Raw genomic sequence first — 288,358 nt, 5'->3', positions numbered from 1 at the left:
CTTGATACTGTTTGACCCAATCCCTCAATTCCTCAGGGTCACGTTCAACATTGACTGGGTGTAGTATTGCACAAAAAAAATGTATTGAAGCAAAACAATTCCATATGAGTGTCTCTTAAAATATATTACTTTAAGCAATTAAAAAACCCCAAACAAACAAAAAACAAAACAACCAACAGAAAAACCCACCCAAAATAAGAAAAAAAGTAAAACAAAAAATCTCACCAAAAAAACCCCAAACAAACAAACAAACCCCAAGAATGTATTTGTTTTCTAATGTGTGTTGGCTTCAAGGAAAACTGCTGTGTAAATAATGTAAAACAGGCATTGAGTGATAGTTCATTTACATTGTAAAGGTGAGTCTCACCTGAGGAAGATTCTAATCTGTCCAATTTACTGATTAGCCAATCAAGGTTACAGGAAAATTGAGCACAGTTGTTTCTGTTGCCACGAATGAGAGCAGCTGGAAAAATATGCAAGGCATTTTAAAACAGGAGATTTCCATTTTAAATTGATAAAGATTACTATATGTATTTTAACACAATTTTTAGAGTAGCTCAATAAAACAATGAACAGACAAGTTCATGTATATTACCATAATAAAGAATTGGAATTTCCACTACTTTGAAAAACAGCAACTGACATAATTTCTAAGGAGCACATAGTTTTTGAAATTGAAGGGGGTCTCCGGGATAAACAAGAATCCCAGCAAAAAATGCTTTATGTTATATTTTTTTGCTAAATATAAATAGAAGTTAGCCAACACTCTTGCTTGATGGCAAGCATGGTCATGATCATGGGGCTGAAATATTTTCTTTTTCTTCCTAGCAAGTACGGGAAAATCATATACAGGAATTTGAGGTCAAGTGCAGATTAGACATATTGGTGTTTAGTTCTCCTTTCTGATTTCTGGTTGTAGAATGCACAGCTTTTGCGTCTTTCAGGAGTGCAGACTGCACTTTGAAAGTTCATCAACATTCAAGTCTTTCAAGAAATACTGTTCATTTTGTTCCTTCTAGAAGTCATAGATCATAGGGGGAAAAAAGAGTAACAAAAAATATATCTTTTGTATCCAATTGTCACTGATTTTTATTATGAAGGACAAAAAATATTACATCACAACCACTGTGTTCAAAATGTACCGACAGATGAAAGTCAAGAAAAAATCTAAAAAAAGTCCACATAGTACTAGAGAGAGTTTCTTTTCATCCTATTTTTCTTTAAAGTCATAAGACTGTAGTAAAATACAACCAATGGTAACTTTTTAGTTTCTAAGGCCATGAGATTTCGTCAGAAGCACCTGCATGTCTATTCTGTGTGAATAACCTCATGCTTCAAAACACTTCCCCTGGTTTCTTTTATTCTTGCCCTGTCTCTCAACTTCCTTGTTTCACTATGGATAAGGACTGTCTTCCTTTGTGATGAAAACAGAATGTATTTAATCTCCATCAAAAGACAAGATTATCGTAAATGAGGAATAACATAAACTAGGTATCAAATAAGAAATTTAAATACACATATAAATACTTATTCTGCTCTATAATTTTGGTCATATTACAGCTCAGAAGCTTTTTGCTCTTGAATAGCAGTGCTCTAGAAAATCTGGCATGGATATTGAAAAAAATCTGTAATGTATATAATAAACTTAGTACATAATAAAGTGAATAATACTCAAAGCATTCTTTGGTGCTGAGGCAGCAAGTAGGATTCCATGCTGCTGGGGTATTCTGGGTTTTTTTTACTTTAGAAGGTTTTTTAAGAACTTACCTAACAATTTGTAAAGGAGATTCAAAATTTCTTTCCATGATGTACCACCATGCTCTTCTCTGGCAATTCCTGCAAAATGAGCTGCGCTGTTGTAGTCGTTTAAGCGATCAATGCAATTCAGAACGAGTGCCAGCATTCCCTAAACACGTGTGACAGAGAGGAAAGTCAACTGCACATGAAAGAGCATTGGTCATTTTTTCTTTAAGGACTTTTTCCTGTATAAATGGGAAGGTTGCATTACCTTAAATCAAGAAAATCCCAAACAACAAACCAATTGTGCTTAAATGATTTGAATATGTATTTTTCTGTATAAAGAGAATTAATTTTGGGGAATGATCCCATACTGTTCCTTACACAACTAAGTATTATGAAAAATAAAGAATAAAAATCTGAAAATAAAGGCTTTTTCAATTTTTAACCATATTATTTTTTTTTATGCAAACTCTTCCTTGCATAAGGAAAAAATGCTTAAATTTAGATAAAAAGGAATTTTCATTGAATAAAAAAGGTGGAAATTTTGCTATCCAATAAAATATCTGTAAACCAAAGATTTTTAAAAGCTACAAGAGATTTGTAATTTCACTGTGATTGCATACTCAAATAGTATGGAAAACCTGGAAGCAATTCAAATGTGTCTAAACACATCATAAATTACGTTTAGCAATTCTATAAAAATGCAAAAATTCAATTTTCAGAGAGGAGCAATTCAACAATTATGGAATACATAACTTTCTCTAAAACTGGCATTCTTAGAATTTCTAGAGGTAAAAAAGTGACAGGCAGATTCACAGGACAGAAAAGCCATCCATTATTGACCCAGGTTTTATCATTCATTTGGAGTATCCAGGTTGTACAAGTTTACAGGGAGAAAAATAAATTTTTGTAAAATAAGATCCTTTTAAAGATGTTTGGAAGTATTAAGATCAAATTTTATGACAGTGTGTTGCTTGTGACAAGTGTAATATACTTTTATATATATATATATCATACTTTTATATATATATATCTAGATGTCTATATATATGAATTTTAGCTAGAAACATTTCATTATAGATCATATCTAGATGATAATATGCATACACCTAAATTTCTCTCAAAGTTTATGAGACAATACACTTAAAATAATGCAAAAATCCCTTTCTCTGTACCTCTTCTTTGAATAGATTTTGTCTGTTTTTGAGTGAGCGAAGTTTGTTTTGCTTGTCTTCGTGTTGCAGGTCTTCTTCGGGAAGCTGGAAGTAAGTGATCAGGTCTTGCAGTGTCTGAGCCATCTCCTCAACAGGCAGGGCGCTGGGTGACAGTGCTCTGTTGTTCCCACTATGGAAAACAACAAGACTGGCAGCATTAATCATTCTCCCACTGTAATTTACAGTACTATGGGGCAGCCTATTCTCTTTTGGTACCTAAATCAAGTATTGCTACGTGTATGACATGTGCATATAAGCAACAGATGCTCTGAACTGAACGTCATTCAAACATCTATTATTTGGGTGTCCAGCACCCAGCTTCCTCAGAGGAATCATATTTTCCTTTCTGTGCTGATATAAACAGAGAGAATGGTTTTTCTTTAAAAAGGAAAAAAAATTATAAGAAGAAGCAATGTAATTCAGCAAAAAGAAGTAAAAGAGATTAAAGCTATTTTACTACAGTAATTGATTTTGTTTAGATAATTTAAATCCCATTAAAGTTATAGGTTTGATGTGCAATAACAGTAGCAGTTATTGAATTTGTATACCCACAACTTTCTGGGAAAAGAGCACAAAAGTAGCAGGTAATCCTAACTATGAATTAGATCTTCTGCATCTATTTCATATAGTAAATAAAGAAGAGTGGGATTTAAAAATATAAAGCATTTCAAGGCATCTCTGTTGCCAGTAAAATAATGTCTTTTTCTGTTCAAGTATTTTCTCAACCTTGTGCAACAATCCAGTTTTCTATAACCTGACTACTATAAATAGCACCATCTAGCAGGCACTGACTGCTGGCAAGGGTGGCTCTGTTTTATATCCTCAGCTCAAGAAATACCAAGGAGTGGTGCAGAGTCTTCAGATACTGAAGTAACAATGTTTTAAAAACAGGCTCATATGATGGGCAAATAATTAAAAACTCTTTCTTTATTTTTTTCATAAAATATTGCAGCAAGTATTACAAGAGTGAACACTTTATCATCATCATTAAAACTTCTGCCAAGCATTACAAAAAAAATTCTTCAGTAGAAAATACATTCTTAATTTATTTAATTACACAAAAGTCTAGGTATCATTGAATGCTCACTAGCAGAGTTAGACTAACATCAGTTAGCATGTTTTCTTCAACATGGATTATGACGCAGCTTGCTTCTGGCTTCATGGTATTAGATTTCATGTAAATAATTTCATGTAACTGTTCTATCACTTAATGGCACTATTAATTAAAATTTCAAATTTGAATCAATAAAAATATATTTCTAATAACTTCTGAATTCAAACACTTGAAAGCAGGATATTACGATTCTTTTAGAGAAATTCTTATCATTTCAGAATGCTTTAAAGACAGGGTAACAACTACCTTATGAAGTGGCTGAATAAGCTTGTAGTATTGCGAATGATTCGAGCAGCCTGGGATTCCTCACGCTGGCATCTTTGCAATGTGAGACCATCATCCATATGACCTTCTTGGTGTAATATAACCTATTGGGAGTCAGTAATTTTCACAATAATTACTTAAAAATTACTTTTTGCTTTTAATTTTTTAATTGATTTTAATACTGCATTGAAAAAAATAATTTGTATATATACAGATTTGTTAATCACTTTATCTAGACACCCATTAAATAACTACAAGTTTTGCAGTCTCACATAAGTTATTCAGAGCAGAAAATGTAATGTATTTTTATTCTTTCATAATTCATTTTAAAAGATACTCTTAAAAACATTTTCAAGGTGTAACAAAAAAAATGTCATTTTTTCTATTTTCTAGCTCTCAGGGAAAGAGGAACTTCAATTTCTTGAATATCATTTATGAAAGGATTTATGATTTAAGACTATTGACAGGAAAAATCAAGCTGGAGTAACAAATATTACAATGCTGCTAAAGGAGCCATAGTGTTTATGAGCAACTTCTGATTCATTTAACTATTTCTACACAATATGTTGTGTTCTTATGTGAACATCATATGAACATCATATGAACTTCAAGCAATAACAGAGATCCTTTTATGGGATTTTAATCTTTCACTTTGAAAAAATACACAAAGTCACAGAAAGCTAGCATCCCTTTTAGGTGTCCCAAAAACAAATCTTGGTCATTTTGAGTCGTTAAAATCCTACATCAGGTTTGGTTGAAATAAATGTGAGTTATCCTGCTTCTTTGCTCAAGAAGCAATCTACTGAATTCTCCATAAAAATTGTATCATTTTAGCTTTGAGTTAATAAAAAATTGCAACCCACCTTCCCAGTTAGGAGAGTAATTCTGAGGGCATGAGTAGTTAAAGACACCAGTAATGCTATACAGGTGGTTGCTGCCACAAATGGGAAAGTTATTTACCAACAGCTTTTGTACATACTAGCATATTGGTGTGACAAAACACTGGAAAGTGATATTCTTCTGTGCATGGCAGAATCTACACTACACTTGTTCTCTGTTCCTTCAAACATGCTGACTTTATCTGGACAGCAGAATCCATGGAAATATGGATGGAGAAGATTGGGAAGATATTTTTGAATTATTACATTAATAATGTTTTCTTAAAGGAAAATAGTTTAAAATGTGGCCATCTTTCCTCTTTTTTCAGATACTTCTTTATATAGAATCACCCTGTGGGTGACTTTGCTAGCTTAAATATCACTGTTTCCATGGAGAAGGTCCTGAGGTCTCAAAACAGAAAAGTGAAATTCTACTCTTTCCATCACAAGACTAGTAAGAGAAACATTTGACAATTAAAGAATATGTGCTCAGGCCATTGTGTGCAGCTCCAGATTTTGGAGCTACAGGAATGAAAACATTCGACAGATAGGGTATTAAAGCTGTCATGCCTTGCAAAATAATTGCATCTTTATTATTGTAGAGCAGATATGCACTTTTCTCCCTTAGCATACAGTGTGGATGAGGGAAAACTCTTTTGGAAGGATCCAATATTTCTTATTTCTCTGACCAAAAACCAACCACCAAAACAAAACCAAAAAAACCCCATCAAAAACCAACCAGAGAAACAACAAGCAAGCCAAACCTCAACTAAATTGTCCAGAAACATCACAATGACAGGAAAGTGCTATTTAGGATTCCTGTAAGTACATCTCAGGCAGAAGCATCCAGCACTGGCTACATCAATTCCCCAGATAAAACACTTGTCTGCATATAGAAAGGGGTGTTTGGCACTGCCTTGCTTGTTGAAGTACAGCAAGGCACTGACCAACACTGTGAGCAGTGGGCTCCAGAGCATGGATCCAAATCACGTAGCATGTGTTTTTCTGTTCCCTGAGCCCTAGCATTTTGGAGCTCTGCAGGAGTTCATTGCTTGCACAAAAGCAAAATTAAAAGATAGACATCCATCACTCACTGGATGGTGGAGGGATGTTGACTACAATACTGATGTAATCACAATTATCTGGAAAAATCTTGAATCCCTGGTTACCATAATCTCAGAGAGACAGACAAAATATAAAAATTCTGGGAGAAATCATGCAAAAAAGTCTCACAAATGGCATCAGAATTTCTTAGGCCATAATCTCAGAGAGACAGACAAAATATAAAAATTCTGGGAGAAATCATGCAAAAAGTCTCACAAAAGACATCAGAATTTCTTACATATTTTTTAGTATAACAATTAGATACATGAAGCTACACCAAAGCCAAACAACAGGAATTTTTACTTTATAAGAATATTTACTATTTTATAACAGAACTAATCTCATCGTTGTTTTCTCCTCTCTATGGCTTTACAGAAGCTGATGGTGATAATAGCTAAGTTATGCCAGAAAAGCATCCTTTGCCTCTTGCAAAAACAGGGTACTTCTCAATCTTCCTAAGGCTAATGAGTCATGCTGTAAAAAGTGCAGGCCAGCTTCAGAAGGAATACAGAGAGTGAAAGTGAAAATTGCCTGACATGATGACAGAGGATGAATGCCAAGCAATGGCTTCAGTTCTAATGTAGAAAAACTAATTTTTTATGAAATTGAAAGTGATGTATATCTCAAGTTGCTTACAAGATTATAGCCTAGTGTCATATAGCAGGGTATGAAAAACTGTTTCTTGCCTCCACAGGAATATCAACTGCATGAAGCTAGAAGGTTTGGATTTTCTTCTGTTTGAAGGTACTTAACAAGACAGAATTCTCCAGGTGAGAGGGCAACAAAAGATTTTAAGTCTTTGAACATGAAGGAAACAGTTTCAAAGGAGAATATAAGTGACAGGCAATTATGGAGATTCTTTTAGTCTCTTGCTGCTGAGCAGAAAACTGGAGAAACAAAATACTGAATGCTGCAGGAAGATATTGCAAAATTCTTCAATGAATACAGAGGAAGAATCCACACGCTGCCTTTTCAAGAAGTAAAATTGGACCCTCTGAGGAAACTGAATGACATAGCCAACTGTGGCATGGGAAAGAAGAGGACATCATTGTGTGGTTTAATTTTTTTATCAAGAAAATACTGAATGACTGGCATTTAAAGAATTTCTCTGATCAGCCAGATTGCTGAGAAGTGAAGGGGTTGGGCACTCACTGCCCAATGATGATGACCATGTGTGCTGCCTATGAATAAATGTGATTGTGCCTGGGGAGTGTGAGCAGCACCTCCTGGCTCTGTGCTGCAGTGCTTGTGTATGGCTACTCTCTTATGAATGTACATGCGTGCAAATAACTAAAGAAGAATTCCAGCTTCTTTTCAGTAATGAACTTTTTTCTTTTTTTCTTTTTCATGTTCTAATGTTGGGTTCAATTTGTAAAAGGTCTACAAACTGAGAATAAAGGAGTCCTTTGGTAATGATGAAGTTATATAAAACTAGTACTAAACCCCATAACACTGGATGAAATATGAACATAAAATTTGAAGGTATAAGAGGTCATATGCCACTAATTAAGAGTATAATTGTACCCTAAAATCAAAAGACTGAGAGAAAGACCTTCTTGATGTCACATCACAATTACATCTAACATTTTGGGAGGAAATTATTCTGTAATATCCCTTAAGAAACTTGACTATTTTCTAAGGCCATTTCTTAAGTGAAAAATTTAATTGTCATTTCACATAATACACCTCATTAAAAAACCTGAAACACCACTGAATGTTAGATGACTTATTAGTTTACACCAGTTGCAACTGTTAAATTTAGATGTTAAATAGTTATATAAATAATTAATTTCTGTCTTTTATGGGTGTAAAAAATAAAAATTGAGTACAAACTAATAATTTTTTTCTGATAAAAAAAGTAGTTAAATACATTTCTTAATGATGAAGTTTTTCTTCAATTACATGGTTACATTAATATCCAGCACTGTGTTCACTTTCAGAGTGAAATATTCACATTTTCAATATAAAAATTAAACCCACAAGTTAGCTTCACAAGTAATTTAAAAAACCCCCAAACATTACCTTTCTTTTCAAGGGACCTAAACGTGCTGATTTAGCATCCTGTGCTTTGTAAGTCAACCATAAGGCAGTGGCCACATGTTGGACAAAACAGATTGAATCTCCATACTTTATTTCTGGGACTCCCATTCCATCAATGTCACGTTTGATACTAGATTCCTGCTTTTCTTTCAGCTCCTAAGGAGATAAAATAAAGTTGTTATTTAATCTCTGTATTGGAATAGGATAAAGCATTGAATTCTACACTGATACATATTACAATACTGAACACTATTTATAGTACTTATGCTGTTAAGATGCAGCTAAATCTCAAGTCATGTAACTTCAGCTTCTATCCAATTAATCTTTCAGACTGTGATTAAAAATAATTTCAAACCTGAAGCATCATTTTCACTGAAGCAAGAAAAATCAAGTCAAAATCCATTAGAGTGGATCAATAGCAACAAAATCTTTATTATCTTTATCTATTCAATAATGGATGTAAATAAAGTTTCAGTTTAGCAATCTGAACAATCTGTAGTACTCTATGTAGCAAAAATTTTTTAATTTTAGCTTAGACATGAAAAAGAAAAATAAACCGGTTTTGCAATGTAGCTAAAATATATTTATGCTGAATTTTTTTGTTTATAATTTGTATATAGAGGTACACACTATGCTTAGAATAATGTCTTTGCATTGAAAAACCATAAAAAATAAAATATTCATTATTTTAAAAAGACAATATGGTTTTTATATTTACTTTACTTTTGCACATCTCAATTTTTTACATGTATTTATATATATAAATAAACAAATAAATAAATAATGGGGGTTTTATTCATTTTGTAAGAAGATTTGGATTATTTCAAACCTCTTTTGCTCAATGCTTGACTGGAACAACCATTTCTTAAATCAAATTTATTTCTTAATCCCATTATTCCTCATTTACAGTTGGGGGATTTTTAACACTTCAGTGCTTTAAAATAAAGTAGCTGTCCTTTAAAAGATGAATTCAGGAATAAGAATTATGCTGCAAACTTTGTAATAGCAATTTATGGATATATGTGATTGTGCTGGTTTTTTATGTTTGAAAATGTTTTTTATTTCATTTCAGTTTATATAACGTTCAAGCCCTGGGGAGTAAACAGAAGTTGTATTATATCTATGCTAATCTTCTTTCATTTATATGTAATTTAACTGTCACATTTCAACAATAATTTCACTGGAAACAGGTAACATTATAATGCCAAGATGAAGGTGAATGAAATTACAAGACATTCCTTAGAGCTACCATTTCAATGTCAAGACTATGGGGAAAACATGTCACATCATATTTGTGTGGACTGCACTGTCATAACAGAAAAAATGAATTATATCAATGCACATTTGCAGTGAGGACATTAAGTGAAAAATACAATAAAATAGAGCAAATTCACAGTCAGCAATTTATTGTTTGTCTTTACATTGTAACCTGAAGATTAAAACTTTTTTCTTCACATATTGTGCCTGCATCAACAATCAAGCATCAATGAACATTGCAGATAACAAAACCGTAGTGTGGTAATAAGCAATCCTAATTAAGTTACTTTGAAAAAATTGAGAGATACTGATCCCTTTTGACAACACTAAATATAGTGAAAGAACCCAAATTTTTTCATTTCAGAAATAAATTTTTAGAATTATTTCAGGGGTCTGAAGGCTGTTTTCAGTTTGAAAACTACAGCACAAATTCCTCTTCATCATGTTTTGCTCTTTGCACTCTGTCCAGCTTCTCTAGGATTTCAGCCAAGTAATTTGATCATAGTGTGCAAAGGCACGGTGTATTTTACAACAGCTGAAAAGTCTAGTCAGATAAAGATTACTAGGAGAGAAGGGAAAAAAACCCTCCTCTTATCTAGATATTTGTACATATCTTAACAGTAAAATATCCAAACACTTTGGCTTTTAAATACCTCTCTTCACAGCTTAGTCCCAGTTTAACTCCCTCAGGCCATTAATTAAATCAAAGAAAAAAAAAAAATCGCACCATGGGCCCGGAAATTTCCCAGTTTAACTCCCTCAGGCCATTAATTAAATCAAAGAAAAAAAAAATCGTACCATGGGCCCGGAAATTCGCAAAGGAAAAGCAATGCCAACAATAACAACAGCAACAAAAATACCCCAAACCAAACCAAACAAACAAAAAAAGATGGCATGAACAAAAGGATTTGAGGGCAAAGCTGTCAAAGATGATATTTTCAAATGATGTTTAATATACTAGAAGAAGGGCAGGAATTAGAAAGTGAGAAAGAATCATAGATTCCTACGTGATAAAAGGAATATGAGGAATGGCAATGTGAATAGAACAAATAAACTCAACTTTCTTTACAAGATTTTACAATAATAAAAATACAGTAGGGGAAACACTTTTGCCAGCTAAAAGGGTTGTTTAGACAGTCCTAAGAATGGCAAAACAACCTATCTGCTGAACTTTTACTAAATCTAATTTTCATGAGCGAATTAAAATTTTATCTTTTGATATTGCACACTGTTATTGCATTAAAACTCCTGCCAGAGATACTCCAATTCAACAAAAGAAAAAGATAAAAGGTCTACAGATGTAAGAGGTTGCTACTGGCATTATTGTTCTCTGTATACTTTGCTTTATACGTTTGCACATTCCAGTAGACAAGGAAAAAAAAAAGTTACTTTCATTTCACCTGTTTTTTCTTCCCATAAAAAATAAGTAGAAAACAGGGTTTAATACTGCATTTGAAATGCAGTGCTTACTGGGAAAAATATAATTATGAAATATCAACTTAAATATAAGTATTTGAACTTTTAGAGACAAATGTATAAAGGCCTTTGCAATACCTATGATTACAAAACCAAATTAAACTTTATGATTACTACCATAGTATTACGACATCCTAATGACATGTTGAGTCCCTAAGACAGCTACATGTTGGCAGTAATATTAAAATGATATCAAATCCTTCTGCATGAGTCATCTGTGACTTTTTAATGTGTCAGAATGTTACTTACCAAGACTATACCAATAACTTCTTCATTGTCAATTGTACATACTGCCACAAAAATAAAATATGAAATCTCAAATATTAATGCTGGGCTATGCAAATTAAAATAAACAATTATTTTTAAATATGCTCTTGTTTCCACTGTGTTTAATCTCAAGGAAATTGTTAGCAGACCCAAGATTCTCCTCAGCAGTGTATACTGAGCCAAGTACTGTGCTGGAATGAGAACATCCCATTTCAAAACAGGATTCCATCTGGTGTAGAGAAACTGCTGTCTCTGCTGTCACAAGGCATTACAGATCTGTTGCCTTAAAATATAAAGGTTGACATTTTAAAACTTGGTCAAAAGCAAGCTCTATATTGAAAACAATAAAGATGTAATTTGGAGGGGGATGTTGTCCATCAATTTCTGATGCTTGTAAGATTAGTTTGCAGCAATTAGGAAGCAAAACAGGCATGTATTACATATGTTATTTTCATTGAAATTAGCACCATAATGTTCTTTAGCATATACCTTAACTTTTTAAAAACTTTCCTTCTGTTCTTATTTAGTAAAAACATGTTAAGGAAAACTCTAATTCAAATTTTATTATTTAAAATTAGTGTTTCAATTTCCAGTGTTATCCATCAAAACGAAAAAAACAGTGAAAGAAAATAGACTGTGAATGCAGTCACAGGTTTTGACAAGCAAGGAGCACACAAGATTGCTGAAGTGGAATATAACAGTATTGAGGAAGAAGGTGTTTTTTCAACAAGAGAGTCTCTATAACAACTACTGGAAAATAAGACTTTATTTAAGTCATGTGTTACAGGCTCCTGGGTAGCCTTGAGGATTTGTATATGCACATAGCTCTGCTTTCTGGCAAAGATAATATCTTTTTTTTTTTAAAAAAAATCCTTTTGCTGGCTTCCAAACTGGGAAGAATACCACAATGAAGATGTGTTTCATTTCATTTTGGATACTCAGCAGCAATGCTTATAGTAAGGAACCTGGTCTGGACTGGTGTTGACCCTATCTGGAGCAAAAAGTGGGACTAGATGGCTTCCCAGGGTCCTTCTTAATCAGAATTATTCTATTAGTCTAAGGGATGGAGTGCTGTAAACAGACAGGTATCCAGCACCCTATTTTTAAGAATCTGTACACAGCTGGAATGCAGATATTAGACAGACATCTTGAAATTTCCCTGAATTCATGCCATGTTAAGGTACATGCAAATGAAAAGGTTTCTTCACAAACCAATAAAATGTTTATAAGTACATATATGCAGAAATTAAGATTAAAACACCTGCATGTATATATTTAGTCTATCTATACATCTATGGTCCTTTTCCTCCCAATCGGTGTGCAAGCAGCACTTCACTTTAAGAGCCCTTTTCCTCTTACAGTCCAAGTCAATATTTGGGATTTATTCCCTTTCCAAACATCACTTTTCTTTCTTCAGAAAAAGTTACCACTGCTTGCTCCCCTCACCTTTGGAAACACTAATGTCTCCATCCATGTGCAGCTCTTACGTGCCCAGACAATAAATAACAATTCTTATTCTTGGCACCAAATTCATACCCTATCATGAGGTACAAAAATTATTTTCTGTGTAGGACAGCACAAATGGGACTGTATGATGAGACACTGAGCTTTGATTTAATATGAAAATGTACATTAACAACCATATTATGTATAAACACAGAAGGCATGAATGACTTCTGCATAATCAATTACTACTGTGCTTTAACCTGGTCATTTTGGACACTGCACTTAATTTTACCTCAGCAAAAAGAGTAAGAAAATAGGGCATGTTTACTCAATGTAACAGAAGTCATTTTATGAATGTGCATACATAACCACTAAATTTACATACTCAAAATTTATACGTTTATATGCATAGATTAAAATATTGGAAAACAGCAGGACAGCTGGTGTCCAGTTAGGCAGTGAGTACATCACAGGAATTTTAACTCAATGTTTAACCAGTAACTGTGGCACTCCTGTGATACTCACCATTCTTACCAATGATTTTCCCATAATGGCAAAAAATTACATCTGTAATAAATTCTCCAGTACAACATCATATGTACAATCTATAGTGCATAGCCTTTACACTGAATAAAAAATGAAAAACTATGTTGTAAGTAAATCTAAACAATCTAAGAAAATTTCCTGACAGCTTTTCAATTATTTTGATTGGTTAAAATAAAAATTTATGAAATATCATATGCAGACACACTAATAAACAACATTATTTTTAACATGCTAAAAAGAAGTATTTGATTTATTATACAAACAAAAGTCTAGCATTTGTCAATACTAGAAAAATGTCTTACTGTTAGATTTTATCTACTTAGAACTAGTTTTAAATTCTTTCTTTTTGGGATTTATTTTTTCTAAAGGATCATATAGCATTCAGAATTATGTGGAAAATTTAGCTTTTTTTAGTTAATAAAAAACTTCATTGTAACAGCTATGGTGACTATAAGTAAAATCATGAAAGAACATAAAAAATTTGGATCATCTTTGATTATAAAACCTTTCACATCCTAGGGAAAAAAAAAGGTATTAATTTTGCCTACCTCCATAATCATTCTTCATTGTCTCTCCCTTGTAATGTTTTTTCCCAGCTGGAAACAATGAAAAAGCTAATAACATGCAATTAGCAGCTCACTAAAGAGCATAATTTGAAAACATATGGTTTAAAAATCATTGCTATATTTGCCTTACATTTAGGAAAAATTTGATTGAGTTCTGTTCTTATCAGCACACTGCACAAAGAATAGCAACTGAACTGAATTCAATTTAATTCAATTATGACAGATAGATCTGGAATGTTTAACACTCTAATGAGATTCTGTCCAACTAAAATAAGTCTATAATTATTAAAGTATTCATATTAAACCACCATATCTTGCAGAGTATTCGGTTTTAATTTGCTTTTTTAAAACTGGTTACAGTTTAGTTTATTCAAAAGTTTATCAATCACCCTTATTTTTCCTCCATGAGACCTTTGTTATTTTTGACACAGGTTGTTTACACTTGACTTTAAATGCACAATCCCTAGTATTAGCTTCAATTTAGAAATTACTTGTAATTTCTAGAGTTGTTGAAACAATTCAGATTTAGTCTTTGAGTGCTCCACATTCAGAACAAATTTGCATGGTTTTTATTTACCTTTGTTGCTCTAAAACAAAAGGCTGTAGATGCTGTGTCTGACTTTTCTCTGTCTAATATTACTACTCCTTCATCCTCATTCAGAGCCAAGTATTTTCCTGTTGTAATGTGTCGAAGACGAAAAGGCTGCCCCCATCTGATGTTACTTCCACTCCAGCTAAACATAAGAGACATCAAAAAATAGTTGAAGTAAGTAGAACATTAGGTTTTAAAAGATGTTCAGAAAACAGAGTATGCTATATATATATATTCCTTTTTTTGGTTCTGATTACTATACTTGCATTAAATCAGACACGAAACTGTTAACTCATTTGCAAAGGGAGCCCTGGAAAGGGTTATGGCTTCCATCTTCTTGTTTCTACACCCTCTCTCCATCTTATCAGGGTGTTACATATGGTGTCCATAAAAACATCCTACGTGTGTAGATTAACTACTGTATTTTAGCTGACTGACTAAACAAATTAAACCTAAGGGGGGACTTGACATGCCACAGAATTATCCTACGTCTGTATTATGAGGGTATTTCACTTACAATCACATACACAGCAAGGGTAGAACAAACATACAATTCAGATGGCCATCAAATGCCATAGATACTCTTATGTGATACATTGAAATTTCACTTCCAAGGAAATAACAGACAGACAATCACATAGGAAGGAAATAATCTTTAAAAATCCCAAAAAAACCCCAATAAATATAGAAGGGGTAGGTATTATTGCTCTTATTTCCATTCATGCTTATAAAACTCCAAGTAAAACTAGGAATGCATTTCACTTTTGGAAAGAAGCAATGCTTTAAGTACACATATATCATAGACAGTACTGCTTTTGATATGGGAGACAGAAAAAAATCCATTCTATCAGAGTGCATTGCTTTTTATTATTGACAAAGAGCTTACTAACACATATCATAAAGTGTGGCAAATATATATTCTGTATTAAGTACCTGTAACAATCAAATCTCTATTAATATAAGAAAAGTTGCCAACCAAAAAAGGTTTTAAAATATCAGTACCTTATTCGAAGGGGTTCTACTCTCCACAATGACCTTGCTCGAATGCCAGCTCCTCCAGTTTCATAAAATACTTTCCTACAGAAAAGATTCAGAAGACCATCTTCTTGTGTTTATTTGTGCTTCTATAGAATTTATAGCTTACTTCTCTGGAAACTATACATGACTCACTACCTTTTTTCCCAGTAAACAAATGTCAATGAATGAACAGAAGATTCCTACTCATCAGTGAGACTATGATAAACAAACCAAATATCCCAGGTAAATTAGATTATTTCCAATAAAGCAGTTCCTCTCAGGAGCTGATAAAATGTCTAGCCTTTAATGTGGCTGGGAAACTTCTTCTGTCATTTATTCTGCCATAAAAATATGTAATTCCTACAGTTCCCAAGATATTAATCTACATTACCAATGGTTTTAAATACATACCATATTTTAAAATAAAGATATACATTTTCAGATAAAAACAACAAGAACACAACATCAGAGACTTCATTCCAAAAATTATTTCTATGATTCTTATTGAAGGGCCAGAAATTGTAGTGATAACAAGAATTCTGTATTATAATCCTCACAAAATCAATAATGCATTCAGAGAAATAAAAAACAAGAAAGGAAAGGATTAAGCCTTTACTATAATTTAGTTTTCTTGAACTATTGGCTGAGGATTGGTAATGTCTAGTGCCTAACTACACATTGCTAACATTGAGTTCTAGTGCAGCAAATAATATTCTACCCAATAATCAAATATAAACAAAGAAAAACTATGGTGGATTAGCCCTGTTCACAGGAAGTTTTAAATATTTTATTAAATGTTTTATTAAACATTCATGTTTTGTCATCTAATCACCAGAAGCTGTAGATATTTTCTCATTTATAATGTGTATATAAGAAATATAATAGCTAATAGGATAATAGGAAAGGTCTGAATGCCAACCAAAAGATGAAAAACTTTCTTACATATTATTTCTCTGAGAAGGACTAATCCACCCTAGCATGCACAGAGGCTGGACCTTCAATAGTACTTAACTGTCTGAAAAAATGTGCAGCAAGGCAATTTAAAATCTGCCTTCCTGCTCTGGCAAACTCGACTGAATACAGCAAATGCATGCATGAAGATGTCACAATCTAGATGTTACATAGCTGAATGAAAGTAGCAGCTTGAAATGCGGATTTTTAACTAGCTTTCCAAATTGTCAAATTCTTTTCCTATTTTTGACAGCTAGTAGGCAAAAATTTAAAAAGCTGTTTAGTATTGTTCTTATGCGACTATGGTCCTGAAAATCAATTTTTGAAGCAAAAGTTTTATTTTTCTGAACAAGTATTTTATCTGAACATGTATTTCTGCACATTCTTCTTACACTTAAGGATCACTTTTCTGAGCAAAACCAATAAAATCCAGGACAAATCATAAAGTATACTGGAGCATGGCTAACCATTTGCACCCAACAGCTTTATAAGATGATGGTCTTGTATTTACACTTCTACTTTACTGAGGAGTCACACTTAAGGCACACATGTGATATCAAATATTTCAAAATATTAGTTCACCAGAAGAGCAAGAATAACTGTTCCTCATAGTAAAGGTAGTAATATTCCCTACACGTCTTGCACGAAAAATATTGGTACTCTAGAATAAAAATAAACCAAAAAATCCCTAGCTTTCAACTCATCTTTATTTCCAGTCTCTATGAATTTGATCTTTCAAGGTCATTTCCAACCTGGGCTGTTACATGAGTCTCTGTATATACTGAATGCACAATAAATATCTGGAGCTCTCCATTTTCATTCTATGTCTCTGGTCCTGCTGACCTTACTGATTTTACTTTTGGCAGACTCTAAATCCTAGCTAAGCTCAAAACCAAGTATGCATTTCCACTCCCTCTGGCCTCCTTCACGTCTCCTTGACCCAATGCAACCATTTTCTCTCTAAAGGACTATCATAGGTGTAGTCCAGTATCATAGAGACAGCTCAGTTCACCTGATATAGTCATAGTCTCTCTTCACTTCTTATGCTTTTAATTTCTATACATTTAAAAAATTCAGCTCTTTTTCCAGCTTTCTCTATATGTAATGCTGGACTAGACGTAGTGACCTGCTCTTTGGTAACAAAGCTGCATGTAAAAAAGAATTGCTGCTTTTTCACAACAGCATTTTTCCATCTAATTGTTACCATGTATCCATCTTTTTTTCTCTCTTGCCAAGCCAGTCTTTTTGATGTTCAATATGTCCACCCTAAGTATTTCCATTTGATCTGTAGAAAAAGACCTTAGGATTCTTGTCAGAGAATAGTCTCTTTGTGATTTTTGAAAAGCATTATTTACAGACGCATTCAAAAAAGATTTTTGTTTCATGAAAAGAGAAATCTTCACTCTTGTCTAACAATTCACAGAGTAAATTTTTCTGGTTTTCAGTTTGGGTTCCTTTTAGGACTTGGAGACACTTTTACTCCTCAGAAATATATACATGGCAAATTTCGAGCTGACAAGTTTACCTGACATAATTGAATGTTACTTGTGGTATCACATTACCTAAAGCACAACTTATTTGCCCCAATAGGTAGAAAGGGCTTATTTGTTGAAGATGATTTTTAAAGCTAGCAGGTTTGTATAGTAAAATTATTAGCTTGCTTTGCTTCTGATTAACAAAAAAAGAATACAGAAAAGTTCAAATAATAAATCAACGTAATAGATGATATATGTAGATATAAATGTAATACAAAAGTAGTTTAGTCTAGCTAGTATGATGTAATTTTTTAACATGTTATTCAGATTTGAGAAAGATTAAAATTTGCAAAAAAAAGTGCAAAATATATAAAATATGAAAGTCATTGCAGAGGCCAAACTTAGAGATTTCTCATGGATTTTTTTCACGGATTTTTTTTCACATTACCATCTTCCTGCTAACACACCTACTTGTAGCAGTATGAACTAGAGACAAGCTACATAACAGGATGAAATCTCAGTGAAAATCAACTACTTAAATTTCAACAATGAAAGAATTCATGACTGATTTTCAGCTCAGTAGGTCTCAATTTCTTGTACAATGTCACTGCCTAATTAAAGACTGCTGTAAATAGTGTTAAACCTACCTAACCTCAAATTCAACTGACATCCTCTTTCCTTTCTGAAAGAAGGAAATGTTAAAAAAATGCACCATCACTTACTTGTGCTGTGAATCATTCTGGTCTGTAGATGGAATTGTCAAGCACTCATCATGGCCATGGAAAAAACGTACTACATGCCCACCAAGAAGATATCCTGAAAAAGAAGCTCAATTACAAGCTAAAACATTGAATATGAAAATAACTCCTTCATAAAAGTTAAAAAAATTCAAGACCCAGATATGATTTTTTCCGCATTTTCACTCATAACTGAATCTAAATAAGAAAAAATTGAATGTGTCAACATACTATTTTTAGTACCTTTTATTAAAAAAATATTTCTTCTAAAAATGAAAACAAAACAAAAGCAAATTTTTAACATTTAAAACTCAAATTAGGATTGTGAGACAGAAACTGAAGTTAAAATCTTTAAAACAACAAAAACAATTATGGCTTTGAAAATTGAATGCTTTAGTAAAAGCCAAATCAAATAGATAATACCATTGTTTCCTCCCCCTTAATACAGTTTAAATTATTTCAATACAAAACAGTTTCATGACTTCATAATTTGTTTCTGAAATTTATCATTTGTGTCAAAATCTAAGGTGCACAGTACCAGCAGGAAATAGAGGGCAGAAAACCACTTTGCAGATCTGAAGATTATTTTTAATGGAAACTAACTTTCCTACCCATTAAAGAGTACAGGTCAAAACCAGGCACTCTGCCTCATGTTAAAAATGAAAAGACAAAGAAGGTGTAGGAGAATGACTCATCAGATCCTAGTCCAAACCATTCTGACCTTGTAAGTGAAGTTATTGCCTTTTAAAAGAGCACATATTAAGGAGGAGGGGTAGAAGGAAGCCTTCATACTCGCCAGCTGATTCAACATACATTTGTAAATGAGGAAAACTGTAACTGACAATTACCATCTTGACATTTAATATAAAAGTCAAAGAAAAGAAACAAAATGTACTTTTCTTTTATTTATATTTTCTTTATGGTTTTACAAATATCACTGCATTGTCTAATTCCTAATCCAGTTTTAGACTCAGCTGATGTACCTGCATTTCCCTGTTTTCAAGAATTCTCCTCTCTCAAGCTCCTTTTCTTTATTTTCATTAAACTTTTTCGTTGACATTCTGAGGGGAATTTGTTTTTTAATTTTCCTCTTTATCAAAAGCATGTAAATTAATCTAATTTATATCCATATCTAAATAAAAAAAATGGCAAACCTTCTGTGATGTTGCTTCCTGAGCATATAGGATGTACATTCCACAGTGTCTGCATAAAGGAGGCATCCACCTGAATATTTCCATTTGACACGGAGAGATGCTGAAACAAGACAATGGTAACAGGAAACAATGAAAATTTTGCACTTAAAATATTTAGTACATTAATTTATCAACAGAGGAGAATGTATCATAAAGTAAATACACACATTTCTTCTAAAATTAGTATTCTTCTAAAATTTGGGGAAAAGGTGTGGAAGCAGTCTCGCCCTGGAGGACGGACTCACACGCACACAAACAACCCTTTCAGTGCAGAAAAACAAAAATGCATTACAACCATTGCTCCCTAGATTAGAAGAAAATAATTCATGAGAATCCCAACCAATCTCCGATATCCCCACAGAACTTTGTATTTTCCCACCATTTGACCACCAGCTAAAGAAACAAACTCACCAAGTATCTTTCAGAGGACACGCTGACCAGGATAAGGTCATCACCTATCCGAACTTTTTCTCCTTCTGACCTTTGCTTAGAAGCAGGGTGTATTGTCCACCAGCATGCCTCACCTAAAGGACAGAGGCACTAATCAAAGTTCTACAAAACAGACAACTCCCAAGAAATCAAAGGATATCTTTATACAACACTAAAATATCATTATAAAAATTGTCTTGTGAGACATTAATCTTATAAAATCACATCATTACTCTTTTCAGTGATTTTCCATGCTTTTCTTTTTCCTTGAAACTTTTTGTCATATAATCTTTGGCATAGATTATATTTTCCTTTTCAAGTACTTTTAAAGGGATTGTTTACAAAACACCACTCAAAACTGCTCTCCTTTGGAGGCTCTCCTTGCCAGGAAATTGCTGACACCTATCTTGGTCCTATTTATCACCTTTTGTCTCCTCTTTTTTTAATGGTCATATTTAATTCACAACTTTCTGTATCACACAGCATAACAAACTTGGAAGCAGTTCCACTAGCCCTAGAGACCATATAATTACGAAATAGCCAAGCCTAAGGGTGACAACCATAGAATGTTTCCTACAGATGAAATGTAAGATTCCAGGTTGCTCTGCACAGACACACACACATGCACACAGAGAACCACACACACAGACATTCTGGGAAGATTACCTAGTTCATTTCACAATTTCTCACTCTTCAGAGTGTGAAAGATAAGACCTTGAGGAAAACAAGTTGAATAAGACTTTCTCACCAGATAATGCAAAGTGAGGGGAAAAAAAGACAATTGGGTTGACTCAGAGTAAAAAAATTTGTTTGATTAAGATATTTCATGTAAAACCTCCTTAAAACAAAATTTGAAGGTTATGAAACTAATTATCATGAAGACAATAAATAGAAGTTACATCCATATAGATGTAAGATGCTAAATCTTCAAAGGGAAAAAATTTTTATAGGCACTGGCTTGTCCTTCTGCTATATGAAGAATACTTCCTGCAGCAGATACTGATTCATTAGAACAGTTTCATAGGTGAGGGAGTAGAGCAAGGGGAAGTGATAATACGGCACTCCTTGTTTTTGAGCTTTCCAGACAAGCAGTTGTTATCAAAGCCCTCTGTGCAGAAATACAACTAAGCTTTTTTGAGTCTTACCTATGTGTACAAGGGTTTTGTTGTGTATGTACAGTTAAGCAAATACCAATTAAACAACTACAGATACTTGTTATAAAACCCCATAGACAGAAGCAGATATATGTACTATAATTCTTAAAAAAGCTATAAAATTTTAAAAATTTATTTCACTGAAACTATTTTAGTAGTGATTAAACACACATATTCCTTTTATCACAAACATTCCTTTTGTCAACATTCTTAAAGAAAATGTTCTCCATCTAAGGCAAAAAAGAAAGACAGCCAAGGAGCAGTCAGCTAATATCAGTCTAAAGCAATCTTCTGTGTGGCTATAAACACCTGAAAGACAAACTTCACTCATTCAAAAGACAAACTTCTGTAGAGAGTCACCTGAACAGATTCAAAGATTATGACTTACAAAGGTTTTAGCACCTACACTGCCCGTGCCTCCCCATCATCAATTTGTCTATTTGATTTTAATTTATTTTCAAAATAATGATAAAACAATAGAAACCAGATTTATATTAACACAAACAGTATTTTGTTATTTCAGCTGTGCGTGAATGAAGTGCGTATACAGGTACTTAAGTTTTCCCTTCAAGACATATGTCTGGGCCCAATTATTACAGAGTCACCTGTTACTTTCTGAGGAGTACTCATCACTTTCAGCAACCATGAGCACTCTGTACTCAGCAGCATGAAAATCTCTTTATGGCTCTTTTTGGCTAACTTACCTTTAAATTTATTTAATATAGCTCCAGTGGCAACTCATAATTTATATGCGTTTTCATGGAAGCACATTTTTTTTCACTATATTTCTATCACCAGTAATGGTAATGGCAGTACTCCCAGAAATACATTAATTAGATTTTAAATCTTTCTCATAATGTCAGGTTTGTGTTGTATCTCTTCTACTTTGTCTCTTTATTGGTTTGTCCATATTACAAACATATTTCTATCCAGTTCTTTTAACAATGTGTTCATTGTTACATATTTTCTGGTTCCCTGCACTACAAGTTGCAAATATCTTTTGTTACCTGGTTACAATGTATATTGTGAATACACCAGTACATGGCTTTTCTGTACTCTAAGTGTCAAAACAAAACAAAACAAAAAAACCTAAACAAAAACATAAAATTTGTTTTATTCAACATACATTTCTTACTTTGACCATTATCATGCATTTTATTGCAGTTGTGTTGTCAGTTTAATTGCAAGACTCTCTCACATTCTTACACAAAGTAATTTAATGTGCTGAAAGTTGCAGTACTGTCATTTCTTTCAGTCATTTTTTCTGATGAACACATAAGGAAGGATCCCATTCATAAGCTTACAGTTACACTAAACTCAATGCCTCTTCTAAAACCAGAAATGGGTAACCCATTCTCCTTCAAAAATAATTTGCCATACCTGCTGCATTTTCTCGTAATCCCACATCAAATGCAAGTTTATCTGTCTGGGATCTTGATGATGTTAAACATGTCAAATACTGTTTTTAAGTGATGTTATTGAAAAAAAAAACAACAAACAAACAAACAAAAAAACCCAACAGTATCCATTAACACACATATCAAATTAATACATTGACATTACTTCCTCTTACTATCATATTTGATGTTTTCAGTGAGTTAAAGGTGATGTTGTTATTCAAAAGCACTTCCTGAACTTTAAACATCAAAATCTACTGCAACACATTTCCACTTCAGCTGTGCAATTTAGCTTCTACCTTCTGAAGTTTCATACAGCTCATCAGATAGGAACAGGCAAACATCTAATTACAACCCTATCATAATAAATTTGATTCATGAAAACATTAAAAAAACATACCAAAAGGTAGTAATTACACTTGCAGCTCTGGTATATCAAGGCAACTATAATTTTCAAGGTTCATAAACATAAGCAACATAGAAGATTAATGTAGCATTTGAAGATTAATGTAGCATTTTCTAGTACAAGAAAAAGGAGGGAAAGCATTTTCCTGACTTCTCATTTCTTCAGCCTGTATTAGGTGTATTTATATGAGCCCTAGTAGGTCAAAGATGCAAAACAGCTGAAATTTTTCAGTTGTAAAACACAGTATGATGAAATTTATACAAGGCATCCTGAAGACAGCATCTTCATGGGCATAATCCATGGAAATTATGGGATGTCAAATGGAACACCTTATCTTATAAAATATGATGGGTAAAAAAATAACATATATCAGAACAAATTAATTTGCTGTAGAAGTACTTGCTAATGGAAGTATCATTAAAATGGATTCCTTAAAGACACAGAAATAATAGATTTTAGGAGCTTTTCAGCTACAATTCTGAATTAGATCAAGAATCTGAATTTAAATAAGTCTATTGCATTGAGACACCATAATTTATTAACTTCTTTCTCATCTAGTGCAGAAGATAGCTTGGAAAGAGCGTTATTCCAAATTTTTAGGGTTTTTTATTTTAGTGAAAAGACATTTCTTATCTGTGCTACTCATTCAGTGCAGGTGCTCCCCCACTTACCATTTCACTGAAGGAATGTCGAAGCAGTATGGCGTGGCCGTACAGCAGGGTCCGGTGGCCACCCCCTTGGGCTGCCTGCAGAACAGGATGGAGAAGGTCAGAACTCCACTGCTCTGAGAGGACCATGATCAGAACTACACAACAGCATGGAGAGCTGTGGCAGTTCAAGGAAGGAGTGCAAATGTTCCAACAAATTATGAAAGGTACACACTGGGGAAAAAATAATAATAATGAAGTCGATGCAGCAATAGCCAAATATCTGCCAAAGGAAAAAGTGTTGTTCTTTGACAAAGGCTTTTATTGTTACCTAATTTTGATTATGATTTAGTAAAACACAGTATTTGCAAAAACATATTTTAAGTTAAATAAGATACTGCTTACCTTTCTTATAAACTTCATGCAGGCATTAAAAAAACCAAAACAACAACATAAATATATATATACACAAATACAAATACACATATACATATATGTATGTGTATATATATATACACACATATATATATAGAAACTGAAATCTGAAAGAGAAAATAATATACTTACCATCCAGAATAGTTTAAGCATATACTGAGAATATCTACTTGTTGATATTCATCTTTAACATAATTCAGATTCCTTAAACAACTGTGTCCACAGTTTTAACCAAGTACAGTTATTAATTTTGAATATGTAAAACTATGACAAGACAGGGAGTGGAAAAACTGGATTTTACATTTGCTTTCTTTAAAGCAAATTTCTTTTTAGTTCCTTTTGGATAGCATTTAAGGTCAGTTCTTGTCCTTGGATTCATTTTTTATATTTTTTTAATTTTCATCATGGCTTATTTTATAGAGTGCAATGTAATTTCAGAAATAAAGAATCCCACTTTTTTATGCAGTGGAAAAGATAAAGTCAACATTAATGAAGTCTGAAAACCATGTATGCAAAGCTTGACAGTGCAAGATTAAAGGTGATATAACTCCATCTTTCACATCTGTGCAATAATATGTGCCAGTTAAAGATCTGAAGCACAGAATAAGCCATTAGGTTATGAAATAAGTAAATCCATAGAGTTTTATCATGCTTTGTTTGTAAAAGAACGAAAGTTCAATTCACTTTGATTCAGCTGAAATTGGAGAATTAGGGTCAAAGCAATCAAATTGATGATATTTCTTGATCTGTGGATCACAATTATTCAAAAGAGTTGCACCAGCTCCTCACTGCTGTAGAGAAATTAATGTGATTACAGAAATGGAGCAATAATGTCCCAAGAATACTGCAACATCAGGATCCTCTTCTAGAAAATCCTGGACAGGGAAAGAAATGAGGAAAATCTGTATTCAGATTTAACATTCTTTGAGGTCAATTTACTTACCCCTTCACTAGCATTTTCTCCTGTGCTGGCCAGCATCTCCTGAAGGGCTCTGACAGATAGCGACTGTTCAAGGACGAAATTACAGACACAAAGGTCTGGAGGGACATACTGTAAAAAATAAATTAAACAGTACATGAACAGATCAGCAGAACAGGTGAAACAGTATGAAAAGTGTTTTGGAATATGCATTTATTTAAATTTTTGAATCTATACTTAATGTCTATGCTATTTATTTTTTTTTAGGTACATGCTACTCTCCTGTATGAAAACAATATAAATGCATTCTTCATGAATTCACAACACAGCACTTCTACTTTCCTTGAGCTGTATTCCTCACAGTTAAATGGAACTTCTTCAGGTTCAAATGCAAAAACTTTTCCCCTATGCATTATTGTTTTCCTGTCTTTTAGAATGACACCATGGATATTGTATTTGTTCTGTAATGTCGCTGACAAAACAGAAGAGAAGGTATATGATCTTATATCACATATGAGGCTGATAGAAGACATTTACAGCAGTAACTAAATGGCTGAAATTCAAAATCTTATTATATAATAATATGATCTCTTTAAGGAAATCCTAATTTTTGAATCAATATGTCTGCTTTTTATGCAACATGAAACTTCACAACAGACTTTTTTTTTTCCCAATATCTTGGTACTGATATGTCCAAAGAAAGATATGTTCAAGAGAAAAAAGTCTCAAGGGGAGCCAACAGTGTACATAAATATATGGCAGAAAGCACAAAGACAGATCCAGAGACTACACAGCAGAACCCAGTGAAAGGACAAGAGTAAATTGATACAAAGTGAAATACAGGAAATACTTTTTAAATATGGCAAATCTCCCTACTTTTACTGTGAGCACGGTAAACAGTGAAATAGATTGCCCAGAGAGGTTGTAAAGTCTCCACCCTTGGAGATACTCAAACTCTGATCCCAGTGTCCTAAGCAATCTGTTCTGTCTGAAGTTATCCTAAGTAGATTTTGCACTAGATGACCTTCAGAGACTCTTCCCAGCTTAAACAACTCCCTGTTCTGTGATTCATGACAAAGATCATGGCTACAGATGAGCCTTAAAGTGGATAGCACTTCTTTTTAAAATCAGTGACAAGAGAATAAAAGTCTTGATAATACTGCATTTTAAGGTGATGAAAATTGAAGAAATAAAAACAATTAAGGAAAACGATGCAGAGAGAACCAAAGAGAAAGAGGAGGTCTTCCTCTGTTTGGTTTATTCCTAACATTATGCTTTAGTAGTGGTTTACAGTTTCATCTCTTCACTCCTTTCCCCTCTCAAGCTCTGACAATTACTCTGGGGGGATTTGGACTTTTTTTTTTTTTTCTTCACATCTGTCTAGCCTCTTCTTTCAATTTTCCATTTTTAATCTTCTAAAATTCTCTTTTGCCTAATCATTCTTGTCTCTTTACATTTAACTTCCTGTTTGATAATGAAGTCAGGAGTAACACTTAATACCAGTAACTGACAGGTGATAATGCTTCCAAAATTATCAATCCAGTGTATCAATATATTTGAATCTACATCAGTAACAGAAATATAAGAGCTCAGTGAACTTAAATATTAATAAGAGTCTGGAGACCTAATCTTGAAAATAGGTAGTATTTCAGTCACAGGAAGTTTCTTAGTTAAAGAATAGCAACTTTTCACTGTTCTCAGGTGTGCCTCAAAATTTGTTTGGAAGCTCTAGGAAATTTTTGCAAACAATTCTAAGATGCAGTCAGAAAAAAAGGCATACATAAAGTCCCTCTAGCATCAAATTTAAGAAACCATAATTAAATGTGGTTGTGAATAAGTAGGTTAACATTCACTGATCAGTTACACCAGTTGAGAGTGTCAGCTTCTTACTTTAGCTTCTGATGTTGGCTCCAAAAAGCACAGGCGATTCCCAAGTCCCTCAGCTGCCAAGCAAAACTTCCTTTGTTCTTTGTGAATACTGGCAACACACTGAAGTACTACTTCATCATCCTGTCACAATACAAAGAACAAGAAAAAAAAATTATTTTGAAGTTATATGCTCACATATAATGTTAACAAATCCTGCAACATCTGTTGAAAATTAATGCAATATACTTCTAAATCATATCATGTACATATGCAGATATTCTTTTGATGTATATCTATAACAAATCTACAAATATGTAAAGATTTCTATAGGGATTTATATTCAAGACTTTATCAAAGTGATGAAGACTGCACACTCTCTCCAAGGCTTTTGCAATTGTTGTCTCCTTTTGTTTCTTTAACAATAAAAAACAAACAGTAAGCACTCTGTTACTGTTTTACTCAGCTAAATACTTTTAATTCTTACACTAAAAACCTTTATTGCAAACAACAGTGCTATTTGTTAGCAGGGTAAACTATCAACATTACTCCTCAGAAAGCAGAACCTTAACTTTTAAGTTTTCATGCAATATAGAAATCTCTGTGTACAGCCAGAGATCCAAGAGACATTTTTCAGGTGAAAGTTCAGTCACAAGAACTTGATCCTCAAAAGACATATCCCAAGAATAAGAACACTCTGGAAAAGCACTTTTACAAATTGCTGCATAATACAATGCCAAACATATAAAATGCCAAGCCCTTTTTCACCTCTTAATATGTGATACTAAAGCTGATATAAGCAAGCCAAAAGAGATGAATTTTAGTGTTTGACTGTGTCAAAGCTATATACAGAATTAAAAATAATTTTATTTTCCACAACTTGTCCACTAACTAAGAAAAAACCTCTGAGAGTACCATATAGAACAATTATTTTTGTATAGGCATGTATGTTTTGTTTACCAAAAGACACTGCCTGACAAGTTTTAAGGGGGCAGAAGCTGATATAACAGGAGTGATATGATATGTCACTGTCCCCTCCAGCTACAAAGTCCTACTGGTGTCAATTATTATTATCAAAGCAGATACACAACAGCCGCCTGTGCTGAGCACTGAGATCACTTGAACAATTATGTTCTAAAAGCAGCACTGCTATTTGCACCTCCCTGATGCAACTGCAAGGCTATGACACTGCCACGGCTTTGGGCACTTGAAATAAAAGCTGGGAGAAGGAAAGCAATTTTCACCAAAGGAACTGAGTGACACACCCTTTAAAAAGGGACATCAAAAGCATGATTTCCACTTGTGTTATTTCACAGGTGCGGGCAATTTACAGGGCTATTTTTTAGGCAACCCTTCACTGCCTGCTTACCACTTCTTACTGAAATAGTCAACTGTTACATTTCAGACTAATCAGCAGTTACAGACAGTATTTTTCTTATCTAGTTTTGCATGACAATCAGGTGTGGTTTCAACAGTACAGAAAAAGAATTCGAGACATATTTGCAAACAATTCTAAAAAAATGTATCAGTTAGAATTAATTGATGCTAAAAAATTATCTTTCCTCCTGTTGCTTCTGCTTCCATTTCTATAAAGTGCTCTCTGAAATCTTCAGCTTTCAAGCTCATTAATAAAATATTTTTTTCTCTTTGATATTCAGTGTAATAAGTTGCAAAATATTACCAGTACAATTAAATACTCATTACATGCCTTCCTTCATGAATTGTAAAAAATTTACATCAGAATCATGTGTGTTTGGTGGGAAAAAATTAGAACATATGTAAGATAAAAATAAATATATTTAGAACATTTTTCCTCATCTAGCTCCTGTATCAATATTTGAAAATAAATATTTTAGAGCTAAAAATAGTAAAATACTAAAACATGAATATATGAATAGCAAAATTTAGAAAAAAAAATGAGATTTACAAATTTGCACACACTTATAATTACATTATTTCTCTATAACTCGTATTTATGTTCCCTACTGCACTAAAGCATTCATCATTCCACAGAGTATATTGGTAGCCTCTATTGTAATTCATAATTCCCTAAAAAATAAAATTATATCTTCAGACTTTACAAGGGCACATCCTATCTTTTATAGGATAATGGGTAACAGCTTCAAACTGAAAGCATCTAGGTTTGTAGTAGATGTACACTGGCACAGGTTGTCCAGAGAAATTGTGGATGCCCCAATCCCTGGATGTGTTGAATGCAAGGTTGGATGGGGCTCTGATTAATCTGCTCTAGTGGAAGGTTTCCCCACCCATGGCACTGGGGTGGAACTGGATGATCTTGAGCATCTTTTCCAATCCAAACTGTTGTATGATTCTATGAACATGAGTAAAACTTACTTAAAATGAGAATTAATCAATAAAATTAACTATTTTCTTTTTAAGTCCACATGCATAAAAGGGCAAGGGTTCCTAATAAGAAGAAATTAATATTTTAATATTCCAGAATTCAGAAAAATAAACACTTAGAATTTACACTGGCATCAGAAAAACTTTATCAATCATTAAGTGCAATAATCTCAAAATACAAGCACAGAATGTCTTAAGTGTATGCAGCATGCAACACTGATGTTTTATGTTATTCCCCTAAATGGCCAATGTGCCCTTTCCTTTGTGCTACAACACTTACCAAGCTGGGTATTTGCTATGTAGGATAAAAAGCTTCAATAGTCTATTAAAAGTGGCAAGAATATTATGTTACATAGTATTTCAGAATGTTTTGCAGAAAAGTTTTAAAAAGTATTCATTCATGACTGAGCATAAAGAATTAGCAAAGCCTATACAGTCTGCAAATAAGAAAATTAGTCCCTGTTAAGATGATTCAGTATTTACATATTCTCACTGAAAAAAAGCCATCATTCTGGCTGAGGCTTGTAATTGCTTTTCTGGCCTGAAGATGCTAATAGAAATGAGTTTTATGGAGTTGCTGTGCTATCATGAAAATGCAGACCATGTCTCAGCAGTACCTTGTTTTCAGTACCTAGTTTGTGAACCATGAATTCAACAAATTTAAATGGTTTTGATTCAGTAAGTGTTTAAAATGCATTTTTTCTCATCTAGCAGCTCTGACATTTCCATATTCTAGTCCATTTATTTTGCAGGGGTGGGGTTTGGGGTTTTTGTGGGGGTTTTGTTGCTTGGTTTGTTTACTTGTTTGTTTTGGTGGGTTGGTTTTTAAGGAAACAGGCTTAGAGTTCACAGAATCACAGGGAGGAAAGGACACCCATAAACAATGGTCCACTACAGAAGGGCATTTGCACTAGAAACTGCTTTTGCTATTCTTCCTCAAAAAATACACACATTCTAAGCATCATTTAGTAATAACTGGTTTCCACCAGTGGCATCATCCAGCTAACCAGGAGATACATTCTAGATTACCATCATTCCATCTACTGACAAATACAGATGCGTAGAAATTCTTCACTTTTTTATTCTGAATGATGAGGAAGTGGAAGCTCTCCCCTTCAGTCCAGAAATCTTTTATCTGGTTAAGATTCATCTCTCAGCCCTTTAGCAAAAGGATGCATACAGAGTAACTCCACCCCAAATCAAAGAAGGTTTATACACTAAAACATGCTGAAATTGCTAAAATATATTTCAGATGGTCTGAAACACTGCAGAATTCACCTAGTGTCATGTATCTAATGTGTCATAATACCATCCATTGTCCATTCATGTATCCATGGTACATAACTTTTGGAGAAAGGAAAAAGACAGTTTTGGGGATTTGGGGTTCTTTTTGAAAATAGGTAACCACACAACTTGGTGTACTGCAAAAGTAAATTTCTACTTGCTTTGGCTAGAGCTGATGTTGTATTCCAAATTTGACTATATCTCAATATATCTCAATTTATCAATATAAACTGAGAAACAAAGGTATTTCTAAAACAGTTACAAATTCAATATATTCTAATGTTGAGAATGAGCAAGTTACAAAAATAGAAATTGACTCTACACAAAAGCATGTCTTTTGTGAATACATTAAATATTTAAACTTTTTTAACTGAAAGCTTTTATTCCTAGCCTTCAACAATACCGAATTAAGCAGTACACTATGAAACTTTAAAAATTAATTTTTAAAGGATCACAGTCCAGTAGTTCGTTACCAAACACTATTTTGTCTTGATGTTCAGGCTGTCGTCATCCTCAGGTTTCATAATATAAAGTGATGGTGAACTTAAACTGAGCTTCCTGTGCCGAAATAGTAAGCCAAAACATAAGCAAAATTGATCTTTATTACTCAAGTTGCTGCAAAGGAATTCAATGACCAAAGGTGAATTAATGTATTGTTGACATGACCTTGCTCCTGCACTGTTCACTAGTTTTTCAATGCAGAATTTGAGAATAAGGAAATTCTAACAGTTAGTGGAACTCCTTCTTCATTTGTGTTGCATATTCTATAATTTAGAATTGTAGTGATTTATATAGTACACATAAATCTGAATAGGAGTTGCATTCAAAAATAGACACACTTCAATATATTTTATACTATCAAGCACAGAACCATGAATACAGTAAATGTACACATGCAAATGTTGCTGGAAAATGCTACCATAGATTTAGTTTATTACCTACTGAGTCAAGATCTACCTAATCTCTATAATATTCAGTGCTGAAAATAAACTGCTAAAATAAAATTGACATGGCATTGAAAATTAATCAATTCTAGATAATTAATCAACTTTGTTATTATACTACAAGAAGAAAGAGTTTTCTCAAAACAAATTGCATATTTTGCCTATAATTTACTCACAGCTGCAATAAACATTCAGATATGTACTTTCCCAGGAATGACTAACTTAAATGCAAAGTGATACAGAATTGTTTAAAAGTACATTCTTCTGTAAATCCATGGAAAACCATGATGATAATACATCCCTTCATTCGAGAAATATATATTACTATAAAAAAAAGCCAAAACATATCTGTAAAACATGGTAAAACAAGCATGCATATCAAGCTGATGCTCTATACAGGCCTGATTAATGTGAGACACTTGCTGATTATAGATCAGTGCTGCAAAAAAATGAACTAAGTAAAAACCCACAGCCACCTTCACTTTTTGGTAGACAACATTCTTCTTGCATCTCTCCCTCTATCACAAAGCTCAGGATGTAAATAAACATCTTGATAACATTTGAACACTGGTTACAAAACTATTCTTTTACAGGATTGCATTTCTTTTGAGTTTTCTGGAATAGTCTTGGAAAAGAAGTGAAGTTCACCAAAAATTACAATCTAGAGCAATTACAATCTACATATTTTCTTCTCAAAATAAGGAACTATATGCAGAGTTGACAATCTTCTATCCAAAGATGGATTTGGTAAATTTGTTTGCGCCCACCAGTTCCTTGTTACTGCTGAACAGGCCTTTTTCTTTCCTGCTTTTACTACAGTCACAGCATGATGAGGAATTTGGGGAATTTGGGGATACATGGGAGGTTGGGAGGTGACACAGCCAGGGCAGGTGACCCCAATGACCAAAGGGGCATTCCAGATCATATGACATCATGCTCAGCATATACATATTCATATACATATTTCACTAAATAATTATTTTAATTGTATTATTTATGTCCATAATAATTATACAAACAGTTTAAGTCTTATTCTCAAAAAATAATGCATCATAGCCATTTTTTTTCAAAAAAAGCAGGATTATATAGTCAATATCCACCTACAGCTTGGGTAATACAGCAGTTTTAATAAAAACTGTAGGTTAGGCCATTGAATGTCTAGACAGTGTTTTGTGGGAAGCAAGTCTCCATCACCAGACAACAGTGAAAATATAGAAGTCAAAGTGATCTATAGTCTCATCTATTTTTTTTTTTTGGTAGAGTGATCAATCTCTGTGCTGTAAATTTTACACCTGGTATAAGGCTGATGATGTATATGAAAGATTTGCCACACCCATTCCTTGGTTTGCTCATTAAGGAAGGTAATTGAAGAAAGGTGACTCAAATTAGCAAGCTGATGAAGCCTACCTAAATACTAGTATAAAAATAAAGTGAGTTAACTATGTGTTTCTGTTGTATAAATCCATGTAAATGATCCATTAAAAAAGCATCCATAATTTACCTAGTTTCCAGCTTCTTAGTAGATATAGTCAATTGTTCCACTAATTCTAAAACTGAAGCTTCATAAAACACCTCATTAAAGGATTACACTACTTCCACATTTGAAAGAAACAGAACTTTTCAAACCTATAAACTCATACACTATTTTTGGGATTTATTACTTCAGCTAATGTTACTGAAACAATTGGCAAATGTGTATTTTTTTCTCCCTTTTATATTGTCAAAAAATAATTTCATAAAACTGATACAGAAAATAGTTCTAATTTGGCATATTATTTCTGCTACTGATCTTCTACATCAGATAAAGGATGTGGAAAAATTCTGGCTGCTGAATTTATTATTTACCAAGGCAACACAGTCTTAAATATTTAGACTTCCTAATTAAGTTCATAAAAATTAAAAGCCTCTTTGATTAAATCTTACTTGACTTGCTCTACGTTTGAGGCTATGATCCAAAAAAATAACATATTTGTTTGCCATCTAGCCAGAACAATTCAGTTTGTTTAGGTTTCTGTACTGCAAAAATAATTTTCCTTCAATTAAGAACAATTGTGTATCACATGTCCATGCAGACATCAGATTCAGAGCAAAGTACATAACTACATCAGAAGCCTTGCTTCATGGTCACATCACTTTTCCTCTGCCAAATAACTGAACTGTAACCCTCAACCAAAAATTCCCTGGGGGAAATTTCCAAAAGCTCTGCTGTATTAATCTTTATTTATTTGCTAAGGCAATTCAATTCTTAATAAAGAAAATAATTGTTCATTTTTGCATGATGACTGACACTCCTGTGTCACTGTTGAGTCAAAGATGACACAGAGTCATTTAATCAATACATTTCACATGATTGATTAAGTAAGAAACCACCCTTTGGTAAAAGTATTTCCATAACACATTCCAAATGTTCACAAACACCAGGTGCAGCAACCTAAGATAAGAATTGTTTACAATTCTTTCCTCTGAGCTTCTCTCAGCTTTTCCCAGAACCATGCCTGGGAAACTATCAGTTTCTCTCTCTCAGCATTCACACTCACAAATAGTATGCAGTACAGATTTGACTAATTGAAATTTTGAATATTTTGGACTTTGTTTTTGTTGGAAGACATTTCTCACTTGAAAAATAATTTTAAAGTTACACAGCTAGTGTATGACATGGATTTTTCATTTTGCCTACTCTTTCCCAAGATAAAAAGCAACTTCTTTCTTTTTTTGACTAGTCACGAGAAAAAAGAAAGAGGAAACCAAGAAAAACCTGAAAAAACACTTTTAAGTCTCAAAACTGACCCAAAACCAAAACACATAGAAACAAAGAAAGAAACAAAAATTAACTGCACCCTACTAGGCTTACGCACTTACCTAGGTTACATTACAAATGCAACCTAGCATTCAGGTTTTTACTGAAGGCTCAGCATTGACCAGCAGTCCCCAGACATTGCTACGGATGTCTGTGGAATCCTGAGGTCCCCTGAATAGTGGGTGGCTGTTAGAGGCAGCTTTGCCTCACCACGCATGTGAGGAAAAGTGTGATACAGACAGGTGATGTGAAGGAGCAGGAGCCATCACCCTCAGCCTGTGGACTTTGACAGGGAGGACAACTTGTGATCCTCCTCTTTGGACATAAACTAAGAGTGTACATGGGGAAATAAAGTGTATTGTGTCTGCTTTTCTTCTCTTTTCTTCTTCAGATCAAAACAATGACAAGTCACCAAGTTCTTCAAAAACTCAAATCCCTCTTTTTAAGCTAATGTGAGTAATATGAGCTTTAATCCTGTGCTTCCTTATAAAATGAGAAACAAACAGAATGAAGAGGCAATATGTTATGTATATGATCCATGCTGAAGCTGTGTGAACATTTAAAAAGTTCTGGAAATAAAATAATTATTTTCAAACTTATGTTTGGACATACTTATTTGTCCTGATTCAAATGTTGTTTTAGGAAATTTTATGCTTCTATTCAACTTAAAAGGCTGTGTAACAGGTACTCACATTGTCATATTCTATTCAGTATTTCCATGTTTAAGAGTTTCAATCATATTATGAAGTAGCAGAAGAAAAAACCTGTTCCTGCTCATCAAAAAATACATAAATCAAAAATTATAATAATGGGAAAATTTTAAAGAAAACTGTAGACTGCTAGGAAAGATAAGTTATCCAGACAAAGTTAATTATTACCTTTTTTTAAAAAAAAAGATCCAAACTTCATTTCCAGCCATTAAAACATTTTTATTGTTTTTTCTCTTACATACATGCCAGCAAAGCAAATGTTTCCTGTTTACAGAACTACCAGTTTTCTCACAGCAGTTACATTTTGCCATTCTGCCAAAGAGACATGAGTCTTCTGTATATCTCTTGAAACACTTCTTTTCCCCACACTGTGCACTTATAATAGTGATGATAAAATTTTTCAATAAATACTAACATACTTGCTCCACAAATTTATACTAGGAATACTGTTTACTAGAGGAAGTATCCAAGGATAACCTAAAACAAGGTTTAATATCAGAGTCAGCTTATGAACCAAAAAAGGTTCATAAAATATGCAAGTTATATTTTTCACTTGTGTAATTAGAAAAGCTTATACAGGTCTGCTGCAATATGATAAAATTCATTAAGAAGTGCATACTGCATGAATATTTTGGTCCCAAAATACAAACATCACAGTCATGTAGTTGAATCAGGAAGAGGTCACATGAATATATCATCTTGGGTTTTCCTATGCTTTAAATGTCTATAAATAAATCTTCTGGTAAGCAGTATGTGTTAACATCTAAAAAAGAGGTGTGCTTAGACACCTCATATTGTAAATCACCACAAAACCCACAAACAAATGAAGGAAACCAATATCCAGAGCAGATCTTAAACCAGCGATGGTCATGGGGAGGTGGATTCTCAGGAGATTTAGCTTTACTTCCAGTACTTGCTGTTGGTTGTTTTCAACATATTTTTTATAAACTAAAAACCTCTATTTCTTTGTAGTAATTTCTTTGTACCAAGGTGGGGCCTGTCTGAGGGCTGTCTTCCCCCAGTAAGCATACAAATTTCTCTCAGTAACTACAACCCGTTCACTGCAAATGGATCCTTATGATGACAGCAGAGTTCTTTGATGGAAATTCACACAGCACCCTCTGACAGTTCTCAGAAGATTTTAAAAATAGAGTTGGGGTTTCCGTTGTCAGTCTACGCCTTCAACAGTGGTTGGACAAAAGCCTAATCATAACTCTGGAACATACTCCCATATCTTATATCAAGGCATCAGCAAGGCAGAATAGGCAAATATACAGCAATAAGACACACACACACAGAAAAAAATTCCACCAAAACACCCAAACAAAACAAAACAAAACAAAAAATCCCCTTTTGAATAAAAAATTGCTTCAGAAAGTCCAGTAGCATAAAATTGACCATTTTGCTGCTTTTTTTTTTTTAAATCCAAATTCAGGTGGTATAATTGCCATTGAAGCATTTAGATAGGTTGCTGCCCCCTGTATCACAGCTTTCTCCACCTTCCTCCTTATGCAGTTCTTTGTGGAAATGAGATAGCATGAGAGAGTGACCACAAAGGGACATCCACACCAAATACCAAGACCGAGTGTAATATCCAAAATATTTATCTATCATCGTATCATTAAAGCTGAGTACTAAATATTCTTTAAAAAATCACTCCTTTGATTTTAAACTGCATTGCATGAGAAAGAGAAGACTTATTAATGCAGCTGGGGTAAACTAGCTATGCAGACCAGTTTGCACCTTTGGTGCACCTCAGGCAAATTAAAGATGTCCTCTCTTATCAGGAGAGCCCCGTCATTCTTTAAAGAAAGTGTTATGGATTCAGAAGGGGGTAGAATTAATCTTCTTCACAGTGGCTGTTCCAGGACCATGTTTTGGATTTGTGCTGAACACAGCATTAATAACACTGAGATATTTTTTTTATTGCTGAGCTGGGCTTGCAAAGAGCCAAGGCCCTTTCTGCTTTTCATACAGCCATGCTGGTGGGGAAGCTGGGGGTGCATGGGAGGCTGGCAGGTGACACAGCCAGGGCAGGTGACCCCAGGTGACCAGAGGGACATTCCAGACCATGTGACATCATGCTCAGTATATGAAGGTGAGGGAAGAAGGAAGAAGGGGGGACATTTGGAGTGATGGTGTTTGTCTTCCATTCACCATTACAGTTCATGGAGCCCTGCTCTCCTGGGGATGGCTGAGCACCTGCCTGCCCATGGGCAGCACTGAATTCATTCCTTGTTTTGCTTTGCTGGTGTGCACAGCTTTTGCTTTCCCTATTAAACTGTCTTTGTCTCAATCCAGGCGTTTTCTGTCTTTTACCCTTCTGATTCTCTCCCTGATCCCACTGGTGTGGGAGAGAGCAAGTGGCTGCATGGGGCTTGGGTGCTGGCTGGGGTTAAACCACAAAGAAAGGAAGCGACATTGAGCATCCATGTTAATTAACAGAATGGAAGATTGACTAAAAGCATGAAGATATGCACCGTACTGATCAAAAAAGTGGAATTATCCAAGAAAGATGTACCCTGCCTAAGTAGCTTATCATTATTACTGGATGGACGTGTTAGAGCAGGTCCCAAGGAGGGCCATGAAACAGTCAGAGGTTTGAAGCAGCTCTCTTGTCAAGAAAGGCTGAGAGAATGGGAACAATGGTCTCATCAAAAAGGCTGAGAGAGCTGGGATTGTTCATCCTGGAGAAGAGAAGGCTCCAGAGAGATCTCAATGAAGAGTTTCCATACTTAAGGGGACTTAAAAGAAAGATGAAGAGACTTTTTACCAGGGCTTGTAAGGACAGGATAAGGGACAACAGGTTTAAACTAAAGGAGTGTAGATTCAGGTTGGACTCAATAAAGAACTATTTTAGAATGCGGGTGATAAGACACCAGAACATGTTGTCCAGAAAAGCTGTGGATGTCCCATCATTGGAACAGGTCTCTGAGCAACATGATCCAGTGAAAAATGTCCCTGCCCATGGCAGGGGCTAGACTAGATGATCTTTAAAGTTCCCTTCTGACCCAAACCATACTATGATTCTATGAGTTGTGGTGTCAGAACTGGCATGCTTTCAACTCTCACATTCATAACCTCTGGCAAAGGTTATATAAACAAATGAAGAAAACACTAGTTTGTTAGGAAAGGAAGGTGTTACAGTTTATTTTGATGTAGCATCCTTTTGGAGACAGAAATGAATGTAAGATACATTGTTGTGTATATACATAGTTGCATATATATTGTTTGTTTTGCCCATTTCTTTTACATCTGGTGCAAGTGAAGCAGGCTAACCACTTAGTAACAGGAAGATATAACACAGGACACCCATTACAACAAATTTACAATCAATTTAATTTCAGAAAGTAACTCATAACTGAAGTTCACAAATGCAAGAAATTTTTGTGTAATAAACTCAATCTGTACGGTTTAGCTTAGAAATTTTTACTGTTTGAAAGATGACCATAAATATTAATGGAATAGCCAGTGTCTTGTCTCAATTACAGATGAACCAATTTAAAAAACTTGACACCTGACAGCAAGAAGGAATCCAAATAGAAGCCGTCAGCCTTTTGGAATCTTAGTGCATGACCACTACCAGATTAGTAAAGATACCAGCAGCAGCAAACATTTAGATCATATCTATTTCAAAAAGAGAATGGGTATGCACTTTTTTTAGCATATTCTTTAAATCATGTATTCTGTCTATGACTAGTCTCTCTGAGCTATCAACTATAAATATTTCAGATATTTATTTAATACCGCATTTTGTTAAAGATGTAAGATTTCCCTTTTGGACTAACAGCTTTTACTAAGAAACTTAAATGCTGATTTCAAGGCAAAAATCATATAGATTTTTTTTACAGAACCCAATACTACTCAGGATTTTAAACACGGTCTATATTAACTGTTGACAAAATGGATGCTTATCATACAGCTTTGAAAATCAGGGACATACAATGAGACAAAAAATTGTCTACTTTAAATTTTAGGAACTCAAAACAAATATGAAAAGTTCTAAAAAAGATCAAAACAAATAAAAAATTGCTCAGTCACTATATGAAGTTGTAGGCTAGCTCTTTTCTACATGAAGATAGAAGAACTCTTTACAGATCTTATTTTTTTTAATAGTATTCTCAGAGGAGATTTTACAATGTCAGTGACCTGAATTTAAGTCATCATTGTCAGGTGTAGGCAGCAGAACCACAGATAAACAGACAGTAGCATTTAAACAGATACATAGAGTTTGCAAGACCCAGGACTTTGCACCATGTCTCAGAACCAGAGTGAGCCTGTAAATAGCCAATAAATATTTACGTGCCACTTATCCAGATTTTAGGAGAAAGGGGGAAGAAAAAGCCATGAGAGCTGAAATTTTGCCGTATAAATAATTGTTTTGTCAATGACCCAAAGATGATATGACATCAGTATGAGATAAGATAGTCTGAAGCAGAAATACAAGGTCCTGCAGGGTCTAGAATTGTTCAATGATTCATTGTAACTTGTTTTCTTGATTAAACAGAGGTTTAGGTTAAGGCTGAGGGTTCTTCCCCAAACCTTCTATAGACAAGACATAAATATGGCTGTGAACATAAAGCTGATGATCTGCCAGGCAAACATGGATTGGTAATAGAAAGCTATGAAACAGGTTCAAATTTATATGTGTACATGGGGGGATCACAAATTATACAGAGAAAGAATACTAAAGGAAGTAGAATACCTGTAGTTACCCTGTACTAGCAAATATACAAATATAATAATGTATATTTGAGCATTCACTCAATATACAGATATATTAAGGGGTGTAGAGGACATTGAAGAGTTTTTACATGCCGTGCTCTCCCTCAAAAAATTAATTAAACTTCTCTGATAATATTTTTATTGAGAGAATTTTAAAACAATGTGACATAACATATATGGTAGTATATATTATCTAGACAAAAATAATTCTGTGCATAGTTTTTAAAATTTACTAGAAAATTGATACATTTCAATGGTAAATTCTTTTATGTGGATATATATACACACAAGCCTCAGCATCAGCCACAATTATTTCCCCAATGGTAAACCACAGAATTAAAGACACTTTATTGTTTATAGAGCTATAGTGCCTACAAATTATTTTAAAATATGGTTAATATGAGGATATAATACCTTTGAAATCCAGCTGTGTCTTCCATTTCTAAATCCATACTCCATTTTGTTCATACTGCACTATGTATATGCACACATCTGTTAATTTGTTGGGTTTTTTCTATCAATAAAACTTTTTAAAGTCTGCTAAGATGAATTACATTCATATTTCAACAAAATATCTGAAAACCATAAATTACCAGTCATGTATATTTGACCTTAACTATCCATTACAATCCTGAATTATGACTTCTGAAATTTATTTCAGAAGTGAACTCTGATATTTTTGGAAATTCTTTTAAACAAAAACCTCGCTAATACTCGGTAATCATCCACATCTGTTACAGCTGAAAAGAGAAAATGCATCAGATGCAGGGAAAATTACAACAGAAATCTTTCAAACAGGATTGAAAAACACAGCAGATACTTTAACAGTCTTCATACAAAATACAGGAAAAAAAGAAGACTGAATAAAGTAGAAGAGCTAGCACAGAAATAAAATGTGAAAATTTAAGTACATTCAACTGCCATCCATTCCATGTCAAGCATTCACACATATTAAAAAAGCTGGGCTATAGAAAGTGAAATACTTAAGGTTTAGACAAGAACTGGCAGGGACAGGAGATTGAAAGTGCATAAATGAATCATGCCCATCAACTATACCCTCCAAAATAAAATATTCAAACCACCAACAAGCAGCTGCATGGCAGTTTTCCCTGTATAGTGGTTTAAGACTTACAATTATTGCTATTCCAGTAGGAGATACTTGCAGATGTGCAAGCAGTAGAAATGTCCTAAAAACATGACAGACCAGTCACTCTAGCAAGTGGGAATATGTGAGTTAACTACATGGTTAGTCACTGATGTCATTACCTTGGATCTACAATTGAGGGCAAGCACAGTTACTGGAAATAGAATGATTTCTATAAAATTAGGAAGAGTATTTCTCAGTATATACTTATTGATGCTACAAATCGTAATAAAGACATATTGCTTTGCTCTGTGCTTTTTTCATTAATTAGATGGTGCCTAAGGAAAGTGCACTTAATTTTGCAACTAAGTTGATTTCTGTAGAAAAGTCAGTATCGTTGTATTCCCCACTGCTCCTGTCCCAGATAACGTTAGCAGTGCGTGCTTGCTTGCTTCATAAGGTTCACTTAAGAATTCTGTAACACCTCTTCTACCAAAAATCAGCCAACACATTCACTAGCAAATTACAGAGCCAAACCTTGATATGTTTTCAGCAGAGAAGTTCATAAAATTTAAATGTTCAATAATCACTTACATACTTTGCACTTTACAAATTCACACCAAATTATGTTCACCAGCCAGCCACATCACAAGAAGCAAAGAATATGCAACTGTCTTGTCACCAGGCAGCAGGAGGGGACCTAAGAGATGAGGGGAATGGAGCCAGGCTCTGCTCAAGGCAATTGGTGAATCCCCTCCCAGCCTACCTCACCTTCCCAAGTGCCCCTGTACAATGGGAATCAGGCTCTGGGAGTGAGGGTCAGGCACATGGCAACCTGGACTAAGGTTCACAGGTTGGGAAATTGTCCAGGGTGAATTAGTCTACCTGACACACCATGACTACCTCAGTTATGACAAAAATGTCATCCAATATTCCCTTCTGAGAGAAACAGAGGGATCAATATGCTGACCAGACCCAAGCCATAGAGAAGTCTGCTGCCTCCTTAGGGTCCAGGTTAGAGATGAAATCAAGAAACTCTCCAATCTGGTACAGCCCTCTAATTATCATCCATTACTCGTTTTTCAGGTGGGCAGCAATAAAGTACCAAGAAGCCTGAAGAATATCAAGAGGGACCTCACTGCTTTGGAATAACTCATTGAGGGATCTAGAGCACCAGCAGTGTTCTCTCTTCTGGCAGTTGCAGGGGAAGGTGGGAGTAGGAAAATCACCCATATTAATAACTGCTCTGAGCCTGGTGTTACTATCAGGATTTTGTGGTTTTTCATCACAGATCAGTTTACAAAACACCAAGCCTGCGGACAACAGATGGGGCACACCTGTCCCAAAGCAGAAAAAGGATCTTCACATAGGCTTTAGCAGGGCTCATTGAAAGAGCCTTAAATTAGATTTGAAGGGGAAAGGGATAAAACCAGGCTTGCTAGAGATAAGCCTAGAGGTACCAAATCAGGGACTTTATCACTTTCTACAACTACCTGAAAGGAGATTACAGCCTGGTGTGTGTCAGCATCTTCTCACAGATAACAAGAGACAGTATGAAAGGAAATGGTCTGAAGTTGCAGCAGAGGTTTAGATTAGATCTTAGGAAAATCTTCTTGGAAAGGGTGGTCAGGCACTGGAATATGCTGCCCAGGGAAGAAGTGGAATTGCCAATTCCCTGGGTTCAATTTGACATTTCGGGACATGATTTAGTGGTGAACAATGCAGTGCTCAATGATGAACAATGTGGAACTCAGTGATCTTAGAGGTTTTTTCTAATGTCAAAAATTCTATTTCTATCTTGAGTTGGAAGTGACCTTTAGAGATTGTCTAGTTCTACCCCTATGCCCAAAGTAGCATCAACATCAATGAGGTGCTCAGAACCATATGGGTTATAAATATGTCCTGAGACAGAGAATTCTGAGCCTTCCTGGACTACCTGTTCCAGTGTTTGACTATTCCAAAATAGGAAAAAAATAATTGTTGTCAGGACCAGGATTGAAGTTTGTTAGTGAAGCTCTCTAGACTCACAAGCACAGAAAGATTTGCAGTTCACTCAATTATCAGCTCAGACCCTCCTCCTAATACTTGGGCCTCTTACTTGCCAGCTTGAAGTTTGCTTTGCAAATTACATATACGTGGCCCTTATCCTCCAGGAGAGGGGAAAATGTTGACTCCAGTGTCATCCCCAGCAGCTGGTGCTTAGGCACATGGGCCCTATGAAGCGTAGTTCCCATGCCAGCTACTCACACTAAGACCCTCACTTCATTTCACCCAGACCCATACAGCTTGCATCTAGGACCAATGACCCAAGGTCCTTCAGTAGCAGTTGATGCTGGAACTCCTGCTTGCTCTGGATGCTGGTACAGAAGATGTGTGTCCCTTCACCCAAAGTCTGATTCCAGTTCCTGCCTCAAATTCACTCACCCCAGTTCACTCAGAAGCTGTCAATCCTTCTAAGATCCATGGAGCCCAGAGCCATTGATGAAAATGCTCTTACTTGCTCCAGTTGCTGGTACCACAGGACCACATACACAGGACTGCTTCATTTGAGGTCTGATTCCAGCTGCTGGCTCCAAATTCTGGGTTCCCCAGTTGCTAGCATCACTCCTTACAGCACTCATGCACAGGGAAAATAGTGAGTATTAAGCAGGAAGATAAACTGCTGTGATCAGACATAGGGCTGCCAGGCAGGCACACTGACTGGGCACTGTTATGCAAAACCAGCCCTTTTTATAGCTCCACCTGTCAATCCCCTAGTGTCACTTTTCCCCACTACCCTTCCACTAAACAGCTCTTCTTAAATTTTACAGTCTTACAGATTAGCTTCAAATATTTTAAAAACCTTCATATTTTCTGCCTTATCAGTTACAAACTCCAGATGGTTCTCCTCCAAATGCTGCCTGTGTGTTCTTAATGGAACAATTAACAACTGAAGAGCCCTGGTCTTTGCCATTGTCTCCATTTTCCCATGTCTACTATGTTTGTATCTCTGTGTGGTTTTGTTTATCTAGCAATTCTACTCCCCCCACCCACCTTATCCTTTCTTCTCCACTTACACCTTGCTTTAAGAATAAAAGGAAAAACATTCAGCAAAAATCTTAGTGCTCCTTGTGCAAGGAAACTATATGCAAGAATCTATAAAATGCTTGAACTTTTTAACTTCACAACCAGCAGGTGCCCTGCTCACTGAGCACTTTGTACAGCAGAAAAAGGGAGTCTTCATAGTACGTTATGTTGGCATATGTCCCATGATGTATAGAACACTTGCAGGTTTTTTTATGCTACAACACCATAAACACCTGGTTCAACTGATTGCCTATGCAAATACAGCACACAGATGTAAGCAAGCAAATAAAAGAAATTCTTATTTCTGATATCTTGTTTCAAATGCAGATGCTCTTGCAGAATAACAAATTATCTTCCTCAAGTTTACAAGTTACTGTGTGCCTGAACTTTCAAAATTCATACTGCCTGCTTCCATGAAACCTTAGTTATCACTAAGAGCTAAATTAGATTTTCTTATTGTGAATACTGAGGCCGATTTTATGCTTGCACATATGCTCAGTTGGATTCATCTCTCTCTTGACATATGAAGAAAAAGGAAATTACAAAGTTACAAAATCTATCACCACTTCAAACTGTCTTACAGGGAAACTGTTATATTCCCACTGTGACTTTCTGCCACAGAAATTACTGCCTGACATCCATTATTTCAAAATGTTCATGTCTACAAAACTCATCTGGGGAAAGAAAATTACTAGAGATATGAATATTCAAGTATTCCGTGACTTTTTTTTCCCCCCAAATATAGAACCACATTTTTCTTCACACAAAACTTATAACTTTCTGTTAATCTAAACCTGCAAAGCATATCCAGCAAAACCTCTCATTCTATTTTTATTACCACTGGGTAGATCAATGATATAAGTTACATCAATTCAAGCAGAAGTATCAGTGAGACAGACAGAGATTTGGAGTGCATCTGCTAGACCTTCTCTTCATCATGAGTTACATAAGAAAAACAGACAAACTTTAGAACAAAATATAGAAAGACAAATATTCAGATTTTGATAGAATAATTTTAAGAAATCAGATTAAAAATTAATTCAGTGACAAATCAGGAGTCTGAAGTTAGAGAATGGATGAGATTTTGCCTAGCTGTGTCCAGACAAGACCAAAAACCTGGAAATAAATGAGTAGACCAATTAGTCTTAAATAACGAAGACACAGTTATGAAATATTAGCATAGAGAAAAATCTCTTCAAACTAATGCACCTGGCATCACCTCCTGTAAAACTTAATACTTGCTTCCTTTGTAGCTTATCCTGGATTAATAAATATTCTGTCTCTGCTATAAAGTTCTTACTGTCTCCTTATAAACATAATCTCTAATTATCACCTTGTATCCATAAAAAAGCCAGGGTGTTGAAGATCACTATAAACTGTATCAGAGAACATAGTAGAAAAGAATGCCTGTAATTTCTGTAAAAGTTCAGTAATGATTAGGATGAAGCCTAAAGCGTAGATCTTTAAAGTTAGTTTATCAGATTTGTTCCTTTTTTTTTTCTTAAATAAAATCTGTACATCCACATTCTGCTATCTTTTCCACCATTCCCATCCTAACCTAGACTTTACCACCACAATATTTTTGCAACCATGGAGTTTTTTGAGGATTTTAGATGCTCATTCAAGATTAAATAAGCAATTTATTTATTAATTTAAAATCCCACACTATCTCAAAATTAAATTAGTATACTACTGTTTTTCTTTGGTGGTAAGACACAGCAATTTGAGTTCTTAAGTAAGATAATATAGAGACGTTCCAGCAGTTACTACTGACTCTGACATTGTCATCTTGGTAGCTTTTGTCTAAAAATTACTAGTGGTTTGACCAGGAAGTCACAAAAAACTTTCAGAAAACTATCAGTCATTGAACAGTCATATCCATCTTTTGAAAATTCAGATATTACATAAAAAAAAACTCTTTACTGGACTTGATTTCATTCATTCAAGTGTCAAAAATGAAGGCTCGATGGTAGACACTATGTGTGTTAGATACAAATATTAGGAAGCAAAGATAGATTTTTGCCTGAATGCTCTTATTGAAGTCCACTTAACGTGGATCCCTTACATAAAGTTCCTGAAAATCTGAACCTGGATCTTAATTTCCTGCCTCTAACCTATTTGTGGGAAAAGTGAGAGCCGTGATACCTTCTACTCCTGTTATTTGGGGAATGGGTGGGAAATCTTCTGGACAGAAAAAAATTAAATTTTTGTGTAAAGTCCTGTTCATACAGTGACATTTGTAAAGTGCTTTTTAATCTGAAGATGAGATCAGTTGAATATTTTACTTCAAATTATTTTGGGATCCAGGGGTCTCTGAATTGATCTTCAACCAGATTCAGAATGTCATGTTAGTTGGTTAACATTGATATTTCAATCTAACATTATTGGCGGCCAAAATTACAACTGTGACACAACAATGAATGTGTATTAAAATGCTAAAAAAGAAAACCAAGACCACAAAAAACCCAAACCCCATACGCATTCCAAAATTATGCAACAGCATATTTTGTCTACAATCACAGAAGTTATTACTGTGATATTAATCAGATTGAAATTATTTGATATGTCAGCAAGCCCCATTACCCTTCTATTATGCTTCATTCTCTGTAGTCAATAATGCACTCTGCCTTAGAAAATACTTTTCAACATCTGAGAGAAACTGTCATAGAGCCACAATAAAAGGATAGAATTGAACCTATTTGTCACCATGCAAATTCTAATAAAATTTCACATGTTTATCTGTATGCATGGTGGTAAAAACTAGCTGTCTGTTGGAGATCCTTTGAAACATCTCTTTCTCCTTAGACAAGATTTTTGGCAGAAATAGAGAACAGTAGGATAACAAGCACAGAAAAACTTCCACCCTTACTTGAACAAAGTACTTACTAAAGTTACTTGCTTAGTAACTAAATGAGCATGCAAAGATGTATTCTGTTTAAACGATAGCACCAAGATAATTAATTGCACAAAGAAAATTACAGGCAGGCTTAGGGCAGTGTGGCCCTCACGTACACACCTTCCATCAGGTTGCCCAAGAAAGGCAGGTTGTACAATGCGAGGGTGCAGTGCTTAAGTGTGTTTTGACTGAACAGACAATAACAAAGAGCCTTTTCACTTATCAGTTTTTTACTAAATGCTGACTGTTCATGCCATCAGCTGGTATATTTCAAATCAGAAAAAGCTACCAATGAAACTGAAAGTAGGCTTCATAATATCTTCAGTCACCTTCAGCAGCATGACCTCTCTCAAGTGTGGTTGTTATGATAAAACCCTAAGGATAAGCCTGAGTTAATTGCTAGGAATAACATTGCCTTCACAGAGACAAGAGCCAAATAACTGAACCATAAACACAGCAGACAAATGCATAATAAATATATCAGATTGAGTGTTAAAATCATGAAACCCCTAATTAGAATACAGACCCTTTTGACAATTAAGTGAATGAAACATATTAGAAACATGTTTCTGCACTTTGGTTCAAAAAATATTGTGAAGATACTGATCATCCTTAATGATTACTTCTCTGCAGTTCTATAGGAGAACTCAAAAATGGGGACTTAAAGTTTTATCTGATAATCATTCTTAAATACTTTCCAAATATTGTTACCTATGAAACCACATTTTATAGTGAGGCAGATTTATATGTTATGGGCATCTATTGTTTACTAATGCAGCCAGATAACATATTATTTTTACATATACTGCAAACAAATTACATACTCTTATACAGAAGAAAAGGCAATTGCACTGCAAAGGCACCACTCATTATCCTTTCTTAAAATGTTCAGATGAGAATGCTGAAATTATTTTAATTATAACAAGAGAGAAAAAGCTATTTCAAGTAACATTTTACCACATACAAATATTTCAGACTTCTTTTCAGATCAATTGTTTTAGTCTCCTAAAAAGGTTATATGCTGAAGTTTGAGAAGATACTTGGAGAAAGGCAGGTATGAGAATAACGATGTTACCTATCAAGTGTTTTGTACTGTCGTCAGAGTTTAAAAAGGTTCTCTGCCACATTCAAGTGTATCACACTCTCTCCTCCATCTTTAACAGAGCAGGTATCTTTGTTCAAACTAAAACTGGCTAGAATAATAGGAAACTTGCAACCTACTACACCTAAAGTTAGCAAAAGCATCAATTCTACAATCTTGCTTCTGTGTCTTCTGCATCTAATCTGTATTCATTAGTACAGGGTTCAAAGACCTCTGAAGTGCCTACATAACCATTTTCTTGTATTTTTACCCATGTCCACTAAAGGAAAATACACTTATATGAACAATAACCCTCCTGGAGGATCCTTCTTTTTCTAGATAAAGTTTTATGCATCACTACAGACTTCAGTCATTTTTACCTCTTTTAAAAACTACATCACTATTTGCAAGGTTCACAGAACATCAACTTTAAGACTATAACAATAATTTTTTACTGGTCTTTATTTTAATGGGAATTCAAAAGGTGTCTCTGAAGATTTACTAGACCCCACCTAAAAGAATTCCTCTACAGAATCAACAAAATCCTAGTGAATTAAATGTGTTCCCCACAGCTGTACTTACACATGAAGATCCTAAAAGAACACTTTCAAAAAGTTGAACCTACCTAGCCCAGCTATCAGTTCCTGGTTTTCAATTTTGCACATCACTCATGTCCATTCCTTGCATCATTTCTCACCACAGTCTTTGTCAGATATTGATTTTCTTCACTCTTCATTTAGCACATCAGTCTTATAACCACTTCTCCCTGTTTGTGTATTCTATCTGCCTTTTCCATTCCATACCAAATGTGTCTGTTTCAGTTGAAGAAGAGTTCTGGCTACTTCTGATACGTATGGGCATGCCAAATGCCCAGATACTGTTTTTAAGATGTAAACTCCCTTTCTAGATGCAGACACATCTTGCATGAAAATTTCATACCCAGCTAAAAAAAGCACAACTGTAAACAATATTTAAAAAAGGAATACAAGGAAAGAAGCCAATCTAAACTTTAAATCAGTGTCAGTTTTGTTTTTTGATAATTGTCAAATATCCCAGCCAGTCACAGTGCAACATATAAACAAATGTGTAAGATTTAATATACAATAGAGTTATTAACAATTTTTTTTTAAGCATGACAAAATGTTGTTCTGTTACTAAACTGAGTCTCTACTGAAAAAAATATACCTATGTTCTGTAGCAGGTAGGTGCTAACAGGGCTCCATCAATTCAATTAATTTGTTTCTATTTGTGATCAAAACACAAATACCCCTACATCAGGTCTGTTCTTCAAGGTATGCCATCACATATATTCCGTTCAGACCTCACTTCACATATGCTAAAGATACTTCTTTGATCATGGGTTGTCAGGATCAGCAAAATGTGGAAATGTAGCAGGTTAGAGACTTGTCTCCCACAAGTTGGTATCAGCTTGTCTGCAGGAGTCTGAGAGCATCTGCTTGAGAGGCAGACACCAACAAAAGACCTCCACAGCATAAAACATATCTAAGCCAAAACAGCCTGTGTCATGGTCATCAGTGACAAAGAATGTCAGGAATGGTGATTTTTACCAGCCCATTTCTGCCTCCTTCTCCAGCCCAAACGTCAAATGTTCCAGTTTTCTCTACTTCTCTGCCACTTCTCCCCACTACTCTGCCTTCTTCTGCCTTATTATACAGCCCCTAATGCTTAGCAGGGTCTTTGTTTCTACCTCTCTCATATCCTTTAACTTTATTTTGCATGGGAAACACAAATGGGTAAATATTATGTATTTGCAAAAGAGCAGCAGCTTTTTTTTAATCTCAAAAGCTACATATCTATCTCCTTCATCAAGTCATTTGCCACACTGGAATTTTCTACCCTCTCCTTCTTTACCAAGATCTTCAGATTGAGGATTCTGCCTCAATCTGCCTCTGTGATTTTATTTTTTTTTAATTTGTCTAAAGAGAATTGAAGAAAAATCTGAAATTAAATCACAACTTATCAGAAATAAAATAGAAGCAGAAAATCAGGTAACATAACCTGACAGGCAGCAAAGCAGAATGAGATTTTTAAAAAAAGTTTGTAAGCAGTTATTTCAGTAAATGTATAGCACAGACCAAGGGTTCAATTAAATTTGAAAGTCTTGTATCACCAAGCTGTTTTACTCCATGCATTCCCAACATACAAAAAATTGAGTCTAAGTACTTCAAAAAAAATTCGTACTCACAGCACCTATACAAAAAGCCACATACATTGCTTTATTTTCTTAATATGTGAAATCTTAAGCCTGAGAAAACTTCTACTAGTGAGATACTGCACATTAATTACAGAAGTAAGATAAGTACTATCCCTTCCTAGCATCTTGTCCACTGATAATAAAATTCTTCCAGAGTACCACATGCAGTATTTTGCTAACTGGAAAAACTACTTATATATGAAAGAAAACTCTTATAGGGGTAGTATCAAAATGATGTCTCAAAAGCATCAGATCGAATTATTGAATAATTTTAATTAAAATCCCAAAATATAGTTTACTCTTTTCTCAAATCCCATTAGAGAGTGAAGAGTAGAGCTTACATACAGGGCTGAACAATAAACAAGTGTATGAAGCTTAACAAGGGCAGGTGCTGGATTCTGAGCTGGAGCAGGGCAACCCCAGTTACGGAGGTGAACTGGTGGATGAGAGGTTGGAGAGCAGTGCCACAGAAAGGTTATGGCAAGTTGAACAGGAATCAGCAGTGCCCTGGCAGCCAGGAGGGCCATCTGTGTCCTGGGGTTCATCAGGCACAGCATCACAGCCAGGCAAGGGAGGGCATTGTCCCCTTTGCTCTGCTCTGAGCTGGGGCAGCCTCACCTCCAGTGCTGGGGGCAGTTTTGGATGCCACAGTATAACAAAGATATAAAGTGTTAGAGAGCATCCAAAGGACAGCAACAAAGATGGGGAAAGATCTGGAGGGACAACTGTTTGGGAATGCCTGAGGTCACTTGGTCTGTTCAGCCTGAAGAGCAGACTGAGGGGAGACCTCACTGCAGCTAGAGCTTCCTCATGAGGGGAAGAGGAGGGGCAGGCACAGATCTCTTCTCTGCGGTGCCCAGTGACAGGACCCAAGGGAGTAGCCTGAAAGTGTCAGGGGACATTTAGGTTGGGTATTAGGGAAACATTCTTTACCCAGAGGGTGTTTGAGCACTGAAACCGGCTCCCCAGGGAAATGGTCACAGCACCAGCCTGACAGAGTTCAAGAAATGTTTCATCAACACTCTCAGGGACATGATGTGATTCTTGTGTCCTCTGCATGGCCAGGAGTTGGACTTTGGTCATCCTTGTGGGTCCCTTCCAATCAGAATATTCCACAATTCTCTAAATATCTCATAAGGTAATAGTGTTTTCTGCTTTTTATGAGTAAGCTCATTCAAAAAATAATTTAAATTAAATTATAATTGATGGAGTTTGCTATACATAGTATTATAATACACTTTAGATTATACACAAGTGTACTAATAGCTCGCACTGGCATAATAACAAACAATAAATAGAATAAATTATAAATCCAGTCTCAAAAAAAAACCAAACCAGAATTGATTTGTAGATACCAAAAGTAATTAGGAATACTTTAAAGAGGCTGTTATATTATAGCTTCCTAGTTCTTAATATTTTCTTGACAACTGAGTTGAGACACTATGAGACACGATGGTGTGTGATGACATGACATCAAATATCTTCATCATATGATGAAGGACAGGTTTTGCTGACTCATAGTGAAACCAATCACAGGCTTGATGGTTGTCATGTGGTGCAAAATTGAGCCTTTCCCTGCCTGTAGTGGAACTCTTATGCAGCATATATATGCAAAAATCTCTAAACATTTATTCAACTGCAAGAATAATATACCTGGTGTATCCACTAGCCAATACACTGCTACATTATTTTAATATAAAGCTAATTTTATTAGCAACAGTATTTATATGAGAAATCAGAACAGAGCTGAGAAAACAGTAGTTTTGTGCATGAAGCTCCAAATTACATAGTAATTTACATGGCAAAACATGAGAAAATTCTTTTTCCTGCAGAAAATAAGTGTTACCATAAGACTGTTGCCAAAGCTTTGCAGCTTTTACTGAGTGAATTAGAGAAGCTCAGCTTTATAAACAGAACAATTAAAAAAGGTTTACATAGTCACACAGGCAATAAATATTTCTGTAAGGTCTAGGTAGTTTGGATATGGATTTATATATAATATCAACATAAATGAAGTGGAGCTGTGCATGTTAGAAAGATATTAACTAATCTTGTAATGCAAGCCTGATATAACTCACGAACAGAGACCCTCTAACAGAGACTCCCTAACTTTCCAATCCTGTCTCACAGTAGCTGGGACCTCAGATTTCTTTCCACGTGACTGTTCTGTCACTGGTTTGAAATGAAGTATAAAAAACTCTTTGATGGTTCTAGCGAGTGTTAGCGGAGTTATAAGAGAAAATTTTCTGATTATAATAATTTGAGAATTATTTAATAAGTCCAAATGAAACTAACTTTATATTAGAGGAACACTCTTCAATGACAAAAGACAAAATATTTAAGTAACTACAGAGTCATCTGCTACAACTAGCACTATAATCTCATGGTGATTATATGTAATTTATAGAAATAATTGAGTCAAATTTCTAAAATAGCACTTATTTTTAAATGTATTGCATTATCTGGAAATCATTTAGGACATAATGAAAAGCTGACATTTAGGTTTCTGAGCCTGAATGTATTTAAAATACCTTACTGTATTTTTAGTGAAGCATTCTTCAGGGAAACTACACCACTAAAAAAGTACAATCTACAGTTCCAGTATTCTACATGTGTGAACATTTTATGATTTTTAAGATAAATATTCGCAAATAATTTTTTCACATAAGCCTATTCTAAACCTCACATCTGGGAAAAAAAACTTGCATTCCACAAACCTTAACACATTCAGAGCAAGCATGACTTCAGCAGCCTTCATGGAATAGCTTTCTTGTTAATCTTAATTTAAAAATAAAAGTATAAAACACTTTGTCCCAATATAGATCTCACTCTGCACTGGATAACATATACTGAGAATTTAAAATAAATCCCATCTCCTGAAATAAGTGCTTCCCCTAAGAGTTTTTATTAAACATTTCAACCTTAGCACCACAGAACTGACCTGGCTATTCTCAATATGATGAAACAACTTGGCAATGACAGAGGTCTGTACTACTTTGCATTTGAAGATATTCCTGCCTCTCTTGTTCCTACAAGCTCCTGCTTCTCTTTGTCTCCCTTGCAGAGATTTCACAATATATTTTACTTAGATTTCTTTTATTTGCCTAAGAGCTCAAATTCAGTGGCTTGATGGGCACATTTTCGCTTTTTGTATCAAATGTACATAACTATACTTGCCTCCACAGTTTCAGTGCTAATCTCATATTTTAGTGCCAGTGCTTTTGTCTGGATAAGTATATAACTTTAGTCAGTGTTTTTTATTACTAAATCTCTTTTCTGTATTGGAACTGGTCAAGCATGATAATGATCTCTTTTCTGCTTCCTATCTTCCAGGTAATATATTTCAGACATCAGTTTCCTCTTGGCTTTCACCAACAATTTTGAAAAAACCACAGACAAATAAATAAATAAACTCATAATAAATATTCAAGAAAGTGAATTTAATAAGCAAGATAATTATGATATTTGCATTACATTAAATTTTATCACATAAAGTTTGATTAATACCACAAGTGCTATTTACCAGACAGATGCAAAAGACTGAATTTTTGAATTAAGACTGTCTGTAGTCTGAGATTCAAGCACACCAAACATAATCAAATGTTGTTCTGAGATTATAACTCTTTGATGTAATTACAAAAAAAAAACCAAAATCCAAACACCATCACCACTGTCAACAAAAAAAACCAAAAAAAACAACTGACAAAATACGTATGGATAAGTGAACTGAATTTTCAGTTCTGAGTTAGGAAATTGGTGAATTGGAGACAAGAAGTGATATCATTTGCAAATCTATTGTGGATTATCTGAGATAGGAGAAAGAGAAATGTAGCTAAATTGAATACAAACTTTGTGCTTCAATTACTAAAAAAAAAACCACCAAACAAACTCAAAACTATATTACTTCGGCTGAATCTCTTGAAGATGTTTTGGGTTTTTTAAAGGCAATTCCAAAATTAATACTCAGAGGACTTTATGTTCTACTTTCCTTCCCTCCTCTTCCTTGAGGTTCTAATAACCTCAATTTTAAATAAAATTCTTTGCTCAGCAAACTTAAAAAATACTGCAATAAATCACATGTTCAATTATCATTAATTCTATTATGCCAGTGTAGTAGATATCAAATTAGGGGATACAAAGAACAAGTCAACTTTTTAGTATCTAAAAAAAAGAAGGTAATACAACTGCTGGTCCCAGTTTCATCCCTATATGCCTGAAAATATTTAGAAAAGCTATTTTACCCCACTGAGGAGTAGAAGTTACCTGTTTTCACACACATTAACACACAAATCTCTCACACTGTTAAAAGCCTGGATAAAGATAAATCACAGTGGCAGAGAAGCAATTTCTGACTATGTTCATTTTTTATCCAATGAAATATGTTTAGCAAAAGCTCATACTAAAAATATAAAGGAAATATGTATATCATCATTCCAGTAAGGAAAGCATACTGTGAGAATTTAGCACAAAAATATTGTAGTTAATTTAACAAAGCAAGATCCTGAAAAAAACAGAAGTGTGACTCAATTCTGTGAAATTAACCTGCACTTTTTTGGTCAGTGATGGCCACAAAGAGTATAATATACACTGTATTTACAATTTAACTGTTAAATACAGGTATATATCTCTGGTCCTGGTACTGCAACCACAACTTCCCTCAAATGTGCTATTTCTGACAAAGAGAAGAATGGAGACTCCTATTCTTGCCCATCAGTTTTTGCAGCTTGTCTGGTAGGACATGTAATCAATTTCACTTCACTAACAAATGGTTGATGCCACAGTTCTAGGGGGCATTGAATACTACGTTCTCCTAACTTAGAGTTTCAACTAGGACAGCAATTCATGCTCTCTGAGAATGTTCTAAGTAACATGAGGCAATGACAACCAGTAATTCAAAGTATTTTTTGTGTGTTTTGTAAGACCCAGGTAAACAGAAATGGGACATATTTTAAAGATGCAGTATCTAGAGTACTACATGTAGTACCATTAAAGACTGGTGATGCAAGCAAACCACAAAACAATTTCAGCTATAACAAAATATGTGCAGTTTTCAAGCTGTGCCAGATTTTCATAGCTATGTCTTTGACTAACAAGAAGAAATTAATTCTGAATAACAAATACAAAAAAAAAATAAAATTATACCATCTATTGTGACTCCTATCAGAACAGCAGCATAGAGTTTATTTCAACACAGGAGGATGTGAAGGTTTCAGGCAAGTTGCCAGGATTTCAGTATGGCTTAATTGTAATGAGTAAGTAATACTACAGTGAAAGTCAAATGGAAGTGTAACCAGAAGGTCTAATATGAAATTAATTTAATATCCTGCCAATACTTGATTTCTGCTTAGGAGAGAACAGATATATAGAAAGAAAAACAATAAAATCTATATTCAGTATGCACCAGACATCAGCCTTAAACTTGAAATAGAACTTTCTCTCCCTGGCTATACACAGACAGCTGACTGCAAATAACTGAAACCCACAAAAATATATATCATTAGGTTTTGGATCAAATTATTTCAGAAGCAGTTAAATCGGTGGTATAGCTTCTGATAAGTCACTGTGGCTTAAAACCAATACCATTACTTTGAGGAAAGTGGTAAGTATTCACCAACCTTCCCCCTCCTTGGACACTCCACAAATTACCTTACCAATCTAAGTCTCTTATCTTAAAACTGTTGTGGAAACTTCCTCAAAGTCTTCAAATGTACAGAGGTTACTTTATATCTCTTGTACTAGGGTGGAATGCAGAACTCCTTGCAAAACCCTTGTACATTTTTTATTAGAAAGCCTATATTCTCTAGTGTATTTTTTTGTTTCTGAACATGAGACTTTTACTTCAATATGATTCATAAGAATTTGTCACCTTTTCTCTTCAAAATTTATTTTATTCTAAGAAAGAGAATGGGCACCCCATGTAACTTACAGAGCATTTCTGTCACAGCACTGTTTCTTTTCTAAAGGTCACAATTATTTAATCATCAATTCATGCAAGAATATTTCTATACTCTTAATACTTTTTTTCCCACGTCCTGAACTTCAAATGTGGCAATGGTACTGTTCCTGAAAATTGTGAGACTACAGTCTGACTCATTATCTTAGTATTACTTTGTCCTAACAAAGTAATCCTCTTTCTGTATTTCTCCTCTTATTCATAAGGAAAATATGAAGAATTATTCTGAAGTCATTGTCATCCTACACCAGAAGATCAGTTGCATCCACACTTAACAAAACTTGGGGGAACTTAGGGAGGAAAGGAATACAGTTAAAAGGAAACTGGAGTAAATTTAACATTGAATAAGATTTCTCTACAGATTCTGAAAGAGTTAAACTGGATATGGTTACCATGGAGCTAAGACTCCCACAGAAAAAAATTACAGCATTTTGAAACATTTGTTGGAAGCACACGGGCAGACAAATAAGTGACACTATATCACTTTCAGGCTTAATTAGGTCACTTAAATTCTACCTGCAAGTGAAAGCTCAAGGGAGGGATTTTTATAGGCTTTTACTGACTATTTTAGCCATAGCCTTTCTAATTTAGAAATCTTTGGCTGAGAACTGCAGGTAAGTTTCTTGGGCAATGGAAGACATGAACATATTAATACACTTTCTTATTATCAACAATGGTTCCAAGTGAACTGAGGGGCTTGGTTTAACTGTGAATGTAAAAAAACTCCAACAAAAACAAAACAATAAAAAATACAAAAGAATGCTGACTTTAATCTTTCCCCTTCTTAGCACGGACTGCATTTCTACTCTTGAATTTGATTATGTAAAAGGCATTCTATGTCTGAGAGGATTACTGCTAAAAAAATTACCTTTCAGTAGCTGGGCACAACACTGACTTTTGTGAATGTTCATGTTTTGTCTCAGACCTAATTAATACATACTCTAAGAAAAGAGGAGTTTCCAGTTCTAAAGCCATGGTATTAAGGACATAGTCAAGATTTTAAGGAATTTTTTTAATAAACTATTCTATTATCTCTTGAAGTATAGCAAGTTCTGCTCCAATGCACACAGATTGCATGTTCTAGCCTGAATACAAGTTTTCACCGTGGGCTTTCTGAGCACAAGTCATTTACCATTAGGGCTATCACACTTTATCCTTCATAAACTCAATGATCAAGAATGCCATTCCTACTTCTCGAGGATTGTTCGCTCAGTGAACAGAAATCCAGCTAGGACTGTAAGCCTAGTTTAGAGAGTTTTGGCTTATAGACAACTACAGTGCTATTCCTAAATTTTTCCTTCTGACTCAGCACTAAGGACTCTTTCTCTGGCTGATTCTGTCTCAGAGGACACACATCGGATAAATTCCTGTGCCATATAAAATATTAAGGTGGGTGAGAAAATACTGTTAGATCTAAGTCATTCAGTGGTAACGCATAATCTGTGTAACAAACTGCTTGGGGCTGGAAAGCTGCCTGTGGAAAAGGACCTGGGGGAGTTGGTCAACAGCTGTCTGAACATGATCTGACAGTGTGCTCAGAGAGCCAAGCCAGACAATGGCATCCTGACTTGTATCAGAAATAGTGTGGCCAGAAGGATCATCCCCTTGGACTTGGCACTAGCAAGGCTGCACCTTGAAGACTGTGTTCACTTTTGAGCCTCTCACTACAAGACACTGAGGTGCTGGAGCATGTCCAGAGAAGGGCAAAAAGGTGGTGAAAGGACTAGAGAAGTGGCTGAGAAAGCTGGGGTTGTTTAGCCTGGAGAAAAGGAGTTTCAGAGGAGAACTTGTTACTCTCTGCAGCTCCTTGAAAGGAGGCTGAGGTGGGAATCAGTCTCTTCTCCCAAGCAGCAAGCAACAGGGCAAGAGGAAGTGGCCTCAAGATGCACCAATACAGCTTTAGATTGTATATCAAAAAGAATTTCTTCACTGAAATATTTGTCAAGCATTGAAACATACTGCCCATGGAAGTGGTCATGACATCACACCTGGATGTATTTAAAAGGTTCATAGATGGAACATGGTTTAGTGATGAACACAGCTTTTCTAGCTTAACATCTGGACTCAATTTTAAGGGTCTTTTCCAGCCTTGATGATTCTATGATTCTTTCCTATGGTGCTATAAGGAGAAAGTATATTTCTGGAACTACTTGTCTCTGAATTAAAATTGAATTTCCTTCAATACTAAAATGTGATATTTGAAAAAAACTCTTAAGAGCAGGAAAAGCAGTATTGCAGTCCTCTCTGTCTGATGACAGTGTAAATAAAGACTTGTGACAACCTGAGCACCTGATATTTCACTAGTTTCTCTTAGACAGTACACAGAAATTGCACTGGCAGGAGACCACACTCAGCATGAATCTAGGAAATATACTGCCCTGTACCTACCAGACTCTTGCCAGAAATACCCTGGCAGGCCAGAGACTGTTTTCAATAGGCAGTACATTTGATATGCTGGGGAATTTGTTTAGCTGTATGCATGTAGGCTGTATACCTCCACTTTGTCTCAAGGCAAAAGAATTAACAGTAGATATTTAATTTACTAACACAGTCAGGGATTTTACAGCCTTCAGGAGAGGTTTAGATACATAGCCTGTCTTCTTTTTTCAGGTTGGTATCTAGGTTGAATCTATATTCCTTAATATATTTCAGTATGGCCTTGCTATGAAAGGTGAGCAAGTCCTGGCAAAAAAAAAAGAGGAATTTACCAAGTCACTGTCCAAGAAGTGGTTGTCACCAATGTTTGCAGGTGAGTGAAACAGCAGGAGTATAAGGGACAATAAAATTTTAAGGAAACCTAATATGCAGTCATGAGAGTCGTGAGAGTAAGCTAAACAAACTCAGTCTACTTACTCCAGAATAGACAAACTGGAGAGGGAATAGACTTTTTCTTTATAAATATATTGATAAATTACAGTTGGGACACATTCAAAAATCTATAAGTACATAAAAATATTTAAGCTGAAAAAATGAAGGAAAATTGCTAGATTAGTGGACTGGTACCTTGATAAAAGCAGCAGGAGAGAAGATATAATTAGCTCTAAAACTGAACCTCAGTTCAAAATTAATTCAATTACTCAAAAAGTTCTTCCCAGTCTTCTGCTCTTGTAATGCATAAATAAATGTTTCCACATTAATTTAAAATAAATTCAAGACTAATCTGAGAAAAGAAAATTCAGATGGATGCTATGTAAAATAAGGCGAACAAAAAGACTGGAAAGTCTCAGTGACTTAGCAAGTCTGAAGAAGAGCCTATGAACAGAAGAGCCTAAGAGTCTGTGAGGAGCAATGACAGAGAAATTTCAGCATTATCAGCAAAGTGTCTTTATTGTGTGTTGTATTCATTCCATATTTAAGAAAATACGGCCTTGTTTATTACTGAATGTAGATTCCACTCTGAAGCTGAAGAAGAAAAATACCTAATTATTTGCAATTTTCCATTAAGAGCAAGCAACCTCCTGGTAAGACCCACCATTTTTACGAGTCATGCATTAAAATATTAATAAAATCCTGCATTTTCTTATAACTCCATGATAGTTCTTATAACATCAAACAACAAGAGACAGCATGACAGTTGTTCTCACTCTGTTTTTTACACCCTCAGGTAGAGCTAAAGGGGAAATGGGTATGAACTGGTGTGTCAGTCTCTCCTTGAGAATTTTCACTATTAATGCATATTCACAGTGACTGAATATAAAAATTCTTTGTCTCCCCAGTCAACTCCATGCCCAGATCTCCTTTTTTTCTTCACTATGACATTGCTACCCTTCCTGTCAAAGAAAAAAATCCATCTCTGTGGGATAATTGTACCTTAAGCTTTTCCTTCTTATCCCATCCCAATTATATCGTTTACAATTCATCCTTCTGCTGTCCCCAAAAATCAGATTCATTTTCCAGATGCAACAAGCCAATATTTACACAGTTGAGAGTGACACTGATTATTCATTTCAGAGCTGTGCAAGCCTGGGTGCCTAGTGGTATTCTACAAATCAAGTAGAGCAACTATCAAAAATTTTTACTATTTGTAAAATAGTAACATTTTACTATTTGTATTTTAGCAAACTAGGGAATTAGTGTTCTTTGGCTACAAGTTGCATAGTTCTCTTATTTATTAGTATTCTATCTTATGTTGGTTAATGATGCTCTCATTTCCCACGCTGATTACTCCACGTACTCAGGCTTTCTCCTTTTTTTGAGTTGGTGTGTTTCTTGTTCCAGTGGTCACAATCTCCCCCTGCTGGAATTACCTTTTAGACTGTTGGAGCCCATTTCAGCACAATTGCTGGGTTGGTTTTATTGGTTTCTTCCTTACCTTGGGAGCTCTGCCAGGTGGTCTATAAATTCTGCATTCTTTGTGTCCACTTTCGATGGGCATCCGACTTCCTAAGCCTGGTTAACCTCCCACTAGGTCTGAGATTGCTGAAGCATGTCCAGCTCTGTACCTTAACAAGGTAATTTGTGTTTCTAACTCATGGACATCACTTGGAGCTCGCTTGTTAGCTGCTCTCACAGATTAAATCTCGCTTCTTGTTGATTAGGCTTGAAAGCATTAAAAAAAATCAAAAATCAAAGAACATAATTTCTTAAGGGGATATTCCACATTTTACAACACTTACTTTAGATGCCATCCCTTCAGTCAAGTAAATTCCATTTCTGTTACGTTTGTGGTACTAATCACAAGTGCCCATCTACAAAACATTCAGGTTAGGGGCTTGTTTTAGATTTTGGTTGGGGATACATCTATAATCTCCCACAGATGGTAATTCCCTGCAGAGGAAACCCACTAGAATTTTCTGATTTGTTTGAATGTTTGTTTGTTTGCTCTTGTGGTTTCACCTGTTTCATTTAACTTTTATTTAAAACCTTCATTTTGCAGTGTAGTATTTAAAATGTGTTATGATTCCTGTTCATACTGACCATTCCTTGTACACTCACCTACAGCCTGTCCATCCACACATCTACTTTGTGTCAGGGAATGTATTGTTTTCTTACATTTATAAACAAGTAGATCCTAGCCTTTAGCTGAGTGCAACAGAATAAAAATCAAAACTATTCAAAAAAAAAGCAAAATAGTTTCTTGCTGAGACAGTCTGTATACTTGTGTTATATCACAGGTACTATTTTGCTTACTCAGATTAAAACCACAGTTTGAATAACAGCTGCAAACATTAAGAGAGTACTTCAAAGCACATTAATTAGGCTAAAACAGGGGTTTTAATCATGGCTCACTTGAGATGGTTTAAGATAATTCTTTCAAAATTGGCCATCATTAGACAACTGGACTGAAATTACTACTTCTCATTGCAACATGAGAAGTGGTTGTTCTACTTCTTTAATGCTGAGTCAAATCTTAATATAAAAGGCATAGAAATTAAATATGCAATTGGATTTTTTTAATTGAATTGCAGATGCAGTAGATCTCTCTTTCTGCATCTACAGGCTCTCATATTTAGAACATTTACCTTCTAATTACTATTTAGCAACAGTACACTCTCACCACATATAACTACAAACAACTGACTGTTACACACAGCTATAACATTTTGTCAAGTGCTACGTATGAGCCTTACACTAACTCGTAAATGGCTGAAAACAAGACCTGCAGCCAATGATTCAAGCACAGCTAATTGTCACAAGAGCCCTGAAAACTATGTATGTACTAGACAGAAAGTGACCAGAGTGAATATGCATATAGAATATGGTAACAGGAGAAGAAATACTTGGCAAGAAACAGGTGCTGCCATTGCTTCAGACCTCTATTTTAGGACAGATGAACATTGCTCAGCATTGTCTAAGATAGCATTTCTGCAAATATTGTAACACTTCACCTTCCATATCCCCACCCCAACCCCCCAAATGCTGACAAATCCATTTGTAATTATCCTATAATAAAACCACCAACCTCAAAAAACCCAAACAGCAGTCATATGTACCAAGAATCCTGACTACTTAAATATCTGCTTGAACACAAGGGGGTATAAATTATTTTTGGGATGCCGTCTCAAAGAAAACTGCAGTTGCATGGTGACGTGTTCAGATGAGAGCTAAGTCAGCACTGCTAAAAGCTCACTACTTTTGCCATGTTTATATAATATTACAGGATCACAGAATTAACTAGGTTGAGATCATCAAGTCCAGCCCATGACCAAACACCACCTTGTCAAGTGGTCCCTGGCACCAAGGGCCACATCCAGTCCTTCCTTAAGCACCTCCAGGGATGGTGACTCCACCACCTGCCTGGGCAGCCCATTCCCATGCCTAAACACCTTTTCTGTGAAGAATTTCTTCCTAATGTTCTATTTCTAGTTTTCAGAAAATAACAACTATGTTTTTGCCTCTGTCCTCTGCAGTTGCATTTAAGAGGAATAGTTCTGTGACTTCTATTGTAACAGCAGCAAGCAGTTTTTATTGTTGCTGTGAAAACACCTGGCTTAAGAAATGACAGAAAGAGAAAACAGAGTACACAGAAGCTGATATCTGCTTCTGGTGTTCTGATACAGGTGCATTATGCAGCTAGCTGATAGAATGTTTCCTTACAGCAGTAGTGCTGGAGATTTAAGGGATGCACAGAAGAGACTGAGTATTGTTAAGTGATGTTGCCTGGAAGTAGCCTGAGGTCAGGATAATCTGCCATCAACTCCCATTTTATCATTGGGTGTCTGTTTAGTTTGTTTTAGAAAAACAAAAAGAGACAGAGATGTGAAAAGATAAAAGTAGTAATCAGGACACAGTTAAGTTGCATGAACACATGATAGAACTGTGTAATAATGTGATTAATTTTCTAAATAGCACTAGAAATATTCTATGGATGTCATGGACTATCTGTAGCAGAATATCACCGTTCATCTTTTTTTTTTTTCCTTGCTGACTTATGCTCTCCCTCCCCCTCCATTTTTTACATCATGGTGAACACATTTCACCCTTTAGAATGTTGTGATTTATGAATTCTAAATGGTCTTCATATTGGCAACAGAAAGAAAGGTCATATTACCACTCTAATTAGCAAGTTAAGCTTCATAAACTGGCCCTTACTTCGTCAGTGATGTTATTTAAGCCTAAGGTCAACCTTGAGAGAAGCTGGCCTAGGAAGATGCCTGGTAGAAAAAAAATGTGTCTTTCGAACAAAAATAAACTTCTGCCATGAAATTCAATTTACCTGCTCTGAATTAATCTAGACTCTTCCATATACCACCAAGCTTCCTGAATTTCAAATAAATCACAAAAATCTGTACTTCCTTGTTCAGCTTCTCTCAAGGTTGGTGTATTTTCAATAGCAAGGCACCAGTGGATACATTATTACAGCTTACTGCTTGTGACATGCAAATATCAGCTATGATGAGAAATAACAACTATACTCTGGTTAGCAGTAAAAGGTCATTAGCAAGAGCTTCTGCAACTCATCTGCAGTTAGGCTACCTAGGCCATTCACAATGAGTCATCAAATGTTGGCTTTTCAAACAAAAAAATTTACAAAAGCCTTAGTAAGAAAAGCATTTTCCCTTCTGATAAAATTCTCTTCCTTAATAAAGATATTTTTTTAACGTTATCAATATATTTTCATATTTTTGTATTAATATATTTTAAATGCTGGTGATGTCCTTTTTTTCTTATTTGAGGAAGCTCTTTACTATCTAACTCAGCAAATCAGTGTGTCTACTGGAAGAACAATCTGGCTGAATAAAAAATATTTGCAATTTATGACATATATTGTAACAAATTGTTTTGGACCTTACCATTTGTTTAGGGCTAGCTGATTACTGACTTAACTTCTCTTAACTTTCAACATGATACAAGCATACCACAAGGCATCATTAATTTGTGCAAAAAGGAAATCAGATGCAAAATGTATAAATTAAAGAATTCTGAAACTCAGGCTGATTTGTGTGATTAAAGCAAAGGGATTCTTCTCCAGGCCAGCTTTGATATACTAAATTTTTACTATTTCACACATGAAACTGAAGCAACAATGGAAACCTTCACATCACTGGTGAAGGATATAATCTCATGTACTATCGAGTAACACTGTCATATTTCCTTCTGTGAAACTTTGTCCACTAAGCTTGTCTTTGCAGTGCAGCTTAAAGTCACTATTAGAAAACCATTAGTCTTGAAAGAGAGTCATAAGAGTTGCTGACTTTTTCTTCTATTATAAAACACAAATTTATATTAACATACTACTCTTATTGAAGTTTTTTTTGTAAATTCTATTATAGTTGTTTTTACCATATATGTACAAATCAACTTTTTTCCATCTCTATAGAATCAAAATATTAGGAAAAAAGCTTTAATCTATGCAAAAGACACATCAACATCATTATTTTACAAAAGGATATATCAACAGCATTATTAAGAGAAACATAAGAAGAAAATATTATGGGTCTAATTAAATAAAAAATTGAAGATAAAAATACAATCCAAATATTCTAAACTTATAGTACCTGGCACAATATGAGATGCAATGTCACTTAATTGTACCAGTGGAAATATTTTGGATCTGTACAAGATACAAAATTTTACCTCATTCCATTTCATGGAAGAAATTTTAAAATATTTAGGGATATCTTGAGCAAAACTACAATAAACTTAGTAAATAAATCTTGAATAAAACCAAATACTTAGGGCAAATATGGATAATCAGCATCCACAGTGACTGAAGGAAGAGGTGTTGATTGACAGGATTACTTTAAAAAGTTTTAACAGGAAAAATTTTACTAAAATTTATATATTTAACAGGGCTTTATTGAAACTTTCAAAATAATAATCAATGATAAGTGATCCAGTGAGAATACCTATCCTTTATAGTCAAGAGTTGCTTGAAGAGTTATTATTGAGGTAGTACTGGGTATTCCAGCACTCAGCTCTTTTATTCACTCACACAACAGAGATACTTTAAAGATGGGGTCAGTTTGACATTGCCTTAGAGAGTCACCTAGGATCCAGTATAGTACACAGAGAAAGTTCTTGACATTTTTTGTAAGCTTTGAGCTAGATTGTTTTCGTTATATTGTGTAACAAAAAATTTAAAAAAACCAAACAAACATTTTTTTAAAAAAAAATCTACCATCCGAGTTGACACATGAGTTATTCAGCCATCAGAAGTGCTAGTCACCCTCAGCCACTTGTAACTTCACCTATTCCAGATTATCTGGACCTATTTCCACACACGGTAACAAAGTAATTAAAATAAACAAAGATTTCCAACAGATCTGCAAACTTTATTAGAAAAGCAAGTAAATAATAACTCACAACTTTTAGAGAAAAGGTTTAGTGTCTGCAAATTAAAAATGTTAATATTTTCCTATGCATTTAAAAAACCTCTTTATTAATTCTAGTATATCAAAGTAGTTAATAAAATAAAGGGCAAATGCAAAGACTTTAATGAAGGTTTGGTACACAATCATCATTAACTTTCCACAGACAAATCAGAAAACCAGATCTTATAAATCCCTATCAGCATTTAATCCTGTAATGGTCAATATGAATGCAGCAAATAATCTTTTGTCCTGTGAATGTTCTTCACAAAACATTGCCTTGCAGCTTGAAATACAAGCATAATATACATGACTAGCCTGAGGTCTCCCAAATTTTAGACCCTACTTTTCCCAGCTTTGGCCACATAGAAACTACAACATCTATTGATTTTGATCTCTTAAAAAGTGCAACAGAAATGGATATGCACTTGAGAAGACAGGCTGGTAAGTTGGAGTTTAATGGAGTTTAATGGGGGTTAATTTTCTTTTAGTCAAAATGTTAACTAACTGTATCAATATTTCTATACAATCTTTATCATCTTCCAAATTATGCAAACTACTGACATTAAGTATCTTTAATATGTATCAGGTGTATTAGTCTTCTGAGAATTTTCCATATACAGAAAAGATGAGGCAGTGAAGCCAATGAACATCAGATGGAGTCTTGGGAAATGGGAGTCATTTGGCCTTGGGCATTCTAGTGAATCATCTGGGACATTAGCACTAGTATATATTCTAAGCTTGATGATCCTTGTACTCCCAGTTGTATGTGGTACTGCTGATGTAGTTCAAAAGCATGTTAAACTTCCAGTGCTATAAATTAATTATGCATCTTCTGTTAAAAAGGTTTTTTCAATTTGCAAGTTGAAATTATATTTTTTGTATAAGTAATTTTAAAATATTTTGTTTAAGCTCCAATTCTTCTTTATTACTTTGTTATTGAAGAGATTTCAAATTGTTGCAATTGTGTCAAGGGAAGCTGGTTTTCTGGCACAAGGTATCAGAGAACATGGTTGAGTGCTGAAGTAGCAGGAATACTCAAGACTGACAGAGATGTTTGCTGTGGACTAAAAACAGCTCAGGCGTGTGCTGACTACTCAGCTCACTGAGGAACTAGCACTTGCTTATTTGGATAAAAGCCCAGTAGAAGGAACAAACTTGATGTTACTACTGAATCTTTCACCTTATGTTGCTGATGTCTTTACTGTTACTTCTGCTGACCGTAGCTGACACTCCTCCCCATGGATGAGATGTGCCAAAAGAGGGAGCTGGAAAAGGGCGTTTACAGGCTGGTCACCAGCTCCTATTCACAGCTGAGCCCCATCTGTGGAGACTGAGCCTTGACTGGCAGCAGGTGTGCAGGGACTGACAAACAGCTCTGGGTGCCTCATACCTAGACACGACCTCAGGCAGATCAAGCAGATCACAATTTTCCTATAGGCTTTTGTAATTCCAATGCATATCCCAACCTTGAGCTACTTTAGACGCACCCTGAGTTGTCACATATTTGCCATTTTCACTTCAGAACATCACTATAAATTCAGAAAGCATGTTTCCAAAAGCTAGTCAAGCACATCAAGTATTTGGGTGGAAAATATCTGCTGAAATTAGAACACACATTCTCTAAAAGTAATATCGGGTGCACAATTTTAGATCTTCCAGCACAAAAACCACTATATCCTACTAAGTTATAGACAGAAGGAATGGTCTGGTGATGTTGTCATGACATTAAAGACAGAATATAAATTTTAAAATTCTATATTGAGAAAATAAAACTCACTGAATTTTCAGAAAGCATGTTTCCAAAAGCTAGTCAAGCACATCAAGTATTTGGGTGGAAAATATCTGCTGAAATTAGAACACACATTCTCTAAAAGTAATATCGGGTGCACAATTTTAGATCTTCCAGCACAAAAACCACTATATCCTACTAAGTTATAGACAGAAGGAATGGTCTGGTGATGTTGTCATGACATTAAAGACAGAATATAAATTTAAAAATTCTATATTGAGAAAATAAACCAAAACACTCATTGAGGCATACATTAATACCTCATGTTTTCCTTCTGAATCTTTTAAAGTGTGTTTATATTACCAATTGTTTTTTTAATTGAGATGATAATTTTACTGCCTTTAGACATCTATGCCTATTATATATCTGCAATGTTACTATGTGTCATTTGGAAAAATGTACATTTTGTGTATGAAGTCAAGAGACACAGAACTTTTAGCTAGTGTCCTGTAACTGAATTCAATATCTTCAAAATAACTGCATGCCAATTTTATTTTTCATCTCCTCCATGCCTGCAACTCTGTTTTAATTTTCAGAATGTGTAGCTAATGCACCTGGCAGCATTTGGCTGTGTGGTCACAGCACTGCCATGGGAACTGAGAAGAGGCAATATTCGCTGCTGGATTTCAATATGAATCATACCCAGTTAGTATGGCATGGGACTAAAGAGCAGAAAACCTACTTGCTGCATTCTATAAAAATACATAACATCACTAACAAATTCACTGTTTATTAATGAAGATATTCATTCCCATTTAGACACCAAAAAGCAGACCACGAGCAGAAGACAAATCCCTACAACAACCACCAGTGTGGCTAGGAGGAAATAGGGACTATATGCTTGGGTATTAATCCAGGATTATTGCATGGTCACAAATCTTATCAAAAGGCTTTTCAGTCACTATCATTCTAAGGCAAGATTGAAGATTTTTGCTTGACTGCAACAAATTTGATATTATTTCCACAGAACTGCATCAACATCAAATGCTAGAAATGTAACTGGGAGAAAAAAAAAGAGGAAAGGAAACTAACAAGCAGTTAGATCTATCCTAGAAGTCAAATCTATCATGAATACATTTAATCTCACAAGTATTTTCCAACAATGCACTGAATTTGAAACATTGTAGTATATGCACTGATTTCTTTTTGAAATAGTATATTTAAAAATTATGCTGTAGAGAAAAGCTGTAGAAAAGCATGATGTTGAGTTCACGTAGTATAATGTTGCTTTGATTTTAACTGATGTAGAATGGTCTAATATGAAGCAACTTGTCGCATATAATTACATATATTCTATTGATATTATATAGAATATATCCATACATATATCACACATATATGTACTATGATTGTATATTGTTTTACAGCACATCTCTGAATTTTACTGATCTACATTCTTGTAGAAAAAATAATAAGATTACTGCTTATTCTACAGATCCATGCTAAATAAAATACAAGAAATGTCTCAAGGAAACTAACCAAACAATGTACCACTTCAAGATCAATGTCAGGACCTTTTGGAAGTGTATTCCTACCTCAGCTACCTTCAATTTGACAGAAGGAAATCTGCCTTCACCTCTGATTAATCATGATGCAACTCTTCATTGTTCACTGTTTTATCTGCAAAAACTCGACTTGCCTTTGCCTCTTTCTGCTCCCCTTTACCTGATCTAGTCTTCCAATACACCATCACCCAGAAAATGCATTTTTCCCAGATTATTTATAACAATTGGGTTTTTTATAAACTTCAAACCATTTTCCTTAAATTAAACATAACAAATTACTGAAGTATTTCCCTTTCCATCTAAACATGGTGCAAAGAACTTTTTCATGCCAGGGGCCTAAAATGGACATTTACATTTATTTCATTCCAAAAGAGAAATTACAATTTAATTGAAAGGCTGTTATAGATATCAAGCAACTGCTCCAATATGTTTGGAGGTTAAAACATGCACTACAGTCTGAAACAATGACTGTTGTCTTTATACTGTGGTAGACCATTTGCTTAAAATTCTGGCTTGAAAAGAGGTTGTAATTGCACAAGATTTATTCTTCATTTTACAAAAAATAAACACAGCATATCACAGCACATGATGCACTGGAAATTTTGTCATATTCTAAATCTTTCCTCAATGTGATCCTACTTTCAGGAGGGAAATAGTCCTAAGCAAAGGATGACAAAAATATTGTGACAAAATAGTGACAAAAATTTTGTGACAAAAATAATAGTGACAAAAATATTCATAAAGTTGAGAACACATGCAGAGAGTAAAAGTGGCAGTTGAATGAATGAAAATAAACTGAGCAACATTATTTACAAAGAAGGACACTACAAGTTCTTAGAAACACAACTCAGGGTAAATTTACAACATTAAGTATGATTTCCATGGTAGAAAATGATGGAAAATAAGAGTGATCATGAATAGTTGTACAGGTGATAGCCTGAAGTTTAAGAATGAAAAACAAGTACATTTGAAAGACTCTTTTTAAATAGAGGAAGAAACATGGTGTAGTTTTTGTTTGGTTTGTTACATAATTTTTGTTGTACTATTTAAAAGCTTCAGAAGTATGAACTTCTACACAACTACAACTGCAGCAACAGGATCAGAAGAGGGAGATTCAATGCACAGAGATGAATAGATAAAGAGATACAGAAATATTTAACTCAAAAATAACTAAACTCCTAATACACACCCGCTCTCAGAAGTAATTCAAGATTTATATAACATTATTCTTCATTTTTACTCCTTTTTTGAAAGGAATTGTCTGACTAATGAACTGCTGTGTCATGAATTGCAGCACATTTCAGTGACAATAGACAAAATGTTCTAATTAATTTGAAAACAATATAGTGCAATACACACAGCTGTTCAAAAAGCACACAGAATTTATTCCAGCTCCCTTAAAAAGGGCATCAGGAAGATTCCATTGATATTATCTCAAGGCATTTCCTATCCTTTCTATGCTTTTCTATAAATTCATGCACAACTCACTGTGATCAGTTTCACATTTTTCCACTTTTTAATTAAGCACTGCTAAAGACTTCTCCCTAGAAATATCTTCCATTATTGTTTGGTATTTGAACATTTGTCCAATATATTTGTTTACAAGTCTTGGTCTGGTGGGTGTTTTATAGGACATATCTGTGCTTTACTGAATCAAACTACAGAGATATTTGTCACAGAATACCAGCATGCAGTTAGTAACACAACTATTAGATACAAAGTTGGACCATTATGGAAAAATTATTTTCAGATCTCCACTTCGTATGTTCTTTATGTCACTAGAAATACACCACTAGGAACACAGATTTGATGAAACAACATATATCAGAAGCATCTAAAAAGAACTAGTTTTATGCCATACAGATCCCTGATAAACTGAAATGGTTTAGTACAACTCTTAGAACTGTTTTTAAGAAGCATCATGATATAATCACTTTTTATATTTATATTTGGCAAGAGTGTAAATGATTGGAGAGGAAAAAACCAAAATCTAATTCACACTATACCTGAGAGTTCATATTGTAAAACAGATTACTTCCCATTTCATTTGTAACATCTGAAGAGGAGAAGACCTCATTTTCAAAAGGTATGGATAGGCATGTGTATCCACAAATAAATTTGTGTATGAGCTGCTCAATCCTCTTTATTATGAGCAGCAACTCAATTCACAAATGATCCTAAAAAGAACTGTAAACTCATTGTGTAAATTTGCATACATGAACAAGATCTTGAAAAAAATTAAAATATTTTTTCTGGGTCTTTGTAACAACAGTAATTTGCTATTTAAGCATAACAGATAATTACAGTCAGTCTATGGAAGAAAACAGTTTCCCATTTCTATCTGTAAATTTTTAGAGTGATTGGAGAGGTTTATGAGAACACTTAAAGTCTTTGAGAGAAGCTGTTAAAAGAGCAAAAGTTAAAGAAGAACCGGTTGGTAAGGCCTTTGTCACTCACAAAAATGAAGGACTAGTAACCAGCTGGGGAAAGAATCACACACACACAGGCACAGGTACAAAGGCATGTGTACACTTATGCCCAGACACACCAGCACAAACAGTATTTAGATTTACAGAAAATGAGGCAAAATTTTGTTGACTAATGAACCGTCACAAAAAAAAAAAAACCCAAAAAAAAAAAAACCAACCAAAACCAAACAAAAAAAGGTATCTCTATTAAAATAAGGAGAAACTCCTTCCATTAACAGCATGAACTTCAGGAACAATGGCAAAGCAATAGACCTTTCAATTAGTGTTACCACCATAATTAGGACTCTAAGGTGGCAAACAACTTTTATATACTTCATTACATTTAAAGTGCTTTGGCAGGGGTGGAACTTCCCCACCACCCTCAACCATGTTGTTAGTTACTGTTGGCAAGTTACTATTTAGGTATTTCTAATGAAAGAAGGCAAAAGGTCTTTGCTCCAAGACAGAGACCACCTCATATTTGAGTAATTCAGCAGCACCAGGAACTTGTGAACATTTTCTGGAGAGGAGAGAACTGTTTCAATTCATCATAGCAGTAAATTCCCAGCAGCTAGGAAAGGCTCAAATGAGAATGCCTTACACTCATTCATTCACATTAAGGGCAAAAAGGTTCTTTCTATATCCCTCAGCATGTTATCTTACATGTATTCCTACCTAACACTGTATAATGTCAACTACATTGATTTCTCGTGTATTCACACCTTAGGAAGGGGTAACAAATAAACAATATGGGAAAATCATCTAAACAAAAGGAAAACTAAACCACAGCAGTATTGCATGTTACACACATGCAACAAGTGCTTTGCTTCTCCCTTCCGTACATGACACGCTGAATATCCAGAGACAAATCCAGAAGGAAACCACCAATTAGAAAAATAGATAAAGAACTCCAAGCATTATTATAAGAAAAGAAAACACCAAAAAGTTCATAACAAAGACACAACAACAGGGTAGCAGTGTAAGAAAAAAATATGTGTGCATATATATTTATTTATGTTCATACTGAACTTAAAAGTGAGAGAAAAAATCAGAACAGAAATTACACTGTATAAATAACACCTTCCTTGAAATGCTGTCATTGCATGTAGAGGCTTTACACAAGCATTGGGACATATTTGAAATGAGTACTGAAGACATACTACTACTAGAACAATGATAATGTTTTTATCCTCTCTGGAATTTGTTCTTTAGGTGTTTCTCATTCCCATTGCTGCCAAACTAATTAAATATAAGGAGTGTTTTGGAACAGAAAGTGACAGTAAAAAGCTTTCCATCAAATCCTATGAATGTACCCACAAGTTACTGCTCCATAGAAACAAATACAGATTTCATCATGATGCATCACCAAGCTTCTTGACCTTTTATATGAGGAAAGAACATAAAAGCGAGACACAAGACTAAACAATTTCATCTGGAAGACAAAAAAGTAATAACCAACAAAAAGTTAAGGACAAAAGGACATTTGTGTTTAAGATAGCAAAAAATATTTTTTAATTTTTAAGGGTTGATTCTCTTGCTTTTTCAAAACAATGCTGTGTAATATCTTTGAATCAAAAGATTTCTAATCTTATTTTATACCTAACCAAGAAAGAGCTATCCCCAAGACAATAAAATATCCTCTAATAATAATTTCTCTCTAAAGACTCAAAAATTAAAATATGGACATCAACATTTTCAAAGGAAGATTCAGCTGCATAAGCCTTGGAAACATTCAGCAGAAATCCAAAAACCCAGAAAATATTTTGATTCAGAGAAGATTCTAATTGATTAACAATGTCACTGCAAGAGTGCCTAAGGACTACTGTACTGTATGTTTGTAAGCTCATGCTGAAATAAAAGCTCTAAGAAATTAGTACTGAAGGTGTATCTCACTGTAGCACTCATATCTAACAAATGTTTCCTTTCTCAGTATACCAAGAAACAATAATTCATCCCTTGCCCTTCAAAGGTGAAGGAAGTTTTATAACGAGAGGAGACAGCAGTAACTAATATGATTATTTAGAGCAAGAAGTAGCTAGAAATTCCAAGAGAAAAATCTAGTCCATTCCCTCCCCTGTAGAAGATTGCCTTGCACTACGTGGAAGGAACACTTCTGCATAGTCTCTCTTTTGCTATTTCCAGTTTTGGCCCACACCCCTACTGAGCACTTCATTTTAACCATTGGGAAGAAGTGCAACAGAGTTACTCTAGCATGAGAATGTGTCCCAGCAGGAGAAATTGCCATCTCATGTAGCACACACAGGCTACCTATGAAAGGGCAAAGCTTCTCACTCCATCGCTGAGGATGGGCTGTTCAGTCAAGGCAACATCCTAGAAAGTGAGAGGGTGAAGGATATACATTTAAAGCTCCAGTCTCAGATTAAAGGCTGGAGTAATCTGCTAAAATATGTACGTCTAAAGAGTGTAGTGGAGGAATGTTGGAAAAGATTTTTCATTGTCATTATCCATCCCCCCCTGTGATGCTAATGACACTTCTTTACACCTAAACAACTTACAGCAACAGCCATCACCTCACTCCAACCTTTATTTCCCATAAATAACTTACTCCAGATTCTCACAAATCAATCTTATAATTTCTTACTTTGGGAACTTAGCATTTTTTATTTCAGTGACTTATTCTTTCAGAGTTGAATCAGCTCTAAAGAAGCTTGTTTCTAGAATATTATTTGTGATGAATGCAAAGTAAAGATAGCATGGAAGGGGAAGGGAATACACACATCTAATAACAGTTTTTCCATGCTAGTTACACAACAACACACTCTTAGTCATGCAGGGTAAATATAAGGAGACACAAGGTGAGACATGAAAAGGATGCTATCCTCTTCCCAAAAATTAATGCATGTACACTACTTGCTTAAAAGTCCAAATCAGTTGTCATACTAGATTTGTGTAAAGCTTTAGGAAAGAATGGTGTGAGGGCTCTTTATAAAAAATTACACCTAGTGGAGGGTATTTCACTAATTAACACCCCTTCCCAAAGAAATGCTTATGTCCTTTAAATATAAGCTTCTTTTAAGTAGAGAAAAGACCCCAAACATTTGCAGAGCCCTGACTTCAACATCTGTTGGTATTCCCTACACACAAGTGTGCTTCTGTGTGCATGTTTATCAGAAGAGGTCATCAGGGGCTTGCTTGGTTTATTCATCATTTTAAGGCACTCCTATTTGCAAAGCTTCTGTTAATGTCAGTGAAATCCAACCCAGACAGAAGTTTCAGAGGTCACATATTTGGCATGCTACATTTAGAAACCCAAGTACAAAGTTGACGGGGACGCTTCAAACACAGGGGATTACAGCGGAAATCAGTCTCCTTATACCAAACTGGCTATTGAGCAGATTCAGCGAAGAACACACTGAGACTGCATGATGCTATTAGAGCTCTTATTCTGGCTTTATTTTATCCACTGACTAAATCAATTCTGTCATTTGGCAAAGCCCAGCACAGAAATAACACTTTATTTTTAATACAACAGAAAAGAAATAGACATGAGGCACAAAATCATGTACTACATGACCTATAAAAAGCAGATACTTACAGTTCGTAGGAACTGTATTTCATCTTCCCCTCCTTCACCCCCTTCAGCCATGGCTCTTGAGGAGTCAGCTCTGCTGAGGCTGATCGCCTCCACCGTCAGCTCACTGCGCTCTGTACTGCTCCTCTCCTATCAGTATTAGCATATAGCTAATCCACAGCCATATAGGGAGCTCAGCTAACTCCACTGCACTGCAGACTGTCAGTCAACCCCCTCACTGCCAGAGCCAACTGCGCTGCTGCTTTTCCAGCTCACAGCAAGCAATTCTCTCCCTTTTCTCTCTACCCTGGAGGCAAAACCCCCTACTGTTAAGGTATTGCAGGAAGCATTACATGCATCACTAAGTGTTGATTTTTTTTCCCTCCAGATACTGTCTGGGCAGAACAATAAAAATGGTGAAGTGTTAATAAAAGCAGAGCTTGAGCTTCCATTTTCACAGATCAGGATGGCAAATTTTGCACTGAAATGTATCAAATTCAGCAATTCTGAACCTACTGAGTATGCAGCAGAAGGATGTAATCTTGATGATCACAGGACAAGCAGATTTTGACAGCAGGTATTTTCAGCTTGCTTACAATAATTTCCATTTCTTGCTTCTCTGCATAAGCAGCTGTAAATCTGATCTACAAGATGACTTTATGATCTGAACCAACTATGTATAGTTATTTGTGCTATCCCTTTACATGGTATTTATACCCCTATCCCAGGGACTTCAAGGGCTTTATCTGTATCTTTTTAGAACTACACCTGAGTATTTATAAAGATGGTACATATTTACTTCAGAATCTATAAAACAGTTTTGTTAAAATAAAACTTAACTTTAAATTCTAGTTCAATAATGAAGAAAATTGTAAATAATGAAAATTACTGTTTATTACTTCAATATGTGCAAATAATGAAGAGTCAAAAATAGATCAACACTAGAACAAAATTTAATTAAGTGAAGGGAGGAAAAAAAAAAGGACACAAGGAAACAGAAGAAACTGCCGAGGAGGTTCTAGCCAGCCAATTCACTGTGTGATCTTGAATCTTGTGGTAAGATTGCAATCACAGCTTAGCCCTACATTCAACCCCTGAGAAGAATTACCCAAACTTTGTCTAGCCCCTATTTAACTTGACACAGACTATCACAGGCAAACAGTAATTTTCTCAATAAGAACATATTTATGGTTTACAAAGGATAACATAGGTACAACAAAGGAACAATATCTTTCCTGGGGTCACAAGGATGAGTCTAGCACACTGAAAACTGAAACTACATGCTCTGTGCCCACAAGCTAATAATTTATGGACAACTGTCCTCTGGACATGGAACCCAATGCACACTGCCCTTCTGTCCCCCAAATTAATAGTATTCTGATTTTGCACTAATTAAAATAAGCACAGTCACAAGCCACAAAATTAGATGCCCAAGATTTTCTCTCTTTGGTGGGCAGAACTCTCTGAAAAATGTTTTATTTCACTCTGTCTTATTACCCTGAGAAAATCCATCCAAAAAATAATGCCAATCACATTACTCAGCAATAGGGAATTTCAGGTCAAAAGCAACTCAGAACCTTTAGTTAGTATAGTCATGCTGGCTCTCCCTGCCAGTCCATCCACTTCCTTTTCCCCACCCTGCAGTTTTTGTTGGTTGCTGTGCAAGGCAAAGGCAAAGTGGCAGAAAATATTTGTCTGCAGTGCCAGAAAACTGATATGGTTGGCATTTGAACATCCATTTTTGTGTCTGGGTTTGTTTTTTTTTTGTGGTTATTCTAACTCCAGCTTCTTTGGATTATCACTTTATCTCATTCCTCATCAATAAAAACATGCTATAACAGATCTTCCTTATAGAATACTGTTATTCCAGAAAAAAAAGCCAAAAAATATGAGAAGTGGGGAAAATCTGCCCAAAAACAAAGCATGCCACTCAGTGGTTTTACTAAAAAGAGTAGACAGTGAGGCCTACTATGACACATGCTAGGCCATACATTTCTATTACTTTCTAATTTACATTCTAGCAGAAGATTTCCTTGACCAGAGTAGGTCAAGACAAAGGTGTTGGAACTAGATGATTTTTAGGGACCCTTCCAACCCAAACCATTCTATTATTCCATTATATTCACAATGGATTTGATACAGATATTGCATGGCAAAATGCAATACAGATGTAAAGACACATTTTCTGTAACATCTTAAATGCAAGAACTTTTCAAGCATACTACTTAACTTTGAAAGATTATAAGCAAGAAATAACTAAAAACCTGGGAAAATAAGCAGAAGTGCTCAATTTTCTTCACAAATCGAAATCAATGTCATTTAGTATATGTGCTGGCCAAATTATATTTCAGTTATACAAGAAGATTTCCAGATAGTAGCTTCTGAACATGCAAAGCTGAGATTAATCCACCTGAATCAAATGAAGAGGGGGAAAATATATAACTTTTTAACTGTTTTTGTCATATGTTGGAGTATTCCATTAAAATGCTTCCTATGAAATGAAGAAAATTAGGAATGAAATAATATATTTATATCAGATAATATACATAGCCATGGATATCAATGTCTGGAACTCTAATCAGGCAGACAGAAAAGGTATATTTTTTTTTTCCTTTAAGCAGGCATCAACATGCTAGGATATTTCTTTGAATTTCTTTAAACAACAGACAAAGCATATGAAAAAAGGAATATTGGGAATACCTTGAGCATTATAACAGAGGCTAGGTAAAATACTGATTCATGTCAAACCAGTAGGTTTGGGATTTTGCTTATAAATTCCTCTATGGTTTGATACTCATCTTTACAAAGCATCCCATGCATTGTTTCGGGGAAAAAATATCCTGCCATTATAAACAAAACATTGTTGTTAAATTTCCTATTTTTAAAATTTTCAACTGTAATACAAAATCATTGCATAGCACTTCTGCTCCCTAGATTTTTTTTTTTTCTGCTATATGTTTAAGGAGAAAATTATTCACCTACTACAGCATAATGAGATCAAATCATCTCAGGACATATTTTCTCAGTCTTGCTACAAGACTGACGTTTGGCTGTAATGATCATATATTATCACATGGTATATATGTGTATATATCTATGTGTAGATATTGTGTGTATGTGTGTATATATATATATATATACACACACACACACAGAGTCAATCTGATTTACTTGATATGACTGCAAAGTGCAACGTTCCACTGTGAAAGCTACACAGGTCTAATGATCTGAATGGTGACCACTTGTGTGTTTTATGATATTCTGTTCATCCCACTCAATCCTCAACCTCTAATTTAGCACTTTTGCTCCTAAACACACTCTGGACAGCGTTCATGGTACTTTAAAGCTATTAGAAGGACTTGTCCACAAACCAAATTTAAGGAAAATTTCCTTTCAGTTTTCATTACAAACATGCAGCCTGGTTATCCTACAACATAAGCTCTCACCTCTTAATGAGGGATTCAGGCTGACTCTCCATTTGTCCTTGATTGTAGGATAGAATTTCTATAGTAGCAGTAGCCTGACAATAAAATAGTAAGATGGATATTACAAAACAAAACTTAAAAATCACTCTGTAAAAAATGAATATCTGAACAATCTGTAAACAACTTTTGTTGTGTGCATTTTACCTTTATGAAGATTGACTTAATATACCAAATCAAAAATGAATCAAATACCGAGTAAAAAATATTTGTAAAACCTGCAATGGTAATACACACACACACTGACATTTTAAAAAGTACAGGTAATATCAGTTACCAAAGAGTCAGTTGGGTGAGGAATCAAAACTATATTTTCCACTGATAATTACAGGCCTTAGTGGTAAAAGTTAGGTGCTGCTTAAAAGACTGTCATATCTCTGCCTTCTTCATGTGACTATCTTCAGCAGTCAGTTCACTTCATGAATGTTAGGCACTTAAACAGGTGAATATTTCATTCACCAAAGAGAAAACTACTGTGACTATCCAATGAAAAAGTTTTTTCTTTTTGCTTCTGGTAGTTTTTTGCTGTCATTTTGTCTTGTTACTTGGGAGTTTTCTGGGTTGGTGGTTTTTTGGGGATGTTTTTTCGTTTTCGTTTTTTTTTTTTTTTTTTTTTTGTTTTGTTTTTTTTTTTTTTTTGTTTTTGGGGGTTTTTTTGGGGGGGCGGGGGGGGGGTTTTTTTTTTTTTTTTGTTTTTGGGGGTTTTTTTGGGGGGGCGGGGGGGGGGTTTTTTTTTTTTTTTTGTTTTTGGGGGTTTTTTTGGGGGGGCGGGGGGGGGGTTTTTTTTTTTTTTTTGTTGTGTTTTGGGGGTTTTTTTTGGCAGGGCGAGAGGGGCTTGGACTATCTTCAGCAGTCAGTTCACTTCATGAATGTTAGGCACTTAAACAGGTGAATATTTCATTCACCAAAGAGAAAACTACTGTGACTATCCAATGAAAAAGTTTTTTCTTTTTGCTTCTGGTAGTTTTTTGCTGTCATTTTGTCTTGTTACTTGGGAGTTTTCTGTGTTGGTGGTTTTTTGGGGATGTTTTTTTGTTTTTGTTTTTGTTTTTTTTTCTGTTGTGTTTTGGGGGTTTTTTTTTGGCAGGGTGAGAGGGGCTTCTTTTTAATTTAATCTGAAGGAATTGCATTTAATTTTCATGTGGAAAATGTAAGATCTTGGTCAAAGATTTCCTCAAATTTTAAAAACAAAATAAAACCTCTGACACCATTTCTACACCAAAGTGTAAAGCATACTATGTAACGTTTCAGAATTCATAACACAGTATCAACATTGCTTTTAAGGCCTAATTCGGTGGCTTTTAAGCAAATTCAGCACTATTTAAAGCAAAATGAGGAAAGAACAGTATCTCAAAACAGACTGACAAAACCTCATTCACCAATGATCAAACTTTTATGTTAGATTGCCCTCTGGTGGAAAAGTTTAAAAAAGATTCTATGACTGGGCAGACATAACAGTTATTATTATTTTAGCCTAAGATATTGGGGATCTTGTTTTCCAATTTTCCAATAGATTATGCAGTACATTTGTCCACAGTGGACCAATCTCCCTGCTCAAGCAAGGTCATCCCAAAGCACATGGCACAGGATTGTGTCCAGACAGTTCTTGAATATCTCCAGTGAGGGAGACTTCACAACTTCTCTGGGCAGCCTCTTCCAGTGCTTGATCACCTGCACCTTCTGAAGGGCTGCACAGCCCTCTGGGGTATCAGTCGCTCCTCCAGCTTTGTGTGCTCAGTGACCTTGCTGAGGATGCATCTGCCCTTCATCCAAGAAATCAATGAATTCAGGCAAAGAATTAAGGACACAAAAGTGAGCCTTGGGGAACACCACTAGTGACAAGCTCACAAAAAGACCCTGTGCCACTCACTGATCACAACCCTCTGGGATCTGCTGTTTGGCCAGTTCTCAATTCACCTCACTGTCCACCTATCCAGTCCACACTTCCAGAGTTTACCTATGAGGATACCATGAGAGCAATGTCAAAAGTCTTGCTGAAGTTGAGGTAGACAACATCCATTGCTCTTCCATCATCCATCCAGATAGTTGTTTCATCATAGAAGGCAGTCAGGCTGGTCAAGCATGAACCTTTAGTGAATCCATGCTGAATACTTCTAATCACCTATTTGTCATCCTTTTGGATAGAGGTGGTCTGCAAAATGAGGTGCTCCATCATCTTCCAGGGACTGATGTGAAGCTCACTGTCCAACAATTCCCTTGGATCCTCTTTTGTGCCTTTCTTACAATCCTTAGGAACTTCTGCTGATCAAAACAACCTATCAAAGATCATCATAAGCAGCCTAGGTATTTCATTTGCCAGCTCTCTCAGCACTTGTGGATACATCCCATCAGGACTTGTGGACCTCAATTTTGTCTAGATGTTCTCTAACCCAATCTTTCTTGGCCAAAGGAGTCTTCCTTCCAGCATTCCTTTACTCTGCTCTCCTGGGTGAGATTCATGAGGGTTGGTCTTGTTGGTAAAGACCAATACAAAGAAGGCATTCAGTAACTCTGCCTGCTCCGTGCTCAGTTACCAGCATCCTCCACGTTATCCTTAGCTTTCCTTTTGCTACTGATATGTTTCTTTTCCTCAACATCCTTGACCAGATTTAATTCCAGATGGGCCTTTGTCTTTCTTTTGTCATTTTTGCTCACTCTGACAGCATACCTGCATTCATTCCAAGTGGCCTGACAGGAAGTGGTCACCAGTGCTTTTCATGAACCTCCTGGACTGTGCTTCACTGTGCTGCTTCTCCAGCAGATATAAGAGTAGTCAAAACTAATTGTGACTACAGTCTACATTAAACTCCATTCTGAATAACTGCACAATTAAAATTTCTCTATATATCATGCTGATACTACAGTCTTGTAGAGTATAAATGTCCATAGACTTACTCTAGCTTATTACACATGTGATAATTAGACTGTGTATCACATAAACCAGTCATCATTTCTAGGGATACCAAGTACACAACCATACCTATTCAAACCATAATGTTCTTCATTTTCTCGGTTTGGATTAGACATAATTTAAATTGAGCAGCCATATTAATTGAAAATTTACATAATCACTTATATTAGACTTGCAAAAATAATTAGCAAGTTACATAAGGACAACTAAGTCAAAGAAAAGTGGCATTTCAGCCTGTCCTGGCACTGCCCATTTGTAAATACTTCAGAAAAAAAAATAAGAAAAGAACAAATCTGCTGTAATAGTCTCACAAAATCTTCCACTTTCTGCAAAACTACAAATATTCGACTTTAAAATCCCATTGTTTTTGAACAACTGAAGGAAGTAACTACAAATCAATTGTATTTACTTGGTTTTACTTTCAAGTTTTATTGTCAATTTTATACAGCTTTAAATAGGCAATTTACTATCCAGATGCAAGACTTTTGTCATATCTTGTTAACCAAATGCTTTTTCTCAACTGGAGCACAGATTCTGAATTTATTAATCTTTCTTGTGTTGCAGCAAACGAAACGTGCTGAAGATGCTTTAATTAACTTTTGTAAAAAGATTCTGAAAATATTAGCTATTATCTCTTGGGAAAATGTCAAAACCAATTATGAGACTAGCTCTTCCAAATATTCCCAAGATAAAGAGTCTAAATCTGAAAAAAAAATCAATAAAAATGCAATTTTAAAAAGTCTGCTTTTATCATCTACTTTGGAATAATTCAGGTTCAGGTGCTCTTCTTGAAGCATGTAGTTTAATTATTTGCATTCATCTGCTAGATATGAGAAAATGAATATATTTACTTTAATCAATTACAAAGAGATATTGCTCTCTAGACAAAGCAGTCCTAGAAACACAAGCTTAAGTAAAAATTGGTATTAGCCCAGATACAGATAGAGAAAATTGTGATCACTCAGACTATTAGATGGTCTAACCAGCTTTAACAAAGAAAAATGTCCAAAAATTGTCTTAGGTCATTCAGAAAAGAAGTAAAATTAAAAAATAGGGCAAGGCTATGTTGTCCAGTGCTGTTTCAATTGGTACACTAGTCTACCGAGTCCAGTAAATTGCTTAGGTTCAGTGTAACCCAATGTGGCCACAGAATGTATTTTAAGCCCCCTCTCACCTTCAGCAGATCCTGTGCTGTGTTACGAGCCATCCTAACTGGTTTGGCAGTGGTCATGCAGAGGGCCCCAGCCCCACTCCCAAGTACCACAAACTGTGTGCCTGCAGGCTCCAGCTGCGGGGCCAGGCTGCTCTGGGGAGCTGTGCTTTCACGGGAGGTAGCTTGACCTGTCATCTACCAATGTCTAATAACTGAAATAACCCAAAAGTCAAGCAGTTCTTTGTTACTTGACTTTTGTAACTATAGTTAAATGCCACCTGCCCCACTGAGTCACCTCAGGGAACAGAGGCAGCAAATCTGAAGTAGTTGATGCTGTGCTGCCTCACTTTTCTCAAATTTGCTTCAGCCTCCTGAGCCCTGCATAGACAGGTTCAAAAACACTGCAGGCTGAAATGAGAAATTGATGGGAAATAGTATTTAGCCTTTAAAATGCCACAAATTTTTACCTAGACTCTAATGAATCAGCTCTGCAGCCAAAGAAAGGTTATGGCTTTTGCAGATGAAATAAAGGCAGCTACTGCAATTTGTAAAAACTGTAAGAGACCGCAAAGGTAAAGCTCACCATGTACTAGGAGTGTAGGACTTGCCTTTATCACCCCTCAGCAATTAATTGTATGTATTTTCTTTTAGCACACTGGGTAGAACATTGGAAAGTTATTACACGTGGAGGAGATCTGTCCAAAGAGCTTTTAAAAATGTGAAGAAAGTTCAATCAAAATTTAGGATCTTCTTCTCACCCCTCAACTCAAATTATGGTAAGTAAGCCTTGCCATATTTTCATGTAGTATTAGTGTAACCGAGTGACTTGGATTGAGGAATTTTATAGTTTTGTGTTTACCTTCATAGCTCCTTTGCACTTTAACTAGCAGGTACTGAAGCTTCATGTGGTTCTGAAGACCATTGTGGAGTTAACTTTGTGGCTTTCATTAATTATGTGTGAGTCATTATGTTGTATAGTGTGGGCAGAATGTTATAATAAATATCTCTTTTACCCTAGAGAGTGTTTCCAACAAGTACTTGTAAAAAAAAAAAAAGGAAGCAAAAAAAACCAAACCCAAAAACGCAAATGTTAGCTAAATATGGCTTCACAAAGGAAGGGAGTTACAATGAAGTTCAAGAAACCTTTGATTAATGTTTTTAATGCCTTTTCAAAAAAAAAAAAAAAACCAAAAAAAAACCAAAAAACCAAAAACCTCCATTGTGTCCAACTGTCCTAGCAAATTCTTAAAAAATAAAATTAATTATTTTGTGTTGCCATTTAAAGTATGAGTGTTTAAAAACTTGCTGTGAAAGAACAGTAAGAATTGAGAAAGGAGAATCAAGAGTTTTCTTCATGAGCAAAAATAAAACTAACAATAAATAAAGGTAATGCTTTGCATAGATATTACACAGTAATTGTTCTTCAGTTAATTAAAGTCATGGCTAAATACTGTAAACTGTCATGTGGATTTACTTCAACTTCCAGTCAAAGAAAGTGCCACACAGTATTGGTACTAATGTTTTTAATTTTTCCTTTTTCAAAAATATATGTTCAAAAAAGTTGTATTCACAAAAATGTGAACATTATTTAATGCTCCTTGACCTGAATACACATATATCTTTACATCTGCAAACATTTAAGAATTTTTGGTACATTCTTATAGTTAAATATGTGAGGTTATGTACACCCGACCCTGTGAATTTGGACACTTATTTTTGTCTTTTTCTCTTATGCAGTATTTGCTGGGGTTTTTTTTTGTTATCCTCATGCTGCATTTACACTTATTTCAGTCTTAGTATGATCACGTTTCTTTAGCCAAAGGCAAAGATTCATTTTTCCATTACTAGATCAATATGGCTGTTTCTAGATTTATATTTTATGAGAATTTCAAATTTATTTTTAAAGAAAATTAAAGTTTTCAGCCCCTTTTACAGCAGAAATATACTTCCTCCCAATCTAGAAACAATTTTAAAAAATCTGCTGTGGTGCCATCAAATTACTTTTTTAGACTACAGTATTTTTAAAATATTATCAGTTACTTTAATATTCTTAGGTTGACATCTTAGGTTTTTCCAAAAGATACTTGAACAAGTGTTATTTGGAAATACTTCTATTTCAATTACCATTTTGTCTTTTAGAATTGTGTTAAAAACACAAGTACATCTCTATTTGTAGGATTTGTGTCTCAGTGGCCAGTTGCACTAAAACTTCCATAGCTTAGAGACAAGCTGAGTAATTTTGTCAAAAGACAAACATAACTTCATCTTACAGTTACCTATTAAGAAATTCCATTTTACACTAACAAATTGGGAAAATGTAGATAGTTGTGAGTCACCATATCTGACTCTATATATGGTTGTATTTCTATTCCTCTGTTTTGCTTTCTCACCTAATCTTTACCCACCTTAATTTCTGGAAGTTGTCAATTTTGACCCCAGAATGCTGATTTGTAGCAGTAATTGACAGACATTATTCAAGCAGAATAGACTCTCTTTAGCTTCCAGACAATGCAGAAGATAAAGTCAGAGACTGCCTGTTATTATTCTGTTCAGACAGAAGTAACACTACCTGCCTAGTATTGCTTTTGTCACTAAGTTCTTCCAAGGTCACAAATCATTAGAATATTTGAACGTATAAGATACCTAATTTCTGCCAACAGTAGAAAATGTATTAGCAAGTCTTTCTGACAATGAATGAAGGAATTCAATAACACATCTCTCTAGTTCTAGTTGTATCACATACCCTGTCCAGTGGATCACTTGAGTAAGAGACTGATGGAATACTGTCTTTCTAACAGGTTTATGGCTGAGTAGCACACCATCTGCACTTGTTTCCTGCTAGGGCTATGGCTGAGCTTATGCAGTTAGTTTTAATCCATAAAATCCTAAATGACTAATTCCTGGGTATTTGTGGTCACCTCTTGTTTGGTGCCACTAGAATTATATCCATTGTATTTTATATATGAGAAGGCTGTTGGAAGGTTCTTTCACTTTCCATAATTTACCTACGTAACTTTTCTTTTTAATAATGGGACAAGTATATAAAAGATATAAAAACCTGACTGGAATATTGTGCTGCTTTAAAAATTATTAAAAGAAATAGCAGATGAAGTTACACTTCTAATTTGAAGTTAACAAAATTTAAAAATTATATGTGAATTTGAATGAGCATATGCAAATCTTAAATTACATAAAGGTTTATATACTATTACAGCCATTTAAATAACATTTTTGGATGTCTTAAATTTTTAATTTGTTCTAATTTTCATTTCTTCCATAAATAATTTTATGGCTTTAACCTGGATTGTCATAAAATACATGTGTTAATTTGGGTTTTTCCCTGAGAACCTTGTTTTCTGGACACATTTCTCTTTCTTAATACAGATAAGTACTATCAAAGCTGCATTTAAATTATCTTGACAACGTTTTTCTGGGCAAAATGTCACATTAAAAACATTCTTTTCCCTTTATCACCACTCCCAGAAATCTGTATGTACATTATAGATCTTTCAGCAGTTTTCTCTTAAAGGCTTTGGTGAAGTGTCAAGCAGGCTGGAGATGGTTTATAAGGGGAAAATATGAAAAAGTATATTTATTTGATGTTTATAATAGATTTGGAATATGAGATTAAATTTCATATTAATATTAATCAACATACTGAATTAGGATAAATACAAAACTAAAAGGCTGTTAGACATAGGGTCAGTATAACACCTGATGTGGAAAACTGTAAATACATTCTTTGTGGTTTGAAAGCGGCTTGGTAATTTATGAGGTTAAAACCTAACAGGAATTTGTAGTTCAATTAAACTACAAAATAACTTGATCTGAAGCTTCATAACCATGAACAACACCATCTCATGAAGCAGCTATAAAGTTCATCTTTCTTTTTTCTTTCCTCAATATATATACCATTGCTTAGCATTATTTCCAGAACCTTATGTCAATTCGACCTTCCAATGTGCTTCCTTAAGCCTCAATTCTGCTTCACTTATTCAACCACATCTTTTGTTCCGAATTTTTTTGTCGTGAATATTTGCAATTTTTGCATACATCTCTTTGAAGCAGGTGTGTTGTTTTTTGAGTAGTTCTATTACAGCTCCTCCACAGCATATCTGAAGGTAATACAACTCCTTGTTGAGAGCTAGTTCTGTGATGATGAAAATTTTTAGTTTGAATTTTTTTGCTTCTTACATTGTCTTAGCTGTTCTTCTGATCAAGTATATCACACAAGCTTGAATTAACTTACGCTCTCCTGAAAGTGTGTGGGGAAACCATATTTTCACACTCTTTACTTTTACAAAGACACCATCTCTATTTCAGTGTAATACTGTAGGTACAGAGTTTGTGGTGATTGGGAGTGGGGCTGGGGCTGAGCCTCATCCCCAATGGGCACAGCTGTGAGCAGCAGGTGAGCAGCACTGACAGCAATGAGCCAGGGAGTGCCCAGGGCACTGACCAACCACCAAAGGGAGCAGAGGGCACACAGGTGCAGTGTGTGAACATGAGGGGTATAAAAGATTGAGCTAAAGAACTAGAAGGGTAGATGTCTGCAGCCTTCTGCAGTGGTGTGATGATACTCTATGTGGGTGGACACTTGAAGCCTCTTGGTGTGGTAAGGTGTTACTCTGTATGAAAATTCTGAAATTGTATGGTGATGCTCCGTGTATCGTGGCTGTCTCAATTGGATATATGCTGTGACAAGTGTATGTTTAAATTTTAAGGTTTTATCTATTCTGTTGTTGTTATTTGTATTGGTACTTTGACTGAAAGGGTTTTTTAATAGTAACTAGGGCAACAGAGTACTGCAAAAATCTAAAATCTGTTGTGCTTCTCCTCTGTCTTTAAACAACCACCCAGAGTTTTTTGAAGGTCATTTGTTTCCCCCAAGCAGTAGCTCACTTTCTAGAGTGTTGGTTTACTGCAGTGATTGCAGTCTGCAAGATGGAATTAATTTAAGAATACTTCATAGCCAAATTGGTAACTGCTTTCTTTGGCTGATGCCTAATCATCTTTCAGGAGATGCCTCCAACGTGAAAGCAGTGAATGGCATTTCAGCAATCTTCCTTGCTGGCTCCTCTGACATGTGCCATTCTCAGAGTAAGGTGTAAGGGCCTTATTTATCTGGCCAGTCTAGTTCCATGCAGAACTTCCTTGTAGAAAAGGTCTTTCTCTGAAGTCTGTAGAATCTTACATCTGTATAATGTGCTTACAGAACTAACTGCTTTTGATATCCTGCTTCTGCTATGAGTATTTGAATGTTTTTGTACCAGAGGCAAACTTGTAGAATTTTCTAAAGTATCAAATTGCAACTGTGAAATTAATATATGAAAATATTCTGAAAAGTGCATGAAGAAGTTATTTGTGCATGTAACAGAAGAAAAATACATTCAATATTTTAGTGTGTTCTTCTAAAAGCTTCTTGCACATTTAGGTGGTAGGAGGACCATATTTCAAATTTTTTGTTAATCTAAGAAGATTACACATACCTAACCCTTGCATTTCCTGTCAAGTAAACTTTAGTGAAAACAGGTTACTATGTGGTAGTTTTTAATAACAGAAGGTGTGTTTTGTATCTTTATAACTACTATAGGATCTGTCTTCCAGTGATTTTATGACACATACACTTTTGACATGTTTGTGCTTTATGCAGGAAAGTGGCTTTTGATAAAAGTTAGGTTGCTGTTTCTAGAAGGGTAGATGTCTGCAGCCTTCTGAAGTGGTGTGATGATCTATGTGTGGGGGGACACTTGAAGTCTTTTGGTGTGGTATGGTTATACTCTGTATGAAAATTCTGAAATTGTATGGTGCCACTCTGTGTGTCATGGCTGTCTCAATTGGATATATGCTGTGACAAGTGTATGTTTAAATGTTAAGGTTTTATCTATTCTGTTGTAGTTATTTGTGTTGGTACTTTAACTGAAAGGGGTTTTCAACAGTAACTAGGGCAACTGAGCACTGCAAATCTAAAATCTGTTGTGCTTCTCTTCTGTCTTTAAACAATGACCCAGAGTTTTTTGAAGGTCATTTGTCTGCCCCAAGCAGTAGCTCACTTTCTAGGTGGTTGGTTTACTGCAATGATCACAGTCTGCAAGATGGAATTAATTTAAGAGTACTTCATAGCCAAATTGGTAACTGCTTGCTTTGGCTGATGCCTAATCATCTTTCAGGAGATGCCTCCAACGTGAAAGCAGTGAATGGCATTTCAGCAATCTTCCTTGCTGGCTCCTCTGACATGTGCCATTCTCAGAGTAAGGTGTAAGGGCCTTATTTATCTGGCCAGTCTAATTCCATGCAGAACTTCCTTGTAGAAAAGATCTTTCTCTCAAATCTGTAGAATATTACATCTGTATAATGTGTTTACAGAACTAACTCCTTTTGATATCCTGCTTCTGCCATGAGTATTTGAATGTTTTTGTACCAGAGGTAAACTTGTAGAATTTTCTAAAGTACCAAATTGCAACTGTGAAATTAATATATGAAAATATTCTGAAAAATGCATGAACAAGTTATTTGTGCATGCAACAGAAGAAAAATGCATTCAAAATTTCAGTATTTTAGTGTATTCTTCTAAAAGCTTCTTGCATATTTAGGTGGGGGGAGGAACATATTTCAATTTTTTTGTTAATCTAAGAAGATTTCGCATACCTAACCCTTGCATTTCCTGTCGAGTAAACTTTAGTGAAAACAGGTTACTATGTGGTAGTTTTTAATAACAGAAGGTGTGTTTTGTATCTTTATAACTACTATAGGATCTGTCTTCCAGTGATTTTATGACACATACAGTTTTGACATGCTTGTCCTTTATGCTGGAAAATGGCTTTTGATAAAAGTTAGGTTGCTGTTATTACACATACTGGTTTTAAATCCTATGTTCTGGGGCCAGGTTGGACATTAGGACCATTAAGCTGAATATATTTGCCCAAAATTTTGTTATTCTAATATTTTTACATGATTAAACTACCGCTGAGTAGCTATACCTGATGGCCAGTCCCTCACTGTCATCTGCTTTTGAGTACATAAATATTACACCATGAACTTTGAGGAAATAACTAGCTTGTATGAGTAGAATAGGTTATTTTTTCCCTTTCAGCATGTGCCTTTTATCAATATTATCACTGTGGTATTTTCAAGTCCTTAACAAAAAGCAGCTATCAGGAATGTTTCTAAATGAGAGACCATTTGCCAATGGCAGTTAATTTCAAGAAATTGCAGTTTATTCTTTCATTTTACATGCTCATAAACTATGTATACCCTTACCAGCCATATACAGACTTATCTTACCTCAAAACTCAATGATTAAATTCTGTTGCAGGCAGAATTCTATACTGACTGTCTTTCCCCAATCATCAAAGCAAAGCTTCTTAGTTTGTTTTTTTTCCCCTATGCAAATACTATGTAAATAAACCTTTCAGCTTTTTAACACTGTTTTTAATTTGTTGGTCACTGAGCCTATTTCAAAATATGTCAGTATCTTATTTTATGTTGTATGCTGAAATACACAGATTAATATTGCCTGAAAGACTAAGTGTAAAAAATGTAAAGCTTTTTTTCAAAATAAGAATTTTACTTAAGTTAATGGAACTGTATATTTTCATGCCTCCTACATCCAAAGATTAATATTACTTCAGAAAGGTACAAAATTTACCCAAGTGTATGGTTAGGGGAATGGGGAACTCCATGCCATTCAAGGATACAGAAATATTATGCTAAAGCTAAACTAAAATTTTTAACACAGTCAGACTGATGACTGTCAGCTGATTGCCCCATTTAACATTGTAACCACTGCATTCAAATGTGTTAGGGATTGCAAAGCTTCCAACTGCTTAGAACCTGAAGGCAAATTAGGTAGCATTTGAAAGACCAGCACTGCTGCTACATGAGTCTTCTTTCTGAAATAATTGGGAATATAAATTGTGTTGCTCTTTGCTGCTTTAGACTTGGCATGCTGTGCTTTTTTGTAGACAGTGTGCATGCCAAGTCTGGTCAGCATCAGACAGTACAAAAAGTTCAAATTGGAGACACAATTTCAAGAAATGCAGTCATTAAATGCCCGAAGCATTTTAACTTTGGGATTTATTTTGATGAGATTACATAAATAATGGTTGTAAATAAAATATTTCTTAGTAACTTTCATCAAAAAATGTTACTTCTGTTCTAAGGTAGATATCCTTATGAAAAATTTCAGACTCACATGATCAATTTATGAAGTAGTTTATGTGATTAAACCATGCAAGATTATCTGTTTTTCTCCTTCCTTGTAATTTGTAAAAAGTTGCAAATATGTGTTGTGCTTGCAGAGCAGCTGGATGTGTGATACTTTTTTTTCTGAATAAATTGGAAAAAAACCCCACAGACATAAGAAAATTGTTTAAAATACAGGTTTGTTCATGAAGACTATATCTAAGCTTAGTCGTTAATTGTGATCTGACAGAATTACATCATAGTCTACTGCTGTCACTGTTTGGATTAACAGATATTTTTCTGCATTATATAGTAAGAAATAATAACCCATCTTTGTAAAATATGCAGAGAATTGGTTTTTTTTATCTCAGTCTTGATTTGTGATGACTTTAGACATTGCCTTAGAATGTTCTTTGACTCATCAAAGTGTGAAACTGAGATTCTCACAAGGTGATAGCTTAATTAAATTTTGCAAAACACCTTCACATTTCCAAAAACAGTTGAAGTAAGTTCAGAGAGGTTGTAAGAGCCATTATATGGTTCTGAACTTATTTTGCAAATATTTTCAGACAATGATGCTGAACATTCACATTTTATGGAAGGCATGACTTTTTTGTACTGAGATTGCCTTTCTTCTCCACCTTTTCCTTCAGACTACTAGTTCTGGGGAATTATAATCTTGCATCTAATTAATTCCACTGTTGCTTGACTGCATCTGGTTGAAATGTGTATGAAACCTCTGATATAGATAGAAAAACATTGATTTCCTACTTTGAAACATTGTTTTCCTACTTTTCTATTTATTGTGCAGAACTGCCAAATATTTTGTATTGATAACATTGGGTCATTGAGTGTTGGGGTGGTTTTTTCTCAAGCTGGCATTTTTTAAGATATGCTGTATCTGTTAAAAAAGCTTTTGTTATTATTTTGATTTCCTTATTTTCTCTTTGGACTTTTAAAATATTAAACTGTAACATATATATCATGTATAAAAATGTTAAAGTGAATACTGGAGACAGAAGTCTGAATTGCTGTTATCAGTGTATATAACAGTGTGCCGAGACTGACATGGGGACCAAGAGGCTCTCCACTTGTGCTCTGCACAGTTTTCTATCAATCCTGTATTTTTGAATGTAACCTTTCAGGATACTGAAACTGGGCTCTTAGTTATAGCTTTTAACATCTCTAGACAAACTGAATCCATTCTGCTTAAAGAAATGTACCTGCATTGTTATGTTTGAGTCTAGATTCATCGTTGACTGTAAAATAGGACATGTACCAGAGAGAGAGAAAGAGAGGAGTGATAATGATTTTCTGCTGTCCTAAGATTCTTTTATTCTTAAGACCATTTCTGAGGGCAGTTTGTCTCCACAATCTTTCAACCAGTACAACTGATACATATACCTGGTTCATTAGACACTACCTTCTTTTTCTTTTTCCAATTTTTCTTTTTTTCTGGACACAGAATTTCACTACTGACCTAAATAAATGGCTGCATCCACAGCTGTTAATCTTTCCCAGAAGGTATTTAATACCATTCGCAAACACACAAACATTTTTTTCATAATCTTAGTGTTTAGTTTACATGAAGAGAAGTCACACTAATTTTATTGATTTTATAAGAACTTGATGGTGTAATAGCTTAATGTAAATCTATTTGTATGTAATATATGCTAAAAGTAAACTTCTCCATTTTCAAATAACAGACAAGTAGTTGGTGTTTAAAATTTTTAGAGAATGGTTGCTATTTCCATGCATTTGTTTACAGAATAAAAAATGCAAAGGGAGCTTTTTCTTAGTATAGTCTAATTTTGGAATTTTAATTGTCACCAGTTCCCTTAATTTTCTCTTGTACTGAAGCCTGGCAGAGTATACCTCAGTTTCAGTGTACTGATGAAATGGATCCTACCACTTCACCTTTAGCAGTGTTTTAGCCACTTAACACATACTCATTTCCAGAGAGGTCTTCCATATTGTTTTCTGGAACATTCTGTCCGCTTTCTGTAACAATCCTGATTATGCTTTTTTCCCATAAAAATAAGTAATTTTTCACCCTGCTCTCAGAATTTTGCATACGCGTACTTGTATTTGTTGTAAGACTGGCTTCTTCCCTGTCCAACATCAGGTCATTTAATAACAAGACTTGGCAGCACTTCAAAGTCATGCATCCAGGATTTTTAAAATTGCAAAGATTATATCTTCTGCTGTCTTTTGAAGTTCCATTTTATTAATCAGAGAAAAAGACATTTTGGCCAAAGTTACTCAATCATTTGGGTGATTTGGTATAATTTGAGACAGGCAAATCTATATTTCTCATTAGGATAAAATCTTTGATATTGATGTATGTAATGGATTACTAATTTAAACTATAATATTTCTGTATTAGGCAGTTTTAGGTCAAGAATTTATGAATAAACCAAATCAACACCATGCAGCATATATTGCAGAGGCAAAAAAAACCTCCAAAAAAACCAAAGAAACCACAGGATTTCTCAAAAGCTCTCCATCCAATCAATTTTAAACATGCATTTAAGTATATTTGCATTTATGTTTTTCATATAACCTTTTTACCTACTCAAAGATACAAATTAATCATGGTCCTATAATTCCAATTCTATTTATTTTAATAATTTTAAAGAAAGCAGATGGCTTCCTATACTTAACTAGATGGGGGGGTTTGTGTTTCTTTTTTTCTTTGTTTATCCATTATGTCAGACAATAATACCAGAATTGTAATTGGTCCTGTTAAGTATTCTATAATATTTCACAATTTGTTCTCTTTATTATTGAGCAGAGTATCTTCTGAGTTTTAGATATGAGAATAAAACTGGCAGCTGGGACAGAGGGGATCAGAATCTCAAGTAGTAGTTAGTACCTGGTATTCCTGGCATAACAACTCATGCTGCTGTTCCAAGGCATGGGATGTTTTGGATTGAAGAATATGGGATGATGACTCTAGGGAGATTTGAGAGGGTGCAGGAGGAGGAAAAGAAGAATAAAGAGTTCTGGGTGTATTTGCTATGACATTGCTATGCAATTCATGTGTCTGGACAAGTTCAGGAATATATTTAAATCTTTTTGGTGCAAAAGCAGCCATGTAAATTTAAGTAGACAAAGACTTGCTGCATTATGGAGCTGCATTTATTGGGAATTCAAAGCATTAATTTTAAGACGAAAATATTAAATCTCATATCCCTGCTGTGTGGAACTGTCAGCTCTGATGTACAATTTTAAGACAAGAGAATAAACATATTAGAATACTTAAATACCTGTTCAGGGATGAGAATTTGCTTCAGGAATGGGAGAAAAAAAACAGAAAATCAAGTTGTTTTATGCATGATAGCTCTTTGCTTTTTAGATCTTCAAGTGCAAATGTACTGGTAACAACTGCTTTGGAGCAAACAGTGACATATTTCCTACTCCCTTTTTTGCATAATACAGTTCATGTTTTCCTCATGTACCTGTAGATTACCCATACATCTTCACGTTTAGATTACCATACATCTATGTGAACATGTTTTTGACAGTATTAGAGAAAAATACTCATCCTTTGAGAGAAGAGCACAAAGAATTATAAATATGCAGTTGGCCAGCCTGTCTCCTCATTATTAGTCCTTAGAACTTAGCATAGACTTAGGTTGTCAGACATCAAAGCCAATCAGACATTACTTCTGAGAACACTGTTGCTAAAATGTTTAATTGATTGTTAGCTATGACTTCTGGTGATTTTCCAACCTTTCCAAATAAAGGAGCAGCCTGAACAGGAGGCTGTTACTCATTGCTTTGCTCCCTGAAGGTCTTTACTTATATGAGCCTTCCACACTCAGATGAACTGAAACTGAGTGAAAATAACACTAGTTCCACTCAACAAGTTGGGCTGCTCACTGGAATATAGCAGTTTGTAAAAGCTGGTGAAAGGTTAAACAACAGCTATTGTTTATTACAGTACACAAACTCACAGATTAAGAAATGAAATGGTAGCTGAAAGTAAGGGTTGTTTCATTTAAAGCAGGGTCAGTTTGCATATTGGATGTAGTGAATAGCTTTCAGGTCTGATTAGTGTATTAACTTAGCAAATAGCTGACTTCCAAGCTTTAATTTCCTTTAAAAATGGAATGGTTTGCAGTTCCTTTCCGAGTACATTTCTGCACAGGCTCTTACCGGTTGCTTCATACAAATCTATGGCAGTGCTCTATATGGGGTAAATGAAGCAGAAGGCAGGTTGCATTTATCCTATGACAAGATGAAAAGCTGATTACGCAGATGAGTGCAGATGAAGTGGAAACCTCTCAGAGATTAGGTTTTGCTCTCACTGTGCCCTACATTGCAGCCCAGCCTGACACAATCATTTCATGTTGGTTGCTTTCTGTGAACTCTTGTTTCCACACAAATCACGTGTTTGCAAAATGAAGTTACTAAGAAAGTAATTGTTAATCTTTGTTTCAAAGTACTTGACATCAGAAGAGCAAGATGTACTTTCAGCCAGGGTTTTTTCCATTCCGTAGTCTGCAGACGTTTCTCAATATGCAGAGTATGAGCTAGTACGTGTATAGGTGACCAGCTGACAGTGAAAAAATATCAGGCAAAAAGTAGGAAAACTGATTTTGTTAAGTTTTCAAAAGGAAAAAAATATGTGAGTGGTCTAAAGCGATCAGAATCTGATAATCTCTTGTGTTTCAAATAGAGGTGGATGTTTTCTGTTTAAGTTCAGTAAGATCATAAATATAATAAAGAATTTAATAAACTAATTAATGAAGCAGAATCAAATGTGACATTTTCAGGAGGCTACAAGTTACTGTGAGAAAAGGTATTTTGTTGCAATATTTGACTTACATAGGCAAGGGTCTTCAATGTCTGTGGAAATTACAAGACAATTTTTCTCCTTGTTGTGTCTGTTACTAGAAATATTTTAACCCTAACTCTGTTACTACTGAATTGTTATTATTTTTTACCTAAATCAGTTATTCCAAAAGCCTTTTTCTCCATTCTTCAGACTGGAGAACTTCCAGGGACAAGTAGCAGGAAGATTACTTATGGAAAAGTGAGATTCAGACCAATGAACCAGGTCCTTGCTCCGCCTAAAATTCTATCCCTTGAAATAGCAAGGTATTTCACGAGGTGGTTTAGGACTGCAGCTTGTATTCTGATTTTCCTCTTCTAGCAGTGTTAGAAGTAGAGGAGAGGATTTCTTGTCCTCTAATGTTGCCCAGAGTTATGTCTGGCTCGCTCGAGGGCTGTGTTGCAATTACTGTAGTGAGCGATAGCGACATGATTGGCAGCGATGCTCATCCAGGAGGAGAACAGATTTGACGGATTATGCAAGGGCAGTTAACGACGAAACCCAGCGGGCTGCGGCCGTGATGCGTTAGCTTCCCCCGCCTCGGGCCGTGCCGCCTCTGCTTGTGACCGCTCCGCGCGCAGAGGGACCCGCGGCCGCCGCCGCACCGCGCGCGGACCCGGCGCGCTCCAGCCGCGCGGCCCGCCCATTGGTCAGGCCCCGCAACGGGAGCGCCCCGGGCGGCGGCGGCGGCCCCGGGGGAGGAGGCGGGAGCGGGGGCGGCCCGGGCAGCGCAGCCCGGCAGCCTTCCCGGCTGGCCTTCCCGGCACCTGAAACTGCAGCAGGAGCATCGCCGCCCGGCGCGCTGCCTCTCGCAAGGTAATGTGCTTTCGTTCGCTTGCCCACCGATCTCCCATCTGCTCGGTTCCCCGCAGTGGCTCTGTCGCAATCGAGTGGATTACAAAATAAAGCCACTAACTCAGGACTGCAGGGAAGGGATCTGTTTGGTCGTCATTAGCATCCCGTCTTTTCTCTGGCTGCTTATTTATAAATAGCTTCTGGGGGATCACGAGAGCTGTGATCTCTTAGTTTCTCTTGCGGTCCGAAGAAAGTCCGCAGATTTCCTCCCTCCCCTTTTCTTGACAGCGCTATTAAAGTCAATTTAACTGGATTACTTCCCCCCGCCCAAAATGACTCTTAAAACTATCCTCGATTTCTTTTAGTCTGGCGTGCGGGATAGGCGCAGCGAAGCGGGGAAAGCAGATTGTTGTAATTCTGTAGCGTTTGATGTGTGCAAATACCGTCGGGCACTCAGGAGGGCAGATGAGTGGGAAACACGTGATAATATTTACAGCGTTCAGACAATCTGTTACTCTGGGCTGTGAAGCTTACAGGGGTCACCACTGCAGATGAGGCTGATCACTGTTACTCATGAACTGAGTTAGAATGCATTTGTATGCTGACATTTGCTAATGTCTTTTACATGCAGGAAAAAGGTTTCTCCAGAATGCCAGTATCAGTCTTTCTCTTGCTGCTTTGCACAGTCTCCTTTCTTCAGCTGCAATATTAAATCACATCATGATATTACAGACAGAGTTGGTCTGGGAACTGTGTATATTTAGTCCTTCCGGCTGTCCCACAGTCTTGTCTTGTGATACTTGTTTTCTCAAGTGTGTAGCAGGAATCATAATGAGTTCTTTTCTTGCAGCTTCACAGAAAATCAACTAATTTTTAAAAATTGCTGAGAAATTACAGAGGAAGGAATTTTGAATATGTTCCTAATTTTAGTTATTTTTTAAGCCCATCCTTTGAATCATTCATGATGGCTTTAATAATAATTTTGCTTGTAAAAATATCTTGTGCAGGCGTTATCATTAAACTCTTATGCACACATTTAAAGATATTTCTACAAGTATATCAGTACTATTCCTGTGAAATTTAGGTAAATCTTTCAAGTAGTTTGGACTGTGCTTGAGGGTGAATAAGCTTGTTTTGGTAAATTTCAGCAGAGGCGCTTAAGCAATGTTGGGTTAAATGGAGAGTGAAAGAACTTTTTTATGTTACTATAAAAAAAGAAACTGTCAACACATAACATCAACTTAAATTGAAGGACTCTAGACAGAAAGTTGCAGTTTGGTATGAAATCAAACGTGTTGTGAGTAATGGAAATAAGTTTTCACTTGAGTTGAACCTATCTCACTGAAAGTCAAGTGGCATGGACATGCATGTTCCTGTGTGGTTTTTTCATGGATGTGTGTGTAGGGAGTACAGCTACATGGGCATAGGTGGCTTACTCATGTAGTCAGTAGTAAATAACAGGACAATGTTTTGCTAATATTTTGCATTTTGTGACGGTAAGATTGAAGTAGAGGCATAGGTAAAAGATTATTGTCTCTGTAGAGATTTTCTTACATAGACAGGTATTTCCAGAAAATTGGAACTTTTCCTTTCAACTTCTGTTTTCAGATTTTTGTGTCTGTAAAGTGAAAGCTGTAGGCAAATATGAGGTAGAAAAATAGGAAATGGCTGGGTTTCAAAATAAATGCCAAGGTAATGAATGTCAGCTTTATACTGACATTTGTCAGGACATAAAAAGGTGGTGAAGAGACAGTTGCGCCTGGGATATGAAGAACTACTTGGCAGGGGGTGGAGATTAGGGGTTTTGTGGTTTTAGTCTTTCATTGGGAGTTTTGGGTTTGGGGTTTTTTTTGTTGTGTTTGTTTGTTTTATGTTTACCTAGGAAAGGCCTAGAGCCTTAACACTATCATTTAACAAGGCCATCCTTTCTGAGGCTTTGATCCTGCTTTAACTTGCACACATAAAATGTTTGAAAATTGAGCCAAAAGTCTTTGCAATTAAATCCAAATAATACTAGAGGCTTTGATCCTGCTTTAACTTGCACACATAAAATGTTTGAAAATTGAGCCAAAAGTCTTTGCAGTTAAATCCAAATAATACTTTCCAGACAGTGGTCAAGAGTAGGAAAAAAAAAGCAAGAACAATCACAGAGGTCTTCATTAAGGCTCAAGGGTTGGATGGCTTTTTGCTCCTAGAGTATAGTATTTAAGAACTGAATGAGTTCTATTCTTAAAAACACCCAACTTTTCTATGTCCCTTTATGCTGCTGTTTCCAAAACTTAGTTTGCCTCCCTTTCTCCACCCAATCTTCCTGGAATCTAAGTCTGACAGCTTTTAATTTTTCTTTAGCTATTTTGGAATGAAATTACTTCCTCTTTTAGCTTGGATCTCATATGACTTAAAAAGATATATATCCAGAATGTATTAGGGTTTAGGTACTAGGAGGAACACCAAAATGCAGGAAACTGGCCATCATGGAGTAATCAAATACATATAACTCAATGGAATCTGAACCTTAACCAAGTGTAAATTGTTTCTACTCTTTCAGCATGTTTTATATAGTTATACATTACTCCTTGATGACAACCCCTCAATTTTCAGTTAATAATCATGTCACTGCTATGGTTGCTGGTTGGTGACCACTAATGTTTATTGTCCCATACTTAGATGCAGTAGTGCAAAGACTGCAATAATATTTTAATGACAAAGCTCAAGTTGGTTCTTGATTTTTAAAAAAATCTGATTTAATATCTAATGGTCAGAGTAGTTCATACCTCCTCTGAGACAGTGGAGCCTATAGAGCTTAGATCTGCCTACAATAAGAAACCCAAGGGAAAGGTTATTTTTGCCATGATCATTTAGCCTTATGCAATTTCACTGCATCTTTCCAGATTAGTATTTGTGATTTTTCTTTCCTGTCAGTGTTGTCAGACTAGAGGCACAGTATGTATGGCTAAATATGCAGTATGTATATCTCAGCACTTCTGGCTGAGAAAGAAAGCACACAAAATGTGATGCATGAGTTCTTATCCAAGTCACTGTCTCCTAGCCAGGCAGATACTACCATTTCTTCTCTTTCCATGGAAGATTGAACCTCCAACCATTACTTTGGTTGTTCAGCTTGACTTTAAATCCAGTTCTATGGGGAAATAATTGAGAGCTGATTATCTCCGCAAGACCATATACATTTTGCTGAGTTGGACCCTTAGAAAATTACAATAGACCTTTAAATTCTTTATATTGAGTTGCTAATGTCCTCCATTTAAAGACCCATCAAGTCCTGTAGATTAATTTAAATGGCACTACTGAAATCTTGAAGTAAAATGGGCATTTCTTATGTCAAGATGAAGTAGAGATTTTTCTCAGTCTTTCTCTTGATCCTGTGGTATTTTAAGCTTGTTTTATTGAAATACTGTGTTCTTCATGTTTTAATCTTATTGCTTCTTTTCCCAATGAGGGTTGTATTGTTAAGTTAGAACTTCCATGAGGGATTGATGAAACCTGTTTAATCTTAAACTAATTTGGGTTTTAACATTTTTTAAAAATATTTTTATTGGTAAAAATACATTTGCTGGTGACAGACTTGCTGAATTTAATAGAATTTCTGTGTTCAATCTTCCATGATAGGGAGCAGACAAAGAAAACAACAATGACATATAAGCAATTAACCATTTTCAAGAGTTTAAAAAATGAAATTATATACACTTGGGACTAATAAAACAGACTAAATGTGTGTCTAAAACCCAGTGCTTACTTCTTTACCAGGTCTTTTGAAAATCTATAATCTCTCCTAGCAAATTGGTTTATAATTTTTTGTTAGTTGTAGTCATATGTTGAAACCATTCAGGTATGTATGAAGTGCTACTTAGCAAAAAGTTGGAATGAAGAAAACAAAGGTGACCATAGTTCTCTGATCTAATACGTTCTGCTTTGAAATGTCAATATTATCATCCCAAGTCATTACATCCCGTTTTATCTTGTACAGCCAAGGTTTTCAAAACTTGAATTATTGTTAGAATTTTTGAAACAGCCCAACATTCCTTAAGGCTAAAGTAATTTCAAGACCACTAACATTTTTGAAGGGAGAAAAGTTAAAAGTATTACTGAGTTTATCCCAACCACTACATAATTTTTGAAAAAATATGCATAATTAAAAATAGGTTTGTTAACTTGTCAAATGCATTATTTTAGAAAATTGTTCTTGATTCTTAAGAACTTAGTGTGAACAGAGTCTTTGACCTTTAACTACAGAAAGATACATTAACCTGCTGTATTATGTAAAGGAGTCCTTCTATAGGTATAAAATGTTATGGGACAGGTTTTAATTACTATTATTTTTCTTTAAATTCAATTTCTCTCGTTTTCATTACTGAAGCATCCTTATGATTTGCACCTCATTTTGTGATTAGTCCAAACTGTTTGCAGCAGTATTTTCTTCCCTTGCTGATGAAATAGCTCAAACATTTACTGCAGTGTAGCCTTTTTGTTATTTTCTTTGCTTTCCCTGAATGCTGTACTGGGTTTAAAGTTCAGGATATGTGGCCAGATAACTCTCTGGAAGTGATGCTGGGTGAAAGTCCTCTGATCTAAAAGGCTGTACACTAAATGCTTCATTTAGATATCACCATGAAACTAACAAGCATGGGCATTCAACAATTAAATAAATAAATATGTTCTTTCTTGGTTTCGGGAAATTAAAGATGTTATTAATACAATACAGAACAAGATGCAGTTTTGTTGAAGAGTTGGCTACTTGAATGAGAAGAGTTAAAGCTGGGAAATTAAAGATGTTATTAATACAATACAGAACAAGATGCAGCTCTTGTTGAGGAGTTGGCTGAAGAGTTGGCTACTTGAATGAGAAGAGTTAAAGCTTTTGGACAGAGATTACCAAGAAGATGATCCTTTTATTTAGAAAATACTTATTTAATTCATGTTATTTTCCTGTAGAAATATCCTATACTTGCTGCCAGAAGTGGAAATAGTTACTGTGTATCCTGTAAAATTTACCCATTAATAAAGTATTGAGAAAAAAGTTTTATCTGAGTTAAAACTAGAAAAATCATGTGTGCAGTTTATGACCCAAGTCTGACATGAACAAATATAATATTGCAAATTTGTGTCTTTGTTCGCTGTAAAAGTAATTTTTTTAATCTTATATTTCCTGATAATGCATGTTATCAGGTTTATCAATATCTTATTTATCAATTTTATTTTTTTATCAATAATATTTTTGTGCTGGAATATGTAAAGGTTATGTTTTAGATAATATGAATGTCTGTAATAGCTGTTCTGGTCTGCTATGCCTTTTTGTTTGTTTCTTTCTTTCTTTGTTGCTTGAAAATCAGCTGACAATTAATAAGTGCAGCTTTTCATTAAGACATCTGTGACCTGAGGCAAAAGATATTTTCCTCTTGCCACTAATTACTTTTTACATCACTATATGAATTCAGCTGAATGTTAGCTACTATCCCCTGTACACATATCAAGTAGTTTTCTATTTTAAGTTATAAGATTTCATTTTGAGTGTTCATCTTAGGTACAAAGGATATAGGGAACATGTTAGGGATGTAGGGATGTTGTAGGGAACTGTTATTTGTCTGAATAAGGTATATATATTGATGTAAAATTAGTAAAGCGCAGTATACCATGTGGTTGCTGTTGAGGAATGACCTCTTCTTATTTTAAAATAGACAAAATAATTGTAACATTTATTTTAATTTACAGATCTGACAAATTACTCTTTTCACAGACTTTTCTGAGCTGTAAGAGACCCACAATGATCGAGTCCAGCTCTTAAGTGAATGGCACATACAGGGATAGAACTCACAGCTTTGTCATTATTAGCACCATGCTCTAACCAACGAGATAATTACAGGTTTTCTTACCATCAAAGAGAGTTTGGAGTAATGTTTGTTTGCTTGTTCATAAGCATTTTTTGCATCACTTTGAATCATAAGTTTGAGGCTCTACATACGGTCAGAGTATGAGGAATGTTTTTTGTGGTACTTACCTTTCAGTTTGCCTCTTCAGCAGTCAGAAAACTGTTCTAGTCAAAAACCAAAAAACAAACAAACCCTAAAGGCAAGATTATTGACTCATCTGCTCTTTTGGTTCTTTCCATGCCAAATGTCTAAGAGCAAGGTGGAGAGGCAGAAAGAATTTGTTTGTTTAAATGCGGTACTTCTTGAAATAGTCTGTTTCAAATAGGCTGTTAGAGTGTTATTTCTTTGGACTACGTGTACAGATTGCTCATTCTCTGCTTTAATGTCTGCTGGTTTGCTAGTTAATGTGCTTCCTACATTAATGATTTTTCATATTTGTAATATCCATTGCAGACTTTTTTTTTATTAGCAACCTCTTAAACAGTCAGATGGGTGAGTTTGTGATGGAAATCTCATTTGGTAACTAATTATTGCAAATTAGTCACCTTTGGCAAACAGATTTTGGACATTTTTGTGGTATGGTTGACTCCAAAAAGAATTTCATGAGGACATGTTGTGTGACAACTTTTTTTTTTTTAACTTGCTGATGCAGTTGTGCCAGAAAATAGATATTGCTTTGCTAAACTGAAGTAGGCTACAGAGGGATGAGAACTTTCATGTCAGACTCCTTTTGGGAACATTTTTTTTGAGACCTGGCAGTACTAATAATACGTATATTATTTTATATTTGGCTAGTTAAACATAATATACTTTTTTTGTGGAAATGGTGAATCTTAGTTCTAAACCCCAAACTATAATCATATAATACGTATATTATTTTATATTTGGCTAGTTAAACATAATATACTTTTTTGTGGAAATGGTGAATCCTAGTTCTAAACCCCAAACTATAATAACTGTTTTTTTCCATCTTCTGTACACTGAGAAGATAATATGGATGTTTGCAGCTATGTCAAATGAGACAATGATCTACAAAGGACCAGAACAAGTATGGGGTACTTTGGCTACTCAGAATGTATTTGTTCCTAGTGAGGCAGCATCATATTATTCAGTCCAGCTAAAAACTTTTAACCTGCTTTTAATTAACTTTACATGCCTTGTGTAAATTATTGTTTTGTTAAATTATGTTTTTTGGCCTGAAGAAGTTTAGATTTCCTCATCTTCGGATCACAAGGATGATGTATTCAGAGACCTGGGTTTCAGATTTTCTGTTTCATGGACTCTATCCTGGATTTCTGGGTTCTTGGTGTTGGATTAGATTGAACAGAACGACACAGCCAAAGGTTGTATTTATGATTAGAAACTGGTTTTGGTATACAAAGCTCTGTCCTATGTTTTGGGTTATTCCTGTTTCATCTGAATTTGTTGGCAGGACTCTAATATGCTTTAATACTTCCCTTGTGCTGTTGGATGAGATCTGAAATTTAATAAAGCAGCTTCCTGTCTGGCAGAGACTCTGTTTTATATTCCTTAATGCTATCTTTGCTGGTGTAATTCAGTACTTGTGAAGTTGAGAAGAGCAGTATTTTAAGCTACTATTGCTAACAGTAGTCAGTATCATTCAAACTATTATAAAAATAATTAAATACTCTAAATTTGATTGGTATTTTTGTGTGTGGTGATTGGTTTGGGGTTCTTTTGTTGGTTTTGCCACAATCCAATAAACACAATGTAGACTTAGAGTTGGAATGTTCTTTATGGAATTCTTTTATTTATGTCAAAACTGCTGGAAGGTGCTGTCATATTTTGTCTTCATTAAGATATTATAACCTTTATCTTTCTAATGACAATATCTTTAAGTCTAATGAAAATTTGAAAGAACCTCAGAGAAACTTGAGATTTTAGGCAAGAGAATAAAATGATGGTGTTTTTCTCTGTTTGGGTCTATCAAACCAGTTGTGCTCAGTAAGCAAATATTATGGTAATTTCATTTCATTGTCTTCAAGCTTGTGATTTGGAGCCTTGGACTGTTGACTTTTTTCCTACCTTTCCTCTACCATGCTTTTGCTGTTGTGATGTGTTAATTAGCTACATAGCTCAGAACGTTAGTCATAGTGTGCTCAGGTTGTCATCTAGTAGCAATCAGCTATTAGGGAGAGCTGGGAAAGTAAGGAATTCAATTCTGGCTTACTTAAGTATCAGAGAAAGGAGGAAGGGAGGAAGACCATCTGTCATGCTGAAAGTGAATGATGTGTCCTGCTAGAGAAAAGGAGCAGTAGGAATGGGGTTCTGGGTTTTTAAGAGCACATTTTGAGCAGCGTAATGAATGGATGCGTTGGCATTAGACTTTGAAGAAAACTGTGACATTTTTTGTCACTGTTAAACTGGAAGAAAATCCATCAGCAGAGCAGGTTTGCTTTTTAGCTGCCTATTTAACAATTTCAGCGGTTCTTTCCATTTATTAGCTTTATCTAAGTAGATGGTTTTTTTCCTTGAAGCAGTATTCTTCACAACCTGAATCCCACTGCTCTGCTACTATGCATTGGAAAGCTGCGTAGAGAAACTTAGCAATGATGCTGAAGGTTGTTTTCATCGCTCCATGTTATATGTTTTGTAGCTAAAATTTAAAATTTTCTTGGAATAATGGGCATTCTACTTAGCTTGCATGCTTTGCCTGAATGCGACTTTATTTTACAATATTTCTTTCCCTATAGTAAGGTTTGCAATGCAAGTAGTTTTATAAACAAATTGCAAAGTGAACAAAAAAAGTTGAGGATGAGTGTTGTCATAACATTTGAAAGTCCTAGTTTCTTTCCTTGATAGTTAATAGATAATTCTCCTGGTAGTTTCTTATAATGCTTCTGCTTATAAAGCAGGGAGTTCACATTTTTGTTTTCTGATAGAAGATTATAAAAAAGGTAGAATTAGATGCTGAAGGCAATGAAGTTAAAATGTTTTCTTGGTCATAAACATATCTACTAGTAGAAATAAGCTTCAAAATACCAGTAAGCAGTGCTGTGCATGGTATCCCATTATCTTTTAAATCCATGGAAGTTTTGATACAGAATATGGCATTGGCCTAATAGTAACAAAGTGTCTTTTCAGTAATTGCTCTTGTTACTATTACTGGGATTTTTTTCTAATAGCTGACTTTTAATACTTAATTTTAAAGCCTATGTAAATTTTTTCCTTACAAGGAGTTATGCTGTACTCACAGTGAGTCTACATTTTAATGTGTCAGTGTATGTCTACCAAACCCATTGTTTAATTTGGTGTAATTAAGAAGATAACTAGTAGGATGTAGCCTTTATACTAGGTTCAAACTGGCATAAGTTTGTTATTCAAAGATAATTCCATTTAAAAAAAAGCTCAATAGATTTGTCTATTTCTAAGTGAAAATAGCTTTTAATTGTAATCATTTTTGCAATATTATTCAAGGTCAGCTGTAGGTCTTGTTTCAGTAATGTAATTTTTCAGAACTCAGATTAGATTGAAGGAGCTACTTGGTTTTTGGAAGGGGCGTAGCAAATCTGTGCAGCTGAGACAAGGGCTAGCTAGTTCTCTTATTTACACATATCATCTTTTGTCACAGAAAGAACCCCAAGGCAAACCCATGCATGTTACCAAAAGTAATGTGCTCTACAGAATAGGGCTGACTTGAACCTGGTGATATGATAGATGTCATTTGAGGATAGTAAATTTGATCATAATGTCTGGGTCTATAGCTACTGGGTCTATAGTTTCCATGATGCTGTTTCCTGAGGGGTGTTCACTACTGCTTGACTGAAGAATGAGTAGGGTTAAGACAGCTCCTAATATTTCTGTATGCAGAAGCACTCCTGGCTGCATCTGCTGGTGGCACACACCCCCTGTGACTGCCTGACCACTCTATGCTGGGGAGCAGCAGGCGTGCACAGCTGGAGACAAGGAAGATTGGTGAGTCAAGAGGTGAGGCTACTCTCTTAGGTGGTCCTCAGCCTTGCCTGTGTCTTGAACTCCAGGCTTGCACCATGAGTTAAAACAGGAATGAAAGAGGAAACAGAATGGCATATTTTTCTCAGATGCTCTTACAAGTCTATGAAACAACAAGCCAGTCTTCAAGAAAAGTAATGACTAAAGGTTTTGCACCTTTCCTACCACTTTCTATGCTTGAACAGTATTCTGCCACTCAACTGTTAACTGATGGTGGACAGAATTAAGAAGCTCATATATGTCTAATAGAACATTGTTCTTACTGTAGCCTCTCTTCTTAGGATATCTCTTCTGTCTTTAAGGATTTTGTGCACATTTTAAGAATTTTCATGGCATGAAGAATGATACTACTCAAAGTAAATGGAAAGTCTGAAACTGTTTAAAGAACATTATAAACAGATACAATTAAATTACTACAATAAATGACTGCTTGTTGATACAATGTTTTGGGTAGATGCTATTTGATTCTTACAGTTGGGTTTCACTAATTGTTATAATAATTTATGGACATCATTACAAAATGATATCTAAGTCTGCATAACAAAAACTGATACAAAACTTCTAAATTTTTGGACCTCAGCAAAGCTTTCCATACTGTGTCTCAAAATACAATATTCTTCTGGACAAAATGTCCAGCACACAGCTGGATAAGGACATCACAGGATGGGTGAGCAACTGGCTCACAGGCCAGGTGCAAAGGGTTATAGTGAATCAGGTGACATCAGACTGGTGACCTGTCACTAGTGGGGTTTCACAGAGCTCCATCCTCAGCTCTGTGCTCTTCAACATCTTCATTAAAGACTTAGATGCAGAACTTGAAGGAATACTAAATAAGCTTGCTGATGACACTAAATTGGGAGGGGCTATGACTCCCTCAAAGGCAGGGAGGCCCTGCAGAAAAATCTTGAGAAGTCAGAGGGCTGTGCAATCATCAACCACATGAACAGAAACAAGGGAAAGTACTGGATTCCACACCTGGGGTGGGGCAACCCTGGATGTATGGACAGAATGGGAATGAGCAGCTGGGAAGCCGTGCCAGAGAAAGGGACCTGGGGTCCTGGTCTGTGGCAAGTTGAACATGAGCCAGCAGTGCCCTGGTAGCCAGGAGAGCCAGTGCTGTCCTGAGGTGCATCAGGGACAGCATCACAGCCAGGCAAGGGAGGGGATTGTCCTGCTCTTCTCTGAGCTGGGGCAGCCTCACCTCCAGTGCTGGGGGCAGTTCTGAGAGCCACAGTATAGCAAAGATATGAAGGTCTTAGAGTATTCAAAGGAAGGCTATGAGGTTGGTGAAGGTTCTGGAGGGGAAGCCTTAAGCAGAACAGCTGAAGTCACTCATTTTGTTCCACTTGGAGGAGACACCTTCTTTCAGTCTTCAACCTCCTCCCGAGGGGAAGCAGAGGGCAGGTACTGATCTCTACACTCTTATGAACAGTGTCAGGACTTGAAGAAATGGCATGAATCTGAGTCAGGGGAGATCTAGGTTGTATATCAGGAAAAGGTTTTTCACCCAGAGGATGTTTGAACATTGGAACAGGCTCTCTGGGGCAGTGGTCACAGCACCAGCCCAACAGAGCTCAAGAAGCTTTTGGACAATGGTCTCAAGCATATGGTGTGACCCTTGGGGTGTCATGTGCAGGGCCAGGAGTTGCATTTGATGATCTTGATGGGTCCCTTCCAAATCAGCTTTTTCTATGATTCTATGAAATATATTACATAGTAATATGACAGCTTCCTTTTAAATACTATTGCCTAAGTTTGACTCTCTTAAAATTATGAAAAGTTCTGTTGTATTTATGCTTTTTCAGCTACAAACTGAAATTCTTGCATTTTTCAGTGTAGGAGCAGGTGTTCTCTAGCTTTTTGTCTGGGCTTTAGGTCTTTCCTTGATGCTTATGCATTCCCTAATGACTTCAGACTTCCCCACTTTAATTGTGGTAGCAGAGTTCCTTCCAGATAAGAAAAACAATTTAGTTCTCAAAATGTCCAAACAAACTTCCATTGTGTATCCAACAAATGTAAATATACTCAATCTCTAGGAAGAAAATATGTGATGAAAAGGATAGGAAATAAAACAGTTCAATAAATCTGCCTATAAAAGTACAATTATGCTATTGCATGTTGATCCAAAATAGATTTGTTTACTACCTGTATGTTAGCCAAACCTATATTTTTTTTGTTATTCAAATTTTCTTGATGTCTTGGCAGTTCCCCAAAATAGTACAAGAAGAAAATATTCAACCTTTTTTTATTGTCTTAATGTTTTCTTGATTAATAAAGCAGCGAGACCTAAATACATTGTGATGGTGTTATGCTGGTGGTTGTGCTGAGTAAAAAGGCAACAGGTATGCTTGAATGATTCTTTTTACTAGATGTTCAACTGCAAGTTAACTTTTAACAGAGAGAGGGCAAGAGATTCCACCATTCTAAAGTAAAGTCTCTTTGAAATGGGTGTTCTGGTGACCATCTTGTCACCTGATGGCACAGCATTGACTGAGAACCCTGGAGACAAAGAAATGATGCATGAGAGAGAAAGATTATGACTCCAACTATAAGTGTTGGCAATGTCATTGTTTTTGTGTCAGATTTTCGAGGTAAAAGATTTGTATCAGAAAATACTGAGAGAAGAGTGTGCTTCTGCAGGCTTGTTATTTGTCATATTAAATTTGCCATAATCAAGTTTGACAGGCTTCTCTTTATTTTTTCCAGCAGACAATATTATTGTTGAAGATTAGTCAGATGCCTTCCGTCCATTCCCTGCCTCACATGCTATGTCATGCAAGCTTTGGAACACTTAGAACATAATTTAAATGAATGACTAATTTGGCAAGCATAATGGAAGGCACACATACCATCCTCCTGTTGCACAAACCCATTACGGAGCTTTGTTACATCAGCTTCTATCATGCAGAGGGGGAAGTCACAGGATTTACTTACATGGGCTCTGGAACTCTGGGTAGAAGCAGTGAGAGTTTCTGTGGCTGCTATCAAGTAAGGGAGAGGTTAGACATGGCCCTGAGAGAACGGCCATATAAAGACCGTGGAGTTATTATTTTCAAGCAAACTACCACAAAAGACCTTCTCAATGAAATGTACAAACTAACTGCTGAAAAGGAAAACCTGTTATCCAGTGATTTGAGATCTCATGACACTCCGGACCTTAAGGCAGGACATCAAGAGGAAAAGCAACAGGATGTTTCCGGAGTCACAAAACTTAAAGGTGATAATTACTCCATTCTTACACATCAGCAGGAGTTATTGCTGGATTCTACAAAAAGAGACAATTTGAATCACAAAAAAATGAGGAAATACAGAAGGAAAGAGAGCTTTGAGGAGATCAGACATCATAAAGAGGGAAAAAAGATACATGAACATCTCTTTTTACTGAGTACACAAGACATGCAACAGAAAAATAAGATGGTCTCCACAAGACTTTCTACCCGGAGTTATCCCAGCTCCTTTTCTCCCTCCAGCTGGCTAACAGTAAAAGGTAAGGGTAATTTACCAGTAGACAATAGAATACAACCAGAAAGGTGGACAGAAGAGGGGTATTTTCTTAAGAGTAACAAAGCTGTGAAATTGGATGCTGTCTTACCCAGTTCTAGCTCAAAAGACATCAATGATGTTGTTGCAGTTGAACCAGTGGATAATGGAGAATGCATTCCTGAAGTTACCAAGGTACAGCAGAGGACCACTTTGGTGAATTCATCTCACTACAGTCTGTCTAACAAACTTGAGACATTAAGTAAATCTGCAGCTGCTAAAATCTTGAAAAGTAGCAAGTATGCTGAGCCAGTATGCAAGGAGAAACCAGGAATCACAGTTCTTGCTGAAGTCCAGGATTTTGACACTTGCATTAAAAACGTTACCAACCCCCCTGCAGAGTATTTGCCTGACTCTCACAGAGATAACAAAACCATTTCTCCTGTTCTCATAACAGCAAATAACGAGTTTATATCAAGAAGTAATGTATGCTCTGTAGATGAAGCTGCTGGAGACTCTAATAACAGTGTGCTGCAGGAAAAGGAGGAAGACGGCTCTGGTTTGCAGTACAAAGCAGAGAGAGTGCACATTACTGATGAGTCATGCAACCTTGTGGGAGCAGTTAATAAAGCTCTTCTGAAAGTTATCCGGAGCGACAGTTTAGATGAAGCTGCAGAATGGAAGAGACTGCAACAAATTACAAGAGTAGACAGAAACCTGCCAGGCTCACTATATGAGAAAAGGACCACGGTATCCCGGGGAAACGGCAAGCATTTATTTTTGAACCTGCCTGTAAATGAAAGTCCTGATATTCCTCAGACAAGTAATAATCTTAAACTGGAAGAGAAAAGGCTGCATTCACCCCCATTAGCAGCAGTGAGTAATGTTTTTAGTAATTCATATTCGCTATCTAATACACACAAACAAATGTCACCTATTCCTTCTCCGTTATCTTCGAGACTGCCCAGCCCGCAGCTGCACCACCGGATCCTCCCATTGTCAGCACAGAACACCGAGGACGAATCCATGCTCAGTGAGTATGGCCATGGAAGACATGGCGCTGTAAACTTCTCCTTCAGTGATTTGGAGCCACAGTTTTATCGGAAGTTTTCTGATCCTGGAGAATTGGGATTTGCCAGCAGGCAACGGGGCCTACATCAGAATGCAACTGCAGGACATTTTGAAAAGTGTGCTGTGCAAGAAAAATTAACTACTCGGACACAGCAGAGTTTCTGTTCAGGTCAGTCCTATTTTATGCAATTTTAAACTAATAGAATCAACTGAGCATGAAAGTCTTGGAGTGTTTTCTGGGTTTGTTTGGCTTGGGTTTTTTGAATACTAGCTGTTAATAATAAGTATTATGTTATAGAAAAAACATTTTTCACTACTTACAGATTGGGTGAAAAGTTGTTAACGTTTTTAAACAAAAGTTATGGCTATAAAAGGTTTCAAGATATATTTTTCTGTCAGCTTATTTTCAGTTCTGTTGTTACTGAATGACCTCTTAGCCAAAGTTAAGGAAAAATCTTTCCGTATGTAATGAAAAAAGCTCACATGCTTATTTTCCTGCTTTTCCTGTGCTGTGTTCTAGTCTTTCAGAATGTTATAGTAACATTTATTCTCCAATATGTTCTTTTTGCTTGTATGGCTTAACTGATAGAATATTTTCTGAATATTTTCTACAGTGCCTTAAGTATAGGACTGGTGCTTTGACCATTTAGCTACAAGGTTGATGTAAATTTATAAGAAAAGGCTTGTTTTTATAATGATTGCATGCAGGAGTCATGTTACAATGTATTTGAGTACAGGGCATGGGTTTATTTATGAAGTTATACTGTGTAAAAATGCATAATTATTTTTGTAAGCATGTCATTTTTGTTAGAACATTAACATCTATACCCTTCATTTTTAACTTAAGGAGCAAGAAGGCTGAAGGACCTAATTCTACAGTGGTCTAGGTGTGGCTCAGACTGGTCCCTCTGTATTATAGGGGGAGCTCACAGTGCTAAATGACACAAAAGAGGGATTCAAACAGGGGAGGTGTGCAGGGTGTGAAACCATTACCTTAGCCAGAGGGTGTTTACTACTGCCTATGAGGTTTGCATTTATGCCTGCTAGTTCTAGAAGTTGTGCTAGTTCCACTCAAGACTTTTTTAAATCAAATTTAAAGTGTTGTTTGGTGAGTTGACAAGGCTGAAAAGATGAGTGCTATGTTCTTCTTTCATTCCTTTCTTAGTTCCTGTGTGCTGTGCTCCCCTATCCCTCTCATTACATCTTGTACTCACTGTACCTTTTGGTGAGATGGTTTAGCTGACAAAACCAGCAATTTCACCCCTTTATAAGAATAAGGTAGCACAGCAAATCTTTTTCTCTCTGTTTTACATTAGTATTTTTAACTTAATGTATCATTTGGAATTGTTGGCTGTGGAACTGTACCTATTATGCTGTACTTTTGTACTGTCTTTGCCTGGGATAGGGTTAATTTTCTTTACAGTAGCTTGAATGGAACAGTGTTTTGGATTTGTGATGAAAACATTCTCAATAACACCAGGATGTTCTAGCTTGTGCTGAGCAGTGTTTGCACAGCATCAATCCCTTCTGTGTTTCTCACTCTGCATCCCCCCAGTGAAAAGACCAGGGGCTGCACAATAGGCTGGGAGGGGACACAAGCAGGCAGATGACCTAGACTAACTAAAGAGAAATTCCCTGCCACATAACGTCATGCTCAGGAATAAAAGTGCAAAGAGGGGGCATTAGAGGCGTTAGCCATCTTTTTCCTGGGACCTGGCAGGGCCTCAGTCTACCCATGGGAGGCGGTGAGTGATTGCTGTAGCATCACTTGTTTCATTTTTTTCTTCCCTATTTTTCTACTTATGTTTCACTCATTATTATTGTTTTTTGACCCCCAGTTGTTGGGGTTTTTCCATGCCTCTTCCCCCATGCCACTTGGGGGAAGGCAGGAGGAAGGGAATGAGTCTTTGTGTGGTTCTTATTTTCCCACTGGGCTTAACCCACAATGGTTCTGCAAGAAACAAAACAACACACATACATACTAATGGCATCTGTTGGCTGAAAATCCTGGCTATTAAGCAGAAACGTCTTTGGGAAGAGAAGAAAAGCAGACAAGCCCAGTTTCTTGTTCACATTTACCTGGCTACATTAATACAGATAGAAAATATCACAAGGTTTTTTTGGTGGTTTTTTTTTTGTTGTTGTTTGTTTTGTTTTGGTTTGTTTGGTTTTTTTTCAAGTATGAATGCATGCTAACATTATTACAGGTGTGTCAGAAAATCTGTGACTTTAAGAAAAAATTCCCTGTTTTGCTGGCATGTATAATACTGTAGATATGTCTCTGGATCTGGGGATAATGACTTCCATTTCCATCTGAGCCCAGGGTGGAATCATTCTTCTTGACAGAGCATTTGGATGGAATACCACTCTTCTGTAAACATACATGAATAATAACTAACTGACTATAGTTCAGTGAGACAAACGATGTACCTCCAATTTTAGTTAATGTAAATGATATTAAGGGTTACAGTTGTAAACCTGCTCTCCTTTGATTCTTATCAGATTGATTCTTATCAGATTCCTCCCATGTGTGAAGAGGAGAGTTCAAGACTAATTTTCAGATTTGTCTTCAGTAGGGTGTTATTGTGAAATGTTTTCTTTCAATTCCAGTCAGCTATTAAATTGTGTAAGTATCTACAATGACTGTAAGAATTATGAATAATTTTGTTCAAGTTTTTATCAGTCAGGTTCATTGAAGGATTTGCTTCATGGCAAAAATGATGGACTTTTGTATATCTTTTCAAAGTTCCATTGCTGTCACAGTGTGCATTACTTCTTCCTGAAAAACATTGGAGCCTTTTGTTAGCAGTGTAACTTTGAATTTGGAAAATTTAATTAATTAGTTTAATATTCTAATTTATTAGTTTAAATTACAAGTTGGACTCATCATACAGCTCTACACATAATTTTAATTCTCTTTTCTTGTCATTTGTAATCATGATTCTTCAGACTTTCTCAATAATTGGCAATTATTCCTTTAGTCAAAACTGAAACTGAGGCAGAGTGCCTGACTTCTGTACTTCCACTTTTTCTCAAATTCAGTTTCTCTATAGATATAAAGATACATATATGGCACATATATCATAGTTTCAATGCACAAACCTGTATTAGTAGTTAATTTGAAAGTACAGTTTACTGTATCTTCTTGTTGAAGTGCAACTATTGGCCATGGGAATAGGCCACAGCTTTCTTCTTAGTAAGTTAATAGTTAACTAGGAATAATTTATAGTTCAACAATAATTATTTGGCAATTTTCTCTGTAGGTGGGACTGGGAATCAAAATTCCTGTATTAGCATGCAATAGTTTTATTTGAATTATCAAAATTCTAAGAAAAAGCTTTAGAATAACTTAGGGCTTTCAAACAATAAACTGCTCAGTTACAAGCAGCAAAAGCAGAAGCACAAACACTAAAATTTCTCATAGAATGGCATTTATTAAATCCTCAGAAACATAATTCCTGCATTTCTGTATGAAATTGTTTCTACTCTAATATGAAGTACATCATGCTTTTGTAGTCTTGGAGATGCCTTTGAAAAGATCATCAATGCATCTGAATATCAGATGTATTGTCTCAGGAAAAGATTTTCTGAGACCTTTTAGTTCCTGTCACTGCTTCTCTCTCAAGTTTCTACAGCAGTAGAAAAAGATAAGGAGAAAATTTTCAGAGCTATTCTATCAATTTATTACTAAATTACATTAATATACTATTTTACTAAGTATTGCCTGTAAGAGAAAGAATATTAGGGGAATTTTTAGTAGTTATTGAAGTGAATTTGATTCAGAGCAGGAAACTTAAAAACAAAAATCACTGGTTATAACATAGGTTCCCAGACAGTAACTGGTAGCTGTGCTTTGAGTCAAGATGAGACTGGCAAGGGTTATTCATCACAATTTCTGATATATATTTTATTCCTAATGTGGAAAAAATAATAAAAATCTGACAAGGGGGAATGGTGAAAGCAAGAAAGGGAACAAATGAGAAGGATGATGTTACCCTTTCCCCAGCCAATGAATAATGCTCCTTTTTTTGGTATCTAGTAGATGTGAAGGAAGAAGATACCCAGAAAACACAGAAATCCAAAGTTAGTAGGGCTGTAGAGAAACGAAACTAAACTTGGAATAGAACTGAATGGTTAAGGCTTGTGTCAGGTAAAGTGGCTGAGACTTATGGGACTGAAAAGACAGGCCCATTCTCTTCTTACTCTCTACCTTCTTCCAGTGAAGGCCTCCTCTCTTCACTTTTCCTCCCCTTCCCTGCAACAACTTTGGTGTTTTTTCTTGCTTTTTTGGTAATTTGAGTCAAATCACTAAGCAAGCTGAAAACTGAGCCAGCAAGGAGAGAGGTGAGTGGCTTTGGCTGGTTGAGTGAGCTGAACAGTTCACAGTGGGCTGATGAAAACCACAGCAAGGATGAGGGAGGACATGCAAGTGTAGCAGAAAGGACAAGAGAGCAAGACCGCCCCTTCTGCAGGGAATAATTTGATCCCCAAAAATCTCAGTTGCTGCTAAAAACTGGAAGCCAGAAGGCTGGCTGGGACTGGCTAAAACAGAAGCTGTTAGGAGTGGGAAATGAGGTGAATCAAGTTGGATGAAGATACGGAGGGACTGTGATATTTTGAGTGGTGCTATTAGCAGGAAGAACAAGAGATGGAGGACAAGTGAAAAAGGGGAACTCCAAGACTGAGTAGAGAGTGTTACCTTGGCTGTGATAGAGAACATTTATGGAGTATCACAAAACAAGTAGAACACGGCTGATAAGAGTCAAGATAATTTTTATTTTTGTTTTGTTGGGAAAGCCTGCGAAAGGAACTTTAACCATTAGAATGTACATTATGGCTATAAATCCATCTGGCTTGCTGAGGTTTCATGAAGTCAGTGTGCAGTATCATGAAATTTTGGAGATACAGAGAAGAGAAGGGAGGAAGAAAAAGAAGAGTGAGGTAGAATTCTGGATTTAAGGTCTTCAAAATTACAATGCTTATTATGTTGTAGGGAAGGAATCTTAACTCCTTGGAAAGGTTGGTGAATATGAGTTTTTTTTGGTTATTTCTCAAATAATTTTCTTTAATTGACTAGCTAAAGATGTTTACCCAAGAGCTATTTGCAATATATTCTGGATGTAATTGTAGATGCATATATCCCTGTCCCTGCTCATTATTAGATGGAGAATGTTGTGTTTGGTTGTTTCTGCCAATGAAAATTTTATGGCAGCAGTTCACTTTCCATTAGAAAGAATTGAAAACAAACATTCTGGTAGTCTTGTATGATTGTCAAAAATTACACACAGCCATTTGGAAACATGCCAATTGCTAATGGCTATCCCTGGCAGATCAACTTTGAACTCTCAAAGTATAAAAGTACTTTAACCTATAAAGAACTCTTTACTATATAAATAAATACTTGAATAAGTATTATTATTAGATTGGTATAAGATTGTATTTTAATCCTCAAAGATCTTGAAGGGAGGGAAAGGCACAAAGTGATACTTTCAGTTTGATAGCTCACTCCTTGGTGCCTAGAGAAAGACTCTTCCATATCTGTGCAGTAAGAGCTGCCCTACTCCTTAGGTCTTTCAACTGCCTGCTAAATCTGTGTTAGCCCAGTTTTCCTGCATTCATTTCTGCTTGCAGTGTAAACATGGCTTGCTTCCAAGAGAAGAACACTCTGATTCTACAAATATGGCAGTTCTGTAGTCTATAGTTCTACACATCCATTTAAGTTTCCAGCATTAAAGTAGTAGGATGTGAGAAGCGTTAGTTTTGGCTTTGGATGGATATATTATCATTAACTACATGATAGTGAATCTATTGCAGTGCCAGTGCCAGAAGACTGGCAATTGGAAAATACAGGCAACATTTTTCAATATAGATATATAATGAAGGTAGCAAAAATAATTAATTTCAAGATACTATTGGAATATTATTTTGTCTTTTCCTAACTTAACTCACTCTTTAAGCTCAAAAGGGACAAATAGTCAGTTAAGAGAAATGCAATAACAAGACTTTGTGATGTGTTCCTGAACCATGGTTTTACAAAATGAAGTTTCATATAAACAAAAGTCTGTTTGAAGGCTCTTATAACAGGAGACAGATTATATTATAGTGTTTTTGATGTTCCTTTTATAGGGAAAGGAAAGGTTTATAAATATCTTCTCTAATTGAAGTGGTTCAGAGAATTGCTACTTTGCATTTTAAAAGCACTATAGCATTCTGTCCACGGTAAGTATGCACTTCATGAAGCAATTTTGCATATGGATCACATGGAAAGATGATGCATAGTTTCTCAAGGTAATTCACATGAAAGTAATACGCATGAGTGTGTTGCTTAACAAAACCCATCTTATTCAGAATAAATGTTCTTTGAAGGTGATATAAAGGAGTTAAGAATTAAGGGACTGGTGTAAGAAAAGAATTAAAACAAAAAAGAAGAGAGAATTAGTCATAGAATCTCAGAATCATTTTGGCTGAAAGGACCACTTGAGATCATCTAGTCCAACCCTCTGCTCAGGCAGGGTCACCAAGAGCAAATTGCATGGGCCTGTGTGCAGACCTTTTAATATCTCCAAGCATGATGACTGAACAACCTGTCTATGCAACCTGTGTTTGTGTTTAGTAACTCTCACAGCAAAAGTGTGTTTTCTTTAGTTCAGGTGGATCTATGTAAATTTTCTGTTTACCATCTCAGTGTTATAATACCATTAACTTCTTCTCTAAACTTGCTTGTTTTAGCACAGTGTATCTCTAATATTCTATGGGAATTGTGTTACCTACAGACTCAATGTGGCTTAAACAGGGTTAATTATTTCTGAAGATCGTTCCAGCTATTGGCTTTCTGAGTCATAGTGAGTACCACCACTATCCTGACTGTGACTTAGGTCTTTAAGATAGATACCCTCTTTGATAAGGATTTCTCTTGCTTCTTCTGGATACAGTTGCAAGCTGTATCTAAAATATTTCCTGTTAAGTTTACATACTCTTTCTAAATATGTAATCTTGGAAAGTTTGCTAATAGTATGTCCATGTAAAATTACAGCAACTACATAGCTGTTTAATGGATCTTTGTTTTCCTGTTATATTCAGTGCAGTTACTCATTGTACACTATATTGTGATTGCCTTCGAGGACATCAGCCTGAATTCTCTATTGAGGCTTATTACACATGTAATGATAAAAGATTCTTCATACTTCATCCCAGTGAAACCAAAATCTTTTCCTACTAGAATACACAAAGTAAGGCAATGCTGCATTGAAAGGCAGACGTATGGCAGTTTGAAATGAATGTAGGCAGAACTGTAAGTCCAAAACATGGTCTCTGAGTTAAAAAGACCCTCTGAAGACTGTCCTTGATAGATTCTGTGAACAAATAGCTCCTGTTTTAGTTGAATGACTTCTCAGCATGACACACTTAAGCAACAGTTATATTTTCTTCTCTCTTTGAAACATGTGACTCTTCAGTCAAAGGCAATCAGTGAGGGGAAACCAAGTGAATTAAATTGGAATGGAAAACCAGAGGCAGCTTAATGTTTTATGCAGGTCATAGATTAACAATTTTCTGTTTCATGGGGGGAGAAAAGGCCAAAACATTCCTTCTGGCTTACAGTTTGTGCACTCAGTTTAAGAAACTTACTGTAATGAAATGGACTTCTTTTCTCATCAGTATGAAAAGAATTTCTTGAAGTAAAGTACTGGAATAATGTGATAGTTTTCATTCTTTAAATCTTTATTATTCTGTTGACCACTATAAACAAGTTGATAGAAATGGCTCAGCTGAAATTTTCTTGATGGATCAGGATGATATATAAACTGAGATCAGATTCAGGTATTTATCTCTGTAAGTATGATTTAATAATGCATTTAAGAATTTTTTAAATCTCTAATAGCTACCCTTTGGCATTTTGTCTGAAAAAGTGACATAGCATCAAATCTCGCTTGTAAAAGTGGTGAAAAATTCTGCATACTCCCTGCTAAAAATATACTTTAAAATACTGAAAATTAATAAAGATGCAATTTATGTATTTGTGATGTCCCATACCAGTAAATAATTTTTAATAATATTTCATTATTCAGATGTGACATAAATCTATAATAATACAGTTGAATAATACCTGTAAGTAGTGAATATTATTTATGAGTCATAACATTAAAATAGTGCACCTAGTGGTTTAATGATTTATTTAATTGTGTGTCAGAGTAATTTTTTTTCAGGCTTAAATTATGAGTACCCTTGCATTTAGATTATGGTGTCTTCTCAATTGCACTGTTTATGATTTTCTAGACTATATTCAAAGATCTCTTCAGGCTTGTCTGTTTTGTTGCTGGGATCTGCAAGGTAAAAATAGAACAGAGAAAATAGAGGTGAGATGCTGAGAACTGTTGGATGTGTTTTACATGAGGAATTTGAAAGGCTATGGGAAATTCACCTTTACCAGAACAAAAGGTGAGGAAAGAAGGAAATAGAAATAATTCACAGTCCCTCACCTGAGTGACAGACTCTATATACTGCTACTTGTAATGTCCTGTGTGATAAAGATTTCAGTGCTTTGTAATTTTCTACTTTTTTTTTCCCATTTACATTTTGGAAGTGTTAAAATGGAAAGTCCTGTGGGTTTTCTTATAAGGTTTGCTTTTACAGTGAAGAGGCATATGAGACATTTTTGCAATCTGAATACTGAGAGCCTCTCTGAAACTGTCCTAAGCAGTCACTTAGCATTTCTTTGCTATCAATACAAATTTTAATGATTTTTGACTTGGATAGTTCAAAACTCCCAAGATTAAGGGTATAAGTGATGAATGGTTTCACTAACCTGTTACCATGTTTGCTCTCACTTTTCTTGAATACTTTGGAAAATTAAGAGGGGAAAATGCATTCTAGAAAAATCTGACTTTATGGGAGCAAGTATTCTGAGCTTCTACTGTATAAAATTTCCAGTCATTTCAGTATTTGTTTGCCTATCTCATGAGTATAACTGTTTATTGATTGTTACCCCTGCAAATCTGAACCTGTTAAGTCACCAAAACCACCAAACATTTATGAATAGAGAGTAATTCTTATTATGTGTACAAAATGAAGTAAATTGATTCTTGTTCTCTAAGCTTCAGTGTTTCTATTACAGAAACATAAGTGAAACTAACAAAACTGAATTAGAGAGGAGTTTGGCGAACGAGAAATTATTCCTTCTATGAGTGCATGAACTTATTTTTGAGTCATAAATTGTAGAAAAGCTAAAACTGGTTGTTCCCCCCTAACACTTGACATTTTTCAGCAGTAAGGCTAGGAGCCCTGGGAGCTGCCAGGGCTGGAGGGCACACCCTCAGCTCCCAACCTGCTCCCAGTAGGTTTAATTGTTACTGTTTGCAAAATACCAGGTGCTCTCCCTGACCCAAGATGTTAATCATGCTTACCTCATATACATAATTTGTGTATGGGATCTGATTCATATTGTCTGTGCACTTAGAAAAAATAGCTTTATTTCCATGCCCAGAGAAACCGAACACTACAGCTGCTAAGGCAGGCATATTTAAAAGCTGCAGAATTTTCTTAAGCATATTGTGGTAAATTTGAAGCATTAATCAGCAGTAGTCATTCCAAGATGTTTGGAGCAATTACTCAAAAAATGGCTTCTTTTATTTTATGCAGCACTGAAGTCAGTGGTTTTTAGTCCCTCAACTTACATTTTGTTAATGTATACTTGAGCCTGATAGTTACTGTTGCATAAGTGAAATCTAAATCTTTATTAAGTTTGTTGGAGAAAGTAAAATTTTGGGGGTGTTTTTTTCTGTGTTGATTTTATCTAAAACATATATGTATATGGCCTGTAAAGCAGCTGGCATTGAGCCATTTCATCTCACAATAACTAAAATTTAGAAGTTATCTTCTCTTTCTTCTCGAGTATATATTTTTGTCAGTAATGTAGTTATCAATACATTGTAAACTTGAACATATGTTCACTAATTTCTGATTTTTCAAAGTTGCATTTGTTTTATCTTAATAAATTAAAGTATTCAAGTATGGAAAATGTATTGAAAAAGTTATTAAAATAAAGACAACTCAATTTTTGACAGTATACGTTTTTAAATCAATGCATATTAAAATATAATTACAGTTATACATTTATATACATTTTATATTAAAGTAATATAATTTATATACAGTTACTTGTACATTTTCCAATAGGCATTACAGTTCAACCTTGAGCATGTATTTGACAGTTATACAAAGTCGTGCCACTCAGATTTTTTCTTCTTTTTGGAAAATGACAGCTTTCATGGAAATAAAATTTAAAACAAAGAAAACCCAAAACAAATTTTTTTCCAGAAGTAGCAGCCTTCTGAATATTATTATCCAGGTGAATAATAAACACCAACTAATATACCAAGAACAGAAGATGGCAATGCATCTTTTTGCATAGGGTAAAAGAACAGTCTTGTGCAAAATCTAAGTACTTACTTATTGTGCTTTTTAAAACTAATTTCCTTTCATATGCTTCTTTCACGGGATATGGGCCTAATAATTTTTGTACTAGTTTACTACAACAGATTATTCTTTAAATCTGACACATAGTGCAACCATAGTGTTCAGTATTATAAGAAAGATAAATAGCACTGTATAAATACCCAGGAATTGGTTACATGTTTTTTTCTTGTGATTAATTTTTATTCCACCTTTATACTTATCTATGCAAGTTATACTTAGGCAAGAATGAAAGATGTTTGTCATCCAAAGATGAGAAGAAACATGTTAGGATATACTTTTTCAGTTTTTCACTTTTTCAAAAATCTCTTACCTTTTAGCTTCAGGTTTCTATCTTGTCATATTATGTTTAGTGTGAATGGCAGTGTTCCATTTGAATGTTTTACTTATATCACGGGGGAAAAAAATCCTAACTTTTGTTGCTTGGTTTATCAGTCTTAATCCACATTGAGAGTTTTTCTCCAATCTGTGGATTAGTAAAAGAGGCCATAACTAATTAGTCTAAAGAGCCCTATTTTTCATCTCATCAGGCATTGAATAAGTCAAGTCCTTTTCATCAAAGTGATTGGATAACATTTAAACTATTTCATCTTGCAACCAAAACAAAGGTTTGTTTCCATTCTATTCAGATTTTGGTTTCTTGTAAGAACTTTGAATTTGAAGGCTTTATTCAAAGGCTTGCAGAAGATGAGTTGTAGTTAAAAGGTATTTCAGATTTCCAGGGTGACACTTTGCTAGAGATCTCTCTTCTGTTGAAGAGATACCTTTGAGACAGATAAGTACAGTGAGAAGACTTACTTTTGTAACTCCTCCAAAGTGAAATGTTTTTTTATTGAAAACAGGCAGAAGTTGGGGGTTTTTTTAAGTAAATTAAATAAGTAAGAAATTTTTCTCCTATCATCCGTGATATTTCTAACCATACAAATTGACTTTCTAGTCCTATTTTTTTCCCCTCTGTGTAATTGTATTTCACTTATAGTCATGCAGATGCTTTGTATGAGAGGAGTCACATAGGGTGTGTTTGCATGGCATGTCTAGCCCACACTAGCCACCCACTGCTTTTCCAGTTTGGTCTACGAGACTCACTGGATGGATACTCAGGCAGTTCAAAGAGAAGCCTGAGCCTGAAGAATTCTTGCAGAGTTGCAGTTGCTAAGATATGTCTGCACAGACTTCATACATCTGTCAAAATCCCTGTGGCATGGCTGGTGCCACACAGCTTCTCTCACCAGTGGGTTGCAGTCATTCCATTCTTGTGGCACAGAGCAAGGAGCTGAAGCTGTGCTCGTGTGGGTTAGGTGTGACTACAGGCTCAAAGGGGATTCCAGGCGACCAGCAAGGCTGTGACATAGCCTGGGCTTGAGGCATTAATAATGTGGATGGCCAGTGAGACTGAGCATAAAAGGAGGTTCAATTAACTTTGTAAAGTAAGTTGCGGCTCTGTCATCAGAGGGTTGAATTCTCTTATGTGTAATTCATTGAAATTGATGTTAAATGTGCAAATGGAGATGACAGCTGGGTGTTCCAGTGGAACAAATGAAAGGTTTCTTGGAATTCAGGTCTGCTTTAGCAGCTTTGGCTGCTAAAAACAACATCTAATGATACTAATATTTAAATAGTCATGACTTTGAATAGTCATGGAAATATTTGCACCCATTCTCTTGTATAGTAGCATGCTGCTTTGCTTTCTTACTCAGCAGTCATCCTTAAAACACTCCCACAACCCTTCATCATGTCTCCTTCATTTCCATTACTTTTCTCCTTCATCTGACTTGCACTCTCCTATCTGCACCTTTTGAAACAAGCTCATACTTTGCTTGTTCACACAAGAAGATCTCTGCCACCCTTTTCAATATGCTGGGTAATTACCTGTAAGATAATTTCACAAATGAAAGGAAGGAATGCTGAATGCTACGTCCTTATTGCACAAGATCTTTGGAATGGATGCAAAATTGTGCAGAATGGAAAAAGCACACTTTTAGGTGCCCTGGGGGTGTCTGAGGCACAGACACAGAACTGGCAAATGTGACCTGGAATGATCCACACCTTTGTGGACTGGGGTAAATTAATTTTGGCATCTAACATTCATTTAGGCAACCAAGTCCAAATAATTGTATTGTAAATGATGTTTCAGCTTTTTATTGCAACAATGTTAACTTCATCTAGCCAAACTATTAAAAAATGGATTTATTCCTTCAGAAAAAAAAAAAATTTAAAAATGCATTTTAATTTGGGTCTAGACACTCATAATACATTTTGGTGCTTTGTAGTCTTTGTTCTAAAATTTGAACTCTGTTTAACTCTGTATTCTTTCTCCTGGGAACTACCTCTATTTCTGTATTACATGTCTACTTAAGTATAATTCAGTCATTGTCTCTGTGTCAGTGCAGTAAGGCATTTCATTTGACTTTTAACCATAAAACTTAACAGACTATGTTGGGATTTTCTGGAAAATTATTTTATGGTCCTCAGTCCACAGGTACAGCATCCCCCTTTTTTTTATCCTGGCAGGAAAATTGATGAAGTGAAACTAATTGTACTTCTTGGTGACACAAGTATAGGGTTCAGGAGGACAAACCTTAGAGGTCTTCAGCCAGTGTGCAGAATCTGCATAACAGGTTTACTGTTACAGCAGAACAGTGAGCCCAGAAATAAAAAGAAGTTATGCTTTTCATTTGGTTCCTTTGGCATCTATATGTCAAAGATGAAAGAATTTTAAAATAGGAAGTGTATCTTTCATATGAATCAGAAAAATGTCCAATAGCATTTCTCTGTCACATTGCTACAGTGTGTTCTGCAGAATGGCATATGTTATCTGTGTGCCTTGAAAGAGAGACCCACCCTTTTCAAGAACAGCACTGAATGCAGGCTTAACTCAAAGCATGACAGAGAGCATATGCCTATGATTGATTTAAATAGGAATGCTTTCCAAAACAGAATTATATGCTAGGTGGCCCACACTTGCAAAGTTGTAATTTTATATTTAAAGTAAATGTAATAATACTGGCAGCCTTGAGGTTGCTGGATTGCAGTAGTGACTGGTATTTATATCTGGTTCATTAGCAACCCAGTGAAAAATTTCATGTGACAAAAATCCATTTGGCTAATGAGCCACCTTTTAATTAGGCTCTGAACTTTCAAAAGAATACAGCTTATTTTTTTCCTCAGTAGTGTAATATAACTACATAAAACACTTGCAAAAGTGGATTGAATGACAGAAATATATTCTAGTGGATTAAGAGGATCACTTGTTAGGTACTTAGACATCTAAGGCTTTGTTTTGCCTGACCAAACTGAGGCCAATCAAAAGGTCTAGGTTACATAATGAAGAGTGTTTTCTTTTGTTTTGTAATAGAACATTTTGAGTTCAAGAAAGCCTTGATAAAGGTGAGATGCTTGTGGCTTCTTCTGGTTATTTATACAGTTATTTTGACAAACAAGTGTTATTGAACATGCACATAGTATCTTGCAGACATTATGCAAACAGCCATACACTGAAAAAATGTCTTTCCCAAAAAAGTACTTTAAAGAAAATTAAAAGCTGTCTCCAAATTTGGCTAGTTTTAACATGTAGATGTGTCAGAGTTGAGACTGTGAAATGTTACTTGTCATTTTGGCAGATACTTGTTAAAATATGAATAAATACAGACAGTATTAAAAAGAAATGTAGGTGGTAACTACTAAAGTTCTAGCTCTTTTTTTTTGCATCATTTCTGCTCTGCAGTTTTAAGATTCCTATAATTAGCCAGTCGTATACCAAATCACACTGTAAAATAAAGGAAATGAGTGATGTTGAGAGGTAGCTGTTCTAAAGTAGCATATATCCTCCTGACTTCTGAAACCTCCTCCACTGTGCTGTTTGCCTTTCTTCCCCTCTTTATCCCAAGAGTTAACCAAGTCCCAGTTAGTCTTCACCACTAGCTGTAAAATCAATGTTTCTATGCCTGGGGATACATACCCTAATATCCAGCCTGACCTCTCTGAGGGTGAGGAATACTGCTCTAGTCAATGATAATTATTTCACGATATTTGGGGAGATGGGCTGTGAAGAACTGTAGAAAGCATTTACTGAGTAGAAAAAGGCAGGTGAACTTAAAGGAAATAAATAGGAAGCCATGCACAAAAACCCCCTACAATTTCACTTCACATATAAAATGAAGCTGGCCATTTTCTTCCACCAATGAGAGCTTTGAATCTTGACAGATAATCCCTTGTAAATGTTTGTTGAAAACTCAATAAATTTCAAAGAAGCAAGTCGGGAATTTTTAGAGAAGAGGTAACCCCCAAAAACATTATTCCACTTCCTGAGATCTAGTGCTCTCACACTTCAAATATCTTGCAGTTCTCATTCTCTGTCTCAAAAAGTATGAGGTAAAACTGGGTCGTATTCAGGAAAGGACAACAGGATATTTTAAAGTACAAAAAAATTGTCTTTGGCCTAGGAGAAAAGCCCTAAAGATAACTGACAAGATGTATGATAGAGATTGTAAAACGGAGTGGCTGAAAAGATTGGATAGGGTTGGATTATTCTCTCTCTCTTTTGTGTATACCAACTGAAGTGCACCAAAATGTTGACAGTGGAATGAAAATGGTAAATGTACACCATCTTCTTCGAATGCAGAATTATCAGTTGGCAACAGTTTTTAGCAGTTGAAGGGAAGTCATTCATGGATGCCGCTGTAATTTAATCTTGAGCTCACATGCTGTTCATGTAGAGTACATCTCAGTACCTGTTTACAAAAAAATCCAAGATGCCAGGAAAAGCATAAATGTAAAAGAGAAATAGTTTGAACCTTTAATTTATTCAAAGAAAGTTTAAAATACTTTAAGCAATCTATTGCCACTTCACACCCCCATGTTTTCACAAGTAACAGTATCTCTATAGGTGGCATAATTTATTTTCAGAAGTACTGTTCACCTCTCAATTCTTGTGAAATCTGTGAAAGTAAGGAATATTCAAAAGCTTTGTAAATGGGAAAAACTGTCCAGTGGTTGTGGACTAAATCTGACTTAAAATTTTCTAAGTACCAAGGAAAAGGAATAAAGAATTTTTAAAAATTAATTAATTAAGAAAACAGCTGATGGATTGGATTTTTTTAAACTGATTTCTTGTCCAATGTCTAATACAGTGAGCTTGTAATTAGCTGAGGTGAGTGAAGCTTTGGAATGCCATAAATAAAATAAAAGAGTAGATAATATTAAAAAAAAAGTAAAGTAGACCGTTCAGTATTGCCAATTCAGTTTGGAGCTAAGAAGAATATAGGGCAATGTCAGTGACACATCTCAAATTCTTATACAAATGCTGACTGGAAATGTGAAAAACATATCTCAGTGCCCTGTGAATATGGTTATACTGCTTTCCTCAGGTTTTGGATGAATTGATGCCCATTTGTGAGTCACGGTAAAGATAAATGCTACAGTAAAGATAAAACCTATTTAATGGAGAGTTCAATGTGAGCATATACAAAAATTGTATCCTATCCAGAATCTTTTTCTTTGGCAATAGGACTTGGACATTTGTGAAAACTCAGAAAATTTGCTGGATGGGTGATAATTCCCTTTGCTCAGTCACCCAATCTGCCCAAGACTATAAAATTCAGTATAATCTGTCTATGCCTATAAGATGTATTGATAGTGCTTCAAACCTCACAAGGATAGTATTTCATTAACAGAAGCATAGCAGGGGTTAGGAGTTTCTGTAAGCTCATGATGCACTAAAAGGCATTTAGGGATACTTGAATTACAAAAAGGTCAGCTGAATCTTTTGAAAATTTATGTAATGTTGACTGATTTAGGTTCAACATGACCCTGTCAATACTGACATGGGGTGTACTAATGCCAGACTTAGCCAGAGTGTGAGCTAAGGTAATCTTTTTCTGTTTGCTACTGTCCTCATGCTGAGATATTACCACTCAGATCTGACCATTGCAGAAAGGTCTTCACTGCTTGTTTTCTTTTTCTGTCTTAGTAAAGCAGAAAACGTTGTCACAGCATGTGTGACATAACATAGCTGTAGATCTGTGGGATATGAATTATCAAATTATTTTAGCTGTCAGACAGACTTGTTTATTTCTTTAGGATTGGAAGTAAATATTAATGTGGATGCTTTTGCAGAAGAGGAGGGAGATTCCTTAATGACTCAGAACTGTACAATCCTACAGTTGCAAAAATGTATTTTACTTGTCCTGGATGCAATTTTTCACTTACTAATTTAGAATCACAGAATCAGTTTCAGTTAGGTTGAAAAAAACCACTAAGGTCATTGAGTCCAGCCATTAACCCAGCACTGCCAAGTCCACCACTAAACCATGTCTGTGAGTGCCACATCTACACATTTTTTAAACCCTCCAGGAATGATGACTCAACCACTTTATTGGACAGCCGGTTCTGATGCTTAACAACCTTTTCAATGAAGAACTTTTTCCTAATAACCAATCTAATTCTTCCCTGGTGCAGCTTGTAATCATTTCCTCTTCTCCTATTGCTTGTTTCTTGTGAGAAGGGAGCAAGCCCCACCCTGCCAGTACCACCTTTCATGCAGTCCTAGGGAGCAATAAGATCTCCCCTTTTATTCCAGGCTAAACAACCCCAATTCTCTCAGCTGCTCCTCACAAGACTTGTACTCCAGACGCTTCACCAGCTCTTTTGCCCTTTCCTGGACTCCCTCCAGAGCCTCAATGTCCTTTTTGTAGTGAGGGGCCCAATACTGAACATGGGACTTGAGGTGCGGTGCCAGTAATGTGGAGTACAGGGGACACTCACTGCCTGCTTCTGCTGGCCACACTGTTGCTGATACAGCCCAGGATGCTTTTGGCCTTCTTGGCCACCTGGGCACAGGATGCATCTGGTTCGGGCTGGGTCATCATCAGTTCGTCATGGCTGTTAACCAATAGGCCAAAATCCTTTTCTGCTGGGCAGCTTTCCAGCCACTCTTCTCCCAGCCTATAGAGCTGCCTGGGGTTGCTGTGACCCAGGTGCAGGACATGGCACTTGGCTTTGTTGAACCTCACACCATTGGTCTCAGCCCATCGATCCAGCCTGTCCAGATCTCTCTGTAGAGCCCTGTTACCCTTCAGCTGATCAACACTTCTGCCCAACTTGGTGTTGCCTGCAATCAGTCTAAGAGTGCACTTGATCCCCTCATCCAGGTTGTTATAAATGTGTTTAACAGGACTGGCCCCAATTCTGAGCTCTAGAGAATACCACTTGTCATCGGCCACCAGCTGGATGTAATTCCTTCATGACTGCTCTGGGCGTGGTCATACAGCCTGTGATTTACCCAGTGATGAGTGCACCCATCCAAGCCATGGGCGGCCAGCTTTTCCAGGAGAATGCTGTGGGATACAGTGTCAAAGGCTTTGGTATAGTCCAGGTTGATTCTGCACATTCACAGAATGTTACTATTCTCACTCAAGGTAATGCATAAAGCAGTCTGGATAGCATTAGGAATAAGGTTATAGAGAAAAGGAGACACTAGCTGTCGAATCCTGACTACATCTCTCAGGTTCTGCTAGACTGGTCATAAAACAGGTGATCCTTTCACTGCAAAGTCTTGTGTATTTTGTTTTTAATGACTGTTAAGCAAGGTTGCTGCCCATTATCCTGTTTTCCTGATTTTCAGTGTATTTTGGGCTGTTATGTGTCTTCCTGTTGGATAAAAGGCAGAAGACTGTCCCACGCAGTGCAGTGTTATTCCAAGAGAAGAAGGAAGAGCCATGTGCATTCCCTGCATTCCGCTGTTATTGCAGTGTAGTCTTTCACTGATGAATCGTGGTCTAGTTATAAATAACATGCTCAGTGTTAATTAATTTTGTTGCTGTCGATAATGTCCCTGATTATACAGGCTGTTCTTTGATTATTGCTTCTGGTGCTTTTGCATATTTCTATCCATACTTCATGATATCAAATCTTAATATTTGCACTAAAATATTTGTATAATGACATTAATGCAATGTAGAGGTGGCTGGCCTAAGTAACCTCTACAAGTAGATGCATTGATGTTAAAACTTATTTTAGGCAACTTTCAAAATTTTGAAGTGTAAGGTAAAATATGTAAATTATTTTAAATCAATCCTACTTTCAGTGGTTTTTTACTTACGTAATGACCAATTAAAATCTTTTTGGTGGTGACTTTGCCTTTCTTATGGTTAAGAGCGAGAACCAGTGTATAAGGAGAAATATTATAAAAAGCACATGAGAAAAATAATGCTTTTCTATATAGCTCTTCATTTTCCTTGTTGCACTAGCTACAGATTTCTAATCTTTTGAAAAACTGTTGCTTGCAAGGTCAAATCTTGCTAACCAAAATAAGGAATAAAAAGTTTAAACATCAGTCTCCTCCTCCACATTATTTTAGCTAACTGGCTAATACCAGAGATGAGAGAACTCGTTGTAAAAAGTCACAGTGAAACACTCCCCATAACAACAATTTCAGGATTAGGAATGCTTCCATTTTTGCTACGTGCTTTGAGAGTAATCTATAACAAATATGGTGTGTGTTCTGATTGCATAGAAATTACTTCAGCTAATGAAGTTGTAAACAGTTGTAAACTGGTTTTGGAAAATTATCATTATCTATTTTATATCCCCACAAGACACTTACATATGCTTACTAAGAAAGACTTATGTGAATTGTCAGGTATTTTAATGTTTTTTTTAATAGTATTTCTATTTGTATGTCTGTAAAAGGCTCACTTGGGAAATGTTGTATAATTAAAACATGCCGATTGGATATTTAACTAGATTTAACTAGATACTTTGGGTATTACCCCCATCTAGAAGTTACTGTGGGCACTAAAGATCTTTGGATTTAACAATGAACCTTTCACTAAAAGTTCCGGGCATTGCAGCTCAGAAGCTTGGCCTGAACATTGATTGTGGCATTTGACTGTGGACACGTGAAGTTTCTTTGGGAATAGTGGAAGATGGAGAATTTGCACTGAGGTGCCAATTGCTCCCTGTGTTATATGCTCTTGGGGTTTTTAGTATCTTTGGCTCTTTGTTTGTTGTGCCAATTGGGAACACTTGGAGGCCTCTTGCATCTGAAAGCAGGAGTCGGCTGGCAAGCGACAAGGCAGGTCTTGCTCCTTGTTTGTGCAGTAACTGAACTCGTTCAATTTGAGTATGTGCTAAAGCAGTAGGCTTGGATGGTGCCAAACTGGCTCAGCACCTTTCAGGTCTGTATCCTAATTCAGAAAATACATTCTGTACTTGCTACTAGAGTTCCTGTTCCTCAGGTTTCTCAAGCACATGTTGGATGATACAGCATTGGATCTTGAATATAGTTCTCTCATCTTTCTGCTGATGATTTTGCCTTTTTCTTTGGTTTTGTTTTGCGTCTTTGATTTGTTTTTTTCCCTAATCTAAATTGTACTAGTTTTTTTACACTGTTAGTGATAAGTATTCTTATTTTTTGTGTTAGAGTTTGCTGTCTTACAGATTGGAGATTTTTGTCTAGAACAAATAGATTGAGGTGAAGGAAAAAAAGCAGTATAAAGTATATAAATTACTGTAAATGTAAGCCCTTAATAACATTCCGTGACAATAAACGAAAAGAATAAATGAAAAGATACTTTAATACAAACCATTTAAATTTATATAAGGAATGTATAGGATTTGATAGATATTGCTAATTTTATTAGATTTCTGCTGATTCTGAAGTATTTTTGAAAGGCTTTGAGTTGTATCACATGCTTTTGCAGTTGATATACTCTGCATTGAGAAGTTGCACAGATCTTTTTCACAAGAACATAAGTATTTTGGATTTCCTTCATATCTCTATATTTGGTAGTTGCTGACACAAACTTTCTAGGCCAGAGAGCTTTCTTTTCACTGCTTTTTGCTGTCTTTCTTTTAATGATAGACATTCACATCAAGCTACGTACAGTTTTTCACCTCCTACAGGAAGATACCCTTCTTCAAGTTCACAGTTCAGAATAACATACTGATTTTTATTTGCTAGCAAGGGAGGGAGGTCTTGATTTTACTTGGCAATAAATTTTTTGGTTAGCAATTGTATGGATTTGAAGACACACATTTTTTCTCCATTATTAGCTGTACTAAGTTGTACTTACAAGAAAGAGGACACAGGCAAAAGACATTAAATGATTGATTGTTTTGGATATTGGTACTTTAGGAGCTTTAGGCTTTCTGAGCACTACAAGGGCCTTAACTACCACTGCAGGGTGTCGCTGCTGCAGGGTTTTGTTCCCGCACTCACCACTCTGAGAGATGTGATTTAAGGACTGTGTCGTTCAGGCTTCTTTGTTAGAGCAATGTAGCAAGTAGCAGGCTTAACATTTACTTTTTAAAATCCACGGTTTGTCATCATGCAAAAATAATTTCTAAATGTACTGTGGAAGCAGGCAATCTTCAGCAAGGATTTTGCTAACTGCTTATACTATTAATTGCCCATGCTACAATACAGATTAAATAAAAACTATATAAATTAGGTGGAAAGATGACATGTCTTCATTCCCAGAGATGGCATTTAGTGTCATTTTCCAGTTTCTCTAGCCTTGCACTATGAGTTTTCCTCGTGTAAAAAGGATTTATTCATCTACATAATGCACAATGTTCCCTTTTCTGCACAGACAGCTACATGCTTATTACATTCTATCCAATAAAACAGAAAGAACTGTATTGATGCTGAGTCTTCTCTTGGGTCTCTACCAGAGCAAACAGGTTTCTTCTGTTTCTTTCCCATTAAGGAAATATGTAAAATTTAAAGGGAGGGAGGAGGGCTTCCTCTAGGTTTTTGAATCCCCTTTCTACTTATTTTATTTTTTCCCTAATTATTCGTATTTCTTCAACTTCATAGTAGACTTTAGCTCCAGAAAATCAAATCTTTTTGTCCTCTGTGTCAGCTACATACAGAGGAACACCGAGTGCATCACTTACATGTTTATACAGAGTTAATGTCTTTATATACTAACAGATATAAGGTACCACAGATGGCATGTGGATGGAACTGTGCAGTATCATCTCACCACAGAATCTGAAACTGCTGAGACTACTTCCAATGCTGTTTTAATTTGAGATTTAATACATTGGTGTCTCTAATAACAAAAATAAAAGGGACATTTTAAAGAGGAAAAATCAGAAAGCTTTTACTGCTTAGAAAGGAAAAGGTCAGATCAGAGGGATAGATCATGAAATTTGAGGCTCTCACTGCAAAAAAAATTTGGTAGGATCTGCATATTTTTTATTTTTATAATTAAAAAAAAAATATGTTGACTCAGTTTATCTTCATGTTCCACCAGTGCTCTCAATAACAATGGTCAAGCCTCATCTATTTGAATAAGGTAGTGTACTAAAGACTCTGTAACGTGCTGTGATTTGCTGACTTAAGGTCTTGCAAGAGCTAAATCCCTGCAGTAATAACATTCTCTTAAGTCAGTAATACTCTAAACCCTCTAAATGCAGTTCTGATGCTTAGAGTGTTCATTTCTACTGTCAAAACAGGCAACTTCTTAGTTAGACTGTTTCAGTTTTGTGGTTCACTTGCTGAAAAACCTATTTGGTTATTTATTTTGTTTGTTAGGGTTTTCTTTTCCTAAAATGTAAGATGCCCAAAACTCTAAAGGTCCACAAAACCAGGCATTCATTCCCAAATGAGACTCATTCCCAAATGGTGTACAAAGATCTAAATTTTATTTACCTTCTTTGCACTTCGTCCAAGAGGCAAGCAGTGAATAAAGTATGTAATTAACACAGTTTCTTTATTCATGCATATAAGAGTGCTTATAACATTCAATCAACTAGGCAACAGAATTACATTACAGAGGAATCAACATACAAAAGAATAAGCATTTTATTTTTATCCTATGTGGCAAAGCAATCTAGAAAGAATGGAGTGTGACTGAAATATTAATATATAGTGGTCAGGAAACATAGCTAAAAGCAATCAGTGTAAACACTGGCCTGAGAGTTAAGTGAGTTGTGGTTAAGCAAACCATGTACTGAAGGGAATGGATATCATGATATCCTAATTCCTTGAACTAGGGGAAAAAAAAAAAAAAAAAAGCTTAAGAAGCTGATGTTTTCCCCCCAGGTACTGAAGGGAATGGATATCATGATATCCTAATTCCTTGAACTAGGAAAAAAAAAAAAAAAGCAGCTTAAGAAGCTGATGTTTTCCCCCCAAGTTCTTTTTCCCTGACAGCTGAGAAAGTACAAACAGAGAGTCTGCCCACAGAAAGTGTTCCATAGAGTTGTGTATTCCAGAACAGCAACCTAACAGAAATGTACTACATGGCATCTAATGTGCCTGTTTGCTAATGTAACAATTTGTGTTTAAAAGACTTTGTATGACAAGAATACCAATTTGTACAAAAAAAGTCAGATGCAATTACCTTATAATTATGTACATTCAGCATAGGACTAGAGGGCTTAGGAAATCCTGGGTGTACCATTTATTGTCACAGTCTGATGATGAGACCCTGTCTGGACCCCTCAGGTTTGAGTGCATCATCTGTCTTACTTGTGAAAACATTCAAAAGTTGTTTCCTTACATTTACAAAGTCTGCATGGTAAAAATTGCCAAAAAAGCATTAAATATTCAGTCTTCCCTTATGTACATTGCTGTGTCTTCTATTCCCTTGGGACAATAGATGGCAGCAGATCTGTATTTGGGCAGTCTTCTTTGTACATCAGCACAGAGAAGGCACTCCTAAGTGGTATAAACTATAAAACCTGGAAGACAATTTGAATAGCAATGGAACGTTGTTGAAAGCCTTATTTTTTTCAGCAGGAAAAAAAAAAACAAACTATGTCAATTAATTTAAGATGGCTAAGGATAAACATATGCATTTTAAAACTGCCTAAATTTAGCCTATGATTCAATGATATATACACGTGTTTGCAAATGCATGCATAAAGTATATATGACTTTTTTTTTTAATGCACAATCAGATTACAGTAGGTTGCTAGTTTTAAAAAGAAAAAGTTTCCTAGATAAGTGCAAGTAGCAGTAAAATCCATCTGTCAGAGCTGACAGAATGGTGAACTTCACTGCAAAATATGGCCAAACATTTAAGAACTTGCTTAAAATAGAATACGTAGGGAGATGGTTAAAGTTCTCCTTTCATATTCCGCTGTCTACTGGATTGGATGGGTCCTTTACCATAGAAGTGGTTGAATGCTGATGGTGTGTGCAGGTGAGGACTGGATCAGGGAGGAGAGCGATCATCAGCTACTGGCAGAAATGCATAGAGAACAGAACATTAAGTAGTAATTACATAGAGGGTGGAGAATAGAGGCTTAGTAACAGACTTGAGAGTCTCGTTGTTATCAGCAAAAATACCATAAATTAATATAAGGGTGCATAAAATTACATTTAGACAAAAACTGAATCTCTGCAGCTGAGGGAGGTATTAGTTTTTCTAGAGGCTCGGAAAGGATTTGCCAGGCTGACTGTTCTTAGCTGGGCCACAGTTAAGTATGGGAAATACCCACTGCTGCAAGAAGAAATTCTGATTGTGGTTTCTTACTACTGCTCTGTATCACTTAATGAATCAATGGAAATGATCAGAGTAAGCATATTATGGGTAAAAATCACTGCTGCAAATGAATATGCTCTTTAGCAGTAGCTGACATAGAACAGACACCTTGAACAACACAGCTAAAAATAATTGATCCAAAATAACTGCAAACTGAAGTATTAGAGGTGCTGGTGAGTAGGGTGGAAAACCAGTGAATTGGTAATTACAAAGGTAAAATGAATTCCCAAAGAGCATTGAATAAAAATGGCAGTATTTCCTGTTTTTTACTGTGTATATTTGCATTTTAATGCTGTATTAATTTATTTTATGAAAGCATATATGGTTTTTATAGGTTATATGACAGGATTCCAATTTTTGTTGTGATGAAAAGTCAGTAGATACCCACAAGAACTGTAGCAGTGATCTGTGACAGAAATCAGGAGAAGCACCAAAACCTGTCATGATAGGTTTGTTAACACGATACAAATAATATCCAGTTATCTTAAAAATGGTGATTTTTACTTTCTCCTCTCCACTTACCTGGGACTTCCTTTGTATTTTCCATGTCATAATAATGTAAAGGGGGGTGGCTAGAGGTAACTGGGCTAATTGTATGGTGCAACAAAAACAAGGTCAAAATTCAACCAATACATTTTATTCAGCTTATTATAGATGTAATATTTGTATTCAATATTAAAAGAATAATATTTGTATTTCTGATCTTAAAGCTTTCTAAATATCAAAATTACTTAATGAGTAGGTTTTAGCTGGGGTAAACTTAATTTTCTTCACAGTGGCTGGTACAGGGCTATGTTTTGGATACACGGTTGCTGTGTGGTATTTGGTTGCTGGCTGAGGTTAAACCACAACACTTACATAATGGCATAAGGGCCAACAAAATATATGTTTTATCAAATGTGTAAAAATATACAGAAAACCAATGACTCAGAAAGTCAGAGAGCAATTATCTCTTTAGATCCCTGATCTAAAAGATAGCACATCTGGACCTGAGAATGTCTTCAAATGTGCTGTCTTGTGTTTGAATATCTTGATACAGTTTATTATATACAGTGCATCATTTCAAAATGTGTACAGATATATGTAATGCTCTTCTGCAGAAATGCTGTGTTTTCTTAGGATCTCACTCTGAGATTTCATCTGAATAAGTTGAAAGATAGTACATTCACACAATAATAACTGACTTGTACTTTGGATTATTGGTCATTTTATCAAGTATTATACTTTACTATGCTTATTGATACAGGGTGGCACCTAAATTATTTGAACTGTAAGCTACCAGAAAGTTTGAAATCATCCTATATTTAAGCAAACATATAGATTCTAATCGTAGTGCCTCTTTTTAAAATATCTTTTAAAGTTAGGGAAAAAGAAAATAAAGCTTTTAAAATGGCAAAATTGCAAGTGCCATTGTTAGAATCAGAGAAGGGCCTGTATTGAACAGGACCATAAAGATCATCTAGTTCCACCCCCCAGTGTAATGGTCAAGGATATTTTTCACTAAGTTCTCAGAGATCCATCAAATCTGGCCTTAAAGTCTTCCAGGGCTGCTTTTGTAATGCAAAGCTATGATATGCAGCAGCAAGGAATTGTGCTAATATCTGAAGTTTCCAGTAAAATGTTCCAAGATGGATGTGTCTGTGCATATGAAAGAGTATATACATAAGAGGATATATGTATATATCCTATAGAATATAAAAAGAGGTGTTATGTATCTCATGTCAGATATTACACTTCAGAGAACACTTTAACTTCATGGAGTTCATTGGTTTTCTCATTGCTAAAGAGGAGGCTATCATGCAGAAACAGACATTTTGAGGGGTCTAATAAACCAGCAATGTTGTGAACAGGAGGGACAGTGCTGAGTGGTTGCACAGCATGATATGCAGGAGTACACCCGTGGCTGACAGGTTTTGTTCTTACCTCTCCTGTTAAATCTGGTTGTTTGTACCTAAACCATTCCAAAACCAGGCTGACACTATGTTTTCAGCTTACTGGAGAAGGTAAAATCTTAAGTATCATCTCTAATTGAAAGACCCTGCTTTTTATGCACTTGGTCTAAGGGACTGAGGTGGATTGGCACCATCCCTACTAAGGCTGTGTTCAGCCAATGGTAAAAAGTTCATCAAATCAGTTTATGGACCTTCCTTAGTTTAGTTTTATACTTCACACCCACCTCTGAAATATGTGTGTGTAATGAGCACATTTATAATGACCAGTAAGAGAGCCTTGGCAGGGGTAGAAACTCAAGCACCTTACACACAGTCTGTGTCTGTATATGGGGGAAATACAAGCAGCCCATTTTTTTATGCTAGATCTGAGACACAAAATTTAAGGACAAAAAATTTTTTTCTGAGTCAAAATAAAGTTGGTACCCCCTTTATACGATTCTGTTGTGCTTTGAACAAACAGGAGAATTTGCACATGTTGGTAGTGTGTACCAGAGTTTGAAAAAGATACAGAACTTTCTGTATGCAGGAGTTATGTGCAGATGCATAGAATTATTTAATTTCATTTCATTTCATTTGGGTCTCCCAGCAGAGTCTGCTTTAAAGGATGACTTCACTGAAGGGCTGACCAGTTTGGATGTGGCAAAGAGAGATGAAGATACGTGGGTTCTGGATTGCAGACTGGGGCAATCAAACACATTTCCTCATTCAAGTGAGAAGGAGAAGATCAACAGAAGTGTGCTGCATCTGAGCCTGGAACTGAATGTGAGTAGGACTGTATTCATGCTATACTGGATTTCAACAAGCATTTATTATATACAGTTACATTTTTGGTATGCATTTATTTCGGGCCAGTCTTAAAGCATGTTCCAAAATATCTGACAAACTGCAAAGTTTTGGATAGGATACAGTTTTCCAGATGGTCTGTGAGCCCATATGTCTTTGTGCAGTTGAGAGCAATACATATGGAAAATGTTTGAACTTATATAAATAGGTTAAGATACATGATGTGCCATTTCTAAAATCTTGATGGATGTTTAGTTGCTTCCTGGAAATGCATTGCAGGAGCAGGCTCTGTGTGTGCACCTGTGCACAGGTGCATGTGCGTGTGCATGTGTGAAGCACTGGGAGCCAGGCTGATGCTTCTCAGAGTTTTGGAGAAGCTGAACTGGCACTGGAGCCAGACTGGCCATGATCTTGACAGGAAAAGTTTCTAAACTTCCTGGGGTATGAAACAATGAAGCTTCAGAGGGCAACCTGAGTTCATCATAAGGTCAGGCCAGCTTAATGTAGCTGGAAATACTTACACGCTGCCAGGGTGAGCAGTAAGCGGCCTAGAGAGACATGTTTTGGCAGAAGGAAAGGGAACAGAATGTAGAAGAAGAGGAAAGAAACATGGGAAGGATTGAACGGTTGGAAGAAATTGCTTTAAAGACTAGATTACATAATACAGTTTGTGCAAAGAAACTCTAAGAAAAAATTGTGTAAGAGTGACATCTATTGGTGGAAATACAAGAATTGACTTAGAAGTACATTTAAAATGCTTTTTAATGCTTACATTCACCGTTGGTATTCTCTTTATCTTGTTATAAAATTGATTTTTGTCCTAACTTTCTTTTCTTAAATACAAGAATTGACTTAGAAGTACATTTAAAATGCTTTTTAATGCTTACAGTCATTGTTTGTATTCTCTTCATCTTGTTATAAAATTGATTTTTTTGTCCTAACTTTCTTTTCTTAAAATAATTATTTACAATAGTATTGTATCAGCCTGAAGGTACAGGTTTATCCTTGTAATAAATTGCTGAGATGAAAACAAATAACTGAACTGAGAGGAACAGTGACATAGCTGTTATCACTGCTAGAAATATACGCTACAACAGGAGGTATATAGTCCTTGAGAATTCTCCAACTGTATTTAAAAGTCCTTGTACAGAGCAGGAGGAGTTACAAATGAAGGCCATTTAAGAGCAATATTTTGAGTAAAATAAGAAATATCTGAGATTAGTAAACAGTTTGTTTCCATCTTTCTTACTATTTTTTAAGAAATATTTTATGTCTAAAAATCGAATTAATTGCATTATGAAAAAAATTGAATAATTTCATTTTCTTGTAGTTAAGAAGGAAGAATATTTATTCCATTATTTTAAAAATACTCAGAACAAAAGTCTTAAATTCTATTAAAAAAAGGGTGCTCAATATGGGCTGATGGACTGCTAGGGAGCCACGAAGACACTTTATCCTGCAGCTCACGCCCTGTGACTCTTTCAGGACAGAATTCTGATTTGAATTACAGAGCCCTTGTATCTCCAAGATTATTTTTCTTCTTCAAGATAAGTTCATGTGATTGAGGGAGGAGTTGCCAAAAGAACAATAGTGAGAAGGCTGCTGCAGCAGTTCGTGCCATCAGAATCTGTTTGAACTGCAGCCCTGCTAGAAGTAGCCTGTAAGAAAGATAGTGGCCAAAACCAGGCTGCACGAGTTGCTCTGGTGACAACAACCCTTGGGTGTTCCCTTCCTCTTCAGGGTGGGATGTTGCACCCAGATATTGTCTTCCCTGTGCAGTCATCAGACTGGACAGCAAGACAATTGTGGTAAAAAAGGAACCGGTATCTGGAGAGCAATTCTGAAGCTAAGATCATGTTCCCAGGAAATAGCATCTAAAATGGACCCATTTATTTATTCACAGATGCACTACACCCAGTCATGTTATCTATGGCCCTTTTCTTCTTTTAGAAGAAAATCTTTAGCCTGACTGACCTAAAGTTTGGCACTATTGTTTTACAATACAATTACTTTCATAATAATAAAATTTTGAAAAAGCTATTTATTGAAAAACTTTGCTTGCTTTGAATTAAGAGCACCCTAACATTAATGTATAGTATAATTGTGTATGTGCATCTATAGATACACTAGTGTTTGCTTATGGAATTATAGAGTCATAGATGGTTCAGGTTGGAATGGCCATTACAAATCATCTAATTACAACTCCCCTGCCATGGGCAGGAACACCTGTCACTAGAGCAGATTGCACAGGACCCCATCCAACTTCACCTTGAATGCTTCCAGGAATGGAGCATCCATATCTTCTCTAAGAAGCCTGTTCCAGTGCCTCACCACCATCACAAGCAAAGAATTTCTTCCTAATATCTAATCTAAACCTACTCTCTCTCAGTTTGAAGTCATCCCTTGTCCTAGAAATACATGCCCTTGTAAAAGTCTCGCTCCAGCTTTCTTGTAGCTCCCTTCAGGTACTGAAAGGTGCCATAACATCTCTCCAGACCATTCTCTTCTTCAGGCTGAACAACCCCAACTCTCTCAGCCTGTGGTCACAGGAGAGGTGCTCCATCCGTCTAATCTTCCTGGCCCTCATCTGAACTTACTCCCATGTCCTTCCTGACACCCCAGAGCTGATGCAGCCCTGCAGTGGGGTCTCAGCAGAGCAGAGCAGAGGGGCAGAATCCCCTCCCTCCCCTGCTGCCCACGCTGCTCTGGATGCAGCCCAGGACATGTTTGGCTCTCTGGGCTGGGAGTGCCCATGGCTGGGTCATGTCCAGCCTCTCACCCACCAGCACCCCAAGTCCTTCTGGGCAGGGCTGCTCCCGACCTGCTCATCCCCAGCCTGTGCTGATAACAGGGATTGCTCTGAGCCAGGTGCAGCCCCTTGCACTCAGTCATGTTTAACCCCATAATGTCCCCATTGGCCCTTCTCAGCTTGTCCATCACATTATTGAAAAGATGTTTCTATTAGGTGGAAGGCAATAGATAATGTAGATGAGAGTGAATGAATTCTACTCTGACAGGACTTTTAAATGCACTGTCTACACCAGAAGCATGAAAAAAGATCTTGCATTAGATTTTAAACCTTGGGCAGGGAGAAGATACAGAGATATGGAAGGTAATGAAACAAAATAGAAATGAAACTCCACCCTATTTTTTTATACAGCATTTCATCTCAGATAAAAAAGCACATAAGTGAGATGTGAAAATGCAGCTAAAATTGCAATTAACAGTTAGTAATTACTTAAGAAATTATGGTAAATTAATGTAACTATGTGGGTTTTATTATATAAAGCTTTTTGTTTAAGCTTTAAACTACTATATCATATTGTAGATGGGGAGCAAAAGGCCTGTTGAAATGAAAAGAAGATGAAAAGAGGGTAACCTAGAAAAGGAAAAGGATTAAAAATTCATCTCCATTCTTTGTAACACTAAGTGCCAGCCTTTGTGCCTTAATGTACAAAGATCTTACTTAGCTTACTTACACAGTGAATAGTGATCTTCTGTTCTCTGTCTTTGTTACTTGTATGTCTGCTCATATTAACCAGACCCATCAATATATCTTTCTAGAATTTCTGTCTCAGATCTACCACTGTTTTTTTCATATGATAGGTTTTACAGATTAATATTCCATGCATTTATTGATACAGAATGCACTCCTGCAAAATAGTCAACTGAGTTTCTTAATGTGCTTTCTAATTTTTATAACTGTATAGGTATTACAGTGCTTTTTCTAATTCTCTAAAGTAGTCCATATCTCAAAATCAATCAGAATTTAGATGAAAATGTTAAAAAACACTGTGCATTTGTACAGATGGGTTATACAGACCCCTACACCAAAAGTGTCTGGTGCCCACACATTCTGTTAACATCATGCATTGCTGAATTCTGACAAGAATTATCATGTCTATGTTTCTGTTGCTACATCTAAGTTAATTACTTACATTTAAAGCAGTTATATTGGTGATACCCAAATCCACCAAAACTCGGGAAAGCTGTTCACGTAATGGTCTAAGTGAGGTAACAAGGCTGATAATAATGATGAAAATCAAGGCCTTGCAGTTTTTCTTCTATCTTCCCTGCCTCTCCTATTCTAGAGCATTTAACAGGTTAAAATACTAAGTTTAAAATGAGGTAATCACTAGGAGAGACAAACAGGAGAGCAGGGGAATGTTAAGACCATTATCAACCTGCAGGCTGAGGACAGGGCAGAGGGCAGACTGTGTCAGCTGAACTTCAGATCTGTTCAAGCCACCTGAGCTACAAACAGAGCCTGCTACTTCTCATGGCTCTTCTTAAGCCTGACACAATTGGTGCATATTTGATTCTATGATTATTTTCAAGAATTTATGCAAAATTTTCTAGATTTGTTGTTCTTTATTTTGAAAAAACAGTAAAATATTTGTTTTCAGTTTAGCAACCTTGCTGTTTTGTAGAATGTATTTCTATCCTGTTCATGTTTATCTAGTTTGTTATTACAGTGATCTGAAAAGGCAATCTGAATAGATAAGGGGTCAGGAAGTGTTGGGTCCTGCCATATGGTAGAAATTAGATGACCTTATTCTGGCTTAGTGTGTGTTTTCTTCAAAGCCAGTTTTAAAACCTACTTCAGGTGAGCTTTTAGACACCTCAAGAAGAGAACTAGAGTGTGTTGTGGGTGTGACTTCTGTCTGTGATGAAATGTAGGTCAAAATGGGTGTGGATTGTTAAATGTGCTTTAAACTGTGAGGAATGGTTGTCCTTTTGTATAATTAGTGCATTGACTGCCTTGAAAGTTGCTATGACAAGTTTTAAGGGCTTTTCTGAGGCACCAGAGAGTTGTCAGTTTTATTAAGTAAAGAGGCCTGTAACATAATTATAACTGATTTTTTCTAAAGATTTTGAAGTTGCTCCTTTAGATGCAGTGTTACAGCCTGTTCAGAGAGACTTTTCTTATGAGATAGATCCACCCAGCATTAAAACTCTTCTACTAACAAACTGACTCCATCTCATTTTACATCGCAATGATGACCTGTCTTTTATATAAAAATATGAAGGGCACATACTGATGTATGTATTTTACCCCAAAACACTTGATTGAGTAAGTAACCAATATGTATTTCCTTATCAGCTATTCAGTCCCTCAAAGGACTCTCCACTTGGCTGATCATCAGAATGCAGGATGCAGGTCTCTACAAAAGCCATATTTTAGGCTGGGAGTTGATGGACTCTGTGGGGAATTTCAGAGACTGACTAACTCATTCATTGCAATGACTTTCAGTTTTTGAGTATTTCTCAAGGTTTTTGTGTAGAGATGAGTTTTCTTGTTAATCCAAGAGCTCAAAAGCTTGAAAGTTCCTCCACACTTCCTAGAGTTTACTACAAAAAGAGGTACATATAAAGCAGTATTTTCTGCAGGCTTGTGAGATTACCTCTGGCTATATAGCTTCTGGAATTTCAGCTTCTGGAATTTTAATTATTCACTGTTCAACTCTGGGATTTCTAGCATCTCAATATATTGTATCACTTAAGCTTTACACTAAAAGCACCATTCTTTTCAAATCTAATTTGATCCTGGTCTGCTATATTTTGTTGGGATGTTGTTTAGACGTAAAGTATGAGATACCTGCTTTAAGTCCACTTTTAAACTAAACTTTTCATAAGTCCATTAAAACCCTAAATAGTTAAATCGTGGCTGTAATCCTTAGCCTTCTATTCATAGGATTGTTACAGCTTGGTGACCCTTTTTTATTACAGGGGAGTTTTATTCTAAATATGGGTTATTTTAATATAAAGAGATGAGCAAATATTTTGGCATAATCTGAATCAGTATATTTAGAAGGTATCATGAAGTTGTTCATAGAGGTATATTTTTGTTTGTGACTAACAAGACTATTCTTGAAAATATGATTTAATGTTTCTCCATCAAACCCCAAATAAGTAGGAACATAAATAAATAAGCAAGATGTAACCATACAATTTATTAGAACAATGAACAATTAATCATGTAATTGAACATAAAAACAGATGTGCATTTAAATGTAGAAAACTTTGATTCAGTATTGTCACTTTGCCCCATTTATTTTGCTGTAAAATGGAATTTAGAATTGCTTTAGATTTGCCTTGAAGGAATTTTGTCTTGGGGAAAGTCACCAGTGTTGTGGTAGCTTCCTTCCACCTATTTATAAGTCCTGGAATTTTAAGAATAGGTTGGCATAGCGGGTGGTAAGGACTCTGTGTCTCTTTCTTTACATAGGGCTTTCTTTTGTGATACTAAGCCTAGAAACCAGGGGAGCCTGTCAGTTGTTTCTGACCTTGGCACCTGATGATTAAGCATAGCAGAGAAGCAAGTCCAGAGCTTGCTAAGGAAATGCCAGGCAGCAGGGCAGAAGACATTGCTCTTTGTGAAATCACAGATAAAGATGGGAATGATTCCATTGCCCTTTGTCTATAGGTATGCATGCAACCCTGTAATTGAAAAGGTGTCTGTAAGCTTCATCCAAGCCCTTAGTATTACAATCTGATTTTCAGGAAAGTTTGTTCCTGCAGGAGATACCAATGGCTTTTGCTTTTGCTGTTGACAAACAAATGGGTTTTGTACAGTCTACATTTTTAAACATTAAACCAAAAGCTAAGTGTGTTGGGATACATTGTTGTTGCTTTTTGGCTATAATACTCAGCTTTCCAAAAAAAGTTTTTTGGTAATCACATACAGCAGTGTGATCTGCAGCTGATTTCCCTGTGAAGGACAGCTTTCCCCATGTTGCTTGCTTAAGATTACTCATCACAGCTAAATGGATGACTGTAGAATGACCCTTTAACTTGGGTAAATAAAAAAAAAGTACCGAAAGCGGAGGCTTGTGATGGAAACCTGCTCCCAATGTTACTGACTTCTGAATGTCGATAGCGCTTAAGAGTATTTTGCACTTTCTCCATCTGTATTGAAAAAAAAATACATAGTATCCCTGGTAGTTTCTGTTAACGTTGAGTCAGACAATTTTGTACATTTCAAGTGTTCTTGTTCGTTTCAGCTAAACAAATCTCACGCATATAGCAGTAAAGTCTGTGAAAGTCATCACAGAGATTGTTGTGGTTCGGACCCGTGCGAGGCCGGTGCCGTGCACGGACAGGGCTGTCCGACTCCTGAACAGTTAATCTGTCCCTCCCGGGCGCGGGCCGCTCTCCGCCGCCCAGCGCTCCCGGTGCCTGGGCGCGGCCGCAGCCTCTGATAAGTACCTGCCTGCACCTCTCTGCAGGAGCTGTGCAGGGCAAGGACAGTGGTAATATGAAACCAGTCTCGTTGGTTTTTGTTCATGGCCCTGGAGGCTGAAATCTGCATTCCAGATGAAACCTCCAGCAAATCGGAAGAGAGTCTCTTTTTTTCCTACTTTCCTCTGCTTCAAGGGCGCTCACCCGAGTTGCCTCTGCCCGGCCGGGCACTGGGGGCTCTCCAAGAGCTTCAGGAGGGGGCAAAGGAAGCTTCAGAGTCGTTAGCTCGGGTTTCCATTTGACATTTTTTGGTGATTATGGATTTACAAAAGAAGTTCTTTATCCTAGTGGAAAGACTATGCAAAGGAATCCGTCAGGAATTTTCTGCTGAAAACCACCCAGCGCTGGCGCACCGGGACAAGGAAGTAGGGAGCAGCCGCGGCGCGCTGGGCCCGGCGGGACGGCTGCAGTAGCTGGAGCCGGGGGCGCACGGCCCGTCGGGGTGCGAGCGCCGGGGGAGCACTGGCCGGGCTCCAGCCGAGGTTAGTGCTGTGACAAAGCCGTCTTGTGCGAGGGAACAAGTTCCAGACGCTGCCGAGAACTGCTTTTTACGGTGGGTCGTTCTGCTGCTCCCTTGGCGGAGCGGGAGCCCCGACGGCCGGGGCGGAAGGAGCGGCGGGGCGGCCCGGCCGGGAGCGCGGGGGAACGGCGGCCTGCGCGGGCCGGGCCGGGCCGGGCCGCCTGTTGCAGCGCCGGCAGCCGGCCCCGCCGGCAGCCTGAATGCACGCAGTGAGTGTTGGCTCAGCAGGCAGCAGCACTGCTGCGAGCCAACCTATTCTCTACTTCACCCAACATGGAAGAACATAATGGGATGCCTGACTGCAGTCAGCTTTTGGACCTGAAGAACACAGCAGAAAGCGACCCTGACCCACTCACTACATTTTCTGTGAAAACGCTGCTCGGATTTACAACTAAGCTTGAATCTGCAGCTCCCAAGGAAGAAACAGTGCTTAAAGCATTTCAACCTTTGCACGGCAATATAAATACTCACGCTAACACCTGGCATGAGAGGAATGATAATGGATATAATGAGGACTCAGAAAATCAGCACAGCGTGGATAGTACCAGTGGCCAAGCTGACCCAATGTCTGGCAGGCAAGCAGGACTGGAGCTGGAGTTAGCTGACCAAAATGAATTACTTCTTCAGCATCTGAGGTTTGTTCAGACTTCTTTGTCTGAATCTGACAATGATGACAAGGATGCTATTCTTGTGCAAGGTACTTTGGTTCATACAACAAGTGACACAGAATCGGACACAGAGAATAAGGACCTAGACACCGATGAGAACAACACAAGCAAATATGGGCTAAAAAATGCTCCTTTGTCTGCTGAGGCCTTGGACAACAGCAATCAAAATAAGGAAGAGTCAGAATCAGAAGGGTACAGCAACAGTGATGACACTGTGGATACAGATGACATTGAGTTACACCCACCATTCTCTAAGCAGCTCCCAAAAGAGCTGGATGGTATTCTACAGTATGACTCCAATGGAAAAGACAGAATGTTAATGGATGAGCAATTCACTCATTTGCTTGCTACAGGGGAATGCCCTCAAGAACTTTCAGATGAAGAACAAAGACCTTCCGTTGATAATATATCACTCCAAAAAACAGCACTGGCTGAAAAGACTTTCCAGCTCCCTGCTTTCTTCAGTGGACTACGTGTCAGGAAAAAGGGACTAACCACTGAAGATGGGGAAACTGTTACAGAAATTAAACCAAGGGAGAATGATTTAGCTCTGCTTAAATTACGACAGCCTGTTAAGAAATCCAGTATTGCATCAGGTTTGACCATTAAAAAAAAATCATCTGAACCTAAAGCAAATCCCACTTTCCTAGAACAACTCTCACACTTGTTAAACATAGACGTCTCCAAGAATGAAGATAGAACTGAGGACTCTGGTGAGGGATCTGGGGAGACCGAGGACAGTGATGAAGCTCAAGAGAACAAAGCCTCCAGCAAAAGAGAACCACGATTTCCCTCTGAGGAGATAAAATCAAGCCCTGCTGAATCTGCACTGGATGCCTTTAAAGCCTTATTCACGCGACCTCCCAAGAAAGAAACAACTGCAGATACTTCAGAGCTGGAAGCCCTGAAACGCAAAATGAGAAATGAAAAAGAGTCCTTGAAAGCTGTGTTTGAAAGGTCAAAATCAAAACCTGGGGATGGAGCATCAGACAAATCTGTAGGTTGAATTAATTTTTCTTCCTAAGGTCTGGAAGTAGAAGGATTAAAAAATAATTTCTTGTTTAAATATTATTGGTGGGGACTTGAGATCAAAATGTCAGAATTGCTTCCTTTTGGAAATCTCATATTTTGGATTCTCAGTCTAGGAAATCTTGGGGCTAATTTGTCAGAATTTTTGATCATCTGCAGTTGAAGCAGAATTCGGCCACAAGGGATGGCAACACTAAAAGCCTGTCAATTAGAAGTGAGAACTTAACAGTCAGTTTCTGATATTAAAAGATCTCTACATAACAGTTCTCCGTATGTTAATTATGGTTTTAAATCAGTTTGATGCTGCAGATATTTACTATAATATTATTTAACAGTTTCTGAATCTCGCTGTGTTTTCTTTCATTGAGTATTTTATTTTTATAAGTAGTGTTTCATTTTACTTGTAGGAATAATTGTATGATAAGAGTTGTTACAAGAAATTATGGGTGCTTTTCAGCTCAAGACCTAGAACAGGAAGTTTTTTCTTCTTGTTTACATGCATATATCTGGCTTTTCAAATATTGATAAGCATTTAACCTTATCCGGGTGTGACTTAGTGATTTCAATTAGACAACTCAAGTTTTTGATTAATGTAAGTGTTTGCAAGGTTAATGCTCTTAGGCATATGGAGATGTAGTTATTATATTAAAAAAAAGAAGGCAATGCAAAGTTTTCATACAATCATAAATGACTTTGAATATGATTTGAACTCTTTAATTAAATGAGTAACCTTTGGGTTGGCATTCCCCCAACCCAAAATTCTTACAGCCACATCTTTGGCAGATGTAATCAGCTCAGGAGACTATTGTTGGCTGAAAGGGCAATTACTTGAAGGATTCTATTTTCAGGATTGGACCTTAAACCTGAAGCTACTTAAGTTGATATTCTGTGTTGGTTATACTCTCTTTCAAATTTTATTCTTACATAATATAAAAAAAACCATGTAAAGAATCCTGGTCAACACTTGGGTAGACTGATAATACCAGTTTGTAGTAAATGACCTATGGGGAGGAGAAAACAGGTATTCATTGGCTGTGGAATGTACAGCAAGTGCAGTCTGAGTGTGCCCTTCCCATCCCTGGCTTGCTCCTTCCTGCTTACACCAGTCGCTGTGCTGGCGTCAGCGTTCCTGTGGCTCTCAGCAAACCTATTTGGGAAGCTGTCATCACACACAGTGAGGGAGGAGGCACAGGAGTCAGCAGGAGTGGCTTTTATAAATGTCTGCTTAATGTCCAGTCTAGTGCAAATCTGTATTTTCTCAGGGCAAAGCCCGAGCCAAGGGTCTAGCCTTCCCTTTCCCTTGCTCCTGTGGGCCGTTTATGGGGCCATTTTCATACAGAGTTTCACTGTTGTTGCAGTTGTGTCTATGCAATTATAGTAATATGTTGAAAATCAGATTACAGAAATATTGGAGATATAAAAATCCACCAAAAAATCCCTGTAAAAGAATGCTTGTTTAGTGGGTCATTCCCCCACCACCCCTTCCCCATTTAAAGAGTTATTTTAGCATTCCAGTTGACAGTGCAGTCCCATTAACAGCTGCAGCATTACTTTGATGTGGCAGTATTACCTGGTATGTGGACTGAGCAATCTGCAGGGGGTGGGGCAGGAATTTCATAAACTAGCTCTGCTTCCAGAAAATTATATTGTCAAATGATGTCTTAGGTGAATTGCTCTAATGTTTACTTGTAAGAGGAGCACACTATGGAATATTTCACTCTGGAAGAAAGATACAGGAAAAAACCCTAACATTCTTGACCACCTCTGTGGTTCATGAAAGGATAAACAGCTCTCCACAGTGATGTGAACAAATTCAACAAATCACTGCATGTCACATGCATTATGCTACTTTCCTCCTCAAAAATATTTTTCTACACTGATTTATTTATTTCCCTTCCAACCAACTGAGCACTGTATCAATCAGTACAATGAGACAGATAGTCTTTCTGGAGCACATGTGTAGAGCTGAGCATGGCAGTTGCTGTTTGGAATCAATTGATACTGCAGACTTTAATTTTTTCTTGTGTAATTTTAACAGCCTGACCTGAGTCCCTCAGAGCAAGATGACAAGACTCCAGGGAGACTCCAGACTGTCTGGCCGCCACCAAAAGCAAATCATGAAGAAGTAAAAGTAGGATTGAAGTACACAGAAGCAGGTAAAACAAAGAGGTGAAGCATTTGCAGAAATTAGTTTCTGACATTTTTAATCTTGTTTCATACAGAGATGGTGATAAGTCATGGTATTTTCTTATCTGGAGAAACAGACCTTATGTTTCATATGTGTGGCTTACTACTATTTATTAATTCTGCATCTGATTTTTAAATGTGAATGGCTAAATATTATAGAAAATTGCCTGTACAAATTCGTGAGGAAAGAAGTGTGTTTCCTTGATAAATTAGGTTATCAATTGCCAGTGGTATTTTGTTCAAATGAGTGACAGATTGGTGATAGTAGTTGAGTGACTGCCTTTTCTGATGCCTGGATGCAGAGGGCAGCCCCCTGCTGAACTCTGGTCTGCCTTCTTCAGGTACTGTCCAGAATGAAAACAACACCATTATTGCAACATGTGTATGAACAGAGGAATGCTCATATCCAGTCAGGCCACTTCTATAGCTAGCCACATATTGTCCTATGCAAGTGTATGAAAGGGTATGTCCAAAGTGCAGTGCTAATTATCAGATAAGCTTTCCACAGAAAAATATTTCTTCAGCTTTTTTGTTATTTAGATATTTACATAGCATACTTACAAGGGAGAAAGTGGTTATTTTAACCACCACAACTCTGTTCAAATTTCTATTCTTGAATATAAAATAGGAAGTCGTTTATATTCAGAAATTAATCATAAACTGAAATATTAAAGTGAAAGACAATAGGCCATCTCTTCTTCAGGTACCTGGAAATTTTAGAAAATACCACCTAGAAAGTATTAAGTGGAACTAAAAAAAAGTTTTTATACTACTTTTCTGTGAGAAATTGTTCAGGGTAATGCTGTGTGGTTCTTTCTAATTCCAGTGGATATCCATCTGACCTTGTATTTGAGAAATAGTACTCCTGTTTGTTCTGTCTACTGCTTTTTATTGTTTAGTCGTTCTCCCTCTTCTTTCAGTTTTCTCTGTATCAATATTTCCTTTTTTGTAACATGGGAATGATACTGGAAGTGTAAAAGTTGTTGGAAGATTGAGAAAACTTGGCTTGATGGAAACAATGTGGTTCTAATGTATAGAATTGAATTAAATATATAGAATTGAATTTATGGTTCATCTGATTGGTCTGAATTTGGGAGTCTTTTACTTAGATGACCAGGACAGGTATTCAGCTGTTGGCAAGTTGATGTTACTCTTAGATTTTTATTATAAGTTATATGCTTGCTATATTTAATTTTACCCAAACAAATATTTTTCCTTCTAATGACTGTAATCATCTGTGGCAAAACATATGCTTAAATAAAAAAAAGAAAACTGAATTAACAAAAGCTCCAGATTCTACTGCTTGTAGAGGAATTAGGTCATGCTTTCTTGAAATTTGAATAGGAAAGACAAACTGGCTTAGAGCCCATGTAAATTGTTACTCTTGTTACTGTGATATTTTGGGTGGTAGTGTCATCAGCATGTTGATGGTTTGTTTGCTAAGTCAAATTTTTAAAGACCAGATTCTGCAGTTCATCAGTTGCTCCAGCGTCTGGCAGAGGGATTTGAATGAAAACAAACCGCTGGTGATTCAGCTGGGATGAGATGGAAGCAGTGCTTTTAAAGGAAACAGGCAAAGACTGTGTTTGCATGTTAAGGCTAGGTTGAGTCTGCAGTAAAGTTATAGGTGTGCTGAAGAGATTGGCAGGTTGGTTTCTTTCAGCTGCTCAGGGATGCCCAGAAAGCAGTGATAAGTTGCACATGATGGATCGCTTAGATTGGCTGTTCTGAGGACTTGTTCTAAAGCATTGTGCACAGAAATGAAATTATAGAGTCGCCTACTTGTGAAGCAAGGTGCTGTTCATGAGTTGTGATGATACAGTTACAGGAGTAAGGTTCATATTCAATGTTGATCTTACTGCTGGGGTTTGTGGGGTTTTATATGAATATGAATGTGGCAATACAGCAAAACTTCTAAATTCACAATCTTCTCTCTGACAGTAGTAGGTAACTTCAAAGTGCATGTGTATACTGGCATTTCCCCTCATGCCCCTCCACATCCAAAATTCCCTTCCAGCCACCAATAATTTAGACATTTCTTGACCCCCTTTTAACAAGTCGGCTTCTTAAAAATAAGTTATAATGCAGGTTAATCATCTGCATTATTTAAATTGACTTATCTAAACCAAAAACCCTATTTCTTACCGCAGTGTCTTGTCCTGACTACGAAGAAAATTCTTGATCTCCGAATAGGTTCAAAAATTGTGTGTGGCCAGGGATGTTTGTGATTCTAGTCTTCCTCTACTGATATTGCTTTATCCATATCTTAAAAAATGCTGAAGTGATTTGTTTTATTAACTTTCAGTCAATAATTTCTGTTAGTGTTTAAATTTCTGTAATTAAGGGTTGAATCTACCAAAACAATAGGAATGTATATAAAAACAATAATAAGAGGATGAATTATTAGCTAAGTATTCATTTAGCACAGCTTTATTTTAGGCTTACACAAAATACATGTTCATATCCAAAGATAAATTTGTCAGCATTCATCTTTGTACTTCTAGCATGGTACATGAATATATACATATATTTTGAGGTAGCATGTTTGTTTTTTTCATTTGTCATGGTAAAATAGGATTTAAGTATGACTGAAAACTTGAAAGTTGGAATACAGTAATCTTTTTTGCAGTTCTGCACTGTGTCTTTGATTTACTTTCTTCATCACCATGCACTATGACAACTATGATAGGAAGGTAGGGATATAGAGGGAGAGTATTCCTGTCTTTTTGATCTTTTCTCACCTCCTTGTCATGTTTTTCCTCATTGTTCTTGTTGCCTAGTGGAAGCAAGAAATTCAGGCTTAATTTGGCCTACGCAGCAGACATCACAATGACTCACAGCAGCTTGGAGGAGTAGCTAACTCCCTCCTGAGGCTCATAGTCTGGCTTGATGTGTGGGAAAGGAACTGAAAAGCAAATGGACATAACAAGGAACACGTGTGTGAGGCTGGCTAGGTCTGTTAGGAGTATTAGAATTAAAGAAGTTAGGGATACAACTGAGCACCAGGCTTTCTTCATGCATTTGATAACTGCTTGTGCAGTCATAATATTGTCTCCTGCAGTATCCGAATCTTGAGTTGTTAATTTTTAATTGAATGGATGATGTTGCAATATTTTGGTTTAATTTATGTTTTCTTAATTCTTTAATGCGTGTGTTTCCATAGAGCAAGTGACTCTGTTGTCAACTGGCTCTCTGTAATTAGCACAAGCTGCTTGCATGATTCTCTAGAGAAACTGGAACTTCTTTGAAGTGTGTCTAAAATAGCTGAAGTCCAGAAAGTCTGTACTACATCTGTGTCCTGGAAGAGTAGAAAAAGGGTACTTTAGTTTGTAGTTAGTCCATGGAATCAAAGACATTTCTGTGCATATATTTTTGGTCCTAAATTTATGTTCCTCTGCTTTCATTTTAAGGGGTTTTTTTTTGTTTTTCCTCCGTAATTCTTGGAGAGACTTCCCACATTTTTGAGCATTAACTCTGACAGAAGGGTAGATATGTCAGCCATTATGTGTGGTGAAAATATCTAGCCAGATAGAGGAGACAAATTCATGTCTATACTGAAGAAATTAGTCTGTGATACTACATCACATTGAATCCACATATAATGAGTATCTCAACTACTGTGTATGACTTGGTCAGCACTTGCAAACACCTGTCCCAGAAAAGGAGTTCAGGCATGGGTTCTGCAGCTCCTGAAACTACTTATGTTTGAAGAACAGTCTCCACATTAAGGTGGTATGGATATACAGATTCTGTTATTCCTATTAACAGTACCATTTTAGCCTTCAGGATCAAACTAGTTCTCTTATATGCAACAGAGGGAGTTTAGTCTTTTGCTTAGCAAAACAGAAATATAAAAAGTAATGAGAGAGAGAGGTATTTGACATTCCTGCAGGAAAAAATGTTTAAAAAGCCACTTGGAAAATTAATTCATTCAGTGAGTTTTTTTTCATTTTTTCATTCAGTGTTTTCTTTTAAATTCAAATTTAAAACATTTAAAAACTTAATTTTCTCACAGTCTGTCTGTTCATCATCTTTAAATCTGCAGTGAGGTAATGCTGTCTCCATGATGCCACAATTTCTAGAACAGTCTGTGAGGATGTAAGCACAATTTCAGGGTAAATTAGAAAATCAGGAGGTGTATAACACAGGTCTTATTAGACAGAAAATACCTGCATAAATGGTGAATGAAATACAAAATAGTGGCAGAGGTTTATTGCTAAATCTCAAATAAATCAAATCCTTGATCCCCTATACTCTTAGCTCCCAGCAAGAAAATCACTTTATGGCCATGATGTAGGGCCATATGCCCTAAATGCAGGGAATAACCAGCTTATGTGAGAGAAAGAGTGGCATGATAGTTGGAACAAAAAGATGAGAGATAAGAGCATGATTTCTTATCGGTCTTTAACATAAGCTTCCTTTGTGGCCTTGAAAAGTTTGTCTTTAACAGAAAGACAATGTTTGCTGTTAAGTGTCTTGAAGAAAATTGTTGTGACAGTGGCTACCAACAGTTGGTTTCATCCTAAGTAAAAGAAAAAGAACAAAATATTAGTAATTTAGGTTTATTTCATTTCAGTGTGGTGTTAGTTCTAATCTAGTTAGTTAGATACTGTTATAAATTTTACTGTAGGGAATTAGATCAAGCAGCAGTATAGCAAACAGGATATTTTGCATTGCTTCAAGGTAGTGCTTTTGTGATTGAATCACTGATCAATTTGATGTGACCTCAGAGTGCAAAAAGTTTTTGTGAATTATTTTACTACATTTTACTGCATTTATTGTGTAGCATGATAGGTGCATGTAATTTGGTGTTTCATAATCAGACAGATACACTTGTGTGTTTTTGAGAAGCTGAGGGTATTATTACAAGCCAGATTTTGGTAACCATACTCTAGAATAACATATTGGTAACCATATTCTAGAATAACAATGACAATTTTCCCCCTTACTTATGATAGCTAAAGCTATGATTTGATGGATTCAGAAGGTATTGGGCAAAGATTTACATTGAAAATACTAACAAAAACCATGCTCCAAAACAATCAATCAACAAAAATACCCTTTGCTTTTCCCTCCCCACCTCAGCTGACAGTCATTCATACTGTGCCTCTTGAGACAGGAACAAAAAGATAGGCACCTGTGGATGAAGAATATTTGTTTTTAAGATGTTTGTGTTCCATTTTCAGTCCTTTTGCTACTTTCTGGAATGGCTTCAGGAAAGTTTTGGGAACCTTTCCAAGTTTCAGTTTATCCATCCGTAAAATTAGTATAAGAATTCTGACCTATTTTTCAAGTAAAATTCCTTTTCTGTTTATAGGCTCTTAGCATTAGATAGAGATGCAGAATAGGAAAGAATATTGACTTTTCAAATTTAAATCTAAAGAACAAAGCCCAGACCAACCTCACAGTTCCAGAATGGTAACTGTATCTAAGGCCATGGGATAAAATGTCCATGCCTTCACATAAGCTTTATATTTTTACAAGGTGAGAGGGAAGAAGAATTATGCTCCAGTTTTTCAATAAAAATCGTTGCTTTATTTTTGTATTGCAGACTCTGTGTAGAAATGCAGTAATTTTAGGAGACCTACTGTTTTTGAGTCTGGGTGCATGTTTTGCAGCAGGTGCATAACAAGGACAGGTTTTGCAGAATCCAAAGCCATGTCTAGGTACACATACATGTGTAGCCACGGATACTAGCATGCTTAAGATTCACATACAGAACAGCTTTAGTCCACTTGAAGTAGAAAGCTGATTTCTAAGTTTAATATTTTCCTAGTGCGAAGATTAATCTGTTGCCTGAATATAATGAAGGCAAATTGTGTGAATTATTTCTTTTACTGTAGTTTTAATTTTTAAATATAGACTGCACTATGCACCTGAGCAATCCAATTTTGCCAAGACCCAAAAGTCACAGGGTTTTACGAGATGATTCTTGTTATATAATTGAAACACAATGAAAGAGCCATTGTGTACACAAGAAGATTGACTTTGTATTTTATTTCCATGGTTCTATTTTGAAATATATAAAGCCCTTTGTGTAACAGAAATGCCTCTGGGTTTTACTGAATTCCCTTTCCTGTTCTTCATTCTTGCTGTTCACTTGTTGTGATGCTTTCTGAAAATTTGCACCTGCATTTAGAGCTGCTGTTTGGATTTCTTTTTAGATAAATTCAATATTAGCCTTGCCAGGTTTGCTCCCTGTGCTATGGCACAGACATGTACTCTGTAATAAATCTGTTCCTCAAGTGTGCTGTTAAAAGAGTTACTTGTTTACCATGTTGCTTTGGTGAGCGTGCTCCTGTAAGAGATTGGTTTTGTAAATATGAAGTAGGACGTTTATTGAGAAAGAATTCGTGTTCAATGTCCCCAGCAGCAGTACCTCTAGTGTTGCCTTTCTGGGAGGGTGAAATGACAAGTGAAACTATTCATCTCTGCTATCAGGTAAATGAGCTGTAACTGTAACCCCGCACAGCTGAGGAATGGTCAGGCAGATAAGTTACTCAGGTGACTGCTTTTGAATAGTGCTTTATACTGCTTTGCAATCAGAAAGAGGAGTAACTATTTTCCTCATTTCCATCACAGACCATCAAGGGGGTGCTGGCTTTTTCATAGGAAGCTGTTTTTTTGAGGATACAGTTCTATTATTCTTGGGGAATTCTGTGGCTATTTTTAAGATGCTTCATGTCCTGCAGTAGGTTTACTCTGGTGTCTGTATTATTTAAATATCTGGACAGTATTTGGATACTGGACTATTGGATTGTTTTGGGCTATTTATTTTCCACAAGTCCCTCTTCATTCAGATCCTTTTCTCATGTCTGCCATATTTTCACCATACCAGAATCTTTAAGGTGCTGAGAATTTTTGAAATTTTAGGTTTGGAGAGTTCTTCCTTGTCTTAAAAATGAAACAAAAAAAAATCCCAAAATCAAAACAAAAATTAAGCTCAAGTGAAGGATGTCTCATTTCCCAGTTTGTGCATTCGGCATCCTTACCTGTAAGGAATTATGGGTCTGTGAAAGAGTTCAAGTTCAGTGGTAACTAAAGAAGAGAGGGTGGATAGGAATAGATGGAATGGGATTGAGGGAAGGAGGATTAGAATCATGCTTTCAAACAACATGCAGTATTATTTTATCCAATCCTCTATTCCTAAAGAGTGGGTAATTTTGTGAATTTCTTTGAGCATAAATAAATTTTAATTTCCTAGTTGTAAAAGGATGCTTAAATGTGGCTCTGCTCTATAAAAACCAGTCCAAGACGGAACGAATTAGATTTTGGAAGTTGCTCGTGTGTATTTTTATTGAAGGAAAAGCCTGAAAATTTGCTACTGTTTTATGACTGTAGCCTGAGAAAGCCTGGAAGGTCGCATCTGTAAAAATAAACAAAATGTAGTTAAAAAGGTGTAGCTGTGGTGAGTAGGTTCCCTTCTGACACCCGGTGGTTAAAGATGAGAACTGCATGGGGAAATAGAGGAGGAAACAAATGCTGTAGTAAAGGGGAGTGTTGAAAATGGGACCAAGGGTTACCACACAGGGAGAAAACATTAAGAAACCCTCACTATTCTGAAATTTAATGAATCAGTACAATTATAAGTTAATGATTTTCTCTATACTACAGGGTATGGTACACTTCAATAAAGGTAGAAACTTGTACTAAAGTTTTCTAGCTTTTGTTCTCTAATTACCTTTAAATTGTGTTAACATTATTTTGCATGTTTCCACACAACAAGTTTAATATGTATGGCTTTTTACAAAAATGAGTGTACTGACCAGAAGTGGCTGTGCATGTCATTTAACTTCAAAGCTTCTACTTTCTACATGAAGTTTTGAGATTATGACAAAGAAGTTTCCTAAATTGCTGTGTAAAGTTTGAGGAGTAACCCATATACTTGAAATGTGAATTATGGAGATTTCTGTGGGAAAGGTTTTCATGTAAGATTTTATTTAAAATTATTTAAGTAGGTAAGTTGTTTTATTACCAAAGAAGAAAAGGTATTTCTTGCATTGCACAGTTGTGAACACAATAGAATAATACTGAATAATATTTGAATATGTGTATTTGCTTTTTGCAACCGTTTTGAAAAATGAAAATTTCCTTTTGAAACATTGTGACCCATCCTATCCAGCATTTCTGGGGTTGTAGGTCGAATTTTCAGGTCACCAGATTGACCAGTGAATGCTTGTATCTTTTATTTTAGAAATGTTGAAGAGTGGAGCACTGTCAGTATTATAAGATTTTCATGAGCATGTATTGAGTACATTTGTAAACATTGTTGTTGCTTTGTGTTCAGAAAAGTTCTGTGTGTGATGATAAAACTGAGCATACATTAGACATTTTGATTATGTAAGTTGTCCAAAACATCCAAATTTTATTTCATGTTGTTTTCTCTGCATTAGGAAAAGCACACGTGCTTTAGTGTGTATTTTCTTTGCAAAACAGTGAAGCATGCCTTATACTTTACTAATCATGAGGAATATTTTTTGATTTTATGTTTCATTTCTGCCACCTGGTGGCATATTTTGTCTGTCACATATGTCAGCAATATCAGTCACTGCTATTGCACAGTCTAAAACTTTCTTTTTTAAAAGCATGTTTTGGAAATGAAAAACAAAATGAGGAATTCTTCAAAGTGTTCCCACCCCAAACTTCTGTCTTCTAATCAGATTATATGGAATTAATCTCTCAGAAAAGTCTAAGCTTTCTGATCTGCTTTGGTCTCCCTCTCTTACCACACAACATGAAAATACAATAATGAGAGAGCATGATTGTTATTTCCAATTGTAAGTCTTGAGGAATGAATAAAATCAGCATATGGTGTTCTGTGTATATATCAAGCTGAGAGCTTTACAGAAATATTTCTAAGTGTATTGGGTTTGTGTGGCCACTTTTTGGTAGTGTGGTGTACAGAGATGCCTTTGTTTTCATAGTGTTACTGCATGTGGCCCATGGTTAACCAAGGAGCATCCATGAGATATTTTTACATGGTAGAAATCTATTTAAGTACTTGCTATTTGATTTTGGTTTTATTTGATAGGCTGAGCTACTGTTTAGCAGCATTTCAGAAATTCAGCAGTTCACAAGCAGTTAATAATTTTTTGCAAGACAAAATAGCATAAGGGGGAGTTTATAATTGGCTTACAAATACAGCTCAGTTATATATTTTAGTAATTAATGAAAAGCAGGGGGTGTGCAAGACTCCCTGCTAGAATATGAAGCTAATGGGTGTAAAATACAAGTTCTCTGAGTGAAGCTTAAATACAATCTTACTTATGCTTTTGTCTCTAGCTCACCTAAAGCTTTACAAGGAGGGACCACCAGGTGGGTGGAACACTGTAATGTTGTCTGTCTCTGTCTAGTTTTTGGTCTCTTTTGTTACCATAAAGGTAGTACTTATCTTTCCTTGATGGGGAATAGAAGTGGTAAAGGCTGAGTCTGCTATATCTACCACTGTTAAGAACTAAAAATTTGGTAAGATTACAGAAGTTCTATAAGACATCAGGAATTGTTTTCATAATACTATCTTGTGGTACTTCAGTTAAGTCAAGCTTAAGACATTTTGAACAAATGCTCATGACTCTGAAGCTCCTTTTAAGCAGCTCTTTTGAATTATCAAGTTGTAGAATCATAGAATAGTTTGGGTTGGAAGGGCCTGTAAAGATCATCTAGTTCCAGCTCCCCTGTTAGGGCCAGGGACATTTCCCACTAGACTAGATAGCTCAATCTCATTCAACTGGCCTTATCACTTTTGCAGTTGTTTGCTGAAGTAACTGGCAATACTGAATAATGCATGTTTCAAAGCATTTATATTTTTCTGCATATGTTTATTCATTGGGTAATTTCCTGTTGTCGTGCTTTTCACAGAATTACAAAATAGCAATCTGCTGACTTAAAACTTTGTAAGGGTTAAGATTTGGTTTTGTTTGGGTTTTTTTCTTGATTTTTTTTTTTTTTTGTGATTGAGTTAGGAATACTAGACATTGGTGAGGATTCAGTGTGATTATCTTATAAGATTTAAAAACAAACCTTATGACCAGGATAAACTCTTCTTACATTATGTCAGTGAAGAACTACTTCTTAATTCTATGACAAAACACCATTTAGATGATGATGTGAGTAGACATCATATTAGAAGAAATAAATCCAAAGTACTTTGAACCCCTTCTGTTCCCTTTGAAGTTTCATAATGACAGTCCAATCATGTTTGTCACAGCTACACGGATACTTCATAGGAAATAAGACAGTGTTAAGACGATTTTGCATTAATTAAAGCAACTTGTATTGGAACTTGTTAGAATTTCCCTGCACATGCCATTAGTGATCTTAGGTTAGGGAAGTTATATTGTCTGTATAGACTGCCATTAACTTAGGAACTTAGGAACATGGACTTAGTCTGGTCTGAGACACCTTTCTCCCTCACAACTCAATTGCAAGCATTTTCTATTTCCTTCGTGTAGTAGTTTCACCCAGGACCCTAATGTTATTTGATACCACCTGACATCATTGTTAGGAGTGGGAGGAAAGGGACTCCAGCTTCTGGTCAAAAAAGCATGGCAGGAGAGGGGTAGCCATGCTCCATTGTTCATTGTCTCAGGGTCTGGGGTGAGCATTTTTGCATGTGAATCAACCTCTGTCTTGTATACTTCTGTTATTAATATTGTTGCCATTACTGTTCATTTTCTTATCTCATTGCTGTTTCCAGTAAACTGTTCATATCTCAACCTGTCTTAATTTCTGATATCTCCAATTTGCAACTCCATCCTGCTTCACCGGGAAGCAAGAGGGGAAAGAGGAACAAGGGCTCTTCCTCACAGGACTCTGATGGCGGTACAGAGTTTTGTAGAAACACTTAGGTACTTACAGGCCACTTGTGTTATTTCCTGCCTGCTGGGAAACCAGGTAAATGGGCAAATTGTATTTGCCTGTCCCATAAAAATCTCATGTTTTTCCCTTCATCCTAATGAAACAGATAAGTCAACAACATCTTAGACTTGTTTGTGGAACAGAAAAAGAAAATCCTACCATTTATCTCTTCCTATATAACTTCTTGAACACAGTTAACAACACTGATCGTACAGATACATAGTTCACATTTTGAAGATCATCTGAATTTGTAGCTAAAAGGATTAGAGGTGTACTTATTTGGGAATTCAATGTGTTATAAAGAAATCAGCTGAAACTGTCCACTCAATATCATTAGCACTTCAATATTGTAACTCAGATTTCCTTGTAGAAACTGTAGACCCAAATGGGCTCACAGAAATTACGGGTATGTTGCCTGGAGACCATGTTTATCCTAAAAGGTCAGGAAAAATAATAAAGCTGAGTAGTTGGGGCAATAAATATTGATGGACTTGTTCATATTCAGATACCAAAAGCCTATGAATACTGGAATATTCTGCTGGTTGAGATACTTGGGTTTTATGATTGTTAAGGGTAGATTCAAGCAGTCTTGTGTTATACATTTTTTTTTACAAGATTATCTTTCAGGGCCAAAATTTTAGAAAATGTACTGCTTTAAAAATTAGCCAAATATATTGAATATATCTTCCTTTGTTTCAAGTTATTTTGTGTTTAAATTTAAAACTCATGAAGTACAATAACTATTGAAAAGATTGTGCTTTTTGTATAACTTAGGATAAGCAGCTTTTCTTATTGCATTATTTTTTCCCTATATGCAAGTTTTGGTATCTGTCAGCATTCTAGGTTCTGAGTACTTTTTAATTTAAAAATTGCTGTTCAAGAGAACATGGATAAAACTTCTGGTGTCACACCTATATACTCCTAATGTTCTCTGTGTATTTGTACAGTTTTCACTCTAGCAGATGTTGATGTCTAAAAGGGTATAGGCATTTGTCCGCTGTTTCACAATGCACGATACTCTGTTGTTTCACACAGTAGATGTTTGTGATTCTATAACAAATTCCATGTCTGATGCTGTACAGCACTTTAAGCTCTTTGTTCACATCGTGTCCATCTTCCTTATTCAACCAGTTTGAACTGTTTCGGGTTGTTGCTTTAGTTTTTTTATCGTGCTTCAACAAAAATTCTTTTATGTGTTCACATACTATGTTTGATGAAACTACAGGACACAGAGTTACTTCCTCCTTGCACTTGGTAGTTAGTTAAAACACAATTTTATTTCCTTCTTGCCGCCCATTACTTGGGTAGATGTTAATTCCAGGCTTTAACTGTGGTATTTCAAATGTTGTAGTACCTAATGATAAAAGAAATAATGTATTTTCCTGATGGAGTGGTATCGTTTTAGTCAATGTTATCTTTATATGATCCATATTGACAACATACTTTAAAATCATGGAGCAGACTGATAGCAAACATGACAGTTAGGGAAGGAACGTTATCCTGTTTACACTGGTTCTGTCTTTGCAATGTTCAATGCTAAAGTAATCTTTTTAAAATCAGATAAAATACTAATTGGAGTCACTTCTTCCTGCAGTTGCATGTAGGCAGAACCAAATATAGCATGACTGGAAGTTATGATACTTTCTAATATTGATTCTATCAACGGATGGCGGAACAGGATCATGACAATTATGTAATTCATCACTTCAAAAATTGTCTTTTGTTTTTTCCCAAGACCCTTATAAGAACATACAGTTGAACAAGGAAATGTGAAATATGTATGTTACTATCAAAAACCATTGAGCAAGCTATTCATTAGGAAATAGTAAGACAAAAAACTGTATTAAAATAAAAGTTTATGTTAAAAACTAATGAGATAGCAAGTTCATACCTAGAATAAAACAATAGCATTGAACTGGAAAAGTAAGACTTGAGAATTTGCAGCTTATACAAAGTTAGTAGAAGTAGGGAAAACCTGAATGCAAATTTAGCACTCTCTCATCAAAATGTTATCTGTTGGCTATGGAAAAAGATGTGAGTAAATGGAAATTTAAGTTTCACAGTAAGTAGTTTGTTTTGTTTTTTTTACAATGAATAATTTATTTATGTTTCCAACAACAACACAGAAAAAGCAAACTTTGCATTTTCATGTCACTGTATATCTTTAGTCATCACTGAGATCTCTATACAGCTTCCTGTGTACTTTACCAACTTTCAGATTACTTTCAAAAATGTTTTAGTGAAACATTTTACAATTACATGATATTATGTTGCTAGCTATCAGCAAATGTAACAAATATTTGTTTAAGACTTGTTAATGTATTTCTGCTTCACCTTACTATCTTAGAAAAAAATATCAGTTTTATGAAAGTTTGCTTTAGCTTCAGTAGGTTATAATTATTGATTGCAAGTAGCATCAGGTTGCAAAAGTAAAGTATATGTGCAAATGGGCAACAGCTTACATGATCTATTGTATTTTTATTGGGATGGCATACTCTCAAAACAAAGGAAAAAGTAGTAAATTAGTAGTAGTAAATAAAAACTGAGACTCCGAGATGTTTGGAGTGGAATCTGTGCAATGTGATTGTTTACTTTTTTGCTTGAATGCCCTTTGTAAAGGAGTGACTTTTTAAATTATTTTCTCAGTAACAAAATCCCAATTTGCATGTGGTAAGTTTTTAGGATAGGTGTACTTAGCACTTGCAATCTCATTTTTATCCGATTTGTCTCAAAAGTCATTAAGAGTAAATATCTGCTTAAGGGGAAGCTAAATTTATGCCCCACAGCCACTGTCTTCTTGCAGGCAGATTGGAGACCAGGCAAGTACAACAGGACATTTGTACAATCAACCTTCTGTTACGTGTCATAATAAAAGAATTTAAAGCTTCAGCAAATTGACATTGATGTGTTTGAGTGTGTCCAGGGCAGCAAAGCTGGTGAAGGATCTGGAATATAAGTCCTACCAGAAGCAGCCAGTGGAGGTGGGGTTGTTTAGTCTGGGGAAAAGAAGGCTCAGGGGAGACCTTATTGCCCATTACCTGCAAGAAGGGAATGGCCAGGGGTTGGTGTCTTCTCCCGGTCTGCTAGCGATGGCATAAGTTGAAGTGGCCTCAAGTTGCATCAAGGGAGGTTCACTTTGGGTATTAGGAAAGAGTAGTTAAGCACTGAAACAGTCACCATCCCTGGAAGTATTAAAATAATAAGTAGATGTGGCACTTCTTGATACGGTTTAATGGTCATGGAGATACTTGCTCAAAGGTTGGTCTTGATGTTGGAGGTCTTTCCCAACCTTAATGATTCTTTGATTTTATGAAAATGCAACCCCCCTGACATTGCACAAACTAGGTAAAGAGTCACCTTGTGACGCAAGGATCGGCTTGGACCTATAATGTAGGGTGTAAAAATGAGAGAGCCAGGTGGTGCATGGTATCAGGATCAGTGTGAGCACACACTGAAACACAGAAAGGTCTGGCTAAACATCAGGAAATGATTTCTCACTGTGAAGGTGACTGAGAAACTAGCACAAGTTGCCCAGAGAGGGTGAGGAAGGTGAAGATTCCTGGAAGAATTTGAAAGCCATTTGGACATGGTCCTGGACAACCAGCTCTGGGAGAGGTGGGGGTGCAGACCAGACAGCCTCCAGAGGTCCCCTCCAGCCTCAGCCATTCTGTGGTTGATGATTAGAAGCTTTTCTTCAGTCTGGAAGGTCCCTAAGGTAGGGCAGCACAAGGAAGTGGGAGGTGCTGCAGTTCAGCTGCAGCTTTGTGTCTGGGCTGGCGCTGAGAGCTGCCCTCAGGTGTTCATGTGTCTTAGCTAACAAGTTACAGTGGTTATGTGAGAATTAGGCTGGCTACAGAGCCATATCAGATTTCTTCAACTCTGGCACTGTTAATTTTTAACGCAGACAAATCACTCAGTGATAGGTTGGTATTTCTGGATTTTATGTATAGTCTACATGAAATTTTATTTAGTTAAATGAAATTTAAGAATTTAGTAGTTTATAAAGCCTGACTTATATTTTGTTCCTTGTATAGTTCCTTCTGTTAAAATGTCGTTATTGTTTCTTTGCTGTTTTGATTTTTACCACTTTAAGCAGCATCCCAACACCGCTGAATAATTAAACTTCATTATTCTGTTGCCAGTATATTAAGGAACTGATTTTTGAAATTGCATGAATGAAATTATTTTTGCTAGTCAAATTCTTCAGCATTTTAATGCATCTGATTGCCATCTCTGTATACAGGCTGTTTTCTTAAATGTTAACTATCCGTGTACAATTGTCCTAAATTAAGGTGACCTCACAAAACAGAAAAGGAATGGTCATGAGTTACTTTATATTATGCAAGACCATATTACTGTCATGTGATTTTCATTATAATATCTTGTACAGAAAAATAAACATTTGCTTGAGAATTAAAGTACTTTGCTGGGTGTTAGCTTCTATCCAATAGTTAGTTTCTTCTAGTTAAAAATAATAAAATTAGAAGCTTATGCTGTTGAATGTCAGTTTATATCATAGTAGACAATCTATTAAATCTGTTACACTATATCAGTTTATGATGCACTTGCTTTTTGGCAGTAGCCTTGCTTTAAGAAATTAATTTTTATTATTTATTCTCATAGCTTAGTACTTTCTAAGCATAATTTTAAAGAATAAGTAAATAGTAAAAGAATTGCTGCTCTCTGTCTTACTTCTGCTTTAGAACAAAGCCTAAACAAAACAATCTCTAGAGCTTGTTTCAGAGCTTTCAGCTAGAAGCAATGAAAAACATGTGCCAACAATGACAGATACTTAATTGTTAAAAAAAAATTTACATTCTTGTGCTGTGTTAGATTTCATTCACAGAGGTTTTTCCATCATTCTCTAATTGCACGAACATTTGTGCCAAGATAAAAAAATAAGCGACAGAGGCTTGGGAGTGAGTAGACATGGTGAAAAATCTGCTTCTGGTGCTAGTGCAGGTCTGTGTCATCATAGGTGAATTATGACTCTCTCACCCAAATCTCAAAGAATTTTAATCATTGGGCAATCCCACATAGAAAGTAGATCTTTTGTTGAGATAGATCTGTATCCTTCTGTTAGCTAAACTAAGAACTGATTGTTAGGAGCATTTTCAAAGCCTGTTATTTGCTTCAGTTATCATGTGACCTTAAAGAGCTAACCTTCAAGTTAGGACATTCATAAGGTGCATGCCCTGCAAACTGAGTGCTTAAGGCGGCTGAGGTGCCAGAAGGGTCACAACTTTTTCTGGGGACCTGAGGCAACAGTTTTATATCCTGTTTAGGTGAATGGATATGCAGAGCCTGTATCCAGAGGGAATATCAACTAGTCAAAGGAATTAACAGCAGAAAATCTAAAAGTTTTTAGACCTAACCAGTTGTGATTCCAGCAGAGCTGTCAGGCAATTTTCTTATGCCCAAAAGCTCTAAGTAGAGACCTGTTAGAGGGCTAGAAGTTTAGATAGATAGCTGGAATAACCAAGGTTTTTACTTTATGCTGTGCAAAATAAAATATTGATCCCTTTTCCTTTTGATTTTATGTATCAATTCAGCTGCTTGGTTATAACTTCACCTGTGTTTGGAAAAAATCCATGTCTACATTACATGGAAGCTTTACATTAATAGCTTCCATGTCATGTAGAATTCAGTGTGATGATCAAGTTACCTTTTCTTTCCTCTTTCCTTCATGTGCTCTGAACAGAAAAAGGAAAAAAAAATAAAGAGCACCTAAGTACTGGAATATTTTATTTATCTGGTACTTTGGTCCATGCTTTGATACTTTAATACTATTTTGTTTGTTCTTCTGTTGAATGGATCATGCAGACTCCTTAGTCTTAGAGACCATTGATAATAAAATTTAAATTCTTTGGCCTATTTTCAAACCTGGTTTAACTTAGGATTTAGTTGAGGAGGCAGAAGCCAAGCCAGAAAATTGGAAAAACACGGATAAATTTTTATTTGAAAGCAGATGGAAGTGGGACTTTGGTCATCTAACAAAAAACTCGTCGCTGTTTAGGAGGGCTGTAGCTTCTGTGCCAGTGTCTTACAAAGGACTCTCTTAAGATCTCTTGAAGCCTTAGACGAGTGTTTTGAAGGGGTTTCTGTTTCTTCCTCTGGCCAAATGCAGTCATGGTACAGATTAAGGGGAACCATGGCATTAGTGGTCCTAGAGGTGTGTTTGGAAAATCTGTGCCATAACTAAACCTGCATGATCAATGCCTGACCGCCTCATTTTTTCACTCAATTTAAATTTCTCTGGCTTTCTGTTTCATGCTTTCAGCCTTTGGATTTTGTTATATTCTTGCAAAATGGCAGAGCTGTCCTGTATCTCATTCACAGTATTCTGTACTTAAACTCTGAAATTATTCTTCATAGGATAGAATTAAGAGAGAATTCTTTGTATCTCGCTGTTTGGTACCTTCTTTATTTCTATTTGTGATTGCTATTTTATCCAGTTTGACTGTGTATAGTGATTGTATGTTTGTCCATTTAAATTACTGTACTTGATGCATGTTGTTTTAGAATTCAGGTGAAAGTGTGTGTATGCATGCATGTTCATGTCATAATATCCTACCAGTTCTACGTTTGTTTGCAAAATTAAGCAAAACTATAGTTTCCTTTTGTTATTTCAGTCTGTCATATCTTTTCCCCCATTTTCCCTTCTCAGCATGGAAGACCTCTACTTTAGCCTCTTCTCTCAGAAACACCATGGAAAATCTGGTCATGTGGTCTTAGAAAAAAATGCTAATTACTGTGTTCAGATTTTCTTTTCCATTACCACCGCAAAAGGTCATTTATTAGAGAGCCTACACCTGCGTTCTGGACCCAGTGGTGTTGTATGAAATATTCTATGTTGAAGATGGCATATTGTTTTCTGACTCTAAGGGAATGTACTTTTTTTATTTCTACAGAGTACCAAGCTGCCATTCTGCATTTAAAGAGGGAACACAAAGAAGAAATTGAAACATTAAAGGTATAGTTTTGTAATTATTTATTTCCCTGTCTAGTGCATTTTACAGATTTAGTTGATGCAAACATACACTTTCTAGTAAATGTTAAGAATTTAATTCTTTCTTTCTAGAAGTTGTTTTCAGTTGACTGCCAGCTCAGCTAAAATTAATTTGGTTAAAATCTATACCTGCACTCATAAATGATGTCTGAACGCAGTTTTATTTGTTTCCTCTTTGTAGTTCTTCTTCTTCTTGTTCTGTTAAATTCTTCCTGCTAACAAAGCAGTGCAGTACTTTGGCGTTGGCACTGGTGTTTAACTACTTACTCTTTCTCAGTGAAACATACTTCTGTAGAAGCCGTTTTCTGTAATTTTAACAGGAAAATAAGCATGTGTGAGGCTTTCTGAAGTTTAGTATTGAGCACTCTGTATTGATGTCTCCTCTTTTAAACTGTAAGCTTGAGCAACTAGTTATCAAAATCAGAAATAACATAGTTTAGTATTAGAACTCACTTTCCCTTGGCTGTGGTAAGTAAAGTGAAATATTACAAGAAAGTGTTTTTATCATAAAAGCGGAACTTAAATGGCAGTATAACTGAATTTGATGGTCACCCCTAGTTAAAATTAACAGCACCTTCCTTTTCTCACCAGTTATAATATATTCTTAAGTATAGCTGCACTGTGTTCTAATACAAGTTCATATGCTAAATCGTTAGTGTACAGGTCATCAATTACATTCCGTTTTTCCTGTGTCATCATTAAAGGAAATAGAATGTAAAATAAACAGTTTTACTAATATGGGAATTCTGATAATCCCGTACATTGATACATTATCTGTGTCGTTAGGCAGATCACATTGTATAGTGCAATGTATTGAAATTTACATTATAAAATTTCAGTGGGAACATCTAATGAGGGAGTGAAATGGTGCCATGGTTTAATGTAATACTTTGTTGCATTTTATTCTTTAATGGTATAACAGAAAAATATGACGGTAGATATCCCAACTATGGGAAATTCTTGGGTTAAATATGATTTTGTGCTATGCTCTGAAGAAACCTACAGACAGGAATTTCTTTCAAGCAGCTCTTTTGCAAACAGATCTGGATCGCCTATGTGGTGTTTATGAAGAAGGTTTGATTATCATACTTTCTCTGCAAAAGGTTAGGAGTGAGACCCTTAATCTTTGTTATTCCTAAAAGGCCTAGAAAAATGTTAAGACGTTATGGAAGGTATATGTACAGGAAAGTTCTCAAAATATTATTGAATTGTCCTCTGAGGTTGAAAGTAAGCAACATTATCTAGATTCTGTCCCTTGAAACCTGTATATAGTGACTTGTGAGTGATACGTTTATTCTTTAGCATTAGAAAGTGCCCTGTACTTTTGTTCTGTTTATTTTTGTAGTTTTTTTTTTTCCTTGAGTGTGTGAACAGGAATTTCAGTTTTTAAGTTATTAGAAAGTGCCCTGTACTTTTGTTCTGTTTATTTTTGTAGGTTTTTTTTTCCTTGAGTATGTGAACAGGAATTTCAGTTTTTAAGTCTCAATATTTGTTATCACTGTGTTAATTTCCTACAAACTTTATACAGAATACCCAGAGTGCAGCCAGGGCATTACCCATACCACTAGTTTCTGGGGATTGGTGCTGAATCTATGAGACTGAAGTTGCAGTGAATGTAGCAGTCTTGAAAGGTGTACAAAAAATCACTGGGTAGGGAGAGCATATGACTATACTGTATTTTATTTTGTCATATTTATATTATCACCAAAACTTGAAGTCACTTGAAATCAGTTTTTTTCCATGTGTATACTTATTGAGATTACAACCAAGTCAATTACTTATGAATCTGCACCATCTCTTATGCATAACAATCTGCATAACACATAACTCTTGAAGGGTTAATTAATGTATATAATACAACTGAATCATCCACATGAAAGTAATGTCTAAAAAGTGTAATGCTGTTGCTGCATTCAAAGGATTTATTGCATTTTTCGCTTAATGTTTACAAAATACTGAATAATATCATTTAAAGACATGGAATGATTTCTGTTCTGTATTGTTAAGTGCTTTGCTTTCCCTGCTCTTGCCGCTAGATGTCAGCTGAGTCTTTCAGAAAAAGTTCCCAAAAACGTGCAGGTTTCATACTTCCTTCTAAACTGAGTGTGGTGACATCCTGCCCGCTGTTTGTGTGTCCATTTTAGTTTTAGGTCAGAAATTATCTTGCACATTATGAAACTAAAATTGAAGTTGCTCAATCTATAGGTCGTAACTTTGAACACCTTCATAGTGTTTGTCCAGCAGAACCAAATTTTGAGTATCTATAACCAACTAAGTAGTTGACAACAACATAAATCAAAATAATGCAAATGGACTCCTGACTTTTGAAAGAAAGGAATTTACTTGAAAGCAATATTCTGTCTGCAGTGCTTAATATTTAATCCAACACATAGCTGCACAAGGGTGCTCTGTGCTTTTTTTTCCCTGTAAGTTAAATTGATAAAATGAGTAAAAATTCAAGTTTTTCCCTAATGTCTTTGTGTTCCCTTTAGAACAAACCTACCAAATATCCCTTCATCTTTAGTTACGTGGGAGTTTAAGACTGCTTGTTGAAGATGGAAGGAAAGTCCTTAGCTGTCTTGTAACCCTGTACATGGATGTTTTTCTCCAATACAGGTTGTTAGGCTTCCACCAGCTCACTAGATCTTTTATATATTTCCAAACTGAGAATATTAGTATCTTCAGGTATTTCTATTACAGAACAGTATTACATAATGCATGTCATATAATACAGTGTAAGAAATATTAATAGGTATTTGATAAAAAATTAACTAGAGCTAGCTTATAAATTTTTCAATAAATATCATGTAATAAAATCCTGTTTTTACATCTTTTAAAATATCTCATGGCAAATTTTAGAAAGAAATACCTGTCTCTATCACAGTTACGAACATATTACTGAAACTTAAGAAGTAGTGAATGGCAACGCAGTTGGTATAAAGCTGCCTGTGACATTACGAAAAGAGCAAGCTGGCCTCATTTAGGGAAGAATGCATCATGAGGTGTTCATAGTGACCTTTGTGGCCTCCCTGGTAATGTTTGCATTTTTGCTTTTTTTGTGAAGGTTCCAAGAGCTGAAATGTAGAAGTGGGTAGAAAGTAATTTCCTTTTCACAGAAGAACTTCCTTAACTTTGAAAACTATTTCATATCATAAATTGAGGTTAAAGACCAGTGCCTCAAAGTGCCCCAGAAAACATTGAAAAATGTGGAAGAAAAAGGAATGTGAAAGGAAAAGTCCTAGCACGAGTCAAAATTATCTGATAATTTAAAGATAATTTATCTTTATTTTGTAGTGAGACCACAAAGGCATAAAAACATTTAAGGTTTTATTAAGTAATAAAACTCTTGCTCTTATTATGACCATTTCATGCTTTTACAAATCTGTTTTTTCATGTCTAATGCTTCCTATGTTCTTTCTTGTCTCTTTGTCTTTTCACCTTCCCATTTGTTTTTCTTTTTGGTCAGTATGCTTCCATTTATGAATGCTTCCATTGCTCTTTAATTATGACATGAGTGTAACAAAAGGTGCTGCTTCTCTCTGCAACATTTGGGAATTTTTAATTCAGCTATGAGAGGCAATGGTGAATAGTGTTGAAAGCTCTTGTCTGCCAGAATACTTATCAAAATCCCTCTTTATAGAAGTGGGAGATCTCAATTTTATTTTGGCAATTTAAAATGTCTTTTACTTTGATGTAAAAGTAAAATTTCATTTCAGCTTCTGAGCATACATCACAAATTGGATGTTTTAACATGAAAACATTTTATGCTGTTGTAATTTGCCTAAATCTTCTTTTTCTATAGGTGGACTTTTACAACAAACTGGAATACTTTTGAGCAGATTAAATTGAAATAAATCTGATCTGGGTGCTCTTAAGGATTTTTATTATTCCTTTCTGGAGAAAAAGAATTTTTTTCCCAAGTTTTGTTTGGGCATATGTGAATTCTTGCATGCGATAGGGATATCATGATTTGCCAAAAGTCACTATGTTTTGAAATCTGCTGTTAGGATATGGGGTCCAATGATGAATAGTGTTGAAAGCTTTAATATGCCACAGTACTTATAAAATCCAAAGCTTTTTAATTTATATGCTGAATTTTAGTAATAAGGTTTTGCTTCAGGATGTGACTTTTATTTTAACTTTTACGAGATGAAATGCATCCATAAGGTGGGTGGCTACTTTGAGTGTTCTCTGTTTTATTTTTGTATTCCAGCATGCACATACAGAAGAAAATCTGTATCAAGTATGCTTCTCTCTGGTGGAGCTGCAGCTCTAAGGAGCAGCCAAGGTCACAAAGGGTTTATTAGTCAGTCTTTCTTAATGAGCTCTTCAGGCTTTTCAGCATTTCCATGTGGTGAACTGATGAAGGTCTCCCAGCTTGTGGTTAATTATTGATACTAATCTTGCCTAACTTGAAATGTTTCAGTCTTTCAGCTGCTAAATGTATGGTTGCACCACTGTGTGTGTACTGTGTGCCTTTATGAATCTTCTTCTTGGTTACTTCGTCCTCTTGGAGGAATTCTCCCTGTTCACTGCAGAGCCTCTCTGTGGTGCAAGAAAGGAAAAAATGGAAAGACTGAAAAAAGCATAAAAGTTAGGGGGAAAAAAGAGACTGAACTCCTATGACATTGTATTAAAATACTGATTTCAGAACTCCTAAGGCTGCCAGACAATGGCAGCAACATTATCTTTAAAGTTTGCATTTCCTAAAATAGTAAAATCCCAGCAGGAAAAAAATCTTCCTGTAGTGAAAAATGTGCATAGCCATTGCTAGAGAAGGTAAAGTGGCAGACAAAGGGGCAAAAGACAGGAGCAATAAAACAATAACTTTCTACAGCAAACAGCACTTAATCTCTTTGGAAACACTTGACAATTTCATCTTCATTCAGAAATGAAGCTTGGAAGGATTCTTCATGTTGTATGAAGATATTCCCCTTTAGTTAATATTTTTAAAATTTGCACATTACAGTTTCTATATTCAAATCATACTCTATGATAAAATTCTTGATGACACTTCAGTCATCCCTGCTGTGCTCTGATACTTAGAATAAAAAAAAATTCCCATTCTTCTCCTCCATTTGTCATATTTTTGATGCAATGTATGCTTTTTATGCTTAATTCCCTTTAACAATATGTTTACATAATTAATATTTTCTTATCAGATAGTTTGAATATCCTGGAAGATTCTTCTTTCATTGTGTTGTGGGGTTTTTTCCAATATGGCCACTTGCCATGTTGCCATTCTGTTATTTTCAATGCAATTTCGCTGTGAGACTTGGATTGTTTAAACTTCATGTCAGCTGCAGAATGCTGCTAATTCCACATGTTGATCCAAGGATTCTCCTGTTTATTTAAGAAGTTACCACAGACCATATTCCCTAGATTGAAAACAGTGAAAATCTCTTTAACTCTATTTCAGTCCATGGGCATGGTAGTATATAGTTAAAATGTGCATAGAGCAGGACAATTTATTGCATTCGAACTTCAGAACAACTGAGTTCTGCTCAAATTTAGATACATTACAAAAAATTCTGCTTAGTTAGGGCTAAAACAAAACTCTTATGTTCCTTATAACCTGCGGCATTTTTCATGGTTTATGAAAGTTAATTTATCCCATCACCTTGCCTTGAATAAACATGTTATGTACTCAGGAGAATAAATTAGAGCACACACTTTGAACAAGAGGACATTTTATTTTCACAGATATTGAAGATCTCTGTAACATAGGAAACAATTTTATACAAGAGAAATTAATTGAAGTGTCATCATGCAATTATAAAAGCCATTAAAAATTAAGTAGTATTAAAGTTACCATTTTAATTTTGAAAACATGTACTCCACACTTTCTTGCCAAAATTATCTGCACTTTGGAATTTACTACACCAGATATTTCTTTACATCTAGTAGATGTAAGGCATTTTTTTCTGAATTAAATGTGCAATATTCTGTTGTTGAAAAATTCTGGCTCTGATATTCCTGATTTTAACAGGAACAAATTTGTCAAGGATGAACATTTTATTGATAAGGAAAAATCTGTCTGAAATTGGAGGTAAAAATTTTTAAAATAAAACTATTTTTTCTCATCTTCAGTAAAGACCTGATTTTAGCAGCTTTTGACTTTGCAAATCTAGTGATCACTGATTGCATCTTCTGGTGTTGAACAAACTTTCAATTGCCATTTCCACAAAGCCACCAAAGTTGTTATAAAATAACACTGGGTCAAAACTAAGTTCCACTGATTAATGATTGACACAAGTTACTCTTGATTAGGTGGGGATCACTCTTCAGAGGATGCTTTCAAAATGAAAGTCTGTCTCCTGACCCCTTTACTGATGGTTAGGCAATGAAAGAAAACCCACTGGAAAGCAAAGCAGACAACAAGAGCTGGACATATGTATAGAGATGTGAAAGGTACAATTTCAGGTGAAAAATAGTGAGTAGAGCTACTAGGACTGGCAGTCCTTATAACATACACTGTGCTAGAGGCACTCCACTGGCAAGATGAAGGGCAAAAGAGGTAGCCTGGAAATTAGGACAGAAAACCATAGGAGATAGATTGTCAAGACTTGGGTCTTTACAATCTATCTAATCTATCTATCACAATACATATTTTACTTATATGTGTGCAATATTCTCCAGCATATGTATCCTGGAATAAATACAGTCCATTCAGTATTTGATTTTATTTTTGTTGGTCAGTAAGCAATACCCTCCCTTGCTTTATTAGTCAAGATTTGATCTGAATATAAGTAATTTCATTACAGTTTTTTGTGCTGTCATAAGTATAGGATGTTTAAGTATAAACTGGACTTTGCAGTATGTATTGGATAGGCATGTAATCTCATTATTCATACACCTAAGGTTTAACAGATTTATTGGGATGCTTACATTCGCATGAATGTTCAGTCATAGCTCCCTTTTGACTTACTTTGCATCTATATGTTGAGTCCCGCAATCTCAAGATAGTTTTTTGTAAAAGAAGGTGTGTCATTGGTGACTGCTTGAGGAAAACTGCCTAAAATGATCCGTGACTCACTGTGCAGGAATTTTGCAGTTTGAGGAAGTGTAGAATCTGTTTTTACAGATCATCGTCATGCCTTTACGATACTGGTATTGTTCTCTTTCTGAGGGTCCACACTTTGTTCTTACATATCTTTCAACTTTAGTACATGCAGTGCAGAAGTCTTAAAAGCTTGCTGCTTTTTCATTATTGAGTTTTTAACTTTTGTCAGGAATATCTCCCACCATGTTCACTGAATGAAGTTCAACTAGTTCTGTTGAAGAGAAAGTTTCTGCATAGCTGCACAACATGGAAGCATTGATGGGAAGGGATAAAATTAAGATTGTTCTGATTGCTCCCTTTTGAGTAATTGACCAAGGCTGTTATTTCTGAGACTTTTTCATCTGCAATATTTTCTTCAAATTCTACAATGGGAATGTCTAGAGTAGCGTGGTGATGCAAAATTAGTGTGCAGTATATGTTAGTTTAAAGTAGGTGTGTCTTTTACACAAATACAGAGTAATTTCCATAATTGATGTTATACTTCTCTTTATCCATGTAGAATCTCTTTTTGTTGTTTTGATTGCACATGAGAACACTATTTTGGTGGAGAGGCTAATCATCTCTAAAAATATTCAAAACTTTAACTTTTAGACAACAGTTGTGTTCATTATGAAGAATGAAAATTGTTAGTATGTAAAAGTGTAGAGTTATTTTTTTTTGTTCTCATGGAACTATTTGGCTAAATAATTCCTGTTGAGAAGTATTCATTGCTTCTCATTTTCTTTCTATAGATATGTAACTATCTTTGGTTGCTGTTTTCTGTGCGCTTTGCTAATAATGCTTTTTGCTTCAGCTTTTACTGAATTCAAATAATTTGTTGTAACTTAGCAATATATATTTTTGCTTTCCTTTATAGTTACAAAGGTTTGTTGTAATGGCTGATCTTGTAGCCTGGTTGCCCAAGAAATTAGTTCTTTATATGGTGAAACTGTGTTGACAGTAAACTCTCCTTTCCATACCCTTCCTGAAAGAAAAGGAAAAAAAGCGAAGAAAAACAAGGTTGCATTACAATTCTGGCAACATCAGCCACACTAATAAAATCAAATTCAATGTTGGTTTACGACTTTGAATTTATGTGACTGCACAGGATCAAAGGATTTGTATCCCACTGGACTGCAAGGTCTATAGTTCATGGCAAAAAACCTCATCAAAAAGAACATTTTAGTAGTAGGGCTTTTCATTTTAATCAGCCACAGTAATAAAAAAGCTGTTAGGTGTCCAAAAACATTCTCCCAAGATCAGAGACAACTTGCTACAATCAGTTTTCTTATTGGATCCATACTGCCTCTGTAGTTTTTGTCACTGAAACTTCATCTTCAACTTGTTTTCAGCCATTTTTTTGCATTGTTTTCACATTTTGCATGCCAGATGTAAAATCTGCCACATCGTCATGTAATTTCCCTGGAAACTGAGAAATACTGTAACTTATCTCAAGTAAATTATGATCAAAACAAATAATTCATATGGGATTTTAATTATCAGTCTATATTTCTACATATTGTATTTTAAAGTATTTTATTAGCAATGTTCAGGGTATTTTTATCTTGTTGCATATATCTTCTGAACACGGAGAACCACCGAGAATAGGTATTAGTATTTTTGTATCTATACACACATAGTAACTGAGGCTGTCCTAAGACTATGGTAGCAGCTGCAAATGAGAAGCAGAATAAGATAGTAACTACAAAGTTTGTGATAGGAAAGGTATGTTTGAATTTTGCATGTTAACTGGTCATGGTCCTAGTTCAACAAAAGTTTGAAATTAATTTTTAGCTTATGGAATGGTTTCATACTTTGATTGGCTTCATCTCAGAGAAGTTGCATGCAATATATGATTTACATTTATTGGCGTGCTGCATGCTGAGTCACCTCCTTCCATTCTGCAGAATATAAATGTTTAGCAGAGTTTAACAATATTTAGAGATTTGACAATTAAATTCTCCACAAAATTAAGTTGTCTTAGAAACTTATAGGTTGGTCTCAATTTAGCTATAGGTACCCATTTTTTACATATTATGTAGAATTTCTTTTTCCTAGCATAAGCTATCTTACATTTAGGAAGAATCAACACGTAGTCACTTGCTATAAGGATTGTTAGCTTTTGAATGGCATGACAGGTAGCTGCTACTTTTTGACAAATTTTAGTGGGTGTGGTATTCCATAGTCTGGAAATTCACTGCTGCCTGAAATAGATGCAGGCTTAAAGTGCTTTTTGTCAGTTGAATACTTTCATGGGTATGTTGTTTTTAAAAACACTCATTCAAATGAGAAACTTTAGTATTGGTGGGAATTTTATAGGTTAGTTACTGAACATTTAGAATCTACATAAAATGTTAAATTATCTATTGTTGATATTTATTTATTAATAATGTGAAATTTACCCCTTTAAGCATATGTTGTTAACAGTTGGCTGTATAAGTATTATTTCATCTAGTTTTATGGATTTTTTTTTTATCATTTGTCTCAAGAAATGGCGTTGTTTAGCAAACGTGCCTGTTGTAAGAAGTTAGTGAATCCAAGGCATTAACAATTTTCTGTTTGACATAAAGCAAGAAGAATTTAGATTCCAGTGAGATTTCTCTGTAGACACAGAGATTCCACAGTAGAGTACATCACTTACCAGGTGGTGAAATGGACATAATAGGGTCCTTAAATGTGGAGTGTGTTGTGGAATACAATGAACATCATTAAAGATATTTTTCCATATATTTGGATTTATAATGTTTGCAGGACCTTGAAAGGTTACCAAGAAATTTCAGGGGCACATCAAGGGCTCTATCTGATTATTTCATTAGAAATTATGGAGAACTTATTTACCCTTTTTAATTGGGTTCTGAATAAAGTGATGTGTATGTAGGATAGCTGTAGAAAAAGAACTGGAGATGAGCTGTTGTGAGCTATGTATCATATAACAAAGTTCTCCAAGTGATTTAATTTGTCTAATCTTAAATTGTTAGATGGTGGTTCTTAACCATGAAAGGACTGAGGGAAGAATGTGTATATGTGCAGGGAGCAATACCTAGATCAATGTTACTTGACAGAAACATTTACAGAGCAGACACAAGGTAATAAGGATGAGCAGCACAAACTTTACAGCAACCTGGAGGTCAGTCTGTGAAGAGCATGGAAAAGAGCACAGAACATTAAGAGATAATGAAAAGTCCACAGAGAGCAGCAAGAGAAGATGCTGGAGCTTAAAAGAATATACAACTTTCTGCAGCCCATAGTGAAAGGGGCAGTTTGTATCTGTACAGAATAGTCTCTTAAAATATGTAGTCCTGGTCAGAAAATATCTAGAGTGTCCTTGTCTCATAGATCTGCTTTGCATGGCTGTTCATACACTTTGGAGAGTGATAAAAATGGAAGTGTGTTAGTTACCTTATACTTAGGAGGTCGCTGGAAACTTATCACTAGTGAGAAAGGATCAGAATCTCAGAGTCATAGAATATGCTGAGTTGTAGGGGCCCATGAGGGTCATCAGATCCAGCTGCTGGCCCTGTCTAGGACACCCAAGGATCATGGTGTGCCTGATTCAATTCCTGTTCCCACTGTGTTCTACAGTTTATTTGTACATACTGAGTCTAGGGGATCTATAAGGACAATGATTAGGAAATAGCCGGGGGTTCTGTTTGTTTGTTGTCCCAAGTACTTTTGCTACATTTCCTCTATAAAGCTATGTAATTATTATTTAAAATTGGAAAGAGAATTGGACTCTGTATGCATTGGCTACATTAATATTTAGAGATCTGGGTTTTTTTGAGAGTGTTCAGTCATTACTTTTTTGTTGTGAGGTATAGGAAGTTCGTAACTGTGTGCCCGTGACAGTGATGAGATGCCATATGTAACTGTTATGTTTGTTGAGGTATTTGTTAGAGAAGAATTCAGATTTTTATGTAAACTGGCATGGGTTTAACTTTTTTTTTCCCTGTGGAGAAATCCTTTGCTAAATCTCTGATTGTTGTTAAAATTTAAAACAAATGTATGTTTTTTCAAGGACACAGATTCAACAAAAAAGAGCTTCTTTTCTTTTGTAAACACAATAGAAGAATAAAAAAGTGTGAGCTCTTCCAAAAACTGAAGATTAAATTACTTAGAATGAACAAAACCAAGTTAGAGGCTCCCTCTGAAAAATTTGCTTTTCCTCTCTTTTCTGTGCACACTACTTTGATGGCCAAATATTATTAACAAAAAAAAGCTGTAAAGTATGTTAAAAAAGCTTTTAATTGGCAACTCAGTAATTCTTGTCTTTTTTTCTTTTTTTAAAATTTATTTTCCCTTTTTTAATATCCTCCTCGCTAGAAAATATCCACATCTCCTAACTATATTCCTGGATACTTTGTGTCTTCTTTGTTCCCACTTTTTTTTATTTTGATGTCTTGGCATAAGTAACTAATTAGATGTAACAATCACTGTATAAAAGTCAGAGAAGGGAATAAAATTGAGCTCACTTTCTCCCTAATATGTTATTTTTCCACTCTAATTAGAGTAAAAACTTGTAAAAGTGTGTGTTTCTCAGTTAAAGAAGAGGTCTGTCTCTGATCTACCTAGAACAGCTTTGTTCATTAAATATGTGTCATTTTTACACAGTCACTTTTCAGAGTAGAATTACATTGTAAACGCTATTGAAAAAATATTAGGCATTGACAGTGAGCATGAACTTGCTAGTATCAAAGCAAAAGTTCTGCATATTGCTTGCTCTGAACAGTGTTTTAGGGAGCATTTTTTACGTTTTACTGTTAAAATTCTCAGGATTTTTAAACATTTATGGTGCAAACAAGTCTGGTCTAATCAGTTAGCAACTGTTTTTTGAATTTATACTTTCTTTGTGTTCATACATACAAATTGTTCTGCAGCTTTTCACATTAGAGCAGTTCTGTGTCATGGTTAAAAGTTTTTGTTCATATAAAATCACATTATATAAAGCAGTGAAACAACAACAAATATACTTCAGTTGATTGCATTTAATTGACTGTAATTGACTATATTGACCATATGAAATGAAGCTGTAATCTTTCTCTCACATGTCAGAGCACAGAGAAAAGCTGTCACATTGGTATGATTTGTCGATGTCGATCCCCATTATCATTTCAAAGACATTTAGATAGCCTGTTGATTACATGAATGAGAGGATTTAGTCTTTTGCTTTTGTGATTAATTTATGATTTATTATCAGATACTGTAATGGTTAATTACAGTTGTACATGGATTCAATATTTGGAATTTTTCTTCCTTGAGCATATGCTTCATCATTTCCTGGTTTGCATGGGACCATGGCTGAGTTGTTGGCATTGTCAGAAAATATAATTTGTCTTTTTTCTCTATATTGTGTCAAGTCACTTAGCAGGTGCCAAAAGGAGGTCACTGGCGACATACACCAGAGGGATGGGTGTAAAGGGAGAAAACAGGAAGACACTAGAAAACCAATCCAAGCACTCCTCTTGTTTTCCGGGTTACAGTATTAGTATTTTTGAATATTTACATAATCTTCTTAAATGTATTTTAGAAAAGAGGGGTCTTTATTTTTTTAGGAATGGCTTTTATTTTACCCATTAACAGAAGTAAATTTTTAGCCAGGGGGTAACACAGGCCTTCTAAGCTTAAATATAAATATCTGTGTTCAAGGCATCTGAAAGTCAGCTGGGATCACTTGCTTGGTGAATTGGTTTTACCCAAGGAAAATGGATCCTGTCCGTTTCAGTGGCAGATGCCAGACAAATCTTAACAAATTAAAGAAATGGATTTGTAAGTACAACTGCACTAGTGAGGCTTGAAAAGCAAAATAGGAAAGAGCCTTCTTTAGTCAGAATCAGAGGTGCAAAAAAGCCTGCATTCCAAGCAAGAGCAGTTTTGGAAGCGAAAGACATTTTGTCAAGAAGGATAGACAGAACTGCCTGTTTATTCAACCTCTTCAGAATGGGTATTGGGTGGAAGCAGAGAGCCGTGGAAGAGAGGAAGAAGAGGCACATTACCCAGGAAGGCTAGTTTTAGAATTCAGAATAGAAAAGGGCATTTGACAATACTCAAGCTGAATCACGTCTTGCAAAGGAAATTTAAGGGTTCACTGAAAGTATTTTTCAGTAGTGGAAACAGAAAGAAACTAAAGAAACAAGGGGAGCATTATCCAATAAGGGTGAGGTGGAGACAAAAGGCATTGTTGATTTAACCTAGAAAATTAAGACCAAATGAGCTGCCCCGAATTTCAATAGCAGTGGTCATGAACACAGGGACATAATTTCTCTTAAACTGAAAAAATACACAGCTTTTAGTACTGAAGCACAAAGATTACTTTTTTGCATATGACAATTCTTTTTATCCTAATACAGGATAAAATCACAGACTCAGTCTGTGATGTGCTGTCCTTCACAGATCCTTTTCCCTTAGAATTGCCATACCACAGATTAATCCCTTCTGTGCCTATGTACACTGCAGCCCTCTTTCTTAAATTGCAGCATGTATTTTCAGACTGTTTTCTGTTAAAATTACTGTGAAGTCTGAATTTTAACAGTGTACTTTATCTTAGTAACATAATATCATTTGCCTATTTAATATTGACAATGCAAGAAAGATTGTATCAAAGCAAGGCAACTTTTTTCAGTAGCACATTGCTGTGTGGGTTAGGCTTAAGATACTCAAGAGGTATTTTCAAATTGATGATTGAAATCTGATTTTATAAAAAAGCACATTAGGGCTTTTTCTTTTAAGCTAGCAGTATGAAGAAAAAATAGTACTAAGGCTTTATTGAAACATTCATGCTTTGAATATGATATTTGTAGAAGTAACCTGGAAAAAATATATATCTACTGTCATGGAAATTTAGGCAGCTGAACCAATTCTATGCATGTTTGTACAGGAGAGAGAGTAATATGTCAATGGCTGACTGGCAAGAGTTACTGATACAATGGAAAGCCAGAGAACCTCAACAGACCAAGGCTTCAGGGCTTCATTTGGTACTTTCTGAAAAAGCAGATTAGTGCTGCAAGAAAATGAAATGGTCAGGGGAACAGAAGTATGTTCCTTGCAGTAGTTTATTTGGTATTGAACGTAGCTATACAATCCAGATTTCTTAAATGAGTGCTGCTGGGAAGCAAGCAACTAGGCTTCTATACCAGTTAGCAAAGTGGCAAATGCAGTTTTCAAATGAAAATAAATATATCTAAAGCTTGCTGATGAACATCTGCCACATTGTTCTTTGTAGTGTGTTGCTTTCGTTTTATACAGCAATTTTTACAGAATTTTTTTTTAGTAGGTTTCAAAATCCTCTACCCTTCTTCAGAAATAAATTATGTCCATTCATGTGTAGGGGGGCTTTCTAAGCTTTAGTCTCAGCTACCTGCTAGTATCTTCTGTTCCTCCAGCCTTCCTTTCATACCTTCTCTCCATCAAATATCTTGTTTCCTGCTGAAATATTTGTTCCATTTCCTCTTGCCTAAAATAGTTGTGACTAAACTACTACATTTTTATGATGTTTGCTCTCCATTTGATTTTTCATATGGCTTTAGAGCATTTTATCTCATTTTAAGAAGTATTTTCCAGGAAGTAGGCCTTTATTAAGAATATGTATGTATTATTTATGCATATGTATATATAAACAGTACAAATTAATATTCATATTCTTGACACATTTGTTGAAAGTATTATCATAGGTATATAAGGTAATCTTACTTTAGTGAATAAGACTCACTTTGAGATGAAAAGTAATTAAAATTAAATTGGTTTAAATAGAAATAAATAGAAAATATTACTTTTTTTTTGTAATTACTAATGCTTAGTAAATTTAGCTTTAATTCTTGTTTATAGGGTTTTTTCCAAGTTATGGAAAATAATTCTGAAAACGTGCAAGTTATATGCTTTCTCTTGCTTTTCATTCTTTCACCACAAATATAATTTTGACTTAAAATTGTCAATTTTATATTGTAAATTAAAACTAGAGGTCTGTATTTGGAAAGGCTTATAATACTAACACAGTTGCTTTTATGTGCATTTAAATGTAATAAATAGTTTTGTTAGATACTGTGCTTCTTTTACAGTGTGTTTTTAAGGTGGCTTCAGATTTACTGCTGGGAAAATCTTTAACATTCAAAGTAAATTGTTCTGTGAGGGAGTTTTTGATGTCCAATAGGAGCAAAGTACTAAGATTAAAAAAAACCCCAGTTAAATTCCTTAAGGCAAACTTACCTCATTACCTCATTTATGGATCAGTATGCCAAGTTTAAAAAGAAAGGCAATTTCTTTGGAGCAATTCAAATGGCAGAAAATCTTGTGATAGTTGAATTGAACTAATAATAAACATGAGTGCCAATAGAGTAATAGTAGGAAAAAAGCTAAGTAAATGTATTGTTGTACATATTTGTTCTGAAATATGTTCAGAAATTGGGTTGTTTCCAATACAAATCTGTTTGATTCTCTCTGTAAGACTTCAAACTTGATTTCCCACCTTTACACTTGCCAGTGTGAAGGAGCATTTTATAGCCAGTGTGTTCAGATTGTTTACTTTGGATTTTATCCTATGAAATTGATTAGAATCCAAGTTGTTCATAGTCCTGTAAGTATGAGGGGCTTGTTTGCATATCTAGTCAAGCTTCATTTTGCAGTATAAAACAACAACTATTACATTATATTTGTCACGTTGAGCTACACATATATGACGTGGATGCACATAACTTAATGCTGTAAACTAGTAGCTCTGCCCTAATATTCAAGTTGGAATGGTAAGTAGGGAGTGTTATGTTGCCACTTCTGAAAAGCAGTGCATGGGAATTTTAAGTGTAAGTTCCTGTGCCTGTAGGAATTTGGGAAAATCACAGCTCATTAGCTGTTTCTGTTAAAAGGTTGGCTTCCCTTTTGTAGAGGGATCCTGAAAGAACCATGAAAAACTCTTTTTCAGGAGTCATTGCCGTGCAAAGAATCATGGTAATATCAGCCAGCTGCCTGATAGTATCATGGCATAATAGAAAATAACTTGTAGGGACCTAATTACCTGGAATAGCAGTATTTGATTGTATTGGATTTTTAAAGGAACTATTTCTGTGCCAAATGTTTTGTGTCTTTCTGACATATCGTACGAAAAGTGGGGGTTTTTCCTTACTTAATTATCCAGTGAAATCCTCTTGATTCTCTTGGTTCTAATGTTTATTTTCCTGAATTGTAGATTAAAACACATCTGGAAGAAATGAAATTGAAATCTAATAGCAGAAATAAACTTGAATAATTTATGTCTACCTCTGTGAATTTTATTGATGATAACACTTAATAGATTGAGATATTACTTCATTTAATGTTTCTCTTGAATGAATTTCAACCTCCATTGTGTTTAATCTATTTTTTACTTCCTAACATGTTATCTGTCTATTTATGTATATATGACATATATATGAAATGAAATAAGCAATAAACTCATGTCATTAAATAGAATAACATTTGAAAAAGGTACCTTTTTTCCATAATATACCTATTAATTATTGCATTCAATTAAATCTGATAAGTCTGCTAAAGATAATGTACAACTTAAAATTTGCCCAAATTGATGTTCTGGATTTTCACTTACAAAATATATTTTGTTGAAACACCCCCTGCTTTCATTTCTTTAAAGATTAGTAATTGTCCAATTATGTAATAGCTTGTGATAAAACCATTTAGAACTGGGAAAGAGGAGTGTTTCCCACTTTGATTAAGAACATAGTTTAAATGTGAAGATTTTTAATGGACTACAAAATAAACTTCAAAAAATATTTACACTAAGAGTTTCTTTTCTTGTTGCTCTCCAGTCTCAGTTTGAACTCAGGGTATTCCATATCCGTGGAGAACATGCTGTCTCAACTGCTCAGCTTGAGGAAACCATTGCACGTCTGAAGAATGAACTTGATAATAAATTAAACAGAAGAAATGAAAAAGCAAAGGATATTGGTGTTTCTACTGAAGATGATAACCCACCAAAGGCATACCGAAATGTATGTATACAGACTGACAGAGAGACTTTCATAAAGCCTAGTGAAGAAGAAAACAGAGCTGTGAAAAATAACCAAATAGTACCCAAAAAGCTTAATATTTCTTCTTTGACACATAGTATATCTGCCCAAAGTGAAAATAAGGACAATTACAATGTACAGTCGTCAGAAAGTGTCTTGTCTTGTCAACCAAAACAAATGCTGCCTCCTCCACCACCACCACCACCTCCTCCCCTTGCTGATTCTTCCCTGTCCACTGTAGTTCCTCCACCACCACCTTTGCCAATGGGACCGACTTCACTGACATCTCACTTTGGATCTGGTCCACCACTGCCGCCTCCACTTTCTGAAGGCTGTAGGAATTTTCAAGCACCACCACCACCACCACCACCGCTTCCAGGGCTGGGACCTCCTGTTCCTCCTCCACTGCCTGGATCTGGGTTACCTCCACCCCCTCCACCTCCTGGGCCTGGGTTCTTTTTTAATAGCACTTTATCTTCAAACCAAGGTCCTCGAAAACCTGCCATTGAACCTGGCCGTCCCATGAAGCCTTTGTACTGGACACGAATACAATTGCAAGATAACAGGTAAATATATTTACTTAGAGTTGCTACTCACAGGTCAGTGCAGAGACATAATTCTAGAAAAAAACCTGAATCAGTTCTAGAAGTCTGAAAAAATAAGTTGTTGTAAAATATTATATTTAACTTAAAATTATATGTATTATAAATTAAACCCTTTTGAATCATAATAAAAACATGTTTTATTTGGGCATTTTTCCCCAATAATTCAGGCACTGCATGGATAACCATAGTGATAGGGTGCTTCCCAGATTTAGCACTAAAATGAAAAAGGGTAGCCAAGATATTTGAAAGATTTTTTTTCTTAAAATTAAGTCTGTGTTTGAGTTAGAATTGAAATCTTAAATTTTGGTCAGGTGAGAATTTAGTTTTATTTTTGCTTTCCAGTCACTTCGTGATCCTTTCTCCAGAGAACTCTGTTGTGTCATCCTCTATGATTCCAGTTCTAGAAACTGGAAACAGTTAAACTGGAACCTAATGTCTGTGCATAATTCTGTCACAGCAGGAAGAATTAAGCATATGTGTAAATATATGCAGCTCAGCAACCTGTAGCATGAAGTGTCCATTATGGACAAATATCAGTACTGATGGAGACCTCTACAGCTTTAAAAAAAAAAGATATAAAATTTTAAAAAGAATATCCACCTTACTGTGATTTAGTGCAGGGATAGAATCACAGATGTGTTTGAGGGAGGGATGCCATCCAGAGGGACCTTGATATGCTTGAATTGGGGGGCTGCAAACAAGGCCAAGTGCAAGGTCCTACACCTCAGCTGGGGCAACTCCCAGTATCAGGAAAATCTGTGGAATAGAGGAGGTAGAATTAAGTAAAATGTAAGGAAGAAATTCTTTACTATGAGGGTGGTGAGGCACTGAAGGGTTTCCAAGGTTTCCAAGAGGAGCTGCAAGTGTTCAAGTCCATATTGGATGGGGCCCTGCGCAGCCTGGTCTAGTGCAGGTTGTCCCTGCCCATGGCAAGGGGGTGCAATGAGATGATCTTCAAGGTTCTTTCAACCCAGGTCATTCTGTGGTTCTGTAACAGTATTCTAGTAGTGTATTCAGTTCTATCAAATCCAAAGTTACTACAAAATACAGTGTTTTATTGATTCGTTTGTAAGGGGTCATTTGGCGAACAGGCATAAATAAACAATTTTTGGTCAGGTTTTTTGAAATCTTTGTTTATGCTGCCTGTTTATTCAGCTGACAGGGAAAAGCAGTTCTCCCAGACACGCTTTCTGACCCAGCATTAATACCTTACTGCCACAGTTACTCAGCTGCTCTTTTTGGATTTGACTGATTCTGACTTTCCTTCTTGTGTTTATTACTGTAATATAGAGCTCATTAGGAGGGATGGATCAAAAAGTATTTTTGGGGGATGCTTAAGTGACAGACTGTTTTATTTTAATGAAGATAGGTTCCTTAATTCAGCTCCCTTGTTAATGCAAGTAATGAAATTACATTATTATTTGGGTCTTAAAGTTCAAATCATTATTGTCTGTGTTCAAAATTATGTTAGCCTAGCAGCAGTTACCAAGATGCTAAATTTAAACATTTTAATAAGCTAAATTATATTACTGTATATGGCTTACAGCCATAATGCATCACAATATTATATGTGCTATATAATATATACACACAGTATATTACTTATTATTATTATATTATTATATTATTATTGTAATATACTGCTACATTTTAGAAATTATTTATTGTAGTTTATTTATCCTGCAATAATTATTTTATAAATTATGTATTTATTTAAATTATTTAACATTATAATAATATTTTAATTTCAGGTTTCTCTATTAGATTTAAATACATTTTAAGTAAATATCTGCAATTAAATGGATTTAAATATGAGTTTTATTTACTTTATAGGTCTGAATTTATTTTTATGAGAAAGTACCATTATTCTGGTGTCATAAAACATTGTAAGATGTCAATCTTTTGTATAAAATATTTGACAGAAACAAAGAAATAACTGACATTTCAGTAGTATAGTCTTAGTTTTTTAGAATTAAAAAGAATTAAAGATTTTCAGAATTGAAATATTTTAGACCAGGAGGCTTGAACATTTTGGTTTTACTTTCCCAGTATTTCTTTGGCATAATTGTTTCATAGTGAATAAATAGTTGGTCCATAAATAAACTTTATAGAAATTCTTCCCATTGAATCAATTAAATAAAAGTTTTCTTTCTGAGACAGTGCTAGTTCACCAAGCTTTTGCAAAGTAAGGGATAATTCATAGCATTCTGATGAACTGCTGGTCACCACATGTAATGGTCCAGCAATTTCATGGTCTGTATTAGAACTGGAAATTTCTTCAAGGGTTTGCTGCTCAGAGCAGAAGCCATCCAGGACTTCTTGTTGCAGAGCCCAAAAAAATCCTTTGTTCTTCAGTATTGCTAACACAACTCTCCTGGTTCAGGGACAAGAACAAATATCAGGAAGAGCAAAGGCGCTCTAAGCATGTCCTGTGACGTGGAATATATTGCATCAACAGATGCTATTAGAAAAGAATGAAAAGTTCCTTAAACATTCATGATAGTAGACAGTTGAGTGTTAAGTAGAAAAAAAATCCTAAATTTGAAAAAAAAAATTGTTCCTTTTGAATTGGTAGGTATTCCATTTTGTTGCATATTACATCTATGTTTAGTGACATCAGCCATTTGTATTTTATAGTGGGTTTTTTTCACTTGGTTTTAATTGCAAATAATTTCACTGCCTTTTAGTGACATCTGCTGGAAGACATGGTCCCACCTTCTACTGATAAACAGACAAGAACACTCAGAAGTTTTGTCCCACATATTTTTCTGAAACACTGAAATTTTTGAAACAGGGCCTCTCAGAATTGATGTGCAATGTTTGTAGCACTACATATTATTTTCCCCTAATCCAGATAAAACTAGAGGATTGTGTAAACAAGCTCCTAACTGATCCAAAACTAAATCTGGTCTTGGAAGGCAAAAAAAGAAGGAAAGATAATCCACATTTAAAATTGGCAGTTGGTTGAATGGAGAAGAATACTGGCTAGTCTCCCAAAATATAAGCCACATAATTACTCTAGTTTCTCAGAACTACAACAAGGATAAATATGAGCATACAACATCTGTGGATAACATGAAATAAATCAGGTCCTATACAAATTTCCTCAAACACTCTTAAAATATGCTTGAATAAAGTTTGTTCACTATTTGTTGATATTGTTTATTTTTGTAGGTCTAAATAGATTACTGGGAATTTCTCAAAAAATCTGACATTGGAGTACTTCTAATCCTAGTTGAAGTGGCAGAAATCTCTTGACGTGTATTTGCACAAGCTGCCGTTATTGCACAAAGAACTGTAACACTACGACTGATACATGGACTACATAGCTCAAACTAATAACAAACTCATAGGAAAACTTTTGACTCCTTACAGGAGCAAGGTGCAGGAAAGGAATGCCCTGTGTGTTACTTTGAGTTTAAATCTATCATGGATTTTAATCTATTATGGTTAGATCTATTATGGTTTCTCATAATGTTTACAAATTTTATTATTACCTTTTTCTTTATAGGAAAACTGCTATGCCAACATTATGGGAATCACTGGAAGAACCTGATATACTTGACACTACTGAGTTTGAATATTTATTCTCCAAAGACACCACTCAGGAAAAAAGAAAACCATTATCAGAGACTTATGAAAAAAAAAACAAGGCCAAAAAGGTATTTATTGTTTCTTTTTGTTCGTTCGTTTGTTTTTGTGGTGTTTTTGGGGTTTTTTTTGTGTTTTGTTGTTGTTGTTGTTGTTTGGGGGGGGGTTGTGTGTGTGGTACTGTTTAGTCTTTCATTTTGAGAAAACTCCCTTTTAATTTTTGGAACTTTTTGTGAATGAGCAAGAAAGAAAACTATGGATTTCTGATTCAATCTCAATTCTCTTGCTTGAGAATGCAGGGCTGTGATTTACCTTGGAAAATCTTTTACCTTTGCTAATGAAAGTTCCACATTCCAGTGAGGTAGAAAACATATTGTGTAGAACAATAGAATTAAAGTTCTAAATAATATCTGAAAGTGCCAGTATTTCCAGCCACTGTCATTACTCCAGCAAACCTCTCTTCCACTGGGATTAATTTTATTGGAAAAATAAAATTTAAATAAACATTTTGAATAAGGAGTGCTGATTTTTTTTCAGTATAGCAAAGGAGTTGTGTCAGGAAGGGACAGGACAGTCATGTCTTTCTTTAATGGCCAACGCTACATGCAGTAGCTGTGTCATTGCCATAGCGCAGACACGGTCGGCTTCAGACACAATCCATTACAGAGGCAGCTGGCACTTGCCAGTTGGGATGTGCAGACAGGAAAAACAAATGCTATTAGTAGTATTTACTGCCATAAAAATTATGGACTGAATAATAATCACTACTGTTTTCCTAAAACTGTGATTATGTGTCAGAAACTACTGTGTTTTAAATCTCTTTGAGGTTACCTGCTTGGAACCACAAGAGGGCACTTTGCATGTGAGCTGTGCTTGCTACCTTCAGTTTTATAATACATAGAACGTGAAACATGTACATGCTGGGGTTTGCAGATCTTTCAGAACATCTTTGATCATAAATTCCTTGTATTGTGTCTTAATGCAACAGCTAATTAGAAGTATCAATAAGGTTGTAGAATTTATAAAACTCAAATTCATGCAATGCTAAAAGTAAATAATTAAAAATGGGGCCTGGATGGGGACCTGCTGGCATTTGTAAATACACACCAAAGAAGTAATTTTTACAGTCCTTCAAATATTAGGTTAGTTTCAGATCAACCAAATATGTTGGTTATGAACATCTGTGTGAAAAGTATTTTGAGATATTTTACTTGAAAAATGCTTGAAGTAAATGGGACATGTAGCAGCAGCTGTATCCATAAATTCAATTAGGTCACATATCTTATGCCTTCTTTCTAATATTTATTTTTACATTTCATTAATTTACTTTTTTCAGAAATAATTATGTAATAGGAAATAGAGGTTTCTAAAGAACTTTGAAGAATTTAGTCACTGTAACTTTAATGGGGAATTAATATGTACAAATAGTTGCATTTTATTTCAAAATCTCAGTAATTAAGGGAGTATATCTACTTCTCCAAGGGGGTGACAGCAAACTAGGTACAGAATTAGGCCTTTATACTGAAAGATGAAGTTGTGGGTTTTTTTTTTCCTTGCTACTTTGTAAACTAACTTATTTGTTCGAGCAGCATGATTTTTTAGTGATCTCTTTTGGCTTATCCAAAATAGAATTGGGTAATTCTTACAGAACATATTGTTATAATAATATGCATTATTTTTTGTGAGCAACCACTGTATTTTCATACAAAGAAATCTTTTTTATTTCTATCAATGTTTTAATTATTCTGCTTTGTTATTAGATGTAAACTTACTATTTTAAGATAATGGATATTTTACTGAAATTAATGAAATGAAATAGGTTCCTTTAAATTACTGTGGAAAAATATAAAAATTAATTCTCTTAGAAATAAATTCAGAATTATGTCTATTACCTTGATTTTAGTTTGGAAAACCGATGGGATTGTGATGATGGTGTTACAAACCATGGGAACTGTAGGATAAATTGTAGAATTTACAAAAGTCATGGTCAGTAGTGCGAAATTACATCATTTGGTCAAATTAAAAACTAAAAATAAATCTGCTTTTAGAATTTAAAGAAACTTTTAATTGAGTACAGAAGCATTTTCTTTTAGGGTATCCTCTCTTTCCACCTTTTTCAGTTAAATGACTCACAGTAGCAGCTGAATGTTTTTACAGACAGTTGGCCCTCTTAGATGGTCCTGTGTTTTTCTTTGTCTCCCTGAAAGCTCAGATATGTGCAGGCTGGCTCCAGTGGATCAGTCTGGTGGGCTGCAAATGATACAGTAGTAGAGAGGCATTTATTTACTTACAGGAGGATTTATTAGTTAGATAATAACAGAATTTCTGTAGATCAATATAAAGCTGTCAGTTTGACTGGTTTCATTTCTCATGCTTCTTTAGGTTCTCAAAGTTTCTTGCTTTTTTCCTAACAATTATATCTACTAGAGTTTTAGCAGGAATCTTTTTCTTTGCTTCAGTACATAAATTTCTGTTTGTCTGGTCTTAAAAAGGGTACCAGTGTCACATTATAGGGAATTATATAGCCTGGTTAAAGATGCTTTCTACAGACATTAAGAAACACAAATCTTATATGAGGCTCATCATATATTACAGATTTAGCTGATGCCATGTCATTATATACTTACTTATTAATTCCTTTTTCATGTTTACTAAAAAAACCTTCCAGAGCAAGATATAGATACAGCGATGAAGTTGTAGTTTGTGTTTGAAATAGTTAAGCTGTTTTATTTAATGATACCTGGTAAGACTGACTCACTCCCTGCACTAAACCTCTTCTCTGCACAAACTATGCCTTATTTCATAACATCTTGTACAAACTAAGTTCAGCTTCTTTGATATTTAGGGAAATGACAGACCAATAGATGGTGCAGGTCTGCTTGTTAAAACATGATTGTTCAATACTTTGCTCCTTGAATGAGAATTACATCAGTGCCTCACAGTCAAATTCCTTTTTCAATTGGAAGTAAGATTTTCTTTTGAATTAGAGGGTATTAACTCTTTTGCAATTCCAAATAAAACAATATTACTCAGTTTATTCTCAGAATTATTAGTGTTGTGAAACTGGTTGGAATAATCTGTATGCTTAGGCTGTGAAATGAATGCTTCTGTGGAACGCCTATAGAAATTTCAGTTTGTTATGTTCTTACCCATTTTTCCAGGTAGTAGACACTGTATGGCAATACAGATTAAAAAATTCACTGTATGCTCTGCTTTTTTTTTACTCTCAGCTGATAGACATGTGCCATTTACAGCCAGAAATGTCTAAATGTCCTATGTAAGCTGCTCCAAGGAGATTTAGGTTGGACATGGAAGAATTTCTTCACAGCAAGGGTGATTAGCCATTGGAATGGACTCTCCAGGGAGGTGGCAGAGTCACCATCCCTGGAGGTGTTTAAAGAAGCACTGACTGTGGCACTCAGAGCAACGGTCTGGTTGACATGGTAGTATTCAGTCATAGGTTGGACTTATGTCAGAAAACTTTTTCAACCTGATTGATTCTGTAATTAACATAAATAGAATGGCTGTTCTATTTTCCAGTACTATTTGGCAAGTTATGCTCTGAAAGGAAACTTCTGAGTATATATTCATATTATACATATATATTTATACTCATATATATTATATAATTACAATATAATAAATGTTTCATAAAATGAATATTTAGAATATGTCAATAATATTTCAATATATCATCAATAATATTTATATTCATGCATATGTATACTCACTGTCAAAATAGGAGAATACACTGAGGACTCTGTGGACTTCTCTGCTGGTTGTAGTTACTTTGGTATTTTCACTTATTTCTTGGATAGTAGAATACTAACTCTGCAGCCACCACCTATTTGCGAAGCTTCAAATGTACTGAAGTAGATCCTTCACAAGGCTTTCATGTGTCTGAGATCTGGTCTGACAGACAAAAATAAGCACAAAGCTAATGCAATTAACCACAAGGTTAATATGATTAAGAATATTCAGCTACCTGAAAAATAAGATGGGGTGCAGCTGGCTAACTGACCATTAATAGCTCAGCAGAAAGAGTCTTGACATTATAGTGACTCACAAGAGGAACATGAACTGTCAAATCATGGTAATACAAAAAATGAAAAGCAGAACTCTGATAGATCAAGAAGTATTGCCTGCAAGACACTACTCAGCCATGTCTCAGTTAAGAACTGCATCTACATTTAGGCACTACAAGCCTTCATTAAAAATTTGCTCACTGTAAAGAGTCAAGAAGAGGCAGAATGATGAAAAGTGAAGTAGTCTCTAAGGAAAGAATCAAATTATTATGATTGTTTAGTCTAGAAAGGAGAAGGTTGATTGGAACACAGAGCTTAAGTGTAATCAAGTGCATGCAGCTGCTGCAAAGAAAAATTATGAAAAGCTTTCTAAGAGCAAGGGTACCGAAGGAATGCAGAAGAATTTTGGCTAGGGAAATTGTGTTTCTGTATTTGGAGATCATTAGGAAAGTTTGTTTAGAGGGTACACATATAATTGATAACTGTCTTGAAGTGCAGAAATGCTGTGAATGACATTTTGAGTGCCTTTTCAACATCTTGATGCTGTTAATCAATTAAGACGTAAAGTCCACCTTCTGTCCATTGTCCTATGGATTGAAACAGCTAGCTATACTTTTTTTCAAAAACGCTTTCATGATTCCCAAATTTGTTGCATTCATGCCAGATAGAAAATGGGGTTGCCCTGATTTCTAGAGGCTTCTGACAAGTATGTGGGGGAAGAAAGGAAGGGAAATTAAGAATCTAAGTAGCAATGGTAATACAACTTAAAGGACTGCATAAAAGGTGATTTTACTTATTTTTAAAAATATAATAAGTTATTTTGGTAAAATATAGTTCATTCACTTGATGGTGATACAATGTAAACACAATATAGGTTAAAGGAAGGTCAGGTATACCTTTCTAATACACAAATATATATACTTGAAGACCTGAAGTTTGTTATGGTAATACTTATTTGGGCTTAGAAGCTCTGCAAACTGTGTGGCTGCTCATGCTCCTTTGATCATGCAGCCCTTTGGAAAATGTAGCACCTTTGGAGGAATGTTAAGGTTTTTTTCCAACTGTACAACCTCTGAAATAATGCAGGAAACTCTTGTTCTTGTGCATTTATTTTCTCTGCATGTATACAATCCTTCATTTAATGTTCTATGTATTATGTGGATAATGAAAAAAATTAGTATTCTGAGGTTTTGATATTATGTCTTGAGAATAGAATCCGTTTTTTTTCTGATTGGGAGAATTTACTGGCTAGATCAATATGTTAGTTATATCCCAATATTAGAGCAAAATACTATGCAACATATTTAAACATTAAAAATATAATTCTTCTCTCATAAAAATATTTATTAATTAAGACTAGATGCGTTATAATCTTACATGAAGTAATGTAATGCAGTAAATGTTTGGAGTTGATATCCATGAAATGGAGAAGAGATGATTGCTGACTTTCCCAAAGACTTCTGTATATAAATAATATACAGAAGGAATGGGATTTATTTCATAGTTATTTTATAGTTCTGAAGTGATTGAATCTGCAGCAGGAGAATTTGAAATTGTTGGAGGAAAACAGAAGTCCCTTAGGGCGACTTTCATATTCATACACCTGAATATAAGTCAAGTAAATAAAAGACATTATTCATTATGTATTAAGCTATGATAATCTGTAATCTTGAAAAAGTGATATTTAAAAAATATTTCTTTGCTGCAATTTTTTCCATGTGTGTTTCGTAGCTCCGTTGCTAGATTTAACACATATTTTGACGTTGTGTTAGTTTTTCCAATATATTTGAGCACTTGTTAGTAATTTATCCTCAAAATCTCAAGTATTTTCTATACTTTTTCAAGAAACAGGATAGTTGGATATTTGTGATGCCACTCTTTCTTCATCTTACATAAAAAAAAGAGTAAATGTCAAGTAATTTGTGTCAGGTGTATGCTCCAAATGAAAGTCCATCAATCATTTTTGGCCCTTTAGTGCAATGATTATAATTTCAAAGACGCAGGAGGACATTAAAGATAATGGCTTTTCTGTTGTCTATTATCTCTAACAGACTTCACATAATTATTAACATGTGTTCTCATTTACGAAGAGTGTCAATATTTTGAGTGAATTGCATTTTTTTAACTGAAAGGGATATGCCTGTCAGCAAGTTTTTTGTCCATCTAACTAAATGAGGAATTACAATTAATAAATTTTTTGTTTCCGCAAGAAGGGCAGATATTGCAGAAAATGTTGGAAGCTTTGCAGGGTTGAAACACAATGATTGTCTTCAGCTGTCTGCATAAGATAATAAACAGTGTTCAAACTTAAGCAAAAGTAGTAAAATGCTAGTCCGTGCTTGTCCGAGGCACTCTCACTTTCTTTTTATATTTTATGCTGTGCTAAGAAAAATAACTGGTATTCCTTTTTTATCACAAAGCCCTGAAGTAATGTATAATATAGAAATTTTCCATAGGGTAAATATCTGTTTTGTGGTTTGTCTAATCTTTGCAGTTCTGATAGGAGCAAAGATATTGAGAAAAGTTTCTTGCTAGCTCATTCATACCTCCTATTTGAACCTGATAAATTGCCATTTGTGTGTACTTTAGAAAAAGGCTAAAAGTAGTGGTGTTTTCAAGCTAATAAAATTGTAAATAGACTTTAAAAAATATAAAGCTATGGTTTACCCATGTTAAGGAAAACAGTTAAATTTGGCTCTCCTTCAGTAGGAATATGAGAGATAATGTCTAGTCTTAAGCTTCTGAAATTTCATTGGTAACTCTTGGAGTGTTTATACAGAATGGCTTGAGGGACATACTTTGGCTTCTTGTGCAGGATATTCTTCCTGTGTTTGAACAGGGTTTCAGCAATCCAAACATGGGTCCAGGCTGTTGATTTGCTGTGAAGTTGGTGAGTGGGAATGGAGGGAAATGCTGTAATATGCAGGCCAGCTTTTTAGCTTACAACTTTTCTCAATAAACTTGAATATTATGGAAGGAATCCATGCACCACCAGGAGGAAGGATTAAGCTTTTAATCACTAAAGTAAACTGATTCTCTTCAGCTTTCAGTACCAGTAAGTGTCCGGGACAGAATATAGGCATTGCAGTTTCACAGAACTGCATTGAAATGAAATATTTAATGAAATACATTTCTGGCTACATTAGAGAAACACCTTCTAATGGGAATGACAAAATAATTTATTTGTATAGTCAAGCTTTGGTATATTTTCACTTTTTAATTAGATTATAAAGACTTGAAAGAGATGAGACACTTGTGTACACCAAATCAACTAACTTAACATTTAAAAATAGGGGAAAAAACAACAAAAATCAAATAATACTATGGATCAGTGAAGTAAATGAATTATCAGCAGCAGTCACAATTTTGTCACTAAGCCAGAAGATGCTGCATCCATTACAATAATACATTCATAGTTTGGAGAAGCAGCTGGCACAGCAGCATCAGCTGGTGTCAGCTGGCTTGTAGCTGCTTACCTGTCATTGCCAGCTACAAGCAAGTCCCAATATGCTGAGAGGTGATCAGTGATTTGTCTTTCGAAAGCATAGACTAAATAGTTCAACACAGTCTTTACAAACTTTCTTTTTATTTGCCTTATGTTTTTACTGAACTGAAAAAGTGCTGATTTTTTTGTGTCTCCTTCTATTTGAAATTCACACAAATGTAATTCCTCCTTAGTGACAGAATAACCATTATTTGGGGCAAAGTTAGTGTCTTTGAAAATTAATTCTCTGGTTTACAACTGGTTATATATTTTAACTGCAAAATCCTTCAAGTTCCACATGGATTCTAAAAATCTGTGACAAAATTCCAGTATAATGCTAATACTTAGCATTATAACTATGGGTTTGAAGTAGTTTTATGCTCAATGAAAGCTATTCTGTTGTCATGGTCCTCCATTTTTGCTCTCTAATGAATTAATTATTAGCCTTCAGTTACTTGATGGAAGCTATTTCAGGTAGTCTACATCTAGCTTGATGCCTGGTAATTGTGACCATGTGTACATTGGTCTAAAATGCATATGAACATGGAGTCAATTGCTATTTTACATCATTAATCTCTCGTTTAACTTTTAAAATTATATAGGGCTTTCTTTAAGGGTTTTCTCACAAATTGTTTAGGGAGGAGGTCGTGCATAGTGATGTGAGCTAGTTTGATCATATCTGGAGAATATAGTAGCACTTTAAAATACTTCAATGGAATGATTTCAAATGTTGTATTGTCTACAACAGCTGCAGTCTGGAAAGGTTTTGCCTCAAACTAGGCATATCTAATGGGGTTTATGACAACCTGTGAATTTGCCCTGAACAAGGTCAGCTTGGAGGTCAGTGAATGCTGTACAAATTGTGTACTGCTCAAACCTGTAATTATCCCTGTAAGAAGTTAATGTGCTGCGGAGTTCAGCAAATTCATGTAAAGCTTCAGAAATGACCATGAGAAACCAAGCAGTTCAGAAGAATCAGTCAGCAGGATGTGATGCTTCCACAGTGTTCATTTAAGGTAACTTGGAGTAAAATCATCTTGTCTGCTTGTGTACTCAGGAGATAAAGGGCCTGAATTCTTTGCCATTTGGAAAAAAAAAAACCACTTTCTACAGTATTAATTTCTTAATATCCATCATATGTGCTATACATATAGGCAGAAAAAACTCTCAGGATAGACTTTTTTCAAATTTGGCAGAAAATATGCAGTATCTACTTTAACATAAGTTTATTATTGAGTACCTACAAGAGGGACCTAAAATATCTGTCAGATCTTTGTTGAAGAGAGCATTTGTTCCAACTTGTGCATGTATTATCCGATTTCAGTAGTCTAAATACTAACTTCTCATTTTCATGTGAAAATGTCAGTATCATTTCTCTTTTTTCCTCTATTCGTCAAAAATTTTAGTTTTGTGTAGGTGAGTGACTAAGTATTTTCATAGGTAAATATTTGTAAATCACAAAAAATACAGATAGGAAACATTTTTATGAGTTAGTATAAAGCTTCTCAGTTAACTGTCTCTCATTTGAGTATCAATACAAGTATTCTAGGAATAACGGATAAAAATTGCTTTAAGTTCTTACTATGATTAAATATCCAAATATAAGTGCCACCTTTAATTTAAATAATAAAATTTAATTTGGAGAAATATGGGTTAAATAGTCAAATACTAAGAATATGAATTTAGGGAAAACATAGCTATTAGTTTTAATTTTGCATAGGAGTTAGTATATTTGATAGTTTTTGTACATCACTACTATGAAGTAAGCCATCTGCTTGAATCAGGACATTTTGTATTTTTGAAGAACTTGTGTCTGTATTGCATTTTGTGATGTGCTATTGTCATATCTTCCTTACCAAATAAATCAAAATCACAAAATCCAATAGCCCAGACATTGTGGGAAATTATTTTTTTACATTTGTAGCATCTGAGCAACACTGATCCCCTTCTTCATACGTAATTTCAACCAGCCAAAATAACATTAAGGTTTCCCTTCCTCCTCTTGCTTCTTCTCCCCCTAAACTGACATCAGAAAGTATTACAGACTGAATGTCGGTATATTATACTATCAAATATCTGTACCCAAGTGTGAAAAAAATCCTGAAATCCCTGTGGAGTGTCAACAGTGTGGAATAAGCACATTCAGACATGAGCAAAAGAAATACTTTGCACAGTGCCCAGTGTTCCAGAAGTAGTGTTGAGAGGGCATAAAAAGACAATTCTTCAATTTTTCTTGGTCAGGAATTGATTCTTTGCTGAAAAAATAGACATAAGCCTGTTCACACTGAAATACAAACTACCAGACAAACTAAGGAACTTGTGATGTACTCGGTGTCTTTAATAGTTCTTAAATGTCATTTGAAGAAAAAAGGGGAAAAAACATATTCCAGGATAAGTATTTGATGTGCCTTTTTTTTTTTTCCCTGTGTAACAGCATCCTACGAGTAACAGGTGATGTTCTTTAGTAGACCTGGTGAGAATTCAGTCTTATAATTCATTTGTTAAGGTGCAGAGCACAAAGATAAGATGACGGTCGCATTTAGTTAATAAAAGGGTTTGATGTTTGGAGAAACATTGAATTAAATTCACAAATTAGCTTCTTTTATAAAAGTGACTGAATCCTTTGTAGAGTGTTCCCTTGATCTCAGATCATTTTGCATCACCTTTCTAGATTATCAAATTGCTGGATGGGAAGCGGTCTCAAACTGTAGGAATTTTAATATCAAGTTTGCACTTGGAGATGAAGGATATTCAACAAGGTAAGTGTTTCTTACACTTAATGTATTGTACTTGCATAGATACTTTATCACAGCCCTCAGATAATTTCTGACAGTGTAGAATATGTTTTGAATAGTGTTCTAAACTACCAGAAGAATCATTCTTCCAATATATTCCAGTTTATGTAAAAGTTTCACCTAAAAACTAGAATTTAGGTGCAACTCTTTCTGTACCTTTACAGTTAGCATAGCACTTTTAGTACAGTGTTTCCATATTCCTCCCCTGCAGTTCCCTGCTTTTTCTAAAGCAAGTCGTCCACCAAAAGGAATTACATGGAGGGCTTATGCATAAATCTTTCAGACTTCAAACATGCAGTCAGTATTTTTTAATATTTATATTTTGCTTCATTAACAGTATAAGAAGTACATCCCAAACTGATGTTACCATGTAAGAATCAGAAAGAGAATTACTGGATGGCATTTTTCAAAGCATGGGGCTAGTCAGTTGTAAATTCCATTACTGGTAGAAATTATTTGAGTTTGCCAATACAACTGTAGAGAAATACAGATTTTTGAGAACACTGGGGTGATTGAGAGTCTGCTTATGTTCTGGATTTAAAAAGATATTGTTTAAGGATATTGTTTATTTCTTTTTCACATTAAGAAAAGGAAAATATTCACCATTTAAAACAACTGCTGGAACAACTCAAGTTGATGTCTCCTTTTTTGCTATTGTTTTCCCTCCATCACATGCAAATACTGGGTAGGGTGTTGAGATGCTGCTGGCATTGATTATTATTAATTTCAAAAGAGCCTTTGAGCATCTAGCACTTTAAAAGCACAAGGGCTTACAGATGTCTCTTGGGATGCAGAGGAATAAGGAAAAGAAGGAATAACTTCGTCTCTGCCAGTATTGTGTGAAAGGTATCCGAATGAGATGGAAAAAAACTGCTATTACTAAAGGTCTAAATAATTTGCTCACAGAATTGTCAGCAGCACAGGGATAGGATAGAAGCTTTATTACAAAAACTGGGTAATATTCTTAAGGATCTCCAGAGATTGGTTTTCTTTTTATTTTCCATGCCATGACGTTCTACTAAAATAGAGCATCTCTATCTCTCTCTGTTGTTCTTGTACTTGTGTAGCTTTTGAAATCTTCTGGTCAATTTATACCAAATCTAAGAGAACATAATGACTGCAAATATTCAGGTGTATATACAATAGCATTTTTAACTTGAGTCAGCAGTGCACTTTTGAATCATATGTACCAGTTGTCCCCTTGGCTGTGTTTGCATTGCAGAGCAATCTCAAAGTGCACAAACATGCTTCAGAAGCAAATTAAATGAGAAGATTTGCTTTAGGAGCATGCCATGAGTCTCCATGTATAGCAGTCTAAATTCCCCAGGGTCAGATGAGAGATAGTTAAAACTCCCTGAAACATGTATATTGTGAACTGCTGCTGTCTACAAATCCATTTCTAAAGACTACACTACTTGCAGTTGTAGACGTAGCTAATGTAGTCTTACAAGTTTAATGAAAATTAGAGTGTTGGTAGAAGAAAGACTCCAAAACAAGTGCTGTCACTGAAGAAAAGTTTAGAACTCATCGCCCTTTCTTGTCTGAGGTAGCAAATGACTGGCCTGTCACCACATATGGTGCTCAAGGCAGCAATAGAATATGCTGCCTCTTGCTTATGGAAACAGCTAGGAACTACTATCTGGATTTGGGAATACTATTAGTGGAACTTTTTAAAAAATATATACTAACAAGGCAGTCTGACTGATTCTAAGCAAAATCTGTGTTCAGAGACTATCTAGGGCGAAAAACCGGTTCACAAAACTCAGGGAATACATTGTTCTGTATAGAGGACCTTCAGAAATGTATATTACTCTGAAAACAACATTAGAATTATGCTTGTTTCTCTTTTAATGTAATTTATTCCATAATATTTTGTGTAATTTAAATCTGTGAGCAATCCTACTTCTCAGCAGACAAATTATTTGAAGACTGCAATAAAAAATGCACTGCATAAAAAAAAAATCATAATATGCTAAATGGTGCATGACAACACCTAACCAAAAAAAGCATGTAATCATTGGGTCATAAATGTCAACTTTTTTTTTTTTAAAGCAGAGTTGCAAAGAGCTACCTCTAAAAACATACAGATTAAGCAGTCATCTCTTTTTTTCACACCAATTTCCATGGCATAATTCAGTACATGAAAAACAGGGAAAAGTTAATAACTTTCAACCACTTACAATAGAGAATGTAGAAATCTGAAGCAAAAGAAAGTCAGAAGTGAAAAAAAATCTAATTTTTATTTCAAGCTTTAATGACCATGTTTGTTGTTGTAAATTCATGTAGAAATGAATGTACACTCTTGTGTGTGATGTACTGGTTAGTCTATCTTAGGTAGCAATTATAGAATGCAGGTAGAGAAATTCTCAGATTAACTGCCCTGTGCGTACAGATTCATGCAAAATTTTAGAGAAGACAAAAGAGTAACCACAAGAAAAATTACATCTTCCTTTAAAATAGTGTGAGATTCTGCATCCATAGGATTATCCTTTCAAATTGAAGTACACAGCTTCACAGCATATTCTGTAGATAACTCAGCAGTGCAAAACAAGCAAGTGACTATATCTGGCATCCAGATGTTTGAGTTTGCATTTGATAATGTGCCAGCCACCACACTTCAGGAGGGGGATCTTCCACACATGTTTGTTTAAGAGAATGAAGTTCATCCTTTGCAGATAAGTTTATATCCATACTTTTTCTGAGTACGGTCTAAGGAGAAGACAGTGTAAAACTAAATAATTATTTTGGGTACTGTTGATGTTATATGATGCACAGGGAAAGTTAACATTGTCATGCTGCACCTGTCCTAATACTCAGCTTTTTCTTCAGTGGGAGAGAACAAATCCGGGTACTTCGGTGTTCTGAGAGCACTGGTGAATCTGGCACTGGTGAAGGCAATAAAGTTTTTTGTTAGGCCGCTATTAATATTACTCATTTCCTGAGCAGAAGCAGGCAGAAAATCTGTCTGATTCAGTATGCTATATAGGTTCTGTATATTGAAAAGACAAATAGCAGTAATCAAATTGTACATAGCTTTGAGATTATTTTTAAGGCTGCTTCTCCAAATTTCTTAAAAACCTTTATAAAAAGAGATGAGGAATAGCAGAGATCACTTGTTAGGTACGCTTTAAGCATCCACACTTAGAGAAGTCATGTCCATTTCATATCAGTCAGTTTGTCTTTTCCTATCATTGTTCAGCTGAAATACTCCACTTGAGAGACAAACTTGTGGATGAACACTATTTGTCTGGTTTTGCTGTTGAAATACTACAAGTCACTCTACAGAAAGGTGTGTCAGTTTTGTTTGTAATGGGAAATGCTGATTATAGCTGTATGTGAAAATACTGTATGAGTCCTTGTCCCAGCTTTTTACAGGGCAATATTCGTCTCACTGGGACAGTTCCAAAATAGTAGCTGGCAATAGCAGTGCACTGGACAACAGATAATAATACTCCTTTCTGCAGTGTATGTACCGGCTTTCCATGAGCTACTGAGATCCTTGTTCAAGAGTTAACTGGCAAAATTGTGGGGCAGCCCAGATGAAAAGCTTTAAGTTACAGAAAATGGGATGTAGATAAAATTTAGATGTCTTATGTTCAAAAGAGTAATTCTCCCAAATCTCTCCCTACATTCATAGTACCTGCACTTTGCCGCTAAAATTGTAGAGCACCAGAAGTTCTGCTTCTTTACATTGGGGAAATATTTCACTGTCTCATAGTGGTGATTGCTGTCAGGGCACATGAACTAGATGGTCTGCTGGTATACATGCTGGTGTCTTTTCCATGAGACTAAATCTTTGAGATGTGGTAGATCACATCAGATGCACAGTTAATAGCTTTTTGTACCCTTTGTGGTAGTAAAGTGCAGTGTGTTCCCCACAGAACAGCTGCAGACTTCACTGCTACATTTACCAAAACCATGGTAGCTGTGCTGTAGCACTACAATGCTGACAGAATATAGCCTGTATGGAAAGGGAGAACTTAACATTTATCCTTAGCATAGAGATTATTTCTAATGCTAAAAGTGAAGCATCTGACTCATTTCCTTCAACTTTGTGATTTCCCCTTCATTTCAGCATATAGGAGTAAAAAATTAGAAGAATGTGAACTGTAGATTAACCCAACCAGACTGATGATCAGTCTCAAAACCATTCTGATTCAGTATTATATTTCTAATCATCCTGGGATTGCTCTAATAAGAGCGCACAGAAGGTTTATAAATAGGTTTGCATTGTCTTAGTGCATGTTGTGCCTTATGGCACATCTAGACTGTTGTTCCAAAGTTTTGTGACTTTCCCACCTACCCAAAATATTACATGTATGTATTATATGTATTCTGTATACTATGCATGAAGTATAAAGATAGCTGCATACCCGTCTCAGAAGTTGGTAAATGATTTTATGTAAAATTAAATGTTTTTTCCCTTTTTTTGGGAAAATTCACAACATATATTTTTATTGATCTGTTTTGGATATCCATTGCATGTGCGTAGGTTAACATTAGTGCCAGAATCTTTTGTTAATGACTTCTTGCAGGATTTGAGCTTTCTTAGTCTTCTAAACCTCCATGGTGCTTCTTTATTACATATATGTTTTGTGTGTTGCATGGCAATTAATACTGGAGAAAACCTTTGAATCAGTTGATAACATATCAATTTATCAGAAGTAAACCAGAGGGTTTGGATATTGCAAGCAGTTTTGCCAAGTATTTAACAGTTATTGTCTAATTGACTAGGTCAGTCACAATTTTATTTAAATTTCCCAGTGATGGGCTGCATGTTCCCATTAAATCAAGCCTTACTCAATAGAATGTAATACCTAAAACAACTAAGTACTTCCAGGTCAAATAAATGGAGCTTTGGCAAGCTCCTTTTATTTAAATAATGTACTTATGTTTTATTATTTGTGAGCAGTTAAGGTGATTTCTTCCTATTTCATAGTCTAATTGTTGTATTAAATGGTTTGATACTGGTAAGTATATGCAAGCTCTGTCAGCAGAACTTAAATCCTGATTTAGCCAAAATGTGTTTAGTAGAAGTGAGGCTGTATATCAGATTCAGCCTTAAGACTGTTGGTATTTAAACTTTTTTAGAGGAGGCAAGTATATTTTTCATATTAAACTCTAAGTTCTAAAGTTGTATATACACTGCACACAGTATGCTTCAAATTCTCTGCTTTTTTTTGCTTTACATTTTTGAATTGATCAGAATATGTGAAAATCTGTGCAGAAGGGAATCTGTTAGATCAATTTTTTAGAAGTTAGTATGTTAAAAACCTTTGGTATAAGTTTATATTTGAAGCAATGCTCTTAGTATGTGAAATGTAGCTGGCAAGTATTTTTATGTGTGCCTGTTAGTTTGAATGCATGATGCTGATCTGTTTTTTGTCCTAGCTGACGGTTATTATATCCTAATGGGTGCAACCCTGCACTAATGATCCTTGTGTATATAAATTCTTCTTCTTGTGAGCAGACACCATAGGCAACATAAAAATGTTTGCCTCAATTTCCCTGCAAAAAAGGATCTCAGAAACCAGACTTGGCCAAGTAACAGATTTTTTAAAGGTAGTGGAACCCAATAAAATTACCAGCTTTTCACAGCATGAGTCTACTTCCTTTTGACATATTGTGAGGTGTAGGTGAAATATTCTAACTGAACTGACAGTGTAAGGAAGACAGCTAACTAGAAAGCAAGATGAAAGTAAAAACCACCAATGATGATTGATATTGTAATAGCTATTAATTGTTTTGGAGCCTCTTTTGTGGATTTATGGTATTTCACCTATATTACTTACACTTATGTAAGCTGGATATAATGAGATTTAGTGCAGTAAAATATCATGGTTAAATTCACTGTATCAAGAAGAGCATTTTGAAAAACATACCAAGGTTTGTATTACTTTGATGAAGTTAATATACATATTATTAAAAGTGGGTTTTGTTTTTCATAAAAAAGTTTAAAAGCTTTTGTTACTTTAAGTGAAAATGAAAATAATTAATTTCTTTGATCTAGTGCAATGGGGTTTTTTTAATCTGCCCCAATTCAAAATTATTTACACAAAAATACTGTGAATGTATTTGCATATGCCATATTTTAAGAATAAGAAGAATATGAATACACCTGCGAATTTGGGGATTTCTTCCAGCTTTTCAAAATTAATGAAAAAAAATGGTCCAATCTTCATAAATTTACATGTTTTCATTTTTGTCTTCTTCTCCAAGTGTGCATGGCATTCATTTCAATCCATTTGAATGGGGGAAAAAAAGGGCTAGGAGATTAAAATGTATAAAGATGAAATAAAGGCGGTAATGTGGATTTTGGCAGTACTTCTGACTTACTGGGAATGTGTCTCTTCATACATTGCCTTCCTAAAATGTCCAGCGGTATTCCTTGATTTTTAACTGCAATTGTCTATCTATGCATTCATTGCTAATAATAGCAGTACAGGTTGTATTGCAAGCAAATCAGAAAATATTTTCTGAGTACTTCTATACAATCACATGCTCTCTCCAAGAGAGAAAATAACTCATGTCAATATCTCTTATAATTGATTACTATTAGTTCTATTTAAAAATGTGGTTTAGCAGATTGTATTTCATTAGTTATCACAAACACTTTTTGTTTTATCTTGTCACTTTAAAATAGTGCTGATTTGTTAGATCTGATGTTGACTACAGAAACATGGATAACATAACAGAGCATTAAAAACCACTTTGTGATTCCTGGGCAATTTTGGTGACAAATATCTGGCTGAAATATTCAGCTAAGTGTGTAACACTTGATATTCTTATAGTGGCTTTTTATCAAACTACTTCCTGTCATAATAGATCTGTACATAAAAATTTGATTATCAATTAAATTCTTTGCATTTCTAGTACAAGTTTAAATTGCCTCCAATATGGTTTTTTTTCTAGATATCTCTGGACAAGTAAATTTCTCCTTGTAAGCAGATTTCAGAATATGCTAAAATAGGATAAAAGTTAAACTGTAAGGGGAAGTTTCTGAACTCAATATGCATATTGTTTATCTTAACAATTAAATATATTGGGCTGTGAAACCAGTTTTCCAGATTTTCCATCTCTTAGATTCTTTTGAAATTTTATTGGATGATACAGAAGATAGTGCAACTGTTGGAACTGTCTTGCAGGAGATAAGAGAGATCTCATAAATTCAAACCCTAAGGAGTTTTCTTTAAGCAAAGATTTTTGTCAATCTCAGTGGTTCAGGCTTTACATTTACTTACAGTTTTGAGGGTTTTGAATCTTTCCAGTAAGACAAAAATAGTTGGAAATACTGCTTTTTTTCACTGATACTGTCTTTTGTGTAATTCTTTACTTCTAACCTAGGTGTAATGTCAACAGATGGAATAATAATTGACAGGCAGAATTTTAAAGCATTCTAAATGTCACTGGACCTTTTAATAAAATTAATTAGCCTGCCACAGAGAAAATTTACTAGCCTGCTGGTTAATTTCACAATGTAAAATCATGGGGTAGGTGGTAGAGCAGGCGAAAGCTTATTACTTTTAAATAATGATTTAAAGATGTGTGCCTTGCCCCTTTCAAACATGGATTATAAATGCAGCAAGAGCTTTTAAAATCCTCTAAGTTCATAAGTAGTCAAGGATCATTTGAGGAAACATAATACATTTGAATTAAAAGTTATCAGATAGTAGCTAATAACATCTCACTGGTTATGCCCTTGATTCTTTTGGGATTAATGTTCTCAGTAATACATAAGCATAAGTAATGAGTTCAAAAATTGTTCCTAGTCCCCTTATGAATCTTGAAGAAAAGCTGATTTCAGAAAACTTAAACATCCAGAGTTACTTCCATTCCATTGTGCATCTCTCAGCTTACTGGAATTTAACATTAGAGTGTGTTAGAAAGCACCATGAAGCAATCCCAATACCAATTTTCCAATAGCAAGAGTTTCCATTACCAATACCAATTGCCTAAATTGTAATGGGATTTGCAAATGTTGGAAGCACCTATGCCACATATTCCAAACACAGTAATATTTGGAACTAAGATAGGAAACATTTTAGAGTTCTTATTTTTAGTAATGAAGCATAATTAATCACTGAAGAGTACACTGCATGTGTGTCTGTGTGGTGTTGAAAAAGATTTATCTGTAAATTGTCATGTGGATAGTTTTCTATTGGATAAAGCTAACTTAAATGTGAACTTGTAGAAGATAACTTAAAAACTGTAGCACAGTCTTTTCTGCTTGCAAATTTACAGCTTGCAAACTTTGAAAGTTTGTCTGCTTGTCTATTTACCAAGATTGGTAGCTCCTAGACAAACATATCTCACTGATTTCCCATGCACACAGGGAGCACTAAATACCCTCAATTCCTTCCTATCCAGACTTCTAAGAGACCATGAAATCTGTGCTGTTTGCTGTCTGGTAGCATTTGTTCTCATGACTGGTATCATTTGTTCTCATGTTCTCCTGCCTGGCCAGCTACACAATCAACTGGCTATTGACTGGTCACATCTTCGACTGCTGACTGTATTGGACAGAAAAAAGTAGAGCTCTATTCTCCGGAGAGAGAGTTTATAGAACGTTCTTATAGGTGTGCTGTAATTTGACATCAGAACAAGAAAAAATGCTGAAAAAAAATATATAAATGGAAGCATATATGTCCTGTATCTAGGTTAGAACCCTTTGGTACATTTTGCAGGAAAAGAACTGAAGTCTTAATTTATGTTTTCCAATGTCTAATTTGTGTTTGCATTCTATACAGCTATATTGTGTGTTGATGACTCTGTAGTAGATCTGGAGACACTGGAAGCCCTATATGAAAATGTAAGTAAAGGTGGGGTAAAAATGTGGTTAATCACCAAAGTATTTTGGATACAGACTTCAGCCTGTATCAGCTGAAGAGAACTAGTGAGTAAGGTCCCCTCAGAAAATGCTTATGAAGATTCTGGGGTGCATCAGTGCAGATTATTTTTTCAAATACCACCTTATGAAGGGCACAGGAGCAGGAAATTCCTAAATGTAAGTATTCAAGAAGATGAAGCAGAAGGTTGGCTTATCTGCTCTTCTTTTGGATCTTCTTTTGGAGCCAATGCAAAAAATGAATATGTATGCCCAGTGAAAGCAAGGTCATCTGACGTGGGAGGAATACAGAGATGTTGCTTCCCACTCTGGAGAGAAAATCTGTGCAGCCAAAGCTGTTGGAGTTGAAGCTGAACAGAACTGGGAGGGGACAATAAAAAGAGGGTTTTTAAATACGTTAATGGCAAAAGGCAGTATAAAAATAACATCAGCTGGTTACAGGATGAGGATGGCCACTTCACAAACAGGGACACAGACGAAGAGATGTCTAATGCTTTCTTTGCCTCTGTCTTCAACACTGATGATGTGCTGAAAGGCTCCCAGTGCCCTGAGCTGGATGACCATGACTGTGAGCTCTGAACTTGTGTGGGATGTGCTGCTCCAGCTGGACCCCTGTTTGTCTATGGGGCCTGATGGAATTCATCCAAGAATATTCTAAGAGCTAGGTGATGTCATTATGAGGCCTTTTATTGAAGAGTTTTGAATGCTCTGGGGAATCTGGAGAGGTCCCAGTCAACTGGAAGTGTTTAAACAATGGTCACAGGTACATGGTGTGATTCTTGGGGTGTCCTGTGCAGGGCCAGGAGTTGTACTCAACAATCCTGATGGGTCCCTTTCAACTCAACATATTTGGAGATTACATGACCAAAGGAAGCCAGCTGATATAATCTTTTTGGATTTCAGTAAACATGTTGGTGCTGTCTCTCACAGTATCCTCTTGAATAAAATGTCCAGCACACAGCTGGATAAACACATCATGTGATGGGTGAGCAAGTAGTTCATGGTTAGGTGTGAAGGGTTATGGTGAATGGGGTGCCATCAGACTGGTGGCATGTCACTAGTGGCATTCTGCAGGGCTCTATCCTAAGCCCTTGGCTCTTCAACATCTTCATTAACAACTTGGACACAGGACTGGAATGTGTATTAGGTAAGTTTGATGATGATCCTAAATTGGGAGGAACCTTTGACTCCCTTGAAGGCAGAGAGGCCTTGACAAATCAGAGGGTTGTGCTATCACTAACTGCATGAAGTTTAAAAAAAGCAAGTGACAGATTCTGCACCTGGGATGGGGCAACTCTGGGGAGTGAAACATTGGAGAGAAGCTTCTGTGGAAAGGAACCTGGGGGTCCTGGTTATAGCAAGTTGAACAGGAGTCAGCAGTGCCCTGGCAGCCAGGAGGCCACCTGTGTTCTGGGGTGCATCAGACACAGCATCACAGCCAGGCAAGGGAGGGCATTGTCCTGCTCTGCTCTGCTCTGGGGCAGCCTCACCTCAAGTGCTGGGGGCAGTTCTGAGAGCCACAGTATAAGATATAAAGTGTTATGGAGAATCCAGAGGAGGGCTGTGAACATGGTGAAAGACCTTGAGGGGAGGGCATACAAAGAACAGCTGAGATCACTTGGGCTGTCAGCCTGGAGGAGGCTGAGGGAAGACCTCATGGCTGCCTGCAGCTTCTTCACAAAAGGAAAAGGGGAATATCTTCTCTTTGTGGTGACAGTCATAGAACCTGAGGAAATGGCCTGAAGTCATGTCAGGGGACATTTAAGTTAGGTATTATGAAAAGGTTCTTCACCCTGAGGGTGTTTGAACACTAGAACAGGGTCCCCAGAGAAGTGGTCACAGAATCAGCCTGACAGAGTTCAAGAAGTATTTGGAAAATATTCTTGGGCACATGGTGTGACTCTTGGGGATGGTCCTGTGTAGTCAATGGCATATAAGGCACTGAAGGAATTTATCATAGATCTTTAAGCATTGCACTTTTGCTTAGTCTAGATGTTTCTCAGTGAAAAAAAAGAACCAAAACATAATTGCTGCTTGCAGGCAAACAGGTAAAGTAATAATTTATTAATTTCTTATTAATTAGTAACTAATTAGTTTATATTAATTCACTCAGAGAGCACAAAAGGATGAACTGGAGAAAATCAAGCAATATTATCAGACTTCAAAAGAGGAGGAACTGAAGCTTCTGGATAAACCAGAACAGTAAGATTTTTTTTTAATAGTTTGTCATTATATAATGTACTCCTTTGATTATATGTTGAAAGCAGTTTTGATACATCATTTTTGGTAATTATGAGCTTTTCTGAAAATATAGACTTGGTGTATTTCAATACATGATGAAAAATTTGCCCTTATCACAAAGCTTTTTTCAGACATGACAGAGTCATGACAAAGTCACATCTACTTTGACCACCACAACTGATAAAATATGTAGCCTTGAATGAGTAAGGATTTTTGTTCCCATTCTCAGACTTATAAAAGGCTTATCCTTCGCTTAAAGCATTTATTACTAAATTAACATTACATAAAGCAGGGACAGACTGATTTTGGTTGTTAATTATTTTAAAAAACTGCACGAACAGAGGGTTTGAGTTGATCCTATGGCCAAAGACACCTTGTACACTCTGGTCAAGTTCACGAAAGACCTAAAAGATTGATGTCACAGTTCTTTTCCTGCCACTGTTGTGGTCAGTGACAACTGTTAGGATGAAGAGCTTAAGTGTTGCTCCTTGTGTTGTAATACACCTTAGACCGATGTGAAAGAATATTCAAGAATTTATGAACAGATTGATAATCCTGAATTTTATATTTGTGTAGACATTTGATTTCTGATATTGGCCTACCAGTCTTTTTTGTCTTCTGCTACTTCACTGTTCTTTTCTTTTGTATTCTTTTCCTCTTCACTTCTTCCTTCCCAGAGGCCTCTCTGTCATTTTGTTTCCCTTTCCATCTTCTCTGTTCTTGTCTTTTCTGCTGTCTCTGGTAGAAAGAAGGAAAGGGTAGGGGGAGGAAGAATTGAAATAGAGATGGTATATGATTTGTTAATGTCAGAATGACTGTATTTGCATGCCTTTTTTCCCATTAAAATGTTAGTGCTGAAGAACAGATTATTTTTTTCTTTTTCTACTTACATTAGGCAGCTATATACTCATTTGTGACTACATGCTAAGGAGTAGGCTAGTATTAGGAGATAAGGCTATTATCTTACTCTTGATGAAGAGAGGCTGTTGTTCTTTATTAAGACTTAAAAGAAATATCTGTAAAATTTATATACAAGCTTACTTTTGCATCCCATGTCTATGGCTTTCATTGCCTTGGCTTGGGGCATAAGGATACATTGTGTGACTAGCTGATGTTTTCCAGAGCTTGAATCTTTGGCAGTCTTTTGCTGTATGTCCAAGTTAAAGAAATATGAATGCATTTTGTCTTCTGGAGAATACTAATCTTGTAGAGCTCTAGGGTTATAGGAGGTTGTCTTTTTTGTAACTTACAGGGGAGAGAGGTTAATCTTAATTAAATACAAAGTTGGAGTTATGCTATCATTATTCCATAATTAAGAGCTGTAAGAAGCAGTTATGTCTGGTGGTTCAGAGTGAGATAGTAGTATCAAAGACAAAAGCTATTTTTTATCAATTATTACTCAGTGCTCTTTCTGCAAGTCTTAAGTATCCTATTTTTACCCTATAATTAAACTACATAGCTTTAAGAAAACTAGCTTTTTAAAAGGTAGCTTAAGGGGCAAACAATTTGCTTTATGCACTTCTGTAAATTTTGTTGGACCTTCAATATAATGTGCTTTCTGAAAACTCAGTAGATCATGTGCCCCTGGCTTTGTTGTCTGAGTCAGCTTCTAAGTCAGCCTAACTGCAGAACTGGAGATATGTTGGAGCTGTGCTTTACTTATTAGCTCCATAAAAGTTTAAGGACAGAAAAGTGCTAAATTTGTATGTGTGATTAAAAATATTTGCTGCAGGGCATAAGCCTCATGTATGGTCTTTAATGAGGATTAGAACAAAAGTGTAAATGAAATAATTTATCAAATGGTTGCACATAATAGCAGTAGTCATTCATATAGTGAAACGTTTGAATTTAGTTCACTGAAGTCTGAAGGAAAACCTTACATGTTTGGATTACCAGACAAATAAAAAGCTTTAGTGGTGTCACTGATGTTCTTCTGCATACATGATTTTTATTTGTCTTGCATATATGTTAAATTTGACACAAACTGTAAGTATGACAGCAACAAAACAATACCCCGTTAAATTGTGCTTCATGATAATAGCTGTTAAAATGCTAATATTAATTGCCATGTTAAAGATTCATATGCAAAATTTGCCATAGTTTGGGGCTTTGCTAGCAGGATATAGATGCTATAGCTAGTTTCCAAGAGACCACATTTAGTTGTAGTATATTGTCTGTGTAGGCTTCTCCACTGTGAAATAAGTACTAATAGAGGAAATAGTAACAAAATATGGTACTGGTTGGAATGTAGTTTGATTCAGGAAGTAGGGAGTGATTTATAATCCCTGTCCCAGTAATGCCACTTGCTTCTCTTTGAACACAGCTCTGCTTGGACTTCAGTTTAAATCCTGCTGTCATGCTTAGAAGCTTACAGGATTAGAGGAACCTTTTCCCCAAAAAATTGCTTCTAAATTTTATATTTTTCAAATGTGGATAAATGTGATCTGAAAATTAGTTTACCTCCTTGAAATCAGCCTTCCTTGTCCATTTTCTGCAAGAATGCTCTCTTATGCTAACACCATAACAATATGCCTGGCTTGCAAGTTCTCTTGAGCTCTTAACTACAAGATTCTGGTAGCCTAAAGGAGTTTTCAAGTAAATGCATTTTTTATTTACAATTTCTGAAAGAGAGGGATACAATGTACCTCATGGAAATGTACAGCATATTTTCTATGTTTATTTTAGGCCATCAGAATTGTAGTAATGAGAAACCCATCTAAAAGCTATGTCACAGCCATGTCATCATTATTTTAGGTGAAAATCATACTTTTCTCAGAGTAAAATTGAAATAAGAATGTTTATTTCTCTTCTGAAGTTTTGTCCATTGGAATTGGTGGTTTATCTGTGACAGCCATAGTTTCATGCCATAACTTTTTGGTTAGTTGCTACATTTGTAGTCACTAAGATACCTTTTTGTGACAGATTTCAGTTATAAGTGTTCTGTCGGGATATTTACTTTGGATACTCTGAATTCCAGAATCTGAAGACATCTTTTTGCACTGATGCTCTTTTAACTCTTAGCACAATGACATTGTATTCGATGGTCAGCCATGTGGGAAATAGTTCTCTTTTCACAGGAAGGCAAGAATATGTGTCATTTGACTTTTTAAATTTAAACATTTTAATTGTATGTATGTTAGAACTTTAATGAAGGAGTTTGGTTTTTCTTTCCTTTGTTTCTCTCACACAAAGTGCAAAATACCCTCTTTTTTTTTCCTGGCAATACCATTCATTCCCAATAGGAAGCATTTTTATTAATACCAGCTTGGCATTTCTTTTTTCCCACTTCTTAAGTCTAAGAGCCAAGCTGGGCCTCCCTGATCCTTCTCTCACAATAGATTTTTTCATCAGGCGAGAAAGAAAAAGAAACAAAAAGAAACAAAAAAATGGTATTCCAATTAAAACATAGTGTTTCACACCAGCCACAGGTGAATTCTGCTGATTTTTTAAAGAGTCCCTATGTACTCAGCAAAGCCTAGCGTGCATGAGAAATGTATAGAGCAGATTTAAGCATACTGGTTTTATTTATTGTGAAAAATAAATAATTTGGAAAAATCAGATCTATTGGCTTAAATAATTAAGTTACAAAGAATTTAAGGTAATAAATTGAATACTGAATTTCCTATAATTCAGTGAGGTAGAAAAAATCTTTACAGCATTGCATTAAGGGGAATCAAAGGATATCTGTAGACAGGAGATTAGAATGATGCTAAAGTGATATTGGAGCAAAATACAAGCTTCCTTCTGGATTTCAAGAAAGTTTGTGTATCTCTGAAATCTTGAATTCAAAACCCAAGAGTAAATTATTGTTATTATATATTGTTATTATAATAAATGCTAGGGCTTCTTGTATTATTAGCCAAGCTCTTTTATTTGAAATTGATGAAAAGGGAGGAATTACTCATGTCTTTGGGATGCTTTATTTTTTTGAGGTCTGAACTGCAGTTGTTGAATATGCCTCTATTTATTTTTATTTACCAAGAGTTAACAGACAAAAAGCTACAATTGAGTCATGAGGAATAAATACCTGTGAGAACAGATATAGAGCAGATGAAGACTTTGCTGAAGAATGGCTGAAGGCAGATATACTCTGCAAGTATTTTAGAACTAAATACACAGCTAGGTGTGTTCCCATAGAATGTGCTGCTGTATGATTGAAAGTGTGGTGCAAACAAGAAAAAGAGAATTGGTGCTAAGAATCAGAAGAAAGCTGTTGGCAGAAATTTTATATTATAAAATAAATTTGTAGGAATATATTGAGTTCTGTATTTCTGAGCACATTTTTAAGGGAAACAAGATTGCATAAGTTGGTATGTAGGTAGTGCTACGTAGATTTTCCTTTTTTTTTTTCCAGTGGATGATTAAAGTTTGAGATTCTTCTGTTTATTACTGTGCAGCTATGATAGTTAATGGGTTGATATGATAATGATTAATGTCTTGCCTTTTTCTTGACATTAATAGGATTTTTAATGCATTCTTAGCATAAAGAATATAACAATTATAAATTCTGACAGATTTGATTCAAAAAGGAAAGAGTGCATGTATATTTCATGATACTGCAGGCTTTGATCCGTTATGTTCCCAATTAAGAAGAATTAGAAAGATTCATTAATAGTCCTTTTTTCCCCACAGATTTCTGTATGAGTTGTCTCAAATCCCCAACTTCGCAGAACGAGCTCAGTGTATTATCTTCCAGTCGGTTTTCGCTGAAGGGATAACATCAGTGCACCGGAAAGTGGATATTGTAACTCGTGCTTCCAAGGTAAGTCCTCATGAAAGCTAAATTAACACTTAAATATAACTTAGAGTATTTAGACTTCTTTTTTACCATAAGTGAGGAACCTTGATCTTGCTTACTGGCTTTTTAGGAAATAAAACTGTACTAAATTTTTAGTTGCTTAAAAGAACAAAAGGAAGAAGGAAGTAGGAAAGTGAATTGCATGTGATGCCCCATGAAATACGTAGAAATTTATCTGTGTTTAAGAGGTAGATTTTATTACTTTGCTTATTAAGTAATAGATAATCTCCATAAACTAGGAATTAATATAAGGCAAGCTTAGTACAGGGCCTTGCAAACTGCCTTTTATTTGCATACCACTGTTAATGCCAATTGATGCTTGTCATGTTCATTATCTTACTACTTTCCCTTGGCATCTATTAATTTCTGGTAAACCTGATGCAGCATAATTTTTAGTATGGGACAAAGCTCTACCTAATATTTACACACTATGAAAGACTAAGGACAAGATTTTTAAATTATAAAAAATAAATTATGAAAAGTAGAACAAGGTGAAAATTAGGAGAGAAATTAAATAGTGGCTGAAAGCTCTAACATCCTAACCAGAAAAATAGTTAATTTTATTTTTTTTTTCTAATTTGAAGATTAGTTCTTGACTAGCTTTGCTTTCAGAGAGTACCCATGCTCTGTCCCTTTGGATTTCTTTGCAATAGAAATAGTGACTTGCTTTTTCCTTTCCAAAGGAGGTGTGAAGAATCAGTGTTGTATGAGATAGGGAAAGCTGTATTGCCTTCAGTTCACTTATGAGGAGTTTACACTGAAACTGATTTATCCAGTGTATAGGGCTACACAGTTAAGAATTATGCCTGTGGCTGCAGATTGTCAACTGACAGAAGTCTTTATATGTAACTGAAAATAATTTACTAGTTCTACACTCTGTTTCTAGAACTGTTTTCTGATCTGAGACATGTAATTAGTTAGTCCTTAGCCCTCTTATATCTGGATTAAGTATGGATCCAGGAATGTGAATTTTCAGACCCATGAGAAGCAGACTGAGTGACAGGCTGATTCTAACCTGCTGACAGCAAAAATAGCACATCTCCATTTGACTGTGCGTGATACAAACTCATAATAAACCACCTTCTTGTTTGTAAGATTTTTGAAGTCTTCTGAGAACGTTTAGAAATCTTCCATTAATCTTTTTGTCATTGACATAGTATTTGATGCCGTATAATTTGCTTCATATGGATTACATTAAACATATTATCTTAAGGAGATACAGTCTAAAAAATGGTTCTCTTAAATTTTGATTATTGCACCAGTTTCAGCTTCTTTTATCTACCAAGTTCTTCAGAAAAGAACTTTAACAAAAATAAAATGAAAAAAAAATTATATTAGCAATTATAATTTTTATGTCAACCAAATTTACAGACCAGTATCCATTTTCCAGGCTTTGCTGAGCATGAAAAGTGTAAAGGAAATTTTGGGCTTGATTCTGGCTTTTGGAAATTATATGAATGGAGGGAATAGGACCCGAGGTCAAGCTGATGGGTTTGGATTGGAAATACTCCCCAAACTAAAGGATGTCAAAAGCAGAGTAAGTACTAATGTTTGGTTAAAGACAATTTTCCTGAAGTGATTTTTTTTTTACTTATTCCTTCATCTGACATAAGTTAATCTTTTATTTCTTACTCTTCTTGCTTGAAAAAGCAAGGTGCTTTGTACAGTTTTCATTCTTTTTTTCTCCTAGCTTTTCACCTCCATCTCTGACACATGTGTATTTTTCCTTAATATCTAATTTCTCCTGTTCAGTACTATTAGGATAATTACCATATCTCAGAACTTCTCTGTGTCTCTTTTATTAGCAGGGACTTAATAACAGTAGGGTAGAGAGAAGTGAGAGAGCACAGACTGCTCAAGTCTTCTCCATTAAATGTCCTCATTCTTTTTTCATGCTCTTACATGAAGATTGCTCTGTGTAAATAAAAATTAGGTTTAAAAACAAAATACCAGTAATCAGTTCATTGTAGTGTATACACTAACAAATTATGTATCAGGGATCAAAGAGATGTCACACCCAACAAGATACTTTCAGTCTTTTTTTTTAATTGTTAGATAAATGGATGTAGAACATGAAGTTTGAGTGGCATGCATGAGAAAATGCTCATAGATGGCAGTAAATTGTTTTGTAAAAAATTGAGAAGTACTAGCTGGTTTTTGATTAGTCATGCTAGGATCAAAGTCAGGCTGAAAGGCTAGACACTGTTCTGAGATGAGATTACTTTGCTTCTTATTTCAGTAGGGCAGAGCAGGAGGTGTTAGGTAATCTAGGCAATGGGAACACTGCTCAAAGTCATTCTTTGCCAAAACATACCTAGACACCACATGAATATAAGAAGCAGCAAAGAATAGGAGCTATTTTTCTGCTGATGTTGGTATAGAGTTGGAGCGTGAGGAAAAAAATTCCTTAATGCTCTTCTACTTTTCTTATGTGAAGTGCTTCCCTGACTACAAGAGATGTAGATTTTAAGCTTTTGTTCCTTATTATGTACACAGGAATGCATTTGTGAGACAGGCAATGTCAGCAAAACCGTTTATCTATGGAGTATTTTGTTTTACTTGTTTTACTTTTATCATCATTAACAAAGTGTAGAAACACATTTAATGAATTGTTCGGTGTTTTAATGAAGGCTTTTTCCAAAGGATTTGAGTCCTTTGTCTCCTAAAGACGTTGAGGTGCTGGAGCATGTCCAAAGATCAACAAAACTGGTAAAGAGTCTGGAGCACAAGTCTTAAAAGAAGCAGCTGAGGAAGCTGGGGTAGTTTAGCACAGAGGAAAGGAGGCTCAGGTGAAACCTTGTCATTCTCTACAACTCCCTGAAAGGAGGCCGTAACCAGCTGGGGGTTGGTGTTTTCTCCCAAGTAACGAACAATAGGATGAGAGGAAGCAACCTCAAATTCTTTCAAGGGAAGTTTAGCTTGGATATTAGGAAAAATTTCTTCACTGGAAGAGTTATAAGTCATTGTAACAGGCTGCCCAGAGACGTGGTGGAATCAGTGACCCTGGAGGTGGCACTTAGGAATATAGTTTAGTGATGGACTTGGCAGTGCTGGATTTTCAGATGGACTCAATGATCTTAATGGTATTTTCCAACTGAAATGATTCTGTGATTCTGATTCTTACTTTTGTCTTCACTGTGATGGTTCAGCTGTTCCATATAACCACTTTTTTTCCCAATCCTGCTGCATGGACAAGACACAGTACAAACAGCAGCTTAACTAGAACCAGGCCAAGTTTCCCATTACTCAGGCGTTTCTTGGCTGGCTAACTGCCTTGAAGAAAAATGTAAAACTCAGCTTTGTCTGACTTTTCTCAGTAGAACTGCTAGGCTTAGTGTCACTCTTTTATCTACCTATAAACTTCATAGAATTTAATAATCTCTGGGACTTTCCAATGTGGCTGCATTTAGCAAGCTTGCTCCAAAATTATGCATTTTGAAAAGGAGTAACTGATATAAAATATAACTATTTAAGACTTGTTTCTTAGCGAAACTAGCTAAAAAAATGACATTATTTACAGTTTCCTGGTAGCCAGAATAAAGATATTATTAGTTTAGTTTAGCCTTCAAAATGCATAAAAACTCAAAGGGCCCAGTTGCTACACGGAGACATGAGACCTCGGAGTTAATTGGTAGTCTGTATTTGAAAAGGAGAAGAATACAGGATCTTGTGCACTTGAGCATTAAGATATTCTTCCTTTGTCCCATTACTCTCTTCTCATGAGTTGCCAGCAAATACAACTTAACTGAGCTGAATTCCATGAGCTAAGCTAAAGAGCCACTGCTAAATACCTCTCATTTCACATAAGTCATTTATTTTCATATGAGCTTAGAAAGTTACTTTTTGTAGAGATTTTTTGACCTGCCAGTAATGGCTCCTAAAACTCTTAAACATGCAGGGTGACTTTTCCTGCATGACAGCAGTGACTTACTTAGTTAAGAATTTTGCTGGTGTATGATACTAATAAAATATAATGTGCTGCAGACTCTCGTATAGACAAGACAGCTCTGTACAGGAAGTCAGACATTGTTCACATACAAATGTTTGTTCTGATACCTGTCAATATAAAATATGAAAACACATCCAAAAAACTTCAAAGGCATTCCAGATAGAATTCCCTATATCATGGTTCTTTTATATTGCTGAATGTAATGTATAACTTTTCCTTAGTTCATCTGGCCCATGCTGACCCAATGATATGTAAGAAAATAAAATACTGTTTACAGTTGTGTGCAGGAACATGGAAATGGTGATTCTGTAAAGTGAGAATTAAAATTCATATTTATATGGTAACAGGGCATGAAATATACTTCTTGGTTGAATGCTATCTGATTTCATATTTAGAATAAAATATGTAAAGTATATGTGCGTTTTTTGGATCTTCCTTATAGATGATTGAGACTACAGGAATCAAGAAATTCTGTTCACATTAATGTATCTAAGATGACTGTAATATTTAGTTGATACTGTGTTTAAGAGTAGTATTATTGAATAATATTTTTATTTGAGTTAATATTATTATTATGTAATGCCTTCTATTATTACATAAAAATCTTCTCCCATGTATTCTTCTCTGCATGTATTTTTGCCTGGTATTTAAATCCAAACTAAACTCTGAATCTAGTAGTGGTATTATGAAGTTGATGTTGTAAAAGATCAAATTTTTTGGTCAGTAATGCTAAGGCTAAAAAGTATTGTGAATCCTATTTCTCAGAGCAATATAAAATAATAATTCATTTAATTTTAAGTAGAGTACATTTTCACAGTAAATCAGTGTTAATCACACATTTTTAATTTTTCCTAGGATAATGGTATTAATCTTGTGGATTATGTCGTCATATATTACCTACGCCATTGTGATAAGGTAAGGGATTTGCTCTATCAGCCTCTCCAAAACTGGGTTTCTGTAAGAGATGGTGAAAGGGTTTGTAACAGCTTTATAGAAACCTGAACATAATCCCTCTGATGGGAAAATAAAATCCATTTCTTTCACTTTCTTTTAATAGTTGTGTACCTCAGTAGGCATGAAACTTGCTATAAGTTTCAAGATAAGACTTGGGACAATTTTACCTTGGTTGTTGAGAGAACCACTGCAGGCAGTTAGCTGTGATTGTTGCAGACTGGACAGGTGGTCCCTCCAGCCCTGTCATATTATATCTGGGTGGCTGTAGCATTGTAAAATTTCTTCTGATGTCGGGATGCTGGAAGGCAGAAGCATGATTTCTCTCTTAAGACGAAAAAATGCAAGGACAGGTTGGTATTTTAAGATAGGTGAGTCAGCTGATGGGGGTGAAGTTAGGGGTTGAAATGATGCTGTAAGTTACATTCTGTTGTATGTCATACTCCTCTGTATATGCATCTATATTATATGCATTTGTATATTAAATATATATATATTTGGTATTGGCAGTAGCCAAACTTATTGAGTGGAAAAATTTGAACTATCATATTTTAAATGAAAATGTTGCTTAATGATTTTAACAGTGATTTTCAATAATTTTAATTTATTTTCTTATTTTTTCTTCTTTTTTAAAATTCTTACATAAGGTTGTTGAATTGATGATTTAGTAATCCTCAGATATGTGGATCTGTATCAGTATTCTTTCTTTAAGGTTTTTGGGTTTGTTTGTTTCTCTTTTTTTTCATGTGTTTTCTCTTGGTAGTTTTGTTAATTTGGGGTTTTTTTTGGGAGAACTAGGATTTTTATGCTTTATAATTAATTTATTAAAATATTTAATTAATTTAATTGAATATTTCTGCAAACTTCCTACTATACTGTAATTTTACTTCAGGGAGTTTTGTGAAACAAAACAGTATATCTTCCTTGGAGGAAATAAACGCAGTGTAATTATTATCCATTGCACTTTCTCCACTAAATGTTTATATCTTTCTAATAATAAAATTATTCTTTCCCCATTCACTAAACAATTAGCTCTCCAACCTATGAGTTTTCCTTCATTACAGACTGAAATTCATGCAGGTATATGCATATTTCAAACTCAGTAATGTATGCTTATACACAGCAACGTCACATTAATACCATTTATACATACTTTACTTCCAAAAATTCCACTGGAGCTATTGCTTTGAACCTTGTAAAAGTTTTTTGTTGATTGGTTGCTGGGTTTTTTTTTAATTTTGCTTCATTTTGTATGTGGGGGATTTCTGTTGGCTCTGTTTGTTTATTTGTTTTACTTCTGATTTTTTTTTCTTACTGTGCTAAAAATAAGGTATATACTTAGGGGTTCCATACAGCTTTAACCCCTATTATTTATTTAGCCACATAAGTATTCAACTGTGTATTTTTATCTGTGTAAACTGCTTCAGGAAATACATGAATAGGGTTTTCAATTTATGCTTATAAAATGTGTGTGTTTTTAATGAATTGTGAGAGAGTGAAACCACAAACGTTTGGCATAAGATCCCTTCTTGCTAAAATGAGTATTCCTGTTATCTTTTCCTAAAAAACTTCTAATCCTTTATCCAAACCTTTATTGACATAAAATTAACTGAAATGTTGTGTCTTTAATGTTGTTTAACTGTTTAAATTGAGCACAGTTTGCTTTACAACATCTAAAAGGAAGTTTCAATACTCAGAATGGTCAGTATTTAACCTTGAATGAGATGTGGTTTTAGCAAGAATGATTTAAAATATGTGATTTTTGTAATTTTATAAAACTTTTTCGTAGATGAGAATTTTTTTAAAAAGCTGCTTATTTCACTCTAAATGCAATCAATTTTCATAGTGGCCTGTTTGTTTGTTTGTTTGTTTGTTTAGGAAGCAGGAACAGACAAGAGTATTTTTCCTTTACCAGAACCACAGGATTTTTTCCAGGCCTCCCAAGTTAAATTTGAAGACCTAATAAAAGACTTAAGGAAACTGAAGAGAGATCTAGAAGGTAACTGGGAACTTTCACATTTGTTCTGCTAACAACAAAGTGCCATTTAAAATGTGATCTTTATGAGGTTTTCTTATTGCTAATTAGGTTTATAGTGTTGATTCATTTAGAGTTTTTACACTGTGGCACAAATTACTCACATAAATTAGAAAGAAAAAAAATTCAACTCATGACTTAATAAAAATGAAAGTAGAGATCCTGAAAAGTAATTTTCCCTTTTACAATTGAAAGGCCCCTAAAGAAATCTTTCTGAATATTCCTTCAGTTATGTGTGAATTTTTCTCTGGCTTCTCCAGAACTATGTGTTTAACTGTAGATATCTGTTAGCTCCATAACATAAATACTTTCTTCAGTACTTGTATAACAACAATTTAAAAGTTACAAGAAAGGGTTGAATACTATTAATGTAGAAATAAAACACAGCTTGCCAAGGCAGAGCAAAGGGAAATGGAAAGCTCCAGTTCAAAATATTTTCACCCTGGGACATAAAATAAACATTTTAAAATGTTTATTATAAAGAGGGACTCAGAAACCAAACTCATCTATCAATCAAGGTACTGAGTGGAAATAAAGTAGGAAGGGTTGTTCTCTTAAGTATTCCAAGCAGTTTCTTTTTTATTTTGTGCTACATGCAATTTTCTAAAATAAATTCAACAAATGATGACTGAATATTTTAAGCCTTTTTCTTGCTATGGAAAAGTTTGTACTTTACTAAGGGAGTTCTGTGTAGAAGATAGGGTTTAGGAAGATAATCTGCATAAAAACATGTAAAAACTTTTGCATTTAAATTTACATGTTTGCACCAGACTAGAAGAGTACTTTAATAATCAGAGTTGAACAAGATAACTGTTTTCAAATTTTGTAAGGCACTGAAAACTGTTACAAAATAATTTATCCTTACAGCTAGAAATTGTTGGATTAGGTCACTGCCATCCTTAGGACAATTTCAAAGGTTAATAGTGGTAGGAAAGTATCAGTTGTTGTTTGTTCGACCCAGGCATAAGTGAGTGCTCTATCTCCTCTCATCGCTTGGCCCTGTAAGCCCCTTGGCCTGCCCTCTTTTGGGCTAGTTTTTGCAGAAACATGATCTGTGTTTGATCTTGTACTTTTTCAGCATGTAGTCCTGCTGTCATACATCTTAGTCATGCAGGAGCTGCACTGAGGCTGGGGCATTCACATCATATTTGTTCTACACTGCAAAGACACAAACAGCAAGTAGGAAAAGATGAACTCCTTTACTCTTAAAATAAAAACTACTTTTTGTAGATATTTATAGAAAATTGAGAAAAATTGCTATCTTGAGGTTGTTTCTGTAATTCTTTGTAAAGGTGTATGTTAAAGCCAGCGAAAACAATTAGCATGCAAAGTTAATGACAGCAAAGATATGAAACCAAAAAGGTTGTGGAAATGTTTTCAGATGTTGGTATTTTATCACTTCGAAATATGCAACAGATTCTAACAAGCATTCCTATGATTATTTCTCTTACATTTAAACAAAGAAACAATAACTTATATAAGAATTTACCTTTTTTCAATGATTCCCTTTCAGTTTTTTTTTCTTTGGTTAATGTTCTAGTTGATTTTTAAATCAGAATTTTAATTGAAGAGGTTATAATTTTAACACGTACAACAAAGATTTGATGAGTCTCTGTAGTTTATTGTAGCCATTAAAAAGTTGTGGCTGCTGGCAGAATACCAGTGAAAGTCTAAAGCTGAAACAGATGTGAGTAGCAGAAAGCAAGTCCAGAGAAGCGTCGGGCCCAGCTATCCAGACAGGCGCGGCCCTTCAGATGTAAATAATTTGAACAATATTAACTGGGGCTGCCTGTGTTATAGGGTACATTGGATTTGTTTCACAGTTTGTTGGCTAAGGTAGTCTCAAGCAGATTACCTTGGAAGTGGGATAAGACAAAGGTAATAAATAGAAGACAGGTTTTCATCATGTCATTAGGTAATGAACTAGTGTCCTGCTAGTGACTTCCCTTTTTTCTGAGATTTGTAAGGAATTATTAAAAAAAAAGAAACATATCACTTCTTACAAGTGGAATGGCAATTTTTATAGTTACTTTTCATATTAGTTGTCTTTAAGTATTTAAAAATATATTTGACTCGTTTATCAAGGCATTCGTTTATGTTTCTAACATGGATATTAACATAGGAAAGATGGAATTATCATGAGTGTCGTGTCTTATAAACCTCATGGTATAAATCTCTGGTTTGAAATACCTAGACACTGTGGAAACAAAAGTTCAAATCTAGATGGAGTACAAACTCTTTCATCCTTTCCAGATAAATAGATTGAGTTCCATGCAATTTGCTATTTTTAAATCTTTCAGATTAGACTTTAAAGATATAGTCTAACTTTACTCCAAAGGGATTAGACTGAAGTTAGATTCAAGAATTCAAGAAGGTTTTTGGAGAACCTTAATTCAACAGGTTTTTAAAACATATTCCAGAACAAACTTTTTAATCATGGATGTTTTAGTTTAAAAAGAATGAGAAACGAAAATATGCATTTAATATAGGCTTTTAAGGGGAAAGAAGTGAATATTGGATGGTAAGATGAAAATTTTAGGGTGAAATCTGGTTCCACTCTAACATCCAATAGAAAGAAATTTCTGTAAGCTCAGGTTTTCACTCCAGGTCTGTTGGTGTATTTCCAAGGCTTTCAAATATTGCACAGTATCATAAGCAGATATATTTATTCATTTAACACATGCTAGCTTTCCAGTTAATGTGGAGTTATGGAAAGAAAAGGTTTTGCTTTGCTTAAGATTGTAAGACATCTTACTCCTTGTCTAGGGCAATAAATGATTCCAACATTTTTTTTCCCTGTGACCAAACATGATTTGCCTTCTAATTTGAACAATGCAACTTGTTATTCTTGAAATTTATATTCTTCTGGAATAAACACAGAATGTTTTAAATACATAATCATAAGAAGATACTCAGAAAGAAAGCCACGAAGTTTGATAGACTAGTATAAGTTTTACCATTAATCCTTTTATTAATCTGTGTCTGAAGTTTAACAATTTTGATTAAATTAGTTTCCCTGTAGATTCTTTCCATCTGTCATACTCATTCCTCTTCTTTGCAATACAGTACATAAAATGTTTAAATTTTGTGCTGCTTTGTTCCTCAGAAAGCAATATTAGATGCCTCGTGTAATATTCTGTGATGTTCATTATAACTTCTTTTGCATTCTTGACCTTAACAAATGAAACAGCAACGATATTTATTGAATTGTTAAAAATGGAAACCAAGGTAGGTCCATACTAAGGATTTTGAAGAGTCACTTCTGTTTCTCATAATTAATTAAATTTACTATGAGAGTGATTATAACATTCTGATTTCATTGAAAACCCACATACCTTTTACTTTCCCCTCCTTTCATGGCCACCAGTAGAAATATTGGTTGCAATTTTCATACTAATATCTTTTCAGTACTGTGTATAAGTTTTAAATTTTTATTAACTTAACTCTGTGTGTGAGTATATATGTAGGTGTTTGGAAATATGTGTGTGACAAAAAAAAATCTGAAATAAAAAGGAGACGTTAGGGATCTCCTATACAATTGTCAGTTGGAGACAGAAGACATGGTTTGATATCGGGGACCTCTTAACCCAGCTGTTGACAGGTCTGTATCTTGCTTAAGTTTGTAACCCAAATTTTTCCCCATTTATATAGGAGAACTTCACCAAAACTTACATTTATGGCAACTCCATTTTGTAAAATTGCATAATCCTTATGAAAAGATTAAAAGGGAAGTAAGTAAATCTATGCAAGAAAAGTTGAGAAATTACAATGTTGTGTTGGCCATTTTTACACTGGTTTTTATGCAGAAGCATTACAAAGATCTTAAAATTATAGAGAAGTGCAGTTTGGTAGGTTGAAATATACATCTGGAGGTCCTGTGGTCCAGAGCCTTTGAGCAAGAGTAACTTCATACTTAGATCAGGTTCCCTTAGTACAGGGCCAAAATCATCTCAGTTTTGAATCTAAGGATGGAAATGGCAGCACATCTCTAGGCACCTGTTCCAATGCTTAATTGCTGTCTTGAATATTTTTCTTTATCCCATGTGAGAATTTCCTGTGCTGCAACTTGTGACTATTGCTCAATTTTCTTTAGATGTGCATTCCTGAAAAGTCTGGCTCTGCCTTCTCTCTAGTTATTCGTAAGATAGTTGACGTGAAAATCTAGATTTCAGCTTGCTTTCTCTAAATGGGGCTTAACATACCTGGCTTCTCCTGCCTCTTCTTCAGGTGCTTCATTTAATTTTCATTCCTAAATGTCATGACAATAGATATAGTTTTTTTCAGGTTTTAATATATATTTATACAGTATAAAATACATTGTTGTTCATAGAAACAGGTCCAGTGGACTGGATGTGACTAATAAACACCATGGCAGTCATGTCACACTCTTAACACTGTCTCTCAGCATGGCTCATTAGACCGTACTAAACTGTTGCATCTACACTGCTCTCATTCAGTCCTTCTTCAGGTAGCTATGTGTCACATTCTATTGCAAAACATGGGAGAAAATTTAGGAAAAAGAAATGGATGGAAGTTGAAAAGGGTCACTCATTCTTGATGATTTCAGTAACTGTTACTTTAAATAGAGTCAAGGAGGAAACTGCAAAAAGAAAAAAATAATCAGTTCATGCAGACTAAAACTCTGATTTTCCAAATTTAAAGTACTGAAAAACATTTGGATTTATTAAGGATTAGAAGAGAATATATTTATCAATAGGAAAACATACAAAGGCAGACAAGTTTGATTGGTATTATTCCAGGAAGTTAATTTAAAATTCCTAAATGTCTTTTCCCGTCAGAGTCCTCAAACTGAGTGAAAGAGTTTTGCAACAAAATGTCCCCTAATTAACTATAGCCTGGTTTTGTTCTAGAGATTAATTGATTTGATGGGTTATCATTTTTGGAATGAATGGAATTATAGATTTAGTTCGTACATAATACAACCTATGGTAAAGTCTTTTTTATGAACTGAAGTTTTAGTGAAATCATGATGCAGTAATAATCCATAGTGCAAGGATTACAGTGTTGGGGGGTTTTGTCTGTTGTTTGATTTGCTTGATAGACAATATGTTTACTGGATCACATCAAGAGAATTCTATTATACCAATTCTGAGTATTAACTTTCTAAATAATTTGTAGGATCAAAAGTTATGTCTTCATAAAAGATGATTGCTTATTCATTAGGAGAATCATATTCCAAAAAGTATCAAAAATATTCTTCTAAAATATTTTCAACCAATTGAGGCCTTAGTCTAATTTAAATGAAATGTTCTAAGTCAGTTTAAAATAGGGGCTTTTGTCAGAGAAATGTCTGTCTGACAGACATGGCAAAAAATCTTCCCAGCAGGAGCAGAGAAGTTGTACGATAATTTACAGGACATGCTTACTTTAATTCTCTTTGTTAGTTATATGTTCTTTAAAATTTTGGAAGTGCAAACAAATAGAAATTTGAAATGGGTGGTGGAACATGAGGAGCCAGATAGGTGCATGTGTTATTTCTCTAGGCAATGGCATAAAAGAAGCATGTTTTGAATGTGGTTTCACTGTTTTTGCGTAGTCCAATATTTACATTATCTATTGTGAGGCAATGCAAAATGGTATAAGGAAAAAAGCAAAGCAAATGGCTTTGTGTAGGCAAAGGGTTGTTTTTTGTTTTTGGGTTTTTTTTTGTAGGAGTTGGCACTTTCATTCTCTGAGTTTTCTGACCACTTTTTGAATAGTCTCTCCTCTCAGCAGGATGAAACATATTTCAGTTTGTTTTGATTTAGAAAGATCCAACACAGGCATTTAAAATGCATTTTCTATATGTCTCTTGGATTTGATTTTACAATAAAACTAACTTTTTGACAGTGTTCCACTGGTAATGTTCATATGTGAATACATTTAGTATAAATTTTTCTACGTGGATAATTTCTTAAAATTTCATTAGATTTTTTAGGTTTTGATAAAAAAGATAGTATGGAATGGTTTAAATGGTTTAAGCATTCAAATATATAATAGAGAAGAAAATGTTTTTGAAGACTTTATTCCCTGAAAGCAGATGTCTGCATGTGTGCTCAAAGGCACAGGGAGAAGGCTTTCAGTTGGTTAAACAATGGCATGCTGTTAATTTTTTTAGTATATTTTTTCCTTTGGCTAAAGAATTCTTGGAAATTTCATGTTAAAAATCATTCTGCAAATGTTAAGATTCTAAAATTAAACTGAGAAATAACATACTTAGGATTTTCTGTGCACTTTTTTGTGTGCCCTTTTAAATAAATAAATAAATACATGTGTGTATGTTAAGCATTAGTTACGTAACTATGAAGGATACATCTGGGAGCAGGTAGTGTACATCTGGGAATGGGAGGAATACTGTCCCTATCAATGTGTATGATGGATAAGGAATTAGGCAGTTTGGAGAGTGTTAAAGACTGGTGTTGGGAGGAACAGTGACTTTATGGACCTCATTAGCTTTTCCTCTTTGTGGAGGTATGCAGTAAGAGACAGGACAGAAAGTCACATATCAAAGATTGAAAGTGCATTACTTGAGACTGTGGAGTACAAATTACTAATAGTGGGGCTTATAAGCACTTTATGGAATGTTCCTGCTAATATTGCTGGTAGTTTATGAATTTACATGATTTTAAATATAAGCTGAATGCTCCAGCTGAACCAAACTTCTACCAACTTGGTGGAAGAATTAATTAGATCCAACTTTATGATCTGTCTTGCACATAAAATCAGAGATCCAGCAATAGAGAGGAAAACAGATCACTTCTCTGGCTTCTACAGTTTCAGCTCATAAACTGTTTCAGCCATTGCCCAATTCTCTTATGGCTGATCCCTTATTCAGTACAATAAGTGATAAAATGTTTGAAAGGTCCTTTTTTTTCTTAGCAGTGTAAAAATCTTAGCTCATCTGATGAAAATATTCTTGCTTCTTAAAAATATTGTCTCCCTCTGAATTACCCAGACAAGACTCTTCCGTTTCAAAATATTCTTCTTTCTTGTACTGTTCAGAGCGAAGGGAAATGTTTCAGCTTCTCGGCAGATTCTGCTAGCACACAGTTCTACACTCTTGACAGATCTTAATGATGTGTTGAGTTCTGTATGTTTGGATCTTGACACTTAACAAAAAGTTTCTACTAATCATGTGTGCTGCAATCACTTAAAGGAATCTTTCAAAGACTTGACTGGAAAATTATGCGGCTTTAGTCATTATAATCATTTATATGTACTGTTCAGTCCCTTGCAATGTGCTTCTCTGCTGAATGATGCCCTGAATGTAAACTACCATTTCAGAAGGAGTACATTAAGCAGAGGCTCAGATATGTTGCTATGGTGTGAAAAATATTTAGTTTTACTAGCAGTCTTTTTCATTTTGCTAAATGTATTCTTGGGAAACTATTTTAACAGAAAGGTTTGTAAATGATTTGTATAATATGTTGGTGCCCTTTCACCAAATAAGGAGCTAAAAAAATTTTAGGCTAGTTGAAACTAATATAGTCCTGAAAGTTCCTCTGTATGCCGTCACTAACTCTAAAAGTTCAAAAATGTTGTTTAATTTATAATAAACAGAAAAAGCACGCTCAAAAACAAAGGTAGAATATCTGATCAAACTTGTGAGAATTGTCAGGATGTCTGACTCATTCAGAGCAGGTGAACTTTGCAAACTGTTTTGTATGCCACTAATTTAATTATTTCACTTTCCACATCTTAGGACGTATCACTGAAATGTTATTTCTGTCTCATTTATATGTGGCAGCTAGAGCACCTAAACAGGTACTTGTTTCTGTGTGTCACGAGGAAATGTGTTTCAGACAAAGACTGACTTTTTACTTTTTTATCTTCTATCCTCTTGATTATTTTTTTTAAGAAAAAGGAATTATTAATGTGTGAAGAAAATATCTTTATATAGAAGCACATCTCTTCTTTTAAATTAGCTGAAAATGTCTTCACAGAACAGTAGCTATACCAGCAATTAGTAGATTAGACTGGTGTATTTAGTTTTACGTGTGCTAACACTTTTTTGCTTTAAATTGTTGACTTTCATTTAAGGCAATAAAGACAGCTTGAGAACAGAGTGCTACCACAGTCTGATGCCCTTTTATGCTTTTCTGAGATAGTTTTGTCTCAGAGAACTTCCCACTCCACTTCACAGCATTTTCATCTCTGCTTTCCTCAGAGGCATCCATATCAGTAAGCCCTGCTCTGGCTTTGGTGGTAGTGCTTTAACATTTGTGTGTTCCTCTTATTGGCGTGTACTGATGATCAATATGGGTCCAAAAGGGCAAATAAAATACTGTCTCTGAAACTTTTTGAGTGAGTAGCAACCCTCTTGGCAGTGGGAAGTTCTTAAAATTCTTACCGCACTCCCACGGAATCAAGATTAATCTCTTGCCTTATGTACATTATTTAAAATGCTATCTGACAAGAAACTTACATGCAAGTTTGTACAGAAGTGCAAAAGCTGTAGATAGTGCAAAAAGCATTAAATTAATTCCATGTGAACAGCTCCAGTGAGTAGGTACCTAAGTGCATTTAATAACAGGAGACTATAACCACATCCTGTAGTGGTGTCCAATGGGTAAACATGCATCTCCACCAGTAACTATTTGTTTAGCTTGCAAAGTTGGTTCCAAGCAAGAAAATTAATAAAGTAATACCAAAGGAACTAAATCTGAGAAAATTATGTAGCACTTGCTGAATAAGATAAATTTATGAGATTTATCAGAGGTTTATTAGGTTTTAATTTGGGCGTGGAGATCCAAGTAGCGTAGCAGGTTTGTGCACTGTAAACGGTCATGGATTCTCTCAAACAGAAATTTGAGATTATTTAGCACTACACTGAATGCATTTGCAGTATTACTTCTAATGCTCTTTGGAACAGAATAGGTAAGACCTCTAAAAAATAATTGTCAAATAGTAATTCTCCTGTCAAAGAAATGCTTGCGTTGACACTGAGTAAAAGAGCGAGCCTGGCAGTCTAACCTGCCGCGCTCTGACCAGACAGGAGCAGGGCAGCTTTAGCAGCTTTCACAGAGGCATAACTCATAGGGGATAGTGTCAGTGACAGCTTTATAGGAATTCATGGTGTTGATACTTGGTTTTGCTGTCAGACTGATTCCTGTAAATGCTACTGGTGGGTTCTGGTGAGTAAATAGTTAGTAATTTACTGTTATCAACTTTAAACTATTTCTGGTTTTGCGTTTACATTTAAAATGGTGTTTAAAAAATTCCAAATTGTGTCTGATTGACACAGAAATGCTCTTTACATGAAAGTTTGTTTATGGGCCACGATTCTTTTGACAGATTTACAAGTGTCTGTGGAGTTTTAAGACTATTGCCCAATAGGCATTAAGTGAGAGACATTCTATTTTGTAAATATTTTCACTTATATTGGGGATTTTTAAAGAACTTTTTGAGCCAAGTACTGCATTAAATCTGAAGACAGTGGCAAACTGATAATCAGCAGTTTCCAACTTCATTTTAATGTTTTGCTAATGCTTTCCATTTCTGTCGCCAAGATTTGTAGTGGGTGAAGCATGATGTACATCTAGCAATTTGTAAGGGCTTTCAAATAGTTTCACACACTTGTATTTTCTTTTTTTTTTTCTCTAATAGCTCATTTAGAAATAAACAATTTTCAAAAAAGCGTATTACATTCAATTTCACTAACATACAGCTCATACCCAGGAAAAGAACCAAAAGTTTATTACATTAGTGGAGAATTTGCATCTGTTTGAACTCAGTAATGCTGAAGCAGGTTTTTCATTTTCCCAAATGATTATTTTGGAAGGAGATGGTGAGAGGAGAATTGTATGTGTGGTGTGATAGCTGTCAGCTTCCTCAGATTTCCCTCAGATTCCTCAGAATTTCGGAAAGACATTTTTTTAGAAATGTATGTATGTATTTAAAAGAAGGAATGCATAATAGGATCCTTTACTTCCAAATCATTCTAATAAGAACTTTGTTGAAGTAATTTTCTATCAAAGAGGAAAAGTTTTGTACTGTAGTGAATATGAGAATGAAGTATATAAAAAATGTAACATTCCCTCATGTTCTAGTAGTTTTTGCAAGGAAAATTATAGCAATTTATGAAACTAGACTATCCCGTTTTGGAAGTTTTTTATATAATGTTTGGCATGACATTTTTAACATTATGTTTCAAGAAAATAAAAACCCAACAAACAAAACCTTATATAACAGGAAATTCAATGAATGCTAGTTACCAGAATTTTTTTTACTATGTTGTGTAGAACTGAGGTAGGTCACACAGTTCTATGGTAGACATCCACCATTATTACTAAAGCAGCTGGAAAAAGACCACCTGACTTTAATATGTATCATCACAACTGCTGTTCTAATAAAAAACTTCACATTAATTGTGTCATTAAATGCTTTTTGCCTATTCAAAATATGTCTTTTTGTGTATCTGATTTGTGATTTATTTGAAAACACTTCCATCATTCCTTGTTATATCTATCCCCAAGCAAATTTGCTCGTGTTCTTCAGCCTAAAAGATTTATTTTTCAGGCTTTACAATAGTATAAATTATTAGAATTTGCAAGTGTTTACTTGGCTTTTTCTGTCTCTTTCAATTTCGTGGTTCCAAGATCACTTTAAGCATTTGAAACTGGTATGTCATCTGTCCCATTTTTCTTCATTTCTCTGCCTTTCTTCTTATTGTTCCTTTTCCCTTATTCCAAATACCAATCTCCTTGTTAGGGATGTTAGGATTCTTCTTAAGAATTCACTATCCAAATCAATTTTTTTCCTATGTGCTCTATGGGTTGGTATTTCTTATCCAGGTTTTCCTGTAGTTTTTGTCATCTAATTAAGGTTAATTTTAGTAACCTCAATTAAAAAAAAAAATTACCAAAGGTAGTGTATATGTGCTTTCTTTTTACTTTAGGAACACTTCATCCTAGTCTTGGTTGCTTAAATACATGGGACCTACCTGAGTTACCTTTCTAAATCTTGTGTTATTAAAGCTTGTAGGAAGCATCCAGGAAGCTTTCAGTACTTCAGAGAATGCATTAGCAACACCATATGTTTGGAAAAATGCCTTTCTGGAGATATTTAGATGTGTTTAGATGCTACTGTACCTACAAGCTTATTAATCTAATACATATTCATAGAAATTTAATTCTGTATAGATTTATACACATTTATGTGAGAGTATTATAAAATAAATACTGATTTGCAGTTTTTGCAACCTTAATTGACTGTAAGAATTATGGGCATTTACTGTGTTTCAAATGTCTGAACATATTGTGTGTACTATAATACTTCTACAGTTTCATCATTTTATATTTATCCAAAATAATTTCTAAATGTTGCCTCGTGATTTTCTGTAGATTTGTTTAAACTATAAAAAAAGATTGCAAACCTGTGTGTTAATTTTGTTCAAACTTACAGCCAGAAACTTACAATACTCTCTCAGTTATTTTGCTAGATTTTTTCCTCTTATAAAATTCTAATGTCTGTTGTCTTCCGAAGTAGTGTTACAATTTGGTTGATAGAAATCTCTTTCTAATTCTGTAAACATAAATATTAGGCATACATACATTTCAATCAGTGTATGGTGACAGTCACAGAAAGGTCAAATTTTTAATGGTAAGCAGCATGTATCATTAGAAAATAATCTTAAGGTATCATATAAACATCCTGATTTTGGATTTTTTTTTTTTTGCTTAATTTAAATTATTAAAGACACTTAACCAAGCAGCTAATAAAAGACACTCTTTACCAATCTAGTATGTTTAAATCACCACTCCATTATGCCTACTGTCTGGCATACCAACAAATATCCATTAACTTTACTCTGAATCATTTGAAAGGTTTGTCATATCCTACCAGATACAAAACTAAAGATAAACTTAGACTGTAGCCCAGGCCATTTTACACAACCTGCAATCTGAGTCATGGAGGGTTGCTAAATTAAAATATAGTCTTGGGTGGGAATGGGTATTTTTCTATAAGAATTGACCAAATGTATTTCTGCTCTTAATTAATTGAAAAGCTGTGGTTGTTTTCAGTGCATCCTGATGGTCCAAGGGTATTATAAGCACAATACTACTTGCACAGTAAAATGTGTGCATCTATTTTCAACCTTTCTCTGACTTTTTACACTACGTTGCAAATTGAAATAATGGGACATTTTAATTACACAGGCTCAACTTCCGTTTCCACACATTAATTTTTGTTTAATGGTGGTAGCAATATGGTGTGAATACAGTTCATGCAGTCAAGCTATAAATCTTAGGTTTAACTCCAAAATAAGTTTCCATCTAAAAGTAGCTTCTTGGGAATGAAATCTTGTGGAAGAAAAATCTTTTAGTGGTTCATAAATTCAGTTGCTAAATGGAAAGTAATTTCATTTTGATTTCTGCCTCCTGTCATATTTAATGTGTAACACTGGAATGCACTAAGTTTACTAGAAGTTCTAGGCCTGTTAAAATTTGCTGGCAAATGAAATTAAGTTTTTCAGAAATTGACATGGCATTGGTTCTTAACATAACAGATAATCAAATAGTAAACAAATTGCATTTAAATATACGTTAACTTTCTTACATACTTTAACTGTTTCATATCACAGTCTGGCGATGAAATACTCAAGTAATGCTGAATTGCTGCATCTGTTTCAGGAAAAATGGTTGAGTATTGGATGCCTGGCAGTGATTGATTAAAATCAATCCAGATACAAAGGATCCTTCACTCACCACAGAAACAGACTTTAAAGCTTTAAATATACCATCTAGAATTAGTGTGTGAGGCAAACTGTGTTAGTAGCAAGCCCTAGCACACTGCAGGAGTTGTAGAACAAATTCCTTACTGAAGACAAATTCTACTCTTTAAACACATATAGAATTTTTTATTTAGTATGCTTGACTAGTATTTGTGTTTCTTATTTTAGTGTAATTGTTGGATTCCTTAGTGCTTATTTATAACATCTAAAGTAAATTCAGGTGACTAACTTAGATGTAAGCTCCTATGGTGCTGAAATCTACTTCTGGTACATTTCTTCTGTCATAAATATGTTTCATCTTTTTGTAGCCTCTGAAAAGCAGATGAAGTTAGTTTGCAGAGAGTCTTCTGAAGAACATCTCCAGCCCTTCAAGGAGAAATTAGAGGAATTCTTCCAGAAAGGTAACCACATCTGAAAAAAAAACCTTATTGCCAAATAGTGTAGTGGTTTATAAAGTTATGTGTAATGTAAGCTGCATTAAATATCTGTTTCCTCTGAAAATTCCTGTGGATTATATTCCTAATGGACCTAATATATGTTCATATATGTTGAAATATGTTAAACAGATCTTAGACATCACTTGTCAAAGCTAATCACTCCCTTGATCTCACCCATTTCCCATTGGTTATTTTGTGCTTTGTTCTTTATTATTATTTGTAGGCAAAATGAAAAATATATTAATCACAGACAAAATTTATCAGAGGGAATAAAAAGCTTCAAAGACTTAAAAAAGACAAGAGTGAAAGACACTCTTTTAGAGAAAGTCCACATATATACGTCATCTTTTCTTCCTAGTGTGAGCTTATGAACTAAGTTATTCATATTTAAAGATTTTTGTCTTGCATGAGGCAGAAATAAGCATTAAAAAAGTGATTTACCAAGTTAGAGTCTGGAGACAATGGTGCAAACCAAGGTGCAGTTTGGTGGTCAGCTAAAGACAATGTAAATGCAGGTTGCTGTTGAAAACAACAGTCCTGCTCCTTCCTGTTTCTCATACTGTGTTCCCCATCACTTGCTTCTGCCAGCACCATTGCTTCTGGAGTTGTGGAAAATATAAGCAGGAAGAGATTGTCCCCCCTCTCCTTGTAGGAATACAATCGTTTTAGGCAAACAAAAAAAAAAAACAAACTGTATTTTTGGCAGAGATATTAGACTTGTTAAGAATTTAATTGTATTTCTCACAGAGGTGGTGAACACTTTAACAATTTACTGTCTGAGAAATCAGTTGAACTATCTGGATCTGCTCATCCAGACAGAATATTAGTGGTCATTCATAGATTATTGTAGTAATTTATTAATTAGCTTAATTCTTTTTATAAAATTGTCCTAATGTATTTTTAATAACTTTGTTACATGAGGCTGTCTTGTGTAAATACTTTGACAAATGAAAACAGGCTGTTTCAAAAGTAGCAATTATATTGTGCTGATAAATAAGCTAATATTCTCCTTTACCCTTCTCCCAGGCCATGGAGTTCAAGGGATACACTTATTTGATATATTTTTTTTAGGTGCAAGTGTATTTGGACAGTATTTAAACCACAAATTCCTCGCCACAGAATTTTTAAAACAAAAAATTTAAGGAAATCTTGGTGTCACTGCTGGACAGTTTCATTGTTTTTCTAATGTATTTAATTAGATGTTTTCACTTACAGTTTAACAATAACATTGAGATTGAATTAGTACTCTCTATATATATGTTTGTATTTCTACAGAACCATTATGATCACCAGCATGTTTCTTGATCTAGCTTGCCAAAATATTGTAATAATCAATTTTGCTGAGGTCTAACCAGGACCCAAATGGTGTGTTCCACAATAGTATCACAGATTCTGTAATTCTTACTGCAGCCTGGATCTCACAAGGACTCTTGTGGTTCGTGCAGCTGGCAGCTTAGCACCACTCAGCTGTTTGCTTGCTGCTCCTCCATGGGGAGGCAAGGAGCGGGTGGAAGGGTGAATGAAAGAAAACTACTGAATTAAAATACAGACAATTTAATAGGGAAAGCAAAAGCTGTGTGAACAAGCAATGCAAAATACAGAATTCAGTCAACTCCTTCTCATCAGTGAACAGTTGTTCAGCCATTTCTTAGAATCATTAAGGCTGGAAAAGATTTCTTGAAATTTATCAAGTCCGGCCATTAACCTAATATTGCCAGTTCTACCACTAAACTGTGTCCCTAAGCACAACACCTACACTCTTTTTGAACTCTTCTAGGGGTGGTTATTTCACTACTCTCCTGGATAGCCTATTTCAATACTTGATAACCTTTTCAGTGAAGAAATTTTTCCCAACATCCTGTCTGAAACTCCCCTGACACATCTGTCCTGAGAGAAGGGACTGACCCCCCGTGTGCTCTGTGGGAGTTAGGTGATAGTAGGGGTGATAAGGTCTCTCCTGAGCCTCCCTTTCCCCAGACTAAACACCCCCGGCTCCCTCAGCCACTGCTCTCAGACCTGTGCTCCAGACCCTTCCCCAGCTCCCCTGCCCTTCTCTGGACACACTCCATTACCTCAAGATCTTTCTTGTGTGAGGGGCCTAAAACTGAACACAGGATTCAAGGTGTGGCCTCACCAGTGCCAAGTACAGTGTGTTTTATCACTTCCCTAATCCTGTTGGCCACAGTATTTCTAAGTTCCATTTAGAACTCACATTTCTAAATTTTACATTACCAGGAAAGCAGAATTTCATCCCACATAACCTCTACTTAGGAAGACAAGCATCAAAACTCTGCATTTCTCCCCTGCTTCCTCCTTCTTTTCCCAGATTTATTTCTGAGCATGATGTTACGTGGTATGAGTTATCCCTTTGATTGATTTGGCTTGGCCCCTCCCAACTTCTTGTTCATTCCCAGCCTACTTTCTGAACACCAGCATTAGAAATAGAGAAGGCCTGAATGCTGTGCAGGCATAATGTTCAGCAACAGCTAAAACATGGATGTATTATCAACACTTTTGGTCACAAATCCAATCTACAGCACCATAGGAGTTCCTATGGAGAAAGTTAGCTCCACACCAACCAAAACCAGCAGAAAGAATAGAAAATCATATCAACACAGTCTTAAAAAATAAAGACAACCCAGTACCTGAATTCTCGTGCAATGCTGAGCTACCATTTTTATCATACTCCATTTTCTTATGCATGGAATATTATAAAAATACCCAGCTGATCTTGAAAGAAGACTAGTTCTGCTTTAGATAAAATTGCAATTCAATTGCGCATTAGCATTTCAAATAGAAAAACATATTCTTCCTAATTTTTTCCCTGTTTATGCCTATTGATGTGAAAATTGAGATATATTTGTCTTTGTCAATGTGACGGAAAATTTTATCCTTATGTGTGTGAATAATGTATTTTTTTTTTTTTTTTAAAAAAGAGAGAGAATACATTCCCCAGCTGTTCTGGGGCAGCAAGTTCTATATATTACATTTATTGGAACACTTTTTGGTGAGGTCTTTTGTATACTAGAGAGAGCAAAACCACCTGGATTACTCACTTCTCCACTTTTTCTCACTTTCCCTTGTTCTTTTTTTGCTTTATAATATTATGCTTTATGGTATCTAATCCCACACTTAATTTTGTATAATTTAACTTCTCATCTTTTGACATCTTATTCTGCCTTATTCTGAGATGACTTTTCAGTAGGTTGCCAGATTCTACAATGATTGACTCTATTTTTCTGTCAGTCACCTGATTGATTTGAATCTTTAATAATGGTGGATAGTACTTTCTGGCATTAGAATGGAAATCCTATAGACAATTGCACACCAAAGATAGGGAAAAATAACACAGAAACACATCTTGATTTATGGCCTAGAATAGACATTGGACAAATGTCAAGGTCAGAGGTGTCTGCAGACTCAGCCACTTCTCTGAAATTAGCTGATAATACTGAGCATCCAATAAGCATCTGTTTTCAGTTTTGTTTGTTTGAAAAAGAGTTGTGGCTGGTTTAAGCAAACGTAAGAAAAAATTGTCTGTTATCTTTTTGCCAGCTCACAGCAAGTATCCAAAACTCAGATGCTTTTCTGAAACTTCTGGCTTGAAAATAGGGCTGGAACTCATAGATATTGAGGTTTTTCCCACACACGGAATTCCCATAATTTCTAGTCAATGTGAAGTTGGAAATACTGTAAGGAAAAAAAAATCCTGATTTGCTTACACTGAAGTGTTTACATTCCCTAATTATAATTAATACCAATTAAATCTAATACTTGCTGTGTTGTAACAAAAAACACTGGGAGTGTTATGGAGACTGACATTCTAAAATGCTGGAGGGGATAAACTGTACTTCTGCTGATGTCAGTGCTGGTTTGTATAACTGGATGTAATGTAGCCCAGTGCCTTCAGCAGGGAATTAGGTGCCAGAAGCTTTGGGTTCTATTCCCAGTGTAGCTACTTTATATGTGATGATAGCAGTTGGTTAATATCCTTTTCAGAGAGTGCCCCTCTTTCCTACTACACAGAATGTTAAGTAATGATTCTTGCTGGTTTTTGTAGTGAAAGATAATCTTTGTCAAGTACTTAGTGAATCCCACATTAAAGACATCTTGTGTAAACTGTCTTAACGCTTCACTAACTGTATTTGATATGCCTATGCTTTTTGGAAAAGGCTTAGATTATTCTCAAAGTTGAAATAATCTTTTGTAAATCTAATTATATAATGTGCAACAAATTATATTAGTTTTCCTATAGTATGGAGACCTACTAATTATTATAAATTAGTATTCACTTACTGTATTTCCATTGAAATTACTGTATGGGGCAGTTAAAAATATGTTCCTAATTATTTTCCATTTAAATTACCATGATATGCAAGAAGGCCTTTGAAAGTATGAAATTAATATGTGGTCTGGAATGCTCTTTAATTCATTAAATTCTTGCTCAGAATTTTTTAGATGACAACTCCTCTTTTGATATAAAACTATCTCCCAAAAAAAAAAAAAATCAGAATACTTAGATGACTATGAGAAAGCTGCAAACTATTTTGAAAAGGAGAAAAAAAGATTTTTGTTGCTGCAACTGTGCAACTCCCTGAAAAGGCCATTAACCACTGGTGTTTTCCCTAGTGTTTCTTATTCTCTTTGTGCATTCCCTCAAGAATAATATGAACCAGAAAGTAAATGATATACTGGAGTAGGTGACTAATGTTAATTAAATTTATTTCTTATTTTGCCACCTGACTATTTCATATTGTTTGTCCATTCTAGTAAATGTAGAAATAAATAGCACACATTCATGCAGGATCTTGCAAAATATGTTTCCAAATTCTTCTTCATTTGGTCCAGGTCAGAAAGCATGTAAAAACTTTAATCTAGGCATGGGTTCCTCCCTCATGAACTGGAATGTGAAAATGAAGAAGTCTTTATGCTTGGTAGCAGTTAGCATAGGAAAAGCATATCTGCTTCTCTTAATTTCTCTAAGAATAAAACATCTTGGTGATGAAGACTCTGCTACTACAGGAATTCATTTAATTTAGAACAGAGTCAGGGAAGCGAGTAGTCTGATGTCAAGACAGAACAGTTTCTGAATTTCATTAGTAGTGGAAAGTAAAGATATTTGGGAAAGGTGCGCGGTACACTGAAGTGAACGAGGTAACATGCGAGATGGAGAGGGAGTAATTTGTCAAATAGTCATCTATTGAGATTAATCCCAAAGAAAAAGAAATTGTCTTTTGTTTAGAATTCTAGCCTAACATTTGGGAAACACTGGTTAGATTGATTGCTTTGCTACAACTGCTGTGTGTTGTATACTACATAAAAGGTCAACACTGTGCTATCTATGGGACTATGCAATAGAAAAACAGTTGTACACCAAACTAGTCACCACAGCATTATGTCAGGAGCTAGTGAGTTTTTCAGACAAGCTTAGCAACCATGTGGAAACAGTCCACAAATCCACTTCTAACTGCTGAGTGATTCTTCTTAATAATTTTAGCTAGGCTGCAGTAGCTACCTGGGCATGCATCCAGTCCAGTGCATTTCTGGTATAGAACAGGAGTTTTGATCTGCATTTCCTTATCTTCCTGTTGAAGTGCACCACAGAGCATTGTTGAGGTAGTCCATTGGAAAAGAAGATAAGAAATAAATTCTATGAAGACTGGAACTCAGTTGAGGCTGTTCAGCCAGGAGAAGAGAAAGCTCTGGGGAGACCTTACAGCAGCCTTCCACTATCTAAAGCAGGCTGCTAGAGCTGGAGAGGGACTTTTCACAAGGATATGTAGAGATAGGACAAGGGAGAATGGCTTTAAACTGAGAAAATGTAGGTTTAGATAATAAGAGAGAAATAAATTTAGATAATAAGAGAGAAATTCTTCACAGTAAGGTTGGTGAGGCACAGGAACAATTTGCCCAGAGAAACTGTAATTTTCCCCCCATTCCTGGAAGTGTTCAAGGCCAGGTTGGATGGGGCTCTGAGGGACTTGGTTTACTTGTTCCAGCCAGCCCATGGCAGCAGAGTTGGAACTAGATGTCCTTTAGGGTCCCATCCAACCCAAACCATTCTATAAGTCTGTGGTAAAAGATAGCAGCTGACCAACTTTGAATTTCTTGTTCATCATTTCCTACTTGTTCCTCAGTATGTAAATATTCCCTCCAAGATGTTGTTCTTGTGCTATAGGTGCTCGTACATGGTGATTTATGCTTTTCATCTAGTAGCATCTATTAACCCTGGAAAAGCAACCTTTTATTAGTTTATAGCCCCATACATATTTTGAGTGTAGGAGGATTGTAGGAAATTGCTGCTTTTCTCTCAATGTAGTCTATGAAGTATAAAGAAAGATGTTAATGTCATTTAGCAGTAGTGAATCAGAAGTCAAGAACAATCCAAGGCACCATTTTTCCAAGATACAATAATACTTCTTTTTTCTCTTTTACTGTCAACAGGACATACCTTTATACATCTCACTACAGTCAAAGATTAGGAAGAAAATTACATTGTCACTTATTTCCTTTCATAGTGTGACAATATTATATTTTCCTTAAGACAGATACAGAGATTATATTTTAAGTTGTTACTCAAAGCAGTTAGCTGGTTAAGCTTGTCTGTAATGATATCCCAAAATATCAGAAACCTCTGGGAACAATTTAAAATTCTTGCTTCTCTGCAATAAAATTCTTTCTTCTCTGCTTTTCTCCCCAAGAAGAACATTAACAGAAATAAAGAGAAATATTGTAAAATTGTATATGAAATTAAGTCACATACTTGTCTTCGCACTTGTGCTGTACTCCTCTGCTTTAAAATACATATCAGATTATGGTAGTTATGTTGCATTTTATTTGTAAAGCTCTTGAACAAGTGAAGTAAGAAAATCAAAAATGGATTTTAAGAATACTGTTGCATTTCAGTAAGAGCTGTCTGTTAAAATACCATGTGTAAACAATAGCAGAAGAGCACTAGCACTTGCAAGGATCTTACAATGGACCAGATTTTTCTTACCTGCAAGTATGAAGGTGCTTCTGTCAGCTAAAAAAAATTACCTCTGAACAGATAACCATTCTTACAAAGCATGAGACTCTTCCAGACTGTGTCTATCCACTCTGCATAGCTTTTCCTCTTGTGAATAAAATCTACAGATATGAAGACTTTTAACTTCAAAGCTTTATTTCTGTTCTACTTACCATAACTTCTTTTTCATTTCATTTGTTTTCACTGAGATGTTTTATTATCTCTGCCACACATATGCATTTCTCACATTAAACAGTGTGGGAGGATATTTATGTCCAGTGTCAAACATGAAAAATATGTCATACTTCCTTGCAGTGATAATGTTTGCTTAAAACTTCTTATGCTTCCCAGCAATGACATTACAGACCAGGCAAAGTTTGTGTTCAGCTCTGGAACGCTGTTTTATATGCCAGGAGCAGAATTACTTTAATCTTTCAAACTTTGTGATAGACATAACTGTTTTCATCACTCAAAAGATCATCATATTTAAACAGATGAAAGAGTGATTTACATAAATTGGCATGAGTCTGCAAAGCACAGAACCTTACTGCTGGGTACTGTGAGATTATATAGTTAGACAATAGCCCCAGTCCATAAGACACCGAATAAGTTGTCCTGGAATGTGATTGCATCCATATGCCTTCTAAGTAATGCAATATTGACAATGAACTGATTCAAAGAGGAAGAATTTGCTCTGAAGTGAGTATTTTCTCCCACACTACCAGAAGAATTATCAACGTAAAAGTCCTGAAAATTGGTGTTAATTACAGGTATGACTTTTTAGGAAACTTTCAATTTATTATTTTTGAAGCAGATGTACTTCAAATTACTATAACCATAATAGTAATTTCACTGCTTACTATAGAAATTGGAAGATTATTGTGTATTATGAATGTAATTTAGACAAACTGGTAATTGAAAATGCAATGTCATCTCCTCTTAGAAAACAAGGAGGGAATCTCCCATAGAAAACAGTTTCTTCCAACTTCCTTTCAATTTGATTGTGGTATACTGAATTACCATGGCTGTTACGAAGTCACTGGCATGTCATGATAGAGAAGGATTCCCTATTAATAGCAGCTAAGTGACATAATGAATGTTAGTGTTAATGCCTTTAATTTAATACAAAATTATTACGTATATGATAGTTATAAAATCTATTCCTAGAATTACTGATGTCTTTACTATAACCACTGTCAGCTATCTGGAGTTCAACATCCTCTTTAAATTCTCATTGTAATCTCTATTTTCTGTTAAAATCCACTGGATTTCTTCCATTTTCTTTATCATAGGCTTAGAGGTAAACAGAGCTGTAGGTTATATATGTTGGCTTTTCACAGAGATCCTATTAGGCTTTTCTTTTTGTCCAGCTTGGCTTTTTCATTGTACTCTTAGGAATCTCCTGCAGGATTTTCTTTTTGTGTCTTCATGTTCTGATATTCAAAGTCAGTGAACAAGTAGAATTTAAATCTGTGTCAAAGCTTCCTTGAAGGAAGTAAAGATGCTCACTGATTCATTACTTTAGATTATATAACTTATGAGCAGTTGTTTACATATATGGAAGATACTACTGCAAGGAAAGAGCAGAGCCAAGACTCGGAAAGGATTGGATAGAAGAGATTAATGCACTTAAATAGTGAAAGTCCCAAACACACTTGATCTCAAGAGATGCCCAGTACCTAACCTCACACTGGTCACTCTTACCTTGTGTTTGTCCCCTGTGCTCTGTAATTTCACACCATTAAGCCTGGAAAGGCCCTTCAGTGCACCATATAATACAAACTTGTGACAGTATTGTGACAATAGTGTGCTTAATTTGGTATGCAATTATGTGGAATTTCTCTGTAGACTTCTGTAATTTTGATACGTTAATACTTTTTCTCAATCATTTTTTTGGACCTGTGCAAGCACATGAATATCCTGGTTTAATATTTTTGAGCATGATTGATAAAAAAATACTAGATACTGAAAATTTCATCAAGAAATTGAAGCTGTCTGGGTTAGATTTTTTTATGTGAGCTCTGATTTCCTTTTTAAGCAATAAGAACAGGTAAAACCTGCAGTCTTGTTGAACAGCATGGACCATTGTTTTGAGAACAAAAATATTAATGACAAAGTTTATAGGGCAGTTATCAGAAATTTCAGGCTAGTTAAAGGACATAGCACCAGGTTGCCACTAAGCTTTCAGAATTGAGGAACGACAGACTGAAACTACATGGATAATACAGTATTGTGAGATTACAGCTGTGATTAAAGACAGACTTCTCCAAAATGTAAAAAAATTGTCTGATTTCAGGTCATCATTCAACCTTTCCTGTAACTTCTCTGATGCTTCTGTGCCTAAATATTCCAGATGCCAGGGCAAATTTTAAAAATCTACCTTTATCCTGTGAAGAGCCTTTACCATGCTTTTGAATACACTGAGGTGGAGAAATCAGAAGTTTTATTTCTATTAAGAGATGTAGGTGTGAAATTAATTGGAACAGTACTTCTTTCATGGCATATAAATCAATTCAAACCTTTTAGATAGTTGAAAAATTCTGATGCTAAATGTTTTCCCAAAGTCAACCATTTTGAAAGTGTCAAAAGACACTTTCTAAGGCCTTCAGCTTCTGAACTGACTTCAGGATGTAATTGTTTGTACAAAGCATTTATATGAAGTCTTGGGAATGTCTTACAGTCTGAAATGTCCCTCCACAAAGTGTTGCCATCTCTGGAACAGAATGTGGTATTACAGAGGTTGCTGGTGCCCTAGGACAGGCAGGGATACCTGACTAGACACAGCAGTGTATCTTCTCTGGCCAAACAGAAATCTTCAAACATTAAAGAGTGTCATGCTAAAAGGAAAAACTGCTCTATAAAATGTGTTTAGTTTGATCCAAGACAAGCTTTGTATTTGAATGCAGTGGTGTTTCTTGTTTCTTCATCATTAAAAAGAATCCTAACAAAAATGCTTTTTAATGTTAGCATCCTGTGTTTTATTTGTGGAAAAAATGAGAAATACTCCAGGTCCAAGTTTGTCTCTTGTTTACATTTCATTTCAAATTACAGGCTTTTCAAACTAGTAGCTAGATAAACTTTCCTACATAAATTGAAGTTCTAGGAAGTCTTTGAGTTAAAAACAAGAATTAATGGATAGGAAATAGGAAATAATTTGACAAATATTTGTTATTTTGTATAGCAAATTACAATATTTTTGTTTGAGAAACTATTGAGCCTCTAAGTATTTTTAACTATTTACCATAACTATTTGTTTAAAATTTATGTATTTCAACAGAAAGGATTTTTCTATTGTAGTTCTCTTTAATTAGAAGTAATTAGACACCCATGCCTTTTCATAAAAGCATATGTGATTTTAGAGGAATATATTTTCCTTATTTTTGTTCTTGTTTAATTCTGCCTCTTTAAACTTCATGTTTCTCAAACTGAATCTTAGGGTTTTACACTAAACATGAATCTTTATAAACAGTACTGCTGTTGGTTAAAAATTTAGAATTTTATTGCAAGATTTTTACTTTCTTGTTAAATGCATACAAATTTTTTTTTCTTAAACAAGATCCTGCTAGGTGTTCTTGAAATTCAGTTTTGATTCAAGTGTTAAGAAGACTAAATTAAACTTCAGAGGCTAAACTCTGTCAGATTTAGTGGTATAAATAGATAAATGTGGGTAAGTTTGCTGTATATCTTCTTATAATTGATCTATTTATATCTTCTTATAAATGTCGTCTCCTTATAGTTTAAGACAACATTTTCAGAGAAAGGGGTCTTTATTTGACACATTTCACATCATTAAAATGCAGTTGCAGGTTCTAAAAAAGTAGGCAAAATCTACCTTAACAATTTCTCCTTGCTTTTAAATTTGAATATCTAATATCAGTGCTTAGATTTAATTTGATTTTCATTTTTATTTTATTTACTCTTAAATATGGGTAGCTGTGTATTTGAAAATCTGCAGTCTATAGGGCTAAGCAAAAAGGGAAAACTGATTGTCATACTTACAAGCAACGCATTTTTAGAAGGTCAAAATGATTCAATTCATTCTCAATAATGTAGTTTTTCTGTTCATGCTTTTTTATTGACAGCCTTTGTTTCTTAAAGAAACTTCATTGCTATTTTTCTGTTTAAAGAGAAACATAGCAAAGAAACAGATGTGTCCCATATAAAATATGCAATAAATCTTGTCTCACAAATTCTTTGCTCTGAACTTTCTGACAGAAACTGTCAAATATCCACTTTAATTCTAGTATAAAATGTTCACTTTGTGTCATGGCGCCAACCACCATATGCTGGAATAAAGTCAGTAACCAACAATAAAAAAAGGCAACGTATGCACCTTTGAAACAGTACAAGCAATCAACAGTGAGAAAGGTCTATATAAATCTATGGAGAATTAATCTCAGCTTTGCCACTATCCTGCTGTGCATTTACAATGAGACTTTGCTCCCGACCACCAGAAGTGGCTAACTTTGCAGAGTATCCTAATGAGGGGAAAATGTAGGGAAAACAAAGCAGCAGCTTTTAACCCCCACCCCCAACGTTTGGATCACCTAGAAGAGCATGTCTTAGTGTGTTCAAACGTGTGGGGCCACTACACATCACGGATTGCTGTACTTTAGCTGATCATGTGAAACCAATCTTGACTGAGCTCAATCAGCAGAAATAACTTGAGCTTCATAAATCAATGTTATCGTTCCACAGAAGGAGGCATTGCTGTGGATTTTCTCTCCTCAAACTTTTCAGGCTGCAAATTTCACACAGCTTTTCTGAAATTAGTTTCATTGTATTTGTATAATTACTCATTCTTTACTCAACAGATTAGCAGTTGGTTCACCATCAAATTAATTTTGCTTCCTCAATAGTACTCTTTTTTTTTTTTTGAGATGACCTGCTTCTTATTAGCTTTCAATAATCATTCAAGTATTTAAAAATATTGTCCTTGGTACAAGAATGGGCCAATCTTCAACATTTTTACTTCTGCTTATAAAAAGAGATTGTAGTTACAGATAATCTGGATAGTTAGTTTTCCCAGACACAGAACAGATTTGATTTAACCTTGTTCTGTTTGAAAGGATTAGAACTAATTTTTCAGTTCCGTAAACTGTTTAGATATATTTAGTCAGAGATTAATCTTGGAATTAAAACACAGTGTTATAGGAGTTTATTAGAAAAAAAGTAGAATTAGAAAATGTATCTCTCTAGTGCTAAGTACTAACATGCTTTAAAAAATAGTTATTATCTGGAACACCAAAGTGTGGGAGAATGTGAGATTAATGTCTTGGTTATATTTTAACAGAATTATTAATTGAATTAATAAAATTTAAAAATGTAATGCTAACCCTTGTTTTGTAACTAATGCATCCAGAATATAGGAAAATAAGACTAGTGTTAGTTCTAGTTTTAATTAAAAAATTACTCTTTTGTATGGAAGCTAATTTTCTTTTAGTTTAAAAATCTTCTTTCACAAAATACAGTAGAAGCATCATACTAAGAAACATACATTTTAAGAAATAAAAGAATTTCTAAAAACAAATACAACTTTTTTTTTCTTCATAGTTAGTTTTAATGTTCTGGTAAAATGACCTTCAGCACTTTGTTCTGGCACATTTATAGACAGCATTATCACTTTTAAAAGAAAACATAATTTCCTAGGTTTTTTATTACCTATGATAATAAACACTTTCTTGAATGTGTTGCTTGAGCATGTTCTGCTGGTATTTTGTGTCTCTCTGTGTGTGCAAGTGTCTGTAATTCATTATGTTTTCATGACATTAAAAATACGGAATCTAATATTTAACAATTTCTATATGGTAAACATTATTTTTTTCTTGTCACATGCCTAAGATACAGGTTGGCAACTTCTATTCCTGGTAACTTGTGGGAATGTGTATACTTTTGTTAAGAAGCTTTCCAAGATTGGTCAGGGACTCTGTGCTGTAGGGACATTTATACATTCACATCATTGGATGTGGGTTTCTTAGTTAAAAAAAAAACTTGCACCACGGCAGAGGAAAATAAACTTGTGAGAACTGTTTCAGGGAAGGGTGATTAAGACCTCATGGCAGCAAGTGTTCTGAAGATTGTTTTGAAAGGATTTAAGATGCCTATACCAGTATTTAAACTGTCTTTAAAAAATGGCATAGCCAAATTCTGTGTTAAAAATGTGATATATTTTCATTTAAAGAAATGATAAAAGAAACAAAGCTCATGTGATCACACTGCTTATTGATGTCCCCTGCCAATAATTTTTAGTGCATTGTCCAATTTTGACCAAATGTGACAAGGTTAGAGATCCTGAGATATTAAGCTCTTAAAATCTCAATAAAAATACGTGGCTAAGAGTGACCTTATTAGCCTTCCAGGGAGAGCAAGGCTGTATCATGAACTCACCCCTTAATTAAACATTAATGAATCCATCTGGGAACTAACTGAAGTACAGACCCACAGTAGACCCAAGTTTCATTGATTCCATTCTCCCAGCCCTTCTTGTTTAACTGACAGCATAGAAGAAAAATTTCTTCGTGGGCATGGGACTATTTTATGTGGTGATTTTTTGCATTCTGATATAAAACTATATTAGTCATACATTCAAATATTTACATAGAATTTCCAGGCTGTCTGTTGAATTCCATGAGTTCATAAAGCCTACCAATTAGAAGTTAGGAGCTGGCTAAAGACAGTTTGTCAAGTAATACATATATTAGAAAATTATTTGCTAGGAAGTTGTGTATAGAACACATACTTTTTTTTTTTCACTATTTCTGAAATGCAGTATTTTTATAAGGCAAAAAAGCACCACCATGAGAGTAGTGGACTGTAGCCAAGTGAAATAATTTGCACTCATATTCAAATTTGGAATTTAATACAGTTCAACAAGAAAAAGAAAAAAACAGAAAATGTTTTACACTGGATGTATTCTCTCATGTTTGCTATGTTTATATATGGAATCAACTAAGTAATAAGAATTCTTTTGTTTAGACCTAAATTAAAAGTAATGCTGGTTCTCAAAATACAGAGTTATATTAGATTTAACTCAATATAAAAATATAGAAGTAGGAGAAAATTCAGGTTTTATGTATAGCTCTAGACAGAAGTTTCTTGAGAATACCTCTTCCTAGATCAGGATACGCAACTCCTTTAGACTTTTTGAAACATCATAATTTGTGAAAAGTTTAAGATTATTCAGAAAACTTGCTCAATAATTAGGATTAAAAGTATAAATATCTGAAGCTGCAAAATTATTTTTTACTGTGAGTACCTAATTTCTGAGTACTTTTATACCCTCTGCTACTAAATTCTTTATTATACAATATGTTGTCAAAAAGTAAAACAGTTCTAAAACTAGATTCAGTCTGTATGAAATGAAAAAATACATCCTAGTAGCATATGACACTAGATTGGAAAATTATTTTCCATGTCTTTAACAATTCCAAGGCTCCAGTTTTCATACTGAGCACCCAGACTCATACTTGTTAGTCAAACCATGTTTTTAAAAATTAGTATATTCCAGGTGATAATGAAAAAAAAAAATCTAAAAAAATTAAGACAATCCATTTTCTGATTCTACATTCTTTTACATTCACATGTGGATTTTTGTTAATACTCATTTATTTGCACTTGACATTTTTAAATTTGTTTAAAAGATGCTATTAATTTTATTTCCATTTCTTTAAAATTGACATTTCAAGAAAGCAGATTCTGGCAGTGTCAGGCATTAAAATACAATTTCACATGTTATATAATATAAATTATTTTATAACATTTGTAATGTGTTCTATTCTTGGCCTTTTGTATAGAGCCTAGTCTTTTTCTAGACAGTGAGGTTACACTAAGATTAAAAAGATTAAATTGGTGTTGATGATACTTGTGAACACTAATGAATTGTTAGCTACATGCTGTTGGCTTTGCTATCATCAGCAAGAACAAAGCTTCATACTGCATTGAAAACTACAGATTGTTTAACATGCTGGATCAAGTTTTGGACACCTTTACTATAATTTTAAAAAATAGTTGTAGTCTTGATTATTATGCATTTAAACAGCCAAATTATGCAATCTGTCTAAATCTTAGGATTCATCTCCATGGCTGTATGATTACTCTGAATGGCTGTGTGCTGTTCTTCTGGGACGGAGTTAATACTCTTCATATCAGCTGTGTGAGATGTGGTTTGGATATGTGGCTAGAACAGTGTTGATAGTACAGAACAGTTTTGGCTGTTGTTGAGCAGCACTTGCACATTGTCAGGGCTTTCTCTCTGTCCCACTCTGTACCCTCAGTGATAGGCCAGGTTAGACAAGAATTGGGAGGGTCACAACGTGGATAGCTGACTAAACTCAGCATTCCATGCATGTAATGTTATGCTTAGCAATGAAGAAGAAGAGGAAAGGATTTTGGGAGAGGTAGTATTGCTCCAAAAATGGCGAGGAGGCATCACTCTGCCCTTGCATCACTTCAGTTTCTTCTTCCCCTTTTCTTCATGGATTGAACTGTGTTTATCTTGACCCATAAGTTTTTCTCACTTTTGCTCTTCCCATTGTCTACTCTGTCTGACTGAGAGGGAAGGTGGAAAAGTGAGTGAGTGGTTGTGGGCTGCATAGCTACTGGCCACACTGAACCCATGATGATTCTAAATAGCAACCCTTGGGAAGAGGTTTAGATTGCTCGTGGTAGTTCTTTGCAGCTCAAAGAAATGCCATGTGCTAGCAAGTGCATCCCTATGAAAATTTTGGTTTCCTTGATGCTACTTCTAGGCCTATATGGCTTGAGTGAAGCATTTCCTAAAAGTTAAATCTATTTTAAAAATTTCAGTTTTAACAAATCTATTGAAATGAAAACCAAAGAAGGCTTATTTCATCCCACTCTAATCCTGCTGGTCATAGTACTACCATTGTGCAATATGTTAGTAGTTTGAACATGTCAAGAATTTTGTTCAGAAACAGAAAAACTGTATAACTGCAGAGCTTTTGATGATCCTCTATAGTCATTTTGCCCGCCTAGGACACCTTTGAGGTTTTTCTTCCACTCTCCAAAGTCCCTGATTAAACAAGGTTATTAAACAATTTCTCTTGCATGACAATTGTACTTGAGGGTGGAAATAGATCTACTACAAAACTCCAGCCTGGGAGCCTTCTGGGTTCAACTTTTGATACCCAAGTATATCGCCAATGATAGTATCTAAGAGATTTGGATCTCTGTTTTCAAGTGGGGATAATGCTTTCAAAGCATGGTTCATGCTTTACAAAGACCGAGAAAATGAGGTCAATTGTCGCTTGTTCTCCTAACTTGATAATGTCATAGAATATGACTGTCCTCACCTTGGGAAAAGATAACCCAGCTGAACCTCTTTGGGGGTATACTTTTCTTCCTCAGCCATTAAATCAAGGGTTAGTATGTTTCTAGGATGGGGTTCATGTTTTGGCTACATTTCAACATGCCTACCTGAGAGATTTTAGTTTTGACTAGTGAGGAAGGTGGGTTCCCATGAGACTATAAATGTCATAATAACCTTTTGTCACTGTTTTAACAATCTCTGTCCAGGCTTTATAAAGTTCCAAGAGGAATGTCAATAGGGGTTTTGTTTTGGTTCATTGGTTGGTTTTGTTGTTTACTTTTAAGGTTGAGTTTTGAGTTGGTTTTTTTTTTTTGTCTATGTCTTATTATAGATTGTGTCTTAATCTTAACTGTTCTTGATTGGAAGGCATGAGTCAGAAAAGACATATCTCCCTCCTAAAGAGAAAAAATAATCAAATACCTTGTTTTAGGGTGGTGTTTTTCTTGTGCAGAAAACACTGTAATTTACAAAGCAGTCTCCTTAAGTTCTTGAAGCATATATTTTTGAATTACAGAAACTCAGCCTTGGAATACAAAATTAAGAGTTCTGATATCTCCACCCTAATGGGTAGTTGTTACAGTTCTCTCGTAATTGTGGAAATTTTCACTGCTCCAAAATGCTTAGAAAATTTGTAAAAACTTTATGCATCAGATCTTTCAAATACGAAAGTAGTAAAATACTGCAAAATAAAAGAAAAGCTGTAATGTGTCCAACTTAATCAATACACTTCAGTGAATTACCATTCTTATGTGCCTTCATATATTTAAGGTCTGAAAGAAATAACAAAATTTATCCTGTCAGACTCGATGAGTGTTAAAATTTTCACTAGAGGGGCAGAAATAACTAAGATTTTTGTGTGGTTGTGGCTACCCATTTATCTTTCTTTCTCTTTCTCTGCACTTTTTTTAGTGCACCATCATTCTCTGCTTGCCTCTGTTAGTGACTGACCTTCTCAATTTTCAGTCTGTGCTGGTATCCAGTATTTGCTTTCCTTTGTTCTTCAGAGATCTATTTCATAGTAGCCTGCTGTATGAAGAGGTATTGGTTCTGTTATAACTGGAAGCTGCTGTGCATACATTAGACCTCTAAAAAACAAATATTTTCTAGTAATTTCTCATTTTCAGTATAGTTTTTCATGTACTCTTCTATCCCCAAAAAGTAGAATATGTAGAAAGAATAAATTGGAGAATTTTTTTACCATTTCACTCTATTACTACTTCACTTTTTAAACTGTTAGAGGATCATGAATCTTCATGTTGACATCTGCATTTCAGTAAAAGGAAGTAATCACAAATATTTGGTTCATAAGGTCAATTCATAAGATCATCCATCTCATGTGTTCAGAGGTGTCTGAAGGCCCAAATGTCACTGTAGTCCTTTTGTCCCTATTAAATATTGGAGTTCATTTGTGGTGGAGCTTCCTCTTTAGTTTCCTCCTAGTGAAAATCAGTTTAAAAGTGCCAAAACCTACTTGCAAACCAAATCAGTGCTCAATAAATGGGGAATACTGGGAAAATTTGCTTCAAAAGCATCCTAATCAAAAAGCTCATGCCAGTAGACACCGTATTTCAGTGTTCACTGCAGTCAGGTTTTCTCTGATACAGGAGTGATACCAGGTGTCCATTTCAAAACAGGCAAGATGTGCTGCATATAGATGGGCTATAGAACACTTGCCACAGCAGATTGTGAAAGTTAAAAAGCTTCTAAAAGCTTAAGCAAAGAAAGAGCAAGTTCTTGAAGGAGAATCCATTGAGGATTACATTGCAATGCCATTCAATGCAGGAAATATTTTGTATGAGCTACAGAATCTCAGAGGCAGAGAGAGGACCCTTAGGCAAAGTGTGTTTGTCCTGGTCCATAATTCTAACTGAGCACCTGTTTCAGTGCCTGCCAGGGGCAGGATATGAGGCTGGGTGAATCCCTGTGCCAGTGTGATGTGGCTGTTAATGTATTCTTAATGATGGCTGTTAATGTATTCTTAACTTGATGAAACTGAAATCAAACACGAGGTCTAAGGGTGAAAGAATTACGTCATTCCACTTCTGCAAAAAGCAGATTCTATGCAAGCAAATGTGGTATTGCTAGAGAAATAAAAATAAATAAGTTCTTTCACTTACGTAATTCATTTGAATTGCCTTCAGTAACTCCACAAATTAAGACAAGGATTGATATCTTAACTATGAGGCTTTAAGGATCTGCTGAGGAAATTACATTGTTTCATGGAAATCTATACTGAGAGCATTAATTGTGCTAGTCATTGCAGATTGTGGAGGATGAGAAAAAGAGCAGGATATTTCAGATTTTGAGTGGAAAATTAGTTAGAAATTTTATGAAAGATAAGAGAATTGCTCTAGTTTCTCTTCTTACACATTATAGAATTTGTTATATGGAGTTGTTTATTTATTTTCTTAACAAGTCTCAACATCTAAATTTCAAATAAATGCTTTTATACAATTTCTGGGTGGATATGTTTACAGTTAAAAGTACAGAAAATACTGCTTGCCATAGAATACAGTTATTTTCTTCTTTCTTGTTTTCCCTTTTATTGGTACACAAATGCAAATACTGTTACATAAATGTAAACTCTGTGTGTTTCTTCCTAAAAGTCATACCCTTTTTTTTCTTTAACTTTGTATAAAAAATTAAAACTTATTTCCACTATCTTTCCTTATCCCCTTCTTTCAAGATTAAAAACAGTAAATCAGGCCTTGCCACCTAATTATAAATGTATAAATATATTGCCCTTGTTAGCTATTGTGTTTCATGTATAGGGGCCTGAAGATACTGTTTCTGTTGTAGCTGGGAATGTAGCTATGTTGGGAAAGTTGCCTTACTTAATTTTCCATCTTCTCAAAAACCAGAAATAAATTATTAATGTAATAAGGAATTGTACAATTTTATACATTGTTCAGCTTGTATAGTTAATTTTATATCATTATGAATCAGTAGAATTCCAGCCTCTGTTTTCTACTTTTAATGGTATAAAATTAAAATAGTGAATTAAGTATATTGTGTTAACTTTAGGCAAATTTTTGGTACCCTGAGATGAATGCAATAAATCAGAGCTGCCCTATGTATTTCATTTGCAGCTGTCTTGCCACTAAGATTTGAGGTGGAGAACTTAGTCATGTAGGATTGATTGCTTTCCTTGCAAAGGGCACACAACATTGTTTCTGGCTATTGGCCATATTGAACTAATAGGAATAAATATCTCCAGCACACTTACTCAAGGTAGAGAAATGTATGAGTTGAAATCAACTTGTTTTGTTAACAGCAAATGTGCTGAAGCTATCAATTTTTATTTTCATTTTAAACTGTCATAGTACAAACCCCTTTGTCAGTAGCTTTATAATGAAATGGAGTCATTCAGGACCCATTTCTCAATGGCCTTGTCTGTGAACTCAGGTTTGTAACTGTATTTCAACCAGGCACTCCTGTGGACTGAGATGCAAAAAGATAAAATTCTTTTCTCTGCATAAAAAAAAAGTGTCTGAATTCTGTTTATATTAACATTACCGTTTACAGGATTATTTTAATATGGAGTAGGAATAACTTTTCCACAGTAGTATTATTTTATATACATGGTATTCTGCTGGAGCTGAAGTTGTATTAAGACTTGATTAACAAAAGCTAGTGGTTTTGCTTTGAATAGCCAGGTCAGGAAACATCTTCAATAGTAGAGAATGCTTTTCTTTTCAAAATCAAATCCTTTTAAGTAGTTCATGTGAGCATTCTGTAATAGAGGGGCTCAGATTCACTAACCATATTTTAAACTCTTGGCTGATTTTTCAAAAAAAATCATGTACATGCCATACATTTAAAGCCTACTACATGTGTTTTCACTTTCCAGCTTCCAGAACAAAATGTGATAGCTCTGTGGAACAGTTGGTGTTAACTATATTTGGTACCTGTTCAATTCCAATTGAACTTCCAATCATTTGTGCTGCAGAAACACATTTAAATTTGTAAGTTCTGGCCTGCAACAAATGAAGAAGCAAATACAACTTAAATTGTTTTCTTTTCAAAAATTGGAAAGTGAAGTTTAATTATTTACATTTGATTCAATTAATGCCTAGCACTATATATTATAATATGGGTTTTAAATTACTTTTCAAATCCAATACACTTTATTGGTACAGTAGAAACATTCATTGTATACAAGAAATAAATAAAAATTGAAAATTAGCAAGTGTTTACCACTTTTATTATACTTAGTGTACAAACGGTGCAGTTTTGAAAATAACAGATGTTTAATCTGTGGGATTTCTAAAACAGAAAGACAGTAATTTATAGCTTTAAAATGTTTCTCATTGGCAGCTAAAGAAGAACGGAAAAAAGAAGAGAACAGTTTGGAAAATGCTCAAAAATGGTAAGATTTTTTCCTAGTGTTTTTTAACAGTTATTTTGATCAAAGATATTACTGAACTTCGGAATTACATTAAATAGCAAAAAGGATCTGTGTTTCAAAGAAGTAATATGTTTCCTGAAAAAACTTCTATGTAATCTTCCAGCAAAAACTTCATTTATGTTTTTATCCAGACAGTGTACTATGTTTGAGGTTTTAATTATTATCAGCATTGAGCTGAATGGGGGTTTTACAGGAAAGATAAAGAACTGATTAGCTACTTTATGACATAAAAATGTGTTTAATCATCACTGAATATTTTCAGCACTTACATACAGCACTTGGTTGCCTAAGAAGCCATTGAAATTCCAATGTTTTTATTGCCTGAATATTTGTGCCTCACTTAGGCCAAAGGAGTCAAAGTGTGGAAAAAGTGAGATTAATTGACTTATAGATGGTTAGTAAAATATTCAGTAAGTTAATATTACTAATACATTTTGTTCACCAAATTGTAGTTTTGTGAGAGTGAGACATCCATCTTAGCTATAGACCTGCTAGAAATAAACTGGGGTAAATTAATTTTTAACTTCCTATCAATATTTTTTCCTCCTGGTCGCTGAAGGCAGATCTGTGGTAATTTGGATTTTAATTGTACTTTTCACAGACCATACTCACTCCACCTGAGACACCTCAGTTAGTTTTCCTAGGCGGTCAGGAAGAGGGAGATAAGGGGCACTTCCCAAATGCAGTTCAAGTCTTAGGTGAACTGCTCCCATCTGCTTGCAGAAGATGCCTAAATATTGGCTGAACAACTGGCTGATGGCAGCTGGGGCTTTACTTCCTCATTTCAAGTCTCTGACTAGCTCTACTTGCTGCAAACCTGACTTCCCTGGCACAAGGCTCCTTCCTATCCTACCTGCTTTGTGGCCATTCTAGACTAGAATAGACTCTCAAGGATATGGGGCTGCACTCAATTAGCAGTTGAATTAGGGAATTAGTTGTCCAGAACAGAGTTTGGGGTTTTTAATTGCTAACTGAATATTCAGTATTTTAAATTACTACTTTAGAAAGGCAGAAAGTAGCCCAGGAAGCCAAATTAAGGTGGGTGAAAGCAAAGGAGTGCTACTAGGGGCTGATGAAGAAAGGAAGAGAGGATGCAAAGTGTCAGGATGAAGCAGAGAAAGTACAGGATTTCAGGATCCCACCTCTGTAAGCTCCAGATGGCATGGTGAAGGGTTCTGTTAGGTAGAAGAATGCACAATGTACCTGGGGCTGCTGTTACATGAAGCAAACCTGAGAAGAGTCTCTGTTCTTGCAGCACTTGGTGAAGCTATCCCAGTGAAAGTGCTATGAACAGCTGAGGAGTATTCAGCCCAAGTGAATGTAATGCACATTACATTGCCCAGTAGACATAAATGGTTTTTACCATGTAATTATGACTAAGGTATTTTAGTATTTTTAGAGTTTGAAAGCCAAAACATTTTGCACAGATATTTAAAGCTGTATTTGATTTGTTTATTTATTTATTTCTTTTTCTCCTCATAGTGTCACTGCAAGACCCATTAACTCTGAGTGTTATGGCCTTATATAAACATATTTCATTATGATTCTTTAAATATGGAACATCAGTTAACTTGAAATATAGTTAAATGTTTCGTGCAAAACCTAGTAAGAAATGTAAAAGGTTAAGTTTATCACATATGGGGATTAAAAAAACCTATTGTTTTAATAGCTTACCTTGAGCAATATGGGATATTGTACATTACGGTTTCTATCTTCAAAGTGTCAAAAAAAACCCCAGAGCATATTGGCTCATGTGGATAAAATCTAAGCTTCTTTGTGAAATAGCTAGATTATATATTGCTTTATTTTGGAGGGATAACTTCTGTAGTTTTTGATGGATACTTTATATTCTTCAAGCCTAGCTAAAGACCTTTAATTTCAAACTAAGTCAAAAAATCTTGAGCCTAACCTTGTATTTCTGTATGAAAACATGCAATGTGGACTGTGAAAATGCAAATATAAATGAAGAAAGATGCCAAAGCTTCATCCATCATTCATATAACAAGTGTTGAATGGCTGGAAACTCCATACAGGTCTTCAAAATTATTTATTTTATTTTCAAGATTTACACCTCCCGTGTTTAGATTAAGAACCTATTCACAACTCTAGAGAAAAATACAGCTTTCTTCTGATTAAATAAAATTATTATTCCAGGAAATATTACTTATTTTAAAATACGTTGTTACTGTTGCTTTAAAATTACAGTATTATTTTTAATAAATATCACCAAATGTTTCAGGATTGTTGCATCTACTTTGCAGAGAAAAGTGAACATACTTTTATTTATTTAAGTACCTAGTCATGTGAGTTGTTCCATTTTATATATACAAAGCAATGTCATAAGTGTTAAAAATGCACAATCAGATAAAAAGCTCTTGGAAGTATTATCTGTAAAAAAGAATAATTTGAAAATATCCAGCTGTATAGCAATTAAGTAACAGCCACATTATAAAATCTTTTTTAAAGCTTTAAAACACTGGCAATGTATTTTTGTAAAATTAATTGTTTATTGACACATGTGGAAGGATATTATTTTCAGGAAAAATTTTGCAAAAGGACTATTGGCAATGTTGTTGGCTTGGTTGTTGCTACTCCCAATTCTCCCTAAATGCTAGAAGATTATTTTCAATCAAACCTAGAGATTTTTTCCTGACTCAGTGTGTGGCTCTTCCAGAGTCCTTCAGTAAAGATAAATGGGAGAATAGGATCTTTATGGAGTGCAGCAGTATAAAATAAATGAATATATTACAGCATTTCCTGTAAGGCAAGAAGTTAAGCTTTTCTCATTACAATTGAACACCCATGATCTGCCAGTATGACAGACCTCTGTGGTGGCTCATGCATCTGTAAGTTATCCTCCTGGAAAGGAGGTGGATGTTGGAAGGTTGGTTATACTCAGCGTGAATTGCTGCTGTGATTTCCAAGCAAAGAAGTTGTGGTAATTACCAGCCTTGACTACTGAATCAGAGAAACTGTTTCCCCAGTGGGCTTATGTGTTGACTGGTTTCTTTTCTTTCCCCCTCCCTTGCAGCTTTGAAGAAACAGTGGGATACTTTGGGATAAAGCCAAAGCCTGGTGAGAAGGAGATCACACCAAACTATGTTTTCACGGTGTGGTACGAATTCTGCAGTGACTTCAAGACCATTTGGAAACGAGAGAGCAAAAGCATTTCCAAGGAACGGTAAGGTTCTAATAAAGTCATTAATACCATTTTAGATGTCTGGGAAACTGCTGCTTCTCAAACCCAACAAATTATACTCCTATATTTCACAGGCGTCATTGTTTTCTTTCAGATCTAATGGACATCAAGGAAAGATTATTCCCTCAGGGTGCGTAGGAAAATTCACCAAAGGCATGCTGTCCCCACAAAAAGATAAACACATATAATCTGATAAATTACACTTTTGTAACCCCTTCCAATTACTAGCTAGTAAAATGAAAGGAGAGCTGTGCTAATTTATAACAGATTGCTTCTCTGTGCATTTTCATGTTGAACTAGCCTAAATGAGGCGATATTGCTGTCGCAGACAGTACAGACAAATAAAAGTGAATGCTTTTCCAGTTAATATACTGCACTTGCATCAAAGAGAAGCCCCAGAGATTCAGGCCACACTTAGCATAGTGTCGAAGCCCCACACTGAATTTACAGCACTACTTCTGAGTTTTGGTGTCCTGCTGAGGACATCAAACTACTTGCCGCTAGATCTCACAACAGACTCCTGATTTTATTAGTTAGAGTAAAAGAACCCAAAAACCTAAACCCTTCAATTATTTTCTCGATTTTCTTGAAGAAACTTAAAGTCTTTTACACAAAAAAGCAATTCTACTACAAGCTCATCATACTCAGCATGTTACAATTCATTTGAAAAGACCTGGAGTGGTAATGTAGTCATTCTTTAGAAAAGAATGGAGCAATTACTTTCAGCATGAAATTTAAATCCAGGTGCTTATTCCAAATTGACAAAGAGTTAGATTAAAATGTCTTTAAAAGAATAAGAAAAAAACATTATTTACACTTATATTTTCCATTTTTGCTTCAAATCAGTGGGACTTTCAGGTTCCTATGAAGTAGATTTTTTGAAGGAGTAGATGTAGAAGTTATGAATTCTCAATTATCAACCTTACCAGCATTGTTTTGCAGATCTTACAGTTTTAAAACACATGAAAGTGGTAGCTTTTTGTATCATTTATTGATTGATTTTGGAAGCTGACAAATGCAAACATTTACAAAGAATCTTTTTTTTCCTTGTATCTAAATCACTATGCAAATTTGGTTTACATGCTAGAAACTGTATAAAATAAAAAGTCCCAAGCATGTTACTGTGGTCATGATAGAGATCATCTCAGGGATCTATTTTCTGCTGAATCATAACTTATTTTTATTCCAAAGGCAGTTAGGAAGAATAAAGGTTAACTGCCCAAGAAAAAAAAAATCCAGACCATACATCCTTTCTTTTTTATGTAATTAGCACCTTGCTAATGGTACACAATGATCCTTTCAAGTAAATCGATTTGAAGTGCCTTATGTTTTAACAGTATGTAGCTACTTAACTGTCTTAATACAACAATCAAGAAATCTTTGTAAGTAGACTGCTATATTGTGTAGACTGCTTTCATACTTAGGTGAAGTGAGAATTTCTTGTGGTTTAATTTGTATCAATCAAATCTACAAATAAAAACACAGAACAAATATATCATCGGTTCCTCTGACAGATGCCTTATTCCTGTTCCAGGTAAAGCAATACCGGTTGAATGCAGAGCAGCAGTTGCTGTAATACTTCTAGGTGCTGACACTTTCTGGGTCATGTAGACTGTTCTTCAAAGCTCATTTCAAATTATTTTTGCAAAGTTTCATTAGTCTCAAATGGACAGTTCATTGTCCTTTACATTCAAATTTGGGTGATTCATCAGGATGATGTGCTGTTAAAATGAGGAACCTTGTGTAAATAGTAAATTAGAATGACAGAATAGCTGTTTTCATCATTTTAAATTGTTCTGCAGTGTGCTACTGAACAGAAGGACAGAGTGAAATCAATAGATTAGAATTGTGGAAATGCTTTTTTCATCACCTGAAGTGTCTTGTAAAGTCTTGATCATTTAAGGGTCCTGTTTAAAAAGCATGAAACTAATAATTGATGAACTGCTGTCCAAAAAAGTTTGAAAGCAAGGGAAGAGTCATTGTACACGCTGGTAACTAAAAACCTTAGAATGACAGGAATGGACAGCTGTCTTCCTTAACTGGCTAATTAATTGGATGCACTATTTGTTGTGCATTTTTAGAGATTGCAATTTAATTTTAAAAAAAAAAAAGGAAAGGGAACATTTTTATCATGAATCCTTATTTTGTTTTGAAGAAAGTTTTAAAGAGGAAGAAACAGCAATGTAAGTCAGTAATTGAAACATAGGTTCTGAAACTGAGGCATTGCTATCATTATGTGAACATGTTTCCAATTGGATTACATTTTGAATTTCAGGAGCTGAAGAAACCCAATGTAAAATGTGTAGGAATTAGCTAATTGTTTATATTTACATAGGAATGTCAATAGTGGATTGTAATTTGTCTTTCAAGAAATATGACACAAAATTTAATTATAATATGCAGAATGATCATTAATAAAAGGAATAATTTATTAATGACCTAATAAATTAACCTAATTTATTAGGTTAAACTTAATACTAGTAAAAATGGGTCAAAAGATCTATTATACCAAAATTAAAGTTTTATATCCCAAACTAACTGCATTGGATTGTATAACAGACATCTTTAAAATCTGTGAGTTTCAGGAAAAAAGAGTGCTGTCTTTAACTAAATGACAGTCTCAGCTGCAAGGAACCTGTTTTGTCTAAAGCTACTTGGCTCCCAAATGTAGCACAACTGTAGGAATCTAATGAGATTTCAATGAGACTTTTTCTTAAAGTAAAGGAAACACTTCAACTGAGCTGCCCTGCATTTAACCTCACCATGAAACTAAATTAGCTGCCTGCAAAATATAATTGAGTCATTGTCTCTTTCCTGGACAAAATTTGCACGTAATTTAGGAATGCAAGACGGAGTTACAGATAAATAAGAAACCATGATATGATATGATATATAAATTACTATAAGGATAAAATGAAAATTATTTTCCAAACCATATGCCTAATAGGAATAGGATGACAGTTTACTTTCCCTTCAATACCAGAATTTAAGTACAATTAAATGAAATTTGCTTTGACAATCACATCATCTGTGACAAACAGCTTAATGTAAATGCACCGAATGTTGGAATCACTTTTTTTGTGCTGTTTTGGATCAAAATCCAGTTTTGTTGTTGACAGTTTGATAATTTACAATGTGTATGCACTCAGGTACATCGACTGCTTTTATGCTTTTTTCTGTGTATGAAATTTTGAGATGATACCTGAATTGAAGACTAAAAAGTTGGAGTTTTTGACAATAAAGCACTTAGAGCAAGGAGGATTGCACGTATTTCCACTGTCACTTCCTTTTCTTAAAGTACTAATTTTATTTGCAGTGAGTATGTCTATGAATTCAGAATCAAAACAAATATGTATTTATAACAACTTAAATCCATTATACATACACATGTGAATGCCCATCCATAAATCAATCAAAGCATTCAAGATGCATTAAATTATATTTTAAGAGGATGTCCTAAACAAGTCTGAAATAAGGAAAAAGTATAAATACAAAAGAAATACTAGTAGTTTGCAGCAAGTTTCATCACACACTGTGATTATGTTTTGCAAAAGAAATGTGACAAAGATTATAGTAATGTGTTTATGCCTGTTACACTTCAAATATGAAATAATTAAAATAGGAAAGAATTGTTGCTCCTAATTTAACTCAACTCACTGCTGACTCTTGCAAGGATAAGATTGCCACAATGGTTACTGTACTGGATGAAGTAATCTCTTTCAGATTGAGTATGCATACAAATAGGCCAGAATTCAGAAATCAAAAACAGAACCAAAATTCGTCTCAATGGCTGGAGAAGACATGATCATTATTTAATGAACAGAATTATATATTTAATCTTGAAAACAGAAACACTTTGTCACAAGATGTCACAGATGGTAAAAGCTTGCATAGATTCTAAATGGTGACAACACAAAATTATATTAGCAAAACCTACGAAGGACTTACACATTAAGAGAGTTTCCAGCTGCAAAAGCATTCTGGTGATTATCACTAGGCTTTGACTGTCTTTATATACTCCTAAATATCTGCCAATGGCTATCTCAGATGGACTGAAGTATATTTTTGTTATTTAGCCCTTGTCTTCCTATTGTTTTTTCTTATGCATCAACTTCCCTAAAATATTTTTTTTTAAATCTTATTCCTTGTGACTACAGAGATGAAATTTTTCACTTACTTTGTAGATAACTTTGTAGATAAACCACTGTCAGTACATCCAGAAAAAAAAGAAAACATATCAAACATATTGTCAATTTGAGGTTTGATGATAAAATCCACTGACAACATACATTTTACTGTATTTTACTAATTTAGTTAGTGAACTAGATGCATTTAAAATAAATGCAATCTAAAGATTTGATCAGTAATGACCAAGTTCTTTCCAGAAGATTTAGGCCTGAAGGCTTGATAGGCAGTTGTATTGTACAACACAGTAACAGAAGTGGTAACGTTCAAACTTCATAATCTGGTATAAGGCTTCTAATATTAAAGCTAGTCAAGTACTCTGTAAAATCATCTGCCAAGCCAGGTAATCCACAAACATCTGTCTTCTAGTATTTTGGTACTGAAATCTAACCTGTTTTATTTCATGGGCTAACAGTTTTCAGGAAATGGACTCAAGGTTTAGTTCATGGGCTGCACACAGAAATAGGACTGAGAGTAGAAAGGCATTTAACACATGACAGGAATTTGAGTTCTGGGGATTTCTCATAGTTCTAAGGGAAGTCACTGTTCAGCTGTGTTAAGGGTCTGGACTGGGTATGCAGCTTGGCTCTAGATTGAACAGTTGATGTTGACTGTAGCTACCTCCACTTGTTCATTTCCACCCATATCTGAAATTTTGTTTGCACAACATTTCCTTATGCCAAAACAGTTTTATGGGAGAAGTTTAAAGTTCTAGTCATGGGAAGCTCAGGTGACACAGAACTGTCATTCCAAGTTATTTCCTAACCCACAGCTATCCACATAAACCACCAGCTGCATGAAAGGAGCTGTAGAAGTGAAAAGAATGGATTTTCCAGATTATTGAGAAGCTGAGAGAGAACCAGATAATTTTGTCTCTGTTGTTGTACAATAACAGAGCGAGAACATGAGTATGTGAATAGCAATTGGTTTATCTACAAAGTATGTGAATAGCAAGGGATTCTGGTTTTCCTAACTGGGGAACTTCAGAGGGTGGAGTGTGCCAGTTCACGCTGCCTTCTGTCTGACTTGAGTGGAGAGCAGAGGTGAAAATGATAATCAGTTTATCTACTTAGTCCCTGGCTTGGTAATATCTTTTCCTGTAAGGAAAAAACATATTTTCCAGAGCTTACAAAGGAAAGTTTTTTATCATAAACACAGACTTATGTTTAGATTAAGTTTCTGCATCCCTAGATACAGAATGAAAATAATTTTGAATAAAAATAATGTCTTTATTTTTCACTAATAACTTCTAATTTGAGGCTTGGCTTTTATGCAATTTACAGGGGAAGACACCACCTGCCACTTAGAGTCAGTAAAAAGTTGATTGCATTCTCATAGATTATAGTAAGGATACATATGCAGTATTGGAATCGTGGTTCTCATAGCTAAAAAATACATCATTTTGTTAATTTAATTCAATATTTTTTCATATTATGTGCTAATGTGTAGTACTGCTCAGTTTGACACCACATCTTCTTTATTAATTAAGGTGTGTTGACTTCTTTTGATCACAGTTGAAGGAGAATAACTTTTCTTTTGAACACATCCATGTTGCAGCTCATCAGATTTGAAGGCTTAAGGGACCTGCATTCCATAATGTTTTGGCCTCCTGACCGCTTGCTACGTTAGCCCATTGTCAGGTTGGAAGGGACCACAGTGGCTCACCTGGTCCAGCCTCCCTGCTCAAGCAGGACCATCCTGGAGCACATGGCACAGCATTGTGTCTTGAATGTCTCCAATGAGGGAGACTCCACAGCCTCTCTGAGCAACCTGTTCCAGTGCTCAGTCACCCTTGTCTTGTGGTTCAGCTACTCTATCATCCCTCTTGGTCTCTTTGTCCTCTCCAGTGCTCTCTGTCTGAAACTGTCCTTGTCACTGTGAGCTGTAGATTGTGGCTGTCCGTCTCAGGGCTTGATTCTGTTTCAGCACCTTCACTGTAAAAACCTTCTTCCTTATATCTAATCTAAATTTGCTTTTTAATTTAAAACTATTAAACTTTTCCTTTTGCAGTAGGCCCTGCTTAAAGTTTGTCCCCATCTTTCACTCTATTTTTAAACATCCAGATTTCCTAGACACAGTGAAAATATGCCATGAAATACACAGAGCTAGGCCTGTATCCGTGGCAGGCATGATTTTCTTTTTAAATCTAAAAGTTTGTAATCCCTGTAATTATCCCTTTGAATGAAAGTGTGGACTCAAGACATTTGAAAACACTTCTAGGACCAAGGATAATGTGATCAGCTAGAAAATGTGCTCAAAATAGGAAAGAGTTTAGAAGCTGATCACTTGGTGTGATTCTGCTGAAAAGAAAACCATCTAGAAATCCATCATCGTCTTTGCTTAAATGTTGTATCCGTGAGGAATAGAATGCTGTGGAGTGGGTGCAGTCATCCTGTATTAAGTAAACTGTGCAGGTTAACAAAAATAAAGGGATGGAATGGTGTGTCGTCACGTAGTTATTTACATGTAGAAACAGGAAACACAATTAAGTTCTAAAAATGCACCAGCTGTATTTTAAAAATTTATAGAATAATAATTTATAATAGTTAAAAGAAATAGTAACTTCAGTTGAAAGTAGTGTAACTATTTTCTCCTCTTCTTAAGCACTCAAAAGTGAGACGACACCAGGAACTATCCCGTACATGCTTCTAAAATACGTAGAGAAGAAACTGTTTCCAACACTGATAACATTTCCAACATTGATAAAGACCATAATGGACTTATGAATGTGTTGTGTGTTTTAAAAAGAATCCAGCTTGCTGCTAGTGTTACAACAAGGAAGTACACATCAGTAATTGCAGCAATAATCCACTTTTCTTTTTGCTTTTCTTCCAAAATTCCTCAAAAATTGAGTGTGTCGAAAGTGGTTTGAACTGGACATGGTATTTTAAATACTTTTTGACTGGCCATAGCAATTATTTCTGCCAGTGGAAAAAGTTAAATAGGAGAAGAAAGTAGAATTTTTCAGTTTGAGAGTGCCAAGAAATGTGTTGCTTCTAGTAAAAGACTGACTTGGTGTACATTACTGAAAATTGATTTGCTGAGTTTTCCTTGCTTGTAAAAATTCACTCCCAATGTCCTTCCTTTTGCATTTTGCATATAGAATTTAAAGTAGCTGAATGTACCATCAATATTACAGCAGCACTTAGCACTGGGCGGATCCTCTATTAGGAGTGCCAAGACTTTTCTTTCCTTTTTATCACTGTTTAGTATATAATTTCCTATGCATTTTCCAGTCTGGACAATGAGAGTCAAGTCCCTTTTTCTTTAATTCTCTGTTTCTCCTCTTCCTCCTGATTAAACTCCTCATTGAGTTCTTCTTGTCAAATCCCCACAGAAAGAAGGGTTCTGTATGCAATACCCTGAGAGCAAAAGGCAAGAAGCAGAGGAATCAGATGTGATCTTCTTTTCTCTTATCTCCACAGTACTTTTGGCAGACTAGTCTGTGGCTGTACATAAGACAGCTTTAACTACCCTGACACAAGTACCTCCTATTGCCACATCAGTGAGGCTGGTCAGTCAATTCCATCTAAAGCAACACAGGAAACTTTAACAAAAAACTGGCAGATGCTTTCATTTCAAGGTTTTCAGAGGAAATGTAATGTATAGTCTGGCAAATGGCCTGCTAAAATAGCATATTCTGTGTGTACGACAGATTAAGCCAACTAGCTCTTTTTTTTTTTCAGAGGAGGATTTTTTTGCCTTGATAGCACAGCTTTTTTGGTGGGAAAGATACTCCATAAAATTCAGATCCTGCAAGAACAGAGAAATCATTTTTCTGATGACATTTTCAAGGAGCAGTACAGACAGGCTGTCCTTTTGCTTTTGATTTTCTCCATTTGAAAATGTACTTTGATCTACTTTTGGTAGTTTATTAAGTGCCTTTAAATAGAAATAGCAGTTTGTTGGGCTAATGTGCCTAAAAAAAAAGTTACTCGTGAGGCTTCTTACAAAATACATACCAAGCAGAGCCAGAATACCTTTCATTTCATCAAATCTAATGCTCCTTTTCTGTGTTTCAGAATTAAAGTGGCTCAGCAATCAGTGAGCAAGTTAACTGCAGAGAAGAAAGTTGAAACGAAGAAAATCAATCCTACAGCCAGCCTGGTATGATCTGGTTTTCAGTGTGACATTCCAAAGGGGTTTTGTGACACCATTCTTGTCCTTCTGAATGATGGCTGGTTTCTGCTGTTGTTGGAGAGTGTAGTATTTTTCGTTTGAATGCAGCAGAGTGATTTTCTTCCCAAGGAGAAATGTTAAAGCTTATGCCCTTTGATAGTCAACAGTTATGTTTAACATTTAGCTCAATTGTGCCTAAGCATGGCTCTGCTATTTTAGATAACAAAAAGAGCTGCTTTTGTGGTTTCTTCTCCTCCACTGTAGTCTCTTGTATTTTCTTCCATGTTTCAAAGTGCAGAAGCTTACTGCATATATTTGTCCAATGGCTAGAGTGTCTGGTTTTTTCAAAACTGTAAAAATCTTGCTTTTTCTGTGGAATCATGGTAGAAAGGTTAAATCCCCATTTTATTACTTGTTGTACACCAGTGTTTTTGATACAACACAGTAAGAGGTCTAATAATTTGCATTGTGTATGAATCCATTTTTTGTCTGTGCGCAAGGCACATAGGTTAGACAAGCATTTCTCAAATTCTAGAAGGCAAGAGACCAAGGGAAGGAAATGTACATGAAGGAATCAGGGTATTATTTCCATTCCCAGCAGAGCATATCAGTTGCAGATCAGGCAGCATAGATATGAATGACTATGCTTCCCTGGGAAGAGGTCATTAAGCAAGATCATCTAGCTAATGCTAAATTAGAGCCTTTATGTCAGCAAAAGCCATTCCAGACATGAGAAGGTATTAGAGTCACATGAATTTGAAATTTATCTGGTTTTCTGTAGCTGCAGTGGTCATCACAGATGTGTATTTTTAAAGGTACACAGTATTTGACAAGTATGTAGTGAAAGTAAGTAATGTGTTTCAAAGTTTTAAACCTTCTTTGAGTGCTTTTAAAGGTACACAGTATTTGACAAGTATGTAGCGAAAGCAAACTCAGTAAGTAATGTGTTTCCAAGTTTTAAACCTTCTTTGAGTCCTCCAAGCATTTTTTAATTAAAAAAAAACTGAAACTGTGACTTATTTCTCCATCTTCTTGACCAAATGCTCATGGGAACTTGAGAGGAGAAAATTATAGACAAGAATTATAATAAAACTCTTTTTTTTCCTTTAACAGAAAGAAAGACTACGTCAGAAGGAAGCCAGTGTGACTGCCAACTGAAGGAAGATGAATGAAAACAGTGGAGTGATTTCATACATTGCCTGATGCTTTACCACACCAATGGCCCAGGAAGCACCTTATGTTAGATACTGAATTCTGCTTTGCTGATCTGTCCCAAGACAATCCATTAAAGACTTTTGAGTTCCTTCAGAGGGGTTTGTATGTTCAGTGGAGGGAATTCTAAGAAGGGTTTTTACACGGGAAGTAATTTTTTTTCTGTAACTGTTCCTTACATTGCTTAAAATGCATCCTGTTGTCAATGGTTTATTAAAATATTCTGTGTATAATGTATTAATATGGAAGAGCTAAAATGAGCATTTTGGATGCTGAGTTAAGTAATGACTAACAACCTGTAGGTTATTTACAGGGCTTTATGTAGATGAGAGCAAATATGCCATTCAGTTCACAAAGGTCTATTGCAGCATACTTTTTGTTACTTCAGCAGTAACTGAGGTAAGATTGACTGATTCTAAATAATTTTAATGTCTAACTATTGGATGCATCTTTCTAAAACTGATTAAATGTAATTATAGATTCATACTGTATTTTACTATAAATATTTTTATAGAACCTTCAGCTTATGCCATGCATTGAAATGGGAGTAATATTTTGCACATAAAAAGGAATATTCAAATTCTTTAGTTTTATGATTGATGGCATAACAGATTTATTATTTTTATGGTTTTAATCTAACATTTCCTAAATTTTGAGCTTCAAAAGAAAAAATTATAAAATGTATATTTTTATTTCAGTATATATTGCAAATAACAATTCCATAAAATGATGAGTTTATACGTCATTATTCATTAAGATACAGTAATAACTCTCCATGAAGCTACACATTTGCCATTAAATTTTTAATTCCATTGAAAGCTTTCTTTTTGACAGCAATTATCTCACTCTAAAATACATTGTGCAGCCTGCTCCTCTCCCCCTATATTTGTATGAAGAATATGTCAAGCATACCTATATATTTATATATATATAGGGTTTTATATATATACGTAATATAATAAGTAAAACTTCAGAAAGAATTAACAGGGTCTTGCTGTCCTCCTGTAACATTATAACCATTGCCACAAAGTGGCAGAGCCTGAAAATAACCCTACTGAATATCCACCATTACTTGAAAATTTTTACTTTATTTTAAGGATTTCGATTCTTAGGAGGAGGAATCTTGAACAGAAGTTAATTTAAGATAAAACAGAAAAGTGATTCTGCTTGCTGTCCACAAGAGAGAAACTGACTTTTTGATAGTAGTGTATGAAGTTGGTTACAAAGAGAAATTAGGTGAAGCAAAAAGGTGCAAAAAGCTAGTAGGGGAAAAGCATTAGTCTGTTGCTTTGAAACTGGAAAAAATATACATGAGACAGACATCAGTTGTCATACAGCAAATTCCATAGAGGGACTGAAATGAAACCTAGGCAAAGTCACCCCTAGCAGTGTACATTTATATGAAGGAAAATAGCAGTTTTGGAGACCCATTCATAAATTAACTTAGGATTTCAGTGCAGGTTTCTTAAATTAGTATCTTTCTCATTCCTGCATAAATTAAAATAAAGGACTCAAGAGTCTCTTGTATGTTTAGCAGTTTTTACCTGCTACAGATGTGTAAGATGTGTACGCATAATTCTTATGAAAGCAGTCAATAATACGCCAGCAAAAATAGTCTGATTTTTATTTTGACTAGTCCCATTGCAAAGAAAAAGAAAATCCCCTAGATTTAAGTTTCCTGTATTCCACTAATTAGGTGAAGTACATTTCTTTCCAATACTATTAGTGATAAATAAAGAGGAGCAATAATGCCTATAAAAGCCAAAGAACAATAGCAAGCCAGGAAATTCTGATGAGTGTTTAAGCAAACAGTGTTTATTTTTAATATAGTTTTCTATCTATCATGAAGATAGTGTATATTGCCATTTGACCTGATTGAGAGTTTTTCAGTGAAATGTATTGAAGTATTATTCAGCAAGAGCAGCACTGTTTGTGAAAATGGATGATCTTAATAAATCCCATTAGAAGTATATTGTGGAAAAAAAGGTTTTAACTTATTGAAATATCCTGTTTCAAAATTTCTAAAAGTGAATTTTCATTTTTCAGTTCAAACTGACTTCATTTTGAAATGTTGAAAAATGTATATAAAAAGGGATTAAAATTAAAATTATTCATTTAAAGCATTCTTTGATCAGACTTATAATTCTTTTATGAGATTAGCAATTTGCCAAGGTTTTGAGAATTAAGGCTATTTTTTAGAAGATTCAAACACTTATATAGCACAGGACCTTGTTTCTTCCTAATTTTCAGTTTTATTGATTTTCCTCTCAAGTTTGTGTTTCTGATTCCAGCTTAACCCATGATGTAAATCCTCTACTACTAATTGAACTATTTTTAAATGAAAAGAATAATTCACCAAGATTATTTGATTCATTGTCTTAATCAAGACTTTAAGGCTCCTGGATGGCATTCATCAGCTAAATATCATACTTTCCACCCCCAGTGATACCCACAAGTGTCTTCAGACAGTGACTGAAGCCACAATGGCTGGCTTTAACTAAAATTTTGTATTGGAGAGGAGATATTTACAGATGTATCTACATAAGCTGTTTATTTATTAAATACTTAGACACTTCAGGCATAACAAATACACATCAGCCAGCACTCATCTTTGGGGTCACCAGTGTCACCAAACATTATGTTTTAAGCTTTAAGCTTTGGTTTGATGCCTCACTTTACCTTGAGCTTCCTAGTTTGGGGAGAATAAAAGGACAGAAGGAGAAAAGAAAGAAACTACAAAGATGGAATGGAACAGAAGTCTCTGGTCCATGTCTACATTGCTGTCAAGGAAGTAAAAGAGTGGACTCAATTAAGCCAAACAGCAATAGCTAGACACTTACAATTTTCTAGTCTATTTAACTTAAAATACCTCAACGCTTCACAGAAGTCCCTTCTGTGACTGCAAAGTAGGTGTGGCTTAAGAGGGGGAATTTTCTGTTGTGTTCTGGTTTCATTTCTTCTGTTACTGCCAAGCTTCTCAAAGACTGTAAAGCATAGGATTATTAAAACCCATGTTACTCATGAGGTGCTTATTACCCACAATAACAATATACAGTACTGATTTATAAATCGAATTATTAAGAAGAATTCAGTGTAGATGAGTAGATAATAATCTGCAAAGTGCTCTTTACATTATTTACAACATTACCACTTGTTGATTTTAAAATGGAAGACCTTTTAGTGTCATTGAGGTCTGACAAATCACTTTTTCATTATGTTTTTACTAAACTATGAGAACTACCCAGGTGTTTTGCTGTCACTAACCCTTGCAATTGTTTTGCCTTGTGGTTTATCATGCGGTTGTAAATGTATAGATTGAATATTAGACTTTTATATTTAACTTAGAATTTTTTGCATCAAAACAGAAACTATGACCTTCAGTTTCTGTATATAAATATTTATATTTCAAATTATTAATAATCAACATTTGTTGGATGCATCTTACAGTATTAAGGTAGAAAATTTATATGCTCGGAAATTCAGCAGTGTTTTGGAGATTCCCAAGGTAGGTCTGAGAAAACTGGCATTTTGGATTGCACAGTGAGAAATCCCAGAATCCTAGAAACCCCAGTTCCTTAGTAGTCAAAGGTTTGCGCATATGCAAGAGACTTCAGCTTGGGTACGGTTAGCATGGTGCCAGATTTGAAAAACTGTCTCTCCTTTTAGATATGGCCTGCTAATATCATCACCAAACATTTCCACTGCTCAATAGGGTTTAAACCATAAGAATTTTGTGCAACTATTTTAGAGATCTAAAATTCAGAAATTGTACAAGGAAAATTAGTAGAACTCCTCTAAAATACTTGGCTTTGCAGGGTTTTTTTTTTCAAAATGCCTGCAAGACCTTTTCTTATGTGTTTTTAAACAATTTTCTCAATTTAAAAATATTCTTAACAACGTTACAAATTTTTTTTTCCACTTGTTGAAAATGAGGTACACCTAAATGGTACCATCTTAGGAAACTTTGCAAGCTTCAACTGTATTTAAATTTTTATTTGATACCTCATAGAATTCAAGCTTTTAAATTAGGACCTGTTAGTAAAATTTAAGCACTGGATATAAGAGATTATATATTGTAATAACCAATGTAGTAAAAATGCTGAACTGATAAATAGTTTAGAGACAGAATGCTCCACCTTCCTGGGAAGACATTATCAAGTGACATAAGCTTTTCCCTACTGTGGAACAGCATTGCATTTCCTGTGATTTCCTTCTGCCAGGTGTCATCTCAGACTAAACTAAAGATTGCATCTTTTTTTTTTTTCATTAGCTGTTTCTGCTTAATTTAATGACATACTTTTCCACCTCAGTTTCACCTTCAATAAGCTAATATTGAGTTAATAAGAAGCCTTTTTATACAGGCTGATAGTGCTTATATATGCATGCAGGTTTACTTATGTATGTATTCCTCTGGCCCACATGGTAAAAAATATCCATAGGCAATACTATGGCGTCATGGAACTGGGTAAAATCTTTTAGAATCCTGTTAGGACAACTGTACTGAACTGTCCCAGTGTGGGACATTTCTTTTCTGTAGTATGATCTTCCTGCAAAGGTTTTGGAGTCCCGGAAGCTTTTGGAGGATGGAGAAAGCTGTTGGCATGGCATCTTTGCTTTATCCATCAGTTTCTAGCAGTATGTTTCTCAAGAGTTACACTACGCAATTCCCTGAGCATAGATTGTCCAGGGAATTCCTGTGAGGGAAACTGGAAAATAATGTCAATGGTTGATTTTCAAAAGGGGAAGAGATCATACCTATATTTCCAGATTAAGGTAAAAGCTAGAAGACTCTTCCAAAATAGCAAAAGTTTTGTAGGGTTGTATGTATCCACTCATTAGGTTCTACAGATTTCAGAAATGCTGCATTCATGTGTATGAACATCATCCTGTGCCTATTACTGGTCATATGATTATTTGGTATGAACAGAATCCCTTATCTTACTCTTGTGCTTTGACCAGTAGAATATTGACTACAAAAACCGTTAAAAGAGCGATCCATCATCAGAGTCCTGACAGCTGTGTTTCAGGTTTCCCAGTGTTGTCCTGGCAGGAGCATTCATATATTCTAGAGGTAAGATGAGTTTAGCTACCATGACATCTGCCTTCTTAGCCTCTCTTAATCATAAGCTAGTACTTGTATCGTAGGGCCAAGTGATGGGGCCAAATTCTGTCGTCACTGATAACTATAGGCTTCACTGCAATTAGAAGTTAGCTGTGACACAAAATAATATAAGAATGTTAGGATGTTTTTGTGACAGACATTGAATCATAATGTATTTGGCAAGCTGAAGAGTACTGACAGGCTGAGATTTAGGTACTATATTGATACTGACAAATGGCATCCTTATAGTTCAAGTGACTGTAGAAAGAGGATCTGTTACATCTGTTCACTGGTTGATAATTTTCTTTAATTTTTTTAATCTTCCACAAGATGATTTTTCAATCTCTGAACTATGCATTTGAGTACTTCAAATAGTACATTTTCTGTCTGACTTCTCCCAGAGGGGCCAAGCTTGTAGTTCAGTCCTTTTACTGTCTCATTTGTCATGTTGTAAATACAATCCATTGTTGTTGAACAAATGCTCATCCTGAGCAACTATCCACAACATTATGTTATAGAAACTGCAGAAACTGGTTAGTAATCTAAGATTATGGCACTATTTCCTAAAGCTTGGAGCATCAGTTGTCACCATATTAACATACATGCTGTATAGCACCTGATACTTCTTAGGTGTAAAATAGTTTAGGGGTGCATTGCCAATAGCAGCTAATCACTATAAACTGGATAAAAGCCATGTTATTCTTCTTATAATTCTTTTTTTTCTATCTATTAGGATGATTTTTTTTTGTGGTCTGGGTGTCTTCTAGATTTTATATGGGAGGATACCATTTTGTAATTAATCAAAACAGAACAAGCTCACAGTTCTATTCTAGACTTTTTCTATATCTGACAGGAAGGTGAATAAATAAAACTGATTTCATTCCAGATAAAAATAATACTTTTTTCTCATTCTATTACTTTTTTATTTGGTGTTGCAGTCCAGTGTGTTTTAGAAGGGCTGTAAAGAATGAAAACATTGCAGTGCCATTGAAACAACCATATAAACCTCACTATATCTTCCTTGTGGATTTTCTTTTGAAGTCAAGTGTTTGCTTGGGTTTGTTTGAGCTTTGTTTAATTAAAAGATTATATTATATCAGACAATCAAGCCAGCTTTTCTTGGACAAGTTTCTAAGGGGGCCTGAGTGCTACTGTGGTCAAGTAAAATAATCTGTGTGTATGCTCATCAGGCATATAGCCTGAACAACACACTTTCATCTCCATATAGCTGGGAAAAGGGAGAGACTTGAGAGGGAAATTGAAAAGATTTTTAGGGGTCAAGTTCAGAAGAGCTATGTCAAATGAAATGTGCTTGTCATACTGCATTGGTTTTGAAACCAGTGATACCTGTTGCAAAGGAAGACTTATGCTGCATGTCAGATGGGACTGGATAAGGACTTTGCACAGAGAGTTGATAAAAGCAGTTTCTTGTAGGTGCTTTCAGCAAAGCTGTGAATGCCCAGATGATTACTGACTGTATGTTCCCCAGGAGTAACAGAACTTTATACTTTAAGAAATACAGATGTATAACGACACTGTTTTTGCTGGGGGGTATATCAGCTTCAAGAACATAAGCTGCCCCTGCCATTGTTCTTAGCTATTGCTCACTATACTAAAAGCATTACCACATTTGGAAGCTACAGGAAGCAAAAATGGAGAAATAATATTACATGAAAAATCAAGACCTGACCACTGGAAAATGTTTTTAGTAGGATTGTAGTATGATTTTCAACCTCCATTTAGCTATTTGGGTTCTTTTTCCTTTCCAGTCATCCTGAGTTAAATATTTGCACTGTTGAACATTATTATTGTTGGTACACTTCCCTCCCTTCTCTCCATATGATACAAAATCATCAAAAGAGAGGCCTCTTTGGCTGCTTAACTTCTCTTTGAAGATGTAGCAAAATGGTAAATTCTCTTGCTATGCTGATAGTGTTCTATGTGTACCTAGCACGTTTCACAGACATAACAGCATTTCGGCCTCTAATGTCCATGTGGGATTTGCTTTAATAAAATGATAGCTTTGCTTGAATGTTTGCAAATACACTCAGCAATTATATATTTGCTGTCCTTTGAATTGAAATAAATTTTACATTTATCATACTACAATATGTAAGCAAAAATATGGAATATTAATATGGTTTAGCTTTTTTTTGTTTCAGAATTAAACTCCTTGGAATAGTTCCTGATTAAATATGTTACAAATGTCTTAAAAGAATAAGTTAAATAGATTCAGGTGCTTTTGCCCAGCTCCACATTGTAATTATGTATGTGTGTATGTGTGTGTGTGTTTCTACTGTGTATCTGAAAGTATAATTTTCTCAAAAACCAAGATGTGCTATGAATGACTTTGTAAAAGTTATTGTAGTGGGATGGAGTATTTATTTTTAAACTAAATTCTTAAGGAGACATTGACTGTAAATAAAAGACTATATTTTCCTCCTCAGTATTTTTCATAACTTTTTAATTTGTGTTTTTTGTCTGCAAAATATATTATTGGGATACTGTAGGTTTCTCTGTTTGAAAAATTCTGTCTAAATAACTTATTTTATTTACACTGTTTGACTGGTACAGTTAATATCCCAGGTTCAGTGTGCTTGTTAAAAAAAAGACATTATTTCTCAAATCTCCAAAGAATTTGAATATCTACCTTACTGAAGTCAATGTCTTGAAGGTATTTTTGCGGGGGTGAATCTGAAACAATTTGCACACATCTGAAGATGTAGATTTCCTTTCTTTCTCATCCCACTTTTTTCAACTCATCACATTTCCAGATGCATAATATTGAAAAGCTTTTCAGTAACTCAGACCATACTAACAAAAAAAATAATAAAATAGAATCTCAGTGGTTTCTGTCATCCATGTCTCGAGATATTAATATTTGTATTCTGTTTTCTAGAGGAAGACAAAAACTATGATTTGAGTTATAATTTTGTCTAGATTTTACTGTTACTTGTGTAACTATATTGATAGTGTAGGAAACCTTACTATGATTTGTGTGTTTTTTCCAGTTTTCCTGTAGCCAGAATAGAAAACAATTACAGTTTCAGAAGAAAATTATGCTGTGATTTCATTCAGCAACTGACCATTTTGGGGACTACAGGAACTGGAAGCATCTTCAGCAGGATGATCAGCAACTCTCCAAAGACAGATAAATTTTAGGCAGTTTTGAGCAGGATTTTAGCTTCACACATCACATAAATTTAAAACCAGAAGACTGTGATTTGGTTTTAGATGTTTCTGGAAACATTATTAATGTATTTGTTTGAAAATCCTTATCCTTGGTCAAGCAGAGGTTGGAGTGATCGTGTCAAGAGAAATTAAGAGCAAATATATTCTATGACAGACCCTGAAAATCACAACAGGTTAAAAGAGGGAGCGGAGAAACTCAGCAAATCTACAGCAGCATAATCAATGGATTTTATATTGAAAATCTGCATTTTTCAACATGGAAAAAACTGGAAAAGACAAGTATCTAAGCAGGGATTTCAGCTGCATAGGTGAATTGAAGATATATTGCCAAAAAGCAATCACCAAGGTACCTATTTAACCAAATATGAAGAACTGTTTGCAATCCATTTTCTGTAGAAGGGGACCAGCCTGGTCTATTGCAAGATGTCCCTGCCCATGGCAGGGGGGCTGGAATGAGATCATCTTTAAGGTCTCTTCCAAACCAAATCATTCTGTGAGTCCATAAAGACATACTAGATGTCACAATGATGAACATGTTAGAAATATTGAGATAAGCACCAAACAATTAAGCAGTATGTAATTAGTTGCATCATCTTAATTAAAAATAGCTGAGCAAAGCAATCCAGCTTAAAGACAGTTGTTCTCTGTCCCTTCTCATGTTATTTATTTTATAGTTTCATGATCCTCTAAGACAAAAAAAATGGTATGCTGCTGAAAAGATGGACTTCATAAGCATTTTTGTTTGGAATCCTGATATGCCAGGATATCAGATGACAGATGGTTTATTCATGTTAACAACTAACTTTGTTCATTAAGAACCTGAATTTAGTCCTTGGGTCCAAAAGAAGTGCTGGAACCTGAAGTTCTTGAACTTTTTTTATGCTTCTTCAAATGCAGGATGTTTTTAGCAACACACAACATCTAGCCAAAGAGCAGTATTTGCCATAGAGTTTTGCCTGTGTTATTCTGAGATAAAAATACCACATGCAGGGAAGAAAATGCATCAGGTAAATTGAATTTATTTCCAAGAATACTAACATACATGTTGAACAGAAGTCCAAATTAGTAAAACCAATACGGAAAGTAAAATAAATGAACACACAAAGCTACTCTTCTGAACACACAAAGCTCTCATCAGACATAAATCTTATTTTCTGTGATGTAGTATTATTTATTATTTGTTAAAGTATTTCAGCTCTGGGGCTGTTTAAAATGTTACGTCATAATTACAGAATTAATTTGTGAGACACTTATTTAAAATACTATAAAGCAAACTTCTGCCTCCAATTAAATGGCAGATTAGATCTATACAATTAAATAATTTCAGAGATTAATTGTTTCATGTCTGTAAATATCACAGCCATTTATCCAGAGGTTAAATCTGGAAACAAAAGCAGACAATTTATTAATTACTTTATATAAATATGCAGATACATATATATGCACAAGTATATGTTTTTAAAATATGTATACACATATATCTCTAAGTGAAGCTATCCTATTGATATGGCAAAAGAAGTTGATCCAGTTGTAGATCTAATATCTGTATTTCAGCAATCTGTAATGAAATTTTCATACATGCATTGTTCAGGAAAGAACAGCTAGTGCAAAATCAACCGTAAAAGCTGGATAACTGTAGTTATTGAAATAAATTAAAAGCAAATCAGCATTTGAGAAGTGTTGGTCAGAAAACTTTAATCAAAGCAGACTGGGGATTTCTATGTGTAACCTCTTTCATGAGACAAGTCCCAAGGTCCTTTAGAAAATAATGAAATTAGCAATGCAAATATTGATGAATGTAGTAGGTCAAACAAAGCTGTCCTTGCTCTTGAGAGTGCTGCTACTGTTAAGTCAACAAACCAAGGGATTCCAGATGCAAAAAAAGTGCAAGCCTCAAAGCCAGGCATGCTAGGTTTTTGGCAAGGATCAAAAAGAGTGTTGAAAACAGTTTGCAAGTCTTGGTTTTGGTTTCTATATAATTGTTATATTTCATTGTGTCTATTTGCTCTAGGGCTTTTTTGCTTCTTAGGGACAATCTTTGACGTATTCATGAACGTGCCAAATCTTTCCTGTAGGACAGTGATGAACAGGTGTGTGAGCTTCAGAAGTTCCTGGGTTGCATATAGGTCGTTTACTATACAGACTGGTGCTTGAAGAAATGCTGTTGTTATAAAGGCAATTCCCAGACACTTGGGAAAAGTTAGGGGTTTTCAAGTTTGGTCTTACAGTACTGTTTTATCTACGCCTGAAAAGAGAAACTAAAGCTCCACAGATCACAGCTGAAGACAGGCTCAAAAGAAATGAGTGGTGATTTAACTTTTACAACTTATTCTTTCTGAGTGAAACTTGTTTAGGCATGCTGGGCCTTCATGAAAACCCTCTGCAGCTTCTTAAAAAGAATGTGAGGGGTGAGTGAGGAATAATATTTTCAGTCACAGTGTGTTATAAGACTTCTAAGACTTCTTTCTTTTTTTCCCTTTTGCATTGTTTCCTCTTTGTAAATTTTTCTTCCTCTTTCTCCCTCCCTCTTTAAGAAACCATTGCTAGATTCATGTGCCTTTATCCAGCTCCAATATTTGTTCATTACTAATAATAAGATTTATTCAAACTGCAAATTCCAAGACTGAAATGATTAAGCCATTTGAAATTGCTCCAATAATTGATCTCTAAATTTCTCAGCCATTTTTTTGGTCATACTTGTATGTTAGTACTTACAAGTTTTCATTTCAGATTCAATTAGTCATAGAGTCAGGCACAAAACTCCACTGTATGATTCATAACTAATCAAGACAGTATAAATCAACCATTGAGAATTTTATAAATATATAAGTAGCTGAGCAGTAAAACTTGAAATCAACTTGTTGCAAAAAGCTTAACCCACAAATGGCCATACACAGTTGGGCTCCAAAGGACCATGTGTGCGGGTTAAGGGAAACATTTTTAAATTCTGAGGTTGATATTTTTTATCTTTTGCTTCTCTTATTAACCTCAAAAATGGAAACATTGTGATGTTTTAAAATTTTCTTTGCCAGTCTCCCTTGCAGCATCTGTAGCAGTATTTTTGGCTGTTGATTGACCATGAATCAGACAAATGTGTTATGCCCCTTTGTTTTTTACTTTGAGAATCTTTGATTTCCATTGAAGTGTTTATGAAGGCTGACAGTGCTCATTTTATATGGGATTCACAGCAGCCATAGCAATCCTGTCATTGAGAAGTACAGTGGTGCAATGCAAATGTCCTGAAAAGGCTATGCATTCATGATAGGGTTTTAATTGTAGATCATATTGCTACCCTTAGGGTCTGAAGTTCAGCGCTATTAAAGATTTGAAAGATTTTTAATTGCTCAGAATTTTAAAGGAAAGCGCAGTGTGAGATATATTCTCTGATTACAAAAAATATTTCCTATGAATGAGTAACAAACAAGGCCAAGGCCAGAATTTTGTCCTCTCTTCCAGATTCAAAGTCATCATCAGAAACTCTCATACAATGATCTTCCCCAGTACACCCCTTGGATGACACCTTCCAACACTCCAAAAGGGTGATGCAGATCTAAGATGGGTTTCTGAGACTGCTTCATGCACACACTTCTGAAGTTGTCTTTATTGCTTATATACAGTAGTATCTTTTTGGGGTTTTCACAATGTCACAAGAGTATGTCTTTCTCCTCATTGCTGTCTGTTTGCTGACACTGCCACAGAAAGCAAGTTATGAGACCATATGCTATGTCTCCAAAACTCCTTGAGATTTTAAAAGTTTCCCATCTCTTCTGGTCTTAAGTGTCTTCTAAAATATCAAACTAAGTCCACTTGCAAACCTGTTAACAAACCATTACATTAATAAAAAACATGAAGAAAAAACAGTTTCCAAGTTCACATACTTAAAAAGAGAACAAGTTGCATGTGAATCTAAAGATCTTATTCAAAGTTGGGAAGTTGATTGGGATATTTTCCAAAAGTAAGAATCAGTGTAAATTTGGATCACACTGAGATGCGTGTTCTTTCCTTTAAACAGTATTAAACAGACTGAGAATCAGTCACCTTACTTCAGCAGAATTTTTGAGAGAATAGGGGTGAAGACAATATTAATTTTTAAGTAATGTGAGCACAAGAAATCTGATGCCAAACTGCCCTTTTTGCTCCTGGGATTATTTTGACCTAATTCCCAAGGCATCTTTCTGAAAACGTATCCTTTGGACTAAAAAAACAAAAAGGCAAAACCCACTCTCTTGGACCCTATGTTTTAGTGCCCTGTATGAATCTTCTGGTTTGATTTAGGAATGTGCTGCTTGGTTCCCATGTGCATTGTTGTTGTAGTATTTACTTTGGAAGGAAAAGTGAGTATATGGTTCACGCCTTAACCTTGTCAAGCTTTCCTCTTACCAACCTGAACTGACACCATACAAATTCTGAAAGGAAAGGCCACAGCCAAAATTAATCATAAACATTAACCATAAAATATTACTCTTGACCCTAGCAAGGGGCAGACCTCTAGGAATAACATCCTGCTCCTTAAGAAAATAACATCCCTCTCCAACCGAGAGGTGCAGACGATCTCGTCTGTGCATGACGGACATGCTGACCTGTGCCTCGGGGTGTAACATCTGATCCCAGCTCAGAGGGTAATGTGCACTCCAGGCCTTACCTTATGGCAGTCAAACACGGCCCTACACACAGGCTTTGGCACTTGTGTCCTCTGCATGAAACCAGTCCTGTCGGAGCTTGTGCTATAAGGGTTAGGGTTTTATGGAAAGACAAAGAAACTAAGGCTGAAGCTGGAAAATTTAAAGCTGCCACCCCAACTTCCAGGCTGTTTTGACCTGATTGAATACTGTAGGTATACACTTCTCATCATTGCACCAACAATGAGCCCTGAGGGAAGGCTACAGTCTGTAACTCCTTTGTAGCAATTCATTTTAATAGACCCTATGACTAGTTTATTCCTAGAGGCACAATCCATAGGTTATTGGAGAACCAGTTTCCATAGCTATTGGGAGGTATGCTGTTCATTGGCAAATTGAGTTATTGAAGCCTCGGAAATCTGAAAACTCCAGGACCAAGACTAATTAGTATTGCCAAAGAAATAGTAAATCAAAGAAAAACATACTTATTACAAATCAATGGGATGAAACAGAGGTGCCTAAATCAAGCAAGACCTGCGACATTGAATGAAACATTCCCTAAATATCATTAAAATATCTGGCATGTAATAATAAATCAGGTTACTTCTCAGGAGATGCTGGTTATTCTGACATTGATAGGGAGAGATTTCAGCAGCAAGCTGTTGAACTTGTCAAGGGTGGCCCACAGATGTACTTCTGGTCTTGCAGGCCTCCCTTAATTCAATCCCTTGCCAGCAAGAATAAGATTTAAGTATCCCACTTTCAAGGGGTTCCCCTTAGCATAAACTTCAGTGTCACCTACACAAGTGATTTTGGTCTTCCTTTTCCCAGCATGTCAGCCCCAGATAGAAACTGAGCTGCTGTTGGGATTGACAGTTTAAATGGGAAGAGAACTGGTGAGGCAAAATGACACCATCCTAAATTGATACACTTTGACTCGTTACAGAAAACTAAAAGATTTCCCTAGTAACCTTCATTTTTCCCTGTGGGAGAAAGTGGGGTTTGTTTCACCCATTGACTAATACTAATCAAATAATAAATGTCAAGCATTTGCAATGAAATTATTACTTGTAACAATTTCATGAGGTTAAAACTTCTTTTGGATTTTTATGCCATACTGAAGTACAGCTATGCCCCCTGTGAGTGAATTTGACAGATTCGATAGAGATGGTAGAGATTGTTGATGTGTTATCTGCTGGATAAATGCCTTGAAGTAAATGAGTATTTTCACAGGAATTGATCTGTGCTTGATTTGTACTTGTGTAGTCTATTTATAGCTAACGTATATAAACTTTATGCAGATGGCTCACTTCTGACAAAACAGTACAAACTGAGTACACTCCTCCTTTCACACTAATGCCAATACATCTCTCCTGTTATTAATAAGCTATTTAGACATGTTCTGACAGCAGACTAGACCTCATCTTTGAGATCAGTACCTGACGCTCATATTTCTTTGCTCTTGCCCTCTGTTTCTTTTCACCATCCATCACATTGACTCTTACTTCCTATCCTCTCCTGTGAAATAGACACTACCTTCGTTTTTCATCAACAGTAAAACAGATCAAGGTGGTTCCATGTGTTGGTAAAGATAAATGTCGAGGGTAAAATCTTTCCTTGTGTGTCTTCCATTAAATTTCACTGTGTAGCATTTGTACAGTTTTCAGCTATGATGCACAAAAGCCAGTGCTGCAAAAGATTCTCAGTCATATAACATCATGCCTTTATAGAAAACTTTTAGTGTCCTTTTAGGAAATCAGTGCTTCTGCATTGAAATCAATTACCATTAAAACATCCCTGTGTTTTGTGACATACTTGTCCAGTCATTTCAAATGGCTCCTTCTCAAATGGCACAGGTTGTATATCATGTCAAGGAGAGGACTGGCAAAATGTGCTCTGCAATTATGCAAACAGTATTTCAATGTAATGGTGATAAATAAAGATGTTTTTTTCTCTGTAGTCATAACAATGGTAAGGAAGAAAAGATGTGAAGATGCATTTGAACAATTCTCATTGGAAGAGTCTTTTGTTTTACCCAGCTTCTCTCCTGAGGTGAGTTAATTACAAGTCTTCTCACTTAGCTTATGTGATAGGAAGAGATGAACTTTTTTTGTGCATCTGTGTATTATGTTTTGTCCCTGGTAATGAGCTAAAATATTTGGTTCTGAAGGAAGGAATTTTTTCTTTTGGCTTACAAAGGAGTTTGTTGCAAGAACTGAACTTAGTTGTACAGGAGTAGGGAGCCTGCTGACTTCTGATCAAGGCTGATAGCTTAAGAAAACCTGCTGGGGTAGCTGTTCTCTCAGTTGGCTGAGCAATGGCATTTTCATCACCAGACAAAGTTCAGAATTTCTTTCAGAGAAAAACTGACTCTTACTTTTTGAACTTTCAGACTACTGAGCTGAGCAGAGTGAAACCAATTGTTGAGACATCATGCATGGATCTAAGGGACCAATGGGTATGAACTGTGCTAGAGAATCATGATAAGACGTTCTTCCTGCTTTTTTTTCCTACTTCCTTTTAAGCATTGTTCTTGCTCTACTGTTTGCCCTGAGTCTTACTTGCTTTTCACCATTTCTTAGTAGTAGTGAATATACAAGATATCCTGGGAGAAACCTGAAACCACCTAAAAGCAGCTCTAAGATGCGTTCAACTCACATTCACAGAGCAATGTTCTCCTTGAATGGGAAGATCCAGATCAAAGGCAAGTGGGACACCTCTTGGATGTTAAGGTACTTCAGAATCTTTCACTCTGTTCATTTGGCAGCAGCTCTCCTTTTAGAAAGCGTATTCTGTACAAAAAGAACACTAAAAGCAACTCAATGGTGAAATTAGAGATCTGCATAGATTACACTCCCAATGCAAAGGAATAGATTAGCTTAACTTTCAACTCCTGCTGCTTAATGTTGATTTAATATATTGTCTTGACTTTTAATAAGGTTATTGAAAGATAAAAGCATATAAGGAGCTGTGCCACAGATGCGACTGTCAGAACTTCATACGCAAAATAAAAAGAGACATTATAATAAAATGAAAATTGAATGTTGCTTGTATAAAATCTGGCTTTGTTTTGATGCATAAAAAAGCAAACACAGTTCCATACTGAGGTTTTCAAGAATGTCTTAAGTACACAATGCTTCTGATGCCACCCCAGTTGCCTATATATAGATCTGTCTTGTGTAAAGAATTTAAAAAGCATTAGAATAGAGAAATCAAAGAGACAATAAATTTTAAACCAATCTTATTGTCTGCAGCCTAAAGTGTTATTAAGATCAAAGTGGAGCAAACATCTGGCATTTGCCTTTCTGAAAAAATTAGATCAAATTACCTACCATAGGATTTAGATCCATTCAATAAGTTCTTGCCATTGTACACATAGTTTTCTCTCTCCTTTTTATTTGCTAAATCTAACTTAACACCCAAATTCTAGCCTCTTCATTCATTTGAAGTTGAAACAAATTAACAACAAAAATTGAAATCATGTCCCTCATGAACATCTGTTTTCGAAGGAACATTCAAGGTCCTTCAGATCCTAAAGAGAGAAGTTCAGCAAGACTTCATCCATTAAGGGTAATTGTCTAGAAATAAACTTAACTGAATACACAAAACCCTGTCCCCATCCTTAAAAAATAAATTCTTCATGACTACTTTTGTAACTAGTGTCACTGCTGACTTTATTCCATACTAGTCACTCCTAAAGTGTCATATTAAGAAGCTTGGCACAGTACTCAATAGTTTTATGTATGATCTTATCCAATATAAATTTTTCAGACTTCTAAATATATCTAATGCACGGCTTGGCTTTTACACCTTTGTTTAGAGAAATAAATACATTTATGTTACATCTATATAGCATGATTTTTTAATTCTCTGTATAGAACAATGGACTAATACAAAGCTAAGATTGAGAGTATGTCTCTTCTCTTAAATACAGAATTAAATGTGTCCTTACACCTCAAAAACTGAATTATAAAAATTGAAATAAAAGAAAGACAATATTGTCTGCAAATTCATCATTATGAATCAAAAATCTCAACAGTGCTTAGTTGTGATTTATTTAAATATGATACCATATGATAGAATTATGATTCATGAATTTGAGTATTCTAACGCATATGAGCTGTAAATTACACATTGATTCTTTCCAATTGCTTTAACCAGAAACCTTATTGATATTACTAGGCAGAAAGGTAAGACATAGCTCTCAAATATTCTGGTGAGGGAGATTTTTTTAACCTCTGTTCCTTCTTGCTCTTGTAATAGGAACTGGAATATTATTTTTTCCACAAGGCATTCTTTAAAAAAGAAATGCAAATGTAGCAAGTTCCAATTTTCTTTGCAGAACTTTTATTGTTAGTCAGTGTATTTTTTCCATTTGATCCATCCCCAAGCTATGTGATCTGTACAGAGAATTAAAGCTATGTGATCTGTACCACAGCAAGGAGGAGTTATTGCTTATCACAGCCTAGAAATTTGGGGGGTTTTAATGCAATCCCAAATAATCCTTTTTTTTACATCAGTATAGACTTTCTCATATCTTGCTCCTTGATTATTCAAAAAATAGTGGATTCCAAATTTTATTTTCAAAATTTTTAGAAAATAATAGGAAAGTGAGCAAGTGACAGTTAAAATTTCTGTACTCCTCCACCCAGACCCATGAAAGCTGGAGGAAGAATTCAGGCAGCCAGAAGCCACACAATGAGACAGGACACTTCAAAGTCATCAGCTACATTCCCAGGAGGCAGTGCACATAGGCTTCAGATGTTTTTATGTAGATGCATTACAAGGTAGCATCAAAAATCTGCACTGGGACTCTGTGATACTCGTGTGTTGCTGGGAATTTCTGGTTTCAGTCTCAGGTGATGTAAAAAAATCTGATGGTTATTAAAAATATGAAAAAGTGATAGTTCCACTGTTTTGGCTAAATACACATTAAATTTTCACTCCCTTAAAATTTAAACAATGCAACTCTCCCCCTTGGTTAGTGCACTGCAACCATCCAGGTAAGCAGGACAGCTGAGAAAAAATTTTGGACATTCTTCTGCCAAAATTTACTGTTGTATTTGAGTAACTAATTAAGTGTTTTTTAGAGCAGGTTTGGAGTGAATAAGATCTAGCTTTCTAGCTTTTTTCCACTTGGTTGTTCTCGTTCAGGAAACCTATTGGAACTAAAACCTGTAAGTTTACATCTATGGTGGAAAAGGAACATCAGCCCTAAGGGCACAGGGGGCTGGCTTGGTTTCAGTCTCAGGTGATGTTGTTTGTTTGTTTTTTTGTTTTTTTTTTTTTTTTTTGGTTTTTTTTTTTTTTTTTTGTTGTTTTTTTTTGTTTGTTTGGGATGGGTTTTTCACTTTATTTTGGTGGTGGGTTTTTTGTTTCGTTTGGGTTTTTTTCACTCTGAAGAAGGTAAATGACAAGGTGAAGTTACCCCATGATTTTTGCAAAGGCAAGGTCCGTGCTCCCAGGCTGGTGCTGTCTGTCCATCCAACCCAGTGGTACCCACTGTGCACATCTGCTGCTCAGATGGGAGCTGCTCGGATGGGAGCTGCTCAGATGGGAGCTGCTCGGATGGGAGCACACAGCCCAGCGCTCCCTCGGTGCCTCAGTGCGAGCTCAGGCATGGCACACGGGTGACAGAGCACAGAGGTGACACAGCACACGGTGACAGCACACAGTGACACAGCACGTGGCTGACAGAGCACACGCACAAACCCCGACACACACCCAGCCTGCCCCACTGGGCACAGGTTCTCATTTCTGTCTGCATCCCTGACAGCAGAGTAAGGTGTGGGAATTCTGTCTCTCTTACCTTCTTTTTTTCAGTGTAACTAACTCTAAAGCACATGGGAGGTTATCTTCAATTCAAAGCTGGTATGCAGGACAAATATAAACTATAATTAAATTATAGGTTACTATATAATTAGTAAGACCATGGTACCACAGAGTACTAGAAGAGGAGGTTTTTCTTTGGTTTAAATATTCAAATAAAGATACATATGTACAACTTCTCAAGGAAACTTATTCTGCACAACTGTGCCCATATCTCAGACAGAAAAAGTCAATTACCTTAAAAAAATTATTCTTAGCTAATTGTATTATCCTTTCAGTAAGTTTTAGAAGCATGACAAAGCTAGTTCTGAAGGAAGACTAAACCAAAAGGGGTGGAAGGTTTGAAGAAATGTGTTCTCTCTGGTTGCAGTCCTTCCTCAACCCTGGTCTTGCACACGTGCTGCCAGCAGTGACAAATCTTCCTGCTCTTTTTTTATAATTGTTTTGCATCTCCTCTGTTCCTATTTGCAGCTTGTAATATGCTGTATTGTAAAGGCATTCCTTACTCTTTTTTTCTAGAACTGGGACTAAACTGCCAGCTAGACAATGAACTGAGATAAGGCATAAGGCAGGCAGGCCAACTCCAACTTTAACTCTACAACAATTCAAGGCTGATTTATATTTTGAACTGTCACTCTATGGTTTACAAGGGGAAAAGTGTGAGCAAAGATTGAGATTTTCCTTCTATAAATTGTGGAAGGGTGAGGGGGAAGTGACAGATCTCATTTAAAAGCCTTATTGAAGTAGCCGTGTTGAATGATGGTGCCATTGCTTGTCTCTATGTCTTATTGTCATAATGTAAAGCCTTTTATAATTAGAAGAAACCACAGAAGTCAGGGTAAAGTACAACAGATCCAGAAAGAGCTGGAAACTTGAGGAAGGGGGGGGAAAAAGCAAACCAAAAAAACCACAAAAAACCAAAAAACAAACAACAATAGACACAGGCTGGAGAAGATATTTTATTTATTTGTTACTAGTAGTTAAAATGACGTACAAAATGCTGGGAAGAAAAAACTCCAATTCTATTCAGTTACAAAATAATTAAAACTTCATTTTAAACCAAGTTTTGCTTTGTGAGACCGAGCATGAAAATACTGCAGCCTTAGGTTATATAGTCCATTGTTTTTAGAATAAAGCAGACATTTAAATACATATTGTGGTTGATATTAAATATCTCATATAATTGTAAGTTAGCAGAACTTTCTTACTCTCAGGCAATAACTAGTAATTCATAGAAGTTCTTTGTATAAAATTTACATGGGTGAGGGGGATCTGCCTCAAGGGGAGTTCCATCATGATCTATGCACAGGCAGTTTTAGAACATAAAGATTTGGAATACTTTTATCAATTTTCCTTGAGAATTTTGGACAAAACTTAAAGGAGTCACTGATGTTTGAAGCTTTGCATAACAGCTAAGGGGTTAGGGACACAGCAGTCTCTGTCAAAGAAAATGCAAATTTTGCTGTCAACTTTATGTGAAGGAAAAAATAATTCATAAGGTGTTCCCATTTCATGAACAAAAACCCAAGCTACTACAAAATTTCCAGCAATGACTGAGGTTGACCCTTTCCCCTGGGAAAAAAATTTAAAAAGCAATTTAAAGGAAAATATTCCCTGCCTATTGTCACTGAAAGAAACTTTGTATTAATAATAACATTAAATATCCTTATCTTTCTGTTTAACTATTCACATTCCACACAGTGGAAACCTACCTCCTATAATTCCAGATTTTAAAACTGGATTTTAAAATCCATGAAAACATGTGTCAAACTGCTGAGTGAGAGTACACCAAATGAAATGCATTTTAATAATACAAGTAAATGAGTTGTGATCATTTAATTTTACAAACACAAACCT

General features: G+C 35.3%; 2 protein-coding genes across 13 annotated transcripts in view; one reads left to right on the top strand and one right to left on the bottom strand.

The window, feature by feature from the left end:
- Nucleotides 1-74,962, bottom strand: part of RYR3 (ryanodine receptor 3) — a 193,441-nt gene extending 118,479 nt beyond the window's left edge. For 4 of the 8 annotated variants that reach the window (XM_039705017.1, XM_039705019.1, XM_039705022.1 and 1 more), the window contains exons 1-15: nucleotides 74,822-74,962; nucleotides 27,155-27,274; nucleotides 25,289-25,396; nucleotides 23,935-24,009; nucleotides 22,841-22,919; nucleotides 20,289-20,401; nucleotides 19,839-19,938; nucleotides 18,670-18,763; nucleotides 15,507-15,581; nucleotides 14,490-14,646; nucleotides 8,337-8,510; nucleotides 4,315-4,436; nucleotides 2,916-3,084; nucleotides 1,768-1,906; nucleotides 368-463 (exon numbers count right to left, since the gene is read on the bottom strand). In XM_039705017.1, coding sequence (XP_039560951.1) covers nucleotides 368-463; nucleotides 1,768-1,906; nucleotides 2,916-3,084; nucleotides 4,315-4,436; nucleotides 8,337-8,510; nucleotides 14,490-14,646; nucleotides 15,507-15,581; nucleotides 18,670-18,763; nucleotides 19,839-19,938; nucleotides 20,289-20,401; nucleotides 22,841-22,919; nucleotides 23,935-24,009; nucleotides 25,289-25,396; nucleotides 27,155-27,274; nucleotides 74,822-74,872 — 1,672 coding nt within the window. In that variant the 5' untranslated portion in view covers nucleotides 74,873-74,962. Of the gene's footprint in view, nucleotides 1-367; nucleotides 464-1,767; nucleotides 1,907-2,915; nucleotides 3,085-4,314; nucleotides 4,437-8,336; nucleotides 8,511-14,489; nucleotides 14,647-15,506; nucleotides 15,582-18,669; nucleotides 18,764-19,838; nucleotides 19,939-20,288; nucleotides 20,402-22,840; nucleotides 22,920-23,934; nucleotides 24,010-24,315; nucleotides 24,328-25,288; nucleotides 25,397-27,154; nucleotides 27,275-74,821 lie in introns of all 8 variants that reach the window. The other 4 variants (XM_039705015.1, XM_039705018.1, XM_039705016.1 and 1 more) reach the window with 2 other exon arrangements.
- A 21,096-nt stretch (nucleotides 74,963-96,058) lies between these two features.
- On the top strand, nucleotides 96,059-275,307 carry FMN1 (formin 1). Of its 5 annotated transcripts, XM_039705429.1 has the most exons (20): nucleotides 96,059-96,183; nucleotides 108,729-109,506; nucleotides 109,651-110,739; nucleotides 137,078-137,253; nucleotides 148,772-148,889; nucleotides 166,689-166,750; nucleotides 183,614-184,380; nucleotides 187,931-188,081; nucleotides 198,191-198,278; nucleotides 207,062-207,123; nucleotides 209,273-209,361; nucleotides 214,033-214,162; nucleotides 215,589-215,735; nucleotides 219,003-219,062; nucleotides 220,977-221,097; nucleotides 234,175-234,267; nucleotides 254,955-255,006; nucleotides 258,077-258,226; nucleotides 266,452-266,536; nucleotides 267,662-275,307. In XM_039705429.1, the coding sequence occupies exons 2-20, from the start codon at nucleotides 108,831-108,833 to the stop codon at nucleotides 267,704-267,706; spliced, it is 4,161 nt and encodes a 1,386-aa protein (XP_039561363.1). In that variant the 5' UTR covers nucleotides 96,059-96,183; nucleotides 108,729-108,830; the 3' UTR covers nucleotides 267,707-275,307. The 5 variants fall into 5 exon arrangements, with proteins under 5 accessions (XP_039561363.1, XP_039561362.1, XP_039561360.1 ...); XM_039705428.1 differs by having other exon boundaries at nucleotides 108,729-110,739; nucleotides 137,081-137,253; XM_039705426.1 differs by having other exon boundaries at nucleotides 108,729-110,739.
- The last annotated feature ends 13,051 nt before the right edge of the window (nucleotides 275,308-288,358 follow it).

The sequence above is a fragment of the Passer montanus genome, unplaced genomic scaffold, assembly GCF_014805655.1.
Source record: "Passer montanus isolate IOZ18808 unplaced genomic scaffold, ASM1480565v1 scaffold18, whole genome shotgun sequence".
Taxonomy (NCBI): Eukaryota; Metazoa; Chordata; class Aves; order Passeriformes; family Passeridae; genus Passer; species Passer montanus.
This window is presented reverse-complemented; position numbering and strand designations above follow the sequence as displayed.

Bases quoted from the DNA above. Each gene is read 5' to 3' on its own strand.
- FMN1 (XM_039705426.1), top strand. From the start codon at position 108,831: ATGACTAATTTGGCAAGCATAATGGAAGGCACACATACCATCCTCCTG. The intron at 207,124-209,272 runs GTAAGTAAAGGT...TAATTCACTCAG, and splicing joins TGGAAGCCCTATATGAAAAT to AGAGCACAAAAGGATGAACT. The intron at 266,537-267,661 runs GTATGATCTGGT...TTCCTTTAACAG, and splicing joins TCAATCCTACAGCCAGCCTG to AAAGAAAGACTACGTCAGAA.